General features: G+C 38.9%; 2 protein-coding genes and 2 long non-coding RNA genes across 19 annotated transcripts; 1 reads left to right on the plus strand and 3 right to left on the minus strand.

Moving 5' to 3' along the window:
- Positions 1 to 10,680: 10,680 nt before the first annotated feature.
- Positions 10,681 to 167,531, plus strand: MEF2A (myocyte enhancer factor 2A). 14 transcript variants are annotated; one of them, XM_032342182.1, is made up of 12 exons: positions 10,681 to 10,920; positions 42,581 to 42,666; positions 76,878 to 77,068; positions 106,525 to 106,728; positions 134,853 to 135,002; positions 137,181 to 137,400; positions 138,092 to 138,151; positions 149,293 to 149,480; positions 158,975 to 158,998; positions 162,027 to 162,153; positions 165,700 to 165,826; positions 166,832 to 167,531. In XM_032342182.1, exons 3-12 carry the CDS (start codon positions 77,015 to 77,017, stop codon positions 167,196 to 167,198), a joined length of 1,521 nt encoding a protein of 506 aa, XP_032198073.1. In that variant the 5' UTR covers positions 10,681 to 10,920; positions 42,581 to 42,666; positions 76,878 to 77,014; the 3' UTR covers positions 167,199 to 167,531. The 14 variants fall into 14 exon arrangements, with proteins under 14 accessions (XP_032198073.1, XP_032198080.1, XP_032198081.1 ...); XM_032342189.1 differs by lacking the exon at positions 10,681 to 10,920 and adding an exon at positions 11,354 to 11,878 and having other exon boundaries at positions 149,395 to 149,480; XM_032342190.1 differs by lacking the exons at positions 10,681 to 10,920; positions 134,853 to 135,002 and adding exons at positions 11,365 to 11,878; positions 134,656 to 134,787 and having other exon boundaries at positions 149,395 to 149,480.
- LOC116590442 lies at positions 157,628 to 162,028 on the minus strand. Its single transcript, XR_004285614.1, has 3 exons — positions 161,612 to 162,028; positions 160,737 to 160,911; positions 157,628 to 158,233 (listed from the first exon to the last, which is right to left on the minus strand). It is a non-coding gene; the product is annotated as an uncharacterized LOC116590442 (long non-coding RNA).
- Positions 167,532 to 188,318: 20,787 nt separating the features above from the next.
- On the minus strand, positions 188,319 to 193,971 carry LYSMD4 (LysM domain containing 4). 3 transcript variants are annotated; one of them, XM_032342194.1, is made up of 3 exons: positions 193,870 to 193,971; positions 192,143 to 192,612; positions 188,319 to 189,870 (listed from the first exon to the last, which is right to left on the minus strand). In XM_032342194.1, exons 2-3 carry the CDS (start codon positions 192,602 to 192,604, stop codon positions 189,259 to 189,261), a joined length of 1,074 nt encoding a protein of 357 aa, XP_032198085.1. In that variant the 5' UTR covers positions 192,605 to 192,612; positions 193,870 to 193,971; the 3' UTR covers positions 188,319 to 189,258. The 3 variants fall into 3 exon arrangements, with proteins under 3 accessions (XP_032198085.1, XP_032198086.1, XP_032198087.1); XM_032342195.1 differs by having other exon boundaries at positions 193,277 to 193,891; XM_032342196.1 differs by lacking the exon at positions 193,870 to 193,971 and having other exon boundaries at positions 192,323 to 192,790.
- Positions 193,972 to 207,807: 13,836 nt separating this feature from the next.
- Positions 207,808 to 221,636, minus strand: LOC116589895. Its single transcript, XR_004285436.1, has 3 exons — positions 221,605 to 221,636; positions 215,198 to 215,362; positions 207,808 to 208,318 (listed from the first exon to the last, which is right to left on the minus strand). It is a non-coding gene; the product is annotated as an uncharacterized LOC116589895 (long non-coding RNA).
- Positions 221,637 to 237,230: the final 15,594 nt, after the last annotated feature.

Consider the following 237,230-nt stretch of genomic DNA (forward strand, 5'->3'; position numbering starts at 1 on the left):
CACACACACACACAGTATATTCTTATAGTATATTCTTATAGTATATACTATAGTATATACTGAATATATATACTGAATATATTCTCTTACACAATTGTACTATATGTCATTTACCCAATATCCCCTTGATAGGTATTCATTTCTTTTTTGAATTATTTTTCTGCTATAAGAAGTTCTGCAATGAATATACATATTTCTAGGGCATAGATTCTTAGATATGGAATTGCTGGTTCAAGGGTATGTGCATGTAAAATTGTGACCGATATTAACCAAATTGCCTCTTAAGAGATTGTGCCAATTTTCGCTCTCACTAACAATATATGAGGGTGCTTGTTTCTATATACCCTTGCCAATGCAGTGTGTTAACAAACCTTTTCATGTTTTTAAATCCAAAAGGTGAAAAAAATGGAGTCCTTTTGTAACCTCAGCTTTGCCACTGTGTTCCGTTCTAGAACAGGTATTCTGATGAGAAGTTGCTCAAGAATTCACCCTTTTTGTAGATCCAAAGGCCAGGACACAGAATGCTAGGGAAGAATTTTGCTGAACCTCTTCAGTCTTTTATTTGGCAGGCTGAGTTCAACTTACCCAAACTGCTGAACATTTGCAAACGCTTCTCAAAGAGAGGACCCAGCCCCTTGAAACAGTGTGCTTCAGTCACAAGCGCATGATTTCTGGAAAGATATGTATGCGTTAAATACTTTGTTGCCATTTTCTCTAGTATTCACCCTCTCGGTGTTGAGAGGTGCTGTCTGCTTTAATCTCTGTGCCGAATTACAGATATACATGATCAAATAAAGTCAAGACTAGAATCAAGCCTCATAAAAATCTTGCCTACAGCATGTACCAAAAAAAGACAGTCGTGCCAAGGCTACGCAGGCCAAGTGAAGCCAGGGGTTGTGCAATTACCCAGCAGAGGTTGAAATTTCTGACAAAAACAGGGACCTCATTGAAAATGTAAGCATAAAAATGAAGCTTCATTAAAAAAAGGGGGGGGTGCATTTTGATATTTCTCTAATGTGAACATTGAAAGCCATGGCTTCTGACCTCCAGTATTTCCTTCCTCTGTAAAGCCCAGGATAAAATAGATTTTCCATTCTCAGATTTTCTGGGTTGGTCACTTTGGCTCTAACTTAAACCAAGTTTTCAAGCAGTTGCATCAGACCAAAATGTTCCACACTTTGCTGTTGCCTGACTGAAGACAAAGATCCATTCTTTTTACTCGGGGAACATTTATCCAAGCCTACTATGTGTTAGGTTCTCAGCGAGACTCCTGCCAAGACAATAATCCATAAGATGTCTTGGGGTTGGTGTCAAGCCTCATGTTAAAGAAGACCATCTGAGAAGAGAGGTTGTGAGCCAAGAGTATGGAGAAGATTTGCCAGTTTGCCCAGAGGCCCACAGAACCACGAGCAGGAGCTCTTGTGGTTTATCAGAGTGAAGTGAGGGCTCAGTTAACAGAGCAGTACCAAGAGCTGGGCTCTGTCCACCCCATGCAGGGCCATATGGGGGTTGCACTGGGGAGCAGGGCGAACCAGGAAGAGCTGTGGGAGAAAGTTTTATAGTAACAGAAGGTGAGATGCTCCTGGTTCCTACAGGAGAATGTGATTTGTGTGTTGGATATTTGTGTGGGCCAGCAGGGATACGAAACCTATTAGGTTCAGGATCTGGTTCGGTCTGGCTGATGAAGGAGCTAACTTGGGCAGTGGGCATGCATGTCTGGTGAGAACTGGGAACTCATGGTTAGGACTCTGGGAGGGTCAAAGATGTCAAGGTTGCTCATGGTACTTTGTGCTGGCTGGGTTTCTTACTGAAATATTGTGTCTCTTTGCCCTTGGGAGCCCAGGGTTAGCACTGAGAGAAGCGACCAAATTCCTACAACAGATAGTCTAACTATAAGCCTACAATCAACACCTGCTGCTCAGATGTTGTGATGTCTATTTTCTTTCTGTCTGCCTGGGATTTGGCCTCCCTTTTCTGATAATAACATCCCAATTGGGGGGGATTATAACCCTCACTCTCAGTACATTTGACATGGAGTTTTGGTGAGTTCAACCCCCAGCCAGGACTCTGGGAGAAGCTAGTGACCTGAAAGTGACCAATCAGAGCTTTCTATCCAGCCCCCAACCCCGCCCCATGATTGGATCAGAACCAGTCATGTGACCTAGGCCAGGCTCACCTTTGGGATCTTGCAAATAAAATTTAAAGAAAGATTTTCCTAAGGGGAAATTGTCTTAGTTCCTTCGGGCTGACATAGCAAAATATCATAGACTTGGTGGTTTATAAATAATAAAATTTTTTTCTCACAGTTAAGGAGACTGGCAAATCCAAGATTAATGTCCGCACAGATTCAGTATCTGGTGAGAGCCCATTTCATAGGCTGCTGGATTCACTCTACCTTCCCATGGCTGAGGGAGCAAGGGAGTCCTCTTTCCTAAGGACACTAATCTCATTCGTGAGGGACCCACCCTCAATAATTCATCACTTCCCAAAGACCCTACCCACCTCCTAATACCATTGTACTGGGGATTAGGTTTCACAGCATGCATTTTGGGCACAGAACTGGGTAAATGAGGAGAGAGAGAGAATGGATATGTAATTTTTAGCTTCCAATCCAGCAATGCTGGAATTGGAAATACTCCTGAATCTTTCCATCAAACAAGCTAACAAATTCTCCCTCTTTTAATTTTTGGCTTAACTTGATTCGACTTGGGTCCCTGTCACTTGAAGCTAAAAACTGCTGACTAACATTCTGACAGACAGTTGCCTCTCTTGCACCTTTTGAATGAGAAGGGAACAATTTGGGCTTACGTGTTGACAATTTAATTTATTGCTCTTTTATTACTGTTCTACCTAGAAAACACAAAACACCAATGGTTTACCAAACTTCCTGAGGCCCCAACTTTCCTCTAGCCATAATGGCCCTCTTTCTCTTCTTTGGACAAAATAAGCTCAGTCCCATCCTGGGGGACTTGACCCTCTTCCCCAGGTCTTCATTTGTTCGGCTCCTTTGTCACCCAACTATGTGTCACTGCCTCAGAGAAGCCTTCCCTGAACCCCCAGCTAAGGTATCTACTCCATTACTCCAGTTGCATGCTCTTGTGTTATTTTTGTCATGGTCCTTATCATCATCATCTGACATTTTCTTTTTTTTTATTTTTTATTGTCTGTCTACATGACTAGAAACTTCATGAGAACATGGATCTTCTCTGTAGCCCCAGGACTTAGCAAGGAGCCTGTCACCTGTAAGAGCTCAGGAAAAGTTTGTGGAATGCGTCAGGAAACAACCACATGCATAGCTACGACTGACATGGGTACAAGTAGGTGCTTCTGTGGGGGTTTTATGTAGATTACTTGATCCTCAAAATAACTTTCCATCCAGAAATCAACCTTTGGAGAGCTTGAGAAACTTGCCCAAAGTTACATACCTGGGAAATGGCAAAGGTGTGATTTAAACAAAGAACATTTTGACTCTACAATGTGTGGCCTTACCTCTTCAGTGACTCCCAAATTTGTCCCGGTCTTCTAAAGTTCTGACAGATAAAAATCCTTGCTAGATTTTAAGTTGCAGTTTGGGAATGATTTGTATAATGTGGTCATCACAGAAAGAACTGACTTTGCTATGGGATCTTGAGGGACATATAGGTCTAGAACAGGTCTAAATGGACATCCTATTAGACATGGTAGAGCATGGTAATTCTTGGGATGCATATTGAAAGAAATTACTAGGGGGAACTAGGATCATTGCAGTCTTTAGAAGAAACATCTATGACAGAACTACACAAGCAAAGTGGACAATAGAGAGAGATCATGATTGCATATGCATGGGGTAGACATGAATGGGATACTGGGGAGGGTAGTGAAATGTACCTCCTCTTTGGATGGATTGTAGAAAGTGAACAGAATAAACTCAAGGTTTGTAATGACTATAATTGACAAGTGAGTGTATTGTTAGTTGTGGAGAGAATCACAAAGTCTGAATAAACTCTGTGCGGAAGATAAAAAATACAGTATAACAAAATGACAACATATAATAGAAATCGAAAGACTTATTTGAAGTTCAATTGTATAAAACATCCAGCTGTCAAAGATTCCATTTCGTACATTTTTAAAGTTTGTTTAATCTTTATGTAGACTTTGACACATAAGAATACAAATTGAGCAAAGGAAAGTTCTTTTATCGCCTTCTTTGAGAATCTGAATTCATCTTTTTCATCATCAGGCATTCGAGAATAAAAGCCCATATGATATTCAAATAAGAAAAGTGAAAACAACATTTTTAAGGCCTGAAAAAAATGTAATAGGTAACGTTGGAAGTTAAACATGTGTGGTGTGTGTGTCTGTGTGCATGTGTGTGTGTGTTTTACATTTTGATATTTTGCAACAACCTCGTGGCAGCCATGGACCCTATTGCTTTGTGTAGTAACTGGAACCATTTTATCTTCTGTGTTTTTTTCCCTCTTAATTCAGAACAATGACCATCTCAAAACATACATAAACATTTCACCAATAGTTCCGATGTTGGCCAGTTTGAAGTTAAGCCTCCTATTGCAAGATACTGTAAAAATATTTTCTACCAGGTATATGAGTTCCAGATGATAGTTACTATTGTGGAGTTGAGTAAATGATAGGATACTAAAATATTCTCTCACCTAAAAAAATTTTTTATCTTAAAATGATTTTAGACTTACCCAAAAGTTATCAACATCATACAGAGCTTTCACCCAGCTTCCTCCAGTGTTATCTTACATAAGGATAGTGCAATGATCCAAAGCAGGAAATTAGCATTGGTGCAATACTATTAACTCCAGGCTTTATACAGATTTTGCAGTTTTCTCACTACGGTCTCTTTTTTGCACCAGGATCTGATCCTGAATCCTATTTTGCATGTAGCTGTCAGTTTTTTAGTAGAATGTCCCTCAATTTGTGTTTGTCTGATGTCCTTACATGATTAGATTCAGGTTATAACCTTTTGGCAAGAACGCCAAAGAAGGGATGTGCTCCTCTCATTGCACATGTCACGGGGTCCATGAAGTCCATATACTTTGTTACTCCTTTACTTGGTTAAGGTGGTGTCTGCTGGGCTTCTCTATTGAGAAGTTACTATTTTCCTGTTTGTAATTAATGTCTTACAGGGAACTACTTTGAGACAATCTGAATGTCCTATTTCTCATCACCCTTTACCCACTAATTGTTGCATCTACTAGTAGTTCTTGCCTGCAACAGGTTGTTAACTGTGGTGTTTCCCTAAAGGGGGTTTATGTATTGCTCCCATTCCTTCTGCATTTCCCCCCACCATGGGAATTCTCCTGTAAGCAAGATCTGTACTTCTTCCCTCGTTTATTTATTCAATCAATTATTTATATCAGTATGTGCTCATGGATATTTATTTTATTCTATAGGTTATACCCAATGCTAGTGTTACTTGTTACTTAAATTGGTGTAGCTTTTGCCATTGGCAGCGTCTCTTTGACAAGCCCCCACCATTTTTTGAGCAAATCCTTGCTTTCTGGCACCATAGGTTTACCTAGTTTGTTTTCCTTTCCCAGTCCTGGAATCAACCATCTCTCCAAGGAGCTCTGTTCCTTTACTGGAAAATGGCAGTCAGTTATTTATTTTAAAGATTTTATTTATTTGAGAGAGAGAGAGCGAGAGCTGGAGCATGCCGGAGCAGGGAGTTCCTAGAGAGAGAGGGAGAGGGAGAAGCGGACCCTGCTGAGCAGGGAGCCTGACATGGAAATTGACCCCAGGACCCCAAGATCATGACCTGAGCTGAAGGCAGATGCTTAACCAACTGAGCCACCCAGGCAACCCTGGAAAATAGTATTTCGATCTGAGTGCTCATCAGGGAACTTGGAATAGAAAAAGAATGCACTAGAGGTCTCTCTCTTCGCACACATACAGTAACGATTTTAACTCTAAAAAACCTGTGATGTTTCAGCACGAAGTGGATTATGTTTTTGTCTTTAGGTTTAATTTAAATTACGGAATCTTGATTTTCTCAAATATTTACAAGTCATTGAATCTCATGTCAGGTTTACAAGTTTAAAATATACAAGTAAAGTAAGCGACTTTACAAGTAAGATGTGGTTTTTATATGTGATATTTCTAAAAAAGACACAAAGTTAAATTTGGAGAATTCACTAATTTGGGGTAACACATTTAAAACCTTCCATTTTGTTTTACATCTCTTTAAAAATTCAAGTATAGTTGACACAGAATATTACACTTCCTTCAGGTGCACTACACAGTGATTCAATATCTCTATACATATGTCGTCATATGACATTATTACAATATCATTGACTATATTCCCTATGCTCTACCTTTTATCCTTGGGACTTATTTATTCCGTAAATGGAAGCCTGTACTTCCTACTCCTCATCACCCCTTTTGCCCATCTCCCCACATCTCTCCCCTCTGGCAACCATTAGTTTGTTCTCTATGTTCTCTACTTGTTTATTCACTTGTTATGCTTTTTAGATTCCACATATAAATGAAATCAAATGGGATATGTCTTTCTCTGACTTATTTCACTTGGCATTAATGCCCTCTAGGTCCATCCCGGTTGTTGCAAATGGCAAGATCTCATTCTTTTTTATGGCTGAGTAATATTCCATTATATATACACCTTTCTTTATCTATTCATCTACTGATAGACACTTAGGTCTCTTCCATATACTGACTGTTGTAAATAATGCTGCAATAAACACGGGGGTACATATGTCTTTTCAAATTAGTGTCTTCATTTTCTCTGGATTAATACCCAGCTGTGTAATTACTGGATCAAATGGTATTTTTACTTTTTAATTTTTGGAGGAAACTCCATACTCTTTCCCACAGTGTCCGTGCCAATTTGCATTCCCACCAACAGTGCACAAGGGTTCCTTTTTCTCCATGTCCTCACCATCACTTGTTATTTCTTGTCTTTTTGATTCTAGCCATCCAGACAGATGTAAGGTGATATCTCTTTGGGGTTTTTATTTGCATTTCCCTAATGATGAGTGATGCTGAGCACCTTTTCATTTGTTTTTTCCATCTGAAAACCTTCCATTTTTAATCTGTATTCACACAAGACAGACTTCATGAAAAATATCTAAGACATTCTGCCAGGTCGACACCATATTTAATAAATATTAACTTTGTACAAGTGTCAGGGACACAAGATTGAACCTGGCATGGTTCCTATCTTCAAGCAGCTCACAAATTAAAAATCCTTTGAGGTTTCCCTGGTTGAGATAACCTTGCTTTTTTCTATTTAATCCATTCTTTTTACTGTCCATCCCTCTCATCATTCTTGCACTCCATAAGCGATTTCCCTTTTTCTCCAGCCCTTATACTGCAACTTCAAAATTCTGATTAAATTTCTCCTCCTCCAGAAAGCCCTCCCTGAATTATCTGGTCTCATCTAATTATATCTTTCTCCAACCCCAAAAGGCTAAGGACACTTTTATCCCATGACCACCTCAATTTCAACATAAGCAGAATGGAACTCATTACACTCGCTTGTCCAGTCCCCTCAAGGAGTGTCCCCACTTCAATGATGCTGCTATTATCCACCTGAGAGCCCAAACCAGAAACCTGGGGACAAAGAGAGACTCCTCTACCTTCCCTAACCCCTCATTGAGCAAAAGCAAGCAGGTCAATTCTACCTTTCAGCTCTCTCTTTGTTTTCCTCCTCCTTTCTCCTGTCAGGTAACTGTCTTAATTTAGGTCCTTTTTCTTCCTTACCTCAGTGACCATTTGTCTTGAGTGAGTCTCTTTAAAAGCAGATGCCAAAATGAGGATTTCGGTGTGGATTTTTTATTTGGAAGGTGATCCTGGCAAGGGCTCTAAGGGGTTGGGGATGTGAGATAGGGGAGATGAGGAGAGACAATAAAAAGTGGCTGAGTGGGTCACCACAGAGGACAACTGGGGCCCAATCCACTGTGACCTCCCCTCCCCACCCTTGAGAGACTTTGGGGAGCATGCTCCAGAACTGTCTTCCTGAGGCATGAGGAAGCTGGGGTATCTGTCTATTGACCCAAGCCCTCTCGTAGGGCCAAAGTACGCCCTCGACAGAGACACACAGGAAGGCATCAGCATGTGTGGAGACAGTCGGTGGAGATCTCTGGGGATGGGAACTATTTGCGTGGGGTGCTGTCACAGCAGTGGCCGTGCCTCCTAACTAGTCATCCTGCCTCCAGTCTTGGTCTCTCTCACCAACTCCCAACTACTGCCCTAAGGGATCCTTCCAAAATGTCAAATAGATCAAACTATTCCACCATTTGAAATTTGTCAGTATTTCCCTTTGCTTTCAGAAAGAAATCCAAAGGTCTAGCTGAATTTGCTAAGATTTTGCACTGTCTCACTCTTCCAGCCTTTTCTCCTACCACTCCTGGGCACTTAATCCAGAGTCCAGGCCTCAGGCACATGATATTAGCCATGGGTTCTCCCTTGAGCCACACTCATTGCATACAGCACTCCTTCTGCCTAAAGTCTGCTCATAAATATCTAAGAAACCTTTACTTCCTTCTCTATTATGGGCCAGGCCCCGTGCTAGGTATTTTGGATCAATGAAGAATGAATCACAGTTCTTGTCTTCAAGGAGCGCCAGAGGGGAGGAGACAGACATACATACAGATGCACTTCAACTAGGCACCATATTACAGCAATGCTCTTAGAGAAAATGATGCCCAAGTGGAGACTTGATAAGGGGGGTTTTACCAGGCACACAGGAAGATAAAGCCTGGTGTATGCAGAGAAACTTCTTAGGAATGAGGATGATGAGGTGTCTGGCAGGAGGAGATGAGGGCGATGCTGGCCAGGTGGTCAGGGATCCCTGCCTCCAAGAGATCTTGAATTTTATTCTTCAGATCAAGACAATGAGAGGGCCCCTTTTTCATCCTTCAGAAGGCTTTGTAGTTTCACTATGGGACTTCCTCTAAGGAGCCCTCAGTAATTATTTTTCCTTCTTAGATGCTCATCTTCTGTGCTTTTCTGGTGTCCTCGAAAACCTCTCTCTTAGTGGTTAGCAGACTGGCTTTTGTTTTAAGGTGTATCCCTCCTGTGGCCTTTCAGACCCTTCAAAGAAAGGGCTGTTCTTTCTCACTTCCATTTCCCAGTGCCTACTACAATGCTGAGTCCTTTCAGTACAGACATACCTGGATACCTGAGTACGTGAATGAGGCTGGCAAGAGTTGGAGGACTGAAAGACATTGCTTCTCACAAGTTCCCTCCAAGTCAGTGACATACACAAGTGTTCTGCACATGATCTATGCCAAGGTGAGTGCTGGAAGTTGCTAGAGACACTGAACTTCACGTACATGCTTTGGAGACCTGAATAGGAGCTGCGATGATTTTCTAAAATTGGTTATTTTAATCTCAAAAACAGTGATTATGTTTTGCTAATGTATTTTACAATAGCTGTGCTCCGGAATTTTACACTTTCTCTTCCTTCCTTCCATTTTCTTTCCCTCCTTTCCTTCCTTCCTTCTTACCATTCCCTGAAATTCTTAAACAAGGGCTTTGACATACAGGAGGTGGCAGGGAGAGAGGTGCTCTCTTAGGTAAAGCAAACACTCTCCCCCCCTCCCCCCCCATTTCTACTTTGGCTGAAGTCATGACCAGCTTTTCTGTCTGGTTTTCTGGAGTGGTCAATAGCATTTGAATGGGTAGGGGGTGGGTAGTCTCAGCTAGACTTCTGTGTCCCAGGAGGGTCAGATTCTAGAGGGGTGGGAGATGGGTTGGAGCAATGAGAGGGTGAAAATCTCTTTTGGAACAGTCTTGCCTCTCTTCTCCTTACAGGGTAGAAAGGGAGGGGGAATGAGAGAGCTATTGCTCACTGTCCCTTCCACTTCAGACCTTAGGCTTTGAAGGAAAAGTATCAAAGTCTTCTATTTTCCTGGAGCAGTCAAACGCAGCTGCCTTATGCAGCTTCTGGCAGGTTAAAAGAATATGCATTTTCACATGACTCACTGATTTACACCAAATTTTAATGTGTTTTCAAAACTTGCCTATAGCCCTTGCTGCTGGTTCTCCTGAAAACGGATACTATGGGACTCTGAGCAGAGCTCCAGGTTTATTTTCCAGTATCTGGTGTCTGTGTGCTGCTTTTGCAATGGGTTCTCCCGAGTACCTTGCCCCGTCCTTGAGAGAGGAAGCCTGCGAGCCTCCAGCTTCCTTTGTAACTTCCCAGTTCCTCTGCCCAGCCTCTGCACATCTGCTCACCCACCCCAATCATTTTGTTTCAAAGTGCTGCGGTACTGAATTTTTCATCCTCCGATGAAAATAACCATTTGGCTTTGTGTTCCTTGCATAGGCACCTCTGGGTGCAGATGTAGGCAGTGTGGCTGTAGAAGCTCTTGAGGTTAGCAGGCTTCAAGATGCAAGGAACAACAATGGCTCAACCTCCCGATGACCTTCGTCAACAAAACCAATAACCCCACAAAACAGAAGGGCAGTCCCAAGCGCATGTCTCCTTTGCACCTCAGAAAAGACCACCGTACGTATGTAGAGTGATTGGGAGTTCAAATCCTCAATGCTCTCCTCTTAGACTGTGACCTCAAAGGGTCACTTTAGCGCTCAGCTTCCCTTTCCTCTTCTATAAAATGGGAATAGAAAGTGAATCTACTTCACGGGGTGTTGTAAGGCATGCAAGAGCTCTCACGTGCAAAATGTTCGGCCCATGGCTTGGCGCTCGAGGCATACTATAGCTATGCCCGTTAGTAATTCGCTATTAAATACTGGAGAGTAGGAGGTTGTCTCTCCACCCGGACGTGGGGCGCTCGGCTCGCCCGGCTGAAAGGGGCTGCCCACTCCAGGTCCCTGCAAGTCCTACAGTCTCCGGGCCCGGGTCCGAGCAGCCGCGGAACGCCAGGGACCGCAGTCCCATTGTGCTTGCTCAGTGAGGGTGACCGGGCGGCGGCCCAGACGCGAGCACAGGTGCGGCCCTGACCACAATGAGGGCGTGGGCGCGCGCGTGGCGAGCAGAGGTCTGCGGGGGGCCGGCGTGGCCGGAGGGCGGGGGTTGGGGGAGAAGGAAGCTGGCCGCGGCCCCACGAGCTCGGCAGGAGGTGTCTGGGCCGGTCGAAGGACTCCGCCTGGCACCGGACTCCGGGCGTCTGTCGAACTCGCGCCCCGGAGCCCGGCCCCGCCCCCGGAGCCCCGCCCCTCAGTGTCCCGGGTTGGCTGGAGCCGGGGGCCACGCGCGGCGATTTGCCGCGCGCCGCGTCACTAAAGCAGCTCCCGGTCCCGGCCCCAGCGGGCTGGTCCGGGAGGTAGCGGCGGGGGAGGCTGGGGCTGCAGGGCGCGACGCCGCCGGGCCGCCCCGCCCTGGGAGGCGCCTAGGCCCTCATCAAGTGACCAGTATCCCTTCCAGGAGAACACGGTCCTTCAGAGGGAAGCGAGCTCCAGCCTGTAGCCCCGGCGCCAAACCGCCGTCATCTCCTTCCTGTGCCGGGTGATCCGTCTCCTCACCCACCCGGAAAAACATAGTCCGCCCCTCGCGTCCTTGTGGAGTAGCGCTTTGCTTCCACTGTGACACTCTTTGCCCGCACCTTCGTCTTTCCCATCCCAAGCACTCTAGGACCCACCGAGAGGATAAGTCAGCTGTGAACAGAAACCTCAAGGGAAAAGAGAGGGGGAGCCGAAGGGAAGGGAGGGATAGGCGAGGCTGGCGGAGGGACACTGAGGACCGCGGTCGTAGTGCGCACGCGCGGCGGCAGGAACGAGTTCCGGTCTGGCCGGGGCCTGTCTCCTAAAAATAGCCCCGGTGTGGGGATCCGTGCGCGGATGTCCCGGCGAGTCCCGGGCTGAAGGAGGCGGCTCCGGGCGGCGCGGAGCGCTGGTGTCTGGCCCGGGCTGCAGCGTGTGTGCGCTCGCCAGCGGCGCCGGAGACACGGTGAGGGCCGCGTCGGCGGGGCGCGGTCCGCGAGGCCGGCTGTGCCAGAGGGGGCGGCGTCTCGGCGAGGGGGCCGGGTAGGGGCTGGGGGGCGCTGGGGCGGGGGGCGGCGCGGCCGAGGAGGGGCGCCCGCGGGGCTCCGGGGACGGCAGGGCTGGGCGGCGTCCGGCTGGCAGGGGGCCGGGGTCCCGGGCGCGCGACGGCAGGGAGGGTGGGGTGCGGGGAGGCGGCTCGGGGTGGTCGCGCGGGGTGGGCGCGGAGGGGCGAGGCGCCCGCGGTGGTGGGGGTGGGGTGCCCCGAGGGCGGGCCCGGGGTCTGACCGGTGTCGCGGGCTGGCTGAGGGAGATTCGGCCGCGCGGGCTCCGCGCGAGGAGCCTCCCCGGGCGCGCACCGCGTTTGGGGCTGCGGGGCGGTGGTGGACGACGCCTCCTTGAAAGTTGAGGGAGTTCCCTGGGGGCCCGGAGCCTCTCCGGGGCGGAACGCCCGAAGGCCCTTTCCTCCCTCTTGCTGTCTGCGCCCGGGTCTCCCCAAAGGAATTGACCCCTCGTGCCGGGGCCGCTTTGCGCTGTGGTTGGACTTGAAGAAGTTCCCCCCACTTCTGCTTTGGGAGAAGGTTGGTCGAAGCGGGCGGAACATTCAGGTCCGAACTCTCGGCGCGTGTGTGGAGGTGTCAGTGGCCGGGTCGGTATTTGGGGCGGGCCGGGAGGCGGCCCGGGCTGGGGGCACCTGCGGGTGCCCTCGGGTGCCGGGAGACGTCGCGGGGAAGCGAGGACTGGAAGCGAGGACTGCGGCGGGAGCAGCAGGCTGCCCTGACGTCCCGCTAGATCTCAGCTCTCGGGAAGGTTTTATGTGGTAGAAACTTTGCCTTTTAGTTCGATAATCCTCTATCTTCGAACAGCGAGGATTAAATTGGTTGGTGAGATAGTGCAAACAAGTTGCGAAGAGGTGAGCATCCCTGAATTAGAACCCACCCCCCCTCCCGTGAAAGTGTAACTATAAAAATGTGATTCAGACCTGAAGTATGATTTCTGGGGATACGAGGCGAGCCCACTGTTATGGTCCAGTAGGGATGCCCTGTGTAGGTTAAAGAAGTGCAGTATTGTGTTGACCTGCATTTTAGTTTACAAGATTGGTACTACAATTAGTGTGCGGTTAGGAAGGCCTGCTGTGATGTGCTAACAAAGGTACAAGAATTTTTAAACAAATGTCTAAATTTTTTCAAAGTGTTTTTTTTTTTTTTTTAAAGCACAGCATGTTTTCCCTGTGTCTCGTATCATCAATTACTATATGAAGAGAAGGTTCTTCAAACTGTAATGAGATGTACGTTACACAAGAGTACTTTCTCTTTAAGAATCCAGCTGTGTTGTTTTGGCAACTGCCAAGTACTCCAGTTGTCACTTTTTAAAAAATCTGTTACCTTGGCAGTACTTGAACAGTCTGTGGAAAAGGTAAACAAAATAGCTTAAAAATTTTTTTATATGAAAACACAAAAATGGCCCTTATTTTAATATGAATTTATAAAGTGAGGATAAAATAACTGTGTTGTGCTATTAATGGCTTTTGTATGTACATTTTTGTTTTGGGTTCTTTTTTTTTCTGGTATATTTTTGGAGGGTTCCGTTTTTCCTGTGAATGGCAACTGTTGTTTTAGGAGAAAAGTCAAAAGTGTTTTCATTAAAGTGGATGCCAGTTTTAGATTTTCTAACAAATATAAGGAGCACATGTATCCTAGTAAATATTAAGATTAGTTCTATATGATGATGCACTAATTGATTCTGGAATCACTTTTAATTCTCAGTGAACAAAAAGTTGTGGTGATACTGTTATAATAAAACGCTGTGAAGAACTAAAGCTAGTGATTTACTTTGCAGACCCCGTCTTTAACAATTCTGTTGGAAGAGTGCTTCCAATAGAAACTTACTTGTTAAAACAGTCAGGGATGGTGAAGTAACAATGACTTTTCTAAACATAAATATTTGCGTGTCTATTCCATTTAATTCATATTATTATTATATATAAAACCACGTTTTTTTCTTGGAACAAAGGTGATAAAATTATGTTTAACTCCTTAATTTACTTCCCAGCAAAAGTTTAAAATGCTGAGGGAATGAGAGGTAGGGGGTGTTCAGTGAAAGGAAAGTAGCTCATAGGGGCGCAGAAATAGTAATTGTAACGTCATGGTGTTGAGTTATGGTTTGAGAATAATCTCCTTCCAAATTCTTAGAGTTTCTGTGTTTCTTTAGTGGGTGCGTGTGTCAAAGATTGTTTTTTGTAAATGCAACCGGAAATAATCTTTGAAGTATATATTGAGTTGTTTCAAGTGGTGATGTTTTATTTTTCAAGGCAGTTGCATTATAGCTTTGTATTTTTCTTTAAGAATGCAATGCAGGTTAATATTAATTTTATATTCAAGCAATAGCAGCGTTGCTTACTGGTTATCAAGAGAGAAATCAGTGTATTTTGAGGGTGGTTAAGTAGTCATGGAAGTGTTTTTTTATTAGAACATGATTTTGAAATTTGAAATATTTCAGTTAAAATTTTCAGTAGATTTGTGTTCTGATTTATGAGGAGGAAACTGTAAGCCAGTTTGTTTTTGGGAAGTAGCATGCTTGTCAGTCAGATTTTAGAAAGCTACCTTTTTTTCTTCTGTGTTGCTTACAAGTCTGGCAGAGAAATTTAGTCTAATATACAATGATGATGGTCTTGAATTTTCTGTGGGTAGTCTTAGTTTCCAATATTTTGCTTTTCAGTCACACCATACTCCTTTTTTCTTTTTTTTCCTTTATGGAGATATGCTCATGCTCATGGTACATAGGAATGCTACAGAGTTTAGCTGAAGTTTTTTTTATTAGTGGTAGAGCAATAAAAATATTGTTTTGTGGGTTGATCATGATCACTATTGCTTTTTTCGAGATTAGAAAGAAAATCTCTGACCATTCTTCATAAATTGAGAAGTGAGTGCCTTCTAATATTTAAGTAATAAGAGAAGTGTAAATATGGAAAATCAAATCATTCTTCCAGTTAGATAACCTCCTGCAAAAGAACACTTTGACACGTCCTGCTGTGTTTGCAAGACTTTACATCTTGGTTCGGATCCCAGCTCTGCCATTTATTAAGTTATGAGACATCTTCTATAAAATGGGAAGGAATTACACTACTTGCCTCATAGAATTGTTAGCATTAAATGAAATCATGGGTGTGAGAGTTCCTAGCATACTACCTGAGGCTTAATGCACAAAAATATATATTGCCTGATCTCCCTTCATCCATCCCTTCTTCCATATATCCATTTTTCTATACATTCCCTTATTTCCTTTGAAGACTATATATATACTCTGCCCAGTACCTGAAAGTTTAGTGTCTGTGACCAAAAGGACTTGATATAATATATAATACAGGAGAATGCTCATATATTTTTTAGGGTGTAAAACTACCAGCACTTTATTTTATTTATTTATTTTTTTTTTTTTAAGATTTTTTTATTTATTTATTTGACAGAGAGAAATCACAAGTAGATGGAGAGGCAGGCAGAGAGAGAGAGAGAGAGGGAAGCAGGCTCCCTGCCGAGCAGAGAGCCCGATGTGGGACTCGATCCCAGGACCCTGAGATCATGACCCGAGCCGAAGGCAGCGGCTTAACCCACTGAGCCACCCAGGCGCCCCCCAGCACTTTAAATGCGTTATCACATTATACATAAAATGTTTATTTGGCTGTTCTGTATGAGGTTTTTGATCTGCAGTCATTGATGGTAACCTCCCAAAGTTTCTCCAAATATTTAAAAAAATTAGAGTTAAGGGGCGCCTGGGTGGCTCAGTGGGTTAAGCCTCTGCCTTTGGCTCGGGTCATGATCTCACGGTCCTGGGATCGAGTTCTGCATCGGGCTCTCTGTTTAGTGTGGAGCCTGCTTCCTCTCTCTGTCTCTGCCTCTCTGCCCACTTGTGATCTCTTTCTCTGTTAGAAAAATAAATAAAATCTTAAAAAAAAATTAGAGTTAAATATAAGTATTTTCCCTACTCTTCAGTGAAAAATGTCTTTTAGAAATTATCTGTGGGAGTTGTCTTCAACATACAGTATTTAAAATTTGAAGACAGAAAAATGTTTTTATTGCCTGTCTGGAATATAGGTCTATTTTAAAAATAGCTCTTCTTTAGTGGGTAATCTTTAAGCTTTTATATGTCATTTTACTGCTGTATGGAATGAAATGATTTTGTCTGTATATGCTTTATCTGTGTCATTAATGGACTCTGTGTCCAGTTTATTATAAAGAGTATAAGCCTATTAGTCTCATGCATAGCATATATGTTGACACTTGTTTAATAAATACTGTTTTTATACAGATGTTTGTTATTTACTGGTTTTAATAATTACTTGCATTTACTGAACTCAGTTGATATTTATTAAATTTAATATTTTATTTAATACTGGGTTGTCTTAGTAATCACTTGATGAAATCACAAGCTTATAAGTTTAGAAAAAAATTTGCAAGGTGGATAAAATACCAAATATTTGAACATTGGTGTATGACAGCAAATTTACTTTGTTAGTTTAATAACTGATGATGCTGAAAACCAGAGGAATTTTTAACCTGGATGAAAAACAGACATTAGTTGATCAGACTTTTAATAAATAACAACAAAGGCACATCTTTTTATGGTTGTCTTGAGTCAGTACTAATTTTATTTTCTTCTGTATACAAAAATATAAACTTTATGAACTTAAAAAAGAATTCAACCATCAGTAAAGTTATGTTTTGAGAAATATTTTCGTAGTAGGTGGTAAATTTATACTGTATAAGCTAGACCTTTTTATCAGGTTATTTTTGTTACAAGCAGCATGTTATACATGTTGACTTGGATTAGTTGTGAGGTATGATTTGTGACTGTTGGAACAAAGGGATACTCTTAACCTGTGAAATAACTTGTAACTGTTGGCTTAGTAAAACAAGGTGCTCTTGCTTTGACTAATACTGAGTTTGCTTGTCTCACCTCTTAACCCCTAGCAGTTCACCTTTTACATGGAAACTGGAACTGTATTTCTAAAATTCACATGTAAATATCATTCTTTTAAGGAGAACATTGAAGACATAAAATCAGTAGAGAGGCAGTCATTTAAGGAATAAGAGATTAGCCTCTATAATCAAGATTGCCTAAACTAGAATACCCACTCTGGCACTTTGTGTTCTTCGGCAATTTCTCAGTCTTCTTGAGGCTTGGTGTATAAAATAGTGATTATAGTATTATTTTTTTCATAGAGTTGTTGAGAGGATTAAATGAGATGTATGTTATAAAGCTTTTAGCATAGTGCTTGGCACCTAAAATACAGTATTTTTTCCCCTTATTATTACTGTCACTGTTGCTTCTGCTATTGCTGTTATTAGTCATGGTTCACTTTATATGATTCTATCTGATCTCTTCAGGCTCATTGTCAGCCATTACCCTTCAGTTTCTATGACCCAGTTAAGGCCAGCTGTTTGCTCGTCCCTGAAAATGCCATGTATTTTCAGGCTGATGACTCCCACTTTTATTTTTTTAGCCCAGAATTTTCCCGAGCTTGATACCCACTCGGAAATCTAGTTGGAATCTCAACCATAGTATTAGCCATATGACTGAAATATAGCTATTTATTTCTCTCCCCCAACCTTCTTCCTCCCTCCTATCCCCAAACTCTCTGTCCTCACTGGCCCTTCCCCCTTGCAATGAATGGCAGTACTCATGCCAAAAACTTAAAGATACCACTCTGAATTCTTTTTCTTTCCTCTCCAATCCAGTCCATCCATACCTTCTCTTGTCCTTCAGAATTTATCCTGAGCCAGTCCACCGCTTCGTCTTCACTACCACCTCTTTATTGCAAGGCATTATCTCTTACATGAGTTGCTGCAGTAGCTTCCTGACTGGGCTTGTTCTTTTCTTGCTCCTCAGAAGTCTGTTCTTCATAGAGCTGCCCTAGGGATCATTTTAGGATCCTAAATCATGTTCTTTGCTTAAAATCTTCCAGTGACTTCCCATTCCTCTTGAAATAGTCTGTACTTCTCCTGAATGGTCCTGAATAATCTTTTTACTTCTCCTTATTCTTCTCACTTATTGTACGCCAGCCGCACAGTGCTCTTACTATTCTTTAAATTTTTTGCGTCCTTTCTTATTTCAGGGTCTTTTGCACTTTTTGCACTGCCTGGTTAAGGTGCTTTTCATAAGGGTGGCTGGCCTAACCCTGTGGAACTTGACCCAAATCTCACTTTGTCACTCCAGCCATCCTTTTAAATGTTATACCTAGTTAGTTAGTCTCTCATGCATCTTATCTCCTTCAAGACACATAATATAATTTGTACACATGTTATTTGTTTAGTTATAGCTTATTTATTGTTTTTTCCCGTAACCTGAATGTAAACTCTGTGAAGGCAGAGGCAGTGTCTGTCTTGTTGATAACTGTCTCCTCAGGTATTAACCTGCTGCCTGACAGGCAGAAGACAGAAATATTTGAATTAGTGCTTCTGTATTTTTGTTCATGTTTTTGCTAGAGATTGGAATTCTCTTACCTTTAAGTTGTAGCTCGGGTGTCATGTATAATAGCAATTTTAGTCTAGACAAAACTTGTCTCCCTTGCTCTTGATACAGACACTATTTGAAGAGTAATCCCCTTTTTAGAATATTTAAAGGATTGTAATTGATGTCATTTTCTTCAGCTATTCAGAGTTCCTATGTCAAAGACTGTTTTGTTCTTCGTATATGCTTAGTACCTATTGGTCTGTCATAGTGCATAGTGAATGCCCAGTAAATGTTGAGTGGATGATGATTTCTTAATCAATTAAATGACCAAACAAATCAGTTTATCCAAATCAGACTTTAAAAATTATAAAGGTATTTTTCAGACTTTAAAATACTGCCTTATGAGTATTCTATACATATTAACATGTCAGCATTCTGGGTCAGGGCAGAAATGTCAGAGCTGTTTAGCCCATTGGCATTTCCTGAGATTCCATTTTGTGAGTAGCCATCTTGTCTGAGGGCTATATTTCCAATTTCAAATGCATAACTTAGTAAAAATAGTGTTAGAAATTATAATTGGTTACTGGTTGTTCCTTACCAACCAGCATTCCCTCCCTTCAGTTTATCCTTTCACCTTATTTCAGAAAGGCTAGGGGGATGTGCAATATAACACAATATACATGAAATACAATACCAGTTCAACTGTATTGCTAATGAAGATTTATCAAAGAGCTTTTGTGGCCAACATTAGAAACTTAACCACTATTTGTAATAGTGAAAATCATTCCCCATTCTGCACAGCTGACTTGCAAATGGGCTTTTTAAAAGATTTGAGGACTACTTTGGCAAAATGCTTATCTTAATACTGAAAATCTTTATCATAATGATTTTAAAACTTAATTTGATATGGATTATGAAGGAAAAAGGAGAAAAGAATCTGGGAGTTAAGATTTTGTTTTTCATAAATGGCTCTGTTCCCAAAAGTAACATTTCAGGATGGCAGGGTTTTTTTGTTTTCTTTTGTTTTGTTTTTAAACATTTTGGTTTTGGAAAAAACTAACAGGAAAGTGCAGTGAACTCTCATATACTGGTCCACCTGTATACATGGATTGTTAATGTATAGCACAATTGCTTTATCATTTTTTTTTGTATTTGCAGAGTGGCCCTAAAGCCTGAAAATAGGTATTACTATTTTGTTTTATTTATAGTTTGAAGCTCCTTGATTACATCTTCTGGAGTATGCCAAAGATGCAAGTTTATTCAGTTAAAATCAGAGGCAAATCATTTGAGGCAAAACATTCTAGATGCATACAGGGGATGGATGGAAATGCTGCATTAATGTACTGTGTACTTTGCTAACAAGGAAACCACGTATTAAGCATATTATATAATGTCATTGAACTAAACATTTGTTGTAATAGCAGGAATTCACTCTATTGGTCTCATTTTCCTTCTCTCCTTCCTCCTCTTCTCCCCCTCTTCCCTTTTCTTCCTTTTCCTATTATGATTATTTTTGTTAATGAACCATTTGAGAGTACATTGCACACATTGTGATCCTTAACCCTTAAATGCTTCAGTTGGTATGTCCTAAGAACAAAGACATAATCTTATATAACCACAGTATGATGGATTCAAGAAATTTAATATTGGTACTATGATTTAGTGTATAGTTTATGTTGAAGTTTCTTCAGTTGTGCCAATATCTTTTAATAGCATGTTTTCTAATACAGTATTACCTATTGCATTTTAGTCTTCGTATCTTCTGTCTCTTTTAATCTGAAACAATCCTTCAACTTTTTCTTTTTCCTGACATTAATAGTTTTGAAGAGTATAGGCCCTTTGTTTTGTAGGATGTCCATCAGTTTGAGTTTGTCATTTTGCTTCACTGTTGTTAGATACAGGTTATGCATTTCTGGCGGGACAACCCAATAAGTGATGTTATATCTCTCAGTGCAGCACATCGGGGGCAGTATGATGTTTGTTTGACCCTTTGTTGGTGATGTTTACTTGGATCACTTAGTTAAGGTTTGCCTGCCAGTTTTCTCCGTATAAAAGTTATCATTGCCTCATTGTTATTATTGAATAATCTGTGGGGAGGCACTTTCACACTGTGTAAATACTTTGTCCTCCCAAAAATGTTCACATAATGGTTTTAGCATTCATTGCTAATTCTTGCCTGAGTCCATTATTACACAGTGGTTCCAAAATGATGTTTGTCTAGCTATTCTTCGGCATTTAATAGTTGGCAATCTATTGTGAAGAAGAGCTTTTACTTCCCATTTGCTTACTTAATATAAATTCATAGATTCTTTTTTATTAAGCAGATTAGATTTTATTACTATCAGTTCCAAGTTAACTCTGATTTGGCCAGTGAGAAATCCTTCAGTTTACTCATTGATTGCTTTGACATGTTTCTGTCATGTTTGGAGCACTTCCTTACTTTGGGGACAATAATATATTCCATGCTCATCATCTGTTTTTCCTGCTGCTGTCCTAGAATCAGCCATTTCTGCAAGGAGTCCTGGTTTCTCTTACTGGGTAAGACTATTTAGAAACCAAGAACTGGGCCATTGGTAAGCTCCTTGCTAGTGGACTCTCATTTTTTTAGAACTTTGTCAGCTGATCAACCCTATACAGAGTTTATGCTGATTTCTTAGGCAATAGATTTCTCTTCACATTTCTGAAACTCCTTAGAAGAAAGTCTTTTCCTTTGAAAGTGTTAATAATTTAAGTGATTCCTTTCACCTCATTTTTCTATTTTAGTTCTGTGATAGTTGGTTATTGTTTTCCTAAACATATTGTATGCTTCTTGGGATTTAGGAATCCTTTTATATCTCTTTGTATATTCAGTGAATGTGTTCCACAGTGCCTTGAACACTGTTGATATCCATGTGTTGCTTATAATATATAATTATAATAATGACTCAGATTATCTTTATTACTCTTACACCATAATTAAATATTCTTATGTTTGTTATAACATTCTAGGTAATTTTGTGGAAACTTTTAAGTGAATTGGTGATTCATTTGTTCTGTTTTTAATAACACTGCTATCTTAGAAGAAATGAAAAACTTTAGTTTTTCACGATTTTAAAATTTTAAAAACTTAATTCCTTGAGATTAAAATATATAATTAAAGAACATCAAAATACTTAATGTTGGCATTGCTGTTTAACAGTGTTTTGTTCTTCAGCAGGTAATAGCCTTTCTAGGCATCTCTTTAATTGTAAAATGAGGTGATATCTAGATCCTTTTAAACTCTGTATTACATGCCTTATACCTAATTAACACTGAGTTGTTTATGAACATAAAATTAAGTGCCACAAAGTATAGTGGAAGGAGTATTGTGCACCTGGGCCAGGAATTATCTTTGTAAGTATTGTGTTTTGGGCAATTTATTTGGCAGTTTGGTCTTTATTACTTTATTCATTCAGTCCATTGGCCTCAGTAATGAGGAACACAGTGAACAGGCTTGGCTTTCATAGTCAGGTGGGAGTGTGGACATATATGTGTTTATTATCCACTTTGCTACATGCTTGATGTATATAGGAGCATATAGAAGGGGCAATTAACCCAGTTTCAGGGAGGCTGGGTAAATTTATCCCAGAGAAGTGACACCTTTAGTTTAGTTTGAAACCTCAAGAGGACTTAGCATTGTGAAGAAGGGAGGTAGTTGACCAGACCTGTGTTAAGGACAGGAGATACACTTGGAGAGTTTGGATTGCTTGGAGAAACTGAGTAGTACGGTATTGATGGCTCATGCAGGTATCATAGGAGTAGTGAAAGAAGGGGCTAAAGACATAAATCGGGGCCAGAGCTCTTAAGCTGTATTAAGCTGTATTAAGGAATTTGAACTTCATCCTAGGGAAAATCAAAGTATCTTAACACTGGGAGGAAATTAATTAAAAAGATAATACTGATTGCACTGTGGAGAATTCTTTGGAGAGAGTTAAAAGTGGTAGGCAGGAAGAATAATTAGGAGGGTGTTACAGTAAATTAGTTAAAAGAGGTAAGGTGGCTTGGACTGTGGTGTAGGATGAGGATAGAAGAAATAGGTGGGTTTGAGAGAGATATAAGAGGTGGAATGAAAGCGTTCAGTGATAGAGGGCATATGGAAGGTGAAAGAGAAAGTTGAGAGTGATGACTAGGTTTATGGCTTGGACAACTGAGGGAATAAATGGGTAGTTTACTGAAATAGGAAGCATAGGAGGAAGAGCAGGTGTGAGAGGACTAGGATGAGTGTACTCGTGAGAGAGTGCCTGGAAGGATAAAAGGTGTAGTCAGAAGTGGGAGACTTCCTGGAATGACAGGGCCTTGGGATTTGGCCATAGAAGTGAAGGTATGAAGTGATCTCAAAACAGAGGGGATCTGTATATACATCTATAAAAAAAAAAAAGCCAAAGGATATGTCTGTCCTAACGCAGAGGACCTTATTTTAGATGATCTTAAGGTTTACATTGTTTGGTTTGGAAAATAGAAATGAAAAATTCCATATATGGTCTTCTTAGTAAGATTGTCTTGTTAAACAAAACAAACCCCACAACAACGAAAACTTTTTTTTGATAAACAAAGCGTGAGACTGTTGCCCCAGATCGCTAAAAATATCAGTGGTTCTCAGTGTAGCTAAAAATTATGAAACATACTGGCATACAAAAATTAGAGTGAATAATGTAATGAATACTAGCAGGATGAATGTCATGGATCTTTCTCAATCCTCTTGCCCTTTTTTCTTCTGCAGAGGTAATCGTTATCTTAAATAAGGATTTATCTTTCCTATTCATTTTTTAAAGAGCATATATATTGCTAAATAACATACAATGTTTTTCATGTTTTAAAGCTTTCAAAACGACATCATATTTGCATATCCTTCTGCAGTTTACATCTCAACGAATAATCACATTGCAGAATTTATCTGTTCTTTCCATATAATGAATTGGATATTAATGCTTTAACAAAGTGATGCCATGTTATTGATGAATTATATTTTGAATTGCCATAGGAATTATAATTTACTTAGTAAATTTTTGTAAAAACTAGACTAATTATTTTATGAGTCTTCTTTTTTTTTTAAACTTTACTTAAAAAAAATTATTGTGGAATAATGTTAGAGAAAAGTTGCAAAAATAGTATAGATTGTTCCCCTAATGTTGGACCACTGTGATATAATAATCAAACCCAGGAAATTAATATTAACGTACTATAAACTAAATATCTTATTTGCACTTCATCAGTTTTTTTTCCTAATGACTTTTTTTTTTGGTTTTAGGATCCAGCCCAGGATCCACCTTGCACTTATTTGTTGTACAGTCTCCTCACATCTGTGATATTAATTCATTCTTTTCATGTCCTTCTGACCTGGATGCTTTTGAGGAGTACTGGTCGTTATTTTATAGAATATCTTCCAATTTGAATTTCTCTGATGCTTTCTTACCATTAACTTGGAATTTTTATTTTTGGCAGTAACACCATTGAAGTAATGGTAGCATATCAAGAGGTACATTTTATATCAGGAGAACATGATGTCAGTATCTTATTACTGGTGGTGTTAATCTTGAGTATTTAATTAAGGTGGTCTCTGCTGGTTTCAACATTGTAAAGTGACAGGTTTTCTCTTGGAAAATGTTAACTATTTTGGAGATACTTTGAGAGTATGTTAATTTCCTGTTTCTTCTCAAACTTTCACTTGTTTTTAGCATTCATGGGTGGAACTTAACCTGCAACAATTCCAGACTTTCTTCACTATCTGATAATAGAGTTTTCCTGTGAAACCTTCCAAAAGCTGCACTGGTGTAAAGAAGCCATTACCATTAATTTATATGGGAAGTTTTTGAGGTTTTTGACTAAAAAAATAACCTCTTCAGGCTTTTCTGATACCTGTGACACATCGTGTTATTGGACACACACACTAAATTGAGATAAAGCACAGATGGTCACAACAAAAATCCAAGCTATGGCAGCTTGAGATTACAGTGAGGTGCTGTGTAGTTACCCAGGAAGGCTCTTGGTGCTGCTGCTCAGGGTGTGTGCTGCTTCTGTAATGGTTCCTTGCAAAATAGAAGCTGAACACTATTTCTGCCCTTTCCCTTCCCTTCCCCCTCCCTCTTTTTGCCTTTTTTTTTTTTTTTTAAGATTTTATTTATTTATTTGAGAGAGAGGGAGAGAGAGCATGAGTGAGGAGAAGGGCAGAGAGAGAAGCGGACTCCCCGTGGAGCTGGGAGCGCGATGCGGGACTCGATCCCAGGACTCCGAGATCATGACCTGAGCCGAAGGCAGTTGTCCAACCAACTGAGCCACCCAGGTGTCCCTGCCTTTTTTTCTTAAAAGTAAAAATCCTTTCCATATTTCTTTCAGTTAGAAAACAGGTACTACTGTGGGTCTTCCATAATGAAAGTGAACTTGCTTAATGTGAACTTCCAAAAAGTGGGGGATACCTGTATTGCTGTAGTAGTTACCTAATAGCAATTTTGTAGATTTTTTTGTTCCTTTCTCATTTACCAATTGAAATGCCTCTGTTTTGAAAAGCTGTCATTTCTCTCTCATTTATTTTTTTCAGTTATTTATGTCAGTATAGATTCAAAGGTAATTCAAAGGTAATTTTGTAGGCTATAATTTGATGCTATCATTATTTATTTTATTGCTCAAATTATCCAGCTTTAGCCATTGAAAGCCCCTCCTGTTTGACTCTTGTGGTGTCCTTTTGACCTATCTTCGTCTTTTTTTCAAGAACTTCCCTACTTTCTGGTACTACAGGAAACTCCAGGTTCATTTATATTTTACCTGTCTCAGCTCTGGAATTATCCTCTTTTCCAAAGAGCCCTGACCCTTTTATTGGAAGATGACATTGAGAATCTGAGGTCTGGGTGCTAGGTATGTTCATTGCTATTGGGGTGTCACTGTCTGCCTTTCAGCAGAGCTAAGAAATATATATGCATGAACTAATAACCCCACACATAACACTTCTACAGTCAGTTCTACTATGACCCAGTATATATATTCCTAAAAATCTAATGCTATGCAATGTCATACAGTAAAAACCACAGGGTTCATGGGAATTAGGGAAATAATAGTCAAAAACTTTGTCAGTGACACATTAAAAAGAGGGACCTAATATATTTAAAATAACAACATAGTTTTAGACATGTTGAATGTTTAAGTCATGCATAGTAAATATGGTACTTTACTATGGAAAAGAGCTGAAGTTTCCTTATATGAGTGTTGGAAGGGTTGTGGCTTGTGAGTGGTTATGAAGTGGTGGATAGACAGTTCCCTGAAATCAGATGAAACAGTAACACCAAATGTGGATGGATGTGGCTCATAGCTCTTGTGGTAGACTTTGGTAGCTCATTTTCATTTGAGTTCATTCTCTCTTGGATTCCTTGTAATTTATTCTGCATTTCTGTAATAATTTTTTTATTTTTTCCATTTCTTTTTTAAAATTGACTCACCTTTTAAAGTTTCTCTTTGTATTTTGTCCATTTTTGTTTTTAGTTTTTGAGTTGCTGATTCAGAGTGGTTTTTGTATCCTTAAATGCGTTGTCTGAATATTCTTAATTCTATTTGGAGTATTGATATTTGTCAGATTCAGTTTCCTGATTTTCTGGATCTCGCTTTTCTTTTGTTCATTTTTATGGTATTGGGGTGTTTTACAGTATTCCTAGTTTAATGGTGCCCTCTTCTGTCAGTAAGGAACAGTCCTGTTCGGTGGTTTTGGTTTTAATGGTTGGAGAAGGATTGTGAGAATTCCAATTTTATAATTCTCTTTGGTCTTGCAAGACCTTAATTTTATCCTTTTTCTTTTTCCCTTTACTATCCCATTGCAAAAGGACACTCTTCCCTTCCTTTTTCCCATTTTCTCCCCCAGAAGCTATGTGTTTCAAAGTTGTGCCCCTCTTTGTAGCAGTTAGTGCCTTAAATGGCACCTGTTCCTTTAAATCACCAGAACTTTGAACTTTCTTACCTGGCGTCAGTGTTCTGATCTGCCCAGACTGAATATACTTTTCCAGTATATTCAGATTTCTTAGTTTTCATGGTCATTGCAAATGACCCTGGTGCTCCTTTGCTAGCCTCCTTGCCACCATGTCTGTGTTCTAGTAGGGGTGGAGTGACAGCCTGAGAGATCAGTTGCTAGGATTTGATTTTTCTGATTTCACTCATGTTTGTTCGGCAGTATCAGCATTCTTTGTCTTCAAGGCTATGCTGAAAGCATGGTTTTGTGTAGAATTTCCTTCTCCTGCCTTGTTTTTTTATATGGTTTGGGGGAATATTTTCAGAGTTACTTAGATATATACCATCACCATTGTCCCCACGGAAGTCTTTACTTTCAGGGGAAGGGAGCAGGAATACAGAATTACACTCTTAATGCTACAGAGCCTTTAGTTAGGAAGAGACATAGGCATTCAGCCTCCATGGGTGAGCTTGGAGACTCCAGAAAATAGCTTGTAGGAGAAATTACTTAAATTTAAATGCTCTTACTTCATTCTTCTAGAATGCAAGTGCAGTTTCTGGGTTATTGCAAGAGTCTTAAGTGGGTTTTTTTTTTTTTTTTTGGTAAAGCAAAGTTATTCTAAAGTTTTTTTTTCTAGACTGTATATTGGAAATGCCTTGGTTTTATTATAACATGAATGAATTATAGACTTATATTTAGCCAGGGGCTTCTTGGTACTTGTACATTCCAATGGCAATGTAGTATGTGAACTTTTTAGAAAAGATAACTTTTAAAACTTGGGAATTGATTTGATAGATGTTAATTTCTTTTCATTCCTTCTCTACTCTTAGTTTTCTCCATTTTATTTTATGATCTTGACAATTCTCTTTTGATTACAATAAATAGTAGGTGTGGTGTTACTCCTTGGCTGCACACTCATTATTATGTTTAATTAGATGGCACTAAAGCTGTTTACTGTAGTTGATTTAATTGGTTCTTTTTTGCTTTTTTCTGTCTTGTTAACATAAGAAATTTAACATGAAGTTGGAATTATGTGTGGAAGTTCTTTATGCTTGGCTCTAGAATTTAGTCGTTTAAAGTATTTATGGTCTTAAAACATTTCTTTCCCTAGAATTAACAAGTTTTCTTGTCAGTGTTTTAGATTGTTGGAGTAGAAGTTGACTTTTTAAACTAGTCACTGTACATTTTTAAAAATAAAAATACCAACCAGGGTAGAAAGGTATATTGATTTCAAACATCAGAAATCTTTCATAATATAAATTAAATTTTTTTGCTATCAGTGATCTTTGGAATTCTCTCTTTCTAATGGTATTTAAAAGTTAATCAGTACCTGTCCCTAGCTGTCTCTGGATCCTCATTTGTAAGCTTTATTTCTGTTACCATAGGTTAAAAAAGTCTTAAATAATGACTTGAGAAGCTGTTTATATATTTTCTTTTTATTGTCCTCCCATTTTTCTTTTGACTGGTAAATATGGTAGTTCCAAAACACTGTCCATGGCTCTGCTCCCTTACTCCCTCTTTTGAACTATTCCTTACGTATTCTCAGTGCTTTTGCTATTGTTTCTATATTATTAGTTCTGAAATAAAAACACCTATGAGATACAGCTCTTTGCTTCTATGAGGTAATGGGTTGGGGAGGGTAAAATCCTTTTTAATTACTGTGTTATACAATTACCAAGTGATGTGTAAATCTTAGACATAATGAATAGATTAGGGGAGCTCAGGGAAGGAGAATTCAGAAGTGATAAGGGGCTGCTACTTGAAGTAATTGGTATTTGAATTGAATGTCAAGTTAATTGTCGGATAGTGACGATATTCCACATAGAGACTACAGTTGGAGCAAAGGAACTAAAACAGCCAAGTGAGAAGTATGTAATGGACACAAGTTTGGAGGAGTAAAGTGGAAAAGAGAGTTTGAGGACAGATTGTAGAGTACCTTGAGTAGTTTGGATTTTGTTCTTCAGGTAAGGAAGAACTATTGAAAGTTTTTAAGCTTGGAAGGGACCAGTGCCTTCCTTAATATGCCCATACAAAATAAGGAGGATTGTATGTATGTCCTTTCTTATTAATAAAACTTAGTTCCTTAAAGGATACTCCAGCACCACTTTTTAAAAAGCACCGTGCTAGGCTCATTCTTTAATTTGATGGTTTGAAGGGTATTATAGGGCATACATATCTTTTATGTGGAAGGCATGAATAAAGATAGATTATCCTTTTTTCATTCTTTCTATTCCACTTCTTAGTCTCCTCTCCCAGGCCACACCAGATGCTGTGCTCTCCATAAAAAATGGATTCCTTCCAATTGGAAGTTTTTCCTTTTGAAATCCAGTACTACTTTGTGTCTGTCTTATCATAGTTACCATGTTTGACCTTATACTAAAGGCAGTAGACCCATGCACACTACATTGAAGGCATCTATGCTTGTGTGTTAGTTTTTCTTGGTAAATATAAATGAATCTTTAAATTGGTGTCTCTCAATGACTGTAAAGTGCAAAAATCTAGGATTTGGACTGAGCTAATAAGGTTTTAAAAAGATGACTTTAAGACATCTCTACCCCTGCTGATCTAGCTCAGTATTTCTTAAACTTTGTTCTGCTGTGAGATGAAAATTTTGACACATGTGCAATCATGGATCCACTTAACAAAGAAGTAAAGTGTTATAGTAACTTATAATTGCCATAACTGTCCTAGGAAATGTTGTAGATATAACAGGTAGTGGATAATGTGAAGTTATTAGGGCAGTAGTTTTAACTCTTTCCAGTTCTCTTTTACTTAAGAAAGAGGCATCAGATTCAGGCACTGTAGAAGTATCAAATAACTTGCAAGGGAAATAATAAGTTTACGGTATTCATCTTCCGAGATAACTTTGAGACCTTTCGGATTCCTTCCTCCCCCCCACCCCGCCCCTTTCTTTCTTCACTGGAAACTTTATTTATTTGAAGTATAATTCACATACAGTGTTAGCATCAGCTGTGCAATATAATGGTTAAGCAATTCTATACATTACTCAGTGTTCACTGTGATAAATGTAGTCCCTGTCACCAAACAGTGTTACTACCATCTTCTTGATATCTTATTCCCTGTACTTTTCATCTCTGTGACTTACTTATTTTGTAACTGGAAGTTTGTATCTTATAATTCACTTTGTGTATTTCACCCTTTTCTTTTGGATTTCTTCTTTTCCATTTATTCATGTGTCTTTGTTGTTGTTTTAAGTGGAATCCTATTTTAGTAGATTAGATTGGTAGTCTGGATTTTAGTTCTGGATTCCATTTCATTTCTATAAGTTTGAGAATTTGTGTCCCTAAAAAGGCCTTTCTAAGGCCTCTTCCAGTTCAAAACTATAGGAAGTTGCAGAATATCATGAATACAATGTCTAGGCCTTTCTAGATTCTGGTCAACATCCTTATTAATATGAACATCTGCTTGACACACTGCCACTTTACCTGACTGTTTAACCAAAGTGGTATATGTTTGGCCATTATGTTAGGTGCTTAGTGTCACATTTTGAAGTGTGCCCATCTTCAAACTTTTTTTGTTGTTTTGGTGTGTGGACAAAATGTGCCCCTTGTTTTTGGAATTTGGGTAGTTGAGGCTATTGGTTCCAGTAACTATATGTCTGAGAAGGAATACTGGGAGTATTAGCCCTTAAGTTCAGGTTGAGGGGTAGAATAATGGAACTTCAGCATTTCAGTGGTCACATCCTCACTTGAAGAATGATAGCATCATCATAACTTGTAATAAATATTAAATACTGTGAAAACTATAAGTAATCTTGCTGATTGTTGATTGAGGGGATTGTTAAATTATTTGGAAGAATAAAATAGATCCTACTAATTTACTTAAAATGTCTAATTTATACCTGTGATATAACAACAGGTATATGTATCACTGTGGGTAGGTGTTGTATATGGTAATGAAATGAGGTTATAGAAAAGAAAATCTGAAGACACTTAATTTTTTTTAATATAAGACCAAAAGCTAGAAATGAATACATGTCCACTCAGAAACTTGTATACTGATGTTCATAGTTTTATAATAGGTAGAAAGTGGAAATAACCCAAATGTCCATCAACTGATGAATGTATAAATAAAATGTGGTATTTCCATACAGTAGAATATTATTTGGCACTAAAAAGGAATGACATATGGATACATGGCATAAAGTGGAAGGATCTAGAAAATATTGTTGTGTGAAATAAGTCAGCCAACAAAAACCCATACATTGTATGGTTTAGTTTATCCAAAGTGTACAAAATAGGCAAATCTCTCTGAGACAAAGTAGATGCTCCATGTGTGAGTGGAGATGAGGAATGGGTAGTGAATACTAATAAGTACTGGGTTTCTTTTAGGGTGATGAAAATGTTCTGGAATTAGATTGTGGTAGTGGTTGCACATTTCATTTGAATATAAAACATTCAAGTGTATACTTTAAATGGGTGAATTGTATGGTGTGTTATTTCTCAGGCTATTTTCTTCTTTACTTTTTAAAAAGAGCAGAAGCTTTGTGAAGAGGTATTTTGGTTCTCATGGGTAGTTTGGGAGATCTAGTTGAAGGTGGAAGGGCATGGGGGAAGATCAGCATTTCTGGGCATTAGTATACTATTACATTAAGACACAATGCTACTTTCTTAGTCCACTAGCTAAGAATGTAACACGTTGTGTTTTAGTGGGGATTGTATGTGAATCCAGCTTTTTAACCTTATTAGCCCTGGGGCTAGAATTGTGCATTATTGCATTTGAGAGGATAGTCTTGCCTTTCTTTTATCTTTGCATTTTTTGTCTTATTAAATTCAAATGCTTGTGTATTTTCAAGGTAGTGCATAATTGTGTTCTGCCCATCTGTCCAGCCTACATTCTGCTTTGCTCTTTTTGTTCACACCTACTCAAATTTGTGTCCTCTTTCTTTCTTAGCTCCTCTAATTAGAACAGTCCCTAGTTTCATGTGTGCTTAAAATCCCTTTCTTCCTTAAATGCTTGCTTCTGTAAAGTTTTACTGACTTAATTGTTTCTTGTGACTTACTATCTATTTGCTTAAAAATCTATTTTTTAAGCCTTAGTAGTATCTTTTTCTTTTTCAATTTTAGTGTCAGATATTAAATGATACTAGTGTCTGGCTTTTTTTACCTCTTCACCAAAATGTTTTTGCGATTCATCCATGTTTTTATCTATTAAGTGGTTTGTTTTTAGCATTGCCCAGTTTTTAGTGTTGCCTGATGTTCTATTATAGGTCTAGACCAGTTTCTGCATTCATCTTGCACGGACATTTTGGTTGTTTTCCGTTTGGACCTATTGTGAATAAAGCAACTCTGTGCATTTGAGAACGAGCCTTTGTGTGGACGTATATTTCCATTTTTCGTGGGTAAATACCAAGGAATGAGATTTCTGGGTCATATGATAAATGTTTTATCTTATAAGAAACTGTGAAATTGTTTTCCAAAGTAATATGATTTTACAGTCCCACTGACAATGAAAGTTGCAGTGTCTTTATTTTTTCCACACTTCACGTTGTTAGCCTTTTCAAGTTTAGTCATTCTAGTGGTTATATACTGGCATTTTATTACAGTGTTTTTTTTTTTTTTGTTTTTTTTTTTTTTTTTGCATTTCCCTGATGAGTAGTGGGTTTAAACAGTTTTCATTTGCTTAGTGGGTATTCATTTGTCTTTTTTGGTGCAATGTTTGTTCAGATCTTTCGCCTATTTTTAGTTGGGTTGTTTGCCTTCTTACTACTGAACTGTAAGGGATTTTTGTTGTTTTTAAAGATTTATTTGTCAGGGAGAGAGTAAGAGAAAGAGAGCACTTGCGCACAAGCAGGGGGAACAGCAGGTACAGGGAGAAGCAGGCTCCCTGATGACCAAGGAGCTTAATGTGGGGCTTGATCCCAGGACTCCGGGATCAAGACCTGAGCTGAAGGCAGACACTTAACTGACTGAACCACCCAGGTGTCCCCTGAACTCTCTAAGAGAGTTTTATGTGTTCTAAGTAAAAGTCTTTTTTTCATTTTCGTTAATGTATTTTGAATATTTTCTACCAGTATGTGGCTTGATTTTTATTTTCTTAATGTCTTTCAAAGAGCAGAAGTTTTAATTTTCATAAAGTACTGTTTGTCAACTTTCTACTATTGTCAGTTTTGCATTCTTTTGTGTCTGATAGTCTTTGCTTTACATGGGGCAGTGAAAATTTTTTTGTCCTGTGTTTACTTTTGGAGGTTTTATAGTTTAGCTTTTACACATAGGGTTATGATCATTTTGAATTAATTTTAGTGCATGTTATGAGGTAATATCAAGATTCATTTATTTTTTCTGGTGCTGTTTGTTGATAAGGCTTTCCATTTAATTATTGTAGTGCATTTGTTGACTATCAGTGGCCATGTGCGTGTGTATTTATTTCTGCATTCTCTGTTCTGTTTCCGTGATTTGGGGGTATGTGTGTGTGTGTGTATACAGCATGCTGTATCTTCTACCTTCTGTTTTTTTTTTTTTTTTTTTTTTTTCGTAATTGTCTTAGCTATATTATTTTTAAATATCTTTGTGAATTTCTAACAAGAACACTTGCTGGGATTTTGATTGGGATTATGTTGAATCTATAGATCAGTTTGAGGAGAATCAGTATCCCAATAATATTGAGTGTATGAATCTGTGAACATGATATATATCTCCATTTTTTTTTTTAAGGTCTTCCTTAATTTTTCTCAGTGTTTTCTGGTATTTAGGATAATAGTCTTGCACATATATTGTTAAATTTATCTTTAAATATTTCATGTTATAGTGAATGGTATTTTTGAAAAGATTAACTTTGCATTTGTCATTATAGAGATTTGATTTAAAAAAATACTAATCTAGGGCTGGCTCAGTTGGTAGAGCACGCAGCTCTTAATCTCAGGGTGATGGGTTCAAGCTCCATGTTGGGCTTGGACCTTACTTGAAATGAAAAATATATATTAAGATCTTTATAAAAAATACTGATCTTGTATCCTATACCCTTGCAAAACCCACTTTCTAGTTTCTGCCACTTTATTCTATATTTTTGAGGATTTCTTGTGTATATTGGCATGTCATGTGTGAGTAGAAGCTGTTTTATTTTTCCTTTCTAATTTGGATCCTTTTTTCCCCCGCTTTGCTGCATTATTGTGATTGTTAGGACTTTTAGTAAAATGGTGAAGAGAAATAAAGAGAAATGGTGAAGAGATAAAAAGAGAGAGTGTACATCTTTGCTTTATTTCCAGTTGTACAGGAAAAAAAAATCAGTCCTTTATCACCAGCTATATGTAGGTTTTTGTAGATGTGTTTCATTAGGTTTGAAGAAGTTTCCTTCAAGCTTAGTTTGTTGATAGGTGTCCCCCTTCATTCTCCCACAAATTGGTATTTTACCATGCATAGATGCTTTTTTACCTTTATTGAAATTAGTAATTTTTTAGTATGGTAATGCAGTGAATTACAAAATCTAAACCAACCTTGCATTCCTGAGACAAACCCCATTTGTACTGCTGTTTAGCTTTTTATATATTGCTGGATTTGACCTGCTTATATTTTATTAATAATATTTGCATCTCTGTAAACAAATGATATTAGTACACCTTTCTTTTTCTTGTGGTCTCCTTGCTTTAGTGTTGGAATTATTCCGGCCTTATTAAATATGTTAGAAAGCACTGTCTCTTCTTTTTCCTAAAAGGGTTTGTGTAAGACTGATACTGTATCTTTTTTTAGATGTTTGAAGAATTCATTGGGAAGCCATCTGGGTCTGGAGTTTTCTTTGTGGAAAGCCTTTTGATTTTTGAATTAAAATTTCTGAATTAGGGGCATCTGGGTGGCTCAGTTGGTTAAGTTTCCGACTTGGTTTTGGCTCAGGTCATGATCTCAGCATTGTGGGATCAAAACCTGGGTCAGGCACCCTGCTCAGTGGAGAGTGTGCTTTGAGATTCTTTCTCTCCATCTCCCTCAGCCCTTTCCCTGCACATGCTCTCTCTCTCTCAAATGAATAAAAATCTTAAAAAAATTCTGAATTAGATGGTTATTCAGACTTTCTTTTGATAAATTTTCTGTCTGTTGATAATCTCTGCATGTTTCAAGGAATTTTGTCTATTTAAGTTGTCAAATTTATTGGCATATTATTGCACTATTAATCTACATTTAATGTTTGAAATATCTGTAGTAATGTCCTCTCTTTCAATTCTAATGTTGGCAATTTGTGTCTTCTTTCTTCTTTTCTTGACCAGTCAGCTAGGGGTTCTTTTCAAAGAACAAGCTTTCGTTTTCATTGGTTTCAATCTATTTATTTATTTATTTATTTTGGTCTCTCATCTGTTTTACCAATTTCTCCAAGTTTAATTTATTTTTCTCCCCAGCTTCTTAAGGTGGAAGCTAATTTAGAACATGATTGTTAAATCTTTATTCTTTTCTAATGTAAGCACTTAAAAGATGTAAATTTCTAAGCATCCTTAGCTCCACCCTACATAATTAGATAATGTATTTTTATTACCATTCAGTTCCATGTGTTTTTAAATTTTCCTTATGAGTTCTTTAATTTATGGGTTATGTAGAAATCTGTTAATTTACAGAGACTTGGAAAATTTTCCAGTATATTTCTTTTATTGGTCTTTCATTCTTTTGTGGTCAGAAAACACTTTCTGGGGAGTGTATCTGTACTTGGTAGATGAGGGGCTGCCTGACTCATGAATCCTTTAATAAAGCCAATTAGATCTTCAACAAGAAAGCCTTTCTGTATAATTTCACTCTTTTTAAAAAAAAACATTTTATTTATTTGAGAGAGAGCATGAATGGGGAGGGGAGTGGGAGAAGCAGGCTCCTCGCTGAGCAGGGAGTCAGACACGGGGCTCAATCTGGGACCCTGGAATGATGACCTAAGCTAAAGGCAGACGCTTAACCAACTGAGGTGCCCCTGATTTTACTCTTATACATTTATATGTGCCTTGTTTTATGGTTCAGCATATATTCTCTCTTGTTGTATCAAGAGACATGAACAACTTTGCTGGTTCATAATGTTCAGGTTTTACATATCATTGCAGATTTTCTATCTGCTTTTTTACTGATGATTGCAAGAGACTAGAATTCTCTAGTAATTGTAAATTTATCTATTATTCCTTTTAGTTTTGTCATTATTTGTATGTTTTGAAACTTTTTATTGGCTGCATAAACATTCGGGGTTATTTTGTATTTCTGATAAAGTGACACTTTAAGCATTATGATTTATGTTCCTATGTACCTAGTAATAGTCCTTCTCTTATGACGTACTTTGTCTGATACTAATATAGGCATTCCAGCTTTATTATGATTAATGCTTGCATGGTATAGCCCTTTCTATTTCATATTTAATCTATATCATGTTTAAAGGGGGATACATAACTTTATCCAGTCTGACAATATCTGCTTCCAGTCTAGTCTGATAGTCTCTACCTTTAATTGGGGCATTAGGACCGTATATATTTAATATCATTATTCATTTAATTGGATTTAAGTCTACCATTTTTAATGTGTTTTTTTAATTTGTTCTCTCTGTTTCGTGTTTCCTTTTCTGTATTTCGGGAGGTTGCTTGTTTTTTTAGCAAATCATTTTACCTCTTTTCTTGGCTCATTAGTTTTATTAATTTCTTTTCTTTTTTAATAGTTGCTCTAGGGTTTTACAGCATGCAGTCTTGAACTTACCACAGTCTACTTTAATCACTTTATGAATAATGAATGATTCTTACTACAATGTATTTTCAGTTTTTTCCTTTTCCTTTATACTGTTTTTGTCATTCTACAGGTTATTATATGTTACTGCTACTTTTGCTTTATGCAGTCAGATTATCTTTTTAAAATTTAAAGGTAAGAAAATACATGGTAAATTCACATATTCACCATTGTTGGTTTTCCTTTGTGTAGAAGTTTCTATCTGCTATTTTTTAATTGATAGACTTATTTCTTAGAACAGTTTTAGGTTTATGGAAAAACTGAGCAGAAAGTACAGACTTTCCATATATTCTCCTCTTTCCCTTCCCCTGTTCTCCCTCTCATGTTGGCCCCCTGGTGTCGCCTATTATTTAACGTTTTGCAGTGTTAATTGTGTGATATATGTGTTTCAATTGGTGAACCAGTATTGGTGCATTTTTACTGACTTAAGTTTATAGTTTATATGAGAGTTCACTCTGTTGTAAATTATATCCTTTTTTTTCCTGAAGAACTTCCTTCAGTGTTTTTTGTAGTGCAGACCTGCTGGTCAAACATTCTCAGCTTTTGTTTGTTTGAAAATGTCTTTATTTCCCCTTCACCTGTGATGGATTTTATCACTTTGTGTAGATTTTGATTTGCAGGGTTTTTTTCTTTATAACAGTTCAGATGCTTTGTTCCTTTGTTTTAAACTTGTTTGTATTGTTTTTGACAAGGAACCTAGTAGTTCTTATCTTTGTTACTCTGTGTGTAGTGTGTCTTTTCCTTGACTTTGACTGCTTTTAAGACTATATTACTAGATTTCTGGAATTTGATTATTAATTATATGACTTGGTGTGATTTTTTTGTGCTTAACCTGTTTTTTGTTCACTGAGTCTTTTGAATATGTGGGTTTAGTTTTTGTCAAGTCTGGAAATTCTTTGGTCCTTATTTCTTCAGATAGTTTTTCTGTTTCCCCATCTTTCCAGGACTCAGTTATACCATTTTTAGACTGCCCTTGATATTCTCACAGGTCCTTGATGCTCTTTTCTTTGTTTTTTGTTTGCTTTCTGATTTTGTATCTTCAAGTAGTGATCTTTTTCCTTCACTCCTTTAATCTGTTGCTAAGTCTATCCATTCGATTATTTAAGATATTGCATTTCTCAAATTTAAAAATCCATTGATTCTTTTATTTTTTTTTTTTAAGTTTTTATTTATTTGAAAGAGAGTGAGCATGCACAGGTGCATAAGTGTGGGGAGGGGCAGTAGAAGAGGGAGAAGCAGAATCCCTGCTGAGCGGGGAGCCCAGCGTGGGGCACAACATGAGGCTTGATCCCAGAACCCTGGGATTATGACTGGAGCCGAAGGCAGATGCTTAACTGAGCCACCCAGGCGCCCCGATCAATTCTTTTCAAAATAATTGTCTTTTGTTTTTGTTTTTGTTTTAAATCCTCTAACATATTTGTAATATTTTGAAGTTTATATCTTTAAATATATCATCTCTCTTGGTTCTGGGTCTGTTTCTTCTGTCAGATTTTTCCTCTGGTATGGGTTGTACATTTCTCCATTTTCTTATGTTTGGTAAGTTTTGATTGACTTTTGGACTTTGTTGATTTCCACACATTTCTCTGTTGTCTTGTGTTTGGTAAGTTTTGATTGATTCCTCACACTGTTGTCTGGATTTTGTTGATTTCCTCTGGAGAGGTTTTATTTTTGTTTTGGCAGGGTGTTATATTTCTTATGGGTATGCTTGAACCTTTTGAGGCTTGTTTTTAATTTTTGTTTTGGCAAGTTGAATGTAGCCTTTACTCTAGAACTAGTTTAGCACAGTTACTAAGTGCTGATTCTGATTCATTTCTACTGATTTGCCCGGGTTTCAGTGTGGTCTTTCTCCTTTTTGGTTGGAACTTGCACATCCCCCAGTTTTATGTAATCTCGGAATTTTTGAGTCTGCTTGGTCATTATTACTTGTCTGGCTTTGTAGAGTTTCACTTTACTAATACACAGCTTTATATTGAAGAAACTGCATTATCAAGTATTTGATAGCATTTAGCCATGTTGTGGCTTTTGAGAGCTTGAATTGTGGTTAGTTTGAATTTAAATATGCTGTAAGTATAAAACACACTGAATGTCAGGAACTTACTATAGAAAAAAAGAATGTAAATACCTGTTTTTTGTATCAATTATATCCTGAAATAGTAATATTTTGAGCATATTGGGTTAAATGAATTATGTTAAAATTAGTTTTATCTGCTTCGCTTTCCTTTAAAATGTGTTCATGTTGTTTCTTTTGGGAAGAATTGCTCTAGAAACCTCTACAGATTTCAGGAATGCTTTCTCTTGAGCTCCATCTTCTCTGCTTCTCTAATCTACAAATCCCCATTACTTCGGCCTCCCTAAATTTCAGTGTGTGTCTCTTATTCACTGAGTCCATCGTATTCTGCTTGGCTTCCCATTCCTGCATTGCCCTCTGAACTATGGATAACAGAGTATGTAGGGGACACTTTCATTTTTTCAGGTATCACAGCGCTCAGCTGCTTGGTGTCCAGTGTTTTAAAATTACAGCTTTCTATATCTGATCAGTTTTCTAGTTGAGTTCATTGGGAGAGCATGTCTCCTGCTAAGTTACTACGTCATGGTTGGTACCAAAAATCTTTTAAGGCATGAGTAGTTTGATGCCCAGGTGTGAAAACTGACTTTCCCTTGAATTAAAAACACTGTTGCTGGTAAACCTGTTTTGATTACAAAATGAAATTAATATTTGAGCAAATATGCACCATTTATTGTGTTTATAGACTTATTTTTGGTTATTGCCTGTTTAATTTTCCCCTTAATCTGGATTGATTTTAAAAGCTGTTTGCATATACAAACCTCTTTTCTTTCATACTGCATTATACTCAGGGTAGTAAGTTTTAAATTTCACTGGATACCTCTACCTCAGGGTAGAGGTATCCAGTGAAATTTGGTAAGTTCAAACATAAAGCAGAAATTTTCTTCATAATTAGGTTGAGGTTTTTTTTTTTTTTTATCAAGACTTGAGGAGATGCTTAGAATTTTAGGCCCTTAAGACTTGATACTGGGAATGTTAATACCATGTCAGGAGCACTTTGTTTCATTTTGCTTTCTAATTTGTTGGCATTCACTGATTAAGCACATAATTAACAAGCTAGTATAGCAAGAGAAGGCATTAGGGAGTGGTTTTTCTTGGGTCATTCAGGTCTTCAGTTATCATCAGCAATTGTATTAAGTGTTATCTATTTGCTTTGTAAAATGTAGTTGAGATATTTGAAAAGAGGAGTTTGAATCAGTCATTTCATTTAACCCTTCTTGTTAATATGGAAAATTGGAAGTTGTAGTAACTTGTTTCACAATATAAACTGTGATATTTGACATTCAACTATTATTGGAATGATAGTGTCTACACTGTTTTTATTTGTTTCAGATTACTTCTTTACAAGATGTATCCATGTGATTTTGTGATATTGTCTTGTGTAATTTCTAGCTCTGGTAATTATCATATAGAAACTTAAAACTTATTTTAAGAATAAGTTTGAGAAGTTGTCAGTGTTTATCATTTTTGTTCACAGCAAGCACTCACCTGTTGTCATGGTATCTCATGACATGAGTGGCTCAGTTGGTTTGCCATCTGCCTTTGGTTCAGGGCTCAGGTCATGTTCTCAGAGTCCTGGGATTGAGCTCCACCAGAGTTGGGCTCCCTGCTCAGCAAGGAGTCTGCTTCGTCCTCTCCTTCTTCCTCTCCCCCTGCTCGTACTCGCTCTCTCTCTCACAAATAAATATATAAAACCTTAAAAAAAAAAAAAAGTGAGCTGAACTGTGGTTGTGCATAACTGTTAAAAGCATGCCCGGGTTAGACAACTTTACTGACTTTGCTATGTGGCCTTGGTAGGTACCTTCTTAGTATTTCAGTTTCCTTTTGAGGATAATAATGAGATTATTGTTGGCTTGCCTTTGTTGCTGTTCCTAACTGCATATAAAGCAGTTAGGATATTGGTTAGCATGTGATAAATACTGCTGTTGCAGTTGCTGTTATTGTCATCATCTCATTAAGTCTTTCTCAAATCTTAATCCCATATGATAGTACTTACTTCCTTGCTTTCTCTCTCTCTCTCTCTTTTTTTTTATTAAGGACTTCATATAACTGCTGTATATTACATATTCCTCATTCATTGTGTGATGTAGGCTTCCCCAACTAGAATGCAAGCTCCGTGAGATCAGTCGTAGATGTAGAGATTTTTCACTAGAACCTAGAAAGGTGTCTGGAGTACATTGGATACTCAGTAAATATTTTCTGAATGGACTATATTGAATTCTATTCCAAATAGTAACTAGATATTGGGGATATAAAAATGCATGAAGTTCTTTCTCTAAAAAAAAACAAAGTATAGAATAGAAGAGGCTCATACTTAAACAAAACTTAGTATGATTTTACTGCCCCCCCCGCCACCTCCCAGAAGTGATTGTGATGGTAAGAGTATTCCTGAGGTTGCTGTCACAGAAGGTGCCGTAAAACTGGGGAAGATTGTTTAAGAGATGGGGGAACACTGTTTTCTAGCAGAGGTGAAAATTTGAACGGAATTACAGAGCTTGAAGTCCAGGTTAACAACAATGTAGGCTGATTAGAAATGGAGGGACTGGGTGACTCAGTTGGGTGTCTGACTTGATTTGGCTCAGGTCATGATCTCAGGGTTCTGCAGTTGGCCCAGGTTTGGTTCCATGCTTGGTGTGGAGCCTGCTTAGGAGTCTCTGTCTCCCTTTTCCTTTGCTAAACCCCCTCTCCCCAACCTGCTTGCTTATATGAATGCAAGCCGCTCCCTCTCAAAAAAAAAAAAAAGGTAGAGGGTCTAGCTGGGAGGTTGGTGGGGATCACGGAATCAGATTTGGGAGTAATAGCAATTGGAGATGCAGGTTGTCTAGCCCTTGCCTGGACAGAAGCAATGAGATTTGGAGATTTAATATATGAAATTTAATGATAACTGGATGTAGCACTAACATTTTAGTTCTGGTTTTATTTTGAAGGTAAGAGTATGTTTCATTATAGATTATTATAAAAGAATTTGATTTTTAAAATATTTCCTTTTAGAAATTGAGAACTATGTACAAAACACAAATTTCCAATAACAATTCATTATTTATTTATTTATTTTTAAGGATTTTGTTTATTTGTCAGAGAAAGAGTGAGAGAGAGAGAGACCACAAGAGTGTGCACATAAGCTGGGGAAGTAGCACACATAGGGAAAAGTAGGCTGGCTCCCTGCTGAGCAAGGAGCTGGATATGGGACTCAATCCTAGGATCCTAGAATCATGATCTGAGCCCAAGGCAGATGCTTAAACCGACTGAGCCAATCAGGTGCGGCTCAGATTTGTGTTTAATTGGTTATTTATTATGGGTCAAATTGCTAAACTTTAATTTGAGAACCCATAAAAAAACAGCTCCACTCTGAATTACTTGATTTTAGAAGTTGGTGATGAAACTTTTTAAGGAGCTTTTTGTCTTTTTTCATTTCAGTGTAATTAGATTAAAAGCTAAAATTGGCTTTTTAAAGCAAGCTCTTTTTAACCTTGCAAAAAAAAAAAAGCTTATTTGTATGTGTATATGTCTTAAAAGTTCAGGCTTTTAATATTTAATTTATTAATACAAAAAGAATATTTGGCAATTTGTATTTTTTCCCCTCTAGAGAAGGTGTTGATTTGAAATGGAAATAAAATTATAGTATCACAGTAATTAATATTGCTGAATCAGATTCTAAAGACTGGTATTTCTTTCCATGGAGAAATTACCATTTTTATTTGATGTAGCAGATTTACTTGGGAGTTGGTAGAGTTATCCAGTCATGCATTTCTAAATTATTGGATGAACAGCATCATAATTGGTCCTGGCCAATCTGGGTGAGCGAGGTGGGGACTGAGGGAAGGGGCTTTTACCATCTTTCCTTTATACCTAAATGCCTTACTGTTATTCAAAGCAAACTGGATTATTCTTTATGTACTGATCCTTGCTTAGTATTCACCAGTGTTCCTTTTTTAAATATGAATTATCGACATCAGTTTTATGTTCACTGTGGCAATCTTATGTTCATTATTTTCATTTCATTATTACCTTTAAAAGACAGTGAAAGCTACAAGCATACATGTATTTGAATACAAACATTTTACGACAACGCAGATCACTGACCCTCTGACAATTTTCTTTTATAAATGAGAACATAATACAGTGAATACTTCCAATTATTTTAGCAAAGCGCACATTCAGTAGGCTGTGTGTACAAGGTAAATATAAAGCATATCATGGGATCTAGAGTGTAGGACAATGGGACCTAGGAAACCCAATTTGTGAATCTAGGGAGTTATAGAATATTACTGAACATCTAAGTAATACTTAACTGAAAAAATAGGTTAGTGACATTAGAAATTCTCCATTGGCTAACATTATGTTTTTATTAGGCAAATACCACAAATGACTTAAAAATTTATTTTCCTATTTTTCAGCAAGTATTTGTGGAGCTATCTGCTGGGCATAGTGTTGAGAGTTGGAATTTATAATGACAAAACATATTTAGTTCAATTTTGGAGTTAAGAACACTTACCCATCTCATTTTTTTTTTTTCTTTAGGAATTGCATTTTGTGAAAAAGGAGCAAAGAAGAATTTTCTGCGAGGATCATATGAAGTGCACTTTCTTGCTGATATATCATTTCTAGTAAGATATTTTTCATTATGTTATGAAGTAGATAAACACAATGGAAATTATTTCCTTTCTTAAAATCAGACGGTCTTGTGAGCTTGAATAGTAGTCTTTTGGAGTTCATTTTGTGGCTTAATGTAGATTAATTAAGGGAATTTATAATGTCCATTTGAAGCGCATTCTGTTGTACACTGACAGTTTTTCATATATTTTATCCGATACCGCTGAGATAATCCTAACTTTTTCATTGTTCTCACTTCATCTTCCATATCATTTACCCTTATTTAAAAAAAGAAAAAAACCTGAAGTAGTCCATATTTTCTGTGACAATAAATAGAAGAAAGTGTGGATTTGAGGACTTGAGTTAGATACAAGCTGAGAAAGATGTTCAAATGAAAGATGAAGTGTACAAATATTTCCTGAAAATATCTTAGGAAGGGTCAAAGAAAAAAGTTAAGCAGAGTTAAGAGATTTTTTAAAAATGTAAACTTAACATTTGTAACTTGAATTTGCCTCCTTAAATCATAGGTGCATATTTGCAAAGCTTCTGAGTAGGGTGTTTGACTTACAAACTTACAGTGGTCTAGGTTCATGGTTCCAGATTGTAAGATGTATAGTGCTCTTCAAAAGTTTTCATGGGGGCGCCCATGTGGCTCAGTGGGTTAAAGCCTCTGCCTTCGGCTCAGGTCATGATCTCAGGGTCCTGGGATCGAGCCCCACATGGGGCTCTCTGCTCAGCAGGGAGCCTGCCCCCACCCCTGCCTGCCTCTCTGCCTACTTGTGATCTCTGTCTATCAAATAATAAAAAAATAAAGTTTTTGTGACTGAAACTTTATCTGAATTCCTTCTTTATTCAAAATGGAAAAGAAGTTAGTTACATTAATACCAGAACATTTTGAAATAATAAAATTTTGAAAAATGTTAGTAGGGGATAGTTTTTGATGTGTTTTAACATTAACATTTTAAATAAATATTAGACCTCATTGATGTGCCTGATGATTATCTCAGTAAGAAAAGGGAGTGGTATTTGACATTTATTTTTTTGTACTTGTTTTAAGAACAGTTTTATTTAACATAAAATGTAAAATTTTGGGGGTATTAAGTGGTATTAAAACCTTATGACTTATAAAATGAATTCTTTGTTAAAGTACTTTATTGTGATACCAGTTTCTTTTTAAAAAAATTTTATTTTTAAATTTTTATTTCATTTTTTTGAGAGAGAGAGGGATGGGGAGAGGTAGAGAGGGAGGGAGGGGAGGGGGAAGGCCAGAGGTAGAGGGAGAGAGAGAATCTTAAGTAGGTTCCATGCCCAGTGCAGAGCCCAATGTGAGGCACTATCTCACAACCTTGAGATCATGATCTGAGCTGAATAAGAGTCAGACGCTTAACAGACTGAGCCAGTCAGGCACCCCATGATACCAGTTTCTTATGTTTATATATTTTTCTTTTAAAACTTTGACAGAGGAAGCGTCCATTTTATGATATCTTTCAGTTTGGGGAAGTAGGAGAAAAGGCATAATTTTTCAATTGAAGCAAAGTATCCTTCAGGCCAGAACTTGTATACACACAGGCAGGATGGGAAAAATAGAGTCTAATTCCCATTTTTATTTTTTAATTTTTTAAATATTTATTTATTTGACAGGCAGAGATCACAAGTAGGCAGAGAGGCAGGCAGAGAGGGGGGAAGCGGGCTCCCCACTGAGCAGAAAGCCTGATGCAGGGCTCTATCCCAAGACCCCATCATGACCTGGGCCAAAGGCAGAGGCTTTAACCCACTGAGCCACCCAGGTGCCCCTTTAATTCCCATTTTTAAATATAAACCTTGATTAGTGTTGTGTAAATCTTTGAATATTTGTTTTTTCTTTATATCTTATTTACATTTCTTTTGTCCACTAACTGTTTGAAACTAAGTGATTTGAGTTCTGAAAGAACTATAGGAATTTTAGCCATCTCGATGTCCATAATTCAGAACTCTGCACCTTCTGTGAACCTCAGGGATGGCTGTGGGCATAACTTCAGCTGTTATATTTTGGGATCTGTTTAAACTTAATGAAATCCTTTATGATGTTTCTTCCACTAGGCTCTACATCTATGGATGTATACAGTGTCTTATTCTTCATGGCAGGCTTCTATGGCTCTGAGAGTTGTACTTGAGTTAATAAGTACTTGCTTAGGAGTTACTCTGAGTAATGCTTTCCTTTTGAACAGATTCATGTGCTAAAGAGCTTCAGATTAGTTTTCCCTATAACTGTCCTAATTTGGGGTAGGGTGGAAATTGGGGAGGCTGGTACAGAGATTGGGCAAATTTTTTTTCTACCTTTTTTCCTCTCCCTTGTGTCTTGGAACTGCATTGGGCTCTTGTATTTTAGGTCTGTGATCCACTTTTGAGTTAATTCTTGTTATGGTATGAAGTAAGGGATAAGATTTATTTCTCTGCTATAAAAATCAAGTTTTTCCAGAAGCAATTTTGAAAAGATTGTATTTTTCCCTGTTGAATTACCTTGGTAACTTTGTTGAAAGTCAACTGACCATTATATATGGAGGTCTTTTTTTTAGGACCTTTTCATTTTATTGATCTGTATATCTATTTATGGAAATATTGTACTGTTTTGATTACTGTAGATTTGTAGTAAGTCTTAAAATCAGGTAGTGTACATCCTCTACCCTTGTTTTTGTTTTTTTTTTTTTCCAGCATAACAGTATTCCTTGTTTTTTGTACCACACCCAGTGCTCCATGCAATCCGTGCCCTCTCTAATACCCACCACCTGGTTCCCCCAACCTCCCACCCCTCGCCCCTTCAAAACCCTCAGATTGTTTTTCAGAGTCCATAGTCTCTCATGGTTCACCTCCCCTTCCAATTTCCCCCAACTCCCTTCTCCTCTCTAACTCCCCTTCTCCTCCATGCTATTTGTTAATGCTCCATAAATAAGTGAAACCATATGATAATTGACTCTCTCTGCTTGATTTATTTCACTCAGCATAATCTCTTCCAGTCCCGTCCATGTTGCTACAAAAGTTGGGTATTCATCCTTTCTGATGGAGGCATAATACTCCATAGTGTATAGGGACCACATCTTCCTTCTCCATTTGTCACCCTTGTTTTTCTGTTTCCCAGAGTTGTTTTTGTACTCTGCATCCTTTCCATATCTTTCCGTGTATTTTAGAATCAGCTTGTCAGTTTTTACAAAGAGGTCAATGAGATTTCAGTTGTGAATGCTTTTATCCTAGAGGCTACACTGGGGAGAATTGACCTGTGAAGAATGTTGAATCTTCTTGGTACCTCTCTCTGTTTAAGTTGTGTTTAGCTTTTCTTGGAGTTGTGTTTTCAACGTAAGCATATTACATCTATTTTGTTATGTTGATCTTTTAAATTTTTATGTTATGTTAAGTGGTAATGTAAAAAAAATAAGGTTTTGTATGCGGACTTATAATTGATTTTTTATTAGACTTTGTAATTTGTGATTCTGCCAAGCTCATTATTAGTTGTAGTAACATTTTTAAAAAAAGATTTGTTTATTTTAGAGAGAGAGTGAGACAGAAAGAGGGCACTGGTGGGAGAGGCAGGGGGGAAAAAGGGAGAGACTCTGTAGGGAGCCAGACACTGGGCTCCATCTCATCCTGAAATCATGACCTGAGCCAAAACCAAGAATTAGATGCTTAACCAACTGCACCATCCAGGCTCCCTGTTCTAGGGATATTTTTTTATAGTCCTTAAGATGTTCTGTGTAGACTTTCGTCTTGTCTGTGAATAAAGACTCCCTTAAATTTTTTGTCCCTTTATTTTTTTGCTTGCTTTATTGCACTGCCTAGTAGTCCTAGTGCAATGTGGAAGTGGTAAGCTGACATTCTTGCCTTACTCCTGATGTTCGGTCAAGTACATTCAGTTTTTCACCACTAAGTATGATGTTAACTACAGATTTTTAACAGATACCCTTTGTGTGAGATTAAGCTCTCTTTTATTCATAGCTTGTTGAGAATTTTTTTTCTTGTCGTGAATGAGTATTGAAATTTTATCAGTTTTTCCACACTATTGAGATGATCATGGGTGAGATGATCATCTTTTTTTTCTCTCTTACCTGTTAATGTAGTTAATTACATTGATTTTTTTTAATATCAAACTAAGAAGTCTTGCATTTCCACTTAGATAATCTCCACTTGTTACATTTATATATTGCTGGATTAATCTGCTAAATTTTAGTTAACTTTTTTTCATCTGTGCTCTTAGTAGATACTGGTTTGTAGTTTTTTCTTTTTTGTAATGTTTTGTCTGCGTCTTGTATTTGGATAAGAGTGAGTTGAAAAGATGTCCTCTTCTGGAAAAGTTGCCATGCATTTGGTGTTACTGCTTCTTTAATTGTTTGGTAGAATTCAATAATGAAGACCTCTGGTTTTGGAGTTTCTTTGTGGGAAGGTTTTACTTATTTATTTATTTTTAAAGATTTTATTTATTTGACATAGGGAGAAAGAATGAATGGGGGGGAGTGGCAGGTAGGGGGAAAGCAGGCTTCCGTCTGAGCAATGCGCCTGATATGGGACTTGATCCCAGAACCCTGGGATCATGACCTGAGCCAAAGGACTGAGCCACCCAGGCATCTTTTAGAAGATTTTAAACTATGAACTCAATTTCTTTGATTTGGGCTATTCAGATTATAGTAATTCTTGAATAAAGTTTCAGTTGTTTGTGTCTTTCAAGTGAATTTGTCCATTTCAGGTGAATTGCCTTATTTATTAGCATAAGGTTGCATATTGTAATTCCTTACTCTTTTTAATGTTTGAAGGATTTATAGTGATATCCACTCCTTTGTTCTGGTATTAGAGATTTTCCTTCTTTTTCTAAAGGAGCAATTATTAGCTAAAATTTTCCTTTTTCTGCATTTTACAAAGTTTGTTTTGTGTTCATTTACACAGAGTTCAAAGAATTCTTAAATTCCTTTGTGATTTTTTTTGGATCTACTTAATTGTCAAATATTTGGTTAATTTTTTAGATATGTTTCTCTCTTAAGATTTTATGTATTTGACAGAGAGTAAGAGTGTACACAGGCAGGGGGAGAGGGAGAAGTAGGCTTTCCACAGAGCAGAAAGCCTGTCCTGGGGCTTGATCCCAGGATCCTGGGATCTTGACTTGAGCCAAAGGCAGATAGACGCTTGACCAGCTGAACCATCCAGGTGCCATTTCTTTGTTTTTAATTTAATTATGTTGTGGTCCAAGAACATATTTTATGTATTATAAAGTGCAGAATGTTTTCTGTGTTAGTGAATGTTTTGTGTGTATTTAAGAAGAATGTGTATTGTGCTCTTGCAGAGTAGAACTTTCTAAAAATGTTAATTGGGCCAAATTGGTTGATTGTTTTTTTTTTCAAAATTTATCCCTCTGATTTTCTTTCAGTAATTGCGAGAGAGGAGTAAGAAATCTTGAGCTTTAATTGTGGACTTGTCTGTTTTTCCTTTCACTTCTTGGTTCATGTATTTTGAAGCTCTAATATTAGTTGCATGCATGTTTAATTTTTTTCCTATATTCTTAATGAATTCTGTATCTTGATGTCCCACTTTGTCTTTGGTAATATGTTGCGAAATCTTTTCTGAAATAACTTGCATAGTTTCTGATATAAAGACTGCTGTTTTTCTTATTCTAATTTTTCAATTTTGTTGACTGGTCTAAGACTTTTTCAATGATTGTGCTTTAGTCATTTGATTATGATATGCCTTAAATCCTTCTTAGGTTTTCTTGAGTTTTTGTCCCCCCCGCCAATTTGGGAAAATATTGGCACTGTTTCTTCAAATATCACATCTCAGGGTTGGGTTTTTTGTTTGTTTTTTTGAAGTGGAGGAGAGAATTTCATACATTTGATATTGTCTCAGCACTTGTACTTTGTATTTTTTTTCCTCTTTTTTTCTTTTTGGATCATTGATAGCCATGTTTCGAGGTTCTAATCTTTTTTTCCCTGCAATATGTTATCTGTTCTTAATCTCATTCAGTGTGTTTATTTCTGATAATTATTTTTTATCTGTAGAAGTTTTATTTCTTCCATTTCTCTTTTGATCATGTTATTGTTTTCCTTTACCTGTTTTAACATTTAGAGCTTATTTATAATCATTGTTTTAATGCCCTCGTCTGTTAATTCCTTTAACTTTATCATTCCTGAGTTTATACTGACTGACTTTTCTCCATATGGGGCCCATTTCCTGTTTCTTTTCATTTTCTATAATTTTTGTTTGGATGCTGGACATTGTGGTGTTAAGATTGTTGAGCAAAGAAATTTTTTGCATTATTTTACATAGAGGAGAGCTTTGTTTTTGTATTCATGTAAGTTACTAGGCATCAGCTGAATCCCTCTGAGGTGTTTTTGTTTTTAAAGCTTTGTTGGTATTGGTCCAGAACATTCTTTATAGAGTTAATTTAGTTGCCCATTAAGGTTATATCTTTCTCAGTGTTACAGTCTATGCCCATTTGAGGCTTATTCTCGATGTTACTCTTAACCAATATTATAAAATTTTCATTAGTTCATCTGTTTTCGTTTTGTGTTTTGAAGGAAATTTTTTGCCTCAGGAATAACTTTGGTATTCTTGCAAGAAAAGATCAAAGCGGAAGGATTTTCTTTACTCATAACTTATAAATCTGTAATAATTACTTTCATGAAATAATGCCACAAGGATAAACAAAAGAAATAAAGAGCCTGGAAGAGGGCCAGTGTATATGTACATGGATGTATGCTTTTTGACAACACTGACACTATAGAGTAGTAGGAAAAGAACTATTTAACAGATGATGCTAGAACAATTGGTGATCCATACAGAAAAAAATTACCCATCTTCCATACCACTGGCAAAAATCAAGTTAAGATTGATTTGTACATCTCAGTGTGAAAGACTAAACTTTAAAAGTTTAGAAGTTAGTATAGGGAGAATATGTTCATGATCTTCTGGCAGGCAAATTTTTTTTTTTTTTTTTTTTTTTTAAAGATTTTATTTATTTATTTGACAGAGATCATAAGTAGGCAGATGTAGGCAGAGAGAGAGGGAGAAGCAGGCTCCCCGTTGAGCAGAGAGCGCGATGCGGGGCTCAATCCCAGGATTCTGGGATCATGTCCTGAGCTGAAGACAGAGGCTCTAAACCACTGAGCCACCCAGGTGCCCCAGGCAAAGATTTCTTTAAAAGAAGTAAAAATTACTAATATAAATAAAACAATTGATACATTTTATTACCTTACAATTAAGAAATTTTATTCTTGCCAAATTACCAATAGGAGAATTGTGAGGCAAACCAGAGTGGAAGAACATACTTGCAATACATATAACAGACAAAAAGCATGTATTAGAATATTCAAAGCACTTTTACAAATCAGTATGACAGAGACAATAGAAAAATGACAAGAGTCATGAAAAGACGCTTCATAAAAGAAATCCAGATATGCAGGAAACATGGGAAAAATGTGTTTAACCTCATTAGTAATATGAGAAATATAAATTAAAACTGAAGGGGCTTCATCATAAACCACCGGAGTGGCTAAAATTAAAAAAGAGTACGCGTTTTGGAGAGGATGTTAAGTTATGGAAACTCATTAAACACTGCTGGTGGGAATGTATATTATTACAAACAGTTTAGGAAACACTTTAATATTTGCATACCCTCTGACCCAGTAATTTCTTTCTAGGGGTATATCCGTGTGAGCATGTACACTAATAGATTTGTTAATAACCTGGAGGCAGGGGTATTTATAATAGCTTCATACTCATTACATTGTTCATCAGCAGTTGACTGAATAAGTAAAATTGTGATCTATTCATATAACACAATACTTTTAAAAAATAAAAGTGAATGAAGTACAGCTACATGCTGCACAGGTGAAATTTGCAGATACATTTCTCAAGAGAAGCGAGGAACAAAGAATTCATAGTTTGTGATTCCATTTTTGTAAAATAAAATCAAAACACACAAAAATATAGCAAGTGTATATATATATTTATGTTTATGAACAATTATATGTTAACACCAAAAATGCCAATTCCTAATTCCATTGCATGCCTGTCCACATTTCTAAACTTCTTTCCACATTCATTAAGAAATTTTCTGATTCTGAGTATAGTGGTATACTTTATAACCATATTCATCTTTATAAATAAAGATAAAACAGCATTTATGTACAGGTTTGATTTAGGTGATAGAAGATTTAAAGTTTTTAATATAGCTAGTATTTGAAAAATAGCATAGAGAATTGGTATGGTTTCTAGTAATGATAATTAATCTCTGTACAACATATAATTATTGGCAAAGCAGTTTTTCCAGAAATCATTATGACAGCCCAAAAAGTACTTGGAATATCTGCATTTTACAAATGAAGGGAATGTTAATATGGAGAGTAAGTTGGTGGTGATTGAAAGACTAGAACTTCATTTTCATTCCCTCACCTTGCCTTAACTGTGTCCTTTATTTCTCTTGCATGTCCTGTTTGAAGACAGGACATTGCTCTTAAGTGGGTGTAATTAATCTGGGAATGACTGGTTATGTGTGGATGGGCTTTAATCTTAATAAGGGCACTTTACAAAGTCTCCTTTCTAATAGTGATTTTAATAATATTGTGCCTAAATGTAAGGAGCCGAGGATGCCTTCTGGTATTCTCATAATTTTCCGTAAGAGTTTGAGCTATATTCTTGCTCCACTTTGTAGAATTGAGTGAGGTAGTAAGGAAGTGAGTCATTGAAAATCATATGACAGTTCATTGGTATATCTAGAAGTAAAACAAATTTTATAGACTGGTCATTCTGATAAAAATTTTTTGAGGTTACAGTATCTTTTTTGTTAGTATTTGGATTATTTTCTTGATTGATAATTTTAAAATAATAGTATTTCTTGCTTTAAGGAAGCACAGTCTCACAATTTAGAAAATCTTTAATGCCCTGTACAATGGAATGAAGAGAGTGATACTAATTAAAAAAATTACTTCCAGTTTCCATCACTTAATTTCTGTAGCAAAGTTAAGATGCTTAAGTGACCAGTATTTGTAATTAATACACAATTTTTAGCACTTCATTACATGTTGTGTAAAACAAGGTCTGTATTTCTCTAATAGGAATAGAGCCTACTGGGAATAGACTCTTTAATATTTTATTCCTAAGCTTCTCAAATTTTTTTAGCATTTTGCTTTAAAATCTCTCTCACCCAAAAGCATAGGGTCAAAGCATATAGAAATATATAACCTGTTATTAATCAAAGAAATCCAAATTAAGAAAGATGCCATACTTAAATCACTCTTAAGATTTTTACATGACTTCTCTCCTCCCCCAACCTATTTATTATTTATTCTGTTGATGATTTTATCTAAAACATTCTGAATAAACACATAGTAAGAAGTGATATTGTGGTGTTATGATTTCAGGTAGGGACACCAATATCCTATATTTTAGTTGTCTTAACTTTCTAACAAGTAGTGAGTTATTTGGAGGTGTCACAGCCAGGCCACAGCTAATTTTTACAAAACTCATAAAAGGCTCATCTCCCAATTTTTGGTGGATGCTGCCTTCTGTGAGCATTCAGTGCTTAGAAAGCAGAGAACAAGTTGGATTTCAGTCCCCATTTGCTCTCTCTTGGCCACTCACTCATGTGCAAGGTACAACCTCTGCACTGTTCATAGTGGCCTTGAGTCATAATGATTTCTTGCCTTTCTTTTGGTAGGTTTATAGCATTAGAATTTGCAGATCAGAGTATGTCCTAGTACCCACAGGGTTCTTCAAACAATTTCTTTTCTAGTTGGTCAGGGATTATTTTCTCAATGTGGTCTGTACTTTTGTTGATCTTATTTCTTCAATGAGATGTTAGTGTTTTGAATTTTACCTAAAATTTATAACAATATAAATCAGAACTTTATAAAATTAGGTGTTAATGTTTGTAGGTTACATTCTGCCTTTATGAAAGTTATATACTATGACATAGCTGCATTTTCAAGTGATGACCGTGAATGTATTAGCTCTATATTTGAACTAAAGTTTGTTTTCATTGTTGAATCATTTCTTTAAATAGTGACTAATGGCCATTACTGTGTTCATACAACATATCATTGTATTTTTAAAATGTGTAATTAGATACAACATGTACAATTCTGGCTGAAATGGAATGCTTTAGTCATTTTCCATAAAACAGTAGTTTAATGATAGTCTTAAATTAATTTAGAATTTGAATTTTTGCCTGGATTTAATTGTTTGTAAGCTGTATGAAAACATCCTATTTTAAAGGGAACGAAGGAGAATGTTCTTCCAGTAAAAGTAACTGAAAGAGATAATTCCATAAAGTCAAAAACCTCTGGTTGTATTAAAAATTAACAGTAAGGTGGTTTCCCCCAAGGTTGTCTGATAAACTTATTGTACAGTATGAGTGATTTTTTGTTTGTATATTTTGTAAGGGAATATATATAGGGCATTGTGTGTGTGTGTGTGTATGTATGTGGGTGTAATATAGTTGCATTGGTCAATACTGACATTGGGATTAAAATTATTAGACAGTGCTTGATTCTGATTTTTCAGAAAGCTCTTTTAGCAAAGTGGGTAGCCAATAGCATTTCTTGCTTGCTTAGGTCAGTTTTTTTTCCCTGTTTTTCTTAGATCGTAATTCAAGGATCCATGGCATTTATACTTAAATACAGTTAACTTTTCTAGTTTCTTTTTTGTATCATTGAAAGTTCTTTTTTTTTTTTTTAAGATTTTTATTTATTTATTTGACAGACATATTGAGAGAGGGAACACAAGCGGGGGGGTATTGGGAGAGGGAGAAGTAGGCTTCCCACTGAGCAGGGAGCCCGATATGGAGCTCGATCCCAGGACCCTGGGATCATGACCTGAGCTGAAGGCAGATACTTAATGCCTGAGCCACCCAGGTGCCCCTATCATTGAAAGTTCTTGAAATCAAGAATGATGTAGAATGTTAGCAGTGAAATCTGTAAATGAAATTAAACAGTTCTATTAATAATAGCATCAAAAGAATAAAGCACTTAAAAGAAATGCAACATCTGTACACCAAAAACACAAAATATCATTGAAAGAAATTAAAGAAGACCTAAATAAATGCAAAGACAGATTACTCTGTTTATGGATTGGAAGACTTAATATTATTAAGATTGCAGTACTCCCCAAACAGATTCAATTACATAGAGTTACCATATGACCCATAAGTTCTGCTCTGAGCTGTATATTCAAGAGAATTGAAAACATGTAACACACACACACACACACGTTCAAAGCATTATTCGTAAGAGTGGAAACAACTCAAATTTCCATCTGCTGTTGAATGGGTAAACGAAATGTGGTATTTCCATAAAATAAAATATTATTCAGCCAAAAAAGGAGCAAGGTACTGATAATACTTAACACAGATGAACTTTGAAAACATAGTGCTGAGTGAAAGAAGACAAAAAAGGCTTCATATTGTATGATTCCATTTGTTTGAAATATCTCAAATAGGCAAATCATAGAGACAGAAAGTAAATGCTCGGAGTTGTGGAGAGGGAGGAATGAGGAATGATAGTTAATTGGTATTGAATTTCTTTTGGGGATGACAAAGATATCCTAGAATTAAGATAGTGGGGATGGTTGTACAACTTTGTGAATATATTAAGACAAATAAACTCTGAATTGTATCCTTTAAAAGGTGAGTTTTATGACATGTGAATTATACCTCAGTTTTTAAAAAATCACATAGAAATGAAAAGAGTGGCCTACTTCTGATCAAATTTATTATCAAACCAGGATGTTTTTGAGAGTGAGGGGTATCACAATAATTATAATTAAATTATAATTATATAAGCTATAATTAAGTAACCTGCAAGATACACATAAAGCCAGCTGTCCCAGTTAAACCAGTATGTATGTTTTCCCTGCTTTTTGGTTTGTGTAAACTTTTTCCCCATCATTGATGAAATAAGAATATAAAACTCTTCTAATATCCTTCTTTATCAAATGAGGGGAAAAAGAAAAAGATTAAGAAAGCCATGTAATTCAAAAAAGTGGGAGAGAAGGTATTTCTTAATGAAAATGAGTATTTATGTGTGTGTTAAGTGCAGTGTGTAAATCTAATAGTTTACTCCTTTATGTGATTTTGTCACTTCACTCTCCATATATAGCCAATCAGTGTTTGAATGAATAAGGAGTTTTGTGTTGTAATATAATAAAACATCTTCTCTGAACTAGAGATGTGTTTCATAATAATCTGTGGAGCTTTTAAAAATTATTCTAGCTTGGGCATTAATCTCAATTATGATTTGATAGTTTTATTGTGGGGTTAGGGTAAGTTCATGCATGCAAAATATGTTTTAGCTCTCCAGTTGAATCTAGTATTCATTCAATTGAGAACTGGTACATTAAATCAATGAGTTTTATTACTCCATTATTAAAATCTATAGTTATTATTGTTTTGTGCACAAATAGTAAGCAGAGGTAGCAACAGAGAATCTCATTCTAACTACACTCACCTACCGTCCCCTTTCTTCCTGGACCAGCCCTGTGTGTTGGTAATGCAGAAATTGTGATTCTTTTAATTCTCCCAAGCATTGAGATGCTTGGATATCTTATTTATTATTATTTTATATTATTTATATTATAAATATATTTATATTATTTTATATTATATCTTTGGTAGGAGGGGAAGGGTATTACCATCACTGTACAGAACAGGAGGGGTTGAGAGAGAGAGGCCTTTTAGAGGGTCAGAACTCTCTAAGTTAGCTGAGAACTGCTCATGGCCTTTGTATTTTGACAGCCCATTGTAATGGCAAGTAAATTGCTCTCTGTTGTTGGAACTGGGAAAGGACACAGTGCAACCTGTGGTTCTTTCACATCTCTAGTTTCTCTCGTGCAGCCATGCACAGTTCAGAAATTCCCCTAACGCTGCTACTGAAAAGTAGCGTAGACTCATGACATTGGAGTTGCATGGTTCCTCAAAGATTTGTAATTCACCTTATTTAATGAGGGATTATGACCATCCAGCTGTGTCCCTATGACATTTTTGACTGAGAGCCTTTTTTTAGGCTGCCTAAATAGTAACCATGGTGATTCTGTATTGTTGTACCATACATGACATTAGAGCCAGAATTTCAACTCTCTCTCCTCCTGTGACTTCGCAAGAGTACTTGACATTTTGGCACCTAGTTGCTTCATCTAGGAAATAGAACAAATGATAGCTGCCCCACAGAATTATTGTGGCTACTGAATGAATACAGCATACGTTAAAGTCTAACATAGCTACGCGTACTTGTAGATATTAGGGAAGTGGGTAAGTGACCTTTCCTTCTGCAATTTCAATGCACAGCTGACTGACCTCAGAAGATGAGAGTTTTCATAGCCTGGGGCCTGAAATTTTTCTATATGTCGATTTATTGCATTCATTCATTAACTGTGCATCTGCTTATTGAGCATCTGTTTTGGGCTAGCACTGTGGTAGCTGCTGGAGTTATGGGACAAATAGAACATACTTGGTTTTCTCCCTCACTGAGCTTACAGTTTGGTTGGAGAAAAAATATTAAATATTGCATAAGTAGTTAATTACAGTTGTGGTAAGTGTCATAAAAGAGAAGTATAATGTCCTTTGAAAGCGTATTAGAAGGAGCCCTAATACAGTTTGGGTAAAGTTAGGGAATATTTTGGACAAAATAATGCTAATACTGAGACATAATGGATCTATGGAACTTGTAGTGAGGGGAACTGCTTGGGATGAGACCTCGCAGGAGATAGTGAGCCTGTGGGTAGTATGTGTGAAGTCCCTGCACCAGAGAGGATTTAGGAATTGTGTTAAGTACAGAAAAGCCTATGCCCATAAGCTTACTGGGTAACCGGAAGAGTGGCAAAGAGTGAGGATGGTGGATAGAGGTGGGGGCAAGATTAGACAGGGTTCTCTAGGCCATGTTTATAGGGTTTGGACTTAAAGAACGTGGCAGCTGACATTTGCATTTTAAAATCACTCTAATGAAAATGGGGAAATTGGATTGGAGAGGAGTAAGAATGTCTGCTGAGACCAGTTAGCAGGCTATTGCAAAGCCTAGGCTAGAGGTGGCAGTAGCTGTTTCTGGAAGTAGAGTACTGTGCTATGACTGGAAATGGGAGTTGGAGAAAGGTCTTATAATGGCTTTGATCTTGTAGGCCATTTAGTCTGTGGAGATTTTATAAATGGGAATGAGTTCAAGACTTTCACCTTGCCAGTACTTGTTAGTGCCTGTTAAAAATCAGTGAAAGACAAGCTTAGTATTAACAGTCTAGCTCCTTCTTCAGGATCTGACTTTGGAATATGTACTCTTTTTTTCTTTCTCTCAGTAAGCCCTTTGCAGAAGGACTTAACACATTCTAAAAACGAAAAACAAAAGCAACCAAAAATCACCTATTAGCTACCTTTATTTTTGTGCTATCATTTGATGTGGAATGTCTTGGGTACCGAATGCTTGCTTATAAAGTAATGCTATATTCAGGTTTCTTTTGGTGAGTGGATTGGATAAACTATTGAGAGCTGTGGCTATAGGATTTCTTATTACAGTGATGAAAAAAAATTGTCTCACTATGCCAGTAGAACCTTTCTGAAACACAACTAAAGTTTGATTAGTTTGGTTGGGTGTGAGAATTTTGAAGCGGTCTTAAAAGGTTCTTTTGAATTTTAAGAACCAGTGAGTAGCTAAATCATCAAGCTTACTGTTCTACTATTTCCTGCTTCATCTTTGTTATAGTCATTTGTTAATTTGCCTTTTATTTTGCATATGATTAGGATCTGTGTATATTACAAGAATTGACTGCTCCTTTTTGAATGCTGGGTTCTATCATCTAACACTGCTATTGTTGAGCAATTATTATTATTTTTTTTTTAGTTTGTGAACTTTATTGAGGAATCATTGAGAAATACAGTTGTATTTATTTAAAGTCTACAATGTAATAACTTGATATACATATACATTATAGAATAATTACAAAGATTAAGACAATTAACACAGCATCATCTCAAATAATTAACACAGTTAACTCCTGATTATGTGTGTGTGTATGGTGAGAATGCTTAAGATTTGTCTCAGTGACTTTTTTTTGTTTGTTTAGCAATTTTTAATTGAGGGCTTAGTTCACACATCATTACTTGTAAAGACTGGTGTACAGGCTGCCTTTAGGATATCAGAAATAGCTTTCATTAGAACTACATAGAAAACTTTCATTTTTAAGTTTGTATATATATTTTGTCTGTTTATTTACAGACCTTTTCTGTATCATCTGATATTTTGACTTAGAAGATTTTGGTCTTACAAACATTTTTCTTTCTTAATGTCTAGAATAAAAATTATAAAGTGATAAGAAAAGAATATGATCTGTTATGAAAATGACCTACCTGAAACATTAAAAAATGATTTATAATTTGTTCTTTGGGAACAGATTATAATGAACTCTTAAACTGTTTATGTGTATGTAGGATGCGTTCTTTGCAATTACCAGAGAGGCTAACCAAAACAGAATTTACCCTCTTGTCTAATAAGAAATTCAAAGTTAGGTTGGTTCTATGGTTACTTAACTTGGGTCCCTTTTCTGTCTCTTCTCTGTCATTTTTGTGTTTTACTGTTTCATTCTAAATTTATTTATTTAGTTGTCCTTCCCAGTAGCGTAGTCCCTTAGCAATATGTGATTTACCTACACTGTGGGTTGAAAAAGGCAGTTAGTTATTAGTCATAGACTTCTTTGCCCTGGAATTTTCCTAGCTTATTTTGCTTCATCTTTTATTTTCCTTGTTGAAACTAAAGAAATATGAAGAGTCTCCTAAGTATCTAATGATGTTTATTTTTTAGTTAAACATATACATCAAGGAAAATGAACACTAAGAAAAGCATAGAGAGTAATGAGTGTTTCTTTCTGTAGTCAGAAGCCCCTCTTTCTATAGTCAGAAGTAATAAAGAATCCTGTCAATAAATCGAGTCCAATTTTTGTGATATCTGTAGTATAAATGAAGAAAACATATTAAAAAGAGTAAACACTCTTGATGAAAATCCAGTATATTTAAGTAATGAATTTTCAGGGGAAATTAAGAGACAGTTCTTTATTTCATGAACGAGAACCACAGGTTCCTCATAAATAGGTAGTTCTTTCTGTCATTATAAATGCAGATTTCTTATAGATTTATAATATCTAACGAATTTCTCTAAATATCTTATTAAATTAGCAGAATTTGACGTTGATCTTTTGTGTGCTTCTCCCCCCCCCCCCCATTTTTGGTTCCTTTGCCTTTTAGATGTTTCATAGTTGGCCGCCCAGCCCGTGTTGCTATCATTAATTTTATGATCAAGTAAGTATTTGGAGTTGGAATCAGTTGAGTGATAAGTATAATTTTTTAAACACTCGATATGTGCCAAGTCCTGAAGTTACTTTATTTTGACCAATTCTCATAGACCCCTGTGTAAAATATATTACTCCCATTTTATAGATCTGAAAACTAAGGGTAAGAGAATTCTACTTGTTTGTAGCCCACAGTCCTATATCTAGTAAACGACTTTGATGTCTGAAAAGTGGAGAATATTTTGTGTTTGTGTGTCACCAAGAGGGCCCCTCTCATATCTTTTGTATTATCCCTCTAGTCTTATAAGCATGTAGAACAGGTCCATGGAAAAGAAAGCATTATCCTTTGTCTGCCTTTTCCAGAGATTCTAAAGTGTCTAACTAGCCCAGTCAGCCTTTACGAATATTTTAAAATATGAGCTAGTTTCTTAGCAGCTTTTGTGGTAGCATCCTGTTTGTCTCATGTTCTGCCAGAGGTGAATCAGTTCATGTGTACTATTTGCCAAGAGAGTTTTGTCTTCCTTTGGAATTCCATTCATGTGTTTGTCCTACAGCCTCAGGGTTTTGATACGCTTAAGAAAAGTTATGCTTGTGTAGGCTATGTGAGTCTTTTTGTTAGGATATGGGCAATGATTTATTTTCTTTTTAAAGAGGGCGTGTGCATGTCTATACACATGAGTTGGGGGGGGGACAGTGGTGCAGCAGGGGGAGAGAGAATCTTAAGTAGGTTCCGTGCTGAGTGTGTAACTGGACTTGAGATCATGACTTGAGGGGAAATCAAGCGTCAACCATTTAACCGATGGAGCCACCCAGGCACCCCAGGGGCAATTTAAGATTCGTAGCTCAAGTTGTAGACTTGAATTTTTCTTTAGTAGCTAGACTCTAAAGTCCTTTCTTGTGTAAAATTGAGAATTTCAAAAAAACATTGTATTGATTAGTTGACTTGCTCTCATTGGTAATTAATGTTAAGTGCAAATTTTCTTAAATACATAATACTGTTTCAAGTAGTGTTTGGGTTTAAACTTCATCTTAATTTTCTGGAGGTATGCAGTCAAATTAGTTGAAATTGAGAGAATCACATCTTTTAGTGATAGAAATATAACAGAAATATAACACAATTCCTTGGAATGCATTTATTTGTTAATTATTTATAAAAATGATCTTTCTTCTCTGTAAAGAATAAATTGTTGTCTTGATTTTATTTATTAATGAAAGGCTGGACTCAGAGGAGTCTTCCTTCTGTTTATAATGGCCACAGACTTATTAATGATGTTGGATAAATATTTTTGTTCTCTGATTATTTTACATTCGTTGCCTATAGAAAAAAATGATCGTAATGTGAGATGCTGTATAGAGCTAGAACATTCTTTATGGGACTGTATGTGTCTATTATTGTCTCTGTGCTTTGACGTGTTTATTGTTTTTCACATAGAACTAAATTTTGTAACACTTGAAGTTTTATTCCTTACCCTTGGCTGTTCTGAAAATACATTTCTCTCTAATGGTAGTCTGTATAAATACCTTATCAGATAAACAGGGCAGATTTCACTGAATTTGAAGAATCATTTTCTTTATGATCTTGTGGGTCTTTCTGTCTGGAAATCTAATTGTCTTGAAAACATGCGAAGTTTTTATCTTTTGGGGATTATCCTTCTCTCTGAGAATATTGTTGAAAATGAAATCCTTGCTTATGTAAATGTTTAAAATATTATGTTGTGGGGTGGCTGGATGATGGACTTTGGGGAGGGTATATGCTATGGTGAGTGCTGTGAATTGTGTAAGACTGATGAATCACAGCCCTGTACTCCTGAAAGAAATAATACATTCTATGTTAATTTAAAAAGATATTATGTTGTGATGCCTTTATCAGTCCTACTTCTATTCCCGCCCAGTTTGGGGATATTGGTGTGCTTCCTGTTGTCTCTGGCTGCAGTTTACTTATGGGTAACTGAAAGACATTGGGATCCACGTCTGTTTCTAAGTATGACATTAAGGCACTATAAAGTAAAAGGAAGGCTTCGGGAAAAAAATGTTTAGTGCAGATATTATTTATTAGAACTGTTACAGGGGATTTTCTGTTAATGCAGTCAAAGATGGGAAATTTTCCTCCATATTCCTGGTTAGATGTCACTGGAAAGTAGTAATGCTTGTTTTCTTGACCCTAAGTATTGACGATTGTTGGGTTTATTTTTTATTGCACTTTGTACCTACAATATATATTTATAATTAATTTTTTTTAACTAAGCAACAGAGACTTTGAAATGGTAAAGAAATGGCAACTATGAAATTGTTACTGTATTCTTAATGTGTGGAGAGGACAGTACATAATACATAATACTGTTTCAAGTAGGGTTTGGGTTTAAACTTCATCTTAATTTCCTTCCCTTGAGTTGGAAAACATTTACCATAATTACTGTGAGAAAGAAAAACATCAGAGAGGTACATTATAGAGTGATCACACTTGATTTGAAAGGATTTGTAAAAATAGATGTAGGATTTTCTAAAACCCTTTGCAGTGTTCCGTTGTTTCCCTAGAAATGTGAAAGAAATTTTGTGTAGAAGAATATAGTATCTTACTTGTCTGTTGAAGTCAAGTTTGTGAACCATAACATTTTTTTTCTTAATAATTATGTCTTTAATAACTCTTTGGATGTTCTTCAACTTTCCTCACTATCATTTCAGTGATGATTTATGTTTACGTAGTATTCACAAAGATACAGTCAGTCTTTGTTCAGCAGAGATTATATTCTTCAGATGATACTGTCAATTTCATTTTTAGAAGTGTTTTATAGATGTGAATTAGAATTGTGTAATGTTAGAGCTGAAATACTGGCTCACATTTATAGAACACTTTATATGTGCTTGGCACTCTAGTAAGGATTGTATGGATATCACTGCATTTATTCTTATGAATACACTTAATAATACATATGTTATTATCGTTGGTTTATTTAGTTTGAATAGAGAAGTCAAATGACATTTCCAGGGTCACACAATTAATAGCAACACCAGAATAAAACTATTGATGTCTTCTCATCATATTTAACATAAAGTCCATATATCTCCTACTGGCTTTTCCACTATCATCTTTTCTCGTTTTCCTACAAATGCCTTCCTTGTGCCCTAGCTCAGGCATTCTAACTCCTTAGGGTTTTGTGGTTTTTTTTTTTAATTCCATAACCTTTTATTTGATACTGTGTGTCCTCTATCCCAGTATATATATGAACAAACCTGAAATCAAACAAACCAATAAAACAAACACTTAACTGCTCCCTCGTCCACTGTTTGTAAATGATGTACATTTGACCCTTGAACATCACAGGTTTGAAATGTGTGGGTCCACTTAATACATAGATTTATTTTTCTTTTTAAAATAAAGACTGCAGTTCTGTAAATCTATTTTCTTTTCCTTATGTTTTCTTTAATGACCTTTTCTCTAGCTTACTTAATTGTAAGAATTATAAAATATGTGTTAACATTATATTATTGGTTAAGGCTTTAGGTCAGCAGTAGGCTATTTAGTAAAGTTTTGAGGAAACAAAAGTTCTTTAGGTATTTTTGACTGCATGATGAAGGGAGGGATAGGCTTCCTTAAGCCCTATGTTGTTCAGGGGTCAACTTCTCTTGAACTTAATCATGTAGGTGTTCTAAGTTCAGGGCAAAAGTTTGAGAAGTGGGATATTTACAGGATTTTAACATGTTTTCCCATAAATAGCTTGGTATTTGCAAGAGGGAAAGAGATGTATACAGCAGAGAAATTAGGTGACATTTTGGTCAGATGATCAAAATAAACATCGGTAAAAAGGGATAGGTGGATATCAGATGCCGCTAGGTATGTGATACCCTGAGAAGGACACAAGATCACTGATACAGTATTTTGGCTGGGAATTATGCGAGAACATCAGACAAACCCAAATTGAGAACTAGTTATAGAAAAATGGCTCATATTCTTCAAAATGTCGTGTCGTGATAGGCAAAGGCCCAGAAACGCTTCCAGATTAAAGGAGACTGAGGAGACTGATAGCTGCATGTGATCTGTGATCTGCATAGATCCTGTAATGAAGAGGGGGACAAGCTCTAAAGAACATTATTAGAACAATGATAAAAGTAGACTATGGCTTGCACTTGGAAGTATTGTATCAGTGAGCTGTATCCTAAAGTTGACTAACTGTACTTGGTTATATAAGAAATATTCTTGTTCTTAGGAAATTCTATAAGTATGGAGGGTTACAGGGCATGATATATGCAACTTATCCCCAAGTGGTTCGGAACAATAATGTTTATATATGTTTATATGTGGATTATAGCACACATGCACTCTCACACCATGAGGAATGAAGGAGAGAGTGAATTCTGTTCTTACACCTTTCAGTAAGTTTGGACTTATTTTTAAATAAGTTCAAAAAATTAGAAGTTAAAAAACATTTTTCTGAATGGTTATAAACATTAATATATATGCTGAAGACTTTTAAAATATTTTCTTCTGTGGCATATGCAGATTTTAAATTTTGGAAGAATGATACTGTCGGTTAAGGAAGATCTGTGTCCCATTGTGTGAGCAAAGCAGGAGGAGGAGGCAGCAGCTATGGTGCCCTTGACATGGCCCATTAAGGATGAGAGGGAGAAGGAAGGAGGGAAGGAACCAGGCTATGGAATTGGTGGCAGAGTTTCTTTATGCTCTTAGGATTGGTGGTCTTTGTCTTCTCCATTCTCCCCTATCCTGCTTTTTGCCAGTAGTGAAACAAAGGGTTTTCATGGCCAGACTTTTGACCTGGGGCAGCCCTGGACTCAGAGTCCACTGGTCAGGTCTGGTATTAGGCACCTGACACTAGCTGCTCTGGGAAAAGTGATGCAGGGCTTTTAGATTCTTGATCCTCTTATTCGGGCAGCAGAATCTAACCAGGAGAGCACTCTTCTGGGGATACCTAGACCTGCATTGAGTCTTGGCTCTGCTGTTTAGCCACTGTGACCTCGGGGAAAAGATACTTATGGCCTTCGTTTCCATTTTCTCAGATTTAAAAGAGAATAATAGTCATATCTCATAAAAAAGTTGTGAGAATTTAAGAAGATAAATGTGTGTAAGGTGCAATACAAGGTTTCTAAGATAAATTGGTGATTTCTAAGATAAATTGGAAATTACAGGATTCTGTTGTTTTTCAAGCACCTTGATTGAAGTTTGCTAAAGAAAAATGTATAGGTTAAAATGGGTCCTGGAACAGTATTCACTCAGCAGTTCCCCTTCTTTTTGTTGATGAATATTTAAAGAAAAGGGAAGAAATCAGAGTATCTAGTAAGCTTAAGGAAAAGAATTTAAACTATGTAGAAACTACGTATGTAATATATGTATTATATACTCTTATGTTTTAGTTTGCTTTTTTATATGGTATAACCTTAGATACCAATTTGACATTTAATTATTGAAAATTAATTATAAGATAATATTTTCCATTGAATTTTTTCTCCTGATTTCTAGTGTATGTACAAAAAAGGTATTAATATGTTTCAGAGAAAGTAAATATGTGAAATAGCATGAATGCAGTAAATACTCATTTTTTTATGATCATAAAAACTAATATCATGCTTGGAAATACATTTGTTAGTAGTAATAATGATTCACTCTCCCGCAAATATTTACAATTGTGTAGCATTTTGTTCTAGCCCCATGTGGTACATATAATATGTATAATTTCAATTTTCCTCTTATAAAAAGTTAGTTTTAGAAATTGTGAGATACTGAAGGTTATGCAGCTCATTCAGTGAAATGTTTATGGCTAGGATCCACCTTTCTTACTCAAATAGTAATGGATCTTCTCAGTCAGATAGTGCTTTGAAATTCTAAGCAAGTTGTGAAGAAGGAGTAATTGGAAATGGCGCAAAATGCTAAAGCAGATGGAAGATTTCAGCGATGTTTAAAGTTCATGATTCTTGGTCTTCAGGATTTTTCTTTCTTCTTTAATTTAAAGGCAGCCATTGTGGTGGTGTTTATAGGAACTTTCTTCCTTTTCTACTACTTCAAAGTAGAATGCATTTTTTTCAAGGGAAGCTGAAAGATTTCTTTTTGGAAAATATTTAAAATATTCTTTTTCTTTAGAGGTGCCTGGGTGGCTCAGTTGGTTAAGTATCTGCCTTCAACTCAGGTCTTGATCCCAGAGTCCCTGGATCAAGCCCCACATCCGGCTCCCTGCTCAGTGGGGAGTCTCTCCCTCTCTCTGTCCAGACTCAGACTCACCCTGCTCGTGCTCACACTCTCTTGCTCTCTTTCTTTCAAATAAGTCGATAAAATCTTAAAATTTTTTTTATTCTTTACTGTTGACCACATTGTTTAAAAACCTCATGTCTAGATGATAGTTCTGGGTATTCATTTGCAACAGTAATATGTATTATGTTCCTTGGGACTTTGGTGCTGATTCCATTTTATGTTATCCCTAGATGAGCACATTGTTTCCCACAACATTAATAATTATATGCTCAGGATTCCCAAAGGCATATTTTTAGCTCTAATCTCTGAGTCTTGTGTCTAGGTTCCTGTTTGACATTTTCCATTGTATGATCCGTGACCATCTCAGGTTTAGTATGTCCCAAATTGAATTAAGTCCCCTCCTCCTCCTCCTCCTTCTCCTTCCTTCCTTCCTTCCTTCCTCCTCCTTCCTTCTTCTTTCTTCTAACAATTTATTTATTTGAGAGAGAACGTGCCTGCCAACACAAGCTGGGGTAGGAACAGAGGGAGAGAATCTTCAAGTGGACTCCCTGCTGAGCACGGAGCTCAACAGAGGCTCAATCCTAGGACCCTGAGATCCAGACCTGAGCTGAAATCAAGAGCCAGTGCTTAACTAACTGAACCACCCAGGTGTCCTCTAAGTTCCCTTCTTTTAAAGCAGTAATGAATCATTAAAGATGTTCTCTTGTTAAGTACTTGTTTATTTGTTTAAAAAGCTCAGTTGTTGATTGTACACAGTTACTTCTATTACAAAGGTACTTTTTACTAAAAAGTTAGTACTTTTTACTAAAAGTTTTTGAAAAAAATTTATAATTGATTTACCAGAATCATCAGAATGAGATGTTCTGATGAACTCAGAGATTGATGTTTATTTAATAAGAGCAAACCTTAGAAAGTAAAGTTCACCTTGTGTTTAAAGTTCATGCTCTTAAAATATTTAGTTACTTAAGCAACAGAGTTCTTTAAAACAGTAAACAAAATTGATTTGAAAAGACAAATTCTGTGATCAGTATTAGTATGATTTTGAGTGTTAGACGATGTTATTTCTCTTTCCTTTTTTTTTTTTTTTTTAATTAAGTGAACTGTACCCCCCATCGTGGGGATTGAACTCATAACCTGAGATCTAGAGTCACAAACTCTACTGACTGAACCACAGGTGCCCTGGTATTTCTTAAATTAAGACAGCAGAACCCATATTGGAAGTCTTTTTAAAAATGTAGTTTCTGATTTTATGAAAATGACCCACTAAAAAGAATTTCAGTTAACTGAGAGTTCAGTTTAAACTGATTTTTTACTTTAATGTTGCCTGAACACAGATATAGGCCTTGGAGTTAGTGAGATTCCTTCCCCTCTCCCCCAAGGATAAGATATATTACTTTGTGGGGAAAATGCCATCTGTGTTTGCTAAAGATAACTATTAGTCTCAAAGGTTAGTTTTAAATGTTTCCATTTCTTACAGTTCCTTTAGTTTTATCATATAGAAGAATTAGCACTCTGTTGACCTAATATGTTAGTGGTGGTTAGCTTAATTTTATACAATCATAATCCTGTAGTTGTTTTAAAGGTGTGTACATACTTTTGTTTAGCATTTATATTTTTTGAAAGTGTGGTAGAATGTATATAACACAGTATTTATCATTTTAATCATTTTTAAATGTATAGTATGGTGGTATTAAGCAAACTTCTATCGCTGTGCAATAATCACCACCATCTCCAGAACTTTTTCATATCCCATTTTAAAACTGTGCACTCATTAAGCAATAATTTTCCATTTGTCCCTCTCTGTCATCCCTAGGAACTATTTTACTTTCTCTATGAATTTTGACTACTCTTTGTACCTTATATAAATGGAATTATCTAATATGTGTCTTTTTTGACCTCTTTCTCTTATCATATATTTTTAAGGTTTATTCATGTTATAACAAGTGTTAGGATTTTTTTTTTTTATAACAGTTTTATCAGTGAAGGTATCTTTTTTTTTTTTTTTTTAAGATTTTATTTGTTGATTGATGGGGTGCCTGGGTGGCTCAGTGGGTTAAGCCTCTGCTTTCGGCTCATGTCATGATCCCAGGGTCCTGGGATCGAGCCCCGCAGGAAGCAGGCAGGAAGCCTGCTTCCTCCTCTCTCTCTGCCTGCCTCTCTGCCTACTTGTGATCTCTCTGTGTCAAATAAATAAATAAAATCTTAAAAAAAAAAAAGATTTTATTTGTTGATTGAGAAGAGCACATGTGTGCATGCACTCATGAGTGGTGCAGGGGGCAGAGGGAGGGGGAAGCAGGCTGTCCACTGAGCAGGAGGCCTGAGAGGACACTGAGATCACACCCTGAGCTGAAGGGAGATGCTTAACTGGCAGAGTTACTCAGGTACCCTAAGTGATAGGATTTTCTGTAAAGATGAAAAATACTCCATTGTATGTAGATAACACGTTTTGTTTTTCTGTTCATCTGCCAATGACATTGGGATTTTTCTACCTTTTAAGTGTGGGTAACGCTCCTATGAACATAGATGTACAAATATATTATTCCAGTCCCTGCTTACGGTTCTCTTGTGTATAGACCTAGAAGTGGAATTTTTGGATCAAATGATTATTTGCTGTTTAATCTTTTGAGTAACCAGCATACTGTTTTTCACAGCGACAGTACCATTTTACATTCCCCCAAGCAACGCACAAGGTTTCACATTTACCCCCATTCAAAATATGACTTTTTTTTTTGGTTTTCGTTTGTTTTAATGATAGTTGTCCAAATTGTGTGAAGTGGTATGTCATTGTGGTTTTGATTTGCATTTTCCTAATGATTAGAGATGTTGAGTATCATTTCACGTGCTTATTGACCATTTGTATACCATCTTTGGAGAAATGTCTATTCAAGTCCTCTGCCTATTTTTGGTTTTGAGTTTTAGGGGTTCTTTATATATATTGTGGATATTAATCTCAGATAATATGATATAGAATTATTTTCTTCTATTTCGTGGGTTGCTCATTTACTCTGTTGATAGTGTCCATGGACACTTTTTGACATTTGGCCATGTATTCCTGGATTTGTCTGTGCTCTTTATTCTGTTCCATTGATCTATGTGTCTGTCTTTATGCCAATGCCATATTGTATTGATTACTATAGTTTTATAGAAAATTTCAACATTAGGGAGTGTGTGTCCTCCAAATTTGTTCTTTTTCCAAATTGTTTTGGCTATTTGGAGACCTTTGAGATTCAGTAATTTAGGGTGGCTTTTCAAAATTTGGGATCTTGATAGGGATTGCATTGAATTTGTGGTTCACTTTGGGTAACATTGGTATGTTAACAACAATAAGTTTTACAGTCTGTGAACATAGGGTGTCTTTATTTATTCTGTATTCTTTAGTTTCTTTTATCAGTATTGTTTTCAGTGTGCAAGTTTTTCACATTGACTAAGTTAATTCCTGAGTATTTAAAAAAATTCGATGCTATTGTAGAGGCGCCTAAAGTGGCTCAAGTCAGTTAAGCCAAATTTTGGCTTTGGCTCTTGCATCTTGATTTTGGCTCAGATTATGATCCTGAGATTGAGCCCCACATTGGGCTCTGTGCTGTGCGGGGAGCATGCTTGAGGATTCTCTTCCCTTCCCTCTGTTCCTCCCCACTCTTGCACGCACACACGCTCTCTAAAATATTAAAAAAATTTTTTTGATGCTATGGCAAATGGAATTATTTTCTTCTTTCAAACTGTTTATTGTTAGTGTAGAAATGCAACTGATTTTATTGTGTTCATTTGTATCCTACTACTTTGATGAATTTATTAGTTCAACAGGTTTTTGTGGAATCTTTTTAGTGGATTTTATGTATAAGATCACATCATCTGCAAACAGAGGTACTTACACTTTTTCCTTTCCAGTTTGGATACCTTTTATTCATTTTTCTTGCTTAATTGCTTTGACTAGAACTTCCACTATTGAATTTATGGGGCAAAATCAGTCATTCTTGTCTTATTCCTGATCTTAGAGGAAAAGCTTTTAGTCTTTCACCACTTGAACATGCTGTGAGCTGTGGGGTTTTCCTATATGATTTTTATTTTGTTGAGGTAGTTTCCTTCTATTTCTGGTTGATTTTATTTTTTATCATAAAAGAATATTGTACTTTGTCACATGCTGCTTTTGCATCAATTTAGAGGGTCATGTGGTTTTTTCCTTCATTCTCTTAATGTGGTTTATCACATTGATTAATTTTATTAGTGTGTTGAATCATCCTTACATTCCAGGAATAAGTCCCACTTTGTCATGGTGTACAGTCCTTTCAACATGCAAAACACACAACAGGCAAAATCACACCATCTCAATTACTATTCGTTTTATAATAAGTCTATTAAATAACTGTATGAGTCTTTTCTTCAAGGTAGTTTTGACTGTTCTTTATATTTGCAAATGGATTTTAAAATAATCTTGTTAGTTTCTGCATGTAATAAAAGGAAATCTGGTATTTTGATTAGGATTGCATTGAATCTCTAGATTAATTTGGGGGAGAATTGACATCTTTATGAAATTGAAACTTCTCAGAATCTGCAAAGACGGATTTTTCTTTTAGTATATTTTAAATTTCAGGATCAAGACATTTTTTGTTTTCTGTGTTTTGTTTTCGATAACTGAGATAATAGCATCTTTTATTCAATTTTTTGCCAGTGGGAGTGCTTGCTTCAGTATAGAAGAAAATTTTGACTTTGAAGGAAAGAAAGGAGGAATTGCTGTAGCCAAGACCTAAATAGGAAAGAAGGCATGTATAGTGGGACAGATGCTGATGGATTGATAGATATGATGGCAGGAACTTGAGGAGATTCTCTTCTGATTACTGTTTTTTCCATAAGTAGAATAGGTAGCAAAGTCATCAACTGAAAGTGAGGATGAGTGATGAGTGTTAGAGTGTTAGAATAGGGCATCAAATAATCAAGCACATAACTGGGAAATGGAAGATTACTAAACTTAAGGAAAGATTAATTAGCCTGGTTAGTATGGTTGTTTATTCTCAGCCTATTCAGCTACATGGAAGTAAGCAGGTAGTCAAGAGCGGGTTCTTTCCCAGGAAATGACTGGAGGGAGGAGAGAAGAGGGAGAGCAAGAGCCGAGGGAGTGAGGGTACATGAAAATTTAATTAGATAAAGAGACATAAACTGGCTGAGGAACAGTGAAAAGGTGGTAGGTATAATTAAATTATAGCACCTAATGGGATCTAAAGAGTGTTAAAATTATGTTACTAGAGCATTTGAGCCGGAAATATGGGAAGTCGTAAAGAGTTATACTTATGAGTTTAGTTTGATATAATTTGCTTTCAGATTTTTGTTGGTTATTTGTATTAATCTTCATGTGGTAAATGCAGCACATGTTATAAAAAACAAGTTCATATTTTTAAATCTAAAACCTTTGGGGACAGATATTTGTTTTATTTTCAGCCCCTCTATTATTTTTTCCAGGAACTTGCCAGTTTTATTATTCCCTCCAAAGAACTAACTTTTAGTTTTGTTGATCTCTGTTGTATATTTTTTATTTCATTATGGTATGCTCTTTTATTTCTTCATCTGTAGTGTCTTGGGTTTAATTTGTTCTTTTTATAACACTTTCAGATGGTTGCTTAGAACATTGGTTTTTGGCCTTTCCTCCATATATGTGTTCTAAAGCTATAAATTTCCCTCTTAAGCATGGTGTTACCTGCATCCCATAACTTTTGATGTTATGTGAATTTAATAGTGTTCAATTCTTTTCTGATTGTGGCTGTGATTTCTTCTTTGACCCATGAGTTGATTAGAAGTTTATAGCTTAATTTCAACTCTATAAGCATTTCTAATCATATAGTTGTTAATTCATAGCTTAATTCATTGGAGGTCAGAGAAACATGTCTGTCCTTTTGAATTTGTTAGCAGTTTATGATCCAGCATGTGGTCACTTTTGGCAAATGTTTTTATTCACTTACAAGGAATGTATCTTCTGCTCTTGTTAGGTATACTGTTCTGTATGTCAGGCTGGTAATTGTAAAATTCAAATCTTTTTGTTTCTTCTAATCTATTCCTTGTTTTGGTGTGCTTGTTCCATTAGTTTCTGAGAAAGCTTTGTTAAAATCAACTTGCTAGATTTGTCGTCTTACTTACTAGTTCCATTGGTACTGACTGAAGTTTATTTGGAAAAAAGTATGTTTTTGGGGTGCCTTGGTGGCTCAGTCATTAACTGGCTGACTCTTGATTTTTGCTCAGGTCATGATCTCAGGGTGGTGAGATTGAGCCCGACATCAGGCTCTGTGCTCAGCAGGGTCTGGTTGAGATTCCTTCTGCCTCTGCCTTCTCCCACCCCTGCTTTCTCTCTCAAATAAATTTTGAAAACAAAAGTGTTTTTCCATCTGCACAGTTCAGTACAATATTTTAACAAACTGATATGTGGGCAAAGTCACAAATTAAATTTCAAATCAATTTGTAGAACATTAGAATCACATGTAGACATTTTTGAGTCATGTTCTGTCAACAGAGGGAATGTGCGTCTCTGTTGCTACTGGCAAAAAGAAAGAGGTTTTCATATTATAAGCCTTTGAGCTGTTATCTGCTGTATGTGTTTGTCTTGCATAAGTTTCTAATTGCTTTTGTATTTGTCCCTTAATTTTGCTTAGTTTTGTAGAAAGCACAGAAAGTGTTTAACACAGAAAGTGTTAAATCATGGAAAAGGAAATAAAGCCAGTGAGAAAACTATTGCATTTGAAGTCATGTAGTATTTTACATCCTAACCATGATAATTTTCTATTATAAATGGACATTTTCTGTATTTCAGTTAAGTAAAAAGTTCAGTTCAGTTCAAAGAGAAATGATTGGGGATTATGAGTTTATATGTAATATAATTTTTCCTATTTAAAAAAATGGAAAATAAGGTCCTAGTTAGGATTTTGTATAGGATATCTGATTTTAAGGAACAGATTCCTGACTTTAAGTGTTATTAGGTATATTCAGATTTAGAATTGCTAGCTCTTTCTAGTGAATTGAGCTTTTACTGTGTCCTGGGATGGAGTCCTACATCGGGCTCCCTGCTTCGTGGGAAGCATGCTTCTCTCTTCCACTCCCCCTGCTTGTGTTCCTCTCACGGTGTCTCTCTCTCTCTGTCAAATAAATAAATAAAATCTTCAAAAAAATAAAAAAATGTACTGTGATAAAGTATAGCTACAGATCTTTTTTTTTGATTTGTGTTCTACACAGTATGTTCTCCATGCTTTTACTTCCATTCTATCTTATATTTAAGATGTACTTTTGTAGTCATCAGATTTTTTTTAATACAATTCAGGTATTAATTCATTTTCCCCTTCCGTTAGCTTGTTAGCTTTCTGTACTTTTACTGTTCTTACATGCATCTTTGACTCACGTCCAAAAAGTAAAAAAGTACTTTTTTTATTTCCCATTAAATGAAAGGGTTTTAGAACACCTTAACTTTATTTACTCCTGTACTGTACTATTGTTGTGTATTATTAATATTTTAAATTCTACAGTGTATTATTATCTTCTTTAGTCAATATTTACTTAGAGTTACATATTTACCCTGTTCCTTATTCTTATTTGTTTGTTTATGTACGTACTTTTTGGTGCAATATCCAAGCTATGTCTGGTATCCTTTTTTCTTTCTTTCTTTTTTTTTTATTTAAATTTTTTATTTTTTTATAAACATATAATATATTTTTATCCCCAGGGGTACAGGTCTGTGAATCGCCAGGTTTACACACTTCACATAGCACACTCACATAGCACATACCCTCCCCAATGTCCATAACCCCACCCTCCTTCTCCCACCCCCCTCTCCCTAGCAACCCTCAGTTTGTTTTGTGAGATTAAGAGTCACTTATGGTTTGTCTCCCTCCCAATCCCATCTTGTTTCATTTATTCTTCTCCTACCCCCTTAACCCCCCATGTTGCATCTCCACTTCCTCATATCAGGGAGACCATATGATAGTTGTCTTTCTCCGCTTGACTTATTTCGCTAAGCATGATACCCTCTAGTTCCATCCATGTCATTGCAAGTGGCAAGATTTCATTTCTTTTGATGGCTGCATAGTATTCCATTGTGTATATATACTGGGTCATAGGGTAGTTCTATTTTCAACATTTTGAGGAACCTCCATGTTGTTTTCCAGAGTGGTTGTACCAGCTTGCATTCCCACCAACAGTGTAGGAGGGTTTCCCCTTTCTCCGCATCCTCACCAGCATCTGTCATTTCCTGACTTGTTAATTTTAGCCATTCTGACTGGTGTGAGGTGATATCTCATTGTGGTTTTGATTTGTATTTCCCTGATGCCGAGTGATATGGAGCACTTTTTCATGTGTCTGTTGGCCATCTGGATGTCTTCTTTGCAGAAATGTTCCATGCTCCTGGATTGGAAGAATAAATATTGTGAAAATGTCTATGCTACCTAAAGCAATCTACACATTTAATGCAATTCCTATCAAAGTACCATCCATCTTTTTTACTTTGATGTGCTTTAGGTTGTGGTTTTCTTTGTATTTGTTTTGCTTGGGAGTTTGTAGATCTTGGTTCTGTGACATGATGTCACTGGTAAGTTTTTAAAAAGTTTTCAACTATATGTCTTTAAACATTTCTCTCTTTTCTTTCAAGGACTGCAGTTACAAGTATTTTGGATCCATGTGTCATAATTTTTTCACACTCTTTTCTGTATTTCCCAATTTATGTCTTCTTGGGCATCAGTATAAGTATTTTCCTCTTTCTTAGCTTCTGGATCATTGATTGTTCAGCTGTATTCTAACCTATTATGATTTATTTTTTTATTTTCTGTTTTCAGAATTGTATTTTTCAGTTGTTTTCCATACTTTTAGCATTATCTGCTAATAGTCTTTATTAATTCTTTGAACACATTAACATATTTTAAAGTTCTTTTCTGATAACACCATTACTTGGATCTACTATAGATAGGTCTGATTTCTTGCCATTTTAAAATCTTAGTTTTCAAGTCAGGTGTTGACTGGTTATTTTTATTTTTAGACATTTTGTATAATAATGATAAGATCATTTAAATTTCTAGATGATGTTAACTTTTGCTGGTAAGATATACTTTTGCTAAAATCTTTACAGAAGTTTTTATTGGCCTGCAGCTAGGGTAATGATACTACGTAGCCCAGATTCCTTAACCTAATCAGGGATTGAGATGATATGAAGCTATACTTTCCTCCTTGTTGGTCTGGTCTATTTCTAGTTTACCTTTACACCTAGGGTATAGTCTTTTAGATTCCCTCCCTACTCCCGGTGTGTTTACTGGGGCTGGGCTATTCCTTGGCAGACCTTGCATCTATTTTGTGTCCTACCGAAGATCTGTTGAAAGCTCTGTTTAGCTTCTCAGCCTCTCAGCCAACGTTTTTTTGGGTCTAAAAATAAACACACACACACACACACACACAATCTTATTTATTTGAGAAACAGTGAGAGAGAGAGCACGAGTGGATGGGGGGTACATGGAGAGGAGGAGGGAGAAGCAGACTCCCTGCTGAGCAGGGAACCTGACATGGGGCTCGGGCAATATTTTAAGAATCTACTAATGACTAGGGGGAGAATTAATCTGAAGTGCGATCTTATCCGTTTCTTCCAGATCTCAGCCCTTCAATTCTGTCTTGAAAGTTCTCCAGTGGTTTTGAACAGATTACTTTTCTTGTTGTTTTCTCATTATTAGAAGGTTGGTTTGGGGCTCCTGGGTGACTTAGTCAGTTAAGCATCTGACTTACTTTTGGCTCAGGTTGTGATCTCATTGGTTGTGGGATTGAGCACTCTGTCAGGCTTCGCGCTCAGTTCGGAGTCTCCTTGAAGATTTTCTACCTCTGTCCCCTTACCCCCCACCATTTGTGCTTGCTTATGTTCTCTCACCCTCCCTCTGAAATAAAGAAATCTTAAGAGAGAAGGTTGAAGTAACCTCTTCAACTATTGTCAAAAGCAAAATGCTTAGATATGGTCTAATAGAATTCAGAATTTTTCAGATTCTAAAAGAGAGTACAGTACATCCACCTAGAGGCATTAGAATTGAAATGCATGAATATTTATCTTGTCTACTACAGTTCAAATTTTTATAATGGGAATTGAATGCAGTGTGATCTGTTAAGGAATATGATTTGAATAAACTGACTTTTATTGGTTTATATTGCAGTCTCATGAGGAAGCAAAAACATTCTACAGCACAGTTGTTTGTTTGATTCCCACCAGTTGACTAGCCATCCTTCAGTTTTTCTAATGTTTCCTGCTTCCGCGCACATGGTATTCTCTCTGCTTAGAATGTATACCTTCATACTCAGGTTTGAGGCACATTCCAAAGGAAGCCTTACCTAACTTATGAATTTAGGTCAAATAAACTAACATCCTAATTTTAATTTCTGGACTCATTTATATGGTAGTTTGATTAATGTCTGTGTTCCCCTCTAAACTATGAACTCAGTGAGATCAGAAATCATGCCTTTTTTCTTTTTAAATATTTTACTCTATGTGCCTACTTCAGTGTTTGGAAGTACAATACTTTTGCAAGTTGGTGATCAGTTAATAGGTTATCAATTGTTAATAGATGTTCAGTTAATGTTTGTATGAATGAAGAAATGAAAGAATACAAGGGAAGATACGTAAGACATGCCATGCTTATAGTAATGATGGTAGTGTTAAGAAATGAAAAATTCACTGCTTTTGAGCAAAAGCCAGATTTAATCAAATATGGATTTGCACAGTACTTTTAAAGTTTTATGGCTGTACAGGCACAATATTAGAAATACTTGAATAAAATTCCCCTGAGAATTTATTATTGTATTTTAGTATTTGTCTTTTATTCCCTTGTAAATATTTTATTATGTAAGTTTTGAAAACACTAGGTCTTTGACACAACTGTCATTCGGAACATGACAGATTGTATCATTGCCAGTCATTGAATTACAGAGATAAATGGAATAATAAAAAAAAAATCCTGTTCTTGAAGGATTCACGGTCTCAGGAATACGGACATAGAATTTATTATACAAATAGCCACAGAGTATAAGGTGCTATGGTTTACTCTGAATCTTGATAAATTAGGAGAATTTTATTAAATGGCTAAAAGGAACAATATTTCATTTAATAAGTGGACATTATTATGAAATCATATGGTGCCTTTATGGATTGACAGTAATTTGGGTGGTAGCTAGGGCAGTTTGCAAGAATCATTTGTAAGGGCAGATTGGGGCTACCCAGATTATTAGTTCATCCTTTGACATGGAGGACATCAGAAACTTTCCAAGGATATTTTCCAAGCAGAGAAATTCTGGAGCCAGAGTCCCTGAGTTCATATTCCAAGCCCTGCCCTTTACTGTGTGTGTTACCTTGGACATATTTATTTAGGATCTCTCTGCCTCAGTATCCTTATTTATAAAATGGTGATGATAATTATAACCAAAAAGATTGCTGTTTGGATTGAATAAGTTAAGATATATCAGGTACATGGAAAAATTCTTGGCACATAGAAAAATCCCAATAAGTATTGGCTCTTGTTGCTTTTACTATATGCATTGAGAAAAACTCAAAGCTTATTTTCAGCCAGAGCTAGAGGCACAAAAAGATTCAAGGGATTTTTTAGGGGTGAAGTTAACAAAGCTTCTACTTAACTACCAATATGTAACCAGGAATTTCAACTAATATGTGCCTATGTGCAGCATAGAGGTAAGTTTGAAATTTGTATAACAGTTCCATGATTTACAAACTTATAGAACTTAAATTTTCTAATTTGTGTTTTCTTTTAGATCTTATAGAAAATTTCAGCTGTAGCCCTTGGACCAGAAGCTGAAATAATAGAAGCTGTGTACGATGCATTAGGGTATTGAAGAAAATACATTTTGAATTAAATATTTGGAATATAAGGAAGGAAAGGTGATTGAAAATGGGGCGGAAGAAAATTCAAATCACACGCATAATGGATGAAAGGAACCGACAGGTAAATGAAAATTTTAACTTATTTATTCTTGATGTAAATATTTTTTTTTTAAAGAGGAGCATAGGATAGAATGGTTGAATTTTTCTTAAATTTAATTCCAAGTCTATTTTTGTTTTCAAACTAAATAAAAAATTTAAACACTTTTAGCTTGTCATCATGTGCTTTAAAGAAACTTTTTCTTATTACAAAAATCATAGATGTTGGTTATAGAAAATATAGGGGAAAAGAAGAGATCACTGTAGTCCCACCGTTACTGTCCATTGTGTAGATTTATTGTAATATACTTAGTCTTTTGTTCATTTGATTATGTTTGTTTTTAATAGGTTAATTATTATTATAAATTATTACCTCTATTTTCATAATTAGGGAATACCTAAGTTAACTATGGTTATCAGTGAATGTGCTTTAGTCACTTAAATTTTCTGGTTAACCAACAAATAAAGAGAATTTTTTTATAACTCATATTATCACAAATATTCCCAGAACAGTTATTATATTGATCTCAGTTTTAATTGATAAAATATATTGAACTTAATTTTTAGCACCAGTGTCAATAAACCCTTAAAAGTTCAAGATATTTATAATACTGATATATGAAGACCAGAAATTGTAAGAGTTTAGAGCAGGGATTGGCAAACTGTGGTTCATGGGCATGCTGGCTCTTTTTACAAACAAATCATTGTTAGAAAACTGCCATGTGCATTTGTTTACATATTGTCTGTGCCTGATTTCACATTGTAACAGCATAATTGAGTAGTTGCCTATAGGCCTAAAATCTTTACTCCTGGCCTTTTAAGAAGTTTGCCATGCTCTTGGTTTAAAGGAAAGAAGGAAAAATAGTTTCATAGAATATTGTCAATAATCTAGTAGTTACAGCATATGCAGGAGGGGTAGATTCTGCTCTGGAAAGTTTGCCTCTCAGGAGAAGTTTCCAGAAAAGCTGGTTTCTGGAAGCTTACCAGGAACAGAACAGCACTAAAGATAAAATCTGCAGAGTCTGAGTAGTAATTCATCTGGTAATATGGATATAATTGGAGACAAAACTCAGCTGAATAGCTGATAAAGAAGTTAGTGGAAGTGATTAGAGTTGTCACTGGACCTAAATGAAGAGAACTCCTGTTTCATCTCGTGAAAATTCTTCTGATAAAATGTAAGGCTCACACAGTATGATTCTTTATGAAGGTTGATAAAACAGGGGAGAGTGATAAAATAACTATTCCATCATGATTCTAAGCAAGCTTGCAAGTAAATGTCCCTTCATAAATCTGAGGACTATGTCACATAGAGGGAACATGGGGGACCTGCTTCATGAACACATGCGAAATTAATGTAAAATAGGGTTTATTCGGGGAATAACATAAAAGCAGAGAACTGGCCAAGGACGAAACATTCCCTGAACTCTCATTATCCCATAGAGAGTCATGCTTAAATTCAGCATAGATACACTGGATCTACCAGTGGAAAAGACCTCCCATCTTTAGAGAGAAAAAGGAGCTAGGAATATGTAAGTGACTGTGTAATGGAGCTTTTTAAGTTAAGGAAATGATATTATTAAAAGATGAAGCTTGCCACTATACTCAGCAACTAGAATTAGCCTTAATTAATAATTAATATGTTGAGTTTACCTAAGTCATTTTCTTACTAAGCTGCCAGATGGGGCAAGGGTAAGGGTGTCTGAATTTCTTCTCAGGTGATTTTGGCAAAGAATGCAGAAAACATACTGCGGAGGTAGTTAGACAATTTGGTTTTCGGGTTTGATTAGGCACAGACATAATTTGTCATTTTTAACTTGTGGATTTTGAGTTAAAAGTTTCATTATTCTTGCATTAAAATGGGGGAAAAAGGTTTCTGTGCTGAAGAGGATATGTGTCACTTATTCATCCAAATTTGAATATTTACCATATCAGAGAGAGACTGTTAAGCACTGGAGACTCATTAAAAATATATAGCCTACAGACGAAATTTAACTATGTGGCAGATAGATGCTAAGGTTAGGTGCTGGGAGGGTTTATGGAAGGAACTACCAACCTCTGGGGTTGTTTAGCAAGCAGTACTGAAGGAGGTAATAGCGAATAGAGTTTTTAATGATGGATTTTTGGAGCTACTAAGATAAAATCACACTTCAAGTCATTAGAACAGTGAGTTAAAACTCTTGGGGTTGACACTACCATGCACTTAAGAGCAGCTTCACCTCACTTCACTTCTACTTGGAAGCTTTCACTTGACTTTCATTTGGGAGCTTCTGGTGAAACCTTGTGTTGGTCCTTCTTGGCGTAATGTGTTTCTATTTAAAAAGTAAATTTTGTATTAAAGTATAACATAAAAGAAAAGCACACAAATCCTAAGTGTGGCTAAGAGAGTTATTGCAAAAAGTACATGGCCACGTAACCAGCATATCCCAGTGCACCACCCCAGAAACTCTCTGTCTTGTCTCCCAGGCATTATCTCCCTGCCCCAGGGAAGGAAAGTCATTAACTGAACTTTCTAACACATAGGCTAATTACCCCTGGTTTTGAATTTATGTGAACAGCATGTGTTTGTTTGGGCAACATTATATTTGTGAAATTAATGTAAGTGTTGCATGTGGGTATATATGTAGATGTATTTTATAAATCTACATATTCATATATGTTTACATTGATGTATGATATTCCATTGGGTGGATAGAACACAGTGTGTACACTTATTTTTTCTACTGTAAATAGAATTTTGGGTTGTTTTCTACTTTGAGACTATTATAAAAAGTGCTATTTTGAATACTCCGTGTGTGTCTTTGGTACCTATGAATGCTTGGGTATATACCGAGGGGTACAGTTGCTAAGTCAAGAGAGTATACCTGTGATAGCTTTAATAGCAATAGTTTTCTAAAGTGGTTGTACTGATTTATAATTTTTGCTCTGCTAACAGGGTGTGAAAGTTCCAGCTGCTCAGCTGCTCTAAATATTCACCATTACTAGTTTTTATCCCTTTTATTTTAACTGTTCTGATGGGTGAGCAAAAGTAACATTTTAATTTTAAGTTTCTGTGATGTTTGATGAAGTTGATCACCTTTTCATATTTTTCTTGGCCCTTTAGATACCTTCTTTTACGACTTACCTGTTAAGTCGTACCTGAACTACCTTTTCTTAGGCAGTCTCCTTGACTGCTTTTTTCTTAGTAATTATTAGTATACATTCTGTATATAATATATTCTGAGTGTTTTGTTCATTATGTGCATTTTAAATAACTTCCCTCATATCATGGCTTGCCTTTTCACTTTTTCAATCCTTTTTTTTTTAAATGTTGTCCAGTTTCTCTTCTTTTTCTTCCTTTATGGCTAATGCTCTGTGTTGTGTTGGAGAAATACTTACCTATCATAAGTCCATAAAGATTGTTTTTATGCTTTCTTCTGCTTTTTACCTTTCATGTTTTAGATCTGTTATCCATTTTGAATTTAGTTTTGTGTATGGTTTGAGGTGTTGGGGTTAAGATTTGTTTTCCTGATAAATACTCAGTTCACCCAGTACAGTTTGTTTTAAGAACCATCCTTCCTCCATTGCATGACAGGGGTTGCCTTTGCTGTGAATCAAGGAATCATACACATGTGGGGCTGTTTCTGAAGTCTGTTTTGTTCCATTTGTGTATTTTATATCCTTGCTGAATTATGTACTATTTTAATTACTGTAGTTTAATATTTGGTAGTAGAAATTCTCTACCATGGTATTCTGCATGACTGAGTGGTTGTTCTTGTCATTTTTCTTTCCAAATGAAACCAAGTGTCAATATTCACTTAAGAAAGCAAACAAAATGAACTTACTGGAATTCAGATGTATGGATTGATTTAGGAGAACTGAAATCTTTACAATATTAAGTCTTGTAATCCATAAATAGATATGGTTACCTTACATTTGTTTTTCATTAATGTACAGGTCTAAACATTTTTTATTTTGTTTATTTTTAGGTATTGGATTTTTTTTAGTGTCATTATGTTTTCCCCCAGATTTCATTTTTCTCTATGCTTGTTGCTAAGTCTATAAAAGCTTAGTTTATTTTTTTAATGTTGACTTTGTGTCTAGCAATCTTGCAAAATTCACTTTCAAAATTTACTTATTTCTAATAGTATAAGTTGTACATTATTTTGGATTTCCTATGTAAACATTTGTGTTGTCTGTGAACAGTGATTTACTCTTTTTGAAATCCTTTATTACATTATCTTGTTTCATTGCACTAGCTAGGACCTCTAGAATAATGAATAAATGTGAAGGTAGTGGGCATCCTTTGTCTCATTCTCAACTTTAGGAAAAAACATTCAATATTTGATCATTAATTATGGTATTTACTGAGAGTTTTTCTAAAAGATCCCTTTTATCAGAATAGAAAAGTTTTCTGCTATTTCTAATGCCACTGTTTTTATCCTGAATCAGTATTGAATTTTATCAAAAGCTTTTTCTGAGTTTATGTAAATGATTCTATGCTATTTTTCTCCCCTTTTTTCTTTAATGTAGTATCCTATGTTGGTTGATTTTCAAATGTTAAAGCATTTGAATGCTTTAAAAGTGTATTTCTTGAAATACACCTTTATATATATCACTTGATTTGATTGTTCTTACTCCATTTTTTATTTTTGCGAGTATGTGTGTGTGTGTGTGAGATTAGTCTGTAATTTTTTTTTCTTGTAATGTCATTCTTAGGTTATGACAAGTTATGCTGGCCTTATAAAATGAGTTGGGAAGTGTTGTTTCTTGTTCTCTGGAGAAGTTTGTGTAATAGTAATATATTTCTTCTTTGAATACTTGGAAAAGTTTACCAGTAAATCTGTTTGTGCTTGGAGTTTACTGTGTGAGAGTTTTTTTAAAGTAAATATTTAATTTCTGTAAGAGATAGAATGATTCCTACTCTTCTACTTTTTCTGTCAGTTGGGTAAGTTGGGTTTTTCAAGAAATTCTCTATTTTATTTAAATTGTTAATATTATTGAAGTTCAATGTTCATATGCTCTAATTTTCTTCGTATTGCTCATACTCTCTTTTATATTTTGTCTTCCATTCCTTATATTATTACTTCGTGTCTTTTTTTTCCTTGATCACTGAGATTATGTCAGTTTTATTAACCTTTCTTTTCTTCTTTTTTTATTGTGTTATGTTAGTCACCATAATTATTAACCCTTTCTAAGAATGAACATTTTAGCTCGCTAAAGTACTTTTATCATACAGTTATTTTAAAGGTCCTTTATTTAGGTCTTTTCTTCTCCTCTTGGACAGTGTTTTTTTTACATTAGTCATTGACTTTTCATCCTTCCTCTTTTTCCTAACAAATTTTATAGAGTTATGTTTTCCCGTGTAAGTACTGATTGAACTGTATATGTCTCACAAATTACAATAATGATTTCTTACCTTCATTATTATTCTGGCGAAAATATTTTCAAATTTATACTGGGATTTCTTTTTTAATACATGAATTATTTGGAAATATATTGCAGAATCTCTTCTTAAGCTGTCTTTTTTAAAAATAATTTTTAGCTTCATTCCAGTATATTCAGAGACTGTGCTCCAAATGATTAAGGTTGTTCTAAATGTATTGAGGTTTGCTTTAAGACCCTGGCTTTTGGTCAGTTTTGATAAGTGTTTTATTTACCCTTGAAAGACCATATTGTTACTTTTGGTTACTGTGTTATGCATATGTGAGGAGCAGGGGCAAGGAAGAGAAAATTAGATATCTTAATTGTGTTTCTCAGGCTTATAGAAGGACTGTACCTTTCTGATTATTTGGCTGCTTATTCTGTCAACTACTGATAGATCATCTTTGGCTGTGTTACAGTTTTTGCCTAAGATTGTGGACATGTGTATTTCTCTTTTAGTTTCAGGTTTTACTTACTCATTTTGGAGTTAGGTTATGAGTTGAATATTGATTTAAGCTCCTATTATCTTCTTGATGGATTGACACCTTTAGCATTAAGAAATGTCCTTTTAGGGTGCCTGGGTGGCTCAGTGGGTTAAACCGCTGCCTTCCGCTCAGGTCATGATCTCAGCGTCCTGGGATCGAGTCCCGCATCGGGCTCTCTGCTCAGCAGGGAGCCTGCTTCCCTCTCTCTCTCTCTCTGCCTCCCTCTCTGTCTACTTGTGATCTCTGTCAAATAAATAAATAAAATCTTTTAAAAAAAATAAAAAAAGAAATGTCCTTTTATTTTTTTATTAACATACAATATATTATTTGGCCCAGGGGTACAGGTCTATGAATCATCAGGCTTACACATTTCATAGCACTCACCATAGCACATATCCTCCCCAGTGTCCATAACCTAGCCACCCTATATCCCTACTTCCTGATCCCCTACCAGCCCTCTGGAAATGTCCTTTTTTATTATAACTACTACTATTTGCCTTCAAGCTGTTTGTTCTTAGTATACTTTACATTAGCTTTCTTTTGCTTAGTGTTTTCTTGTTATATCTTCTTGTATCCTCTTCAGCCTTTCATTATTCTTATATTTAGGGCAGATCTCTTCTAAGACTTTAACTCTTTATCTCATCAGATAATCATGGTCTTCGTGGGGTAGCTGGGGTGGGTGAGTCAGTTAAGTGGCTGACTCTTGCTTTTGGCTCAGATCATGATCACACAGTCCTGGGATTGAGTTCCATATCCATGGGGCTTCCTGCTTAGCAGGGAGTCTGCTAAAGGATGATTCTCTCCCTCTGCTGTCCCAGCATGCCTCTCCCTCCCCACTCCTGCTCTTTCTCTCTCAAAAATAAATAAATCTTTTAAAAAAAAGAGTATCTTAAAGAAAATGTCTTAAATTTAATTGTAGATATATATAAAACATACCTGCATATGTTTTATATATATAAAACATATATATATATGTTTTATATGAGAAAAAAAAGGAACCCTTTTTTTTCTCATTGGCTATCTTTTTGATTTACATTTTTAAAATTATTTTTTTCTCTTCTAGTAATCATTGTGTATTGTTTTGCCTTTCTTTTAGTGGCTTGCCCTGGATATTATAGCATATATTCTTTACCTATTACAAAATAACTGGTATAAGACATATTACTTCTTTTACCCCTTCCCTGATTTTAGAACCGTACAGCATACTTGGCTCTATTTATGCTTCCTGCTTATTGGATTTTTGTTACTATTCATTTTAATGTGATAAATTAATTAAAACTCAAAGTTTTATGCAGTCAGTATTCATGTATACACACACACACACACACGTACCCAAAATACACACTGAGACTTTTCACTTCTTGTTCTTCCTTTATGTTTCTATATGGGATTAGTTTCTTCCTGAAGAACTTCCTTTGTTATTTCCTTCAGTGTAAGTCTTCGATTATTTTTATCTGAATGTTTTCATCCGAGTTTTAAAAACTGCTTTACTGAGATTAGAATTCACATGTCCTACAATTTCCCCATTTGAAATGAAAACGTACTGTTTAGTGGGGTTGTTTTGTTTTGTTTTTGGTATATTCAGAGTTGTTCAGCCATCACCACGATTTTCTTCAAACATTTTAAAGGAATTTATTTATTTATTTGAGAGAGAGAAAGAGAAGGGAGGAGCGGGGGGCGGGGAGGAAGAAAGAATCTGAAGCCGACTCCACGCGGAGTGTAAGTCTCAGTCCTGCACCCTGTGAGATCATGACCTGAGCTGAAATCAAGAGTCAGATGCTTAACCAACTGAGTCACCCAGGTGCCCCCTTCCAGAACATTTTTATTACCCCTAAAAGAAACCCCATACTTGTTAGCAGTCAGTCTCCATTCTCCTCCCCCCATATATATCTAGCCATAGGAAATCACTAGCCTATTCTCTGTTTCTATAAATTTGCTTATTCTGGATATTTCATAAAATTCAAATCATATACTGTGTGATCTTCTGTGACTGTCTTTTTTTGCTTAACATAGTATTTTTTTTGGTTCATCGATTTTGTAGGATGTGCTAGTACTTCATTCTTTATTGTGACTGAATAATATTTCATTGTATGAATATACTACATTTTGTTTATCAGTGCATAAGCATTTGGTTGTTTCTATGTGCATTCATGTGCACACTTTTGTGTAAACATGTATTTTCATTTTTCTTGTATATACCTAGGTGTGGAATTGCTGGGTCATATGGTAACTCTAAAGTTTAACATTTTGAGGAACTGCCAGACTGTGAAAGTTGTCTGTATCATTTTGGTTTCCATCAGCATTATATGAAGGTTCCTTTGCCAACACTTGTTTGCCTTTTTGATTTTCATCACTTTAATCATTTCTTTAGAGGAATCAGCTTTCAATATTTCTTTTCCTGTTTTTGAAGATAATGTGTGTGTATGTGTGTTGTGCCACCCCCCCATTACTTGTAAGATTTTTACATTTTCATTCGTAGTTAATTTTTTGATTATGATATTTTCAAATATTGCTCATGTTCATGCTATTCTTCTCTGGGATTCCAATTACATGTGACTTAGTGCTTTTGAGTATGTCTCATATATTTCTTATGCTTTTTTCTTCTGTAATTTTATTCTTTTCTGTCTGTCCTTCCATTTGTTTTATAGTGAGTGACCTGTTTTCTGTGTTCTAGTAATCCTTTTCTTGGTTTTTAAAAATTAGCTGATAAAACACCTTGTAACTTACTCATTTCTGGTAGTATATTTTCAAATATAAAATTTCTTTTTAATTTTTATTTTTTAGATTTCAATTCTCTGGTGAAATTGTCCATCTTTTCACATATTCTTTCCACTATTTTTTGGAAAATACTAATCATAAAGTTTTTGTCTCCTAACTGCTATATTGGATTACCTGTAGGTTCATATCTGATCCCTTTTTTCTCTTTGTTTTTGATTATGTGGTCATTCTTTTGACATGTCTTATGGTTTTTACCAGACATTGTATGTGAAAGATACTATACATATTCCATGTTATGGTACTTTCCTACAGAAATGGTTTACTCTTTCCTGTAACCATTGAAATTATCATTCCTACTGAATAGCTTAGGCCAACTAGGGATTGACCTGAGAAGGATGCTAGGCTGTAGTTTTGGTGAAGATTTTGGTTGCCCTTTAAGGAGGCTACTTTCAGGAGTAGCCTTTCAAAGCTTTCAACACTGATCCCTCTGTGTTCTTGGGGCCCAGTCCTTGAAACATCTCTCAAATTTCTTGTTTTCTTAGCTTAGGAAGAATACAGAAAACACTACTCGAGGCTTTCTGCTTTTCTTTTCTTTTTAACCCTACCTCATTCAGCCTCATAGTGACCACCTCAGTTTCTGCTCCTCCCTTCTCACTAGTTTATCAACCCCTGGAGTTTTCAGTGTTCAGCTCCCAGGACAAGAGCTATTTATTAGCAGCAACCCATTGTCCAGACAAAGGTTAGATTCTTCATCTCCCTATACACAGAACCTGTAAAGGGCTACAAGGGAAAAAACAGCTGCAGAAGACCATTTCACATCTGTCAGGTTCTCACCCCTCTAAAGTCTTGGCAACTCAAGTCCTTTTTCCTGCAGGAGCTTTCCAGTGTCTTTTGTTGTATTTTATCTTGTTTTTCTGGTTGATGTCAGTGGGTTATTTAGTCTTCCATCAGTTACTTCATCTTACCTAGAAGCAGGTTTGTCCATTTCTTTCAACATTTTATTAATTTAATACATGCTATTTTATATATTTTGAGACTGCATACCATTAGGCTCATACATATTTAGAATTATTTTACCTTCTTGATGAATTTTTCAATATATATTGATCTTCTCTGTTTTCAGTGAGACTTCCAATTTTAAGTCTACTTCATCTTACTTTAACATAGCTATACCTTTCTTACAGCTAGTCTTTTCTCAGTAGGTCTAGCTCTCTACATTTACTTTCAACCTTACTATGTACTTAATGCTTTAAGTATATGTTTTATAAATAGTATATGGCTGGATTTTTCTTTTTTAATGTAGTCTGATAGTATCTCTTGACTTGCCAGTTTACTTGGATTTTATTGTTTTGTTTGTATATTTGCACTATTTTATAACATCTTATTGATTTCAATTTGTTTAAGGGCCTCAGGCATTAAAAAATGACATAATCATATCACACCTTGTATCCTTAAAGGGGATATCAGAGGGGGAAACACACCATGAGAGACTGTGAACACTGAGAAACAAACTGAGGGTTTTGGAGGGCAGGAGGGTGGGGGGATGGGTGAGCTTGGTGGTGGGTATTAAGGAGGGCACGTACTGCACAGAGCATGGGGTGTGGTGCATAAACAATGAATTTTGGAACACTGAAAAGAAATAAAATAAAATGGGGCGGGGGGAGAACTCTTCATATTCAGCTTTACACAGAGTCCCCTACAGAAAAGAGCACTGGAAGAAGATACTTTATCTAGATGGAAATCTACCAATGGGGGGGGTGGTTTGTATTTTGTTTTGTTTTGTTTTGTTTTTGGATTTTTTTGTTTGTTTGTTTTGTTTTGTTTTAAGATTTATTTAGAGAGAAGGCTTGAGTTGGGGAAGGGGCAGAGGGAGAGAATCTTTCAAGCAGACTCCTCTCTGAGTGAGGAGCCCAACGCAGGGCTCGATCCCACAACCCTTGAGATCAGGACCTGAACCAAAACCATGAGTCAGATGCTCAAGCAGCTGAGCCACCCAGGTGCCCCAACCTTGGAGGTTTTGATTAAGAATGGTTAGGAAGCCAATGCCAGAGGTTAGTCAGTCCCTACCCATGTTTTTCAGACTCTTATGCAAACCATTGCTTCTGTGATGCTCTGATATTAATCCCTCTTATGAGGTGGCAGGTATTAGGTGTCCCAGAAATGAAGATGAGAGGCATAAGCTGAACTGAAACTGCTCTTTTTATTTTATTTTATATTATTTTATTTTGTTTCATTTTATTTTTTAAGTAGACTTCCATGTCCAGTAGGGATCCCAATGTGGGACTTGAATTCATGACCTGAGCTCAAGACATCCCTCACATTCAGAGTTAGATGCTTAACCAACTGAGTCACACAGGCACCCCAAAACTGCTTTTTATCTTTTTTAAATTTTTAATTTTTTAAAAGATCTTATTTATTTGCCAGAGAGAAAGAGAGAACAAGCGAGTGAGCACACACAAGCAGGGGGAACAGCAGGCCGTGGGTGAAGTAAGCTTTCCACTGAGCAAGGACCCAGATGCAAGACTTTATCCAGGACCCCAGGATCATGACCTGGGCTGACAGCAGATGCTAAACCAACTGAGCCACCCAGGTGCCCCACCACTGGTTTAATTCTAAGGGAGGTAGATCCTGTGTCAACATCTTGTCAGAAATCTCAATTTGCTATTTTTTAATTTTGTTAAAATTAATAGTCATATTCTATTCTGTGATTTAAATTTTCAGTATTTTAGTCATAGTTCTCAATTGAAAGGATTCATTGGTTATCAGTTGTTCTTTACTGTGGTTCTTGCTTCCTTTTGTTGTTGTAATCTGTTTTGTGCTTTATGGATTAATTTAGAGAATTTTTTAGCACCACTCAGTGCCATGTGGCATTTTAGAAGCTGACTGAATATGCAGCATTGAACAAAACTGAAAAAAATCCAAGTCTTTCCCAATTTATATTTTACTTAGATGACTAGGTTTTTTTCAGCAAGTAGTTTTGTTTTGTTTTTCTTCCAAGAAGAGCTTGTAGGTGCTATATTTCCTTAGTATTTTGTTTTTTAAGATTTTATTTATTTATTTATTTGTTAGATATCACAGGTAGGCAGAGAGGCAGGCAGAGAGAGAGAGGGGGAAGCAGGCTCCCCACCAAGCAGAGAGCCTGACGTGGGGCTTGATTCCAGGACCCTGAGACCATGACCCAAGCCGAAGGCAGAGGCTTTAACCCACTGGGCCACCCAGGCGACCCTCCTTAGTATTTTTATGTTTGAAAATGTTTGTTACTTTGTACTTGAAGTACAAAGTGTAACAGTCTAGGACCCCATTCCTTTTCCCTAGAACATTGCAAAGGTTATTTCAAGGCATTCTGGCTTTCAGTTTTGCCAGCATCAGACTGAGTATATTTTTCTTTTCACCAACAAGTGACTTAACATTCAGTAACTTATGCAGAATATGACATGAGTTTGATTACTTAACGTGTGTGTGTGTGTGTGTGTGTGTGTGTGTGAAGTTTGTGACCTTTCAGTATTGTTTTATTTTTTTAATTTTTAATTTTTTTCATTTGGTATGGCTATACTTTTCTTTCTTTTTTTTTTTTTTTAATTTTAATTCCAGTGCAGTTAACATGTTGTATTAGTTTCAGGTGTACAGTATAGTGATTCAGAGTCCCATATATTGGTCAGAATGCATCAAGGTAAGTGTAATCTTAATCCCCTTCACCTATTTCACACATCCCCCACTCCATCTCCCCTCTGGTAATCTACTGTTCTCTAAGTTGAGAATCTGTTTTTTTGGTTTCTCTTTTTTTCTTTATTCATTCGTTTTGTTTCTTAAATTCCACACATGAGTGAAACCATATGGTATTTGTCTTTGCCTGACTGGCTTATTTTGTTTAGCAGTATACTCTCTAGATCCATCCACATTGGTGCAAATGGCAAGATTCCATTCTTTTTTATGGTTGAATAATATTCTATTTATATATAACACATCTCCTTTATTCTGCAATCTGTAGACACTTGGAGTGCTTCCATATCTTGTAACGAATGCTGCAGTAAATATAAGGGTACATATATCCCTTTGAATTAGTGTTTTTGTATTCTTTGGGTAAATACCCGGTATTGTGATTACTGGATTGTAGGGTAGTTCTATTTTTAGTTTTTTGAGGGCTCTCCATAGTGTTCCACAGTGGCTGCACCAGTTTGCATTCCCACTAAGAGTGCACAAGGGTTCTTCTTTTTCCATATCTTCTCCAATGCTGTTGTTTCTTGCATTTTTTATTTTAGCCATTCTGATAGGTGTGACATGATTATCTTATTGTGGTTTTGATTTGCATTCCTGTGATGATGAGTGTTTTCATGTGTCTGTCGGCCATCTGAAAGTGTTTTTTGGAGAAATGTCTGTTCATATCGTCTTCCTATTTTTTATTTGGGTTATTTGTTTTTTGGGTATTGAGTTGTATAAGTTCTTTATATACTTTAGATAATTCCCCTCGATTGGGTATGTCATTTGCAAATATCTTTTCCCATTCCCTAGCTTGTTTTTTAGTTTTGTCACTTGTTTCCTTTGCTGTTTTCAATGTAGTCACAAGAGTTTGCATTTTGCTTTTATTTCTCTTGCCTCAGAAGACATGTCTAGAAGAATATTGCTATGACCAGTGTCAGCAAAGGCTACATGCAAAAGAATGAAACTAGACCACTTTCTTAGACTATACACAAGAATAAACTCAAATGGGTTACGGACTAAAATGTGAGATGTGAAACCAAAAAAAATCCCAGAAAAGAACACAGCCAGAAATTTCTCTGATGTTTTATTTTTAAACAAATATTTTTTCTTCCCAGTTGTCTGCTTTTTAATATACTTTCTTTTGACTATACCTGATGTCTTTATTCATACTAATTTTTTTTTTTTGTTTTGATCCTTTGAATTTCCTTATTGTGGCTTTAATCTCTGTTACGATTTCTTTTCTTCCTGGTTCTTCTCTGTGTGATACTAGCTCACTTTTTAGGTCATTATATTATGTCTTTGGTAATGGCATTAAGTACAAGTCAACAAAGGATGATTTTTTTCCCCCCCCTAAAGATTTTATTTATTTATTTGAGAGAGAAAGAGCAAGAGCCAGAGGGAGGGGAGAAGGACAAGCCAACTCCCTACTGAGGTATTATCTAGCCTAATTTTATGTTATGTTATCTGCTTCACATGAAATACATGAGCTGAAATGTAGCTGGATTGCAACATTACTAATTAACAGTATACCAATTAGGAGACTGACTAATACCCACTTTTAGATGGAAAACTGATGTCTAGAAGGAAATCTCTATATGCCATCCAAAAATTTCTTAACTGCAAACTCTGAAGTAGAGACAAAATGTAGAGACTCTGAAGGATTATTTTCTTCCTTTGTATCTTATTATTTTGTTACAATCTAGTATCTTGGGCAGAATGGTTTTTACCTTAAACTGTAATCGTTATCTTTTCATTCTCTCTGTTGTTGTCCCGCCCACCTGAATTTCATTTCCTTTTTGTTTGCTTCCAAAATCTATTTGTAAAAACGAAAACAAATATTTCAGCCGATGTTGAGGGTTTTTTTGTTTTTTGTTTTGTTTTGTTTTAACGTAACTTGTAATTTGTGTTTCATACTGAGAATTAAAATATCAGCTTTGGATGTGTGGCCACCTTTCATATAAGTAAGTGAGTGCCATAAGCAGGCTGCATTGCTTTGGCTCATTAAATTTTCTCGTCACGTGAAAGTTTAATTAAAAAAAAAAACAACAAACTTTTAACCCTATTTTCAGTCAGTCCACAAAAATGTGGCTTATTTTTCTGGTCATACAATATGTGGCACTTTATACTTGGTGTACTGTGAAATATAAAGAAAATATAAGGCCTTAAGAACTTAAGGATAGGAGAATAAAGTAATTAAGTGCTAAGAGGTATAGATGTTAAATGCATCTGATGTTACCAAAAGGAAGAAAACATACATCTTGCCTAAATTTACTGAAAACTATTAAATCATGTTACATTTTAATTTTATCATGCTACATAGGAAATTTATTGAAAAATAAGGAATATCTTTCATTTGTACAGTGAAATGCATTTTAATTGTTGCTTCTCTTTTACATGTGTAGATTATATTTGTAATATAATAGTATAGTCAATTTTATACCTGTGGGAAAAACTTTGTAGTAGAAACAATTACTTTTAATCATATTAAAGATCCTCAGCTTCTTCAGTAACTATTGTAATGATTGATTATAAATGTAGGTCGGTAATGAGACAAAGTTCATGGAAGTAAAAGCATATCGTAGTTGTTGGTGAGGAGAGAAAATGCCGCAGTTAACATTGTTTCACAGTTCTAAAGACTATTTAAAGGTACATTTATGGACTTTTTTTTTTAACCCATTTTTTTTTTAAAGATTTTATTTATTTATTTATTTGACAGAGAGAGAGATCGCAAGTAGATGGAGAGGCAGGCAGAGAGAGAGAGGAGGAAGCAGGCTCCCCGCTGAGCAGAGAGCTTGATGCAGGGCTCCATCCCAGGACCCTGAGATGATGACCTGAGCCGAAGGCAGAGGCTCAACCCACTGGGCCACCCAGGCACCCCCTTTTTTTTTAACCCATTTTTAAAAATAGACTTTATTTTTAGAGCAGTTTTAGATTCACAGCAATATCAAGGAGAAAGTTTGCATATACTTTGTGCTCCCACAGATGCACAGTTCCCTGACTACCATATCCCACATCAGAGTATGGTACTTTTTTTTAAACTGTTAAAGCTACATTGAACAACATCATCGCCCAAGGTCCATGGTTTACTTCGGGGTTCATCCTCAGTGTTGTACAGTCTCTGTGGTTTTGACAGTTGTATAATGACATGTATTCATCATTATAATATCATGCAGAATAGTTTCACTGCCCTAAAAATCCTCCCTCCTGCTAACCCCTGAAAACCACTTACCTCTTTATTGACCATAGTTTTGCCTTTTTCTGAATTTCCCAGGATTTTTGCGAATTAAATTTTCCCAAATTAAATCCTATAGTATGTAGCCTTTTCAAATTGTTTTCTTCCATTAGTAATAATACATTTAAGGTTCCTACATGTCATTTCATGGCGTGATCGTTTATGGCTTCTTAGAGTTGAATAATATTCCATTGTCTGGATGTACCACAGTTTGTTTATCCATTCACCTACTGAAGGTACATACATATTTATTGGGTTCTGTTAATATTATGTTGAGTGTTTTTACATCTGTGTTCATAAGAAATACTAGCCTGTAGTTTTATTTTCTTGTTCATCTATGTGGTTTTGGTATTTAAGGTAGTCTTAGTCCCTTATAGGTACCATTGGATAAGTTATATCCTCATAGGATAAGTTAGGAAGTATTCCCTCCACTTCTGTCTTCTAGAAGAGATTGTAAAATGTTGATATAATTCCTTAAATGTTTGGTAGAATTCACCAGTGAATCCATCTGGGGCTGATGCTTTCAGTTTTCAAAGGTTGTTTACTATTGATTGAGTAATAGATGATCTGAATAGGCTTGTATTGATTTCTCCTTGTTTTGAGATTTGGCACATTGTGGCTTCCAAGGCACTGGCCTATTTTATCTAGTTCATCAAATTTGTAGGCATAGAGTTGTTCATATTCCTCTGTTATCTTTTTAATGTCAGTGGGATTTGTAGTTGAGTTGTAATGTCAGTTTTTCATTTCTAGTATTAGTAATGTCTGTCTTTGTTCTTAGTTAGCCTGGCTAGAGGTTTATGAATCACCCCCCGCCCCAGAGAATCAGTATTTGGTCTTAACATTTTTCCCTTTTGATTCCCTATTTTCAACTTAAGTGTTTTCTGTTCTAATTCTTATTGTTTCTTCTCCTTCCTTTGGATTTAATTTTAATCTAATTTCTTAAGCTTAGATTTTTGATTTTAGATCTTTCTTCTTTCTTAGTTTATGCATCTAATACTATTTTCCCTCTAAGCATTGCTTTCACTCTCAGTACCTGAGTACTTTCATATAGTTCAAAATAGTTCTTAATTTCTCTTGAGATTTCTTCTCTGACCTCTATGTTATTTAGAAGTATGCTGCTGGGTGTTATATTCAACTAATGATGTACTATAAGTCGGCTCATTGAATTTAAATGAAAAATAAATTAAAAAATAAAAGCACACACAAAAATAAAAGTATGTTGTTTAAGTATTTTGATATTTTCCAGCCAATTTTTTGTTACTGATTTATTTAATTTCATTGTCATCTGAAAACCTATACTTTGTGATTTCTATTCTTATAACTTTGTTGAGGTTTTTTATGGCCCAGAATGTGGTCTATCTTATTGAATATCTCATGTGAGCTTGACAGTAATGTATATTCTTCTGTTATTTGGTGAATTTGATGTCAGTTATATTAAATTGCTTGATGATGCTGTTGAGTTCAGTTATGCCCTTACTGATTTTTCTGCCTGTTGGAACCAATATTCAACATTTCTGATAGAAATGTAGTAAATAAAATGCAGTCTAATTTAATAGCTTTCACTAAATTTACTCAAGATGTCTATTTTCTTCTTTTTTGTAACATCAAATCCATTTAATATCTATTTGTCTTATGTTGAAATCTCCTTCTATAATAGTAAATTTCTCTGTATTTCCTTGAAGTTTTAACACTTTGTCTCATATATTATGATGCTTTGTTACTAGGTTCATATGCTTTAAGGACTGTTATGTCTTCACAAGGATTGACTCCTTTATCATTTTTTAATGCCCTTCTTTATTTGTGATAATTCTGCTTGCTCTGAAGATTGCTCTGCTGGAAATTAATGTAGCTATGTTAGTTTTGATTGGTATTATAGCAAAGTATATCTTTTTCTACTTTTAATCTTTTATGTGTCCTTTAAGTGGTTTTTTTTGTAGACAGAATATAATCGAGTATTGGTTTTGATATATGAACAATGTGGTTTTTAATTGGTGTATTTAGACCATAGACTTTTACAGTGATTGGTGATACAGTTAGATTAATAACTGCCATATTTGTGTTCTAATGGTTACTCTAATTCTTTGTTCCTCTTTTTGTTTATGGTCTTTTTCTGCTTTCTGTGGGTTTAGTTGGGTATATGCTTCCATTTTCTCTCCTTCCTTAGCAGATCAGTTATACTTCACTTCTTATTTTTATTTTTTTAGTGTTTGCCCTAGAGTTTGCAGTATAAATCTACTTTCAGATAAACACTTTGCAGTTATAGATTTACAGGTAGTACAATAACCTTATAATAACAAGTATTCCCAATTCCTCCCTTCTATTCATTCCATGTCATTACTGTAATTCATTCCATTAGTATTTTGTTGCTATTATTATTTGAATAGACTGTTATCTGTTGTGTCAATTAAGAAAAAAAGAAAAGCTTTTATCTTCCCTTATTACTTTTTTGATATTCTTTATCTACATGAGTTTTTGTTCTGTAGGAGTTACCTTCTTTTTGAATAATTTCTTTTGACATTTCTTGTAAGGCAGATCTATAGACCATGAATTCCCTCAATTTTGTTTGTCTGAGAGGGTCTTTGTTTCTTTTAAAGTGTAATTTCTCAAGATACAGAATTTTGGATTGGTGGATTTTTCCCCCCTTAATACTGTATATATCACTCCACTGTCTTATTTCTTGTATTGTTTCTGAGGAGAAATTGCTTATAATTCTTATATTTGTACTTCTGTAGGTAAGGTGTTTCCCCCACTCTCCAGGCTTCTTTCAAGATTTTTTATTTTCTATACTTTATATCGACTATACTTAGATGTAGTTTTTTGTTTTTTGTAGGGGGCGGGGCAGGGGTTGTTGCATTTCTTCCTTGATCTGTGGTTTGCTGTCTGACATTAATTTGGGGAAAATTCTCAGATGTTATTGCTTCAAATGTTTCTTACTTCCATTTTCTTCCCCTTCTGGTATTCATGTTATGCATATGTTATACTTTTTTAGTTGTCCCACAGTTCTTGGATATTTCATTCTATTTTTTTCAGTCTTTGGTCTTTTTGATTTTCAGTTTTGGAAGTTTCTGTTGACATATACCTTAGCTTAGAGGTCCTTATCAGTTTGCAGCCTGCTAATGAGCCCATCAAAGACTTTCTTCATTTCTCTTAGAGTGTTTTTTATCATCAGCATTAAAAAAAAAAAAGTTTTTTAGAAATTCTGTCTTTTTAGTTATGTTACTCACATATATTGTCTGCTTTTCCTCCATTAGACTCCCTTAGCATGTTAATTAGCATGTATTGCTGGTCTGATCAACATTTTTGCTATATATGAGTAGTTTTGATGCTTCCCTTTTCTCTTCAAACTGTGTTTTTTTGCCATGAAGTTTGCCTTGTAAATTTTTTTGAACCAGGCATGATGTCCTGGGAAAAGGAACTGCAATAAAAAGACCTTTAGTAATGTGGTGGTATGGTATGGGGAGAGGGGAAGTGTTCTGTAGTCTTCTGATTAGTTCTCAGTCTTTCAGTGAACCTGTGCCTGTGGCCTGTAAACTTTATACCTGTTTCTCAATCCCTGCCCCCCATCCTTAGGTGGGACAGAATGGATAGAGGGGTTTAAAGGTGAATATTTCCCTTTGCTCATGTTAAAGGCTAGAGGGAGGTGGAGCTGGATATTTCCTTTTCCCTAGGTTACTTGGGCTCTGCTGTCATAGAATAGTTTGTCTTGAAGGCAGGCCTTGTAAAGAACAGAATGTTCTGGTGTATTTCAAAATGACCATTTTCTTCATTTCTCTTAGAGTGTTTTTTATCATCAGAGAGATAGAAGCACAGAGGGATTTTTCACTGATCTTTACTGTGAGAACGTGATAGGCATAAAACTCACAAAAGTGTATACATGCACCCCAAAGCCCAAACCCTCCCCCCCCACCCCAGGAGTTTTTAACTTTTATATTTGTCTTCTCTGAGACTTCAGGAATTCCTCAGTTACAGTTTGGGTTTTTTTACCTTGGTATTTCTTTTTGTGATAGTTTCTGCTGTGGCTCTGGTAATTTATGATTTTCTGTATCTGCCCATCTGTGTCCAATTTGGAGAGCAGAAATTACTCCGTGACCTCAGTACTGCGGGATCTAAAAGAGTTGTTGATGTTCAGATTGCTCAGTTTGTTTACACAAATAACATGGAGGGTAAATAACATGCTGGGTCAACCAGCAAATCAAAGAGGAAATGAAAAAATACATGGAAATAAATGAAAATGAAAGCACAATGGTCCAAAATCTTTAGGATTCAGCGAAAGCTGTTCTGAGAGGGAAGTTTGTAGCAGTGCAGGACTACCTGAAGAAACAAGAAAAATGCCAAATAAACAACCTAACCTTATCCCTAAAAAGAGGTAGGGGGAAAATAAAAGAACAAAGCCAGTAGAAGGAAGGAAATAATCTAGCACAGAAAGAAATAAAATAGAGACTTCAAAAAACAACAACAACCACCAAGAAAGATTAATGAAACTAGGAGCTGGCTCTTTGAAGAGAGCAACAAAATTGATAACCCTTTAGCCAGACTCATGAAGAAAAAAGAATAATCAAATAAATGAAATCATAAATGAAGGAAGAGAAATAACTACTGACACCTAAAAATATAAAAGATTATAAGAGAATATTATGAAAAATGGTATGCCAACAAAATTGGACAACCTATAAGAAATAATTAAATTTCTAGAAACATACAACCTACCCAAACTGGAACAGGAAGAAAAAAAAAAAAACTGAACAGAATGATTATTAGCAATGAAATTAAATCAGTAATCAGAAACTCCCAACAAATAAAAACACAGGATCAGATGGCTTCACAGGTGAATTCTACAAAAGATTTAAAGAGTTAATACTTATCATTTTCAGAGTATTTTTTAAAACTAGAAGAGGAGAGAAGGCTTCCAAATTCATGCTATGAAGTCGACATTACCCTGATAACCAAAACCAAATAAAGACACTACAAAGAAAGAAAAATAAAACAGGCCAATATCTCTGAATGAACATCGATGCAAAAAATCCTCAACAAGAAGATATTAGCAAACTGAATCCAACAGTACATTTTAAAAAATCATTTACCATGATGAAGTGAGATTTATTTCAGGGATTCAAGAGGGTTTTGTATGGGTCATTATTCACAAATCAATTACTGTGACATACCACATTAATAAGAGAATGGTGGAAATCATCTGATTATCTCAATAGATGCAGAAAAAGCATTCGGCAAAGTACAACATCCATTCATGATACAACCTCTCAACAGACTAGGTCTAGAGGGATCATACCTCAACATAATAAAAGCAGTATATGAAAAACTCATACCTAACCTCTTACTCAATGGTGAAAACCAGAGTTTTTCCTCTAAGACCAGGAATAAGACAGGAATGTCCATTCTCACTACTTTTATTCAAAAAGACATCTAAATTGGTAAGGAAGAGGTAAAGCTGTCACTCTTTGCAGATGGCATGGTGTACTGAATGTAAAAAACCCTAAAGACTCCACTAAAGAAACTCCAAGAACTGATAAATTCAGTCAGTCCTAGGATACAAGATTAATATACAGAAACCTGTTATATTTATATACACAATAATGAAGTAGTAGAAAGATAAAGAATACAGTCACACTTAAAACTACACCAAAAATAATAAAATACTTAGGAATAAATTCAACCAAGGAAGGGAAAGATTTCTACTTTGAAAACCATAAAACACTGATGAAAGAAATTTAAAAGTTACCCAAACAAATGTAAAGATACTTCTTGTTTATGGATTGGAAGAACAAAAATTTTTCAGATGTCCATACTACCAAAAGTAATCTAGAGATTTAATGCAATCCTTTTCAAAATACCAACATTTTTCACAGACCAGAACAAATAATCTTGTAATTTGTATGGAGCCACAAAATTCTCTAAATAGCCAAAGCAGTCTTGAGAAAAAACAGCAAAGCTGGAGATATCCCAGTTCCAGATTTCAAGATATACTGCAAAGCTGTAGTAATAAAAAACTGTGCTATTGGCACTAAAATAGACGTATAGATAATGGAACAGAATAGAGAGTCCAGAAAGAAACCCATGCTTATATGGTCAATCTGCAATAAGAGAGGCAAGAATATACGATGGGGAGAAGACAGTCTCTTCAACAGATGGTGCTGGGAAAACTGGACAGCTACATGCAAAAGAATAAAGCTGGGCCACTGTCTGAAAACATACACAAAATTTAAATGGATTAAAGATCTAAATGTGAGACTCAAAACCATAAAATTCCTAAAAGAAAACACACGCACTAATTTCTTTGAAATCAATTGTAGAAACAGTTTTATAGATGTCTCCTAAGGGAAGGGAAACAAACGTAAAAATAAACGATTGGGACTGTATCAGAATAAAAAGCTTTTGCATAGCAAAGGAAACTATGAACAAAACAAGGCAACCCACTGAATGGGACTTCTCCCATTTATTTACAAATAAATATTTAAATAAATATTCATATACTTACACATGAACAACATCACTAATTATCAGGATAATGCAAATCAAAAACACAATGAGAGATCACCTTAATAATCTGTCAGAATGGCTAGAATCAAAGAGACAAGAAATAACAAGTGTTAGTGAGTATGTGAAGAAAAAGGAACCCTTGTGCACTGTTGGTGGGAATGCAGATTGGTGCAGCCACTATGGAAAATAGTGTGGAAACTTCTCAAAAAATTAAAAATGAACTACTTTATGATCCAGGAATCACACTGCTGGGTAATTTACCCAAGGAAAACAAAATCACTAATTCACAAAAAAATTTATATATCCCTATGTTTATTGCAGCATTATTTATAGTAGCCAAGATAAGGAAGCAAATCAAGTGTCCATTGACTGATGAGTGGATAAAGAAGGTAAAGATAAAGAAGATATTGAGATAAAGAAGATATTAAAAAAATTATATATAGTATATATATACACACATACATACATGCAGTGGAATATTATTCAGCCATAAAAAAGAATGTAGATGGACCTAAAGGGAAAAATGCTAAGTGAAATAAGGCAGACAGAAACATAAATACTATATGATTTCGCTCATATGTGGAATTTGAAAAACAAAACAAATGAATAAGAGATAAAATAGACAAATACAGAGAACAAACTGGTGGATGCCAGGAGGCAGGTAAGGTGGGTGGGAAATAGATGAAGGGGATGGAGAGTGTACTTATACTGATGAACACGGAGTAATATTTAGGATTGTTGAATTCAAAAAAAATTCAACAGTAAAGATAGACCCAAATACATAGCATGTAAGAATCTTTGCAGGCACTTGGGATCTTAAATATAGATGGTCTTTGAGATATGGTGTGCCACCCTTGTTAAATTCAGAGAATTACATGAGTCCCAGATTTGATAACAAAATCCAGAAAACTATTTAGGGTAAAACAGATTTGTCTCAATTTATAAAGGTAATGAGTTTTTTTAGGTTAGGCTTTTAGTCCTATTTTTTTTTCTTTATAGTGATGGTAGTACAGGAGTAAAATGATGATTTAAAATTTGTGTTTATTTTGGCTACATATCACTGAAATAGTGATACTTTAAGGATTATTAAATTTGACAGTAGTTAGAATAAAATATCTAATGTGTTTGATGTAATTTATAAACCCATTTCATGATATATTCAAAATACTGAAGGGGAAGAATCTACAGCCAAGAATACTCTATCCATCAAGACTATCATTCAAGGGCGCCTGGGTGGCTCAGGGGGTTAAGCCTCTGCCTTCGGCTCAGGTCATGATCTCAGGGTCCTGGGATCGAGTCCTGCATCGGGCTCTCTGCTCATCAGGGAGCCTGCTTCCTCCTCTCTTGCTCTGTCTGCCTCTCTGCCTCCTTGTGATCTCTGTCAAATAAATAAATAAAATTTTAAAAGAAAAAGATTATCATTCAAGATACCATTTTACCTTTAAGTGGGAAGAGTTTCCCAGACAAAAGTGAAGATTCATGACCCCCCCTAAACCAGCCCTGCAAGAAATATTAAAAGGTACTCTTAAGTGCAAAAGAGAGACCAAAAGTGACAAAGACAAGAAAGGATCGGAGAAAATCTCCAGAAATGACAAAATATGTATTCAAAACAAAGATTTAAATTTATGGGGGGAATTCTTAGTAATCAAGGTAATGAGGACTGCATAAATCCTAATTCACTCAACATAATTTCCAAAAATAATCCATACAGAAAAGCATGAAGAACAAATACAATTGTATGAAACCTACAACCTTGGCACAACTAGAAAGCAAATGATGTCCAAATTTGTTTTAACTTTTGGGAAATATTACCATCTTACAGTGTGCTATTTTTTCTTTAACTTCTGCAGGTCTTTCACATGAGCAAGCATACTTAAGGAAAAACAATGTGGAAGGGAGAAGAGACTTTGTGACTATCTAAAGTTGATTTGAAATCATTACTAAAAAAGGGAAGTCTATCCTAATAAGTACAAAAATTCTGAAAAATACTACTTGTAGGTGAAACAGACCAGCGGTAAAGGACTTAAAATTTATGTGATATTTAAGGAAGTGGTCTTGGGAGGGTAACTGTTTTGGGGGAGAGGAGGGCTTTTATAAAGGAAGACAGAGGTAATCGTTTGGAAAATGTTTTTTGAATGGAAAAGAAGGGAAGAGATACAGAAATCCTTCAAGATAAATTAAAAAAAAAAAAAAGTACAAAAAGATATTGAATGATACAGAACTCCTCTCCCTCCTGCTGATCCCTTAAAAAAAAGCTTCCATTAAAGAGACCATACTGAATGATCCATCCTCCCACTGCCAGTTCTTTCCATTGCAATTCATTGAGGCCAGTAATTTTCACCTATGCAAACTTCTATAAAGAAGAAAACAAAAAGATGATTTATAGCTGTTCAGGTGATGAAGTTGTTGTCCCCAAACAATGGAAAAGTGGAAAAAAACCTGTAAAATGGTAACTCCAAGCTGAAACCATTCTCCATAAATAAGTGTTTAGAAATGTGATAGATGAAAAAAATCATTATTCAGAATTTGGAAATACTAAGAATAGAGTTGGATTTTTTTCAAAGGTATAGATGAAACAAAGTGATTAAACTGCAGAAAGAAAAATCAAAAGATAACATATCAAAACAAAGATTAAATTACACAGTGACCACAGAAGACTAGATTCAAGTGAAATCTTAAAAAGATTTCTGAAGGAAAGCAGGAGATAACTAAGTGAATGGAAATGAGATAAGATTGTTCAGGGGGTTATGGAGAAGGTGTTTGAAAAGGGAGGTAGATTGGAGAGGTCCAGCTTACATATAATTCCTTGGAGCATCTCACTGTGCCTGCAAGTTCAGAGAATATTGGGAACATGTCAGATGGACACAGAAGATAGCATAGTGGATCTCTCATTGGTAAAATCAAAAACAATTTAAACATCAAAAGAAAAAAGGTATTGATTATAATGCATTGAATAAGGTAGCCTATAAGTTGATATGGACATGAATGAGTAAATGCATACATGGAGGAAAAGCAAACTGTCTTATAAAATGCAATTAGTAGTAAATGTAGATATAATGTATTATGAAATTAGAAAATCCCTATTTGACAACCACCATAGTAATTTTTAGGCAAGAATCATGAATGGATTAATGGATCAGTTAAAGTTTGATAAGTAGGATATTTACATAGAAATTTTAACAAGGTACTTACTAATTACAAGGGGGAAAATAGTAACTGTATAAGGGAAAAATCTTGACAGACTCTATCTTAACCAAGTTAACATTACCATTTGGGACAAATAGATGTCATGTGGATTTTCATGAGAGAGATTGTGGACAGAACATCACTTCTAAGTTGCTCCTGCCAAAAACGTAGTCTAAAGGTAATCAGAAAGAAACATTAGACAAAGTCAAATTGAGAGATATATGACAATATAAATATAGCCTGTATTCTGCACAAGTACGAAGGTCCTGAAAGACAAAGACTGAGGAAATGGTTCAGATTAAAGAGGTTGCAGTTTTCAGAAAGCAACAGCTAATTCTGGATTGGATCCTGCACTAGCAGGGGGAAAAAGGAAATTAGGAATAATTGAGAAATTTGAATAAGGTTTGTAGATTATAGTGCTATATCCTTGTTTTCTGATTTTGATAATTGTGTTTTTCTTTGTTTTTAAGAAAATATTTAGGGGCAAAGGGACCGTATAACCTCTACTTTAGTTTGTCCAAAGGATTCAGGAAAAAAAAGTGTGTGTGTAAGTGTGTGTGTGTGTGTGTGTGTGTGTGTGTGTTTTATTTAGGGAAGGCAGTCATGGTAAAATGTTAACAGTTGGGGAGTTTGGTTGAAGATAAATGAAAAATGTGGAATATAAAGTTAATTTTATGTTACTAATTTCATATAAGTTGCTAGCAGTAAACCAGTGTTTTAGACTAAATGCTATAGATAAAATGAAAAAATACTTTATTTATGAAAGTTGAAAGTGAAATATTAATATTTCTAGTTTTCAGTGTTATGTCTTTGGTGTCATCATTGAAATATAAGTGTGTTCTTGTACACATTTTTCTAATTACTGGGAAAGCTCTTTTAGACCTGTAGTAAGTTGGAGGAATAGAGAGGAAATTGTTATAAATTGAGTCCCTTCCTCTATGAACTCCTTCCTTCACCTTGAACTCCTTCTTATTGTTAACTTAGAAGAAATATTTTTGAATAAGTATTTTTGGAAAGGATAATAGGGACTGGCATACTCTTTTTACTGATAGTGAACTATAGTTTGTTGTTGTTATTTTACTGATAGTGAACTATAGTTTTTTCTTTTGTTTTAAGCTTTTCTTTATTTGAGAGAGAGAGAGAACACGAGCAGGGGGAGGGGCAAAGGGAGAAGCAGACTCCTGGCTGAGCAGGGAGCCTGATGTGGGGCTCGATCCCAGGATCCTGGGATCAAGACCTAAGCCAAAGGCAGATTGAGACACACAGGCACCCCTATAGTTTTTATTTTAACAAATTTTCTCTAATCATGCTTAATGGATATTGTGAAGCAGCATTACTTGTCTCAATTTTCATGCTTTTTCATAGCTCACTTAATTTGCAAGCCTTAATTTAGAGTAAGAATTATTCTTGGAATAAATACTTTGTTGATTGTCATTTTCTTTCTCTTCTTCAGTATTAGAAGTATGGAAAAATATTTCTGACTAAACCTTTGCTAAACTCAGAATTTTAGTACAGCAGGTACATCTAGGTGCATCTCAAAACATAACTGATTTCAAGTTCAGTGTTTTAATAAGGGTATTCTTATATTCATTATATTCTTAAAGTGGTATGATACAATGCCAGGATTCTAAGAAACAGTGTCACAATCAGTAATGAAAGCTTAAAACTGTTTAATGACAAATATTATGTAAACAAAGTTGATATATAAGTGGGAAATTTGGGAAAGTATTTGTAAAACATAGTTAATATAGCTAAGGAGCTTTTACTTAGATAAGTAAAAAAAAAAATCACAAAGTATGAAATGGCCAAAAGATGGGCAATATAGAGAAAGCAAATCCCAAATGACAACAAATATAAGAAAAATATATCTAACAATTACTAGTTAGGAAATGCATATTAAAGAAATGAGATTTTTATTTTACATCTATCATACTAACAAAACAGTTGTAACATTTATATGAAAAAATAATGAAAGAGTCCATTAGTATACCATTTGACATAGAGGCATATCCACAAGGTGTGGTTGAATGACTAAAATAAAGAGTATTGATAGAGTCCTTATTTTATCAAATGCTGACAAAATCCCTTATTATGTATACATGTATATATGAATATGGTTATATGATCTTGCATAAAAATGTGGAATGAAAAATACTAAGTCAAAAACACTGGTTAAGGGGTTTATATTGGTTCAGGGGGAAGTAGGGAGGCAAGTGTAAAACACTATTTCCATATATATATGCACTTATATAAAATATATATTTGTGTATTTATATTGTAAGGATTTTTTTTAAAGATTAATTAATAATAGATGTATTTTCACAAGGTGAGGAAAGGAACCATTAGGCACATGTAGTGTTAAGAGTGTTCCACAAGGAGGGAAAATAGAAAAGTTCCCAGGGAGGAAAGTAGCTGGTGGTTAAGGAAGACACACACACATGCACATAAGCACACACACAGACACATGAATGAGGCTTACTGGATGTAAAGGAGAGTGATGGGAAATAACTTCAGAGAGATAGTTTGAAGCCAGATAATTTATTTTGTTTACTTAATGAGTTTGGATATTACTTCCAGTGCAGAAAAAAAAGCTCTAAACTTCTACTTAAATAATTTGATGTATGTTTTAAAAATATCACTTGTTTATCCAAAGGATACGGGCATAGTCATTTGAAGGGCACATGCACCTCAGTGAGGTTAGAAAGGACCTGAGAATAGACTGTAACAAAGGGGTGAGGTAAGTGGACTGCAGGACTGGATGCAGGTTAAAGAATTTCTGGAGAGAGGATACAAAGCGGGAGAGCTAGATAGGAGGCAAAGTGGAATACATGAAATTGAGATTTTGGAGGTGATGTTGATGAAGTTCTAGAACCTAGGTGAGGTTCGGTGGGCTGAGGTCCGGAGCCGATGACCAAGAAAGAATTCTTGAGACATCTTTGGTGCAGAATGGTGGTTTATTAAAACACGGGGACAGGACCCGTGGTCAGGAAGAGCTGCTGCCCCGGGTTGTGGGGATGGCAGGTTATATACCCTGCGGTTGGGGGAAGGTGAGGGGGAGGAAGGTTTCAATGGAGTTTTCATATGCTAAAGAGGGCCTATAAGGTGCCAGGATGTCCCAGGCCTACCTGAGGCCTTGCCCTGGCGACTTGATCAATGTTGTCTTTAGACCAGCCATTAACATTAAGATAGTTGGGAGACTTTTTGGTGGGGTGTCACAATCCTGCTATCAGTCGTCTTTGTTAGTGAGATTTAGGACATTTGTAAGCCAAGGGAGACTCCTGTCTAGCAGGATTGTGAGCTCTGCAAGTTAACTATTTGCTTATTGTTCATGGCAGTCAGGGCTGCCTGAAGGATGCTACACATATCCTGAGGAGGAGCAGATGGAGAGGGGGGGTGCAAGATGCCAGCTTTTGCTTTGTCTTCAGCCACCCTCGTGCTACCTCATCAATGTGATTATTGGTGATGGCAGAGTTAAAGGTGTGACAGTAGGAGTGGGTGTTTAACATGCGGTGGATGTGGATCATTTGGAGGTTGGGGGATGTTTTTGCAACGATTTTTTTTTTTAAACTGGGATACTGAAGTCACCAGTTATAAGAGTAGGGCTGGAAAGGGAAGTACCAGGTGAAAGATATCAGTACATGAGGGGGTCACATGGTGCCCTTCACGAGGACAGTTATTGAGTGGTTTAAGTTTCATGGTGTGAGCTTCAAAGTACCTGGGGCTTTGGAAGGGGAAGGAAGGAAAAATAACTTGTAAGATAGAATACAGAGCAAAAAGGACTTACTTATCTTTCCCGCTCTTGAGCATAGTAGATGTAATATTTAAAATAGACCAACAAATAGTGGTCTCTGTTTGAGAGGAGTTCAGGTGACAGGTTTCAGTTGGAAACTGGAAGAATATTCAAAGAAAAATTTGAGGACATTGGGGAATTTGTTGACCCTAGACTGTGAATTTTACACTGGATGGTAAGGGCCCAGTGGTCAACTGTGTCCTCTTGTTTTTTGCGTTCTGCAGCAGACTGGCAGCCAGGGATAAAGGAAAACTTCCTCAGGAGAGTGCTTTCTGAGGAATTAGAAGTTAAACGTGGAACTATAGTCTTGCGGCAGATGAGGGAGTAAGAGGCTCATGTGGAACGTGAGGCTATGAACCTTTTTCAGCTGTGGAATCTGACTCAGGATTAAAAGAGGCCTCATCTTTACGTAGCCTGTAGTCAAGTACTGCTAATGCTTTTACTAAAAATATACCTTTTTTTCTTTGATCGTCTAGGTTACTTTTACAAAGAGAAAGTTTGGATTAATGAAGAAAGCCTATGAACTTAGTGTGCTCTGTGACTGTGAAATAGCACTCATCATTTTCAACAGCTCTAACAAACTGTTTCAGTATGCCAGCACTGACATGGACAAAGTTCTTCTCAAGTATACAGAGTATAATGAACCTCATGAAAGCAGAACCAACTCGGATATTGTTGAGGTAACACATATATCTAGTAATGCCTGAATTGCAGACATGATTATTTCTTCCCTTTAGTAACTTTTAACTGTCAGATTGCTTCACATCCACATTTCAAATCCGTTATATATATATATAAAATACATAAAAATATTTTAAAACATATATTTTATATTATGTATATATATATAATTTAATTTTTCTCCAAATCATTTCTTGGGATGATCTGATTATTGTATAATAATGTATATATATTTTTTATCCAAATCATTTGTTACAAGGATCTGATTATTGCTCTGTCATGACCCACTTAGGCTATAAACATATCCTGTTTATTGAGACAAAATTAGGCTATTGTACTGTGTAGAGCAATATAATACAGCATTTTATCTATGATTATTTTGTATGCATTTTAAAGTTAATATTATAAGACGCTATATCACTTGGGATAGTATGAAGTTACAGTTTTAATATGCCTTAATCATTTCGTTGCATCAGTGACTACCCACAATTTTAAACACTAATGAAATGGAAGAAAATGACAAAAATAATACTTCTATTTTGTGAATATTATTTTAGTTGTGGGGTGGGGAGAGATTCTTCACTTTTTTTTCCCTCCTTATCTGTTGTCCTTCAGTATTTCTAATAATTCTGCCAACCGTATTAAAGTGAAAATAAAAGGAATTTTTTGGAATTATTTCCATCTTACTCAGAAATAGGTTTTAAAGCAAAACCTTCAAAAAGGAGAATCTGTATGCCTTCCCCTATAATTCATTCTGCTGTAAAATATTTTTATAAAAGATAATTTTCCATTTATATTTCTAATGACATTTTAAATTAGCTTAATACTTTTGTCTTTTTTGTTTACATTTAGAGATTCTGTTTTCATTTTTATTCAGAAAAGGAAATTTTTCCCCCCACTACTTCAAAAGTTACATACTTTGGCTTTAGTTTTATATTAGAAAACTATTTCAGTAAATTAGGGATTTCCTTGTGAAAATACTAAAACCGTGTGAAACGATGCGGAATTAACCACAAAGGAAGAAATGAAAAACCTAATGTAGATTTTATTTGAGTAATTAAAATTAAGATAAAGATTCTTTAACTATTTTAGTGTACAGGAAGCTAATTTACCTGCCTCCACTGATGAAATGCATTTTAAATTTCCTATATACTCTATTACTCTACTGCAACCATTCCTTTTTGGACAGTAATTGATTTAGTTTGTTACTGCGGGGGGAAAAAAAATCTGCTACTTATAGTTAAAAAAAACCTCTGTTACTTTTTATCAGTTAACCAGTTGTTTGCAGTGAGAAGTAAAAGCATCTTCTATTACAGCTACAACTCATCTCTGTTGCTTGTTCCCCACAGTTTTATTTAAATGGCTCTTTGCTATGAACATCCCCTGAAATGTGTATGAAGTGTTCGATTTTGCTTTTGTTGTTCACTTCAGTTAAACAACATGGTTATGTCGTAGCCAAACCCCTTAATGCAGTTGTGATTGTATCAATTTTAAGTTACTTTATATTAGCATTTATGGTATATCTTAATCACTTATGTGCGGTATAAATTAGACCCTTTCCCTATTAAACCATAATTCACTTTGAATTATGATTTTGTAAATTATGAGATCATTATTCAGGTAATCTTTTATCAGAGACTTCATAACTGGAACCCTTGAAATGGAGACTATCCCTGGTGCGTTTAATTTAAAATGACATCTTATTTTAAAAATCTTTGTATCTTATCAAACGCTCCACTGCCTAAGTCAAAGAAATAGAGTTGACTTTAATAATGCCAACAAATAGATAATTCAAGCTAGTTTCATTGTAGAAGGCAACCACCTCCTTAACCCTAACTACTCTGCTCTTTCATTGCAGCAGTTGTTGTTCTTGGCCCCTGGAAGTTGAGGGTACTTCGCACAGCCTAAAGTTTACTTCCTTAGAGAATATGAAGAATATAGTTTGATTTAATCCTCACAGAATTTTCAAACTACCTCAGTCTTCATCTCTGTTGTGGTCAGCAATCAAAGTGTAAGAGAGTAAATCCCAAACATGTTTTAGCAGTCTCCTATATTACAGTTTACTTTAGTGTGAAGGGAAACTTCGCAGGTCAATTATCAATTGGGAGTTGAATGTTTTCTTTTTAAGTGAATTTCTTAGATACAAGTGAACATGAATATTATGTGGAGTTCTGAATTATATAAATACAGTGGGTAGAAGACATATTGGCTTATAAGGGATAAATTTGTTGGTAGGATAAATTATAAGGCTGAATTTACTTTGTATGTTAAGCTGACTGAATTAACCTTCCTTATAAAACAATGGTGTTTATCCTAGATAGATACTCTTTCTTCCACATATAAAAGTAACGGAACTGCAGCCTCACTAGTGGTGTGCATGTGTCTGAGTTCCTTTTATCAGTGGTGGTAATGGCTTATACTAATGGAGCTATGAAGATTATTGTGAACCAAACTAAGATTATAGGATAAGAGTAATGACAGATACATATAGAACTTCCTATGGGTCAGGCATTTCCAAGTGCTTTACAAATATCTCATTTAAAGATACTTTTAGAATACCATTGTAAGTATTTTTTTCATATAGTGTTTCATATAGTTTCCTTTCAAACAGTTGTAGTCATTGGAAGCACATTTTTGTCCATTTAACAGAAATATTCGAGGGGTTCCTGTGTGCCATGGAGTCTGCAGAGTGATGTTATTTAGTGATTTCTGACTCAGGCGCCAAGACTATTTCTACACATAGTTTTGTAAACCAGTGAGATACACTTGTACCAACTGAAGATTTTATATCTGTGAACGTCTAACAAATTGGTGTAATGTTCTGGGTGGCTGAAAAGCCATCTCCTGTGACTGAGTTCATCAGCTACAGTAAATGGAAGCATAAGTGACTCACTTTAGAGTGTTTCCTAATGCAATATTACTCTTTAAGATCAGTAGGATTTTACTTTCTCCCATATTGCTAAAAAGCTATACCTGCAAGGATGTACGTGTATTAGGCCTATGGAACTAGATCTAGTATGTTTTTTGGGAACACAGTGAAAAAAATATATTAAAAGTAGTTGGTATTTAAATATTATGATGATAAACAGATATAAAGAAAGATATGGTTCTCACATTTTATCTATCTTTTGATTTTAACCTTAAATTTAAGAAACCCATATACAGAATGGTGTTCTATCTTTGCTGTCCCTTGTTTCACATTACTTATATTTTGAAACTAGTTTCTTAAATTTTTAACAATTATAATTGATAAAAAATAATTTCTCTATGGCTTTTAAAAAAAAATCAACAGCATTTGCATATTTTAAATTGCATTTAGATATTTTAAAGTCTGTAGTGTCTTGTAGGATGTAAATACCCCCTACATTCAGAAAGCTTAAATAAATGAAAATGGAAACTTACACATTAGTAAATTAGAGAGTGTCATTAAGATAAACTTTATAAGAGACTTCATAACTGGATTTCTTTATAATGGAGAGTATTGCTGCTGTGTTAATGGCATCTTATTTGAAAATGCTTATACACTGCTTTATAGGAGCTTATTCCTTTAAAAAATGAGTTTTACTATATTTACTATATTTCATTAGGAGACATTCTGTAAAGAATGTCATCAGAAATATACATTGTACCTCTCCATGTTATTAAGCATTGATAACAAAAATATGTGACTTTTTGTTTGGTAATTTAGTTGAAATGTACAAAGGCAATGTTATAATCCTCCATCTTTTTCTTTTCAATAAATTAAGATTTAAAAGCTTGTGAACTGTAGTATGCAATTTGATAAGAACATTGGATTTGTCTTAGAGTATTAGAGAAACTAGCAATGAAAATCAGTTGGTTACCATTATTCATACACGTGTGTGTACATTGTGTTTACACTAAACAAAAGCCTAGGACCAATAAAACAGTTCTGCATCAAAATAAAAATTATGCTAAAGCCATGAAGTGAGGATTTTAGCAGCTGGTGGTAAATGCCTGAGAATACTTTTGTATCTACTTTTCTCTTTCTTTCGCTTTGCAGGAATATTTGAAATATGATATATTCCAGTGTATAAATATTTTAAAAATAGTTATGACTTGGTGATATTGGAGAATATTCAGCAAATAGCTTATGTGGTGATTCTTATCACTGTGCTGTTATTTAAGAATGTAAGAGACCAGGGCCATTTACCTCTTTAGTTAGTATCTTGTAAACTGTTCCCAGATAGAGGTATCTTCCTCATGACAGGAATACTGTAGTAGTTAAAAGAAAAATTTCTCTTGTACTATCTTATTTGATCTTCATATCCAAGGTATGCTTTTTCAGAAGTGGGGATTGAGACTCCATTTGCCCAGAGTCATGTAGCAATTTAACAGCAGAAATGGGATTAGAATCTGGCATTGACATTATTGCCTCCCTTTGCTCCCCAGTTTATTGAATCCATTGGAGCTTTGGAACATTTCGCCATAAATGGATGAAGGTTTTTATATATAAGTCAGTGATGTATACATAACATGTAGCAAACATGAATGAGTTTTCCTCAAAAATAACAGAAAATGAGTGGGGATAACTGTAGTAAGAATAGTAGATAACTTTTATCTAGTTGCTAATTTAGCCTGGTACCTTCCGGGGCTTTTACTTATTTCATCTGATTGAACCCTCTTACTGTCCTTATTTCACAGATGAGGAATTTGAGACACAGTGATAAAATAGGATGACAATAATTCGGATTCTAAAGAAAGAGAAAATCTGCTTTTTCAGAGTCTTACTCATTCCTCCGACTTTCAGATCACAAAGGAATTTAGAAATTACCAATATCTTAAAAAAGAGGAAGATAGGGAATCAATATAAGGTGCATCTACTAATTACTAAATAAAAACAGCTGGTAGTGAAAGTTGACCATGGCAGGGATACATTATTTGAAAATCCGTGGCTCTCAGAGTATAGTACCTTGACCAGCAGGAGCAGCGTCATAAGAGAACTGTTAGAGATCTAAGGCTACTGAAGCAGAAACTCTGAGGGGAGGTCTGAGCAATATTGTATGAACTCGAATTAACTTGTCCTAAGTGGTGTGAGCCCAAAAGCTTCAAGGTAACATGCAGTCCCTGGGCAGTGGTTATCCAGCTTCTTAAACATTTTTATTCCCAAGAATATCCTCTGAAATCATTTTAAGCAATGAGCAAGAACAAAGTGTAACTTGTAAGACCTTCTAAGGAAGCAATCCAAAATAGCATGCCAATTTCGGTGTGAATTACAAACTAGGGGACACGTTTCCAGTGGGTTACCTTCTAACGGGTTACCTTTCAATTCACTTCTGCATGGTTATAAGTGCTTCTTTGAATGTATATAGAGGGTCTGGTGCGGATGTCTGGGCCATGGATTACAGTTCCTCAGTTGAACAAAACAGAAAGATAAAAATGATTTTTGTCTCCTGAGATCATCTAGTACTGACCTTATAGAATCAGAAGCATCATTATACTTCGGTTTTCTGACAGTATTACAATGTTCTCAGAGAATCTTTCTGAGCCAATCAGTTTTTTTTTTTTTTCTCCCCATGTTAACAGATGAGGAATGGAACAGACAGGGAGTTTTTAAGAGGCTTGCCTAATGTTTTACAGGGCTGCAGTGGAGCGGCAGGGAAAGGGGAAAAATAATGAGACAACTGAAGACAAGACAAAGCTTCCCTCCACCTCCAGCCCCCTGCCCTGCTCTTTTATTCCTAACAGAGCCTGACGCAGCAGGATGGTGATTCACAGGGTGAGGCACGAAATCCTCATGGCCCTCCTCCTCTTCTCACTTGTCCTGCACCATCACCTCACGCAGCAGTCACCGTAGCTCTCGCAATTTCAGTTTGACTCTTTTTATTTTTACTATGTATTTGAATATTATTATTTATCATACAATTATTGGTTCTCACGTATGTGCTTTTTAAGGAACTGTGCATCTCTGCTTGTGATTTTTATTTTCTTGAGGTCAGATTTTTCTCCCATCGAAGATTGATGTTGCTGATATATGAACAGGAGTCTATGTGGGAAAGGGATAAGGGATCACTTTATAATACAGCTTACATTTCTCTACTGCATTTCTTGTGTTCATCGATGAATACCTATGTATCCTTTTCATGTCTCTTTGGGTCACAGACTGAGTGTTTTAGTAGTTACCATCAGTAAGTTGTTCTTTTTCCTCTGAAGTTCTTTGCTACATTAGCCACATTTTTGACCAGTGAGAAAAAGGGTACAGAGGATTGGGGGAGTGGTCAGAGCAAACTTCCTCTCGAGGTAACACCATCATCTTAGTTCTTTAAAGGACAGGGTTGGAGAGCGAAAAGGGTAGAAGAACGGTGTTCTAGCTCAAAGGGGCAGCTTATGTGGAAATTGGGAAATGAAACCTAGCACAGTTATTTTATGGAGTTAAAGTCAGCCAAGCATAGCTGTGGTAGTATAGTGTGAAGAGTGGAAATAGCCAAGACCTGGAAAGGAAACCAGATCCCAGGGAGGTGTATAAGGCCCTTGACTTTCTCCTGAAGGCTTGGGTAGCTATTGAAAGAGCTGTGTCTAGGTTTTATGGACTCTCTTCACTTCCCAAGCAGTACCTTGTGTTCAAATCACACTGTAATTTTTTTTTGTTTGTTTGTTTTTGAAAGGGGTTGAAAAGGGAGGAGGAAAAGGGTAAAAATGTTGACTATAATGCATTATTTTTACATTTTTAATTTATTGTACTGATACTTACCATACCATGTGCAAGGCATTGTGCCAGACACTGGGAATAAGTGGCCATATTTTTGCCGTTTTCCTAAAAGCTATTTTATTATCTTTCTACAGAAGTTCTTTTGTTAGATACATTTCAGTATAGATTCAAGACACTTAGAATCTCAAGGTTTTGATGTTTCCCATCAAAGAGTAATCATTCAGCATATAAATACTATCTTACTATTAGAGTTATAAGGTTATTTAGTGCAAAAGATGCAGGGTACTTACCATGTTTAAGGATGTTCTGTGTATGCCTATAGAGTGAGAGATAGATAGAGTGTAAGTGATATTTCTCTTATAAAGTTGTAGCAAGTGCAGACATGCAGTTTTTTAAAAAAAAAAATGGCCATTGAAACACGTAGCTCCTTGTTAAAATTAAGGAGACAACTTGTATAGTTTTTATATTTATTCTGATGTTATTTTTGTAGCTCAGCTTTGAGAGAAGCTCTAGAGATCTAGAGTCTAAAGAAAGGTATCTTTTTTTTTTTTTAAGATTTTATTTGTTTATTAGAGAGAGAGAGAGAAAATGTGTGCATAAGCAGGGGGAGCAGCAAAGGGAGAGGGAGAGAAGCAGGCTTCCCGCTGAGTAGGGAGCCTGATGCAGGGCTTGATCCCAGGACCCCGGGATCATGACCTAAGCCAAAAGCAGACACAACCAACTGAGCTGACCAGGCACCCCAAGAGGTATCTTATCATAGATTAGTCATAATCCTACTTTTTAAATTTATAATTACACATTCAGTGCTTGACCTATAAATCCTTCCAAATGGTAGTATGAACTTCTTTTGTTTTGGAAAAGTAAGTATACCTTATAATTTTGTAGATTTTGTTTGGTGTGTTGATTTGTGAATCAAATCAGTTTTGGATATGTGCTTTGATACTTGTGTGTCCTAGGGATATTCTGTGAAGAATCTTATTGTATGTGTAGGCGCACTGATACGTGATTTTATTTCTTACTCAAAGAATAGTTCCTGAAATTTTGATTTTAATTGATGGGCAGTAAAAGATCAGAAGTACGCTTTTAAGATTGTTTTTTAAATGTTAATGATTCTTGCAACTTGTTATGTAAACTACAAGTCTGAGTCTTAGAGAATAAACTAAAGCTTGAATTCATATTGGAATTTACCTCTTGTAATTTGACAGGGAATATTGTTCTGTGCTGCTTTGTTTTTAAAGAAATTTTCATTCCATATAACTGCTTTGTTATTTTGTGGTAATTTCTGGGCTTGAGTTGTTATTTCCAAAGTCTCTTGAAAATCTCAAAAAGTTTATGTTCTGCAAAAAACCCTTAGAAATAGTTAACTAGTATTTGTAAAGGAATTTTTAAAAAATCAGTTTGCTTTTTTATGCTACCAGTGGTCTTACAGGATTGTTCCATTGTATGATATAATTAAAATATTTTTAGTGCTATTTTCCATATGTGTTATAGTTGGATTAAGTTTTTAAAAATTGTTCTGTTACTTTGGGGTATAAAAAAATCTATCAGTTATGTTCTGTACGACAACAGAAAGGAAGGGTTTTAGATGAAGATTTAGGCATTTTGTGAAAGGTGGTAATAATTCTCAAATTCTGTTATTTGAGACTTCACTGATTATGATCCAAAGTAAATTTCTATATTTAGTATTTATAATTAGCATTTCTTTGCTATACTGATCTGCTATTTATTGAATATTTATGATACCTGTTTAATAGGAACAGAAAGTAGAATTAAAGTTCTAAATCCTGGGGCGCCTGGGTGGCTCAGTGGGTTAAAGCCTCTGCCTTCAGCTTGGATCATGAGCCTAGAGCCCTGGGACTGAGCCCCACATCGGGCTCTCTGCTCAGTGGGGAGCCTGCTTCCTCCTCTCTCTCTGCCTGCCTCTCTGCCTACTTGTGATCTCTCTCTATCAAATAAATAAATAAATCTTTAAAAAAAAGTTCTAAATCTTGTGGGTATTAAGTATCAATTAAAATAATATATGCATAAGCATTTTTTTAAAAAGATTTTTTATTTTTAAGAAATCTCTACATGCAGCATGGGGTTCATACTCACAAGCCCAAGATCAAGAGTTGTATGCTCTACCGACTAACTCAGCCAGGCACCCCGTGAAAGCATTTTGAAAACTCTTTTGTATTAGGTTGTTTCTGATTACAAGCAACAAAGACCTGACTGAAACTCACCTTTAAAATAAGGGTACTTGTTGGGGTGCCTGGGTGGCTCAGTGGGTTAAAGCCTCTGCCTTTGGCTCAGGTCATGATTCCAGGGTCCTAGGATTGAGCCCCACATCGGGCTCTGTGCTCAGCAGGGAGCCTGCTTTCTCCTTTCTCTGCCTGCCTCTCTGCCTGCTCGTGTCTGTCAAATAAATAAATTTATTAGCAAAGTCTTTGCTAAAGAACATCAATATTCTTCCCACTGGATTCCCAAAATCTTTTAAAATCTTTTAAAAATCTTTTTAGAAAATTAAAAAATAAATAAAATAGGGGTACTTGTTACATCACATAACAAAAAATGCAGCAGTGTGGTAGAGATTAAGCTCTGCTCTGTTGAAGTAGGCTCCAGGTTTCTGCCTTCTCTAGGCATCAGCTTCTCTCAGGCATCCTTATGCTGGCTGGTGCATATTGACAGTAGCAGCTCCTGATCTTACCTCTGCACATGGCATCATCTATAGCAGCATTACCCAATACAACTTCTTGTGGTGATGGAAATGTTCTCTATTTGTGCTGTCCAGTAGTGGTAGCCATTAGTCATATGTAGCTGTTGAGCACTTGAAATAGAAATAGTGCAATTGAGGAACTGTATTTTTAACTTTAATTGAGTAACCACATGTGGCTAATGGCTACCATATTGTTAAGCACCAATATAAAGCATCAGAGATCTGTTGTGTCCTAGAGTTTTCACCAAATGTTCTGAAATTAACTCTATTATGCTGGCTTGGATAACATCCTTCCATACTCCTCCCTGCAGTACACTAATCATGGTAGCGAGGAGAAAATGGAAAGTGCTGATTGGCTTATTCTTGCTAGATACTCCACCTCTGAGAGGTACTATGAAGCTACATTGATCCGGAAAGTTTCTATTTGCATAGGTGGGGATAGACCTGTAGCTCAGTGGAACAGGGCACAGAGCTCAGAAACAGACCCATACATTCATGGTCAGTGGACGTTTGACAAAAATGCTAAGGCTAATCAATGAGAAAAGGAAAGTCTTTTCAATAAATGGTGCTAGAAAAGCTGGATATACATAAAGAAAAAATAAACCTTAATATTACTACACATCATACACATGTCTGTGGAGTAAAGAGTTTGTATGGGTGAATAATAAAGGTGAGGAACAGACAGATTGGGTGTAGTTGATACAGTGCCTTGAATATCAGGCTGTGGTGTTTGACCTTTGTCTTACAGGCATTGGGCAGCCTTTAGAGGTGTTTAAAAGTTTAGGTAGTCAAATAATTGTTACAAGAATACTAATCTGGCAGCATTTTAAAGGAGGTTTATAGCTTTTAAAAATAGACTACAGATCTCATCTTTTAATTATGATAGTCGTTAGTAATGTTGAGATTTTATGAAGAAGAATGCTGTTCCACTTAGTTTGAATGAGGAATGGTGATTAAAATGGTGGTTTAGACTGTGTCCTAAAGATTATGGAATATTGGGGCGCCTGGGTGGCTCAGTGGGTTAAGCTGCTGCCTTCGGCTCAGGTCATGATCTCAGGGTCCTGGGATCGAGTCCCGCATCGGGCTCTCTGCTCAGCAGGGGCCTGCTTCCTTCCCTTCCCCTCTCTCTGCCTGCCTCTCTGCCTACTGTGATCTCTCTCTGTCAAATAAATAAATAAAATCTTTAAAAAAAAAAAAAAAAGATTATGGAATATTGACAAGTCATGCTTTTTCTTAATTGATCTATAAAAAAATTGAAGAGAGCATCATTTGTAGAAAAGGAAATGTTTAGAATTTACCCATAATGTGAATGTGATCAAGTATAAGTATAAATAAGCTTTGTAATGTGATCTCCCTTAATGTAACAATTTAAAGTATTTTTATTTAAAATCATTATTTATTATGAAAAAGTGACCAAAATTACTGTAAAAGGGAGTTTATTATGAGAAGGTTTGGAAAACCCTGATCTAGTTCTGTACTTCATTTAAATGATAAGAAAGCAGGAGTCCAAACAAAGCAAAGGACTGGTCCAAGATCTTACGAGTTTGCAGTGACAAAACCAAGACTTAAATAATGTTTTCTTGAAGACCCTGCGTCTATCTCAGAAAGTCTTTGCTAAAGAACATCAATATTCTTCCCACTGGATTCCCAAAAATCAGCACACAGCTTAATAATAACCTGTAAGGTTGAACTAAATGCAGTGTTGCTTCCTTCAGTTAATTTATACTCTTAAAACTTTATCAGGGACGCCTGGGTGGCTCAGTTGGTTGGGTGTCCAACTTGATTTTAAGTCAGGTCACGGTCTCAGGGTGACAGGATCAAGCCCCATGTTAGGCCCTGCACAGTGTGGAATCTTGCTTGAGATTCTCTGCTCCCCTGCCCCATACACACACTGTCTCTCTGTCTCAAATAAATCTTTAAATTAAAAAACAAAAAACAAACATCAGATGTTACCCAAAAGTGTTAAGGACAAAAAGCATGAAGTATGTTTAAATGGAAATAAAGTTCAAGAATGAAAGAATGTGATTCTCTTCACACTATAATACTGGAAATACTGCCTTTATTGCTGTATTGCCCCCATCTTCCACATTGACTCCCATGATATAGTATTTCCAACCTTTCGAAAAGTAAACAGACTTAAAAAGAAAAACATACAAGTGCTTCTGCTATAATGCATTCCTGAAAAATCTCATAAACTCCAAAACCTGTGCAACGTTGTGTTTTGATCAACACAAACTAAAAAATAATTAGTAATTGAAAAGAGAATTTGAACTGCTCAGTGAGACAGCTTAGTATGTAGTTAGTGGCTACCACAGTAGGTGTTATAAATGCACAGAATTAATTGAGTAGAAGTGCTGGCAACATTTAATTAGAATGGAGATAGTGGGTCTTAGGACAGTGCAGATGGCTGTGTAGCAATGAGCAATGGAAGGTGGGGGGGTGCCATTAAAGTGAGCATGGGAAATATTACAACCTCATCAAGGCTGGGAATAGTCCTCTGAAGCCCTCGTTTTCAATTTCTTTCTTTCTTTTTTTTTTCTTTTCTTTTTTTAAAATGCTCCGGCTCTCAGGAGGCCTTTCTCCTTTCCTGCTAAAGGTTGCCACTTTCCTGGCTCCCCTTTCCTAGGAAAAATCCCCAGTGAACCAGAGTGACTTCTTTATACTGACACCATTCTCTATTTGTCAGTTTCATGGCACCTAATTTACATTCCAAAACACATTATAGTAGAACAGACTGTATTGTTTAATCATAGAAAGAGTTTTGCTTTTTTTTAAAAGCACATTTATCAGCTAATATTCATCTGAATAAGCGGCTGCTGTGTAAAAGAAGATTATTCTGGGGGCACCTGGGTGGCTCAGTGGGTTAAGCCGCTGCCTTCGGCTCAGGTCATGATCTCAGGGTCCTGGGATCGAGTCCCACATCGGGCTCTCTGCTCAGCAGGGAGCCTGCTTCCCTCTCTCTCTCTCTGCCTGCCGCTCTGCCTACTTGTGATCTTTCTTTGTCAAATAAATAAATAAAATCTTTAACAAAAAAAAAAAAAAGAAGAAGATTATTCTGGGTGTGGGGGGGAATTATATTATTACTGGTTTCTTTTAAGGTACAAAAAATAGCTGTTTTCATAGATTCTATTGGCTTTTGTTTCATATAGTTCTGTTCAGTGCTAATCTTATACCTGGGTATAAGACTCAATAGGTGTGAATTCCAGTGTGATTATTCGTAATTGGTAAAGATTTCTAGTGTTTTCTGCAACCTGCATAAAGTGCTTTCACACTACCTGATATCTTTATTAAATCATTGCCCCCCAAATCCTTCACTGTCATGTGAAATTGAATGATTGAATGTTCAGCAAGGCAACGTAGTTTAGCTAGTGGCTACCACAATGTAGACATATTTGAGATTGACTTTTTCTTTTTATTGAGATATAATTTTCAGACCATAAACTTCACCATTTAAAATTATAGTTTTTAATGTATTCAAAAGTTTGTGCAACTGTGCACGCTAATTCCAGAACATTTTCATCAACTGTTCACAGTCATTTCCCAGCTCCCCTTACCTCCTCATCCTGGCAAACACTAACCTTTTTTGTGTGTCTGTGAATTTGCCTATTCTGGATATTTCATATAAATGTTCTGTCTTGTGTCTAGCTTCTTCCATTTAGCATAATACTTCCAAGGTTCATTTATATTGTAGTATGTATCAATATATCATTCCATGGTTAAATGATATTCCATTGTATGGATAAACCATATTTTGTTTATCCAGTCATTCATTGATGGACATTGGGTTATTTCTACTTTTTGATTGCTACAAAAATGTGGCTCTGAATTTGTGTACAAGTTTGTGTACGGACATGTTTTCATTTTTCTTAGGTATCTACCTAAGAGTGGCATTGTCCAGTTTGTATGATAGCTCTGTGTTGAACTTTTTGAGGAACTTGACAGTGGAATTCTGTGGAAAATGTGGGACTCCTTTCCACATTTCAAGGAAAAGCAGAAACATCATCAAAAAACTTTGTGGATGTCATTAGAAAATATTTGGTTAATTTTTTCCTAAAACATTGATTTTTATTTATTTTTTTTTATTTCTGTAATGTTGGATCAGGTTATCTGGACCAACCCTTCAGCTGAAGACAACTAAAAATACTAGATAAATTGTACAAAAACTTCCTTATAGTATCAAAGAGCTGTTAAGGAACATGCCAGACCAAAATCTAAGAAAAGGTAAGATCCTAAGAGGTAAAGAAGTATTTAAAATTCTGGCTACCCTGAGTCATTTGCCCACCAGGATAAAACAGTTGAAAACTGAGCTTCAGATTTTGTTGGATCCAGAGGCAAAGAACAACTCATTACATCTAGGTTTCCAAGTCTAATAGATCGCCTCCCATATCAAACTGGGACCTCAGGAAGAGGAAAAAGTCCACAGTCTTTTCTCACTTGAAAAAATTGCAAGGGGAGATCTGTTGTCCTGAACAGATGGGGGAACGAAGAGAATAAGAAAAGTAAGAAAGAGAACCTGTCTCTGAAGGTTGTAAAACAAGTACCAGCATTGTGTGGAACCACTCATTGTCCAAAATCATTTAACACAGGAAGCCCGGGAAAACTTTTGCCTCAGGTATCTGGAAGAAGCAAATTGATATACTTTTTGAAGAAAGGCACTTTATTCAAAGCATCAAAAATCTCTTTCAAAACCATAGAGCATACCTCATACAAAGATGACTGACCATAAAAGAAAATAAGACACCGAAAGCAAAATGCAGAAGAAATAGCAGAAACTAACATCTAAATACTTCAGATACTCATTATTATACATAGATTATAAACAGTTTCACTCTGTTTTAATAAACAAGCTTGAAAATATCTGCAAGAAACAGGAAAATTGAAACGAAGTAATATAGCAAAATTGAATGAAATACTTAGAGCAATGAAAATTCACAAGAATTTGTGAACTGAAACAGGTTATCTGGAGGCTCACCACAAAGAGATAAAAGGTAGAAAATATAAGATGTTGAGGAAAAGGAAAATTGGTTGGAAATTCTAGCCTGAATTTTTGTTGGCTTTCTAGAAGGAGGGGAAGAGAGGATGAATGTGAATGGGGGCAGATGCGATATTTGAAGAGATAATGACAATTTTCCAGGATTGGTTTAAGGAATTCAACAAATCCCTTGCAAAATAAAAGAAAAAAGAATCTATATATATATATATGGAGTGAAACTACAGAAAACAAAGACAAAGAGAAAAACCTACAGAGCAGATTATCTTCAAAGGAGTAGTGACTCTAAATAGCAGCAAATGAAAATCTCTAGTCAATGAAATGATATCCTGAATGTGTTGAGAAGACGGAACTTGTAATCCAATTTAGAATTCTATACTCAGAGAAAAATGTCTTAAAGAATGAAGGCAGGACGCCTGACTTACACGCCCAGGAAACCCCATTGCTTCCTTTCTTCTGGCTGGCAGCAGGGAGGCCACACTATAGCTGGAGGTACTGTAAAAGACGTGAACTAGCAGGAATTCATCAGCGCTCTGGCAGTCTTCGCTGAAAAAGTCTGGGGAGCTGAAAGTCCCTGCATGGGTAAACACTATAGCAGAAAGAGCTTGCTTGCTCCCTGTGATGAGAACTGTTTTGTTTGTTTGTTTGTTTGTTTTTTAAAGATTTTATTTATTTGTCAGAGAGAGCACAAGCAGAGGAAACAACAGGCAGAGGGAAAAGCAGACTCCCCGCTGAGCAAGGACTCCATCCCAGGACCCTCGGATCATGACCCAGGCGGAAGGCAGAAACTTAACCGACTGAACCACCCAGAAGTCCCTGATGAGAACTGGTTCTACACATGGGCTGCTTCCACAGCACGGTACCTGTTTCTCCAGGGTGGTGCTGGGGTCAGCTCCATAACCAATATCTATGGGGGACACCAGAGAAATGGGTTCATGCCCAGCCACTTCAGCAGAAGTTCTAGGAGCATGGCCCACAAGTCCTCCAAAGCTTAGGAGCTGAAAACTATGAAGAAGGACCAAGAGGGAACCTGCACACTGACACATCAGGGACAGAGAAATCTGGAAAGAATCACCAGACAAGTATCAGCTGCCACCGGAAGTATTAGAACAAATGCGGGGTTAATAAATTGGCTCATTCATTTAAAAAAAAAAAAAAGCAAAAAACTGTGTATCAGTTTTGCAACTAAACCACGTCAGGCTTTTGAAGAAGGGGTCCAAAACCCAAGTCAGACTGTCTTGGTAAGAAAGCAGTCTTCATGGGAAGATCAAATGATCTTCAGAAGCTTCCAGTAGACAGTGACCCGTGTCTCTGTTTCATCAGCGAACATTAGAACCTAGTAGGTACTCTCAGTAAGTTTTGTTGGAAAAAAAGAAGGCAAATTAAATTATTCGTACAATTAAAACACACACACACATTAAGAAGGGATGGTGAAAACCAATAGCCAAGGCTTTTGAAGATACACTTTCCTGACTTCATGGTGCACTGAGAACCAAGTTTATCAAAATGTTTATGTGTGAAGATTTGCAACAGAATTACATTATCCCCTGTTGATAGGCTGATGCCCAATATCTAGTTTCTGTGAGTTAAGGGCCCCCTCAAACTGTTGGTTTTGCTCAGGGTTAAGGGAAAAAGTATCATTGCCATTTATTGGGATCTTTACACTCAAACCTAGGAGTATCATAGAACTTTTAAAATTCAAAGAAGCCATATTTTGAACACGACCCACTTCTTACTGAGGAAGATAGGAATAAGATTATGGAGGAATTGGAGAAGGAGCCAGAAGGGATTGCCTATAGCTATATGCAAAAGGAATGTGCTATCTTCCCAAGGTTGAAGTGTTTCCTGATCCCAAGCCTCTCTGTGTTCTCCCTTTCATTTTTTGGCTGATTAATGCAGTCTGTTGAATCAGCTGAACTAGTACAGTATGGTGGGAAAAGCACTGAATTGGACATCAGAAGATTTAGATTCTAGTCCTAGTTCTGCTACTTAAGAGCTGTGTGATGTGGTAGGGTTGAAGGCGGAGTACTTGGGTCTCTCCTAAGCTTCATATTCTCCTTTGTAAAGATAGGAGGTTAACCTAGGTTGCGATGGTACCATTTAATTTGTTTTTCATCAGCTATCTTAGTATACTTTTTTTGTGTATGTAAAATCTCAGGATCCTGTTGTGCCTCAAATATTTTGACTCAGTGGACAAATTTTCAGAAAAATAAAACTTAACAAAATGGAATCATGAAACTATAGACAACCTGAATAGTCTTAATTGTGAAGTTTACCACAGAAGAACACCAAGTCCAGATGGCTTCATAAGCAAGGACTAACAGATTTTTTAAGGAAGAAATAATGCCAGTATTTCTAAACTCTTTCAGAGAACAGAAAAAGAAGAAACACTCTTTTTTCCATTATATGCACTAGCCCAACTTTGATAGCAAAACCAGCAAGGAGAGTTCGAAGAAGAAAAATCAGAAGTCAGCCCCACTGAACATAAATGCAGAACTCCTAAACAAAATATTAGTCCACTCCTTTGAGTTCACATCTTTTTTAGTGGAGACACTTAACTTGTTTTCACTTTGATCCGTTTTCTGTACTCCTTGGGCATGCATATAGACTCTCAGCCTCCCTTTGGGAGTAGCCATGTGACTAAATTGGCCAATGGAATTTGAGTAGAAGTGACACATGCTGGTTCCAGGCCTGATCTGTCAAATACCTCCCACATGATCTTCATACTGTCTCTTCCATATTTGCCTGCCAGGTGCAGAGAATCCAGATGGGCACTCTTGAGGTCTTATGCGTGGAAGCACAAGATAAATGAATCTGGGCTCTGAATAATCTCATGCAAGCCTCTGAGATAAGAAACATCCTCATATGGCTTTTTATGAATAGGAAACTTCATTGTGTTAGACCACTGAGAGTGTTTTGTTCATTAAAGCATCTCATGTTACTTATGCTAACTAAAACAAATTAAATCCAGCAGTATATAAAACGGACAGTGTATCATGACTACATTGGATTGCTCACAGGAATGTAGGGTTGATTTAACAGAGTTATCCCATCATTGGGGAATGGAACTCTCAATAGGTATATATCTCTGCCACCAAAAAACCAAACAAACAAATAAAGAAAGAAATAAAATAATAATAATCTTTATAGAGTCAAGGAAATGCCAGTCAAAAGAATTCAACAACTGATTCTGAAATAAAGGGAAAATGAGGGGGAAAAGAAGACATCCTGAAGAAAACAGTGTGAGAGGGTTTGCTCTACAATATATTGTGACTAATTTTAAAGCTGTAGTAATGAAGATACTGTGACAATGCACAAATACTTATTTCCAAACATAGCAGTGAAGTAATAGCTTAGAAACGGAACCATGTGTGCATAAATGGGGGTATCTATAATCATAGGGGAGAGAAAAAAATTCTTTAATAGTGCTGGGACAATTAGATACATAGGAAACTATGAAGGGAGTCTACCTCATATCTTACGTAAAATCTATCTCCAGGAAGATTATAGACTTAAATGCAGAAGGCAAAATTGAAAGCTTTTAGAACATATAGGAGATTATTTTCATGATTTTGAGGTAGGGAAGGATTTATTGAAGACATAAAAACTATAAAGGAAAAATTGGTAAATTTGACTTTGTTAAAATTAAGAACCTGTTTTTATCTGAAGGCAGTTTTTTTTTTTAAACCACAGAATGGAAAAAGATTTTTATAATGCATAAAATTAGTAAAGGAGTTATGTTGATTTCAAATTTTAAAAATGGCAATAAATAAGAAAAAGATGAACAACCCAATTGAAAATCTGGAAAGTACTTGACCAGACACTTAGAAAAAAAATTCAGAGAGCCAATAGGTATGAAATGTGCTTCATTTCCTTAGTAATCAGGGAAATGCAAATCAACTTCTCATTTCAGGTAGAAATGTACTTCGATACAATTATAGTTGACCCTTGAACAGCTCCACAGTTGGGAAAACAGCACCCTGTGCAGTTGAAAATCCATGTTTGACTTTTGACTCTCCCTAAACTTAGCTGCTTACCAGAAGCCTTACTAGTAACATAGTCAGTTAACACACATTTTGCAAGTTATATGTGTTACATACTGTATCCTGACAGTAAAGTCAGCTGGAAAAGAGAAGATGTTATTAAGAAAACTCAAAGAAAGAAAAAATACATTTACTGTTTTATACTGTATTTATTGGGAAAGACATCTGGGTAGGTCTGCACAGTTTAAACCTGTGTTGTTCAAAGATAAAAAGTACTTTAAAAAATGTTTTGACATTATCTAGTATAAGACAGATAAGAGCCACATACTTTATGAACTTAGCAGTTCCATTCCCAAGAATATACTCTAGAAAAGTGTGTGTAGATATGGGGTAGGTTATGTTTACAAAAATGTTCATAGCACCATTTTCATTTCAATAATGGCCAAAAAACTGAAGCAGCTCCAATATCTGCAGTAGAATGAATAAAGTTTTTCCCCTATACAATGAGTTACAATATTCAGTGAAAATGAACAAACTAGATCTCTGTGCAACCCTAAGGATGAATCTAATAAACATAATGTATAATAAAAGAGGCGAGACAGAAGAATGCATCGCATATATTTCATTCACATAATATTTAAAAGTAAGCCGAAGGATATAGTTACAGGTACGCATATATGTGGTAAACCAGAAAGCTTCGTCATCACAGAGGTTGGGTGGTCTTTCCTGGAGAGGGCAGAGAGGAGAGGTGTGTGATTGAGGGAGATATATAGGTTACAGTTCTAGTCTGTGTTTTGATTTGGTTTGATTACTAGTAGTCATTTTATAATTGTTGAATTTAATAAATTTTGAATTTTTCAGTTTTAAAAAATTAAATGTTTTTATGCATTTTCAGAGTGTCTAGGAAGAATATGAAGTGTCTTTAATTAGCAACAGTTATTAAAAATGAGGAAAAGGAGAACTTTGCCTATTTAAAATAACCCTATTTGGTTTGAGTTCCTTGGAACTTAAGACATGTTATTCCTTTATTTTACAAGTAGTCATATCTTGTGCTAGATCTGATTATCCATTCATCCAGTGTTTATGGAGCATTTACTGCTCAGGTGCTTGACAGAAATGAGATTCAGGATGGGTGGTGATACTATAGATTGATTAATTAGCTCCTTGTGCATTTAAAAAATCATGCATATATACCTTTGGAGTACTTTTAGTTCCATAGTTTTGCTTCTGAGTACTGTGATTCTTTTAGCTTGTAATGGAATTTGGCAGTGGCAGAATTGAGCATACATTAAAGAACATTTCAGTTCTTTGTAGGCAGTTGTTAAAAACACAGCCTTGTCAGGTGTGGGCTCTGGTAAACACTCAGACAGTATAGACTTCTGAGTCTAAAACTTTGTAGCATAACTCAAAATTGCAGAAAATGCCAGCCCCCTGGGATTTTTTTTTTTTAAGATTTTATTTATTTACTTGTCAGAGAGCAAGCGAGCGAGTGAGCATAGGCAGACAGAGTGGCAGGCAGAGGGAGAAGCAGGCTCCCCACTGAGCAAGGAGCCTTGATGTGGGACTCGATCCCAGAACGCTGGGATGATGACCTGAGCCGAAGGGAGCCGCTTAACTGACTGAGCCACCCAGGCGTCCCTCACCCCGCCCTCGGGATTTTTATCAGTTCTTATTTCAGACTTCCTGGAGTTTAAATATTTAAACTTATTTACAGTGAAAAATATCATGAGTACTAGATTTCTTTATTAAAAACAAAATATTATGGTAACGTGATTGTATGTATATGTATTTATATAATATCTCTATATACATGCATATATGTAATTTCCATGGAGAATAAGCGTATCTAAAATTTTAAATACATTGATTTTTGCTGATAAGAGCATGTAAGCTAAAAAAAAAAAAAAGCTGTTGAAAATTGACCACCTTTTGTATACAACCCATTTTGAAATATGTTTGCTTTTTTAAGTTTATTGTATAAAAGAAAACTTGGATATACTTAGGGAAAAAAGTAAACAGCATTGTTTTTGCCTTGAGTTTCTTTTCCCTGTCTGCTTTCCACCATTTCCTTATCCTTTCCATCTTCACTGTCACTAGCAGATTTAATAATATAGGCTAGAAAATGAAGTACAGGACCTGCCAAGCTGTGCTATATACCCAGAATTCTGTATATGCTTCCTTGAACTTGAGAGATAGGGTCGGTGATGCTTTGTAAGTAGAACAATACAGCACTTTAAGGATCTTTGTTGGTATATGTACCATTATTTGAATCAATTATCTTTGGCTAGAAACAGTAAGCACTGCTCAGGCATCTTACTTCCAGGTTTGGGATCCTTTCTGAGCTCAGAGTAGTGGGGGCACTAGCCAGACTTGTTTTGGGAATTATAGGACTTAGATAAAAGACCACTAATATATGACCTAAAGGATTATGATAGTTTTTTTCATCAAGGTTCTTTGATTCTAAGAACTAGAAATCCATTTAAAGTAACTCAAGCTAAAGAAGAATTTATCATTTTTTTTTTTTAAAAGATTGTATTTATTTGAAAGAGAGAGCACAAGCAGGGAAGAGGGGCAGAAGGAGAAGGAGAAGGCGGCTCCCTGTTGAGCAGAGAGCCTGCTTCAGGCTCGATCCTAGGACCTCAAGACCATGACCTGAGTCAAAGGCAGATGTTTAATTGACTGCGCCACCCAGATACCCCTAAAGGAGAATTTATTGAGAGAATACAGTCACGTAGCACCCAAGGCAGGAAGGAATACCTGGTGTTCTAAAGGCTTGACACCAGGAGCTCCATCTCAAGGTCTGCATGGTGTGTCATCTCTGCCACCAACCCTGGTTTGCTGGATGACTCTGGCAAAAGCTTTATGTAAAAATAATTGATGTTCTGGGTCCTTTTCCAGTTAACCGTTTTTATAATCAGAGTATAATTTCCAAATTTAAAAAAAGCTTTATTTATCTTACTGTCTTTTGTCTCAGTGGGAGAAAAGGATTGGTGAGCTGTGGGACCTCTATCTTAGTACTAATAAGATTTTTTTAAAAACTGGGTTGGTTCTCTATAGATGGTATGAATTTTTCTACTCTAGAAAAGTATGACTTTTGTTTTTAAGGTTACCAAGTTTGTATTCCAACCTGCTGGGCTCAAAATAAGATCCAGAATCAAAACCTTTGTTTGGTAAAGACACACACAGTGTAATAGATGTCCTCTTGCACTACCAGTTCTATTCTTTACTATCCAAAAGCCCACTGGGGCATCTCCTAGCAGCTTTCAGAATATAAGCTGTTGTAAGTTAAATACATGTATGAATTTAAGAAATTATACCTATGAAATTATATTTTTTCTTAGAGTTCAAAAGTAGCCAAATACAACAATTTCTGTGGATCCATCTGGTACAAACTAATATTTTTAGATTGCCTTATTATGTATTTTTACAAATTCATAACTTTATGTTTTAGAAGACTTCTAAAGTAACTTGTCATAGCATCCTGATCTCGTTCTTTGCCTTTTTTTTATCTTGCAAGTATTAATAAATAAATATTTTATGCTTGTCTACCGCCTTGTTTGTCTAGATTCAGAAAAATGTAAAGCAGTCTAGACTTCAGTCTTTGACTTGAAAGTTCACGTATTAGTTGAGGGTACATTAGATAGGTAAATACAAGGTAGTATAAATAAATGAGTGTTCTATTGAATAAGTGCTCTTAGAATTTTAGCATAGGGAAGTAGTAGGGGAAAAGTTTCATGGAAGATGGGGTTCAAACAAGGCCACAGGCCATAGTGAGCTATAAAACAGTCTTGCAGAAAAGAGGGCAGGGTTTTAAACAAGTGAGCCGGTAAGTAGGAGCTAGGCTGTTGGTGACTTGCAGTTAGGCTAAGGAATTTTGGTTCTGTATTCTGTATCTGTTATTTCAAAAGAGGGATGTAAGATATGTAAAACAGTCTCTTGCGGTTTAGGAAGAAAATAATAGAAATTCTATTTTACTCTAAAATGTGCTTATTAATATTAAAAAGATTAATTTATGCCTATAAACTGCAAAATGTATGCATATTTTGGGGGCTGTGCATAAAATATGTATCTGGATGGGGTAGCTAATCTAAGTCTTAGAGACTGCTGCTTTAGATTCTAGAGAAGCATCAAAGATTTAAAACAGGTGTGATAAATACAAAGTGGTATTGAGGAGACCCGAATCTCTAACAAGTTATGGGACAGATTAGAAAAGAGAGTAGAAAAAGTACAAGGGTATATTATAAGCATCTAGATATAAAGCAGCACAGGCCTGTGTTGAATATGGTGGCAGTGGAAATAACTATAATCTATAAAACTTGGTGTTCCCTGTGAATTGTGGGGGAGAAAACAAAGCATGCACAGCAAGATTGCTTTCTGTGTTGACTGGAGAAGGGTAAGTCTGAAGAGGGGATCTGTTTAATGAGAGGTAGTGAGTTCCATTGAAATAGAGTAGCCAGATATCCAAATGAAAATGTGCAACAGGCAGTTGAGACTATAGGTCTTCCAAATGTTAGGTTAGGTGTGAAAGAAAGCATAATCATTACTCTTACAACTATAGAATGAACAGGCATCAAAGATTTTATTTAACTAATGAGTACACCAGTAAGATGTTACAGCCAGTTCAGAGAACTCAAAATACCATGTAATAGTGGTTAAAGAATGCTGAAGTGAATTTACAAATGCAAGAAAACGGGTCAGTATCCACAGGGTGATAATCAGTGACATCCCACAGGAAACAATTTCTATGAACAGGAGTTATTTGCAGTTATTATTCATTTTCTGCAAGTTAATTAACATCCATCCCTACAGAGTTGTAATATAGCTTTGTCAAAGAACAAAGGTAGATAAACCTGAATGAAAGTTCTAGCCAGGATATAATTTTCATTGTTTTTTCCTTAAATTGATGGAAATGTTTTAAATTTCAGAGCCTTCCTATTGGTAGGGTCTTTAATAATAGAAGTTTTTAAGTTCCTCTTCATTTAGTTAAAACTCATTTATATTTTTTAATACAAAAAAACCCCGCCTCTTTTAAGTTTAATTTGGGCATTTCCAGCTCAGAAACTGTGGATGTGATACAGGGATCCCTTGTCCCTTGGAAATTTTGTTTTTTGTTTATTTGTTTTAAGATTTTATTTGTTTATTTGAGAGAGCACAAGCAGGGGAAGCCTCAGGTAAAGCGAGAGGGGGAGAAGCAGGCTCTACGCTGAACAAGGAGCCCAATGCAGGGCTTGATCCCAGGACACTGGGATCATGACTTGAGCCGAAGGCAGACGCTTAACCAACTGAGCCACCCAGGTGCCCCTCCCTTGGAAATTCGTATAGGTAAAACACTACCCAGTCTTCTAGCAGCTCAAATTTCACCTTAGAACTCACTTGCTTCAGATGGAGAGGAACCCTGCCTCAGAAAGAGGGTCGTGGGTTTGTTGTTTTAGACTGTTGTACTCTTAATACTGTGATAGGAATAGCATTTAATTTATGAATTACCACAAGAATTAAGGATTACTCTTTTATTTCTTGAAGAAGAATACTGAAAGGTTACAAGCCTTCTCTGATCATCTCTCCTTAATTTTTGATACTATAATAAATTAACACAAATCACTAATCAGTTAACCAAATATTTTCAAAAAATTTAGCAGCACATTAGTTTTTTCTTTTAAAAACCAATACTTAGTACATACTAAATCCTAACAAGAATTACTGGGAAGCTCCCTTGAGTTTACATTTACTGTGAATCATAAGTCAAGGGTAGTTTTATACTACTGTTAAACAGTACTCTTCAAAAGTAAAATCATGACTCTCAAATCTAAAATGAGCATGAATCAAAGACTTTAACTCGTGGGCACCTGAGTGCTCAGTCCGTTAAGCATCCAGCTCTTGGTTTGGGCTCACGTCAAGATCGTGGGGGTCCTGCGATCACCCTGCATTGGCCTCCGCATTCAGTGCAGAGGCCACTTGAGAATTCTGTCCCTCTGCTCCTCTTCCCCACTCACACACACTCTAAAAAAAAAAAAAAAAAAAAAGATTTTAACTCATTAGTGACTGAGGAAACTGGAAAAAATTACAAGTGTTTAATAGATAAATCCTAAGATTAGACAAATACATAAGCCCATCAAGAAGGCAAAATAAATTTTCTTCATAGGTGCAAAAAAATAAAAGACCTGACTCTTTTATTTACTCTTCCACAGTAGGGACAGAAGTCAATTGAACCACCATCAGACAGAATTTATTTGCCTGTCTACAAACATTGATTTCCATTATTACCAGTTTCAACAAATTAACCTCTCTCTACAGAGTTGTTAAATAGCTCAAAGGCACAAACCCCATAGAATCGGATGACATGGAAGGATGTGCCCTAAACAATGCATAGTTTTCCATAAAGACACTTAGGAGGGGGTTTTTTTTTTTTGATCCATTTAAAAAGCTTTCAGAATCTGTCCTTAGATAACTAATACTTAAGGTAAATATTAGCTAAGGACATTGATTATTTAAAATCTGCATTTTATACTGTATGTTAAAGTATGCAGAAAGTACCTGACCGAATTGGCCCAAAATATAAGAAGTGCCATTAAAATCATAATATAGTTTACATCTATTGTGAGGAGTAGAAATGTTTGTTTTTTAAAGGTGTTTAGCAAACCCTCCAAAAATAAAATTTCTTTTATAGAAATTCACTGATGAAAATTATATGGGCATTCATTTTAGGATTTCATTTAAGTAATCTTTGCAGTTGGAATCATTAGACATGTTTAGAACACTGGTACAAAAGAACACCAAACAGGTTGTATCAAGTTAGCTTAAATTAATAACTTAATTATTTAAGAAAAGCAACTTCAGTCAACTTACATGATACATACCTGTGAAACTTGAAATTATTTTGTCACAATTGAACTTTCCCCGTGAGTTTGCCATAATGTCACTGAAAACTGTCAGTTGATGTACAATAGCAAAGTCCTTTTTACGAAGTACCATTTACTTCAGAATGGACCATAATAATCATCTGTAATAGCCATAGACTGTGCACTGTGCTAGTACTCTTAAGGAATACACAACAACAGATTCCTCAAAATGGTAGCCTTTCAGACTGTTTTCTTCGTTGACCAAGTGTTTTTATTGTGGCTAACCTGAAGCACGTGAAAAAATTGAAGCTAGCCTGTTTCTTATATGCCTCACCTAGGCTTGTTAATAGATGACAGCATTCCATGTGTTAGTACCTGTGACACAGGAGAGACTTTTACTATTAAGCTATGTGGTAATGATAAAGAAGACAGAAAAAGTCTTTTTATGGTAGTTGGGTCCTCACAACAACTCTTCGTGTTCTGGTGATAAGAAGACACAAGTTGGGTATCCAGTAGAGGTACATGAGCTTGTTATCTCCAGAGCTGATAGAGCCTCTTGAATTCCCTCACAATGACAGGAACCCCATCTGAAGTGAAGGCTTGCAGACCTGGAGATACCAGAACACTGTTCTTTATGAGTGCAAGTAGGGTTAACCCTGTTGTTTTAGAATAAAACTTCTGTGTAATTACTTTAAAAGGCCATATTCTTTTTCTTCAGTAATTTAAAAGGACTTCAAAGAGGCACATAATTGGTGGTCGCTATTAGTGAAAGCATGACTATGAATTTCCTAGTCTTAAGATGCGTGAATATGATGGGAAAATATCTGGAGATTTCAGGCTAGAATAAGTCAACAAGTTCATGATGAAATCTGTGTAGGCACTTACTATATTTGTTTTGTTTCTAGGGCTGTGTAGGTTATAAGAGTTCATTGTGTTCCAATATTCTGAGTGTTAACGTCTTCATTGCTGATAGCAACTTGCAGAGCTTTGGCAAGCAGAACTTGCTACAGTGAGCGGGGGAGAATACATGTCTCCATCCCTTAGTTCTAAATAACAGGACCTTTTATGGCTAAGTACACATAAAAGTTCATGTGATTAGTTATATCCATAGAACGTAGAGCCATGGGGCCAGTATTGGGGAAGTACAGGTAGTGTTTGCTCTATGCTTATGTTTAGTGATTGTGTTAAGGTGGGGGTTTCAGAGACTATATGTGGGATTCCTGGTGCATGCTAAGTAATTGGAGAAGTTAACGTATCAGCACTTAGGATTTTTTATGATTCTGTAAGCATGAAAAAATCAAATTGACTAAAGTGATTTTAAAATAATTTGACTTCAGAGAATCTAAGAAAAAAATTTCCTATCTTAACCTGTTGTGTGTTTACATTCTTTCAGTGCTTATAAAATAAGCATTCATAATTGTAAATCATATTTTAAAGGATATCAAGATTACTATGAATTAATTAAAAGTGCATCTTAAATCTAATTTAAATAATCATTAACGAATAAATTAACAAACATAGTACTAATTTATTGATCAAATTTTGTTTCCCAATTAAATAAACTTCATTAGTTTACTTGGAAAATTTTAGCTTCCCAAAACTTCACAGTGGTTGATTAGAAAATCAGCCAGTCTCAAAGCTATTTAAAATGTTGAACTCTGTAATTCTACTTTAAAAAAACACCCATTGGGGTTTTTTAAAAATTTAGACATTCTGGAAGTAAATTAGTATTCCACAGATTGTCAGGCCCTTGGTTGTAAAGCTACTCTTTTAAATATTGGACAAGTCATTTCATGGTGATTTTAGTGAAAAAAATTAAAAATCAGAAAACCAATTGTTCATTATATTTTTACCTCAAAATAAGAAGGAAAAGTAAACATATTGTCTAGGAGATACTTTCATAACACAAAGTTTTCCAGAAAGTCAGTTCAGTGGATTAGGTCAACCCCTGAAGGAGCTCTGTAGGAAGAGGTAGCCAAGGGGGTGAAAGATACATGCTGTTTAACATATTATTACAAACTAAAAGTAAGTAGAAGGGGGGAAATTTCATTAGTGGGGTGTTTTTTTTGTTTTATAGAACTTCAAAATAAATTTGTTGCAATCTTACACCAGTAGATGTTCAGTGTCACTAATAAAGTCACTAATAATATGTATATTCTACATAGAAAAGAGTCATAGCTGTCATATGTAAATAAGTATTTGAGTTTTTTGCCTCTAAGTTTTGTAGGAAAATGATAGTATTTAAGAACAAATTAGGAATGAGGTTACTGAGATAGGATGCTAATTCTTTCTGGTGGCTAGGATAAACTCAGGTGGAAAGCAGTTTCAGTAGATGAAGTTGCTGAAATGTTCATTTTGTAAAGGTACTATGATAGCTTCTCAGAGCATCATTTTGATACATTTCTGTGTCAGTTTGCACACTCATTGGCCCTATTAGATGTGTTGATCAGGCTGTAATCAGATTCAGGTTGTAAATGTCAGAGCCGTGAGTAATTTAGTATTCTCTAGGAAGTTTGGGAAGAAAGAATCCAAACAAATTAACATTCCTTTTTTTCTTAATGTGCACTGGGAGCATTAATTTTGCTTATATCTAAGGTTTACCTTATTTGGAGGATTAGAGTACATTTGTGATCATTTAAAAATCATTTCAGTGGCTCTTGTAATAATTCATTCAGTCTGTGCTCTCTTAATAAATTTTACAAAACTCATGGCAAGTTAGTATCATTTGTGTGTGAATTTTCCAATTGTATTTCAGACTTTAAGAAAGAAAGGCCTTAATGGTTGTGAGAGCCCTGATGCTGACGATTACTTTGAGCACAGTCCACTCTCGGAGGACAGATTCAGCAAACTAAATGAAGATAGTGATTTTATTTTCAAACGAGGCCCTGTAAGTACTTTTACTTTACCTCTACTTTTTATTTGTTGATCCTTTTTGTTAACTTCATTATATAGGCTCTGAACAAGAAGGAACACAGAGGGTGCGACAGCCCAGACCCTGATACTTCCTATGTGCTAACTCCACATACAGAAGAAAAATATAAAAAAATTAATGAGGAATTTGATAATATGATGCGGAATCATAAAATCGCAGTGAGTACTAAAGTATGGTTTGTGATTTTATCTTGTGCATGAAGATATTGGCTACGCATCCTGTTTATTTTCGCAGTGGGTGATGATACCAATAAGTAGAAGGGGAAGAAATTTCGTTAGGGTTTTTTTGTTGTTGTTTGTTTTACAGAACTTCAAAATAAATTTGTTGGAGTCTTATAATAATACATGTTCAGTGTCTTAAACAAGGAAGTGAAGAGAAGGCATCCTAATCTAAGTTCTACTTACTGTCTCCTATACCTTTGGACAGGGCACATAAATCCCTCTCAGATGCCAATTTTTTCATCAGTAAAGTGAATGAGCTGGCTTACGTAATTTTTAAGGTCCCTTCTAGCTCTTAAATTTCCATGATCGTAAATATAAAGGGTTCATATAAGATTTCCCATTCCCTCTCATGACTTAAAAAATATTACATGTACATTAATAGATCTTGAGACTATAAAATATAAAGTGATTAGATTTATTACAAAATTTGATGTTTCAGGATTATTTTTAATTATTTTGTATAGTTGCTGTAATAGTAGTAGCTTACTCTTTGGTTCTTTGTAAATGTCTGAAAACTATTTGGCAAAATACCTCCAAACTTTTCTTTTCTTTTACTGTAGGTATTGAGGAAGAGAGCCTTGGCTTGATACTAATTTAAGGAAGCAATGTTTTTAAACTGGTTGCAAATCAAATAATTGGTTTAAAATTTTCCTATGCTCATACATCTATCCATCATGAAAACCAGTAGTTTTTTGAGTTATCCTTCTTTGATAGTTCTTCAAAAAGTTCTTACGGGGAGTTCATTGGCAAGAGCTGCTTAAAACAGCTATTTTGGATCTGATTTTCTAAAGCTGCATCTGTATTGTAGGCTTCAGGGAACAAACTGGTTCTGATTCTGATATTTATCTTATTGTCAGAGTTAATTCTCTTAAAAACTATGCCTTGAAGTATACATCATGGATTATCTCTTCAAAGGAGTCCTTTACTATAAGAAGCTCATGAAAAGATTTAAGGATGTATTTCTGTGCTAATATAGTTATTATTCTTTAAAAACATAAAATAAAATAAAATCCCTTCTGACCTCACATGGATGCTGGTGACTTTGTAGTAAATGTTAAACTGCAAAATATTGTGTAAATAAAATTGCTTTACCTTTGAAAAAAATTTTTTTGTCATGTAGCCATTGTTTTATGTCAGTTAATGGATGATAATTTTCTTTCTGAAATAATCTATTGAATAGAGAACATAAACTATATTCTTCCAACTTTGAATTAGCAGTGTTACCACTCTTTGCAATCACTTTTAAAATATGGGGAGAAGAAAGCTTTCTTCTTTCTCTATAATGGAGATTTTATAAAGAGAACTGTTATTTTCATGGTTAACAAGTATATTGTATATGGTCTATGAAGGAAATACAAGAAGAAATGACAAATACTGTTTTAAGGGGGTGTGGAATACTTAGAAGGGAAGTAAGATAGCATTTATAATTATAACTTAATCTTCATACAATTTAAAGATAGGTTTTCAGCGGTTAATTTTATTGTTTAGATGGTTTCTTTGCATTTCATCACACACAGATTGCATTGTGTTGTATATATGACTTGATTTTTTTTTTTTTTTTAAGTTTTGTCCATTAAGAATGTCAGTCAGTTAAACCAGGGCTGATTTATAATGTCCCACATTTGGTGTATTAAATTTATAATTTGTGTACATATTTTCTCCTTTTGTTAAATTTGTAATCTCTCAATAGAAATGTAATGTTACTAAACTGGTTTGGATTATTAAAGTGCTAATTTTATGCTCACTTGGTAACGATATATTTTGTAATGTCTAAATCTGACAACACTACTTTAATATCAGGTTCTGACATCTAATTTTCATTTCTAGGACCGTTTGAAATATATATACATATATATATATATATATATATACACACACTTTATAGTAGTGTATATGTATTCATATATAAAACGGAAATTGAAAAGTTTATGTCAGACATACTCATGTTCAAATGTAATTCTGAAGAAGGCAACTTAAATCTACCAGTTGATTAGTAAGAAACTATCCCTGTCCTCAACTTTTAATAACTGTGGAGTAAACTTATCCAAATTAAAATTCATAAGTTATTTATTTAATATAGATGAAAATGAAACTAACAGTTTTCTCTTCCTTGTTCTTTATTTACAGCCTGGTTTGCCACCTCAAAACTTCTCAATGTCTGTCACAGTCCCTGTGACCAGCCCTAACGCTTTGTCCTACACTAACCCAGGGAGTTCACTTGTGTCGCCATCTTTGGCCGCCAGCTCAACATTAGCAGATTCAAGCATGCTGTCTCCACCTCAAGCCACGCTGCACAGAAATGTATCCCCTGGAGTCCCTCAGAGACCACCGAGTACCGGCAGTACAGGTGTGTAGTGGTCTCTCTTCTGCTGGTTCTTTAAGAAAAAGAATTGCTGACATAAGCAGCTTCTTATTTCGCTATCTTTAATTTTCTATGATGTGCGAGAGTCACTGCCACATAATTGATTCCATTTTAAAGAATATTTTTGAGGATTTACTGCGGCGCTGTGGCATCCTCTTGGGTACAGTGGACCCATATACAGAATCTGCCATCTATAACTTTACTTTTCACGGGAAACCATACTTTGACAGGCAGAAAATTTAATTAGGGTATCATGAGCAAAGACTTAAAGTTCGAGTGTGAGTCACTCATATCAAAAATAAGAGAGTAGATGTACCTGACTGGAGTTAGAGTTCATGAATTCAGCAAAAATCAGCATTTATGACTTTATTCTTTGTAATACAGTGTTTCCTCTTCTTTAAGTCCCAAATTTAATAGTACTGTTAGCATGGACCCCATTCTTAGGAATTTGTACTTTTTGATATTGATACAGGAAAGCATTTGTATCCAGAGCTTGATAGGTGAGCTTTTATGTGTATATTTAACTATATCATATTACACAGTTATGCCAGATTCAGTCTAGGGCTAGTTTTTATTTTTGCTTTTTAGGAAAGGAGTGCAGTTTACTTCGTTCAGATAAGGAAAACCAATTCATGTTCATTCTCTGCCCTCTCTGTTCTCTCTCTAAAATTTTTAGGTGGGATGTTGAGCACTTCAGACCTCACAGTGCCAAATGGAGCCGGAAGCAGTCCAGTGGGTGCGTGAATTACTCCTGTTTGTCTTTCTAGGCATCTGCCCTATATGAGATAAAGGGAATATTGTCCCTCAAATGAGGCCTTATACCAGATAAGGGAAAAATGGGTATATGACTAGAGCAGACATCTCTCCTCGTAGACTTAATTTTCTTCTGAGGGGTGTTTTTACTAATACCTAACATTTTTAAATAACATCCCTGCTCTGTTCTTTATACCTTGGCCTTGAGTGCTTCCTCAAGTGCTTTCAGATACTGTTCTTTGCTAAAGATGCAATTGCCTTCATACAGTTTTTACATCAAGCTAGTTTCTTAAGGAGAAGATTTCTGTATCATCTATTCTTGCCAAAAGTTAGATCATTAGCAGACTGATAGATTTTATAATAGCATGAAATGTTTTTGGAGAGGTTGCAATAACAAAGAAATGGTGGGCCTGCTTCTAGAGCTACAAAGATTATTAAGAAGTTTGTCTTCAAAGCATTGTTTTGGTGGCTATGTGTAGAACATCCACATTTTGTCACAGTTGTAGCCAAATTGGTTTAGTTTTGTTTTGTTTTTTACTTTAGGATCCCAAAGATGACTAGCAAGTTTAAACACATGTTTAAATATGTCTGCCCAACCTCCGAGTCCTGGCAAAGATACAGTATGAACTGAACATTACAGAAACATGGCATATATGTCAAAGAGTTGTAAGAATAACTGTATTCCTTTGGATTATCATCACATTAAGTGGTGTTGGTCTCTTAATCTGTGATAAACATAGTTGTCATCATTGTATCATCATTGTATCTGAAAAAAAAAAAAATTTCCTCCCTAATTTTAGATATTGTGTGTTCCTGGAGACTTCTGAACACAGACACTTCTAAGAAAAATTTACACTTGTATGTATTCAGCCCATTCATTCTATTAAAATGTAAGGAGCTTCTGCCTCAAGAGATTTTTGAATAACTTAATTTAAGGTGATGAGAAAGAAACATATTGCTGAGACAAGTTATGAAACATAGTGGTAGGTTAAATGCCTAATTCTGCCACATATTAATTGTGCTTTGGATGGAATATTATATAAGACCCATTGTAGGATCTTTTTTAACATAATTGTGGAAAATTCATAACAGTATTAATAGTTACACATTAGGCTGCTTTACTTATATGTGTATTTCCAAATATTTATAGTTTATTTAAACTTCATTTGAGTTATTACTCTTTTTGTGTTAAACCTTCCCATATGCTTGTACTCCCCCAGTACTGCCCATCTTACTTTGCCTTCTACTTCCTAGCTTAGTTAAGGCTAGACTCAAGAATTTCTATTTCATTTAATGTTAATTGTAAGTACCTCTTGGTTTATTTCCGAAATTAGTTCTCCCCTCCCCCATGGAGTTTAACTGTTCGAAGATTTCTAATGTGTTTTCCCCTTGACTTTCCTTTTTTTTTTTTCTTCATCCTTCTGGCATATTGTAAACACAGTTCTAACTCCTGTCAAACAAGTGTTTCAATTCCCATTTTTTTTTCTTGTACTTTTTACACTTCCAAAAGCTTTTATCAATATTTTTTCTTATCTGCCATGCAACTGTAAATCTAAACTCTGTCTCTGCTGCTTGGTTTTTCTGTGCTCCCTTTGGTAATTTGAAACTCGGACTTTGTCATCATCAAAAGACATTTTCTTTTGTTGTTGTTGTTGTTGTTGTTGTTTTCATTCATTTTTCTTTTTTTTATAAGCCTCCTCTCCCTGTCGTGACCTTTATGTTTAGAGGGCTACATAATCCTACTCCTGGGATCATGGCACATCGTCATTACTTCATACAAAGCATCTCAGTCTGCTGTGTATTAATCCCTTTTATACCTCTGTTCCATTCCCATGCCCTTCCTCCCCCCATCTTAGGTAACTAATGTGTTTAGTGTTAATAGTGTTAATAATCATGATTAGGAAACATGTATTTCTATTAAAACTTAAAATTCAAGTAAGTATTAAAATATTGTAAGTGCTTAGTGAGAAACTTAAAGATTTTATTTATTTGAGAGAGAGCGTGTGCATGAATGGGGGGCTGGGGGAGAGAGAGGAGACAGAAGGAGAGAAACAAGGAGCCTCCTTGCTGACCTGCTGACTGGGGAGCTGGACATGGGGCTCAGTCCCAGAACCGCATCACAACCTGACCCACAGGCAGACATTTAACCGACTGAGCCACCCAGGCACCCCTTTAGTGAGTTATTTAAAAGTCTGTTTACATTATTACGTATAAACAGAGGTAAATCCTGCTTCTTAGGGTACACCTCAGCATCTCATAATGCATCAAGATTGTATGCCCTGATTCTTCATTAACTCATACTCGTACATGCCAATTTTACCTAGACTGTGCGTAACTCTACTTACTCCACTTGTGTGGCTTGTATTCTAAATGGCATATATATATATATATATATATATATATATATATATATAACTGCTTTTTAACAGAATTAGATCTAACTGAGTAGACCTTTTATGTCAATTAAGATACCAACTGGAAGCATGTATTTATGTGAAATACTTAGAGCATACATGGGTTTAAAGTGTTTTTACTATAAATTGTCCCTAAAGTAAATGATCTGCCATGGGTATTTTTAAAATGTTATTTTTGTGAGGAAGAGCCAGATAATATGTTTTAGCTCATTTTCAACAATGATGCCATTTTGGTTTAGTAGTTTGGAAAAAGTAGTTTAAACTCATTATTATACCAGATATACTCTTTTTTTTTTTTTTTAAGATTTTATTTATTTATTTGACAGAGAGAAATCACAAGTAGTCGGAGAGGCAGGCAGAGAGAGAGAGAGGGAAGCAGGCTCCCTGCTGAGCAGAGAGCCCGATGCGGGACTCGATCCCAGGACCCTGAGATCATGACCTGAGCCGAAGGCAGCGGCTTTACCCACTGAGCCACCCAGGCGCCCCCAGATATACTCTTTATGAATGAAAAGATTAAACAGTTAAGATTCCCAGAGAAGTTTAGAGGGAAAAATATTTAAAAGTAAAGAATGGGGCGCCTGGGTGGCTCAGTGGGTAAAGCCGCTGCCTTCGGCTCAGGTCATGATCTCAGGGTCCTGGGATCGAGTCCCGCATCGGGCTCTCTGCTCAGCAGGGAGCCTGCTTCCTCCTCTCTCTCTGCCTGCCTCTCTGCCTACTTGTGTTCTCTGTCAAATAAATAAATAAAATCTTTAAAAGTAAAGAATGATTTCTAATCTATATTTCCAGATATGTTTCTTGGAACTCTATGAGAAGAAGGATTTATCAATGTTTGATAAACCTTGTGTTAAATAAAACTAAGCAGTTTTCTTCACTGTAGGACTTACTGGAGCCTTTAAAATGCTAATTTGTTTGTGAGTCATTAAACTTAGTATGTAACATATGGTTACACAAAGTGATTTCATAATAGAAACCTTCATTTTTTTCCTCATGAAAAAGCATCTTTCATAATTAGTATCATAAAACATTTTGGGAAATCTTCTTTCTGGTCTTAAGATGATATATAGAAAAGAGTTTTTGGATAATGAAACCTTCCATAAATGAAATTAAAATTGAGGTTTAAAAAAAGACAAGACAATTAAGCTTGTGCTGTGATAATAGTAGACCTGATTATTGGGACCAGCCCTTCCGCTGAAGACACCTACAAATGCTAGGCAAAATATTTTTAAAATCTGCTTGAAAGCACTTGAGAACCTACAAAATAATGAAGAATTCCTGGCTCAAGATCAGGGAATGTTGGAGACAGATCCTCAAAGAGGGTGAACCTGGCATTTATGACTGCTTTTCCGCAGGTGGTAGTTGCCACTTCCACAGTGGAGCAGGATGCCTCAGAGACCTAGGGGGACAGAGAAGTCAAAGTTCAGGGCCCTTAAAAATTGGGAGGGTCCAGTGTACTCCTGTCACTTGTCCCTAAAATAAATGATCTGCCATGGGTATTTAACACTTGTGTTGAGCCCCCAAAAGGCAAGACCATAGAAGTAGAGTGAATCAGAGATTAACAGGCCCTTCTAGTAGCTACATCTAACATCTGCGCCATCTGCTTTCTGTACACTAGAGTGTTGTTATCTACATTTAAAGTACAGAGTAAACATTCTTTACACTGTGTTCCTTTTTTCTTTTTTTTAAGATTTTGCTTGTTTATTTGTCAGAGCATGATGGGGGAGGAAAGACAGGGCAGAGGGAGAAGCAGACTCCTTGCTGAGCAGGGAGCCCAGTGTGGGACTCAGTCCCGGGACCCTGGGATCATGACCTGAGCTGAAGGCAGATGCTTAACTTGACTGGCCACCCAGGTGCCCCATATGTTCTTCTATATTTAAAAAAAAAAAAGTTCTTTGTGTACATAAAACTGAAAATTGACCACATGCTGGGCCACAAAAAAAGTATCAACAAATTTCGGAGAATTTAATCACATAGAGGTAAGCTCTCTGGTGACAGAGTATTTCAGCCAGCAACCAATATCCAAAGACCCTTGTTTAAAATCAATTTTTTATACACAATCTGTATAATAACTTTAATTTTTCAGTGTTTTTATAGATGAGCCTCTGTTCTCCTTGTTCTTATTTTAATTTTTGTTGAGTCTCCTGCTTCCCAAAATACAGGATGTTTCTGGCCCATGTAATAAGGAAAGCAGAAGCATCTTTGAGGTTTTTAAGCATGAGACAAACTTAGAATAGGGAAAGACATGTTAAATAGGAAACCAGAGGAAGCATAACCGTAAAAGAAGGATTGATTTGGTTGTGTAAAATTAAGAATCTTTATTGATCAAAAACACCATGAAGAGAACAAAAAGGCAAGACAGTGAGAAAATGTAGATTGTATACATACAGTACACAGAGGTCTTTTTTATCAAGAATACATACAAGTCATCATGGAAAAGAAATCTGATTTTTGAAAATGTGCACGAGAACATTTTACAAAAGAAGTTACCAGGTATCCAGTAAACCTGTGACAAGATACTCAGTCTCAGTAACCAAGGCAGTGCAAAATTAAAATCACAGAAAGCATCATACACCAGCCACAATGGCCAAAGCAGAATAGGCTGATAATACCAGGTGTTGATAACTCTCATTGTGAGAGTTCCAAACTTTCATTCCCTGAGGATGACAGTGCAAATTGATGCAGCCGTTTTGACATTGTCTCCTAAAGTAGTAGATATATGGGTTCTACAACCCACCATTTTTATTCATCCTTATATACTGTAGAGAAATGCATATGTGTACCATGAGCATCAGGAAATAAAGGAATGCGCATGGCATTGCCTGTTACAGGCAACATCTAGAAATAATCCAAATTTCTGTCAACAGTAGAACAAATAAATAAATGATAGTATGTCTATGTGAAGGAGTTCTATACTGGAATGAAAAGGAATAAACTATAGCAGTAATTAGCATGGTGGCTGAATTTCATCAGACTATGATGTATGAAAGACAATGGATGCAAATACAAAATTATTCTATTCTATCTAAATAAAGCTGGAAAAATAGCCAAGCAATATTATGTGCTAAGATTGCGTGTAGATAGATGATAAAACTGTAAAGAAAAACAAGTCACTGTAATAGTCATAATACTGGTTATTTTGGGTAGGTGGGACAACAGGAATGTTTGGGGGGCCCAATTATAGAGCCTTTTCAGGGTTTTGGCAGTATTCTTTTTCCTGATGTAATGGATACGTGGAGATTTTAAATTTATGCTAAAGCCTTGATTTTTAAGGTTTTATGTACCATTTTGTATTATGTGGTACGTTAATATGAGTTTTAAAATAGATACATTTGGGCGCCTGGGTGGCTCAGTGGGTTAAGCCGCTGCCTTCGGCTCAGGTCATGATCTCAGGGTCCTGGGATCGAGTCCCGCATCGGGCTCCCTGCTCAGCAGAGAGCCTGCTTCCCTCTCTCTCTCTCTGCCTGCCTCTCTGCCTACTTGTGATCTCTCTCTGTCAAATAAATAAATAAAATCTTTAAAAAAAAAAAAATAAATAAAATAAAATAAAATAAAATAGATACATTTGATTTTTAAAAGGAATTCTAAACCAAAGTGTGGAGGTACTTTTAAAACGATAAGAGAGGGGCGCCTGGGTGGCTCAGTGGGTTAAAGCCTCTGCCTTCAGCTCAAGTCATGATCCCCAGGGTCCTGGGAGCCCTGCATCAGGCTCTCTGCTCAGTGGGAGACCTGCCTCCCCCTTTCTCTCTGCCTGCCCCTCTGCCTACTTGTGATCTCTGTTTGTCAAATAAATAAAGAAAATCTTAAAAATAAATAAATCAATCAAATGATAAGAGAATGTAATGTACATTGTATAAGTGTTATACTACCCTGAAATCTAGAGAGAAAACATTACACATTCATACTCTCAGAAAGACTTAACAGTCTTTGGGCAAAGACTCAGTTCATTGGGCACTACTGTCTGCATGTGGCAGCGGGATGTACAGTCCCATCTTGAGATCAGGAAGCAAGACTGTGTCAAGGGGACAGACCAGCAAAAGCCTAGGATGGCAGAGCAGAAAGCTGGAAAGCTCTGGCTCCTCCACAGTGAGCTGCAAAAGCCACTGAGCTTGCAACCACTTTTCTCCAGTTGTCTTAAGTGAGATAAAAAGATTTTCTCATTTTGTAGAGAAGAAGTAAAATAAAATACAAGCAAGAGGAAGGGGAATATTTAATAAGTAGGTGGGTTTTTTAATGTACCTAAATGTACAATTCAAAAAAGAAACCAACTAGTATTTGAAAAATGGAAAGGATGTATCAGGAGATTTAAATAAAAATGACAAAAGAAAACCACAAACTCACTAATTACCAACTATTACCACTTTGTGTTGTGATCTGGAGAACCAGTGCAGGTGTGAGGAAACTGATGATGGCATTGTAAGTTAGTAATGAGCTTTCTGAAAAGATTTTGTGAAGATGTTCCAGTAGTCATAAAAATGTTCATGCCTCTGAGCCCACAAATCCCATTCCTGGGAATCTCTCCTAAAGAAATGAACTAGAACTTGCAAAGATTCACTGCAACTTTATTTATAGTATGAATAATAGGAAGAAACCAATGTATTCAACAGTATAAAAATTATGTAAATGAAAATTTTCATCTGAACTTCTTTTTAGTTGTAATTTAAAACGATGCAAAAAATATGCATGTGGAAAATAAAAAGGAGGGGAAATCCAAACTGATTATCATAGTTATGTTGGGATGGTGGATATAGGAATTTTCTCTCTCCTTTTCTAGTTTTTAAACTTTCTATATTGATATGGTTGGTACCACCACAGTCATAACATTTTATTATAGTAAATTAAAGCATTCATTTGTTTTTCCTTGAAACATAATTTGTTTTCAGTCTTTTATTGTTCAAGTAAAACCTGCCAGTTTTGTACATGCTGTAAATTGTATACATTTTCCAGAGTGGCATTCTGACTTGGCATACGAGGTACATTTCTCTACTGAAAGTTGACATTTAATACTTAAATAACACTGTAGTTCAGATGACTTCAGGAACTCCTTTTGACTTTGGGCCCGTGTTTAAAGATCAAGCGTAAAATAAAGTCTCTGATATCCAGCAATTTCACTTTTTTTTAAAAACATGTTGAGAAAGAAAAAAATATATCAGACTAGAAATAGAAAGGCTCAAGAAGCTCTTAGAATTGTTTAGGGGTGAGCGAAGGGAATATGTAAGGGCTTGCGTCCTGGCAGAGGCAGTGGCCAGTAATGAGAGGTGGATGAAACAAGAAACGTTACAAAGAGCAGTAAAGCTGGAGCTCTGAAACCTGGATGGGAGTGACAGCGGGTGCTTGTAGTACAGGGGTGTGTAACTGGCGGGGTTTGAGGTGACAGCAGCATATCTGTGGGATATGGCTGCATGGGGACTAGAAATTAGGAGATGTAAAGAGTAGAAACAGATTTAAGAGTCATACAGAGGCAACGGTTAAAGCCAGGGAGCCTCAGAAGAGGAAAAGCCGCTTTGGGGCTGCCCACATGGGAGGGATGGAGAGGTTGAGTACAGTCCTCAGGAAGGGCTCACAGGTTTATCTCATGAGCGTTGTCTGTTGGAGATTACAAACTTCTAGTGGACAGAACCCATGTTGTCTGTCATATAGGGATTTCCACGGCATTAAGTGCATGTGTCTACCATGATTTTTAGTCTTCTTTAATTTTCGGTTCTTTATACAAAAGATAATTGTATAGATTTTTTTAATGTTTTCTTATTTATCAAATAATCAGCTGAAAGTTTGTCAGATTTTATGAAAATTTGTCAGATATGATAAAAATCAATTTTTGAGCCTTGCTTTGGACACATTTTTCAGGATCCTTTGAGATTTTCAAAATCCTGTGCATGTCAGTTCAACTTCTGAATTTGATTCTTAGTAGTAAAACATTAATGACATCATTGTCTGCAATTCAGCCCTAAAGAGTAGTGTTAAGGACATGAAGTGCTTTCTAGCCACTTGAATACATTATTCCAGCTGTTAGGATATTCTGAACTACGATCCTGACTGCTATAATTGAATGATCTGCCTTAGAGCTGTAGGGACCATGAGATTAGCTTTCTTAAGTTACTGGAGACATCGGTATGCACTTTGCTCAAGAGCATTTTTGTCATGTTTGTGTCAGGGGATAATTTACTTTAAAACCTGAGAACACATTTTGATAATAATCACATTGGGTTAATTCATTTAGAGTTGGTATTTTAATTCTTAAATTTGTAGGCTGTGGCAAAATGAGGTGGTTTTTTGGTCATAAAAAAAATGCATGGGGAGTAAGAAGTATATTTAATATATGCTACTCTCCACTGCACAAAATAACCAATAGTGCATATAAGGTTATCCTGTTTCAGCCTGGCAAGTCACCAGACACTTACGTTATCCTCTAGTAATTATCTGCTGCAGACTCCCAGCTTCACACTAAGAAATACCATGCTTTTAGATTCCCTTCACTCTGGGTGACTGGTATTTTATGTAGCTGAAAAGCATCCTAGGCTCCACATGGGTAAAGAGTATTAGAGCTTCTTGATAATGCATTCTTCTACATTAGCTTCGCATCATCTTGTCATGTATTTGAGAAGAAATACTGCTTTGTCCTTCAGATTTGAGTGCAAATCAAGTAAATAAGAATCTTGCAGATGTTCTCGAAGATTACAAACATTTGTGCCTATTAAGAGAAATGTTATCTGTACTTACTAATGTTAATCTAACGTTTTATTCGTTTCTGTTAAGCTTATTTTTGAAAAATTACTTGATAAGCATTTTATATTCAGATGACTACCCTTAGCACTTACCTCTGCCTAATGCCTGGATGAGCTCTCCTCCACAGGGGATGGCCTAGTGAAGAGATTGTTTAACAGCACTACTTTCTGAAGCTTAACAGGAAGCAGGAATTGCTCTCTGGGGTGTGGAGAGGAGATTCGGCCCAGATTTAATACATGCTGTTTCAAGATAATGGAAGTAGAATGCAGGAAACAGCCTCATAAGGTTAACTGAAATACCAGTCCTCACAACAAAAATTAAATCACATAAGTGAATTAAAACTGGTAGGGCACTTTGTAAAAGTTCCAGAGAAAGCAGGAGGAGTTGGGTGAGAGTGGGAGGGGGGGTGGCCAGGAGGAAAACCGGTTATCTGGAATCCTGACAGTTTGAATGACAGCGGCAGGAAAGATGCAGGCCAGTTCTCCAGGGCCACACCTCAGCACTCAGTTTTCTTTGTCCTTTGAAAATGTACTGGTTAGGATCCAGTAATGTTGATTAGATCACTTTGTCAAACGTCAATTTTTAGTTATTCATGTGAATAGTACAGCCAAATAACATGTTTTTCAAACTCTTTATGATAAGCAGATATATTGAATCATTCATTTTCTTCAGCTGATTATTTTCAAGTACTTAATCCCTCTCTTTCTGGTTACATTTTCTAAATTTTAGAATTCTATAGATCAGTTGCCCTATTCATTTGAATACTGCTCCTGAAATTTTTTTTTTAATTTTTTAAAAATTAAAGAGAGAAAGATCACGAGCAAGGGGGTGGGGTAGAGAGCAGGAAGCCCCATGCAGGTCTTGATCCTGGGACTCTGGGATCATGACCTGAGCTGAAGGCAGATCCTTCACTGACTGACTGAACCACCCAGGCGCCCCCGAAAGTGTTTTATAAACCACCAAACACTATATGGATTGTAAATAATTTTAAATAATATTTCTGCTCCATTCAAGAAACTTTCATAGATTTAAAATGTTCTGATAACCAAATACAAATGCTCTTAAAGTGAAAAACCTGTAGTACATAGTTGTCTTTTGTCATTAACTCATTGCAGTTCTTGGAGACGCATCATTGCACTTCTTGGCATGCTTTTTCCAGGGTGCAGTTCTCCTTTTTGTGTCAGCTTTTTCCTCATCCTGGCTCTCTTCTGAGTCTCAAAATGGCTCGAGTATCAAATGCTTCCTCAGTCATGTTTGGAGGAATGCAGGAGCCTCCCTCACCATCATGTAAGAGCTGCTTTACTTAGGATCCGACTGGACGTTCCTGGGTCCCCTCCAATGGTGAGAGAGAAGGCCTGCACACGTTAGCTCGGACCTGTCACTGAGCAGGGCTGGAGTGGAGTCCGCTCACCCCGACCACGTGGCTGCTACCCCCGAGGAGGACTAGAAGGACTGCAGCCTCTGTGAAAATAGGAATGGTCTTTCACTTTGATCTCTTAGCTCAGCTGACGCCCAGAAGGGCTGCACATAGAGAACATCACCACTGTGTACCCACGTCCTCACTTCCTCTGAGAGAGAGCCTGCTCTTTTAGGAAAGTTGAAAACCAGGAATAAGATGATTAAAGTCAGACAGACCACAAATACTTAACGAAGACCTTACTGGCAGCCAGCTTATCCGATCTCCATTACCTTGCTCCCCAGTAGGACATGCCCTGTTAGAAAAGGATCTTGTGTTTTAAATATCTCTCAGTAGGTCCAAGCAGTAAGACTGGAAGCAAGTGGAATAAGTCTTAAGTTTTATGTGTGTTTCAAACTTGGGTTGATATTTTTGCTTCTTTTTAAAATATTCAGAGATACACGTGGTCAGCTGCTAATGAGTTTTGTGACAAAATTTATTTGAAACTAGAACTAGGGAAAACTTGTTTCCTATTTCTACCAATGTGTTTTAACAACTCTTTTCATATTAATGAATGGTATTTCCTTTTTCCAGGGAATGGATTCGTAAACTCAAGAGCTTCTCCAAATTTGATTGGAACTACTGGTGCAAATAGTTTAGGCAAAGTTATGCCTACAAAGTCTCCCCCTCCTCCAGGTGGTGGCAATCTTGGAATGAACAGTCGAAAACCAGATCTTCGAGTTGTCATCCCTCCTTCCAGCAAGGGCATGATGCCTCCACTGGTACGTTAAATTTCTCTTCAGCCTCATTCCTCAAAATACAGTCTGTGTTTTTCTTTGGAATTTTTTGTACTTCCATTGAATCTAGACCCTTAATATTTCTGTTTGAAGTCAGCATTTGAAGACACAGGTCTATTTTAAATACACAGAAATCAGATTGTAGAAAAACAGGATGTAAATATGCTTAGTGGTTATTTAAAATTAAAGCTAAATGAGGAGAGGTTGTTAGGCTTAATTTTAATTTTAACAGGCTGGGATCTTAGCTCAGAGATTCCATGACCAAATTCATAAACCTGACTTAAGTATTTCTTCTATCTCTACTTTGCATACTTTCAGTAATCGATTACACATGCTTTCTGTAGGAGAAACACTGTATTAGTTGTTAGAAAATTCTACATGCATACCAAAGAGAACCACTGTAGAATAAGGGACAAGGCATCAAAACTTGAATGAGTTCGTCTCCACGTAGTCTTTGTTTATTCCTTCTCAGCTAACCTTCCCATTGAATACTATAGAGAATACAGGTCTCCCCACACTAGCCCTTGGCAATGTCTTCATAGTTCCAGGGTCATATGCTTTTGAATCCTGTGTTTATGAAGAGGCGAGTATGTTTATCTCCCCGCGCTTCTTATAGGAAAAAAAATCAGAATATGTATGCAAGTTTTGAAACCATTCCTTATACAGCATGGCTTGACTAACATGCAGTGTGATATGCAAGGCGTTCTCTCTCCAGTGCAGCACTGTTTGGTTTTTTGCTAAGTAAAAGTTGATGCCATCAGGCTTTAGATAATCTACATATGTATAATGCTTTATCGATTCCCAAACATCTTCATATGCCTTGTCACATTTGATTGTCAATTATGTTGTAATCTTGGCTGGGTAGAGATGAGGAAACTGAGGGAGAAGTTAGTACTTGTCCAAGGTAATATAAAAGAGAGCCAGGACCAAAACCTTTTAAGGCAAGAAACAAAACAATTTTTCATTTGGAGATGATAGAAAGCTGGAAACTGTGTTGCTCCCAGCCTTACAAGGAAAACGAGTTGGACAAACAAGTTCACAGTTCTCCTTGAATAGATCATGGTGCTGAGATTTCATGGCATCCAAGTGGCCCAAACTTAAGGAAGAGACAGATACTGTAGGGAGAGGACATTCGAGCACTGATTTGTCTGGGTAGGACACAGGTAATGAGAGGTTCAGCTCAGATGCTTGGGGAATTGCTGGAGGCCAAGTGTTCACTGGCAGGACCATGTAAACCCCTAGTACTCTGACGTAGGTGAAGTCCAAGTTCTTTTGGAGGCTTTTTCTTCACAACCCTACTGGGTGCTCACAGAAGAGATTGGGAACATCCTGAAGATGTCTCCACTATGATGTACGGCTGAGAAAAGGGAAGAGCAGCCCCTGTAATAGGGACAAAATGTGCTGCCTGGACCCTTCTCCCCTTTCTGTCCTATGGACCAGAAGTGTTCATCTGTGAGGGGATGAATGACAGAAAGTGTCACCCTCCAGGCCCTTTGGCGACCTCCCATTGTATCTTGAGAAATGGAAAAGGAAAAACATCTGAAGCCAGGGCGGAGGTGCAGGAACAATGTGAACGCCAAGAGCATGGCAGATGCCCAAGAGGCCCCAGCCCGGGGCGCAGCACCAAGAGGGGAAGGCCGCAGACTGAGAATGGATCACACACTGGAGAAAAACCGGCTTCCGGCAAACCAGCCTCACTTCCTGCTGCAGGGATTCGGGGCCCATGGTGGCAGCACCGAGAGTGATGACTGCACCCGTGAGCTCCAACTCAGCCCAATTCCTAACTAAATGAACTCAAACCAAGCGCTAAAGACCTATTGGTCTGTAGGTCAGTAAAGTTAACTCAAACTGCAAAACAAAGAGAAAGAAGGGTGAAAATAAAACAAAGAGCAGAACAAATCTTCCAAGAGCTGTGGACTTCTATCAGGTGGTTTAACATATTTGTCATTGGAATTCCAAAAAGAGGGGAGAGAGAACAGAGCAGAAGAAATATTTGAAGAAACAGTAACACCAAGTAGGACAAATACACATTTCAGATTGCTAAAAGCAAAGGACAACAAGGAGAAAATCTTAAAGGCAGCCAGAGGAAAGAGAAGGAAAAAGAAAATATATACCATACTTCTCTTCAGAACCTATGGAAGCTATAAAACCGCGGAGTAACCTGCGGTGCTGGAATTCAAAACAAGAAACCCTCAACCTGGAATTCTGTATCCAGCAAAGTTGTCTTTCAGAAATGAAAGAGAAATAAAAACTTTCTCAAACAAAAAATCTGGGGAATTTATTGCTGGGAGATCTGTTCTGCAAAAAATGCTGAAGGAAGTCCTTCTGCAAAGGGACTGTGATGCCAGCAAAAACTTGGATCTACACAGAGAAATATAGAACAATGGAAATGAAATAAATGAAGATAAAATAAAACACAATTTATTTTCCCCTACATTTTGTAAACATTTTAGATTACAAAGATAGTACAGAAAGTTCTCCTAATGCTTCATACCAGTTTCTCCGATTATTAACATCTTGCATTAGTATAGTACAATAGTACTGTAGTACTGCATAGTACTAAAAGGTCAGTATTGATACATTATTATTCACAGAACTTTTGTACTTTATTCAGATTTCTTTAGTTTTTAAACCACATAGCTTGTGTTCTGGGACCCCATCCAAGACACCACATTACACTTAGTAGGCTGTTTCCTCAGACTCCTCTTGGTTGTGATAGTTTCTAAGTCTTTCCTTGCTTTAATGACCTTGACAGTTTTGAGAAGTACTAGTAAGGTATTTTGTAGAATGTCCTTCCATTGGGACTTTTTTCCTCACGTTTTACTCATGATTAGACTGGGGTTATGGGTTTCAGGGAGGAAGGCCACAACTCAAGTGTGCCATTTTTATCACCTCATACAAAGGGTACATAGTATCATTATGAGTAATTACTGTTGTTGTCAACCTTGGTCACCTTGCTGATGCAGTGTTGCATGGGTTTCTGTGCTGCAAAGTTACACTTCTTCCTTTGCGTACTGTCCTCTTTGGAAAGAAGTCCTATGCAAGGTCCATACTTAAGGAGTGGGGAATTAGGCTCTACCTCCTTGAGGGCAGAATATCTGCATAAATTATTTGGAGTTCTTCTGAACAGGTGATTTATCTGTTTGCTTTTATTATTTAATGATTTACATTAATACAGACTTATGGATATTTATACTACTAAATTCTGCTAACATATAGTTCTACCAATACTGTTTCATTCTGTTGCTCATATTCCAGCTTTAGCTGTCGAGGACTTTTCACTTGGTTCCAGTTCCTCTGAAAATACACCCTCATCCTTGTGGGGTTATTTTTGGCAGGGAGGGGATAATGAAGGTTACTTTAAAATTTTTCAGTTACGACGAAGTGTTCCAGGCTCATCTTGTATATTACCTGCCCCAGTCCCAGAATCAGTCATTTCTCTAAGGAACCTGGTTCCTTATTATTGGAGACTGGTATTAGAAACCGGAATTCAGGCATCTCTCTCTTTTTAATTGTTCTAAAAGATCACTACTTTCTAAAGCAAAAATAGCGGGAATGAAGTTGGTGCTTATAATACATGTAGAAATAAAGTGTAGGACAACAAAAGACAGGAAGCAAAGTTGTAAACACACTGTTTGAAGCCATTACTCTACACCTAATATGATATCTACTTGACGGTAAACTCTAGTTAACTAAAGATGTATGTTATAAAACCTAGTGCAACTACAGAAAACAATTTAAAAAGAGGTATAAAAAGTCAATAGAGGAGATAGAATGGAATTATAAAAAAATGCTCGAATAGCCCAAGATATGGGAGAAAACAGAAAAATACAACAAAGAGACAATGAGACAAATAAATACAGCTAACAACATTGTAGATTTTAATCCAACCATACAAGTAATCACACTGAATGTGGTCGTAAACATCAGTTAAAAGACAAAATGTCAGATTGTTTAAGAAAAGGAAGGTCATGGCGATTCACAAACCTGTACCCCTGGGGATAAAAATACATCATATGTTTATTTATTTATTTATTTATTTTTTAAGATTTTATTTATTTGACAGACAGAGATCACAAGTAGGCAGAGAGGCAGGCAGAGAGAGAGGAGGAAGCAGGCTCCCTGCTGAGCAGAGAACCCGATGCGGGGCTCGATCCCAGGTCGCTGAGATCATGACCTGAGCCGAAGACAGAGGCTTTAACCCACTGAGCCACACAGGCACCCCCATTATATGTTTATTTAAAAAATTAATTAATTAATTAAAAAAAAAAGGAAGGTCATACTATACACAGTCTATAGAAACCCTACTTTAAATATAAAGGCATAGGTTAGCAGATAGAAAAAACATACTATGCAAATGTTAACCACAAGAAGGCTAGTGTAGCAATATTAATTTCAGACAATATGGGCTTCACAATAAGGAATATTATCAAGAATAAAGAAGGACTTCACACAGTCCATTTTCCAAGAAATAAGTATCTTTAATGTATACACACGTAACAGCCTGCCTTCAAAATTTGTAAGCCAAAAACTGATGGAACTAAAAGGTGAAATAGAAAAATCCACAACTGTAGCTGGAAACTTAAACATTCTTCTCTCCGTAATCGGCAGAACAAGCAGGCAGAAAAATCTGTAAGGATCTGGACAACCTGAGCAATACTCAGCCAGCCTCACCAGTACTCTAACAGACTTTTATGGGACACTTCACAACAGCAGAGCATAACATTTTTCTTAAGGGCCCTTGGAACATTCACCAAGATAGACCATTACCTGTGCCATAAAGTAAATCTCAACAAATATCAAAGAATTAAAATCATCTAGATTATATTCTCTGATCATAATGAAATCATAACAGAAAGGAAAAATCCTGATATATTGAGAAATTAACACACTTTTAAATAATCTCTGGGTCAAAGCGGAAATCTCAGGAGAAATTATAAAATATGTATGTGTGTATGTGTATGTGTGTATGTATGTATATGAGAGAGGGAAACTTACAGCATTTGATGTTTATATTAGAAAAGAGAAGGTACTAAATCAGTAAACATTTGTTAAAACTCATAAACTCAAGAAAGAAGAGCAAAAACTTAACCCAAAGCAATCAAAAGAAAAAATTCAGAAATAAATGAAATTTAAAACGAAAGCAATAGAGAAAAGCAATCAAGCAAAGCCTAGTTTTTTGATTGCTAAACTTCTGGCCAAGCTGACCAAATTAAAAGAGAAGGCACAGGTTATCAATATCAAGAATGAAAGAGGTACTGGCAGAAAGGTGGGCGCCAGTGGACAAAACAGAGAGCCCAGAAAATAGACCTACACAAATATATTCTGTTGTATTTTGACAAAGGCAGTAAAGCAGTTCAGCCGAGAAAGGATAGCTGGTCCAACCGACTCTCCTGGAACAGTTCACCATCCATATGCAAAAATAAAACCTCAAAATACAAATCATACCTTATGCAAAAATTAACTAAAAACGCATCATAGACTCAAGCATAAAATACAAAACTCTGAAACTTTTAGAAGAAAATTTTGGAAGAAACAATACACCAAAAACATGATCCATAAAGAAAATTCTGATATATTGATGCTATCAAAACAGTTTCACTATCAAAATGTTTTACTCTGTAAACGGTCCTACCCAGAGAATAAAAAGACAGCCTACAGATAAGAAACTGCTTGCAAATCACATACCTTGTAAAGGACCTGCTTCTATGATGATACAACTGTACATCTATTAGGATGACTAAGATTTAAAAAATAGAATCAGTGGTACTGTGATAGCATTGTATGGGAACAGATGGAAAAGCTACACTTGTGAGCACAGCATACTGTATGGAGTTGGGGAACTGCTGTGTTGTACACCTGAAAAAATGTAACATCATGTGTCAGCTTTACTCGGGTGCCTGGTTGGCTCAGTCGGGTAAGTGTCCAGCTCTTGATTTCAGCTCAGGTTTTGATAGCAGAGTTCAAGACCCGCTGATATCAGAGTTCAAGGCGAGTTCAAGACCCGATGAGGCCTACTTAAAAACAAAACAAAAACCCAGCATTCTAAAATGCCAAGTTCTGACAAGGATGCAGAGCAACAAGAACCCTCGTATATTCATGCTTAGAATGCAAAGTCACACACCACTTGGGAAAACAGATCAACAACGTCTTACAAAGTTAAATATATACTTGTCATACTACCCAACAGTCCTCTCCTAGAGAATTTACACAAGTGAACTGAGAACTGTGCTTATAGAAATCTGTATTTTTCACAGTTGCCAAAAACTGAGAACAACCTAGATGTCCTTCCAACAGAAGAATGGATGGATATACACACTGTGGTACATCCAGACAAAGGAGTACTGCTCAGCAATAAAAAGGGATGAGCCACTTATTCACAGCAGTATAGATGATCTTAAATGAGTTTTGCTAAGTGAAAGAAGCTGGATCCGAAAGACTACATAGCATGTGATTCCATTTATATTTCATTCTGCAAAATGCAGAACAGATCAGTAGTTGCCAGGGATGGAGAGAGGAGTTGACTGCAAAGGGTACTTGAGGTGAATTTTTGAGGCGATGGAACTCTTCAGTGATCCTGTGCTGGTGAGTGTGCATATGAGTCTATGCCTCTGTTAAAACTCATAAAACTGTACAAAGAGTGGTTTTACTATATGCAGTTAAAAATCAACCAGGATTCCAGGGGAACTGCAGATGGAATACAGACTGTGACACATGAATATGGCTGTAGTACAAGTCTGTGACAGGATGATCTGGAAGGGGACGGGGGGGAAGGAGCTCTCAGTAACTTTGGAAACGGTTTTAACTCTAGATAGAGAAAACAAAAAAATGAGGAAGTCGTTGTGCTCAAGATGGTACATTTGTTAGACAACACTCAAACAGTGAATACATTGTAGATAAAGCCAGGTTTTTCATTGTTTGGGGGGAAAAAACTTACAAATAAGCAAGGTGGTTGGGGTTGGGGAAGGAAGGCTACAGTGAAGACTGTGTTTCTGGGCTATTGTTGGAAGTTTCAGTATGAACTTACTTTCTTAACATAGATAGAGAAATATCAATGTATATACACATGAATAGTGTACCTTATATATTTCCTAGCTCTACCGACAGACCCTTCAGATAATGGCACCTGATAACTGAATACACCTAGTACTCAGATCTGCGTTTCTAAACATTCTCCAATAAAAGGAATCAGGATTCCTTGGAGAAATGATTGATTATAGAGTGGGGGCAATGAAAATACAGGATGAGTCGGAGGTGCCAGAGGATAAGGAAGTGCAGGTGAAATGCTTACAGGAACCAGCCTCTCCGAAGAGCTCCAGTGGCCCAAACTAGAACAATTTAAGCAACAAAATAAGTAACAATAGTATTGGATTAGTACCCAAGGAATACAAAATACCAAGTCTGTTATTGATAAAAATGATGAAAGAAACAGCTCTTCCTTAGAGAAGAGTTCTAATTATTACATGTAGAAAGAATGAGAGAAATAGCAAATCATCACTGTCATTACCACAGTACAGAGATCATGGCCAGACAGGGTCAATGGATGCTAAAATGAGTGAGCGAAAGTTTAAGGAAAAACAGGGTGTTTGCATAGCCTCAAAATGTCTCTCCCCAAATAACTGACAAAGGGAACATAGTAATTTTGTAGTAGGGAGTCCTCGAAGACACGACTTTCACCAGCAATCGAGTTTAACATCACCAATAATGGAATGACATACCTTCTGGTATGTGCTAAGAGGGTCACATCACCTCTTTGGTACTCTTCCAAAAATCCATGCTCTCTATCCAAGAAAATTCAAGACCCAAATTACGGGACGTTCCATGAGATATCCACCCAGTACTCTGCAGTTTTTAAGGTCATGCAAAATGAGGAAAGATGGAGGGAGCGGTCACAGACCAGAGGAGACGAAGGGTGTGTGACCGGTAAGGGCATGTGGGATGCAGCATCCAGTCCTGGAGTAGAAAAAGGACATCGGTGAAAGACGGGTGAAATCCAGGTGAAGTCCTGTAGCCTCAGTTATTGCTGGTTCCTCTGTCAGTTTGACAGTTGTCTCGTGCTTCTTTGAGAGGCAGACCCGGGTGGGGTGGTGCTGGGGTGTGTGCTGTGATGGTGTGCTCTCTTCACAGCCGCTCTCTACGGGTAAAATTATTGCAGGATACCGAGTTAAAGATACACACAGGTGTAACAGGTAACCCCGAAAAGAAAAACATGTGGGCATTCAGGGTAGTCATTTGGCTCACCTTTTAGGAACAGGATGTCGAACACCTGCCCCTGTCTTTCAGAGAGGCTACAGAAAGTTTCATTTAAGGCTCAGTCAACTGCAGAAGGTAAGGGTAGACCTGCATGGAGGCCTTCAGCAGCTGGTCAGGACTATCTCTGTCTGGTCTTTCTTTCAGAGATCATGAAGCAGCTCTTAGAAGACTCAGAATTTGCCATATAAACTATTTTACACCCTTGGCCTGGCAGGTGCAAGTGGAAACCACACAGCACTTACGTGCGGTATTTGCACGCGGGTCCTGTGGTTGGAGGCCTGTGAAGATCTGTGTAACTCCGCCGCTGAAGGGCCTCTCGCCCACATTTGAGACAGCAGCTGTAGGCTGGGCGCTTGTTTTTCAGAGTCGGCAACCAGCCTGCCTGTGTTACCGTTTGTTTGCAGGTTGGCTGGCTTTTGGATCCGGGTCTCCTCCATCACTGATGCTTACAAAGACTTCCGTAGATTGACAGAGAAACTTGACTCCTTCAAGTAAAATAAGAAAGCACTAGCTAGCAGATTATTTCTAGCCTGTTAGTATTTTCTAAATGCTTAGGAGAAGAGCAAATATGTGTCCTTCATCTCTTTTCTGGACGTGATTTATCAGTTCAGTTCTCTTCCGGTCTCATTAGCCTCATACATGTTACTGTTTTTCCGCAGCGAAATTATACACACGAAAGCTGTATTTGCATCCAAATCCGTGTTATCCAAGACTGTTATGAACTACTGTTGGAGTTCTTCTTGTTTTGTAACACTATGCTAGCTGCAGTGGGAAATTAGAAAACAAAAAACTCCTGCTGACCGAAAAGCATACATCTAGGAGATAAATAATGGACGTGTGTGACCAGGTCGGCTAGGGATGCGAGGACGAAGTACTCTCAGGGTTTCAGGTATAAACCCGTGTCATGATGAGGAACTCTTTAAACACAGTGGCGGTAGCCCGGCGGTATGTGGGTGAGGCCGACACAGGAGTGGACGAAGCCAGGGAGCGGGGGCAGCTTTAAAGCCTGGCCTGCAAGAATCTGAAGAATCTTTCTTCTGAAAGCAGCTACTAGTGGAGATACGATAAATAATTTATATTTGTATTCACTGCTTATATTTAATCATCTCTTTAGAGTTCCAAGCAACTGCTAGTGTCCGAATAACGTGTTTTTCTAAAGAAATATTTTATTTTTGAGTATCAACAGTCTTAGTAACTCTCGTATCCCTCTCATGTGCTGAGTGCAGTCGGAGGAAGAGGAATTGGAGTTGGTGAGTGTGCGTTTCTGCTTGAAGGGAGTTGCAAAAGATCTGGAAAGTACTAATTCTCTTAAGTGTTTATATCTAACCAGTGTTCCCTTTGTTACACAGTTTTTCTTGCTGTTATTAAACACTATCCAAGCACTTTTAATAACAGAACCAATCTAGTACTACTGAGTCCATCCCGTTTTTCTGCTTATAGTTGTATATCTTGACCCATTTTGTTTGTTGGAGGGAACATTGGAACAGAGCCTTTAAAAACAATAGCTGTCAATGATCACAAGACACTTGCTAAAGATTTTTTTTAAGGAAAGATATAAAATACCTTATATAGTTCCCCAAATTATTAACATATTTTTAGAAAATGACTTCACCCTCAAAGTTCCTCAGATTGTAACACATGGTCTTGTGTTATTTCTCTTTCTTTCAAAAAGATTACATCATTTTTGGTGAGGTCACTTTTTTCAGAGTTGGAATTATTTCATACTGCATGAGATGATCTGAACCATAAGGGGGGTTCCCTGTTTGCTAAAAGGAATGTCTGTAATTTAATATACACAAATTTACCTTTTTCTATCAGGACATACTCTGTTGTTAAAAGTTTTTCTAAAATAAATGATTTCTTTTTTCTAAAATAAATGATTTCTATTGGCTTCTCTTCTAGAAAATAAATTTGACTAAAAATAACTTTTATCTCTTCTTTGGGAACTAAAACCCAAAATTCACAGAAATCATATAAAGTCAGTCAGTTGCTAATTAGTGACCTTAAGGGAGAAAAACTTGAAAATGTTTAGTTTGTAGCATGGACAAGGGTTCAGATTGCATGAGAGCATGGGGGGAAGGCATCTGTTGGTTTTATTTATATCTTATTATTACATATATATGCATGCTGGTGTGTTTTGCACAGTTTGTGTCTTTTTAGATAAGGTTGTCTGTGTTCTGTCCTTAAACTAAGGGATCATACTTTAATTTCGTGATCACTCACAGTTTTAGATGTGGTTTTGTATTCAGTAAACTAAAATATACTAGTGTGCCATCAATTGTGGTGTTGGATTATATCATGTGCAGATTTAGACTTTCTTCTGGGGAAATACTTTATTTAGTGATATGGTAATAATTAGAAAATGGAAGTTTATAATTAAAGATAAAATGATTTGTCTTCGACTGTTTACCCTTAGGAAGTTAGTTGTCACAAGTGTTTCCTTTCAATTCTGTAGCAGTATGTTGCCCTCTAGTGGTCCCACAAGTCTCTTACTCAGAAAAATCAATGCCTTGGAGATTCGGAGCTTTGATGCATCCGGGCGATATATTGGCATTCACTGTTACACACACACACACACACACACACACATACACACCACCTCTTCTTGAGGTCATGCCTGGAGATTGCCATGGAGTTGAAGCCCTGGCATGGATAGAGTTAGGCCAAACTGGGTCATGCTGTGTTCTTTCGCCTACTGTCTGACTCTTTGAGTTTCCAGATTAAGTCCAAAGTATATCTCTACCTCAAAAACTCATTAAAATTATTAACTTGATGCTGAGATGAACATGTGTTCCCACTTACCATACACTGACTTCCAGCCACTTAAAGTTCACTCCCCAGTTACAGAATCTCAAAGATAAATTTCTAAATCTTTGAAAACCACAAGGTGAAGAAAGACTCTCATGGTGAGAGCCGGGCTGCTGAGATGCCTTGAGAAGCCTTGCTGTTCTAAACAACCTCGCTTTGTGGTATCTCCAGGGGTCTTACCTGTGGATCTGAAGTGACGTAGAAATGTGGGCCAGAGGGTTTCTCAGGAGAGTCATTTAAGGATACTGTCTTACATCTGGGTGGTACTCCAGTCACCAGAGCACTTCCCACCTCTTGGCTCATTAGAGCTTCCCAGTAGTGCCCAAGGCCGGCAGCACAAAGATCACTGTCTTCCCTACTGTGCAAACAGAGAGGTTCAGAAAAGTGAAATGATTCCCCCCTCCCCAAGCTTAGGAAGTCGGGAATTGGAGAGAAAAACGTAGGTGATGTCTCTATATTAAAAGCCCTGGGCTAGTTGTGCTTTGGCCTTCTTGGGTGCTGAACCCATGGATCATGGAGTCTGTTCTCTTTCTCTGATCCTGCTTTTGGAGCATTCCCGGAAGCCCCTGTCGTGAGAAAGTGCTGTCACCCCCGAAATGTAGAGTGGCCATGTCAGGCTGACTTGATTATTCAGTAGTTGGGTTTTTTCACTCCCGGTACAGATAGGATACGGTGTAGATGGAGTCGGTCAGCGAGCATTTAGTGTTGCCCCATTCGCCGTCTCACGAGAAGTGGCGCTAGTCACAAGCTCTCCACGCAAAGCCTCTCCTTTCAGAAGTGTCAGGAGCCTGAGCAGGGATGTGTATTGGAACCTGCTGCCAAGAAATAGGTCACTGGGGGGGGGGGGTGACAGTAGGGGAGGCTGAGCATGTATGGGGGTGGGGGACCGGGGGATGTGGGGGGCACGGGGCGGGGGGTGGTGTGGGTGTAGCAACTGTAGGAGCGCAGGACAGGAAAACTGGAAGCAAACTGTACTTCAGGAAGCCAGGACCTCACAGCACACTAACATGGGAATGCTGCCGGTGCAAGTGGTTTCGATCCCTAAACTTACTTACACTCTCAGGATACAAAAGACTTTTGGCTCTCCTCGGCTCGAAAACCTAGATGTTTGATTTGGGGCAGCCTGGAGGTATTTTAGTGCCAACAAGTCCTCATTTATGGTAACACATCAAAGCATTCTCACCCAGAGTGCAGGTTTCTGTTTTAAGGATATATCCTTGCCACCGATAAACACTATGAAAGACCAGGGAAAATGAATAATTAATGTAAAACTATGTCCCTTGAAATTAAATATTTAGTTCACATTAGTATTTCTAAGGTTTTTTTTCACATCATCACTGCTTTAAGACATAATGACGTTCACATCATAAAACTGTGAAAAATGTCACTTTTAAATAGAATGTTATTTTTAAAATACTAAGGCTGAATATAAATACTCAAATAATGACCCTTTTTTCTACTCTCTCACAGAATACCCAAAGGATAAGCAGTTCTCAAGCCACTCAGCCTCTAGCTACCCCAGTCGTGCCTGTGACCACCCCGAGCTTGCCTCCGCAGGGACTCGTGTACTCAGCCATGCCGACCGCCTACAACACTGGTAAGCCTGCTCTCTTGCCTTCTGTGGCTCCTACTTCTTTGTTTGGTGATCACCATGTGCTTCTGTGATTTTTTTTTTTTTTTACAAGTATATTGATTGAAATCAATTATCTCCAGTTCTTTAGAGTCACATTTGGGCGTATTAAAAGACAAAGGTTAGCTTTGAAAAACGTACAAAAAAATACATTGTGGAATGATTTCCCAGTGTCCGCTTTTACTTACCCTGACAAAGAAACAGCTGTTCCCAGAATCCCGGCCTGTGACCAGACAGGACGAGAGTGCCGCTTGGCATTTTCTCTGGTGCGTCTCGCTGCAGTCCTCCAGGCTGGCAGGTGTTGACCTGCTGGGGGGAGCACGGCCTCCGCCTGGACTCGGGACTCCGGAAGGGGACACGTGCGTGGCTGCGCCAGGCAGCTGGTGTATTCCTCTGTGTAACTACCTTTTTTAGTTTCTGTCCCTTGTGCCTCAGGAGCAAAACCAGGACATTTCTTGTTTCTCCTCAGAGCCAGTCAGTCATTCCACCCTTCTGAGAGGAGCTTCTCACTCATTTATGTTTACTTAGACGTTTCATCTTAAAACACCTATTGCGGTGGTCTGTAAGGCAAAGTCAGCACTGCTGAGTGATCAGAGAGGTGCCGTGGGCCATGCAGGCTGTCCACAGAGGCCTGGCGCGTGGCAGATTTCTTCTAGATCAGCCGTTCTGGGGAGAGGCAGAAGGTTGGTGGGTGTGGTTTCGCCTTCTTACCCGCTGAGCCAAACACCTGATGCTTCAAAGGAAGAAGGAAAGAAGGAAATAGTTAAGTGATACCTTGTCAGCTTTCAGACTGCGGTGCAGGGTATTCATCCTTTCAGGATTCTTATAAGCAGACTGTAATAAAAACCATCTAATTTTAGCCTTCAGAGTAAATGCTTTAGCACGGTACTTTCACACTGCTGTCTGACGCTCCCTGTGGCCATTGATACATTTGCTTGTCACTTTAATGCTGTGTAGTTCATTTAAAACAGAATTTGAAAAGGTTTTGTTGAAAAAAGAAAGCCTCTTAGGAGAATGTCCACTACCTTTTCTAACAATCAATATGAAAAAAAAGCCCAAACATATTAAGTGCAAATTTAGAGTGGAGCGAGAGATAACACGTTCTTAGAAATTCTGTGTCCTGGCGGTGATCGCCAGCTGTAGGCGCGCCCATATGCCAGGGACAGAGCTTCTGTCCCAGGTTCGTGCCAGCTCGGGATACAGGCTGGAGCTGAGGTCAAAGAGGCTGAGGTTAGTAGTTTGTGCTCTGAGACCTGAGAATGTGAGGAAAGAGGGGGGAAAGCACGACCTGAAAGGTTCAGAGGTGCTCCAGCGGTGAAGGTGGCACTTGAACTGGTTCGGAGCGAGAGCAGTTTCTTGAGCTTTCATGACAGGTTTTCCAGGATACGTCCCTCTGCCACTGTGCGTGCTTAAGAAATGCTGTTGGATTAGCAAGAAGTTGTTTTTTAAAAATCCAGAAGGAATTAACAAAACATAAAAACAGAGTCTGATTCTCTCAAAGCCATCAATCACTTGGCCTCAGTCTCATTCCTTCTTTTAACTGTGACTCAGTCTCTGTGCTCATTTTCAGAGCATGTGTGCAGCTTAATCTTAAAAAACATCATTTTTACTCTGTCTCGTTGCCCTTTTTAAACACCTCCACCTTCATCTTTCTGTAGTTTGGCAGCTGCCTTTCTGTGCAGAGTCAGACTCGTGCCAAATGATCAGGAAAGGGATGAAGGTGGGATCAACATTTCCAAAAGTGCAAGTTTTTATGTGGAAGAGCCCCGGTGCTTCATCCGGTCATGCCCCTCATAAGGTCCCTCCGCAGCCCTGCTCGTGTGTCCATTCAGCACACGCCTGCTGAACACTCGCTGGGTGGCAGCTGTGGGGCTGGGCATGCGGGAGTGTATGGTTCACAGCGGAACTTGGGACAGACCGCTGTGAGAATCAGGTACCACAGTCGTGTTAAGAGCTACGGAGAAGCCTCGCTAGAGGGGCACCCGTGACTCAGCGGGGCGGGGCAGGGAGATTGTTCCGGGGAGAAGGGAGCACGGTGGGATCCGGATGGCGCAGGGTGTGAAGGGTGGAAACTCTAGAGGTAGGTCACAATTTCTAGGCCATGTTGAAGATTTTGGATGTTGAGAGCACAGGGAAGCCAGAAAGTCGTAGGCAGAGAGGTATCGTGAGCCCATTTGTTACTTTAAGATCACTTTGGCTAGTGTTCCTGGGGCAAGGCTGCGTGCTAGGAGACCGTCCGGAGGCTCGCATGGTGGCCCAGGTAGTGGATCCTGATGGCTTAGAGGAGAGCGGTGGCAGGAGAGCTGGTGAAACAGGAGGTTTGAGAGACAACACAGAGAACTGACGGGCCTTGGTGGTTGGCGCTGGAAGTCGGAGAGAAGTATCAAGAACACCCACAGGTTTCTGGCACGACCGAGGTGAATATCGGTGCCGTTTATTAAGATAAGGAGCAGGTTTGGAGGAGACAAGTCCAGTCGGGTGTCAGATTTGAGGGGTTTGGAGAGACATCCAAATGAACATACCAAGGAGGTAGCTGGGTGGACCTAGAGGTCGAGAGCTGGGGGCTGCAGGGGGCACCGGTGTGCATGCGGGACCCCTGCCCACCTCGGCGGGGAGTGGCTGAGGCGGTCGGAGAGCGTGGCGGGAGCAGAGTGTGGAGGCCGGCAGGATCCCAAGCAGCAGCTACGTTCTTTCCTCTGAGTCCCTTTTTTTATGAATGTTAATGCACTAGGAAGATGGGCTTCCTTAAATACCTCCCTTGAGACGGGAAAAAACAGTTAAAAGTAGAAGGGTTTTTGCCACCTCTCTTTGAAAGTAAATGGAAAAAACAAGTGTTAATGAAGAACTGAAATAGCTCGATGTGTGAACGATACCTAATGTCCTGGGTCTTGGCCAGAGTGATTATGATTGAGGCTTTCTGAGAAAATGAGCCGCATTCTCTGTTACACTCTTGTCACACGTAAGTTTTTCATGAACTTGAAGCTGTGTTGCGCACAGTCAGCGATCTCCGACAGCCGCGGGCCGCGAGCGACCACTGCTCACCCGCTGTGTGCCGGCGTCCTTCACTTGGCCGCGGAGCTGGCCCCACACGAGGGCTGTTGTGTCCTTCCTGCTCCCCTCTTCTCGGGAAGAGAAGAGCTGCTGCTCTAGGCTCCGTCCGGTCTGTCGCTGCTTTTCCCAGGGGGTAGCGATGCGCACGTGTAAGGCGACCGCTGCGTGCGCACGTTCCTTAGCAAGGGCCCTGCCATTATTTCTATTTACAAGTCTGGAGAAAGGATCTCAACCTTTTGTGAGACAGGAGACTGTAAACACGTAGCACAGAGTTGAGGCTGACTTTATCGAGATAATCCCAGACAAGCAAATGCAGCTAGGACCTGCCGAAAGAAAAACTGTTGTCGGTTTAGACGTGTGTGTTTTACGTTAGGAAGTACCTGGCTTCTCGCAGTCAGGGTAACCGGCTTGTGCTTGGGCCTTCTCTCTCTCACATGAGTGATACTTCTCTCCTTGTCCTAGATTACTCACTGACTAGCGCGGACCTGTCGGCCCTGCAGGGCTTCAACTCCCCAGGCATGCTGTCTCTGGGACAGGTGTCGGCCTGGCAGCAGCACCATTTAGGACAAGCCGCCCTCAGCTCTCTGGTGTGAATAACTGGAAATTGTCTCCGAATCTCTCCTCCCGGCCCTTGCACTTTATTTTTCTATCAGTTACAGTCTTTGGTGCTGTTGACTGTCACGTGACGGTCCTAGGATGACTTCTTCTTTATGTGGTACAAGTGTTTGGAGAAAATATTTCCTTTACGTGCTTCTGGATAATAGCTTGGGTCCTGCTCAAACTAGGCGTTCCCTGAAGAGATTCGGGAGGCAAGGCTTCTCTTCTCTGGAGATGGTGACCAAGGGGTACTGAGGCACAGGCGGCCCCCACATTCTCCCTGCTACTAGGGCTTTCGGATACCCCTGGGCCCCACCGTAAGCTTTTGTCACGCCTGTCCCCTCACCCTGCCCAGAACGAATGTTCTCTGCATTGAACTCTTCTCCGTGAGGGACGGTGTGGGCAGTGGGCTGGGATCATCTGCATGAAACCCAGTAGCTAGCTGGCTCCACACACAAGATGCCCACCCCCTACTGTTCCTCCCGTCCTGTCCATGGAGAAAGCCAAGGTGGTTTTCCTTGCATTTCTTCACCCGTTGGCCCTTGGGGGTCTGTTCATCCTAAATGAACACACCATGAGCCGAAAGGGTCGCTCAGCTCGGGGGAGAAGCCTGTACACACTCTCCGCTACTCTGAGTCGGCCTGTCTGAGGCGGTGCCCTCCCCTGGAAGACAGGGTCTGGTGACGGCCTTGCAGGTACTGTGCGAGCAGTGAGCGGTGCCTCTCCCAGGGCTGGAGCAGAGGGGAAGCCGAAGGCTTCCTCTCCCGTTCTGGTCCACGCACAGCAGCAGTAGACACACAGTTTCGACTCCTTCATCTGCAGAAGGACCAAGGGCTTGGGTAGGAGAACTAGCCACCCCGATTTTGTTTTCCTCCCATGGAGAGGTCATTAAAACCAGTCTGGGCATTCGGACAGGCTCTGTCGGGTGGAGGCTGCAGTATCACTCCGGTCATGCAGATGCACTCACCAACCTTCTAACATCTTGTCTTTCCTTCAGTGCTGGAGGGCAGTTATCTCAGGGTTCGAATTTATCCATTAATACCAACCAAAACATCAACATTAAGTCAGAACCAGTTTCACCTCCCCGGGATCGAATGACCCCATCAGGCTTCCAGCAGCAGCAGCAGCAGCCACCGCCGCAGCCGCCGCCGCCACAGCCCCCCCAGCCCCCCCAGCCCCGGCAGGAAATGGGGCGCTCCCCTGTGGACAGTCTGAGCAGCTCGAGCAGCTCCTATGATGGGAGTGACCGGGAGGATCCACGGGGCGACTTCCATTCTCCAATCGTGCTTGGCCGACCCCCCACCACGGAGGACAGAGAAAGCCCTTCCGTCAAGCGAATGAGGATGGACGCATGGGTGACCTAAGGCTCCTGGGCTGGTGTTCGTACTTCGTGATCCCGCAGCGAACTGCCCTACATATCTACATCGGTAAATAAGGACATGAGTTAACTATATTTATATGTACATACATACATATATATCCCTTTATATATATATATATGTATGTGGGTGTGAGTGTGTGTGTGTGTGTGTGTGTGTGTGTGTATGTGTGTGTGTTACATACAGAATCGGGCACTTACCTGCCTCGTAGATCTGCAGATGTACGTCCCGTGGCAAACAAAGCGCCCTGTAGGCAGATTCTAGTCTGGCACTTCCTTGGACTACTTGTTTCATAAGATAACCAGTTTTTGCAGAAAAAACGTGTACCCATATATAATTCTCCCACACTAGCTTGCAGAAACCTAGAGGGCCCCTACTTGTTTTATTTAACTGTGCAGTGACTGTAGTTACTTAAGAAAAATGCTTTGTAGAACAGAGCAGTAGAAAAGCAGGAACCAAGAAAGCAATACTGTACATAAAATGTCATTTATATTAATTACCCAGCCTGGCATGGGTCTCTGTTGCAGAGGGGTGCATGGGAAGGGCTGTTGATATTTTAAAACAAAACAAAAAAGCCCCACACATAACTGTTTTGCACGTGCAAAAAATGTATTGGGTCAAACAAGTGATCTTTAGCTAATAAAAAAGAGAGAGAGTAGAAAACACGCATGAGATATTCAGAAAATACTAGCCTAGAAATATAGAGCATTAACAAAATAAATTAATATATTAAGTTATAATTGGACTATGTCAGAAGTTTCTTTTTACATTCATATCTTAAAGAAACTGATTTTAGCTCATGTATATTTTATATGAAAGAAAACACCCTTATGAATTGATGACTATATATAAAATTATATTCACTACTTTTGAACACATTCTGCTATGAATTATTTATATAAGCCAAAGCTGTATGTTGTAACTTTTTTTTTTTTTAAGAGAATAGCTTTATCTTGTTTTAACTTTTTAGTTTTATTTTAAGAGGGGAAAAAAAAAATATCTTGCAAGCAGAACCTTGGAAAAAAAAGCCATGAACACTTATTATTCTATATGTAAATTAAAAGTTGAGCCAAACTCTTTTGTGTATATAGCATCTTAAATATATTATCACCTTTGATGTAAGTACCTATGTATTGTATGGTCACCAGATTAAAAAGTATATTTTTGTGGATTGCCGCCAATTTGGGGGGAAAAGGCGAGATCCTTATTAAGTAGAGTATTCACTGTTTAATATTTACTATTTTGTTAAATATACTGTACTTTGGATTTTAATTATTAGCCCAGTCTTTTCAGAGGATTGTATAAAGGGGTTTCTCCCCTCACTGGTGGTGAATGTGTGATGTTACGTTGTAATCTTTGTGCTGTATGGGTTGAACACCATAATATATTTTATATGTGTACATAAATAGCAAAGTGGCAAAAAAAAACTGGTGTTAAGTTCATCTTGCATAAATATAAAATGTGTTGTAACACATTTAAGGCATTATTTAAAACTTGCCTTTTGTGAGGAAAAAAATATAGTAGAAAAAGCTGACCTAATTTAATATTAGAGAACATGGCAAAATAGTAGACCAGCACAAAGGTTTTATAAGTGGTAAATGATTAGGGAAAAATACTTGTGGGGAAAGGGATCTTTCTTCCTGGCCCCTCTAAAATAGAATGATGCAGCTGGTTACAAAATACTACCATTCTGAGCTCTCTGTGCATCGAAATGGCACTTCGGTGTGGGGAGAAATTCTCTCACGGGCACACCGCTGGCTGGCACGGAGCACCGTCCTCCTGAAACCCGGGCCGCGCCCCGCTACGCCTCCGAGCGCCGCCTCCCTCTTACCGAGACAGCGGGGCTGCGAGGGCAGGTTCGTCCATTTCCTGGGCTTGTGCCACAAACAAAATTCAAAGTCCTGTATATCTTTCATCATAGATTTTTAAATACTCCCTTTCCTGAGAAACTCAAAATAAGGGTTTAAAAATTGCTGCTATTTTGTATTTTAAACTTAATGTTGAGCAGCTACCTACAATTTTTTACTTAGGTTTTGCTTTTCCCCCTAAATTGCCTTCCTTCTGACATTTTCCTCATATGCTATTTGTGACAAATCATCAGCCAGACTTCCTGACTGACACATAGGTATTAGGTACAGGGGAAACCTGTGGTGTTCACAGCTACAAAATGGAATTCGGTTTTAGTAACAGTTCGGGCAGTAAATTTTGAGAGGCCAAAAAAAGGGAGGGAGACGTGCTGTCTCCTCTCAGCAGGATGGCCCTTGCGCTCTTGTTCAGAAAGGATTAGTTTCTCTTTCAAACGTACTTACTTTACTGAACTGCATACCGGCACGTTTCTTAGTAAGGTCACACCTGATTGAGACAAGACAGTCTCCCGACACTGAATTTCCAAGATAATCCTTACCACTTTGTAAACCATTTATAGCTTTGAAAGTGTTAAGTGATTCTTTCGTTACTCTTCATGCACGTTCATGAACTTCTGCTGTACATTGGAATAGGAGTTACCACATTCGCATTTACTGTCTATTTTCTTGTGTGCCTTATGAGATGGCTTTTCTGACTGTATCTCAATAGTCTTTCTTTCTATGCAGGTTTATAATCAGTACAACTACTGTTTTCTAAAATACTATTACACGAGGCTCGGAGTTTGTATTTCAATTACACTGACCAAGTAACAATGTATTCCGTTTTCAGGAAGTGAATATTTGACTGTTAACCCTTTTCCTGTCTGCCCAGTGTGACCTGGAGCGTGTGGACTTGACAGACACCCTCACCCAGACTCCATGTACAAACACCACATACACATGCACATCTCCTGGTGGAAACCAACTCAGAGTGGGGAAGACACGAATGGTGTTTCTTTAGAACTGACTTTTCTTACCGTTTTAGACTCGTGTGTTTTGTATGACACCATCACCAGAAAATTTTATCCTTCAGATGAAGTATTTTATTACTAAAAGACAAAAACAAAAAAAGCTTAGAGGACGCCGCACTGGCTCAAGTACGGTTTCCAACAGCTGTCCTTCCCTCAGTGCGCAAACCGTCCTGCATTGAGTGAGAGTCACCATTGTATGTCTGCAGATGGTCCCGATCAAAACTCCATCTTTTGAGCCCTAATTATGTCCATTGTGTTAGAGACTAAATCAGGGGTTTGTTCGAAAAGAACAATATATGTTTTACCATTTCCTTTAACTGTAAGGACAACTAATAAAGCATTAACCTATTTTCTGTATTAACCATCATGCGCACAAGAAATACATAGTAAATAAGGAACCAGAAAACTCCTGGCATTGGATCATAAGAAGCTAGATGATTAGAATGTGAAAAAGATTTTACAAATGTAAAACTTTTATTTCTCTGTAGAAACTTTCTTCACTTTGCTGTGCAAGAAGACACTGCTTTGCTATATTTAAAATGGCTTTTTTAAAAAGAGATTTATGTATTTGGTAAATGTTTGTAGTCAACAGTTCACACAAGAAGCTGTACACGGTTTGATCATGTAAAACCGTTTGGCGGCACAAGCTGGACTTTGTTGCCATCCTTGAGATGAACCTTTTAAGAAAAATAAGTTAATCTCAATTTTTCCCTGAATGTGTTGTTTTTTCTTCATTATACAATAAATATTATAGTGAACTTTTTATCAAATGGTTAAGAAAATGCTAGAGGTTGTTGTAAACTATTTGTATCCTGCACTCACTACAGTAAAGACGGACTGGCTTTTCCTGTGTACTCCAGACTCTGTCATGTTTGCCGCCAGTCGTCCCCTGGCCCCGCCCCCAGATGCGTCTCCTGTCCCTTCCCCTCACAGGCCTCTTCCTGCCCGAGATCCCCTTTACCTACTTTGAGGCTTGGTCAAGGAAGCGGCGGCCGCAGCTCACCAGCCTCGTCCACAGCTGCTCCTGAGGCTTCCCTTCCTGGGCTGCCCGGGTCCCTGCAGGAGGCAGTGGGCGATCCAGGGCCCAGCTCGGCCAGCCTGGCCCATCACTGCAGCCAGCGTGGATGGGGCCGGCCCTCGCAGGCGCTGCCGCACTGCCCGCAGGATATACCGGCGGGGGGAGAGGGCGAGTTACTGCTAAACAGGCTCTGAGGATAGCGACTCGGTCTACCCAAAATGCACACCCAATACTGAGCGAGCGGCAGCAGAGGACAGATTTACTGAATGAGTTAGTTTCAAAAATGACAGGTGTGAAAACTTATCTTAAACTTGGCAGTGGCAAGCGCTATCTTCCTTGGATTTGCCTTTTAAGCCAGCTCGTAACGGAGCACATTCTTGCTGTCAGTTAGATTAAAAGCTAAATTTTTGTGCTGGTTTTACTCGCTGGCTCCAGTGAGGCTCCTATTAGCAGGTTTTGAAAGCTGCTTGAGTCCCGTGGCTAAAAATAGTCGGATCACAGCTGCAGCTGCTTAAAATCAATTCATCGTGATTTCCAAGCTCGCTCCCACGGGCGCCCTCCGCTAGCCTGGAGCCTGCTTTTAAGCTGATGCTGCCTGGCACCTGCCTCGAAGAGGAGTTTTCGTTTGGAACCCTCCGCCAGCCCAGTGGCCCCGGCCTGCTCTCATGTGCCCGGCCAGTCGCTCCGCAGGGGTCAAAGCACTACCTAGGCATGGGACCGAGGAAACCGGTTGTGTTTTCCTGTCCTCCACAGAAAGGGGGTTCCGGAGAGGTGCCTGGAACATTAAGGAGAGGGACTCCTCAGGGGCCCGTGGACTCGCGCCATCACACCGCAGACAACGCTGAGCCGAGTGTGGGAGAGGTGAGCCCTGGGCCCCAGCTGGCACAGGGTGTGAGCTGAGGACATGCTCTTCTCAGCCAGCCCCCAGCCAATGACTGCACACAGCTGGGCTACGCCCCTTCCCTCCTGCAAGGAATCATCTGCACTCCCAACTCCCATCTGCTTCTGCTTCCAGACGACCCAGACTGACACGAGCTCACCCAGCTTTAGAGAATGCTTAGACTTCAGTCACTTCCTGACATCATCTGCCTGCTCACTCTCTACCAAAGCAGCTGAAGGCAGCTGGGGAAGAAAATAAAAATCACAGTTGTACTAATTGGTTTCACTGTAAACTACCCCCCCACCCCGTCCCACTCCCCTTTTTAAGCTTTTTTTAAACTTTACTTTGAACTTACTTCTAACTTACAGAAAAGCTGCAGAAATCATCGTTTCCATATATCCTGCACCCACCTTCCCGACAGTTAACATTGACATAACTGTCGTCCCACTATCAGAACCAGGAAGCTGATGCTCTTCCAGGACTACTAAGCCTGCCTTCCGGTGCAGGCCAGCATCAGCACGCCACCTGTAACTAGCTCCTCCAGTGTGCATGCCCCCAGCACAGCCACTGGGGAGCCCTGCCTCCCATTACTGGCCAGCACCACCATGCCCACTTGCAGCTAGAGTGAGTCCCTCTGGCCAAGGGCGTGCATGCCCTCCACCTCCTTTTCTGCAGCCTGACACCTGTCACCGACCTCCACTGCAATATGCACACCCAGGGGTAGAGGGTCAAGTTCTAGGGCAGCACACGGACACTCGGGTCCTCTGCCAATGCCAGGGAGCCCCCAGTTGGCCCTAGCCCTTGCTACCTGCCCTGACCCCATCACGACAACTTTATTAGCAAGTGACCTCTGCCACTACCAAGGGGCCTATAGCTGGCCCCTCACAGTCAAGTGTGTGCACACCACTGGCCCTAGCCACCAATGCTGCCTGCTCTGGTCCCTAGCTACTAACTGGTTCTAGAGGCTGAGAAGCCCAATAGCCCTTACAGGTGCTGCAGACACCTGCAGTGATCACCAAGAACACTGATACCAACAGTGTGGACCCCAGTGGCTTGAGCCAAAGAGCCATCATGCCCCAATTGGACCTACTGCTACTGCACACTCCTGCACCTGTTGCCCCGCACCACTAGACCTGGTCACAACGCGATCCGCGCTCCCCTATCTGCAAGTGAAAGTCTTCTCTAACCAAAAGCAATCCATAAAGTCTGGAAGACGTGAGGGAAACTTGTCTCTACCAAAGGAAGAGTCCAGTAACGGGACCCAAAGAAACAGATGCAGGTATTGCCCATCACAGGATTCAAAATAATTGTAGTACAAATGCTCAGAGCTACAAGAGAACACATAAATGATTCAACAGTATGAGGGAAACCATACAAGAACAAAAGGAGCAGCTAGACAAAGAGAAAAGAACCGAATTTGGGAGCTGAAGAATAAAATGAACTGAAGAATTCAATAGTTTGAACAGCGTAGTTGAACAGAAGAGAGAGGCAGTGAGCAAGAAGGCAGATCAGTTGAATTTAAACAATTAGAAAAAATAATGAAAAGGCACGGAGCCTACAGGAGTCAAGAGACACAATCAAAAGAAACAATGTACATATTACTGGAGTCCCAGAACAGAGGGAGAAAGGAATGAAAAGCTTATTTAAAGAAATAATGACTGAGAATTTCTCAGACATGGGAAGAGAACTAGATATCCAAGTTCATGAAGCTTGGTCACCACAAACCTTCAACCCAAAATGTTCTCCAAGATATATAATAATGAAATGGTCTAAAAATCAAAGACAGAATTTTAAAAGCTAGAAGAGAAAAAAAAATTCTCTCACACAAGGAAACCCCCATAAGGCTCTTAGAGGATTTCTCATCCGATAACTTACAGGCAAAGAGAGAGTGGGATGATAAATTCAAAGTGCTGAGAGAAAAACTGCCAACCAAAATACTTTACCCAGCAAAGCTGTCCATCAGAAATGAAAGTGAAATAATAAAATCTTTCCCTAAAAAACAAACCTGCTAAACTCTTGCCAGTAAACTACATTATAAGAAATGCTAAATAATAATAAACATACAATAATAATAATACACATATAAAAATAAATAATAAAATCTTCCCCTAATAAAAGGTGCTAAACTTTTGCCACTAAACTACACAAGAAATGCTGAAAGTGGGGGGTACCTAGGTGGCTTAGTCGATTAAGTGTTTGACTTGATCTCAGCTTGGGCCTCGATCTCAGTGTTGTGAGTTCAAGCCCTATGTTGAGCTCCTTTCCCAAATTAAAATAAATAGTATTTATTTTATATTAGATCATAAAATAGTAATGAGCCCACTTTAAATAGAATTTTTTTAAAAATTAAAAAAATGCTAAAAGGATTTCCTCAAGCTGAAACAAAAGGACACTAATTAGTAGCTTGAAAACATAGAAATATATGACACACTGGTGTAGAGTCAGACTTAGAATACCTTAACACTGTTAATATGGCATTGTGCTAGGTAAAGATTCACCTAAAGATTAAAAGCCAAAGGTATGAAACCTAGGTATAGCTTTGACAGTTTGTTAATGGATACACCATTAACAATGTAAATAGTGTCATCAAAAATATAAAATGGGGGAGAAAAGGATAGATTTTTTTAATATGCAATCAAATTATTATTAGCATAAAATACACTCTGATATCTATAAGATTTGTTATGTAAACCTCATGGGAACTCCAAAACAAAAAACTACAACAGATACACATAAGATAAGAAGGGAATCAAAGTATACTGATACCAAAAATCTCTTATTTACACAGGGAGGCAACAAGAGGAAAAGGAAAATGGAACTACATACAGCCAGAAGATAATAAAGTGGCATTCGTAAGTCCTTACCTGCCAATAATTACTGTAAATGTTAAGGGACCAAATTCTCCAATCAAAAGGCAGACTTACTGCCAGGATTTTAAAAAATAATACCCTATTATATGCTACCAGGGACTCACTTCAGCTCTAAGGACACATAAAATCAAAGGAATGGCAAAAGCTACCCCATGCAAACAGAAGCCAAAAGAACACGGGTAGTTATACTAATACCAGACAAAACTGACAATAAGCCAAAAACAGTTAAAAGTGACAACGATGGTCACTGCATAGTGAGTGATAAGGGGGTCAATTCATCAAGATACAAAAATCATCAACTATATGCACCCAACTTTAGAGCACCTGAATTACATTAAGCAAATTCTAACAGATTTGAAGGAAAAAACAGATAACACAATAATAGAAAGGAAACTCAGTACCCTACCTATCAACACTAGATCATCCAGATAGAAAATCGGTGAGAAAGCACTGCACTTGAACTATACTTTAGATCAAATGGACCTAACACGTATAAACAGGCCAACTAACAGCAGCAGAATACACATTCTTCTCAAGTGCATACAGAACATTTTCCAGAATACATCACATGTAGGTCATTAAAAAAAAAAAAAAAAGTCTTAGCAAATTTTAAAAGATTGAAAAAAACCCAAGTATCTTTTCTGACTATAGTGGTATGGAACCAGAAATTAATAAATAACAGGAGGAAATATAGAAATATAACAAATATATGGAGACTACAAAACATGCTCCTGAATATAGGCCAAAGAAGAAATCAAATGAAAAATCAAGAAGTATCTTGAAACAAATGGGAATGGAAGCACAACATATCAAAAGCTATGGGACGCTGCAAGAGTAGTTCTAAGAGGGAAGTTTATAAAAAAAAATCTACAACAGATACACATAAGATGAGAAGGGAATCAAAGGGTACTGCTACAGGAAAAATTCACAAATACCTACATCAAAACACAAGAAAGCATCAACCACCTCAATTTACAGGTCAAGGCACTAGAGAAAGAACTAAGCCCAAATTCAGTAAAAGGAAGAAAATTTAAAAATAGATGAAATAAAGACAAGAAAAATAATTAAAAAGATCAATGAAACTAAGAGCTGTTTAAAAAAATGTGAAGAATTTGAAAATCTGAGCAGACAAGTATCACGTAAAGAGATTGAATCAGTAATCAAAATGTCCCAACACACACACACACACACACACACACACACACACTTCCTACCTCCCAACACAGAAAAGTATAGGATCAGATACTTTCACTAATGAATTCTACCAAATATTTATTATAATTTTTTAATTTTTTTTTATAAACATATGATATATTATTAGCCCCAGGGGTACAGGCCTGTGAATGGCCAGGTTTCCATACTTCACAGCACTCACCATAGCACATACCCTCCCCAATGTCCATAACCCCACCACCCTCTCCCTACCTCCCTCCCCCGCAGCAACCCTTAGTTTGTTTTGTGACATTAAGAGTCTCTTATGGTTTGTCTCCCTCCTGATCCCATCTTGTTTCATTTATTCTTTTCCTACCTCCCAAACCCCTTCACGTTGCATCTCTACTTCCTCATATCAGGGAGATCATGTGATAGTTGTCTTTCTCCGATTGACTTATTTCACTAAGCATAATACTCTCTAGTTGCATCCACATTGTCGCAAATTCTACCAAATATTTAAAGAAGAGTCAGTGATGGTCTTTCTCAAACTATCCAAAAATTAAAAAGAAGGAACTCCCAAACTTATTTTACATTACCTGATACCAGAGCCAAATAAGGAGCCTATAAGACAAGAAAATTACAAACAAATATACTTGATTAATATAGATGCAAAAATCCTCAGCAAAATATTAGCAAACCAAATTAATTAGCACATAGCACATTAAAGAACCACTCACCATCCAGTGGGATCTGTCCCTGGAATGCAAGGCAGTTCAACACACACATATCAATGGGTGACTGTGAGACACAGTAACAGAAAGAGAAAAAAAAAAATCATATGATCATATCAACAGGTGGAAAAAAGGCATTTTATAAATACAACAACCTTTCATGATAAAAATGCTCAACTAATTAAGTGTAGGAGAAAGACACCTTAACACAACAAAGGCCACATATGACAAACCCATAGCCAACATCATAATGGTGAAAGCTGGAAGCTTTTCCTCTAAGGTCAGGAACAACACAATGATACCTACTGTCACCACTCATAGCCAATCAGTTAAAAAAAGTAAAAGGCATCCAAATAAGAAAAGAAGGGAAACTGCCTTTGCTTATGACTGATATGATCTTATATACACAAAATCTTAAAGACACAACCAAAAAACTGCCAGAACGGACAAATTCAGTAAAGTTGCAGGATACAAAATAAACATAGAGAAAACAGTTTTTAGCATTAACAACAAAATATCTGAAAAAAAACAAAATAATCCTATTTATATTAGCATTTAAAACAATACTTAGGAATAAATCTAACCAAAATGTAAAAGTTTTATATGGTGAAAACTATGACTTTGATGCAAGAAACTGAAGAAGACACAAGGAAATGTAACAGTAACCTGTGTTCATGGATGGGAAGGACATTGTTAAAATGTCCATACGACCCAAAGCCATTTATAGATCCAGTGTAAACTGTAAAAAAACATCCCCATGACATTTTCAAAGAAATAGAAAAAACAGTCCTGAAGTCTATATGGATCCACAAAAGACCTTGAAAAGCCAAACCAATTCTGAGAAAGAACAAACCTGCAGGCATCACATTTCCTGATTTCAACCTATTCTCCAAGCCATCATCATCAAAATAACAGGCATATAGGTCAACAGAACAGAACTGAGAGCCCAGAGGAAGGAAAAAACAAAACAAAAACCTCCTGCATATAGAGTTAACAACTATTGACAAGGGAGCCAGGAATACTGGGGAAAGGACAGAAAGAAGATCTGTGGGGAAAACTGGATGACCACATGCGGAAGAATGACAGTGTGTCTCTATCTTACACGTTCACAAAAATTGACTCAAAATGGATCAGACTTAAACATAAGACCTGATACCATAAAACTTCTACAAATAAACACAGGGAAAAAGCTCCTTAAAATTGGTCTTGGCAATGAGTTTTTGGATTTGACACCAAAAGCACAAACGTCAAAAGCCACAATCAACAAGTGGGACAACATCAAACTAAAAAGCAAAAGAAACAACAAAATGAAATGGGAATACGAATGGGAGAAGATATTTGCAAACCACATAGCTGATAAGGGGTTAATAATCAAAATACATAAAAACACATACAGTTCAATAGTATAAAAACAAGCCATCTGATTTAAAAATGGGCAGAGGATCTAAGTAGACATTTTCCTAAAGAAGACATAAGGATGACAAACGGGTACATGAAAAGATGCTCAACATCACTACTCATCAGGAAAACGTAAATCAAAACCAAAATGAGGTATCATCTCACCTTCAGCAAAAAGAGGTAACAAGCGTAAGGGTGTGGAAAAAAGAGAACCCTTATGCTCTGTTGGTGGGAGCATAAGTTGTTTCAGTCATTATGGAAAATGGCATGGAGGTTCCTCGAAAAATTAAAAATAAAACTACCATATGACCCAGCAATCCCATTTCTAAGTATATATCAAAAGAAAATGAAGACAAGATATCGAAAGATAGCTCCCCCGCCTCCGACTTCAGGTGTCACCTAAGGAAATGCCATCTTCTCTAGAAAACCTTTCTTGTTTTATCCACCATGAATCATCTTATCTTCTTACCTTCTCACGGTGCCCAGCACTTTTTACCACATCAGCGCCCTTAATATAAATTTTACCTTTCCCCCCAGATTAGAAGCACCTTGAGGGCAGGGCCAATGCCTTGCTTTCACATAGCCTCTTGGCATATAATAGGTGCTCTGAAAGTTTGTGAATGAATGAATGAATGGTAACACATGTTCCTTACTCCGGGTGGCCAGTGGGATTCAAAATAACAGTATTTCCTAAAGTTCTGGGAAGGTCTCCCTGTGATTAGAGCCCCCCCAGAGCACTGCTGTAGTTGTCCCTTGGGACTCCTGCAGAAAGGAGGGAGGGATGGAAGAGGGCCCAGGGCCCAGGTAGGATCTGCACATCACCGCCATGCCAATCCTTCCCAGGGCTGTGGGGCCTGACCATGCAGGGGGCAGGGAGGGTGGCCCATCTCTCCTCAGAAGCTGTCGTACCCAGGTGGCTCCCGGAGAACAGACAAAAATGGATCCTGTACCTTCCCCCTCTCACCACTCCCCATGCCCTACTGGCCCTCCTCTCTGAAAATAAGCTTCGAGGAACCTTGTCCCAAGGTGTTAAGTATTTCGGGGAAATGGCTAAGTTTCGGGGAAGTTTCCTTTACTGACACAAAGGAGGTTTATTTCTCAGAGTCAAGGAGCCTGGCTCACTGGCACCACCCAGGAAATAGGCAGGTAAATTCTGATTCCACAGTTCTCCCTCAGGTGAAGGCAGGGATCTAACGTCTTAACAGGTGTGGCCAGTAGCACATTGGGGACCAGAGATATTTTCTCAGTTCTTCTCTTGCTTCTCTTCTCTCAATTCTGCCTCCTCCTAAAACCCTGTTTTGGGAGGCAGAGAGCAGCAAAGTCCCAAGCAAAGGGGTTCAAGACCCCAGGGTCCCAAGCCAGTCAGCCTGGGTGGGACTCCCACATCCCCATTTGCAAGTTACATGATCTTAGCTTCATTTTTCCGTTAACAAAACAGGAAGAGTAAGTGCCAACCTCCCGAGGACACCGTAAGGAAGTGAGTTGGTGATAAAGCTCTTAGAGCATCATCTACCATCTCGGGAGTGCCATGGTTTAAATGAGGATTATTATTTTTTTTTAAGATTTTATTTATTCATTTGACACAGAGAGATCACAAGTAGGCAGAGAGGCAGGCAGAGAGTGAGAGAGGAGGAAGCAGGCTCCCCGCGGAGCAGAGAACCCGATGCGGGACTCGATCCCAGGACCCTGAGATCATGACCTGAGCCGAAGGCAGCGGCTTAACCCACTGAGCCACCCAGGGGATTATTTTTATTCTGCACTGCATCCCAGTCTTTTCCCAAAGAGAAATCTTCACATCTGTTTGGGTCCTTCCTATAGCCAAGCTCAGGCTCCTGCCTTGCCAACCCAAGTGGCTACTGTCTCAGTTCAGGAACTTGAGTTCTTCTTCCACTTCTCCCCTCCACACTCCAGCCACGGCAGCCTAGGCCTTACATGGAGCTGTGACCATCCCCCAGCTGGTATCTTCCAGGCAAACCTTCCTCAACTCTCAGCACCACCCCAGCCAGCACCCGGCTGGTGCAGGGCTCCAAGTACGCTGCTTTAATAAACGGATACATTAGTCTACTAGGAGGTCATCCCATCGTCTTCTCTGCCACTCCCTCTAGGCACCAGGTATGGGGGAGTGGAGAACCTGCCAAAGCACAGGGACAGATACCCTGATCTCCTGCTAGGGAAAGCAAACACTTTAAAACCCCATCTCATATACAAATGTTGTAACTTTTTAAGACACACATTTCCGCTAAGAACTCCTGGCTTATGTCAGGAAAAGGCTTTCAAGGAATGGTAGAAGACAGGCCAGGAGAGGGAAGCTTCTTTGCTCATTTAAAAAGCAACATGAGGGGCACCTGGGTGGCTCAGTCAGTTAAGCTGCTCACTTTGGCTCAGGGTGGTGGGATCAAGCCCAGTGTCAGGCTCTGTGTTCAGTGGGGACCCTGCTTCTCCCTCTGCCCCTCTCCCTACTTGTGCACATGCACTCTCTCAGGTAAATAAAATCTTTCAAAAATAAATAAACAATAACAAAAAAATTAAAATAAAAAGCAACATGAAAGCTATGGTCGTAGCTGGGGAAAAACCCACAGGGAACAGGCAGCATTGCCCCCTGCATTGTACCTACAAGTGGGTAGCAAACCCTTTTAAGAAGAGCTTCCTGGAGCAACTGTGTGGCTCAGTCCATTGAGCATCTATCCCTTGATTTCAGCTCAGGTCATGATCTCAGAGTACTGGGATCCAGCCCTGCATCAGGCTCCGTGCCCAGCAGGGAGTCTGCGTGAGGATTCTCTCTCTCTCCCTCCTTCCCTCGGCCCATCCTCAAGATGACAACATATATCAATCCTGACTTTACTCCTTCCCACCCCCAAGAACAATAACAATTATTCATGGACAAGACACCACTGAGAGAATCCTAGAATATGGAGGTGAGGTTGAAGCACCACAGAGACCAAGACAGATCACATTAGAAAGGTAGAGAATTAGCTACACATCGACTACATTGCCCCTCACTCAGGCTGGCGAAGTAGCACACCAATAGCCTACTGTTCCTCTGGAAGGAAAAGAGAGACCAGGGTGGACATCCAGCTCCCTCAGCATTGTGGGCCCCTCCCTGAGAGCATCCACGCTTGCCCCATGGTGACTATGGGGGAGTTTGCAGGGCTTGACCACCTGTAAAGTCTAGAACCTGTAAAGAAAACTTTTCAAATGTGTATACACCAATGTCAGTAATCAAGAATTACAAAGTATCAGATACAGGTGACACTGCCAAAGGAAACTAATAAAGCTCCAATAACTGACCCTAAAGAATGAAAATCTATTAACTGTCAAAGAATTCAGAATGATCCCCTTAAATTCCTCTTTAAAAAGTTTAGTGAACTATAAGAATACACAGACAACTAAACCAAATTAAGAAAACAATGCATGAACAGAACAGTTCAACAAAGAAAAAGAAACTATTAAAAAAAAGAGATCTTAAAGTTGAAAAAAATACAATGACTGAAGAATTTAATAGAGAGCTTCAAAACAGACTTGACAAGGCCAAAGAATCAATGATCTAGAAGAGAGGATATTTGAAATTATCCAGAGAAAAGAAAAGAAAAATGAGGAAGAGTGAAGAAAGCATACAAGACTTAAGGAACACAAATGGAGAAGAAAAAGGGAGAAGAGAAAGAGAAAAGGACAGAAAGTATACTTAAAACAATAATGGCTGCTAACTTCCCAAACCTGGAAAGAGAGATGGGCATCCAGATCCACGAGGCCAAAAGGACTGTAAATAGGTTGAACCTGAATAGGGCTACACTGCGACACATCGTAATTAAAATGTCAAAAGTCAAAGACAAAGAACTTTGAAAGCAGCAACAAAAAAGAGAGAAGTTACACACAAGGTAATTCCCATAAGACTACCATCAGATTTCTCAACAGGAACATTTCAGGCCAGGGATGATATATTCATAATATTCAAAGAAAAAGAAAACTGTCAGCCAAGAGTTCTATACCCAGCAAGTTGTCCTCCAGAAATGAAGGAGAGCTATACTTTCCAAAACAAACAAAAGCAGAGGGATTTCATCACCACTAAACTTGCCTTCCAAGAAATGTTAAAGGGAGTTCTTTAGTGGAATTAAAAGGATGCTGATTAAGGTCATAAAAACATAAGAAAGTAACATAAAACTATCTGGTAACAGTAAATACGTAGTCAAAATTAGATTCTAGGGGCGCCTGGGTGGCTCAGTGGGTTAAGCCTCTGCCTTCAGCTCAGGTCATGATCTCAGGGTCCTGAGATCAAGCCCCGCATCGGGCTCTCTGCTCAGCAGGGAGCCTGCTTCCCCCTCCCTCTCTGCCTGCCTCTCTGCCTACTTGTGATCTCTTTCCATCAAATGAATAAATAAAAAAATTAAAAAAAAATTAGATTCTATAAAACAGTAATTGTGATGCATAATTCATTTATAGCTCTAATTTAAAAGATAAAAAATAGGGCACCTGGGTGACTCGGACGGTGAAGAATCTGCCTTAGGCTCAGGTCATGATCCCAGGGTCCTGGGATCAAGTCCCGCATCAGGGTCCTGGGATCGAGTCCCACATCAGGCTCCTTGCTCCTTGGGGAACCTGCCTCTCCCTCTGCCTCTGCTTCTCTCTCTCCCTCTGTCTCTCATGACTAAATAAATAAAATATTAAAATAAATAAATAAATAAATAATAAAAATAGTAGTAAAACAACCATAATTACAATGTTATTGTTTCACAATATAAAAAATATGTAAACTTTAACATCAATAACCTAAAATGTAAGGGAGAGCAGAAGTAAAAGCATAGTTTAGGAATGCTATAGAAATTGTTATCAGTTTAAAATACGCTGTCATAATTCTGATACTTTATGTTAGCCTCATGGTAACCATAAAGAGAAAATCTGTAGTTATCACAACAAAAAATAAAACAAAGAAATGATAAAGAATTCAAAGCATACTGATACCACAAGACACCAAAATACAAAACAAGACAGTAGGAGAAGAAACAAGGAGCAATGGATCTACAAAACAGCCAGAAAACAATGAAATGGCAACAGTAAGTCCTTACCTATCAATAGTTACTTTAAACATAAATGGATTAAATTTTTCAGTCAAAAGACATAAAATAGATGAACAGATTGAAAAAAAAAAAAAGAAAAACCACAAGACCCAATGATATGTTGCCTACCAGAAACTCACTTTGGCCTCAAAGATACACAGACTGTGAGTGAAGAGATGGGTAACGATATTTCAAGCAAACAGTAACCAAACAAAAACAACCAAACAGGGGTAGCTGTACTTAGACCAAGCAGAACAGATTTTAAACTAAAAATGGTAAGAGACACAGGTCATTACACACAGATAAAGGGGTCAATCCATCAAAAAGATATAAAATGTAAGTATTTATGCATTCAACATTAGAGCACCTGAATAAAACAAAGGATAAAGGAAAAACAAACAGCAATACAATAATTATTGGAGACTTTAATACCTCACTTTCAACAATGGATATATCATTCAGAGAATCAATTAAAAAAAAAGTGGATTTGAACAGTATAGACCAAATGGACCTAACAGATATACAGAGAGCATTATTATCCTACAACAGAATATACATTATTATCAAGTGCCTATGAAACATTTTCTAGGACAGACATACATTAGGCCACAAAACGAGTCAAAGAAAATTCAAGGTTAAAATCATATCATGTATCTTCTCTGAACACAATGATATGAAACTGGAAATCAGTAACAGGAAGAAAACAGGAAAATTCATGGAGAAATGGAAATTAAACACCACTCTATCTTTTTTTTTTTTTTTTTTTTTTGACAGAGAGAGAGATCACAAGTAGGCAGAGAGGCAGGCAGAGAGAGAGAGGGAAGCAGGCTCCCTGCTGAGCAGAGAGCCCAATGCAGGGCTCAATCTCAGGACCCTGAGACCATGACCTGAGCCAAAGGCAGAGGCTTAACCAACTGAGCCCCCAGGCACCCCTAAACACCACTCTTTTAAACAACAGATCGATCAAAGAGGAAATTAAAGAGGGAAATAAAAAACTCTCCTGTGACAAACTAAAATGGAAACACAACATACCAAAACTTACGTAATATGTGCAGAAAGCAGTTAAAAGAAGAAAATTCATAGCAATAAGCACTTACATTAAGAAACAAGAAAGATCTTAAATAAGCAATCTAACATTTTAAGAAACTAGAAAAAGAAGAATGAAGTAAACCCAACATTAGCAGAAAGAAGGAAACAACAGATTAGAGCAGATAAATCAAATAGAGAATAGGAAAACAATAGAAAAGATTAATAAAACTAACAGCTGGTTCTTTGAAAAGATAAACAAAACTGATAAACCTTTAGCTTGACTAAGCAAGGAAAAAAGAGAGAAGACCCAAGTCAACAAAATTATAAAAGAAAAAGGAGACATCACAACTGATACCACAAATACACAAAGGATCATAAGAGACTACTGTGAACAACTATTCACCTACAAACTGGACAATCTAGAATAAATACAAAAATTTTTAAAAATATATAATCTACCAAGACTGAATCAGGAAGAAACAGAAAATCAGAATGGATCCATACTAGTAAAAAGATTGAATCAGTAATCAAAAATCTGCCCAAAAAGAAAAACCCAGGACCAGATGGTTTCACGGTGGCTTTTACCAAACATTTAAAGAAGAATTAATGCCAATACTTTTCCCAAACTTAAAAAAAAAGGAAACATTTCCAAACTTATTTTATGAGGCCTGACCAAAGGTAGAAAAGTATCAGGCACTACCTGATACCAAAGCCGGGAAAGAACACTATAAGCCAATTCTCAAATTCTCAATAAAATACCAGCAAACCAAATTCAGCAGCACATTACAGAGATCATTCACCATGACCAAGTGGGATTTATCTCAGGGTCAGAAGGTGGTTTAACATATGCAATCAATGTGATGCACCTTATTAACAAAATGAAGGACAAAAATCATATGATCCTCTCAATAGATGGAGAAAAAACATTTGACAAAATTCAAAATCTATTCATGATAAAAACTCTTTTAACAAATTAGGTGTAGAAGGAATGTCCTCAACATTACAATGGCTATGTATGACAAGGCCACAGCTAAGATTATGCTTGATGATGAAGGGGTGAAATCTTTTTCTCTAAGATCAGTAACAAAAACAAGCTCACTCTCACTGCTCTTATTCAACACAGTCCTGGAAGCCCTAGCCAGAGTGATCAGGCAAGAAAAAAAAAATAAAAAGCAGGAAATTGGAAAAAAAAAAAAAAAGTAAGTAAAATTGTCTCTATTTGTAGATGACATGATTTTATGTATACAAAATCCTAAAGACTCCATTAAAAAAAACAAAAAACAAAAAACAAAAACTAGATCTTAGCAATGAATTTGGTAAAGTTCCAGGATACAAAATTAACATACAACAATCAGTAGCATGTCTATACACTAACAATGAATGACCTGAAAAGAAATAAAATGATTCCATTTGCAGTAACATCAGAAACAAATAGTTAAGAATAAATTTAACCAAGGAGGTGAAAGAATACTGGACACTACAAAAAGACACTGATGAAAAAAGATAAAAATAAATGGAAAGGTATCCTGTGTTCATGGGCTGAAAAACTGAATACTGTTTACCGTTCCATATTACTTAAAACCGTCTATAGATTCAATGCTATCCCTATCAAGATTTCAATGGCAAATTTTACAGAAGTAGAAAAAAATCCTAAAATTTATATGGAAGCACAAAAGACTGAATAGCCAAAGGAATCCTGAGAAATAAGTACAAAGCAGGGGCATAACACGTTCCGATTTCAAGCTATATTATAAAGCTATAGTAATCAAAACCATGTGGTAATGGCATTAAAACAGATACAGACCAGCAGAACAGAAGTGAGAACCCAGAAATACATCGATCGGTGCCTATACAGTCATACTGAGAAGGGAGCCAAGAAAACTCAATGGAGAAGAGTCTCCTCAATAAATGGTGCCGAGAAAATGGGTTTTCAGGTGTACAAAAATGAAAGACCTCTATCTTTTTCCACTCCCCAAAATTAACTCAAAATGGATTAACAACTTGAATGTAAGCTCCTTTATGGTAAACTCCTTGACACTTGTCTTGGCAATGATTTTCTGGATAGGACACCAAAAGCACAAGTAACAGAAGCAAAAATAAACAAGCGAGACTAAATCAAACTAAAAACCTTCATAGCAAAAGAAACAATCAACGAAATGAAGACAACCTACGGAATGGGAAAAAATATTTGCAAACCATATATCCAATAAAGAGTTAACAGCCCAAATACATCAGGAACTCACACAACTGAGCAGTGAAAAGAAAGAAATGTAACAATTTTAAAAAATGGCAAAGCACCTGAATAGATATTTTCCCAAAGAAGTTATACAAAGGGCCAACAGGTACATGGGAAGGTGCTCAACATCACGAATCATTAGGGAAATGCAAATCAAAACCACAGTGAGATATCCCCTCATGTCTGTTAGAATAGCTATCATCAAAAAGACAAGAGATCACAAATGCTGGTAGGGATGTAGAGAAAAAAGAACCTTTACCATTCTTCTTCAACCCCAGGAAGACTTCATTATTAACAGAGGCAGTTTAAAGAACTACCTTCCCGAGGAAGGACTGTGGCATGGCCTTGACTGGGCAGTCCTGCTCAGGGTGACCCTGGACTTCGGCTTGGTCTCTGCAGCCTTGTCACTCCAGGGTAAAACGGGAGCATCATTTTCCTGATGACGTAGATTCCCCAGGTGTCCACAGTGTTGGGCACTACAGTTCAATGAAAAGACTGAACATTTCCTATCAAATCTAATTACTTCTTTAAAGATTTTATTTATTTGACAGAGATCACAAGTAGGCAGAGAGGCAGGCAGAGAGAGAGGAGGAAGCAGGCTCCCTGCTGAGCAGAGAGCCAATGTGATGCGGTGTTCGATCCCAGGACCCTGGGATCATGACCTGAGCCAAAGGCAGAGGCTTTAACCCACTGAGCCACCCAGGCACCCCTCTAATTACTTCTTTAAAACATTAACTCCCAAGACACTATAAATGTAGTAAAATGTGTAGAAAACAAGCTTCATGGTAGCTCTTATGTATACTAAACAAAACCACTTTAAAGCACTTTGTACAGACCAATCAGTGAGACCCTGCTGGTTTACCACTTCTGTTCTTCACCTGTTCGACCTTGAGCAGCACAAGTCCTGGGGGGACACCCCTGGACAGGGGCACCTCCATGTTCTCCAACATTGTCACACATCTTTTAATTCTGAATTACCACCCCAGTTGAAAAAAAAAAAAAGAATCCTCAATTTTTCTTCACAGAAGAAATTATTTTATTCCATTTTTTTAAAGTAAGAGATACATATATTTATTCTTTGCCCAGCAAAAGCCATTTCCCCATGGGTCTCTAGGCTCTGCCTGGTGAAGTTAATGATACATTAGAGAAACCTGCAGCCTCCAGGGGCACAGTGAGCACACACTTCTGGCTGGAAAAACAATCACATGATCAAAGCAGTTCCTGTAGCAAAGATCCACAAGTTCATTCTATCCTGAAGACCATTTTGGTTTTGAAGAAAGGATTTCCTTCTGAAGATACTTTAAGTTTACCAACCAACTGAACCCAGGGCAAATCGTTCCCCACACAGCTGAGAGGAGAAAAATGAGAAGCCCATTTCAAGCACTCTTGCCACCACACTCCCTTCCTCTTACTTGAAGAAATCTTCCCAGTTCATCTCTAGGCCTGATGTGTCCAGGGACATAAACCACCTCCAAGCTCAGCATTTGTGCAGTCTTCCTCCCTGAAGGCAGGCTCCTCCGAACCATGTAAGCCCATTTCCACCCTTCCATGGGACCAAGATGGGCTCCAGCCAAACAGGCCTTCACCCTCACCTCGTGTACCCCTGCTCCACCTGCGAGGCCTGAGGCTGACCCAGGCCTCCCTTGAGCCTCCAGCATGTTGCAGCAGACACCTGCTGTGTAGACGGGAAAACCTCCGGCTGATGGGAGCTTGTGGTTTGGTCTTTTAACATTATGAGCTACACTATATAAAGTGTATTTAGACAAAGAAAACACTGAGCCTGATTCTGGGGCAATGGCTCTAGACTTCCCAAGATTAGAGTCAGGGAAGCAGCAGGAAGCACACCCATTCTCCCTGTATCACCCTTCCAAGTGTCTCAAGGGGCTGCTGCTCTCAGCAATGCCAGACTGGTGACTGGCATTGACTGTTTGGCCTTAGATGTGTCACATGTTGAGACCTTGGCGATAGGCACTCCTCTTTCTCTCTGCACCTACTCAGCTCCAGGCACTGGGCAGCACGAATCCTTCCCAAGAATGCTAACTTGGGTAATCTGATTAGCCACCGCAGTGGGGATGCTCTTCAGAAGAAACTGAGCAAAAGCTCCAAATGATCTAGCCAGGAAGTGCTGGCCATACCATGCAGCAGCTTAAAGCAGGCCTGTGTACCCCTAAGTAGTTCTAGAAGTACAAGGTACACACCTGCCATTTATTCAGTATTAGAGCAATTCGGATTCAGGACTTTTTTGATCCTAGAAGTGACGTTGCCTCAAAAAGGCTAACTGGTGGGACAAATATGAAATAGAGCTAATTATAATTCGGTCATACTCCAAAACAGGGTGATATTCACCACTGCTGGACAGCACCTTTGCCAGGGAGACAAAGAGCACCACGTGTCACGGCAGAGGACACTGCAAACAGCAAAGTGACCAAAGCTGACCTCAGAGGCTCCCACAGTGAAGGTCCAATGCTGCTCCTCAACTTCCAAACACTTCCAACTTGGGGGCCCATGCAGTGCCAGTCCACTATATACCTTCAAGAAATGGCATGTGTCACATGCAAATGTCTCTTCCTGTACCTCTGGATGTAGGGGGATGGCAGGGGGGGCGCATGTTTTGGCTCCCACAGCCTTGGATTAGGTCAGCCTATTCCTCAGGGTCAAATGTTCTGGAGAATACAACGGCAGCTTCTGAGACATGTCCGTAGGTCATAGAAAAGGAAAGGCAGCACCCTAGGATATGACCGATGTCAGGTGATCCACATTAAGAGGCCAAATGCTAACACTGGCCTGATTATTTAGAAACAAGAGCTAGTTCCCTGCCTGGGTGGTTTGACTGAACTGGCTGTCTGCAGAGGGGACAGTTGGCACTGGAACTGCTAATCTGGGGGCTTGCCCTGGAACTGCACTCACGCTCATCGAGCCATTGGGGACAGCAGTTGTGTTCAAGCTACTGGGGATCTCGCCAGTAGCTTGTATTTTAAAATAGACCAAATAAAAAACTGGTAAAACAATCCCAATTAGAAGCATGATAAAAACGGCATTCCACCACTGAATTCCACAGTCGGCACCGTTCGTGGGGGTCTTTGGAGAAGTCGGGAGCAGTGGCTGATTGGAGGTCTCTGCCGAGTAACTTTCATTTAAAAAGATTTCTGACTGCACCGCGCGCTCAATATTCTGGTCAATGCCCTTAAAGAAGTCTGTCAGTGGGCTGGAGAGGGCACCGGCGCCTACAGCTGCTCTATCTGGGTCTGGCTGCTCCTCGAAGGTCACTCTGGTCTCTGAGGATGGGCTCAGGAGGGGTCTGAGTTCTCTGTGGGTCTCTGTAAGGATCCCATGATTTTTCACTGGAATCTTAATAGATTTCAAAGCATATAAGTCTTGTTCTCTGATGAAGTTGTTGACTTTCTTGATATCTGCAACCTAGGAAAGCCACGAAGACAAACAGCACAAAACATGTAAACTCCTTAGAATGAATATCCAAAAAGTAGCTCTTTCTGGAAGAGGATCCAAGCCCACCCCGCTTACGAATCTGATGAATATTGGAAAACCGCACCTAGGCACAAAATTAGTTTAGGCTGAATACAACTGTTTTTTGGCTTTAACTCAGCCGGAATGTATAGCTTAATCATCACATTTCCATACAGATTTACAAGTTTGAAAAACACAAGATCAGTTTTGGAAGAGTCTTTTGCTAATTCAAAGTGTGACCGCAACAAAATGTTTTTAGGTGAAACCCAACCACGGCCAACTTAAAAAGCTTATATCCCTTTCTACTTCTTCTAACTTTTGAGGCAACAGTGCCCCCATCTGGCTGACTTCCCTCCCACATCAGAACCCAATTCAGTAGCTGATTATATTAGGGATCCCCAAACACAAAGCCTCAGCCAGCTCCACACTCAACGTATTTTAACTGTTATAATACTTAAAGAGGTATGTCCTCATGATTCTACCATGTTTTCTTGCCCAGAAGTGCTGTATGGCATATAAATTTATTTTCTAAATAAAGGGACCTAGGGGTAATACACTTCGGAAGATTTCACACAATTGTGATAATTAGAAACATATAGAAAATCATGAATCAAGCTGGAAAGTATGGACTGAAATCTGTTGCAATTTTAGGACTGGAAGAGAAAGGAACAGCACTATGAGTTTTACAAAGTTCGGGACAAACTCCTTCCACAGTCGAATCTTAAGGGATGGTTGGTGCAGACCGTTAAGTCAAAGAGAAACCCTCCCTCAAGCTAATGTTTGAACTTAACTTGAAAGCATTAGAGGTGGACCTTAAGATTTGACTCATAAGCCCACTAACTAGAGTGTAAATACAGCCACAGACCTTTAGATAACACCTAATTCAAATCAATCATCTCTATTATTTCACTTATTGAGCAACTGTTTTCATCATCTAATTGAATTGAGGTGGCAGATATTTTTAACAGATCACACCTGGAAACTAAACCAGCTTGAGACCTGTTTGTCTTTGCCCTTAGTGAATTAACACCAAATTTATATTTACTTTACATTGGAAAATTGATTGCTTTTTGGAAGCATTATATGTAACATCTTCACAGATGTATTAGACATCAGTATTCCAGGAAGCCCACTGCATCCACTCAGTGTGGGGTTGGATTCATTGTCAGCCCATGTTCCATAAACCACACTGTATGCCTACAGAAAATTCTCAGTACAACTGAGAGACCACAGTAAGTCCCTAGAGACCAGCCTCTTTATTTCTTCTGGGAAATACAGCATCCTATACAATGTGTTTAACCATTTGAACCTTGTTAGATAAATGACAAGAAACTAAGGAGGAAAAGGTTTCTAAAATATATTGGTTAGATAGCCTTAGGGGAGGCCACAGAAAGTTGTAACAGTGTCATTAGCGAAATGAAATAAATCGTTTCAATCTAGGAGAAAATGCAGCAATTCCATAAATACTTTCCTACTTACTTTGCCATGTTAATCACTCTGAATGCTAAAAACATAATTAAAGAGAGAAACAGGGTTATACAGATACACAGCGTACAAAGGCTAGATCATGCAGTTCTAAGAGAGGACATAAAACTTGACCAAATAAGCTATAAGCAACAAGAAAGGGTCAGAAAAAGTGAAGCAGCTAAAAAAGCAAGCCTACCAAACAAATCTTGGATAAATTCTGCTGGCATCTTTGGCCCTAGTAGGTCTTAAAATGTGCCTGGGGGGGAAAAAAAAAAAAAAGGTGGGGGAGCCGGAGGGGGACATCTGGGTGGCTCAGTTCCCTGAGCATCTGACTTTTTTTTTTTTTTTAAAGATTTTATTTATTTGAGAGAAAGACAGAAAGCACAAGCCAGGGGGAAGGGTAGAGGGAGAGGAAGCAGCAGATCCCCGCTGGGGCTCGATCCCAAGACCCTGGGATCATGACCTGCGCTGAAGGTAGGGCCCTAACTGACTGAGCCACCCAGGTGCCCCTAAGCATCTGGCTCCTGATCTCAGCCCAGGTCTTGATCTCAGGATTTTGAGTTTAAGCCCCCCACATTGGTCTCCACACTGGGTGTGGAGCCTACTTAAAAAAAAAAAAAAAAAAAAAAAGTTTCCGAAATTCAGTTTGGAGGGGCAGGGAGAGAAGTACTTTGCAGAGAGGGAACTGCTCCAACACGTGAGATTCCTAACCCTCACTTTTCATGATCTCAAGGTTCAGAATTGAAAGTACTTCCACCTGCCTTCCATCTCTGGCTAGATTGGAGAGTCCCTTCCGGCTACAAGAGGCCTCTCCAAACCACCTCTGGGGGGTCAGGAAGGGGCAGCAATGGCCTCCACCCTTCAGGGCATTGCTCTGTTCCTCCGAGCACGCAGGAGCCGAGGGACAGATGGCACCTTCACCTGCGGGGTTTCTTACTTTGCAGCCATACTGAAGAGCGAGCTTGTTGAGGCTGTCCTCCTGGGCCAGCTCCCGCTGCAGCAGCACCACGTCCCCTGCTCCTGGCTGGTGAGGGTGGTGGTCACCCTTCTTCTGGCGCTCCTTGCCCCGGGGCCGCAGAGCCACACGGTGGGACTCTTCCTCAGAGGAGTCCCCGGAGTCCCCACCACCGTTCTCAAACATGTAAACGTGGCTGGTTGGAGTCCTACAGACAATGGCTGGGCCTTGAAAGGTCTTGGTTAACACTTCCTTCTGCCTCATTTTCTTAACTGAAAACCAAACCCCATGGTTAATTCCACATAAGGCACATTCATTCCTCTGCGGCTACATTAAAGAGAAGTGTCTTGTTAGAGATTACGCTTTTCCCTGATCATTGCAGAGACACCATCAGTACAAAAAACAATGTGTTGTACACTGAGATGGGTTGAGAGGGAGGTGTGTAAAAAATAGCATTTTCCCCTTAACTGCATCCCTTTTGCATAGAGAATGAAAGAATCCTTCCTTTCCCCCTTATTTGGGGGTGGTGCCCCCCCAAATCCACGCAGATAAAGAAATTTCTCTTTTTGGTCTCAGGGGTAAAGACGCTGCTGGGACCCTTGCAATGAGAGCGAAGGGCTGTTCCAGCTTCCTTGCTTTGAGGATCCTAACTCGGAACTTTTGTACAGAACAATTCTGGTTCACTACTTCACACACTCCAGAGTCCCCTCGCCAAGAAGGTCAAGACTAAGGGCACTTGCTTATGAGAACTAGGAGAATAAAAGACTTTGATTTCCAATACCGAAGGCTTGAATTACGTTGTATGTGGGCCAAGATGGGCAGAAAATTCCTGTCGAACTACGAAATTCGTCCAGTTTCTCACAGCTGCCCTTGCCTTCATTACATCCCACGCCTGGTTTTATTTTCACCTCCCGCCCAGTGCAAAAGCCACGCCACCTGCTTTCCCCTCTCGGAGCGGTCCGAGCGAGGTTCCAGAAACGAGAGCTCAAATGCGGTGAATGACAGCCTCCGACCTGCCGGCGTGGGGCCCTTCGGAGCCCAGGGGAGCGGCGCCTTCGGGGACAGCTAGGGCCCCCCGGCGCGACCGTGCCGCCCACCGCCTCCTGCCCGCGCCCTACGGACCCGCCGGCCCGGAGGAGGGAGGCGGCGGCTCCCAAAATGAGCTCAAGAGCTCAAGGCCCGCCAGGGACCCCGGCGGCTCCAAGGCCTCAGTTTCCCTCTGAGCCCTTTCCGTGCAAGGAGGGCGGTCCCCACACAGGCGCTGACGAAAAGAAAACGGGGCGCGGCCCGCTCCTGGGCTTAGATGGGCGGGACCCCAACATTCCACACAGGCACGACCTCCAACCTCTGCCCTCCACCCCAACCACCTCCGGCCAGCCGCAGACGGTGGCGGTCGCCGCCCCTCCGGAAGCAGGAGGGCGGCTCGTACCCGAGGCAGAAGCGCGGCCCACCCCCCTGAGCCGCGGCGCCGCTGAGGGCCCGCGCGCTTCCCCTTCCAGGACCGCGGCCCCTCCTGCCAGCCCCGGTACCTCAGCGCCCCGGATCCTCCGAGACTCGCCGCCGCCGCCGCCGCCGCCGCGCCTGCTGATTGGGCCCGAAAATCAGCAGGTCTCCAGGGGGCGGGGACAGCGAGGCAGCCAATGAAATCAGCGGTGGGGCGCTCTGGAATGAGCCTGGCTGTGCCAAGGTCAGTGCAGGAAACGCGGCTGGGGGGCGTGGCCGGGGAGGGGCGGGGCCGGGGAGGGGCTCCAGCTCCCCGACCGCTCCTCCCTTCGCCCCGCCCCCCGGCCTGCCACCACGGCACCAGCTCGTCCCAGCTGCAGTTTTCGCTTCGGATGTAGGCTTACCGCTGATTCCCAGCTTTCTGCGGAATCTCAGCTTTCTCGCCTGTACAAGAGGCCTTTAGCCCCGCCCTCTGTGTCAATTGTGTAACGAGGCGGCAGATTCCTAGGAGAGTGGGGGCTACCTGCCGAGGCGTCCCGCTGGGACCCAGGGGTCTCCACATCCTGAGCCCTTACCACCGCAGGATGAGTTTGTTCCTCTCCGCACACGAAGATGGAAAAATTCCCCAGTGTAAACCATGGAACCACGACAACACGGACCACAAGCAACACAATTCACCCAACGTCGATGGCGGGGGACTCCTTAAGCTTAATAGTGGTGGGGGAACACTCTAACACACTAAAGTACAAAGGTTTAAAAGGTCCACGCCCCAAAAGAAACGAAAATTAAAAAGCAAACCGTAACCAGGGGAAAATAAATGCAACAAACACCGCAAAAGATTAAAATCCTTAATTGAGACAAACCTCATCGAATTAATGAGAAAGTCACTAACCGCCCAGTGGGTGGGGCGCATGAGCTGACAATCCACCAAAGTATGCAAATGGATAATGGGGGGGGGTGGAATGACATCTCAGTAGTTATCAAATTAAACCACAAAGCAAAAAGAGTAAAACAGTAAGATCTCTCCCTTTTATGGCTTTCCATCCTACTTAAAAGTTGAATTCTTTATCTTGGCTGACAAAGGCCAGGGCATTCTCTGCCATTTACTCACTCCTTTTATCCACTCTCCCCTTTTTTCTGGCTTTTAAACACCCAGCTCTCCCACACCTGGCCCTTCATAGGAACATACTTCTCTCAGCTGCTGGCATGGCTGGACCTTCTGACCTCCAGGCCTCAGAGAAGTCCCTTTCTCAGTCCATATACCTAGATGTTCCCTCCATGCTTTGTCAGGACATTCTGTTTCTTCTTCCCACTTCTTATTTGATGGACTTGTTTTATTGCCAGAATCCACCTGTCCCTAATTATCGTCTGTTTTGCTCACCACAACCTCTGTCCAATTCAAAGCCTATACTCGGTAAATAGTGGCTCAACAGGCAAGACATTAAGTGACCTGACCCAGGGTACAGAGGAAGTGGCAGCATTAAAGTTCAAATCCTAATATGTCTGACTCCAAAAGCCCATCTGTCAGCCACAGCTGTCCTCCTGGACCAAAGGGCTTGGTCATGGCCTGGTGTATTTGACAAGTCTAGGCATCAGAATTTAAGAATGTGATTAAAAGGGAGAGGAGTCAGATCAGAATCTGCAAAGCTGAATTAATTTTTGATTAATTAGCCACTCTCTGATCTTTCATTCAGCATGTCCAATAAAAAACAAATCCAGATTAAGGAGAGACTTTATTCAAAAAGATTATTGCAGGGGAAGAAAAAGATTTGCCATGAGGAGAACCCTCTCTGACTATGAGGTCTGCAAGCACCTTAAGAGTTGGGCTCAGGGGCACCTGGGTGGCTCAGTGGGTTAAGCCTCTGCCTCCGGCTCAGGTCATGATCTCAGGGTCCTGGGATAGAGCCCCGAATCAGGCTCTCTGCTCTGCGGGGAGGCTGCTTCGCCCTCTCTGCCTGCCTCTCTGCCTACTTGTGATCTCTCTCTCTCTCTGTCAAATATATATATATATATATATATATATATATATATATATATATATATATTTTTTTTTTTTTTTTAAGAGTTGGGCAGAAAGGGCTTTTCTTTTATAGAGAGGAGTAAGTAAGGCTAAAAAGAACCAGGTGTGGGGAAATAGGACAAAAGGGTGGCAGAATTGGATAACAGATACGAGAACGTTCTACCGAGGCCAGCCTGTTCTCAAGAGGGACTGTATGCTGCCTCAGGCTGAGGCTGGACTGAAGTCCATTCAGGGGCCTAGATGAAGGAGAGCAGCTCCGTGGAATGCTGGTTAACAAGCATTTTGTTCTGATTGATCAGTGGGGCAAGAGGCTCAGCTAACCATTCATGAGGCAGAGAAAGAGAATTTTGAAGGTTTGTGTCTGGCCTTGTCATAGGTAAACAAGGAGGGCATCCCTGAGTCTTATTTAAGCCATACAGGGAAGGAAGGGAGGTTCTTTGCAATAAGTCATTTTCCAGAACAGAGTGGATGGGTAGGGATGGGGAGGTCTTTTTTTTTTTTTTCCAAAGATTTTATTTATTTAACAGAGAGATCACAAGTAGGCAAAGAGGCAGGCAGAGAGAGAGGCTTTAGCCCACTGAGCCACCCAGGTGCCCGGGGATGGGGAGGTCTTAACCCTCACCATTTTCCAGGAACACAGGGCGTCAGTAAATCTTGACATTGTCAAGTTTCTGTCTATGGGTCTACCTCCACATGTCAAGAATTGGAGAACAGCAGTAAGCGCTCATGGGGTTTACACTCCTGAAGATGAGCCAAGACAAGTACAGACACAGAAAGGGCATTACAGATTATGCTAGATGTGGGGAAAATAACAACTAGGACATTATCTGTTAACAAAAATTATCCGTGGGGCGCCTGGGTGGCTCAGTGGGTTAAAGCCTCGGTCTTCGGCTCAGGTTGCAATCCCAGGGTCCTGAGATCGAGCCCCATATCGGGCTCTCTGCTCAGCAGGGAGCCTGTTTCCCTTCCTTTCTCTCTGCCTGCCTCTCTGCCTACTTGCAATCTCTGTCAAATAAATAAATAAAAATCTTTAAAAGTATTATCCAAACTTCATAAAGGCAAAAGGATTGGTTGTATGTTCTTTCAGTATTATGCTGGAGCTTGGTTAACAAGCCCATCTAAGGAAAATCTGATTCTCTAAGCAGCAGTTCTCAAAATGTGATCTTGGAGTCCTGGGGAGCCCTGAGTCCTTTTCATTGGGTCTGTTAGGTCAAATCTATCTTCATACCAGTGCCAACATCATTTTCCTTTTCCACTTCATTCTCTCTTCATAGACATAAGTTAGGTAACATAGATGATGTCTATATAGGGTACAAGGCAACACAATACTCCTGGAAGATAGGTATTGTCATAATCCCCAAATTGCAGACAGAAAAACTGAGTGTAACAGAAATTTCAAGATGCTTACCCAATATCCATTTGAAACTTTCACTTTGGAAAAGAACCCCAATATTATCTGGGGCAGCAATGTGCCAAGCTGAGACTATACTTCCCAGTCTTCCTTGCAATGAGGTGTATCCCTGTGAATAAGTTCCCGACAATATAAGAGGAAAATGTCGGTGGAACTTAAAAAATGTTTAAAAGGCAGACATCTGGAAAAGCTCTATAAAATATGTGTGTGTTCTGCTTATCCTCCCTCCTGATGCATGGAATGAAGATGTGATGGCTAGAGCACCTGCAACTCCTCTTGGACACGAGGCAGCCTTGGAGGTGGAATCCAAGTGCTAAGGATGGCAAAGCAGAAAGATGGAAAGTGAGCAGAGAAGAATTAAATGTTCCCATTGTTTAACAGGTTGAGATTCCTGTTAGTAGCAGCTATTGTAATTCCTAACTTAGATACCTGGGCACAGAGATTAAATTATTTGTCCTCGATGCCATAGCTAGTCAGTATAAGAGGCAGAATCCAACCTCAGACAGACGACAAAAGCCCACAGTCTTATAAAAGCCCCTGAGTAGAGCTCAGCTTTGCTTTCTCCACTGGCCCTGCTCAGCCAGGACACCCGCTAAAACTTGGTGAACAGTTCCTTCAGAAACATACCCTAGTTTTCTCTCCAGGCTGTTGGCTAGGCTGGCTGAGATGCAGTTCCTTGGGCTCAGGTGAGGTCAGAGAAGTGTTTGAGCAACATGACTCAATCTCTGAAGAATGTCAGAGTCACATCCACCAAGGACAGTCCCATCGCTTCAGTGCTGAGAAAGCTGCCATCAATCCTCCACAAGCCGACAAACCTACTTAGAGGCTCCTCTGACTCCCACCAAACCTAGAGCAGCCTCGCCCCTGTGTCAGCCTGCTATGAACTGAACTGTGTCCCCACTAAATTCATATGTTGAAATCCTAACCCCTAATGTGACAGAGGGGCTACAAGGAGGAGATTAAGGTTAAGTGAGGTCATAAGGGTGCAGTCCTGGTCCAGTAGAATTAGTGTCCTTTCAAGAAGTAGAAGAAGTGACAGCAGAGGGCTTGCTTTCACTCTCTCTCTTTCCCTGCTCAGCCTCAGAGGAAAGACCATGTGAAGATGCCGTGAAAAGGTGGCCATCTGGAAGTCTTCTGGGCCATGGTCACCTCCTGTATGGTACTGTTCCCTATACCTGAGATGGCCCTACATCCCTTCTGCCTGGAACATTTTCAGTCTATGTCTCCTGTCTTGGCACAACTATTAGGAACATGCCTTCCCTTTCCACAGTTTGGACACATCCTCTACCTCTCTGTGGCAGTTTGCAAGGCAAAGGCTCCCTGCCCACACCTTGACAAACGCTGCTAGTTAATCACAGAGGCCAAGACAGTTGTTAGACCTCTGTGTGGAGTTACCCAACGCAGCTCTAGTTGTTCATGGGAGTGTGGTAGGGGAAAAAGAAAAAAAAAAGGTTTAAAAAATATATTGCATTTAGCACAGGAAAAAACAATCATTAAGAAGTTAAAGAGCATAGAACAAACTGGGCAAAAATTTTGCTATCTTTGATATGTTAATATCCTTAATATATAAAAGGCATTCAGACCTCAATAAGAGAGAGAGAGAGAGAGAGAAACCCAAACACTCCATAGAAAAATTGGCTGGAGGGTGCATGGGTGACTCAGTGGGTTAAGCGTCTGCCTTCCGATCAGGTCATGATCCCAGGGTCCTGGATGGAGTCCCACATCAGGCTCTCTGCTCAGCGGGGAGCCTGCTTCCCCTACCCCTGCCTCTCTGCCTACTTGTGATCTCTGTCTGTCAAATAAATAAAATCTTAAAAAAAAAAGAAAGAAAGATAAAAGAAAAATTGGCCAAATGATGCAAACAATTCATTAGAGAAATGCATACAGAAAAAAGGTATTAGCTTGACAGATGGTCAAATCAATGGAAATTCTGATAAATTCAATAGCTGTAAGAAGCTGGAAAAAGTCAGCTCTGAAAAGATTATACGGCATGTGTTGCACAGGTGGGGAAAGGGTACTGTCAGGCCTTGTTGGTGGGAGTTTCAATTGGGACATTTGTAACATTATGTAGCAATAACGTTTACATTGCGCATGTGCTTTGATCGTGTCTCCCACGTTTAGGAATTTCCCAAAGAAATAAGTAGGACATGTAACAAGATTTGTTTCAAGGCTGTTCTTAATTGTGAGAGAAAAACCCCCACAATGTCTAACAAGAGGGGATTCAGTGGAATTCATATAGCTCATTTATGAAATAAAATAAAGCCCACTTGTGTAAAATGCATATTCACATGAAAGGATATTTAAGAATGACAAGCAGTGTTTTAAAAATCCCTAGAAATCAGGGGTGCCTGGGTGGCTCAGGCATTAAGGGTCTGCCTTAGGCTCAGGTCATGATCCCACGGTCCTGGGCAAGCCCCCGCATCTGGCTCTCCACTCAGCGGGAAGCCTGCTTCTCCCTCTCCCACTTCCCCTGCTTTCCCTCTCTCGCTGTGTCTCTCTGTCAAATAAATAAATGAATTCTTAAAAATCTCTAGAAATCAGAGAAAGGGATGTGTATCACCCCACACACATCTAAGGTTGAAAGGCAGAAGGCTCATAATGGTTTTTCCTGGGGGGCTTAACTGCCTTATTTATGTGTGCTTCCTTTTTTATTTTTATTTTAAAAAATATTTTATTTATTTGTCAGAGAGCGAGAGGGAGCACAAGCAGGGGGAGTGTCAAGCAGAGAGCCCAATGCGGGGCTCCATCCCAGGACCGTGGGATCATGACCTGAGCGGAAGGCAGACACTTCACCAACTGAGCCACCCGGGCTCTCCTGTGCTTCCGTTTCTGAGCTTGTCTCTGCCACACACATTTTTTCCAGTTATGAGGCGGTGGCATGGGGACAGTGGTTAACGTTACAGGTGCTGGGGCCAACTGTCTAACTTTGTTGCAGCCAAATGCTCTGCCCCTGAACTAGACCCCCTCCAATGTCCAGCTCAGAATCCAGCCCTTAGGACCTGTAGGAAAATTCCACCACCTCTGCGAGCCTCAGTTTTCTGGTCTATGAGACGACATCTAAAATTGGTCCTGCTATTCGCCAGGTGCTTGGCATACAGGGAACATTCGGGGAACATGGTTTTGACAGAGGAAACCATAAAGGGATAAAAGTCCATTTTTCTTTAAATTATGCATTCCCGCCCTAACTTAGGTCGCTGGAGGCAGTTCGTGAGGCTCAGATCTGCTCTGATTTAGGGACAGGTTTCTCAAATGAATTTTAAGCTCATTGGTCAGGGGTTTTATTTGTGTCAGAGTCAGTTTTTCCCTGGGGCAAACTATGAGGAGTTGCCCGAGAAGAGGAGCCTGATGAACCAGGCAAGCTGTCCTGGGCAGCAACAGCAGGGGCCACTGCCCTTCAGACCCCCTCAGTGGCTGGCCCACGGTCCCAGGTGATCCCCGTGGTGCTCACAGGTCATCCCTGGCTGACTTCTGCTTGTGTTCCCCTTCCCACTTGGAGGCTGGGGCTGCTCTGTCATTGCCACCTTGGTGGGGACCTCAGTGTCCAGTTTGGGTTTCCCTGAAGAGCTACCCCTTGGTGTATACAGCAGGGTTTCAAGTCTTCATAGACACATGTTACCTCCATTTTTTCCCTCTTGGGAACAAAACCTCAGCCACCTCTCTCCACCCAGCCCCTCTGGCCAACTTCCTAATTCCCTTGCTTATTCCTGTGCCAACCTTCAAGCTCAGGTCTGGCTTCCCTGGGCGTACCTGGGAATTATGCCCGGGTTCAGGAAGTCTGATGCAACACCTCTACGGTCCCCATCTCCTCCCAATCCCCTGGAATTGTGCAGGGAACAGATCTTTTATAATTTTTATAAGAATTGCCTGCTTACCTGCACCCGAATGTTCATAGCAGCAATGTCCACAATAGCCAGACTGTGGGAGGAACCAAGATGTCCTTCAACAGATGAATGGATAAAGAAGAAGTGGTTCGTATATACAATGGACTATTACTCAGCCGTCAGAAAGGATGAATGCCTGCCATTTATATCAACGTGGATGGAACTGGAGGGATTGTGCTAAGGGAAACAAGTCAGTCAGAGAAAGACAATTATCATATGGTTTCACTCATATGCGGAATATAAGAAATAGCACAGAGGATCATGCGGGGAGGGAGGGAAAACTGAATGGGAAGAAATCAGAGAGGAAGACAAACCATGAGAGACTCTTGACTCTGGGAAACAAACCAAGGGTTGCTGGAGGGGAGGCAGGTGAGGGGGGGGATGGGGTAACTGGGTGATGGGCATTAAGGAGGGCACATGATGTGATGAGCGCTGGGTGTTACACACAACTGATGAATTATTGAACCCTGCATCTGAACTCATGATGCACTATATGTTGTCTAATTGAATTTAAGTAATAAAAAAAAAGAATTGCCTGCTAAAACAATACTATTTTAGATATAGTAGGTTCCAGAAAATATTATTAAAATCAATTTTACCTTTTCTTTTGGCTTTTTTTAATGTGGCCACAAGAAGTTTTAAAATTACATCTGGTTCACTTATGTTCTTATTGGATGGCACAGCCTGAGGGTGCCTGAGAGCCTGTCTGGAGCCTGTCCTATCTGCAGGCTGTCTTGCTTGTTCTCTAAAAGGCCCCAATAAACTGAAAATATCCTGACCATCATCATCAGGTCCCGGCTTGGCCAGGGGGTTGACAGCCTGGGGGTTGGGGGATAAAGAGAATCAGGGATACCGCCAAAGAGACGCCTTTTGCCTCCCTACCGTCTGCCTTCCCAGACACTCCAGCCAGGACCCTTAGACCCGAAGTTTCCCCACAGGTGGTGTTGGGCCAGGAGCCCCAGGGTCCATTGAGCAGGTGGGGAATCTCTCACTGAAGGCTTGGGGGCACTGTCCCAGGGGAAGGTCCAAGAAGAAGCTGCTCCCAGTGATATTTCAGGGCGTAGAGGGTGAAAGCTGCATCCAGAGGGGCCAGGAGCAGGTGCTGGAAGCAGGAAGTGGCACCCGGGGCCAGGATCTGGGGAGTGAGTGAGGCTAGAGGCTACGGGCAGCCAAGGTGGGTTAAGGAGGGACCCTGGGCTCCTCAGCTTACCATCCCTCTAAGAAGACTCCTCACCATGCCCCAGTTGGCCTGTCAGGGTTTGCTGTCTGGAAGGATGTTTTGGTGAAGTTCTGTATCACTGAAGCTCAGGGTACAGATCTGTGAAATTGCAGGGACCTCTGGTAATGTCACTCACTGGGACTCTCAAGCTACAGAAGATTTGATCACATACAGGAGCATGTCTAGGTCCCTCAGGAAGACTGTTCTAGACTTAAAACAGACTTACAGCTGATGCATCCCATATGTACACAGTGGGTGTTCAGTATCGGGTTGTAAACATCTTGTTGACCCCATGCTTAGAACCCAGAAGGGTACGTTTGTCATGTCTCTAACCATTTCAGCATTATTTCCAGCCTCAAATCCTTTCAGGAAAAAGTACTGCTGTATCGGTCAGGATTTAACCAAGAAGACTTATACTTATATCAGAATACTTATATTGGAGGGGCCTGCATGCCAGGATTGGGATCACAGGTGATAGATAAGCAAATGGGGGGCATTAGAACCCAGAGATTAGCCACAATGGGGGGGTGGTCACCATCCCTCTAGGCTGGGACCAGAGGAAGGGGGTGGGGTCATGAGGGTCCAGGGAACCATTGGAGGCTTCAGTAGGAGCTGGAACCTCAGAGGAGACAGAAATGCTGTGGAGCTACCTTGTGAGGCAGGACGGAAGGGAGGAGGCATGCTCAGGCCTCTCACCTGCTTGGGCTCTACAAACTATGCCGCCACCTCCCATTGGCTGAGCCAGCAGGAAGCGGGCTAGCCTGTGAGCCTGGAAGTACAGCCCAGGGGCAGACTTGCTGCTGCTGCCTACAAAGCAAAATGAGAGAAAGCAAGGAATGGCTTGGGGTAGGCTGGCCCAAGACCAGTGCCACCTCCAACTGTCCTGATACCCTTTAAAAGACACTGTTATTGCGGAAATTGAAGAGCCTACATGTCACAGGCTGAGTTGTGTCTCCCATTAAATTTGTACATTGAAGTCCCAAACCCTAGTGGCTTAGAATGTGACCATCTTTGGATATAAGGTCTTTAAAAAGGTGATTCAGTTGAAAGGAGGTCATTAAGATGAATCCTAATCCAACCTGACCTGTATACTTGTAAGAAGAGGAAATTTGGACACACAGAGAAAGATGTGTACACAAAGGAAAGACCATGTGAGGTCACACACACACACACACACACACACACACACACACACAAAGTCAGCCATCTCCAAGCCAAAGAGAGAAGTCAGGAGAAACCAGTCCTGCTGACAACTTGATCTCAGAGTTTCAGTTTCCAGAACTATGAGGAGATAAATCTGTTCAGACCATCCTGTGTGTGGTGTTTGTCATGTCAGCATGGATAGACTAAAATTGCCCAAGATTGCCGGAGGAGTCACAATTCAGCACATATCTATCCCCACAGTGCAGAGAACCAACTTCTTCACTGACAGCAGTACAAAGATGCCACCCAGATATCCGGAGTCAGCCCTCCTGCCTCCCCCAGACTCATCCTTGCTGGGAGGAATGACAGACTGGTGTGGGGGGGGGGGCAGCTATTGGTAACTATGAATGCAGCTAAGCATCCTATGTTGCACAGGAATGGTCCTCCCACCCCCCACACCAAAAAAAGAATTATCCAGCTCAAAATGTTAATGATGCCAGGCCTAGAAACCTGCCCTACAGTAACACTCCTTGTCTACAATTCAACTGTGGGCTCACAACATCCAAGCAGGCTTCAGGTCTTTTACACTCAAAATGAACATAGATAATCATCAATTAACAGACATCTGAAGAAAGTCTCTGACATGAATGATAGTGATCAGAGCATGCAGAGGAAATGCAACTTGGGTAAAACATTACAGGGAGAAGAATATTAGAGGAATATTAAAGGAATGAAGGAAAGTAGAGAGGTAAAGAAAAAGAGAAACAGAAAGAAGGAAAGAAATAAAAGAAGATACCAGACCTATGAAGCAAGAATAGGATACTATTTTAAAAAACAATACTTTAAAACCAAACAAGAACTTTTAAAAAATTGAAAATACGAAAGCAGAAATAATGAACACTAAATAGTTTAGATATAAAGTTGAGAAATTCTTCCAGAAAGTAAAGCAAAAAATCAGAGATGGAAAATAAGAGGGAAAAAATGTAAGAAAACTAGTCTAATATCAAAGTAATGGCAGTTTCATAAACACAGGACAGAGAAAATGGAGGGGAAGAAATAATCAAAAACGCATTTCAAGAAAATCCTTTGATAAAGAACATGAGTATTCAGTTTGAAAAGACGAAATAGATCCAGGCATCTCCTGGAGGCATTTTCAAATACTAGTGGCAAAGTGTGATACTTTGATTGATAATAAAAAATATTATCAATGGGGTCTTCAACCCCATTCCTGGTTCATAGTTTCCTAAACCCTTAGAATATTTCAAGTGTTTTGAGTGAGAAATGTGTCTTTTGTTATGTTAATGAGGTGGGTTCTTTAAAAGCGCCTAAAGGTGGAACCTGGCTGCCAGGAGAACCAACCATGTGACTACAAGGTCAGGACTTTCAGTCCCTTTCTCCTGACCTCTGGGAAGAGGAGAGGGGCTGGAGATTGAATCAACAGCCAATGACCAATGATTTAATCAATCACGCCTATGTAACAAAGCTTCCATAAAACCCAAAAGAAGAGGGTTCATAGAGCTTCCATCTTGGTGAACATGGGGAAATCTGGGGACAGTGGTGGGCTGAAAGAGGGAATGAAAGCTCTGTGCCCATTTCCTCCACCTTGTCCTATGCACATCTCTTCCATCTGGCTATTCCTGAGTTATATCCTTTTATAATAAACTGATAATCTAGCAAGTAAAAAATTTCTCAGAGTTCTGTGAGCCACTCCAACAAGTTAACCTGAGGAGGGAACCTTCAAAACCTCTAATCTATAGCCAGTCAGACATACTGGACTTGCAACTGAAACCTGAAGTTCAAGGAGGAAGTCGTGAGAGTAGCTGGTCAGTCAGAAGCACAGGGAAGCACCTGGATTACAAGTGAGGGGAGCAATCTTGTAGGACTGAAGCCTTACCTGTGGAATCTGATGTTATCTCTGGGTAGATAGTGTCAGAGTCGAACTAAATTGTAGGGCACCCAGCTGGTATCCTGAGAATTGCTTGTTGGTGTGGGGACTGCCTCTCCTATGCTCCCCACCTCTTGCCCCCTCCATCCTTATACATTGAAATTGGGTCCAGGAACCTAATTTACAAAAAGACTATGCTACAAACCTCAAAAGGGCAGTGAAAAAATGAAAGAATGGGGAATGAGAACGACTTCAGGCTTCTCATGATCACACTGTAAATAAGACAATTACACTATGTCTTCAAAATTTTGAAGAGAAGTGGCTTTCAGTCTAGAATTTTTAGACCCAAAACACCCATGAAGTGAGAAGATGGAATAAAAGCATTTTGGGCAGGTAGGAGCCTCTAAAATTTACCTCCCATATGCCTTTTCTTAGGATGTTACTGAAGGATATGCTCCTATAAAACAAGGGAGTAAAAGAAAAAGCAGTGAAAGGGCATCCAGGAAACAGAGATTCTATCACAGGAGAAAGCGCTGTGGTGAAGGGTGTGTATGAGGTGTGGGAGGCAAGTCACCTGTGTCTGAATGTATTAAGAAAGCCTGGCAGTGAGTTTTGGATTAGATTATTAATAAAAACATAGGCAACTAAGCAAAAATGTAAAAACCTAACAATTATGACACCAGGATAAACAAAAACTAGAACAGAATCTAAAACTTAGAATGTTCTGCTAATATGACTCAGTTGGGAAGACCATGCTGCTCTAACCTAGTCATAACTCTATGGGAGGGTGTCTATGATACAGTGGGGCATGGGGGATGCCCATATTATACAACCTTACCTGCCTTTTGTGGCAGCCAATGGACAAGGTATGTTGTGGGTTGAAGTGTGTCTCCTACCTCTCTCCAAATATATATACTTTGAAGTCTGAACTCTCATAATTTCAAAATGTGGCCTTATTTGGAAATAAGGTCTTTCTAGGGATAACCAAGTTAAAAATGAGGTCATAGGGGTGGGCCCTAATCTAATATGACTGGTATCCTTACAAAAAAGGGGAGATGAGGACACAGAAGGAAGACAATGTGAAGAGACACAGGGAGAATATGGTTATTTACAAGGCAAAGAGAGAGCTTGAAACAGAACATTCCCTCATGGCCCTCAGAAAGAATCACCCTACTAACATCTTGATCTTGGATCTCCAGTTTCCAGAGCTGTGAGATGATAAATTTCTGTTGTTTAAACCCCCCAGTCTGTGGTGCTTTGTTCTAACAGTACAACAAAACGAATTCACAATATGAGTAAGGTAATCCACATCTTCTGAACTGAGAAGTTGCTATAGACTGAATGATTTTGTCCCCCCAAAATTTACATGTTGAAACCTAATCCCCAATAAAAGGGTATTTAGAGGTGGGGCCTTCGGGAAGTGATTAGGTCATGAGGGCAAATCCCTCATGAACGGGATTAGTGCCCTTGTAAGAAGGGATAGGAATCTATCTCTTTACCAGGTGAGGACAAGAAAGAAGGCATCTGTCCAGAAACCAAGAAGGCGGCTCCCACCAGGAACCAAATTGGTCAAGCACCTTGATCTTAGACTTCCCAGCCCCAAGAATGGTGAGAAATATGTGTATTTTTAAGCCTCCTAGTTGATGAAAATACCATCAACTAGGTATTGTTATAGCAGCCTGTGCTGACTAATACCCCACGCTGGTTCCCCACCCATGACATTGACAGTGTAGCATGGCAGCATGCCAGAGGCTACTAGTGTTCTACCACCCACCACTGATGAGGTCTTCACTGGTGGTCAGTAAGTGATTCATCTTCAAAATCTCAGAAAAAGAGATCCACCAGAATCTTGAAGGAGCTGTTCCTAGATGAAATGGATTTACTACACGAATCAAGTGGATCCAAGTGACACCAAGAGTGGACCGTGGTGGATGCTATGGCAAAATGTACCCTCCCAGCTGCCAGGATTGTTGGTCACTGATGGGTCGGAGCTGAGTCTTTCTCTGGAGACTGCCATCTGCCAGAGTTTAAGTCCCCAGGGAGGAGGCATCCCAATGATGGATTAACACAGAGGTGCAAAGGCTCGTCCCTTGAGCTAAATTCTGGAACATCTGGAAAGCCCATCAAGCTCCAGTTCTTCCAGGGTAGGCAGAGGCCTCCTTATAAGGTGACACCTGACAGCACTTCCTAATAACCCTCTTATTTGCCAATCTCAGCCTTAGAGTTCATCTCTCAGAGAAACAGACCTGAGAGAGTGTTGTTCAAGGTGTGAACGAAACATAATTCATTCAACCTGTTGATAGCATTCACTTTGTTTCCTCTTTTTCAAACATAAACCCTGCTACAGTTTACATCCATGTAAATACAACCTTACATACTTATGGGTCCTTTGATTACTCTGAGATAGAGTCACAGGAATGGGATGGCTGGATTGAAAAGTATAGATAGGTTTAATTTTACTAGGTGTTGCCAGGTTGCTTTCCAAAAAGAACCACAACAATTCTCATCTCAGTAACAATCTTCAGAGAGCCCCTTTCCCTGCACCTTTACCCACAATGCATATTAACACTTATATTGGTTTTAATCAGTCTATTGGGTATAAAGTGATCTGTTGGTTTCTTTCATGTAAGTTTTTCTAGCTACTCATAAAAAGGTTAGAACATTTTCTCAAGTTGATCATGTGAATGTATTCCTCTGGGAATTGCTGTGTTCATTGGGTTCAGTTCAGCAGCAGGTAGCAGAAAACCCCCAAATCACTGAGGTTTAAATTGGAGTTTGTGTATCTCCCATGAAAGGATTCTGGAAGTAGGAAGTGCAAGGTTGGTATTGTGACTTGCAAACTTGTTCAGTGATGCGGACGTCTTCCAGGTCTCCAATTTGTTCTCTCTCTGGAACAGCTGCCAGAGCACCAGCATCACATCTCAGTTCCAAGCAGCAAGAGAGGCAGGCACAAAGGCAGGGCACACTCCTCCACTCCTGTAAGGAGATGTTCTGGATTTAACATACACAATATTCCTGCTTGCCTATATAAGTGAGAACTTGGGCAGCTGGCTACACCTCGCTGCAGAGGAGGCTTAGAAATTCCGTTTCTGAGTTACTACTCTGAGTAAAAACAGGATTTTGTTTATAAGAAGGAGGGTGGAGGGGACACTACCCCCCCCTCAGTAGAGGGGGAGAGTAATTGGAGCAATTAGATCGCTCTGCAGCAAATGCCTTCTTTTTACCAATTTTTCCTGTTTGTCTGTTTCTCTTCTTTTCTTGTCCACACTGTAACAGGTTGAATTATATGACATGGTTGATACTTTACTATTTCACCAATAAAAACAACAACTTCACATGATCCAATCTAGTAGATAGAAACACTTTGCCTTAAAGGTGGGCACATCAACATGTCACACCCTTTTTCCAAAGTTGCTGTCTGTATGTCAGATCTGTATGTGGTCCCTTTTGCCAGCTAAAAATTTAAAAAATTTTAGAGAGTCGGGTGTCCTTTTTCTTTTTTCCCCCATAGCTTCTGGGTTGCCTGTTTGGCAGAGAAATTTTCATGTAGATCTTTATTTATTTTGGGGGGTAAGATTTGAATTGCATTACTTCTTTTTAAAAATATTTTATTTATTTATTTTAGAGAGGGAGAGAAAGAGTACAAGAAGGGGGAGGAACAGAGGGAGAGAATGAGAGAAAATCACAAACAGACTCTCCACTGAGTGCAGAGCCTGATGCAGGGCTCGATCTCACCACCCTGAAATCAGGACCTGAGCCAAAATCAAGAGTTGGATGCTCAACCTGACTGAACCACCCAGGCACCCCAGAATTGCATTACTTTAAAAACAAAACAAAAGTTGGGTATTCATCCTTTCTGATGGAGGCATAATACTCCATAGTGTATATGGACCACATCTTCCTTATCCATTCGTCCATTGAAGGGCGTCTTGGTTCTTTCCACAGTTTGGCGACTGTGGCCATTCCTGCTATAAACATTGGGGTACAGATGGCCCTTCTTTTCACTACATCTGTATCTTTGGGGTAAATATTTAAATCATTTGTTGTTCGGGAATTTATTTTTGTATGCAGTATAAAATAGTGTCAGGCTCCATAGTCTTCCAGTTACATGGCCAGCTATGCCAGATCCGTTCGTGAAACAGCTCACCCACGTCCCACTGAGCTGAAATTCCGTCTTTTGTGAGCATAAAAGTTATACACACAATGGGATCTATTTGGCAAATTTTTGGTAATATGAACTTTCAAACATCATGACTTAACTTGAAACACATGAGTTTCCCACCCTCCCTCTCTGCCTCTTAAAAGGGTGACTGGTATGTGACTAGTGACAGTCTGGAGAAGGTCAGATGGGAGGCCTGTGGCTATCTTCCTGAGTCACCCATGCTTTTCTTTTTGTATAGCCTGATACAAGTCCCTGGCCCTGAAGCAGGCCCAACATCAGTCTGGGCAATGAATGGCCCACTGATGAATGGGCCATTCCCACGTTCAAGTGGGTCATGGTCCAGCTTCCTTGCAATACCTGTGGGTAGGCACCTCTGGGCACCAGTGTTAAGAGCGTAGATGTTGGGTCTTGCCCACCCCACCCACACCCAGAGTGAAATGCACCAGTGTTCACCCGGCAGCAATGGTAGCCAGCACCAAATTCTTCTACTCTCATAACCGCCCCCGAGACTGTTGTTACGAGGTGCTCTTACTGGGATCTCCATGTTACAAGATGAGTCAATCGAGATCAGAAGGATGGAGTCCCCTGCCTGACCCCCCCAGCAGCAGAGCTGGACATCTGACTGCAGACCCCCAGCCACTAACCCCATGCTGGGTCTGTCCATTCACTAGAGTGTGGAGATAGACGGACAGCACGGGCATGTTTGTCCTGTGTGCTCCAAGAAGACTCAGACCCAGTCCGAGCTTGGATCAGGCTGCCACGGACAAAAGGAGGGGCAGAAGGGTCACAGAGCTCTGAAGAAGGCCCTGTATTGGTTTCTTGTGTCTGCATTGTGGATGAAAAGCGGGAGGAGTCAAATCCAACAGGGTGACCGGCCTTCCCCACAGCCAAGCTCAGCTCAGGCCAGCATCAGGTGAGATAGGAGACAGTGGCCCCAAATATCCTGGCTCTGAAGTGGCCAATTACAACTAAAAGTAAGGGGCTGGATGGCTCAGATGTTTAAGTGTCTGCCTTCAGCTCAGGTTACGATCCCAGGGTCCTGGGATCGAGCCCCATGTTGGGCTCCCTGCTTCTCTCTCTCTCTTCCCTGCTCATGCTTGCTCTCTTTCAGAGAAATAAAAGTAAATGTTAAGCTTTATTTACTGGTACAGAGAGCCCCTCCCTCCATGCCTCCAGTTCCTCCAGTCTTTTCTACCCTGATCTCAGCCCCTTTTAGGAAAAAGGTTAGTGTTCTGGGAAACTTCAGGGAGGGGAGGGAGCAATTCTTATGGCTCTGTTAGACAGAAGAGCTCACCTGACCATCCTACCCGGTCCTGTGGGCAACAGAGGTGCTATATTCACATATGGGAGTTTGGAGATCTCTGCATTAAGGAAAATGCCCTGTCCTAGTGTGGGCCTCCCAAGCATCTGAAATTTAACTGGTGCTGGATGTGCCATCCCTTGCCAGACTGCTCTGCCCATGATCCGATGGCTCTTCCTTTTCAACCTTGTCCATTGCCAACAGCCGATGATCGCCCAGCAATGGCACCTCTGTGTAGTAAAGGGTTAACTCATCAGGCTTGTCCAAACTCAACATAGCCCAAAGGTCTTCAGAAATGGCCCTTGACCAGCTCCTGGGGGATAACCTCCAAGTCTTTGACTACCCTGACTGAGGAGTGTCATTGATTACCTGGGGCCTTGAGCCACACCACATATTTGATACTAACAATGGAATTTATAGTGGGGGGCTGTATCGGTTTGACCTAAGGTCAGTCACATGGACATCCCGTGCCTACATAACTGGCCCCCGATAAAACCCCCAGACACCATGGTCAAGGTGAACTTCCTGTTGCATGCTTTTTTTTTTTTAAATTTCATTTATTTTTAAGTAATTTCTGCACCCAACACTGGGCTCAGACTCACAACCCCAAGATCAAGAGTCCCATGCTCTACAGACATCGCCAGCCAGGCCCCCCCCTCCTTTGCACATGTTGCCCATGTCATTGCTAGGAGAATTCAGCACTGTGCACGTGATTCCACTGGGTAAGGACTATAGGAAGTTCACACCTGGTTTCTCCTGGACTCTGCATTATGCACCTTTTCATTTGTTGATACTGATCTATATCCTTTTGCTGTAAAAACCTGTAGCCATTGGGGCGCCTGGGTGGCTCAGTGGGTTAAAGCCTCTGCCTTCGGCTCAGGTCATGATCCCAGGGTCCTGGGATCAAGCCCCGCATCGGGCTCTCTTCTCAACAGGGAGCCTGCTTCCCGCGCCACCCCCTCTGCCTGCCTCTCTGCCTACTTGTGATCTCTGTCAAATAAATAAATAAAATATTAAAAAAAAAAACACCCTGTAGCCATGAGTATAACAGCTTCTCTGAGTTCTGTGGGTCATTCTAGCAAATCACTGCCACCAAGGGTGGTCACGGGAATACCCTGCCACAACCCCTCACATTAGCTACCCCTGCTCTGGATGTCTCCCTTAGCCATTCATTCTGTGGGGTGGAAAAATGTCATCTGGCTGGTGGTGTAGACAAACAAGACACATAAGACAAGAGGCCTGAAGTAGTAATCCTTGCAAAAACAAGGCCTAGACTGAATTATTCCAATAGCTGAGAACTGGAGGTCCCATGTCAGATGCTCTGTCAACCTGTGTCGAGACTGATGGAGGTTTCACTCGGATTGTTTATAACAATTATAAACAAATTTTCTTTTCAGGAACACCATGCCTTGGAATCTTCCTTCTGGTGTGGAAGGCAGGAATTACCTTCTTCCTCCTCCTAAAACACTAGACCTTGCCTAGTGTTCATAAGACACCTCAGATATTTAAGGGAACATGACCAGTAGACCAGGTAGCCCTCCAATGACGTGGGAGATTTTCCAAAATGAGATGACCCTTGCTTACTCGGTTAATTTCCAAGGGGGGTAACTGACTCCCTATTTTGGGACAGCCTGTAGGCAGTCTTCTCTGCAAGGACGAGTCATCCAATAGAAAGGGGGGTACAAAATTTGTCCCTGACTTTAGCTGAAAGCTATCAGTGATGCTACCTTAGCTCTAAAAGTGTTCAGTCCCATTATTCATGCCTGGCATGGTTCTAAGTGATGGGCACCTTCTCACTGAATTGGCACTAAGGTCCTCATGTCCACACCAACCACCTAGATCCATTTTATTTTAAATTTATTTTTAATTGATTATTTATTTATTTAATTTATTTTTTGAGAGAGAGAGAGAGAGCCCATGTGTGCCAGCTGGGGGGAGAGAGGGCAGAGGGAGCCTATCAAGCAGACTCCCCAGCCACTCTCCAAATCTAGCTCCTTGTCCAGTGAATTCTTCCCTGGGGGTTGGCCTGGCTTCCTCCCTGGGGAGGTCCTGTATAGCCTTGCTTTTTTTTTTTTTGCCCCTAGGAGAAGTAATCCTTCCTTGTTTTTTCCCCTGGAGACCCAAACTCACTCCTTAATGGAAACTGAAGTATCTTGAAGTTCTTCCTGGCTTCTGCTTTATTACCCTAGGGTATATTGTTTTTAAGGATTTAAAAATCCTCAAAATCCTGATGCTGATCTGTTTTTAAGGAAGACCTTTCAGTTTTGTTTAAGGGCTGGAACCGGGTCCGAGCCCAATCCAGAATGATCTGGCCGCATCGGGATTGCTGCCAGACAAGAGTTTAGCCTTGGGAGGACACAGAAATGGCTGCCGCCCCCTTTGCGTTCTGTTGATAAAGGAAACTCAGTTCCTGTGTACGCTGTGCCTGACACAGTGGCTCCGATCTGAGTTTCTGGGACATGGAACTCATGTACTTTGGAGACAAGGATCCTCTTGGTAGAGAAAGAAATAAAGTCAGAAGCCTGGAATTTGATGCAAAGCCCTGGGGAGCCCTTGCACTTGAAGCTTTGGGTTCACGGTAAGCCGGCCTCTGCTGACATGACTGCTTCATATATTCCTCCAGATGCTTTCTCCACTCTCTATGACCATTTCATGACAACAAGAAGGGAAGCGTTTGCTGAAGGTCTTCCCCCTACGCTGGCACTTGGCCTGTTACCCTGTGTGATCTCCCTGCCACCAGGGAAGAAGGGGGCGATACCTCTGTTTTACAGCATCTGAAAGGAAGGATAGATCCTTCCTTTCCCCACTAGACAAAAGAAAAAAAGATCTCATCCTTCCCAGTAATTCCAGAAAAGTAATTTTCTCAGTGGCCTGTGCTGGGCCATGCTGAGCTGCCTTAACCCCATGGCTTGATGGTGGGGGTGACGGGTGGGAGGTTCCCCCAGGGAACCTTAGAGTGTTGTCATCAGAAGGGAGTGGCCACGGGGTGGGCAGAAACTGTGACTGGTCCCCAAGGGTCCCTGGCCATGATGCACTGCATGTGCTCTGGAGGACTGGATCACAAGAGGGTGCACAGGTGCTCAGCTGGGGTCTGGTTCAGATGCAGAAGAGCAGGAGTGGGGGCCAAGATAGTTCCAAATAATGCCATTGTCGATGGGGTGGACGGAGCCCTGGGTTCACCCCCACCACCCATGGGAACTTGAACAAATTTCTTAGTCTTTCTGATCCTCAATTTGCCTACCAGAGAAGTAGAGCTAGTAAAATCTGCAGGCCAAGGGACACCTGGGTGGCTCAGTGGGTTAAAGCCTCTGCCTTCGGCTCAGATCATGATCCCAGGGTCCTGAGATCGAGCCTCGCATCAGGTTCTCTGCTCAGCAGGGAGCCTGCTTCCCCCTCTTTCTCTCTGCCCGCCTCTCTGCCTCCTTGTGATCTCTGTCTGTCAAATAAATAAATAAAATCTTAAAAAAAAAAATCTGCAGGCCAGCAAGGGGGAGCTGAGGGCCCACCTTCCCAGCTTCTACTGCAGGGAATTCCTGCATAGTCTGACACCTGGCTTCTTGTCACTGTCCTCCCATCCTCCCCCACTGCCACCCAGGGACTCATCTCACGGATGAGTGTGGGGGAAGAAGTCAGGCCCGCTCAGTGTTGCCTCCCTCCTTCATTGACAAACGGCCTACCGGTCTCTCCGGACTCTAAACCTTACATAGGGACATCTGTCTCACTCTGGGACGTGGTACCAGGACCACCTGTTGGCAGATGTAATCCACATTTTACAACTACAGCTGTAAAAATTATACATGTAATTTGTAAATGTAAATGTAAAATGTAAAAAAAAGGTAAAATGTAAATGCAAAATGTAAAAAACGTCAAATGTAAAATGTAAAAAAAAAAAAAAAAAATTTTTTTTTTAAAATTTCCAGCTTGCAGGAGGTTCTAGGATGAGAGTTTCCCCTGCACCCCAGCTCCTCATGGGCCGTGGAAAGGGGCAAGCCCAGCACATAGCAGCTGCTCTGCAAATATTATCCTGCTGTATGCGGTCCCCCATGCAGGTCCCACTCTGGTGGAAGAAGGAGCTCTCCTTTCCTCCTCAGGGTCCCAGGTCACTTCTGGGGTCTTCCAGCTGGGAGGAAGTTCAAGGAGAGGCCCCTGCATGTCCCCTCCCATTGGCCTAAGAGAGCACGTGCGATGGGAGGGCCCTGGGTAGGGGTCTCCAGGGTCAGCAGGGCAGAGGGGCCTGGGGGAACCATGCGCCCCTCTCCAGCCAGCTGGGGTGAGCAGAGGGACCTTGAGTGACAGCTGTAAGAGGAAAGCAGACCAAGGTAGTCGCAGTCACCTGGCTCAGTATAGACAGGCCCCATGCAGTGAGTGCAGTGTGGGAATCCCCTTGGGGTACCTGTTAAGTGCAGCAGAGTGAGGGCAATGTATGTATTACCCAATGAGGTCACTGGGTCCTTCAGGTCGGCATTATTCTCCCCAGTTTATAGAAGAAGAAACAGGTTCAGTGGCTTGTTCCAACTCAGCTCCTCCATGGCTGTGCCTTTGGGCCCCAGACGAAGGCCTGGAGAAAGAAACGAGTGTCAGTGGTCAGGGCCCTTGTTGCATAATGCGTGGACACTGTTCCATCAGATGCTTTGTAAACACCCTCATCTGTTCCCAGAACTGGGGGTTTCCCAGAGAAAAGCCACTTGATGTGGATCCCCAGGTTTTATAACACCTTTTCTAATTCTGCTTAGGGCCCAGGGTATGGAATGTATGTCCAAAAGCCCATCTGTCCGGGATCTGGGTTCTCCTAATAGAGCGACCGCCCAGACCCTTCCACTGCCATGATGGACTGAATTGTGATCCTCAACAATGCATGTGTTGAAATCCTAACCCCTGGCGCGTCAGAATGTGGCCCTATTTGAAAACAGGCCTATTTGTAGATGTAGTAGGTTGAGTGGAATCATACCAGAAAAGGGTGGGCCCCTAATTCAATGTGACTGGTATCCCTTATAAAGAGGTAATTTGGACACAGAGACGGATATGCACAGAGGGAAAACAGTGTGTGAACACAAAGGCAGAGGTCAGGGCGATGCTCCTACAAGCTAAGGAGCTCCGGAGATGGCCAGCAAACTACCAGAAGGTAGGCGAGAGGCCTGGAATGGATTCTCCCTCCCAGTCCCTAGAAGGAACCAACCTTGCCAACACCTTGGTCCCAGACGTCCAGCCTCCAGAGCAGTGAGATAGGACATTTCTCTTGGGTAAGCCCGCCAGTCTGTGGTGCCAACAGAAGGAGATAAGAGACGTTTAATCCTAAGAGATGACTAATGATCTCTCCACACACTCAGTAGTCACAGAGGGCCTCCAGGTCCGCACAGGGGGCCCCTCTGCTGTGGACCCCAGGAAATGCCCTGTTGCTGCTCAAGGAGATCCTGACAAGGCCTCACAGGCTGCTTAATTAGTCTGTTGTTTGCTCTGGCTGACCTTCCCCCTTTCTTTTTTCCCAAAACAAACTTGGCCCTCAGTTGAGGCTCTTAATTTCTGTTTACAGAGAAGCTCAGCGTATACATGCCCTCCTAGCTGTTAACAGGGCTGCCTCTTTGACCTCAGGGTCTTTGAGTCAAGTTAAGGATCCACACCCTCCCTTTCCAAAGGACGGTTGGGCAGCATCAGTGAACAGCCAGCCCTCCCCGAGGGCCCAACAACGAGAGGGACTGGGAGGTGCCCTCGTCCAGAAGCTCAGAGAAGGCTGTGTTTCAGCAGGCAACTTTTTTTTTTTTTAAAGATTTTTATTTATTTATTTGACAGACAGAGATCACAAGTAGGCAGAGAGTTAGGCAGAGAGAGAGGAAGGGAAGCAGGCTCCCTGCAGAGCAGAAAGCCCGACGACGTGGGGCTGATCCCAGGACCCTGAGATCATGACCTGAGCCGAAGGCAGAGGCTTTAACCCACTGAGCCACCCAGGAGCCCCTTCAGCAGGTAACTTAGACAAGTGTCACTACTGCAAAGAGACCTGGCCTGGGAAGACTGAAACCACAAGTTTCCTGAAGTTTCAGACAGATCCAGAAGACCCTTCCCACAGGTGTCATCAGTCACAGCACACACAAGGCTGCTATGGATTAGTGTCCCTCTGGGGAGGCTGGTTTAATAAACTGTCCATCTGTGTGATGTTATCAGCTGAGGAAGGGTTTCAGGAGCAGATAAGGAAAGATCACCCCATGTAGTGCGAAATGAACAAACAGGGTATGAAACAATGGGCAGTGTAGGCTATGCTTGTAGGAGGAAGTTTCAAGGAAGGATTTGTATTTCCTTCTGTTTGTACACAGAAATAGGGAAAGGCCATACCAAAAATTCATAGGAGGGGCGCCTGGGTGGCTCAGTGGGTTAAAGCCTCTGCCTTTGGCTCAGGTTAGATCCTGGGGTCCTGGGATCGAGCCCCACATTGGGCTTTCTGCTCGGTGGGGAGCCTGCTTCCTCCTCTCTCTCTCTCTGCCTACTTGTGATCTCTCTCTGTCAAATAGATAAATAAAATCTTTAAAAAAAAATTCATAGGAGGGGCTGCAAAGGGTAAATTTACATTAACTTGGCTACCCCATGTAGTACCATGTAGTACCATGGGTACTCGGTCATTGGTTCAAATGCCAGTCTAGATATTGCTGTAAAGTCATTTTTTTAGACGAGATTAATAATTACAGAAGTAGACTTTGAGTAGAGAACCAGCCACAGTATGGGTGGGTCTCACCCAATCAGTTGAAGGCACAGAAAACAAAGGAGAGAAATGTCTGTGTCTGGACTGCCTTTTGACTTGAGCTGCAACTTCACCACTTCCCTGCGTCTCTAGGCCGCTGGTCCACCTTGCACCATTTGGACTTGCCAGGCACTACAGTTGCATGAGCCAATTCCTTATAATCAATCTCTCTGTCTCCTCCTCCTCTACTGGTTCATGTTTCTCTGGAAAACACTGACTAATACAAGGTTTCCCCGGGGCAAACTATTGAGATCTGGAAAAAAGTAGGAGATGTAGGAGGACAGGACTGGAACAAGATTGCCTGATGTATTATTTTGTATTTCATCATCAATATTTTATTTTTTTAAAGATGTATTTATTTTAGAGAGAGCGAGCATGTGTGAACAGGGAGGAGCAGAGTGGGAGGGAGAGAGAGAATCTCCAGCAGACTCCCTGCTGAGTGTGAAACCTGATGTGGGGCTCGATCTCACAAGCCTGAGATCATGACTGAGCCAAAATGAAGAGTCGGATGCTTAACCGACTGAGCAACCCATGTGCCCCTATGTCATTATTTTTGAAGCACGTGAAAGTATTATCTATTAAAATTTAATTATAAAAGAACTTCATAGATAAATGGATAAAGAAGATACACACAGAGGAATATTATTCAGCTATAAAAAGAAGGAAATCCTTCCGTACGGATGCAACTTGAGGGCATTGGGCTAAGTGAAATAAGTCAGACAGAAAAATCCAAGATCTCACTGTTATGTGGAATCTAAAGAACCAAATTCAGAGATACAGCAAACAGCTTGATGGCTGTCAGCGGTGGGGGTAGAGGGGTAGGGGCGTGTGGAATGGGTGAAGGTGGTCAAAAGGTACAAACTTCCAGTTATAAGATGAGTAAGTCCTGGGGACCTGATGTACAGCATAGTGACTGTAGTTAACAATGCTATATTGCTTATTTGAAAGTCTCTAAGCTAACAAAATTAAAAATTCTCATCACGAGAAAAAAACTAATTACATACAGTGATGGATATTAACTAAATGTATTGGGGTGATCATGTCACAAATGGTACATATATAAAATCATTGCACTGTACACCTGAAACAAATACAATATTATACGTCAATTATATCTCAATTGTTTTAAGAAGGCTCTGCACCCAACACGGAGCACAATGAGGGGAGGGGCTTGAACTCACCACCCAGAGATCAAGGCATGATGAGACCAAGAGCTGGATGCTTAACCAACCGAGCCACCCAGCGTGATCCTATCTCAATTTTCAAAAAAAAGCAAATAAAAAGAACTTAAAAAGGATAGGCACGTGGCTGGTTGAGGCAAAGTGGTTCAGGAACATGGGAGGAGGTGAGGCAGCTTTCCTTGCGGGATCCTACCTTCAGTTCTGTTTGTCAAAAGCGGCCCCACCTGCATGAACTTGGAAGATGGAGAAACCCCGCGGTGTGGCCTGGCTTACCTGGGACATCACACTGGCTCTTTCACCATCCATTTCGAGAATGCCAGACACGCCACCAAACATACACCCGTCTTGAGTGTCTGCAGAGATTTCCAAATTTCCAAACAATGGGGGATGACTTTGGCCAGCAGCCGGCCCAATGCGTTCTCCGACCCAGACCCACCATCAATGCACCAGGCTCTCCTGAGAAGCTGCCAGGGGCTGGGCACCACGCAAAGCCCAGGAACACATGGGCGACGAGAGAGATCACTTAGCCTCCCAGAGCTCACGCAGGAAAGGAGACAGGAGGTAACTGTGCTCTCAGAAGACAGAAGGCAGGCTGCCATGACCTTGGTAAGAGGGAGCTCTTTTATACAAGGGAGGTGGGGGCGGCTTACCCGAGTAGATGGCACGAGAGAAGGAGGAGAAGCCAGCTGGTGAGGAGTCTAAGAAGGAGTGACCCCACTGCTGCGTGCAGAGGAGATAAGGGCACAGCTCACCTGCTTTCTTTCTGCCTTCCATGTGCCTGGGGCACCGAGGAGGACACCAAGGCCAGGAGGGAGAAGTGAGCTGTTCAAGGCTTGCACACACAGCTGTGCGTGCTTCTAATCTCAGCCGGGGAGCGGTTCTCTGCTCACGTCCACTTGCAGCTTCTGGAAGTCGTCAGAAGCCGCAGCTGTGCGCCCTGGAGTGGCTAGGTGTGGGCTCCACTTCCTAACTGTGTGGCCTTGGGTCAGCTGTGGAACTTCCCTGGGCTTCAGTTTCTCCGCTTGAGGATTAGATATGCTGTTTTGGTAAGTGGTATGTAATGGGTCCTCTCTAGGTGGCAGTCCCTATATGCTTGGTTCATGTCATTTATGTAGAAAATAAAATGAAAAAAGAGAGGGAGTACATATGAGGGGAGGGCACAGGAGAGGTTTCATAGGCAGAATTGAAAAAAAAAATTTTTTTACTGATTTGAGGGAGACAGAGCATGCATGAGTTGGGGGAGGGGCAGAGGAAGAGGAAGAGGGAGACGCAGACTCCCCGATGAGTGTGTCTGTTGAAGGGCTCAATCCCAGGACCCTGAGATCATGACCTGAGCTGAAGGCAGATGCTTAACCAGCTGAGCCACCCAGGGCTCCCCCCAACCCTGGCAGAATTTTGCAGAGATCTCACCTGGTCCTTTTGAGCCTCTGTACTGGGGGGTTCTACTCCATGGACAGTCCCTGGGCCAGCATCCCAAACCTCAGCCCCACCTGGGAGCACTGACGGGAATCTGCATTCTGACATTCAGGGGTAGAGGTGTGCCTTATTTACAGCCAAGGGACACTGTTCTATGGCTGGGGCCACCACCCATGCCCCTCAGCCTCCCGCCACACTGGCTCCTGTGCCCTCCTTCCATGAAGCCAGCATCCCCAGCTTCATCTAAGGATCCCACCTGTGCTTTGCTTTGGTGTCACCTCATTCATGCTCTAATTCACCAGACACCTTCCTCTCCAAGCAATATTAAGTTGGAGAATAGGCAAAGAAGGAAGGACCCCAGCCACTGGGAACCATGGTGAGTGTGAGGAGACCTTTTCTTCCTCTCCTGCTGACAGGAGAGTGGAGGGAGATGTGTCCCCTGAAAGAGCCTATGGACAAAGAGACTCGGGCCCTCCTTGGTCTAGAGGCTTCTGTAAGGAGGTCCCTAGGGGGCTTATGCCCTTAGGGCTGAAGAAATGGGGCACACATGGCATGTCTGGGAAGGAAGCCCTCAGCAGGTACCAAAGGAGGAACCTCACAAAGGCTCCTCATGAAGAAACAGGTACCTCATGATGGAACTTGGGTAGGGGGACAGAAGCCAGAGGGCCCCTGGAGCAATGGGCACCTGCCTGGAGAGTTGTGTTGAGTTCCATACCTTGGCCAGGCCGAAGGGACACTTGGTGGGGGTGGTCCTTAGCATTGGAAGGGCTGGAGTAACACTACACTGCTCGCAGGAAAGCTCAATGTCCTCCAAGGGAGACGTCAGCAGAAGCCACCAGAATTGCTTCAAGGCAGCTCCCTGTGGACCCCTTGTCTCCCAGGACCCTTCCCCTGGACTCTAGGGGAGTGAGCCTCCAGAAGAGGGGAAACAGTAGCTCAGACAAAGCTTAGCCTCCTCCCCGGCTTCAGATGGCTGTGTCCTGGCTCTGGCTGGCACTGGGGGCACACAGAGGGGTTCTGTGTGGAGTTTGAGAGTAAAGATTTGACAAAGGAACAGGACACTGTAATTTGTAGAATGAGTAACCCCCAAAAGCCCAATAGTTATCATGTTTTAACAATATCTTGAGGAGCTGCTACCAAATGGGAAAAGGGGTTCTGCAGCAGGGGCCAGATGCTGGAGGATGTACACCATTTCATGTATGAACTCCAGGGAGTAGGGACTCCTCAACCACATGGATTTGTTGATGTGGGGTGAGCGTGGAATGGTGGATGGAGATTGAGGACCCTGTAACTAAATCAGTAAAGAGTCCTGCCCCCTCAGAGCAGTGTCCCCTCCTCTGGGCTCCTTCTTCTTGCTCACTCTTCTACCTGTCCACGTGGTCCTTTATTTCAGCCTGAAGAAAGGCTTTATCTTTCTACTGTTACTACACACATGCACACATGCACGCGCACACACATTATAAGGAATTGACTCACATAATTATGGTGGTGAACATTCCAAGTTTTGCCATCAGCAAGTGGAGACCCAGGAGAGCTGATGTTGTTGTTCCAGTATAAAGGCCAATGGATTTGAGACCTAGGAAGAACCAATGTTGTACTTTCTAAAGGTAGATAAAAACTCCTGATGTCTCAGCTCAAAGGTAGGCAGGAGGAATTCCCTCTCTTACTCATGGAAGGGTCAGCCTTTTTATTCTACTCAAACTTTCAACTGATTGGATTCAACAATTAGTGATTTCAAAACCTTCCACAAAGCTACAATAAACAAAACTGGTGTAAGAACAGATGTGCAGATCAATGGAACAGAATTTACAGTCCAGAAAATCCTGACATTAAAAGTCAAGTGATTTCTGACAAGGATGTCAAGACCATATTTAATGGACAAAAGAATAGTTCTTTCTATAAATGATGCTGGGACAACGGCATACCCACATTAAAAAATACGAATTTGCATATCTACTGCACACCATATACTCAAAATGGATCTGAAATCTAAATCTAATTTTTTAAAAATTTATTTATTTTCAGCATAACAGTATCATTATTTTTTCACCACACCCAGTGCTCCATGCAATCCGTGCCCTCTATAATACCCACCACCTGGTACCCCGACCTCCCACCCCCCGCCACTTCAAACCCCTCAGATTGTTTTTCGGAGTCCATAGTCTCTCATGGTTCACCTCCCCTTCCAATTTCTCCCAACTCCCTTCTCCTCTCTAACTCCCCATGTCCTCCATGCTTTTTGTTATGCTCCACAAATAAGTGAAACCATATGATAATTGACTCTCTCTGCTTGACTCTGAAATCTAAATCTAATTTAATCTAAATCTAAATCTAATTTAGATTTCGGATCCATTTTGAGTATATGATGTGCAGCAGATATGCAAATATCTACTATAGGTAAAACTATAAATAGTTTTACATAGGTAAAACTTAAAAGTGCTAAAAAGAAGGTATATGTTTAAAAATTTGTGATCTTGGATTAAGCAAAGTTTTCTTGGATGTAACACTAAAAGCATATGTAACCAAGGGAGAAATAGGCAAATTGGATTTCATAAAAACTAAAAACATTGTACCTCACATAACACTATCAAGAAAGTGAAAAGACAGCTCACACACTAAAAGAAAATGTTTGTAAATCATATATCTAAGTGTCTAACATCCAGAATGTATGAAGAATATATACAACTCAACCATAAAAAGACCAATAACTCACTTAAAAATAGACAAAGGATTTGAATGGGCATTTCTTCAAAGAATATATGCAAGTTACCAATAAGCATATGAAAAGATACTCAATATCACTAACTCATTAGGAAATGCAAATCACACCACATAAGATGCCACTTGACACCCACTTGGGTGACTATAAAAAAATGCTGATAAGGATGTGGAGCAATTGGAACTCTCCTACATTGCTGGTGGGAGTGTAAAATGGTGCAGCAGTTCTGAAAAAGTTTGGCAGTTCCTAAAAAAGTCAGACATATAGGCTCCATATGATCCAGCAATTCCATTTCTAGGAATATACCCAAGAGAATTTAAAACACATGTTTATGTGTATCTATACATATGGACAAAAATATGTATATGAATGCTCATCGAAGCTTATTCATAACAGCCAAAACAAAAAAAATCCAAATGTTCATCAACTGATGAATGTATAAACAAAATGTAGTAAACCCACAGAATAGAATATTATTCAGCCAGGAAAAGATACAAAGTACCCACACATGCTACAACTTCGATGAATCTTGGAAACATTATTGAAATGTTAGTGAAACAAAAATCATGCATTGTATGAGTTCCTCATATGAAATGTTCAGAATAGGCAAACCCATAGGGGTGTAAAGTAGATTAGTGGTTGGCAGAGGCTAGGAGGACTGTGGAACAGGAACTGACTTCTAATGGGTACAGGGTTTTGGGAGGGTGGTTATTAAAATTTCTGGAGTTATAAAAACCATGGGACTTTATCCTTTAAAATGGTGACTTTTATGCTATCTAGATTATGCACACAAAAAAGTCTGGAATTCAATCTAGGATCACACACTACCTTCACTTATCATGTCTCTTTAATCTTCTTTAATTTAAAAGCACTCTCTCTATACTCTTCTCTCTTTTTTTTCTCCACAACATTGACATTCTTGAAGAGTCTAGCTCAGGTATCTTGTAGAATGTCCTACAGTCTAGATTTGGCTTATTTCCTTATGATTATGTTTCCTTATGATTGGTTTGAGTTTAAACACTTTTGGGGGTAAGATTCTTATTGTCTTAATATTTATTATTGGTAATACAGAAATATAACTGACTTTTATAGTGATCTTGTGGCCAGTGACCTTGATGAATTCTTTCATTAATTTTAATGTCTTATCTGTTTTTGTGAAATTTTTATGCACAGAATCATGTCATTTGTAATTAATGACAGTTTTATTTCTTCCTTTCCAATCCTTACCTTTTAATTAATTTTCTTGCCTTATTGCAATAGATGTGTCCCCAATCTCTGAACACTAACAATAGGCAACCGTTAATTTGTTTTCCATCTCTGTACTTACATTATTTCAAGACTATTATATAGATTGAATCAAACAGTATAAAACCTTTGTTTTTGTTTTTTTTTTTTTCTTATCCAGCATACTTCCCTTGAGGTCTGTCCAAGTCCTTGCATCCAATATCCATATGATTTTAAGAGTCCCATTGCATAGATCTGAGGAGAACTGACATCTTTCAATCCATGAACATAATATATCTTGTAGTTTACCTATTTCTTTAAATTTGTCTCTCAATATTATCATAAGATTTTTATTTTTTTCTCTGCTAATGTAGAAAACAACTCTGATTTTAACTCCCTCTTTTCCTAAATTTTAAAAAATTCTGTTAAAGATTGTGATATTTTGGGGACACCTGGGTGGCTCAGTCAGCTAAGTATCTGCCTTCAGCTCAGGTTACAGTTCCACGGTGCTGGGATTGAACCTCAAATCTGGCTCTCTGCTCAGCAGGTGGTCTGCTTCTCCTTCTACCACTGCTCCTGTTCTCTCCCTCCCTCTCTCTCTCTCTCTGTAATCCACACTCTCTCTCTCTCTAATAAATAAATGAGATCTTTAAAAAAAGATTAGTGATATTTCTTTCTTAATTATTTCTGCATCTGGTTTGTGGGCAGTTTTTAATTAGAATATATATATTTTTAAGTTTCTACTGATAATGAGTTTCTCAGTTCTATTTGTCTTTCAGCCTCTCTATTTCTACTTCACTTTTTGAAGATATTCCCCTGAGTAAAGAATTCCAGTTTTCCAGCAGTTTTAAGATGCCATAAAATCTTAAAAAAAAAAAAAAAGATGCCATTCCTTGTTTCCTGGCTTCCATTGTTCCTGTTTCAAAGTCAGTTATCAGTTTAATGTTAATCCTCTAAAGGCATCTTGTTTCATGAATGCGTTCATGTTTTTGTCTTTGTTTTTCATCAGTTTATTGTCCCTAGATATGGTATGGCTTTCTTTTATTCTTCTTGGGAATTACAGTGCTGTTTTAATCTGTGGCTAGATGTTTTTTATCAGTTTTTGCAAATTCTCTGTTTTTGTTGTTTCAAATAGTACTTCTGCCCTACTCTGTCTTCTCCTTTCCTTCTGGGACTCCAAAATACAAATACACTAGATATTTTCACCGTGTCCTAGATACATCTTATATTCTTTTCTCTATTTTCCAAACTTTTGTCTTCCCATGCCTTTGTGTGGACATTTTCCTTCTGATCTATCTTCCAGTTCACTAATTCTTTCTTCAGTTGAATTCAAGCTCTCGTTAAACACATCAGTGGAGTTCATACTTTTGGTTATTTTTAGTTTAAGAATTTCTATTTTGAGCCCTTTTTTATGCTTTCTCATTTTCTGCTGAAATTGTGTTGTATTTTATTTTCTTAAACGAATTAATAATAGTGATAATGAGGTGTGTTTTGATAGCTTCAAATCCTGGATGCTCCCTTGTTCTGTTTATACTGTTCATTGATTGTTTTGAGTTTTGCTAATATCTTATCCTCTGTTATTCCTGGCTATTTCTTAGGACATTTTATTTATTTATTTTTAATTAATTCATTTATTTTTATTAACATATAATGTATTATTTGTTTCAAGGACACAGGTCTATGATTCATCAGTCTTACACAATTCATAGTGCTCATCATAGCACATACCTTCCCCAATGTCCCTCACCCAGAAACCCCATCCCTCCCAACCCTCTCCCCTCTACCAACCCTCAGTTTGCTTCCTGAGATTAAGAGTCTCTTATGGTTTATCTCCCTCTCAGTTTCATCTTGTTTCATTTTTTCCTCTCTTCCCCTATGATCTTCTGCCTTGTTTCTCAAATTCCATATATAAGTGAGCTTGTCTAGTTCCACCCACATCATTGCAAATGGCAAGATTTCATTTTTTGATGGCAGCATAATATTCCTGTGTGTGTGTGTGTGTGTGTGTGTGTGTGTGCATGTACCACATCTTCTTTATCTATTCATCTGTTGATGGACATCTAGGCTCTTTCCATAGAATAGAGAGCCCAGAAATGGACCCTCAACTCTATGGTCAACTAATCTTCAACAAAGTAGGAAAGAATGTCCAATGGAAAAAAGTCTCTTCAACAAATGGTGTTGGGAAAATTGGACAACCACACACAGAAGAATAAAACTGGACCATTTACTTATACCACATAAGAAATAGACTCAAAATGGATTAAAAACCTAAATGTGAGACAGGAGTCCATCAAAATCCTTGAGAAGAACACAGCAGCAACCACTTTGACCTCAACCACAGCTTCTTCCTAGACATATCACCAAAGGCAAAGGGAGTCAAGGGCAAAAATGAACTACTGGAACTTCATCAAGATAAAAAACTTTTGCACAGCAAAACCAAAAGACAAAACCAAAAGACAGCTGGCAGAATGGGAGAAGATATTTGCAAACAACATATCAGATAAAGGGTTAGTATCCAAAATCTATAAAGAATTTATCAAACTCAACATGCAAAGAACAAATAATCCAATCAAGATATAGGCAGAAGACATGAACAGGCATTTCTGCAAAGAAGACATCCAAATGGTCAACAGACACATGAAAAAGTCCTCGCTATTTCTGATTGAATACTGGACATCATAGGTAAAAAACTTAAGAGGTAATTTGAGGCTCTGCATTATTGCATCTACAATTTAAGAGGATTACTTTTTTTTTTTTTTTTTGGGTAGGCAGCTAGACTATAGCCACTGATGATTCCAATTCATCTTAATCTAATCAGGGATTCATATGATATTGAAGCTGGGTTTCAGTTCTTTTGAGGAGTGGTCTCTTTAATATTCTGTGGTCAAAATGGCCTCAAACTATGGACTAACTTCTCTGGGGTTTCCTTTCTTCCCCACAATTTCTCATTGACTTATTAGTCAGCTTTCCTGTTGTTAACAGGAGAATTGTGGTGTGATCCATTGGGTCATTACTGGGCAAAGAACCTACCTCACAGCAGCCTGTTTCTTTGCATGTTCTGTGACTCTTGATTATAAAGTCAGATCCTTATAACTATGTCTGAGAATTCTTTAAGGCCTAGGCTTAAGTCTTTCCCAGAGAATTCACATTTGCTTTTGGTAGGTGCCAGAAAGCACTACCAACTTCAAATCACTTTAAACTAAAATTCCCATTTGGAATTCCTTCAGTTTTCAAAGGGACTGTGAATCCTTATTACCTACCCTATTGACTACATACAAGTGGATAAATATTTTTCAGGAAGAATGCATTACTCCTTTTTTTTTTCCTGTGTTCATCCTATTTTCTGTGTTCATCCAATCTACTAAAGGTATTGATCTTCAAGAGTTCTTGCTTTATGCAGGGAACTCTGATCAGAATCCCCCCTCCCCCAATAACTAACCCCTTTCTTTTGTCTCCTGTACCTAACATGACTCAAGGTAACTGGGGCTTTAGGATAGCATAGGATTTGGAGTCAAAAGACCTAGGTTTGCCTCTCAGCACCACCATGAATAGTCAAATTGTTCCATGCAGGCATGTGCAGTTTTATCATCTGTAAAATGTATAATATAATCCACTAACTACAGGAAACTCTGAAGGATAAATCACATTACCAAATTGTAAAGTCCTTGAGTCAATAAATATTAATTGAGTACCTACTATGTATAAGGAACATTTCCAAGTGCTGGGAATACAACAAACATCTGTGTGCATATGTATAGCAACATAATAAAATAAGAAAAATTGAGTCAAATATATGATATTTTAGATGGTGATAAGTACTCTGCCAAAAAATAATGTAGATGAAGGAAAGGAGATAGGGATATGTGCGTGTGTGGTGGGGGAGTGCTCATTGGTTCAATATCCCAAACACCAGCCCAGGACCTGGCTTAGAGTAGAAGCTCAATAAACTTTGGACATGAATTAACAGCTTAGGAAACACCTATTACCATGTATGGCAAACAACAGTTAACTTTTGTTTTTAGAATGGATATAGTTGTTACTGGACTCTTTTCTTTATGCCCAGTTTATGGCAGGTTCAGGGATCCTTAGAGGCTCACAAAGCTGTGATTGGCCTCCAGAGTTATCCAAACGAAAACTGGGATAGAAAATCCACCTCCTTCCTCCTTCTCTGCACTGTATTTGCAAGTCTATTGCAGAGCCCCAGACATCTTTCCTTCCCATCTTTCCTTTCCTTCCCTGTCTTGTTGTCTGGGTTCTCCTTGTCCTCTAAAGAGAGACAGGGAGCCTCAACTCCAGGGTGAGTGCTGCTGAAACCATGCTGGGTGCTCAGGTGCCTGCCCAGGTATGTGACCAGGTGTGCGGAAGGGGGTGAGAGATAGGCAATGCAGCCTGCCCCTGTGAACAGACTGAGGACATCTGGCCGGCAGGGGGCACTGTGGCGTCACCTTGGGTCCAGTTTGGCAGAGCCTTCCTTCCCGTGGGCTTTTGTCCAAGATCGCACAGCTGTTGAGTGGTAGAGCTTGGTTTTAAACTCGCATCTCTTTGACACTGATGGTTATGGTTTTCTCACTGTCCATGGCTCAGTTTCCTCAAGTGCAGGCGGGAGCTTCTTACTCAGAGAGCCCAGAAGGCCTGGAGTTCTGGCACAGGCCTGGATTGTGAAAAACAGTATAAAAACTGACAGAAGAAGCTCCCCAGGGTTTTCCAGAGCTTCTATGCTCATCCCCCTGGGTTTCAGTACTAACCTGGGAACTTTAAAGAGATGTATGCCTCTGAGTTCTTGGATGTCCCCAGGGCCCATGCTGGTCAGAAGCTCCTGGGGCAGCACAGCCAGGTGGCAGTGCTGGAAGCCTCCAGGTTGAAGGTGGAACCATGGAGGGTTTTAAGGACAGCAGCTCCAAATACCTGGCATCCCACACTGTGGCCCTCCCCAACCCAAGAGACTGGACTTAAATATGAAATCTCCATTGTGGATCAGATGAGTCAGCCCTGACCCAGGGAGGCTTGTGATGTTGTGAAGCTCCCATGAGAAGAAGTAAGAGACTGGGGGGCATAATGGATGCTCTGCTAAGGGGTTCATCACATACTTTGCCCAAAGATCCACTTCTAAGTGTCCTGGGAACAGCCGTGGCAATGCCCTTGTTTGTTTGCAATTGCTGGTCTGGCTCTTTCTCTTTCTGTCCTTCCCTTTCTCTCTCCTCTCCCTTTCTGGGGAACAAGTTGCCCCCCCATCCACCAAACACCATCCTAGGCTCTTGGGTCCTGAATGTTGGAGAAGCCAGAGGTGGTTCAATTTAGCCACTCTCCCTAGGCAAATCACCTCACTTGGAATGCAGGTTCTTCATCTTTTCATCCTGGTCTGTTATATAGGCTACTGTCAGCATCAGATAAAGACTTGTGGGAAGGAGCAGGATTTGAATGCTTCTCTTGATGGCACACCCAGGGCTAGAGCTTGTCTCTCTTCTGGCCCAAATTGCCTAAGTCACCATCCCTGTCCACCCATCCTTGTTTAGGTGCCAAATCCCTGGCAGGGAGTCAGTGTAGGGGGATGGAAAAGTTTGAGGATGGGAATTCTGTCTACCAGGAAAGACCCTGGGCTAGAAGATGGCACAGGATGTCCATTCAGAAAGGGAAATGCCACCTTTCAGGAGATGAATGGTGAGAAGAGAGATCCTTGTTTTGTTCCTGACCTTAAGGAGAAAGCATTCAGTCTTTCTTCATTAAGTATGAAGCTACTTGTGTGTTTTCTTACGTGCCCTTTGTCAGGTTGAAGAAGTTCCCTTCTGTTGCTATTTTTTTGTGTGTTTTATCATGAAAGAGCATTGTGTTTTGTCAAATGCTTATTTTGAATCTATTGAGATGATTTTATAATTTTTTAACCTATTGATATTTAAATCTATCTGATTAACATCAATAATATTCTATTACTATATCATTAATATGTGGTATGCTAAATAATGACACCTCAAAAATGTTCAAGTCCTAATTTCTACGACCTATAAATAGGTGACAGTACTACCAACTCTACAAATAAAAAGGATTATAAGGAATATGATGAATAACTTAATGCCAAAAAGTTAAATAAACTAGATGAAATGGACACATTTTGAGAATGACACAAACTACCAAAACTAATTCAAGGAGAAGTAGAAAACCTGAATACATCTCTAAGTGAAGAGATGGAGCTAGTCATCAAAAAGTTCCACAAAGAAAAGGCCAGAACCAGATGGCTCCACTGGTTCATTCTACCAAATGTTTAAGAAAAATTAACACTACTCCTTCACAAAGTCTTTCAAAAAAAATAGAGAAGGATTGAAACATTTCCTAACTCATTCCATGAGGCCAGTATAACCTAGACATGAAAACCAGACAAAGACATCACAAGAAAAGAAAACTACAGATCAATATGCCTAGTGAATAGAGACCTCAACAAAACACTTAACAGTAGTATATTAAAAGAATGGTACACCATAGCCAACATACAAAAATCAGTCAGTGTAATTGTATTAGTTCCTATTGCTGCTATAACAAATTACCACAAACTTAATGATGTAAAACAATACAAACTGATTAGCATCTTCAAATATCTGTCTCTTTTCCATCATCCCAGCACACCTGACTTTAATCCTCTTACCCTCCTTCTATAAGGACCCTTGAGATTACACTGGTTCCAACAAAAGAATCCTGAAAATCTCATCTGAAGATCCTTGACCTAATCACATCTATAAATTCACTTTTGACCATGTAGGCAGGGAGTCTACTTCTTGCTCTCTTCCTGTCACTCTCCCTGCTTGTGCTCTCTTGCTGTCTCACTCAAATAAGTAAAATCTTTTTTAAAATTAAAAAAAAAAAAGATTTTATGGGGCGCCTGGGTGGCTCAGTGGGTTAAGCCTCTGCCTTCGGCTCAGGTCATGATCTCAGGGTCCTGGGATTGAGCCCTGCATCGGGCTCTCTGCTCAGCAGAGAGCCTGCTTCCTCCCCTCTCTCTGCCTGCCTCTCTGCCTACTTGTGATCTCTCTCTCTCTGTCAAATAAATAAATAAAATATTAAAAAAAAAGATTTTATTTATTTATTTGACAGAGATCACAAATAGGCAGAGAGGCAGGCAGGAAGAGAGAGAGGAGGAGCAGGCTCCCCACTGAGTGGAAAACTCCATGTGGGGCTCAATCCCAGGACCCTGAGATCATGACCTGAGCTGAAGGCAGAGACTTTAACCCATTGAGCCACGCAGGCACCCCAAAATCCTTTTTTTTTTTTTTAAAGATTTAGCTATAAATACTTCCTCTTTTTAAAAAAAGATTTTATTTATTTATTTGGGGAGAGAGAGAAGAGCGGGGGGAGGGACAAAGGAAGACGGAGAAGCAGACTCCCTGCTAAGCAGGGAGCCTGATGTAGGGCTCAGTCCTGGGATCATGACCAGAGATAAAGACAGATGTTTTACCCACTGAGCCACCCAGGCACCCCTGCATGGTGTATCTTTTGCTGTCTTTTTACTTTCATCTTATGTGTCTTTGAATCTAAAGTGAGTCTCCCGGGGCGCCTGGGTGGCTCAGTGGGTTGGGCCGCTGCCTTCTGCTCGGGTCATGATCTCAGGGTCCTGGGATCAAGCCCCGCCTTGGGCTCTCTGCTCAGCGGGGAGCCTGCTTCCCTTCCTCTCTCTCTGCCTGCCTCTCTGCCTACTTGTGATCTCTCACTGTCAAATAAATAAATAAAATCTTAAAAAAAAATAAAGTGAGTCTCCTATAGATAGTACATAGTTGGATAATTTTTTAAAATTCATTTCATTAACAATTGGAAATTTTAATCCATTTATGTTTAATGTAATTACTAATAGGGTAGGATTTATGTCTTCTATTTTGCTGTTTGTTTTCTACAGGTCTTAGGTCTTTTTGTTTCTCTGTTTCTGCATTACTGCCTCTTTTGTGTTACAATATACTTTCCAGTGTAGTGTATTCCTTTGTGTGTGTGTATGTATATATATATATATATATGTATGTATATATACATATATATATATATATAATCAGTGGTTGCCCTGGGTAGAAGTTGAAATAATACTGACTCAATTTTAATGATATACAAAATCTTTGGTTCTATATAGTTCTGTTCCCTCTTCCCTTCTTTAAGCTCATACTATCATAAATTATAATTCTCTACATTGTGCACCCATCAACAGACTTATCATTATTGTTTTATGCAGTTGCCTTATAAACCATCTTCTTAAATGTGTCTTCCATCAATCTTCTAGAAAAAAGGGGTTACAAACAAAAAGATCAAATTATACTATTATCTTACTTAATTTAGGCTGGTGTAATAAAATACCATAGATTGAATGGCTTAAACAACATTTAATTATTTCAGTTCTGGAGGTTGAGAAGAATAATATCAAGATGCTGGGATGGTTGAGTTTTATGTAATTACTAACAGGGTAGGATCTATGTCCCCTTTCTGTCTGCAGACAGCCACCTTCTTGCTGTTTCCTTATGTGGTGGAGGAAGAGATCTCCTGTCTCTTCTTCTTAAAAGTAAGTACATTAATCCTATCGTGAGGGCCCCATCCTCATGACCTAATCTGACCCTAATTACCTCCAAAAGCTCCACCTCCAAATTCCATCATGTTGGGCATTAGGGCTTTGATACATGAATTCTGGAAGGATACACTCATTCCATATTTACTGTCTTTTCAATTTACCTAGGTAGTTACCTTTACCAGTGCTCTTTGTTTCTCACACGAGTTCACATTTCTTTACTATCTACCTCTTCTGTGTTCCTGTTCATTCTTCTTCATTTTATAACTTATTTCTGTCCACCTACAGCTTTGAACATCCTTTTATTTCATTCTGTGTGCCTGCAAGAGTTTAACTTCCTATCTGTGCAACCATTGACTCCTGCCACTTTCCAAGGTCATGGTTCCCAAGCTGCCTTCTCCCTCTGCCCTTATCCTAAGTACAGTGTGAGGGCACCTATTTCCCAAGCTGTAGGAACATAATCTACTCGAGGAAAAACTGATCGACTTTCAAAAAATACTGTATATTCTATCTTGTTTCTGGAGACTGGGGCAGTAACCTCCATGTTGTCTATTCTACTGTAGCTGATTGCACATAATTAGCAATCATTAAATAAAGCGGTTGTCCCCTTGAGTAGATATGGGGCTCCAGTAGGGATGTTGTAAAACACAGGGTAGACTTAGTAATGGAGATCTGGTAGGAGCAGACCACCAGGGCTGGCCATTAACACCACATTATTCAGGGCCATTGTTAAAGGACTAATCAATTGTGAATTAGAGTTTGAGCCACATATAACTTAGTTGTAGTATGGTGTCACCATTAATCATGTTCTGGAATGCTGAGGAAAGACTGAAGTGAGCTAAAAGTCGAAGGTTTAAGGTTTCTTGAAACAAAGCTCATTTAATGATATTCATGAGTGAATGACGTATTGTGGTAACCAGTCTTTGGTATTAGTCCAATTCCATTGGTGATCCCAGGGGCTAGATAGCTGCCCAGATGCTGAGCTTTCTGGAAAACAGTGATTAGTATTCAGCATGTGTCTGGGGAGAAACCATATACAGCACATCTTGTATTTTCAAAGATCCAAATGGAGACCAAATGAGAAGGAGAGGTTTAAGATTTCCACATAAAATTCAACAGTTGTATTAGGCTGGAGAGAGGGGCCAGATTTCCATGCAGTTGGGGACTTCCTCAGAGTCCCCATAGGACTGGAAACATGACCTAAACATGAGAGTCAACTCTGGAGGGACAGGAAACAAAGTAAGCTTAGCACTGGGAAAACTGCTAAGATGCTTTTTAATGCTATTGATCCAGCTATTATTATTACTATGAACAACAATAAAACTTGTTGACCATATGTTTGGACCTACTGTGTACCAGGTTCTGTCTTAAGTGTTTCGTTGACACTGAAATACACAGTTCAATTTTCAGAACAATCTTTCATGGCATGTTGTATTATCTTTATTTTAAGAGGTGAACAATGAACCACATGTGCCTGTGGCATTGAGAACACAAATGCTCTGGAGTTGGGGTGTTCATGAATCATCTTATTGCTGCCTCTTCACTATTCCTATAAATCTATATTGTGAGGCTGGTTCTTCCCTTGGCCTTGGATGGAAACTTTGGCCCATGAATTTTCTGGTCTCTCCTAGGTAATAAAAACAGTTCTAGGGTCACGTTCTCAAGTCAAGTAAATCTGCAAAATATTATCTCAATTCAGTAATAAAAATATCTTGTTCCACTTAATAATCCAAATTCTGAACTTAGTTAAAGTTGAGATTACTCTTTGTCTTGCTTGGACTGGAAACCTGCTTGGAAGAGGGGTCTATGATAAGCCTCCTGAGTTTTTCTCACCAGAGCATTCTTCTTTTGTGAACGTGGGGAGGGTGGAAAGATCCCACTTGTCAGGTACTCATGTGGCTGCTGAGTATAAGCATTTTTTGGGACTCATGGGCACCAAAGGCTGACTTTCCTCCTAGAATAGTTTGAAGGGTTGCTTGGAGATATACACCCACTATTGGGATCTCTCATCTGTAGGGCTGTGTGGGAGACATTTTCCTCCAAGTGTGGCTGACTTGTGGCTCCTTCCTCAGCTCCTGGATGTGGGCAGGTTAGAGTTGGATTCTTGTGGGTCCCCTCACCACACAGTCTTCTTGGATAGGACTCAAGCTGCCCTACACTGGTTCTCTCTTACATGGAGCCCACACACTCCACACACTAGAAAAACAGGCTGATCCTGGTGTAGCCATCAACATATAAACCCCCATTTATATGTTGAACTCTTAAGCCCCTATGTGACTGTATTTGGAGATAGGGTCTGTAATTAAGGTTAAACGAGGTCATAAGAGTGGGGCCCTGATCCAATAGGATTAGTATCATTAAAGACAAGATACCAGGGCGCCTGGGTGGCTCAGTGGGTTAAGCCGCTGCCTTCGGCTCAGGTCATGATCTCAGGGTCCTGGGATCGAGTCCCACATCGGGCTCTCTGCTCAGTGGGGAGCCTGCTTCCTTCTCTCTCTCTGCCTGCCTCTCTGCCTACTTGTGATCTCTGTCTGTCAAATAAATAAATAAAATCTTTAAAAAAAAAAAAAAAGGCAAGATACCAGAGGCTTATTCTCTCTCTGCCTCCCTTTCTCTCTCCCTGTCTCCCCCGCCATTCCATACTAGAGTACTTTCAGAGGGAGGATCATGTGAGAGCAAAGCTTCGGTCCACAAGCCAGGAAGTGATTTCTCACCAGAAACCAAACACTGCTGGACCTTAACATGGAGGTTCCAGCTTCCAGAATTGTGAGTAAGACATCTTGCTTGTTTAAGTCACTCCATCTGTGATATTTTGTTATGGCAGTCAGGGTGGACTGATACGGTCCTCTCTCACATTTTCTGTTTCTCTGGTATGAGCTGGGCCCTAGGCCACTGTGCCACTCAAACTTCTGGATATGTGTTAAATCCTTGCCCCATGTAGCCCCTTTTCCCAGGTGCAAGGGCAGTAGGAGACACGGTCTCCCTCCACCCACTGGCAGGACCAGAGTGAGGCTCACAGCATACCATCATTGCTCCCCGAAGAAATCCATGAAGTGGGTGTGGGGTTTAAGAGATGGGTGGCTGGTTTTTCCACACAGTTTGACAATTTTGGTCAGGCACTATCTTGGGCACATAGTATCTCCTTGATAGCAATCCAAATGTTCACTTCAATGCCATTTAGTGCACAGATGGGAAGAAGGTACACCCATGTCTTCAATCCAGGGCTCTTGAAGATTTGTGGTCTTTCCACAAAACTATTTCACCAACCTTCTGAAATGGAGGGATTTCAGGCCACAGGCTCATGAGGGCAGGGCTCAGTCTGTCATATTTACCACCATGTCCTTTGACTTCTGACATGCTTAGCACAGACCCTACATTATTTGCAGGGGACAATTGTCACATGGACATCAGCTAGTACAGTGCCAGGCACATCACAAGGGCTCAGTAAATAATTGTTAAAATTGTTGAATGGAACTCCCTAGCCCCAGAAGAAGGGTTTGGGAATCAGGTAAAAATTCTGGGGTCTTTTGAAGGGTCCAAGGAAGTCTGTTCAGTGAAGGGAGGCAGCTCTGTGGGACATAGCCATGAAGTGTTACCATCTGAACATTTCCCCTGGGACTAGACCAGGCCCATTTCCATTCGGGTCTAGCTTCCACCTTGCCTTGCTTCCTTCAAGGGATCCATGAGCCATCTCCTCTCTGCTCAGGGGCTGCTGTTCCACCTGGCCCCCAAAGGGGACACTTATGGGAGGACAGAACCACAATGCTGTCAGGGTCAGAAGAAACGAGTATCTCAGCCACCCTGGAGAAGAGGAGTCCCCACTTGGTCCCAGACGCCAGATAAGGCTTCTGTCCATGGTTGGGTGGATCGTCTTTGGCCCTTGGTCAAAGCAAATGGAAAAAAAGAGAGGGAGAGGGAGGGAGAGAAGCCCAGTTTAGGACAGGGGCCAAGGGTCATTGTTGCTTTCCGTTTCACCCCAAAGTGCTGTGTGACGTTGGCGAAAATCATTACTCTCTGAACAGGCCAGGCACGGGGTGGGGGGATGGCGGGGAGATGGGCAGTCTGCTGGCTAATTCATCACATGTGTGTGTTGCAAGGAATAATGAAATAGGCTCCACGAAGCCTGTTTTGTCCTTGAGGGGCAAACGGTACAAACTATTTATTTTAGGAGCATGGCTTCACTAGTTCTTCCAGCTTAGCTCGGAAACACCCCTGGCCATCCTGGCACAGTCTCTCAGAAGCAGCAAAGTCTAATTAGGTGTCCTTTCTTGCCTGGAGCCCAGCTGGCCTGCTCTGAGCAGAAGGCAAATATGTGGTTAGTCAGGCAGCAAGGTCCTCTGTATCTGACCATGGCTGCCTCTTGTCCTCATTCACTGATCCTGTCTCTTCTTTGAGCTTTTCAAATGAACCAGGCCCAGGAGGTGCAAACATCTGGGTCTTCACACCTCTAGGTTCAACTCCTATCACTGCCATGGTGTGGCACTCCACGTTCCAGCCCCTCCATCCACCTCTGTCCCTTCCACCCGGAATGCCCTTTATTCGCCCCTGCCTGCCAAATCCTTGCTTCTCCATCAAGTATCCTCTCTGTGAGATTTTCATGGACTCCACTAAGTGGAGCAAGTCACTCTGTGT

The sequence above is a fragment of the Mustela erminea genome, chromosome 5 (genome assembly GCF_009829155.1).
Source record: "Mustela erminea isolate mMusErm1 chromosome 5, mMusErm1.Pri, whole genome shotgun sequence".
NCBI lineage: Eukaryota > Metazoa > Chordata > Mammalia > Carnivora > Mustelidae > Mustela > Mustela erminea.

Coding starts and splice junctions, on each gene's coding strand:
- MEF2A (XM_032342182.1), top strand. CDS start 77,015: ATGGGGCGGAAGAAAATTCAAATCACACGCATAATGGATGAAAGGAAC. Junction 149,481..158,974: donor AGGGCATGATGCCTCCACTG/GTACGTTAAATT, acceptor TGCTGAGTGCAG/TCGGAGGAAGAGGAATTGGA. Junction 162,154..165,699: donor GCCGACCGCCTACAACACTG/GTAAGCCTGCTC, acceptor TCCTTGTCCTAG/ATTACTCACTGACTAGCGCG.
- LYSMD4 (XM_032342194.1), bottom strand. CDS start 192,604: ATGAGGCAGAAGGAAGTGTTAACCAAGACCTTTCAAGGCCCAGCCATT. Junction 189,871..192,142: donor TAGCCAGAGATGGAAGGCAG/GTGGAAGTACTT, acceptor TGGCTTTCCTAG/GTTGCAGATATCAAGAAAGT.